The sequence below is a fragment of the Salmo salar genome, chromosome ssa10, assembly GCF_905237065.1.
Source record: "Salmo salar chromosome ssa10, Ssal_v3.1, whole genome shotgun sequence".
Classification (NCBI taxonomy): domain Eukaryota; kingdom Metazoa; phylum Chordata; class Actinopteri; order Salmoniformes; family Salmonidae; genus Salmo; species Salmo salar.
In genome coordinates, this window is record NC_059451.1 from 113,839,522 (window position 1) to 114,068,948 (window position 229,427).

At 43.5% G+C, this 229,427-nt stretch overlaps 7 protein-coding genes across 7 annotated transcripts; 6 read left to right on the forward strand and 1 right to left on the reverse strand.

Annotated features, from left to right (window-relative positions):
* The first annotated feature begins 480 nt into the window (after positions 1 to 480).
* On the forward strand, positions 481 to 88,026 carry LOC106561599 (copine-8). The gene is made up of 20 exons (XM_045688455.1): positions 481 to 711; positions 25,892 to 25,932; positions 35,040 to 35,086; positions 35,551 to 35,654; positions 42,421 to 42,460; positions 46,280 to 46,356; positions 50,690 to 50,753; positions 70,915 to 71,018; positions 71,937 to 72,041; positions 74,389 to 74,430; positions 75,315 to 75,390; positions 75,782 to 75,838; positions 76,389 to 76,450; positions 77,182 to 77,228; positions 77,516 to 77,697; positions 78,143 to 78,270; positions 81,769 to 81,871; positions 83,439 to 83,496; positions 85,732 to 85,805; positions 86,521 to 88,026. Exons 1-20 carry the CDS (start codon positions 617 to 619, stop codon positions 86,725 to 86,727), a joined length of 1,713 nt encoding a protein of 570 aa, XP_045544411.1. The 5' UTR covers positions 481 to 616; the 3' UTR covers positions 86,728 to 88,026.
* Positions 88,027 to 107,736: 19,710 nt separating this feature from the next.
* On the reverse strand, positions 107,737 to 116,899 carry cbpa2 (Carboxypeptidase A2). Its single transcript, NM_001140879.1, has 11 exons — positions 116,830 to 116,899; positions 116,423 to 116,504; positions 116,160 to 116,294; positions 111,678 to 111,776; positions 111,227 to 111,328; positions 110,818 to 110,919; positions 110,569 to 110,679; positions 108,801 to 108,891; positions 108,336 to 108,535; positions 108,137 to 108,221; positions 107,737 to 107,985 (listed from the first exon to the last, which is right to left on the reverse strand). Exons 1-11 carry the CDS (start codon positions 116,889 to 116,891, stop codon positions 107,798 to 107,800), a joined length of 1,257 nt encoding a protein of 418 aa, NP_001134351.1. The 5' UTR covers positions 116,892 to 116,899; the 3' UTR covers positions 107,737 to 107,797.
* Positions 116,900 to 117,657: 758 nt separating this feature from the next.
* Positions 117,658 to 139,005, forward strand: smc1b (structural maintenance of chromosomes 1B). Its single transcript, XM_014125717.2, has 25 exons — positions 117,658 to 117,851; positions 118,057 to 118,245; positions 119,736 to 119,848; positions 120,012 to 120,215; positions 120,698 to 120,936; positions 121,018 to 121,276; positions 121,836 to 121,976; positions 122,048 to 122,130; positions 127,632 to 127,839; positions 128,148 to 128,333; positions 128,548 to 128,733; positions 128,934 to 129,080; positions 129,495 to 129,632; positions 129,918 to 130,034; positions 130,792 to 130,898; positions 132,650 to 132,791; positions 132,983 to 133,128; positions 133,338 to 133,491; positions 133,889 to 133,993; positions 134,157 to 134,310; positions 134,777 to 134,931; positions 137,110 to 137,261; positions 137,524 to 137,593; positions 137,683 to 137,793; positions 138,009 to 139,005. The coding sequence occupies exons 1-25, from the start codon at positions 117,743 to 117,745 to the stop codon at positions 138,102 to 138,104; spliced, it is 3,711 nt and encodes a 1,236-aa protein (XP_013981192.1). The 5' UTR covers positions 117,658 to 117,742; the 3' UTR covers positions 138,105 to 139,005.
* Positions 139,006 to 141,360: 2,355 nt separating this feature from the next.
* Positions 141,361 to 143,970, forward strand: LOC106561629 (aldo-keto reductase family 1 member B15-like). Its single transcript, XM_045688755.1, has 6 exons — positions 141,361 to 141,366; positions 141,696 to 141,767; positions 141,874 to 141,927; positions 143,464 to 143,570; positions 143,674 to 143,755; positions 143,875 to 143,970. Exons 1-6 carry the CDS (start codon positions 141,361 to 141,363, stop codon positions 143,968 to 143,970), a joined length of 417 nt encoding a protein of 138 aa, XP_045544711.1.
* An 8,819-nt stretch (positions 143,971 to 152,789) lies between these two features.
* On the forward strand, positions 152,790 to 160,543 carry borcs5 (BLOC-1 related complex subunit 5). Its single transcript, XM_014125718.2, has 5 exons — positions 152,790 to 153,001; positions 153,123 to 153,223; positions 158,916 to 159,059; positions 159,242 to 159,399; positions 159,640 to 160,543. Exons 2-5 carry the CDS (start codon positions 153,166 to 153,168, stop codon positions 159,871 to 159,873), a joined length of 594 nt encoding a protein of 197 aa, XP_013981193.1. The 5' UTR covers positions 152,790 to 153,001; positions 153,123 to 153,165; the 3' UTR covers positions 159,874 to 160,543.
* Positions 160,544 to 182,638: 22,095 nt separating this feature from the next.
* LOC106561603 (alpha-1,3-mannosyl-glycoprotein 4-beta-N-acetylglucosaminyltransferase C) lies at positions 182,639 to 211,225 on the forward strand. The gene is made up of 5 exons (XM_014125720.2): positions 182,639 to 182,904; positions 190,915 to 190,987; positions 209,386 to 209,528; positions 209,608 to 209,755; positions 209,871 to 211,225. Coding segments are annotated over exons 2-5 (1,479 nt in total). The 5' UTR covers positions 182,639 to 182,904; positions 190,915 to 190,986; the 3' UTR covers positions 211,058 to 211,225.
* A 3,003-nt stretch (positions 211,226 to 214,228) lies between these two features.
* Positions 214,229 to 220,755, forward strand: LOC106561604 (aurora kinase B). The gene is made up of 9 exons (XM_014125721.2): positions 214,229 to 214,385; positions 214,624 to 214,662; positions 217,563 to 217,647; positions 217,786 to 217,834; positions 217,994 to 218,182; positions 218,451 to 218,589; positions 218,819 to 218,967; positions 219,277 to 219,451; positions 219,646 to 220,755. The coding sequence occupies exons 1-9, from the start codon at positions 214,380 to 214,382 to the stop codon at positions 219,817 to 219,819; spliced, it is 1,005 nt and encodes a 334-aa protein (XP_013981196.1). The 5' UTR covers positions 214,229 to 214,379; the 3' UTR covers positions 219,820 to 220,755.
* The last annotated feature ends 8,672 nt before the right edge of the window (positions 220,756 to 229,427 follow it).

The following is a 229,427-nucleotide window of genomic DNA, read 5'->3' on the forward strand; positions in this document are numbered from 1 at the left end:
ATAACTGTGTGTGCTGGCGTGCAATATGATTTAATCAACCTGCTATACTATTTTGAGATGAAACCAGGTGGACACTCAATGTCTTGACAGCAAATTGTTTTATTTGGAAAGGTCCAGACAGTGGCAGTGAAAAGCAGGTGGCCCATGATGCCCTTGTAGTGTCAAAGAAATGTGTTCCTCGGGGATTTAATTATTTCTTTGTAATGTATTATCATTCAATAGATATATTCAAAGCATTATCGGGCTACAAATCCTTATGTTAATTTGTGCAATAAAGCATTTGCAATGGCTGACTAAAAACAATAGCACAGTAGCCTTTAGGCTTCCTATAGTGGGTTATCTTAGTTGTTTCTTTTTCCAATTTTATTTCTGGAAGTGTTTAGGCTGCCCTCCTCGTGAGCTTCCCACCCTCAGCACGATCACCCATCTAATAGACTACTACCTCGTTCTCATCCTAGAATGAGTCTTTCAACGGTCACACATGACGCTGGGCTGTTGTGGGCAACGCTCCTCTCGCAGACTCATGCAACGGCGACCCTAAGCAGCGACCGTTTTTAACGGTTGCTTCCTTCTTTTGTACGACCGAAAAGGGACGCTTTAACGGGAGATTTCGACGATGAGTAGCTTTATGAATATGGCGTGTATTGGAGACTTTGACCCGTTCACCGCTGCCATTCCCGCCACCAAAGTTGAGCTCACGGTGTCGTGTAGGTGAGTAGACTCGTTCAGCATTCCTTCACGTTGCTATTAAGTGGAATCGGACTGCTTGCAGTTTAAGATTAAGGAGAACGGTGCTTATGATGATTGGCGTACTGCAAAATATAAATAGTTTTGTGTCTGAAATTAGTCAAGTTTTCAATACATTTCCATCAAGCATTCTAGCACTAACATTTCATTTTATTTTATGTGGCCAGAAAACAAACGTATGTTAATCATAACCATATGATAAACATTTCAATATATCTGTCAGTTTGACCATGATCATTATTGCTTTATAGGTTTATCAATCAAGGTAAGATTTGAGGAATGTTTAAATCAAGTTTATGACCGTAGAACGTGGTTTTTAGTGTTTCCTGACGTGAAAGCTCTCGCGCTTCCCTTTGGGCTCCAATTAGCTAAACAAACCGCCGTCCAGAAAATGGATGATGCAACTGAGATAATTTATGGATGCTTTAACTGCATCTCCCCGGAGAGATGTGACTTCCAGTCAGATACAAGTACAACTGGAGCCGCATCTGGCTGGCTCGGGCTCCATGTTGCGTAAGAGCCACGCGCCTCCTTCAGCCCGGGGTCCTCGCGGAGTTCCTTCTACCAGAATGAGGTGCTGCTCCCGCGGCTGGTTGGTCACACGGTCAGTCACAAGACTCACTGTGGACATCATTTAACACACACACACACACACACACACACACACACACACACACACACACACACACACACGGGGATTCTCTGAGTGGGTGTGGCTGCACGGTGCACATCAGACGGTCTCTGTCCACTCGTGTGGTGCTGAACTTCCAAATTCTGATTCACATTCTGTCGCTTTCCGCTTCAATGGTGCTGAATATCAGATCGCCATTACAGCTTGTTTCTTTAAGCCAAACTGACCTTTTATTCTGCCTATGTTTATTCTTGTGGCGGTGTATAGAATGGATAAATAGCCTACATAGTTATGAGGTTGTTTTGGATGTATTTTTCGAGGGAATGCAGTTGCTATGCTCTTTGTGGTGACTTAATTGAGAGGGGTTGTAAATTGTGATACTGTCTATTTTCAATATATGTTGAAGTGCATACTGTATGACATTGTTTACAGTCATATAAGATGGTTTATAGGCTTTAAAGCTGGGTCTTGATGATGATAGTTATCTCAGACTCCAATGACTGACCCCTTAAAGTTTTGACAAGAATGGTAATGAGTTAAGTCCTTCAAGGGGACCTTTCAGTCAATTAACCCAGAATCATCAGCATGCCATGCAGTATAGTAAAGCAGAACAGAGAACGCATACATTGATTAGTTCAGACCCAATTACTGTAAGATGTCAATGTACTGACATGTATGTGTAACTGATAGATGCACACACGCACACGCACACGCTCACATGCACACTACATGTTACATTTAAAAACATTATGTAAATTGTAAAGTATTTTGTCTGTAATGCCTTTTTCGTTATGTGTAGGACCCCAGTAATACTAGCAGTCGCCATTGGGGATCCTAATAAAATAAAAATCTGAAACATATCTCCAATCTGCTGCCACAGCAGCCAACCCAAGCAGTGACAATCATGATTTTGTCTGCATTCCACATGGCACCCTATTTCCTATGTACCGTTTACCAGGGCCCATAGCGTGCCATTTGGGCCACAGCCTTATAGTTGATTGATGAGGGACTATCACCCTTGATCTCCCAGTAATATAGTCTGTGTCGTGTGTCTAGATATGTGCTCAAGAGGCTTGCGGCTTCAGGGCCTTAAGGATCAAAAGAGCTTTGATTCTTTATTATGAAACGTTTCATAAGAAGTGGCACATGCCCCCTCTGATGTATCCACTTGTACACTGAAAATACAATTTAAAAATACAAAGATATAGCCTAGTTTCCTTTATGCATAATTCATTCAAATATGTCAGTCAGTGTCCTGATAAAAAAAAGGAGGTGCATGATGCCTCTGTAAGAGAGATTTCTGTTTTGAAAGTGTCCACTTGAGAAAGTGTTAGCCTAGATTGAGATGCAGTCATCTGGATGGTCTGAGCTACAGGAGGGAGACAGTCTTATTATGGGAGACCTTTGGACAGACGAGGCAGAAAGGGTATCCTATTGAAGAATTGACGTGTTGTGATGTGGCTGTATTGAGCAGGGATCCCAACCTTCAGGTTCTTTAGATCCGGGTGGAGCTGCTGGGTCAGTGTGTCACCATGGGTAGGAATGAATGAATGGAGACACTCAGTCTCCTAATCTATGCATACTGTGAATTTATCTCTGTACAGAATACGCCTACAATTTAGAAGCAGTACTGTTCTACTGTGGTCATTTTGATAGTTTGTCCAGATTTAGAAAGGAGCAGTTTTTCTATGGCTCATCAAATCAGGTTGCCTCATAGTAGGATCTGACAGCGAGAGTCTTGAGAATAGGCCTACTAAGGTTTAATTGTTCAGTGTGTGGTTCACTCTTTACATGTGAGCATTATTGGAATCATACATTGACTCTTGGGAGTGAGATATCAATATTGACGTCAGTATCTGACTATTGTGGGAGGGCCCACGTTGCTATTTCAATTCTTATAGACCGGCCTATCAGGAATCAAGCTAAGACCCACGTGCTGACTGTGTGAAGTAACAATGTTTATTGTAACAGTGGCAGGCAAATGGCAGATCAAGGCAGGCAGGGATTGATAATCCAGAGTAGAGGCCAAGGTACAAGACGGCAGGTAGGCTCAGGTCAGGCAGAGTCCAAGGTCAAAAACCAGGAGGACGAGAAAAAGAGAGACTGGGGAAAAACAGGAGCAGAGACAAAAAGCTGGTTGACTTGGACAAACAAAGACTCTGGAGCCAAGAGAATCCCAATACCACGGGAACCTGCAGAGACTTAACCAGCAGGAATTAGATCGTCTCGTTGTGGTTCCTCGACACGCGTAGGTGGTCTGGTGCGTGACCCGGCCTATAGAGTGCCCGTCCAGTGCTCTAACTCCCATGGGAATGGAGAGGGGTTGCCTACCTCGGACGTCAGTGTAACGTCCATGAGACTCATATCGGCCTCCGAGTCGATGAGTACCTGGGGAGACTTGAACTGGTCGCCCCACAGCAGGGTGGCGAGTAAGGGGAGAAGAACAATTATCTTGAAGACCCACCAGTGTACTCACTCCAACAAATGAGCTATGTCTCTTGAAGGAGTGACGGCGCTGTTACCAGCCGGGTTACAGAGGGGCGGGGAGGTTACCGTCGTAGTAGGCTGCCTAGTAGGCAACCCATGGAATTGCTCCCGCAATGCATCCAATGCTAGGTCGTGACGTTCTGCCACAGCCTGGAAACCTTCCATCAGACCGCGAAGCAACTCCTCATGCCTACCAATGGTGGATCCTTGGGAGGAGATGGTGTTGTGGAGGTGGTCCATGTCTGCTGGGTCAGTCATGGCCAGTTCGTACTATCAAGGTAAGACCCAAGTGTAGACTGTGTGAAGTAACAATGTTTATTGTAACAACAGGGGCAGGCAAACAACAGGTTAAGGCAGGCAGGGGTCAATAATCCAGAGTAGGGCCAAGGTACAGGATGGCAGACAGGCAGAGGTCAAGGTCAAAAACCAGGAGGACGAGAAAAAGAGAGACGGGGAAAACCAGGAGCAGAGACAAACCGCTGGTTGACTTGAACAAACAAGACGAACTGGCACAGACAGACAGAGAACACAGGTATAAATACCCAGAGGATAAGTGGGGAAGATGGGTGACACCTGGAGGGGGTGGAGACAAGCACAAGGACAGGTGAAACAGATCAGGGTGTGACAAGGCCCTGATTTGTCATGGAGGTGCCCAGGTCCCCTGGTCTTGTTGCAATTTGCCAGTGAGCTAATAGACCTGTAGCAAAACATTAACAACACTGCAGGATGTAATGTAAAGGCCACAAAAGGTTAAATGGTACAAGATCCAGAGCATAGAGGCTCCAGTGGCCTAAGTCACACGGATCATATATAGGTGTAGGATTTTAATTTGATCACCCTGTTGTTGCAGGAAATGTCCTGCAATTTTGGGGATTTTGTGTTGTAGATATGTGGTAGTTGAGTAGGGGCCTGAGGGCACACAGTTAGTGTGTTGGGAAATCTGTTATGAATGTATTGTAATGTTTTGGGGATCCATAATAAACCCCAGGAAGAGTAGTGGCTGCCTTGGCAGGAACTAATGGGTATCCATAATAAACCCCAGGAAGAGTAGTGGCTGCCTTGGCAGGAACTAATGGGGATGCATAATAAACCCCAGGAAGAGTAGCTGCTGCCTTGGCAGGAACTAATGGGGATCCATAATAAACCCTAGGAAGAGTAGCTGCTGCCTTGGCAGGAACTAATGGGGATCCATAATAAACCCCAGGAAGAGTAGCTGCTGCCTTGGCAGGAACTAATGGGTATCCATAATAAACCCCAGGAAGAGTAACGGCTGCCTTGGCAGGAACTAATGGGGATCCATAATAAACCCCAGGAAGAGTAGCTGCTGCCTTGGCAAGAACTAATGGGTATCCATAATAAACTCCAGGAAGAGTAGTGGCTGCCTTGGCAGGAACTAATGGGGATCCATAATAAACCCTAGGAAGAGTAGCTGCTGCCTTGGCAGGAACTAATGGGTATCCATAATAAACTCCAGGAAGAGTAGTGGCTGCCTTGGCAGGAACTAATGGGGATCCATAATAAATACAGATACTCGCACCACTCCCAGATAGTCCTAACAAAATTTGCTAAGAAGTTATTTTGTTTCTTTTTAACCATTTTAATTGAAAACGATCACAGTAAGGTACTTAATTGTTACCCAGAAAGGATTTGATATTGAGATAAAAATTACTGCATTGGACCTTTAATTTAATTTATATTATAGTTCATACAATAGTTCACATTTCCTGTTGCTGCAGGATTACTTTCTTGTTGTGAGAAAATTATCAAATTAAGATCCCTCATCTGTAGGACAGATGCAGAGAAAGGTGATGGTGGTTTCCAGGGTAACAGTGAAGTAGCAGGACTATAAAGTTGGGTGAGTGGCACGGGACCAGAACCCCTGCCCCAAGGGGGTCACACTTAGTGACTACGTTAATGAGCTTTTCAAAAGGGCCATTTGGTCTCATTAAGGCCCCACCAGCCCTGTGATTATAACTATTTACTTGAGAGAGAGGACAGCAGGCACCTCCATCACTTTCACATACTGGTTGGAGGTTATTTCTCTCTCTCTGTTTCTGTCTGTCTTCTTCAACTTGCTCCTCAAATTGTATTGCGCAAGTTTTACAAAATCATTTCCAGAAAACTCCTGGAGCAGTGTGCTATACAGAGCCGTCAGAAAGTATTCACACGCCTTGACTTTGTCCACATTTTGTTGTGTTACAGCCTGAATTTAAAATGTATTCAATTGAGATTGGTTGTCACTGGCCTCCACACAATACCCCATAATGTTTTTCTAAATGTTTACAAATGAATAAAAAATTAAAAGCTGAAATGTCTTGAGTCAATAAGTATTTAACCCTGTTGTTATGGCAAGCCTAAATAAGTTCAGTAGTAAAATGGACTCACTATGTGTGCAATAATAGTGAATGACTACCTCATCTCTGTACCCCACACATACACTTGTCTGTAAGGTCCCTCAGTCGAGCAGTGAATTTCAAACACAGATTCATCTACCAGGGAGATTTTACCCATCTACCAATAGGGGCATCTATTGGTCGAAGGATAAAAAATAATAAACCAGACATTGAATATCCCTTTGAGCATGGTGAAGTTATTAATTACACTTTGGATGGTGTATCAATACACCCAGTCACTACAAAGAGACAGGCCTCCTTCCTAACTCAGTTGCCGGAGAAGAAGGAAACCGCTCAGGGATTGCACCATGAGGCCAGTGGTGACTTTAAAACAGTTACGGAGTTTAATGGCTGTGATAGGAGAAAACTGAGGATGGATCAACAACATTGTAGTGACTCCACAATACTAACCTAATTGACAGCGTGAAAACAATGAAGCCTGTCCAGAATAAAAAATATTACAAAACATCTATCCTGTTTGCAACAAGGCACTAATACTGCAAAATATTTGGCAAAGCAATTCACTTTTTGTCCTGAATACAAAGTGTTATGTATGGAGCAAATCCAACACAACACATTACTGAGTACCACGCTCTGCATTTTCAGCCACAGTGGTGGCTGCATTAGGTTATGGCTATGCTCTTAATCGTTATTAAGAACTGGGGGTTAAGCACAGGCAAAATCCTACAGGAAACCTTGTTCAGTCTGCTTTTCAGCAGACACTGGGAAATAAATTCAATAACCTAAAACACAAGCCCATATCAACACTGGTGTTGCTTACCAAGAAAACAGTGAATGTTCCTGAGTGGCCAAGGTACAGTTTTGCCTTAAATCAATACTGATCAAAAATATAAACTCAACATGCAACAATTTCAACGATTTTACTGAGTTACAGTTCATATAAGGAAAGCAGTATATTGAAATAAATTCATTAGGCCCTAATCTATGTATTTCACATAAATGGGCAGGGGCGCAGCCATGGGTGGGCCTGGGAGGGCATAGGCCCACTCACTGGGAGCCAGGCCCAGCCAATCAGAATTAGTTTTTCCCCACAAAGGGCTTTATTACAGACATAAATGCTCCTCAGTTTCATCAGCTGTCAGGGTGGCTGGTCTCAGATGATCCCGCAGGTGAAGAAGCCGAAAGTGGAGGTCCTGGGCTGGCGTGGTTACACGTGGCATGTGTAGAACTAAAACACTAGAACTTCTAGTATTCTAGTTCTAGTGTTCTTGTTCTTGTGCTCCAGTACCTGTATTCTAGTTCTAGTGTTCTGTTTCTAGTATTATAGTGTTCTAGTTATAGTGTACTAGTTCTAGTGCCCTTTTTCTAGTGTTCTAGTTCTAGTGTTCTAGTGCTGTAGTTCTTATGTTCTAGTCTTCTAGTTCTAGTGTTCTAGTTCTAGTGTTCTAGTGCTGTAGTTCTTATGTTCTAGTCTTCTAGTTCTAGTGTTCTAGTTCTAGTGTTCTAGTCCTAGTGCTCTAATTTTAGTTTTCTAGTTTTAGTGGTCTAGTTCTAGTACCCTAGTTCTTGTGTTCTAGATCTAGGGCTCTAGATCTAGTTTTCTAGTTCCAGTGCTCTAGTTCTTGTGTTCTTGTGTTCTAGTTCAAGTGTTCTAGTGCTCTAGTTCAAGTGTTCTAGTTTTCTAGTTCTAGTGTTCTTATACTAGTGCCCTAGTTCTAGTGTTCTAGCTCTAGTTCTAGTGTTCTAGTTCTAGTTTTCTAGTGTTCTAGTTCTAGTGCTCCAGTTCTAGTGTTCTCGTGCTCTGGTTCTAGTGTTCTAGTTCTAGTGCTCTAGTACCTGTGTTCTAGTTCTAGTGTTATACTTCTAGTTTTCTTGTGTTCTCGTTCAAGGGTTCTAGTTCTACTGCTCTAGTTCTTGTGTTCTAATTCTTGTGTTATAGTTATTGTGTTCTATTTCTAGTGCCATAGATCTAGTGTTCTACTTATTCTCTTCTGCTTCTAGTGTTCTAGTTCTAGTGTTCTAGTTCTTGTGCTCTAGTTCTAGTGTTCTAGTGCTCTAGTTTTCATGTTTTAGTTCTAATGGTCTGGTTCTAGTGTTTTAGTTCTAGTGCTATCGTTCTAGTATTTTAGTTCTAGTGTTCTAGTTCTAGATCTCTAGTTCTAATGCTCTAGTTCTAGTGTTCTAGTTTTCTAGTTCTCGTGTACTTGTTTTCTAGTTCGCTAGTTCTAGTGTTCTAGTTCTAGTGTACTAGTGTTCTAGTTCTAGTGTACTAGTGTTCTAGTTCTAGTGTACTAGTGTTCTAGTTATAGTGTTTGACTTCTTGTGTTCTTTTTCTAGTGTTCTAATTCTAGAGCACTTGTTCAGGTGTTCTATTTCTAGTGTTCTAGTCTTCTTGCTCTAGTGTTGTAGTTCTTTTGTTCTAGTTCTACTGCTCTAGTTCTAGTGCTGTAGTTCGAGTGTTCTTACTCAAGATTTTTAGTTCTAGTTCCCAATTTTTAGTGTTCTATTTCTAGTGCACTAGTTCTAGTGATCTAGTTCTAGTGTTCTAGTGTTCTGGTTCTAGTGTTCTAGATGTAGTGTTATATTTGCTGTGCTCTTATTCTAGTGTTCCAGTTTTCTAGTTCTAGTTTTCTGGTAATAGTGTTCTGTTTCTTGTGCCCTAGTTCTAGTGTTCTTGTTCTAGTGATCTAGATCTAGTGTTCTAGTTCTAGTGCTCTAGTTCTTGTGTTTTAGTGCTCTAGTTCAAGTGTCCTAGAGCTCTAGTTCCAGTGTTTCTGGTTCTCGTTCTCTGGTTCTAGTGTTCTAGATATGGTGCTCTTGTACTGGTGTTCTAGTTCTAATGTTATACTTCTAGTTTTTTAGTGTTCTAGTTCTAGGGTTCTAGTTCTATTGTTCTAGTTCTATTGTTCTAGTTCTAGTGTTCTAGTTCCAGCGCTCTAGTTCTTATGTTCTAGTTCTAGTGATCTAGTTCTAGTGTTCTAGTGTTCTAGTTCTAGTGTTCTAGTTCTTGTGTTTTAGTTCTAGTTCTCTAGCTCTAGTTCAAGTGTTCTAGTGCTCTAGTTCTAGTGTTCTGGTGTTCTTGTTCTAGTGCTCTAGTTCTAGTGTTCTTGTTCTAGTGCTCTAGTTCTTGTGTTATAGTGATCTAGTTCAAGTGTTCTATTGCTCCAGTTCTAGTGTTCTAGTTCTAGTGTTCTAGTTCTTGTGCTCCAGTAGCTGTGTTCTAGTTCTATTGTTCTGTTTCTAGTGTTCTAGTGTTCTAGTTCTAGTTTTCTAGTTCTAGTGCCCTTTTTCTAGTATTCTAGTTCTAGTGCACTAGTTCTAGTGTTCTAGTTCTAGTAATCTAGTTCTAGTGTTCTAGTTCTAGTAATCTAGTTCTAGTGTTCTAGTTCTAGTAATCTAGTTCTAGTGTTCTAGTTCTAGTGCTCTTGTTCTTTTGTTCTGGTTCTGGTGTTCTAGTTCTAGTGCTTTAGTGTTCTAGTGCTGTTGTTCTTGTGTTCTAGTTCTAGTATTCTAGTTCTTATGTTATAGTTCTAGTTGTTGTGCTCTAGTTCTAGTAGTTCTAGTGTTCTGGTGTTCTAGTTCTAGTGGTCTAGTTCTAGTGTTCTAGTTTTCTAGTTCTAGTGTTCTAGTTCTAGTGTTCTAGTTATTGTACCCTAGTTCTAGTGTCCTAGATCTATGGCACTAGATCTAGTGTTCTTATACTAGTGCCCTAGTTCTACTGCTCTAGTTCTAGTGTTCTTGTTCTAGTGCTCTAGTTTTGGTGTTCTAGTTGTAGTGTTCTAGATCTAGTATTCGGGTTCTAGAGATCTAGTTCCAGTGCTCTAGTTCTTTTTGTTCTAGTGTTCTTATTCTAGTGTTCTAGTTATAGTGCTCTAGATCTAGTCTTCTTATACTAGTGCCCTAGTTCTACTGCTATACTAGTGCCCTAGTTCTACTGCTCTAGTTCTAGTGTTCTTGTTCTAGTGCTCTAGTTTTGGTGTTCTAGTTGTAGTGTTCTAGATCTAGTATTCAGGTTCTAGAGATCTAGTTCTAGTGTTCTAGTTCTTTTGGTCTAGTTATTTCGTTCTATTTCTAATGCTCTATTTCTTGTGTTTTAGTCCTACACACACCTCTATCATCACACACCTCTCCCATCACACACACCTCCCATCACACATCCCCCATCACACACCTCCCATCACACACCTCTCCTACACACCTCTCCCATCACACTTCTCTCCTACACACCTCTCCCATCACACACCTCTCCTACACACCTCTACCATCACACACCTCTCCTACACACCTCTCCCATCACACACCTCTCCTACACACCTTTACCATCACACACCTCTACCATCACACACCTCTACCATCACACACCTCTACCATCACACACTTCTCCCATCACACACCTCCCATCACACACATCCCATCACACATCTCTACCATCACACACCTCTACCATCACACACCTCTCCTACACACCTCTCCCATCACACACCTCTCCTACACACCTTTACCATCACACACCTCTACCATCACACACCTCTACCATCACACACCCCTCCCATCACACACCTCTCCCATCACACACCTCTTCCATCACACACCTCTACCATCACACACCTCTCCCATCACACACCTCTACCATCACACACCTCTCCCATCACACACCTCTACCATCACACACCTCTACCATCACACACCTCTCCCACACACAGCTCTACCATCACACACCTCTACCATCACACACCTCTCCTACACACCGCTCCCATCACACACCTCTCCCATCACACACTCCTCCCATCACACACTCCTCCCATCACACATCTCTCCCATAACACACCCCTCCCATCACACACTCCTCCCATCACACACCTCTCCCATCACACACCTCTCCTACACACCTCTACCATCACACACCCCTCCCATCACACACCTCTCCCATCACACACCTCTACCATCACACACCTCTCCCATCACACACCTCTCCTACACACACCTCAACCATCACACACCTCTACCATCACACACCCCTCCCATCACACACCTCTCCCATCACACACCCTCCCATCACACACCCCTCCAATCACACCTCTCCCATCACACACCGCTCCTACACACACCTCTCCCATCACACACCTCTCCCATCACACACCTCCCATCACACACCTCTACCATCACACACCTCTCCCATCACACACCTCTACCATCACACACCTCTATCATCACACACCTCTCCCATCACACACACCTCCCATCACACACCTCTACCATCACACACCTCTACCATCACACACCTCTACCATCACACACCTCTACCATCGCACACCTCTCCTACACATCTCTCCCATCACACACCTCTCCTACACACCTTTGCCATCACACACCTCTACCATCACACAGCTCTACCATCACACACCCCTCCCATCACACACCTCTCCCATCACACACCTCTCCTACACACACCTCTACCATCACACACCTCTCCCATCACACACCTCTCCCATCACACACCTCTACCATCACACACCTCTACCATCACACATCTCTACCATCACACATCTCTCCTACACACACCTCTCCTACACACCTCTCCCATCACACACCTCTCCCATCACACACCTCTCCCATCACACACCTCTACCATCACACACCTCTACCATCACACACCTCTCCCACACACACCTCTCCCACACACAGCTCTACCATCACACACCTCTCCCATCACACACCTCTCCCACACACAGCTCTACCATCACACACCTCTCCTACACACCTCTCCCATCACACACCTCTCCCATAACACATCTCTACCATCACATACCTCTCCCACACACATCTCTACAATCAAATACCTCTCCTACACACCTCACCCATCACACACCTCTACATCACACACCTCTCCCATCACACCTCTCCTACACACCTCTTCCATCACACACCTCTACATCACACACCTCTCCCATCACACACCTCTCCTACACACCTCTTCCATCACACACCTCTACATCACACACCTCTACCATCACACACCTCTACCATCACACACCTACACCATCACACACCTCTCCCATCACACACCTCTCCCATCACACCTCTACCATCACACATCTCTGCCATCACACATCTCTCCCATCACACACCTCTCCTACACAGTTTCCCATCACACACACACCTCTCCCATCACACACCTCTCCCATCACACACATCTACCATCACACATCTCTACCATCACACATCTCTCCTACACACACCTCTCCTACACACCTCTCCCATCACACACCTCTCCCATCACACACCTCTCCCATCACACACCTCTACCATCACACACCTCTACCATCACACACCCCTCCCATCACACACCTCTCCCACACACACCTCTCCCACACACAGCTCTACCATCACACACCTCTACCATCACACACCTCTCCTACACACCGCTCCCATCACACACCTCTCCCATCACACACTCCTCCCATCACACACTCCTCCCATCACACATCTCTCCCATAACACACCCTCCCATCACACACTCCTCCCATCACACATCTCTCCCATCACACACCTCTCCTACACACCTCTACCATCACACACCCCTCCCATCACACACCTCTCCCATCACACACCTCTACCATCACACACCTCTCCCATCACACACCTCTCCTACACACACCTCAACCATCACACACCTCTACCATCACACACCCCTCCCATCACACACCTCTCCCATCACACACCCCTCCCATCACACACCCCTCCAATCACACACCTCTCCCATCACACACCGCTCCTACACACACCTCTCCCATCACACACCTCTCCCATCACACACCTCCCATCACACACCTCTACCATCACACACCTCTCCCATCACACACCTCTACCATCACACACCTCTATCATCACACACCTCTCCCATCACACACACCTCCCATCACACACCTCTACCATCACACACCTCTACCATCACACACCTCTACCATCGCACACCTCTCCTACACATCTCTCCCATCACACACCTCTCCTACACACCTTTGCCATCACACACCTCTACCATCACACACCTCTACCATCACACACCCCTCCCATCACACACCTCTCCCATCACACACCTCTCCTACACACACCTCTACCATCACACACCTCTCCCATCACACACCTCTCCCATCACACACCTCTACCATCACACACCTCTACCATCACACATCTCTACCATCACACATCTCTCCTACACACACCTCTCCTACACACCTCTCCCATCACACACCTCTCCCATCACACACCTCTCCCATCACACACCTCTACCATCACACACCTCTACCATCACACACCTCTCCCACACACACCTCTCCCACACACAGCTCTACCATCACACACCTCTCCCATCACACACCTCTCCCACACACAGCTCTACCATCACACACCTCTCCTACACACCTCTCCCATCACACACCTCTCCCATAACACATCTCTACCATCACATACCTCTCCCACACACACCTCTACAATCAAATACCTCTCCTACACACCTCACCCATCACACACCTCTACATCACACACCTCTCCCATCACACCTCTCCTACACACCTCTTCAGTCACACACCTCTACATCACACACCTCTACCATCACACACCTCTACCATCACACACCTCTACCATCACACACCTCTACCATCACACACCTCTCCCATCACATCTCTACCATCACACATCTCTGCCATCACACATCTCTCCCATCACACACCTCTACCATCACACACCTCTACCATCACACACCTCTACCATCACACACCTCTATCATCACACACCTCTCCCATCACACACACCTCCCATCACACACCTCTACCATCACACACCTCTACCATCACAAACCTCTACCATCACACACCTCCCATCACACACCTCTACCATCACACACCTCTACCATCGCACACCTCTCCTACACCTCTCTCCCATCACACACCTCTCCTACACACCTTTACCATCACACACCTCTACCATCACACACCTCTACCATCACACACCCCTCCCATCACACACCTCTCCCATCACACACCTCTCCTACACACACCTCTACCATCACACACCTCTCCCATCACACACCTCTACCATCACACACCTCTACCATCACACATCTCTACCATCACACATCTCTCCTACACACACCTCTCCTACACACCTCTCCCATCACACACCTCTCCCATCACACACCTCTACCATCACACACCTCTACCATCACACATCTCTCCTACACACCTCTCCTACACACCTCTCCCATCACACACCTCTCCCATCACACACCTCTCCAATCACACACCTCTCCCATCACACACCTCTACCATCACACACCTCTACCATCACACACCTCTACCATCACACAACTCTCCCACACACACCTCTCCCACACACAGCTCTACCATCACACACCTCTCCCATCACACACCTCTCCCACACACAGCTCTACCATCACACACCTCTACATCACACACCTCTCCCATCACACCTCTCCTACACTTCTCTTCCATCACACACCTCCACATCACACACCTCTCCCATCACACACCTCTCCTACACACCTCTTCCATCACACACCTCTACATCACACACCTCTACCATCACACACCTCTACCATCACACACCTCTACCATCACACACCTCTCCCATCACACACCTCTCCCATCACACCTCTACCATCACACATCTCTGCCATCACACATCTCTCCCATCACACACCTCTCCTACACAGTTTCCCATCACACACACACCTCTCCCATCACACACCTCTCCCATCACACACATCTACCATCACACATCTCTACCATCACACATCTCTCCTACACACACCTCTCCTACACCTCTCCCATCACACACCTCTCCCATCACACACCTCTCCCATCACACACCTCTACCATCACACACCTCTACCATCACACACCCCTCCCATCACACACCTCTCCCACACACACCTCTCCCACACACAGCTCTACCATCACACACCTCTCCCATCACACACCTCTCCCACACACAGCTCTACCATCACACACCTCTCCTACACACCTCTCCCATCACACACCTCTCCCATAACACATCTCTACCATCACATACCTCTCCCACACACACCTCTACAATCAAATACCTCTCCTACACACCTCACCCATCACACACCTCTACATCACACACCTCTCCCATCACACCTCTCCTACACACCTCTTCCATCACACACCTCTACATCACACACCTCTCCCATCACACCTCTCCTACACACCTCTTCCGTCACACACCTCTACATCACACACCTCTACCATCACACACCTCTACCATCACACACCTCTACCATCACACACCTCTCCCATCACACCTCTACCATCACACATCTCTGCCATCACACATCTCTCCCATCACACATCTCTCCCATCACACACCTCTACCATCACACACCTCTACCATCACACACCTCTATCATCACACACCTCTCCCATCACACACACCTCCCATCACACACCTCTACCATCACACACCTCTACCATCACACACCTCTACCATCACACACCTCCCATCACACACCTCTACCATCACACACCTCTACCATCGCACACCTCTCCTACACCTCTCTCCCATCACACACCTCTCCTACACACCTTTACCATCACACACCTCTACCATCACACACCTCTACCATCACACACCCCTCCCATCACACACCTCTCCCATCACACACCTCTCCTACACACACCTCTACCATCACACACCTCTCCCATCACACACCTCTCCCATCACACACCTCTACCATCACACACCTCTACCATCACACATCTCTACCATCACACATCTCTCCTACACACACCTCTCCTACACACCTCTCCCATCACACACCTCTACCATCACACACCTCTACCATCACACATCTCTCCTACACACCTCTCCTACACACCTCTCCCATCACACACCTCTCCCATCACACACCTCTCCAATCACACACCTCTCCCATCACACACCTCTACCATCACACACCTCTACCATCACACACCTCTACCATCACACAACTCTCCCACACACACCTCTCCCACACACACCTCTCCCATCACACACCTCTCCCATCACACACCTCTCCCACACACAGCTCTACCATCACACACCTCTCCTACACACACCTCTACAATCAAATACCTCTCCTACACACCTCACCCATCACACACCTCTACATCACACACCTCTCCCATCACACCTCTCCTACACACCTCTTCCATCACACACCTCTACATCACACACCTCTCCCATCACACACCTCTCCTACACACCTCTTCAATCACACACCTCTACATCACACACCTCTACCATCACACACCTCTACCATCACACACCTACACCATCACACACCTCTCCCATCACACACCTCTCCCATCACACCTCTACCATCACACATCTCTGCCATCACACATCTCTCCCATCACACACCTCTCCTACACAGTTTCCCATCACACACACACCTCTCCCATCACACACCTCTCCCATCACACACATCTACCATCACACATCTCTACCATCACACATCTCTCCTACACACACCTCTCCTACACACCTCTCCCATCACACACCTCTCCCATCACACACCTCTCCCATCACACACCTCTACCATCACACACCTCTACCATCACACACCCCTCCCATCACACACCTCTCCCATCACACACCTCTATCATCACACACCTCTACCATCACACATCTCTCCTACACACCTCTCCTACACACCTCTCCCATCACACACCTCTCCCATCACACACCTCTCCAATCACACACCTCTCCCATCACACACCTCTACCATCACACACCTCTACCATCACACACCTCTACCATCACACAACTCTCCCACACACACCTCTCCCACACACACCTCTCCCATCACACACCTCTCCCATCACACACCTCTCCCACACACAGCTCTACCATCACACACCTCTCCTACACACACCTCTACAATCAAATACCTCTCCTACACACCTCACCCATCACACACCTCTACATCACACACCTCTCCCATCACACCTCTCCTACACACCTCTTCCATCACACACCTCTACATCACACACCTCTCCCATCACACACCTCTCCTACACACCTCTTCAATCACACACCTCTACATCACACACCTCTACCATCACACACCTCTACCATCACACACCTACACCATCACACACCTCTCCCATCACACACCTCTCCCATCACACCTCTACCATCACACATCTCTGCCATCACTCATCTCTCCCATCACACACCTCTCCTACACAGTTTCCCATCACACACACACCTCTCCCATCACACACCTCTCCCATCACACACATCTACCATCACACATCTCTACCATCACACATCTCTCCTACACACACCTCTCCTACACACCTCTCCCATCACACACCTCTCCCATCACACACCTCTCCCATCACACACCTCTACCATCACACACCTCTACCATCACACACCCTCCCATCACACACCTCTCCCATCACACACCTCTACCATCACACACCTCTCCCATCACACACCTCTCCCACACACAGCTCTACCATCACACACCTCTCCTACACACCTCTCCCATCACACACCTCTCCCATAACACATCTCTACCATCACATACCTCTCCCACACACACCTCTACAATCAAATACCTCTCCTACACACCTCACCCATCACACACCTCTACATCACACACCTCTCCCATCACACCTCTCCTACACACCTCTTCCATCACACACCTCTACATCACACACCTCTCCCATCACACACCTCTCCTACACACCTCTTCCATCACACACCTCTACATCACACACCTCTACCATCACACACCTCTACCATCACACACCTACACCATCACACACCTCTCCCATCACACACCTCTCCCATCACACCTCTACCATCACACATCTCTGCCATCACACATCTCTCCCATCACACACCTCTCCTACACAGTTTCCCATCACACACACACCTCTCCCATCACACACCTCTCCCATCACACACATCTACCATCACACATCTCTACCATCACACATCTCTCCTACACACACCTCTCCTACACACCTCTCCCATCACACACCTCTCCCATCACACACCTCTCCCATCACACACCTCTACCATCACACACCTCTACCATCACACACCCCTCCCATCACACACCTCTCCCATCACACACCTCTACCATCACACACCTCTCCCATCACACACCTCTCCCACACACAGCTCTACCATCACACACCTCTCCTACACACCTCTCCCATCACACACCTCTCCCATAACACATCTCTACCATCACATACCTCTCCCACACACACCTCTACAATCAAATACCTCTCCTACACACCTCACCCATCACACACCTCTACATCACACACCTCTCCCATCACACCTCTCCTACACTTCTCTTCCATCACACACCTCCACATCACACACCTCTCCCATCACACCTCTCCTACACACCTCTTCCATCACACACCTCTACATCACACACCTCTACCATCACACACCTCTACCATCACACACCTCTACCATCACACACCTCTTCCATCACACACCTCTCCCATCACACCTCTACCATCACACATCTCTGCCATCACACATCTCTCCCATCACACACCTCTCCTACACACCTCTACCATCACACATCTCTACCATCACACATCTCTCCCATCACACACCTCTCCCATCACACACCTCTCCTACACACCTCTACCATCACACATCTCTGCCATCACACATCTCTCCCATCACACACCTCTCCTACACACCTCTACCATCACACACCTCTACCATCACACACCCCTCCCATCACACACCTCTCCCATCACACACCTCTACCATCACACACCTCTACCATCACACACCTCTACCATCACACACCTCTCCTACACACCTCTCCCATCACACATCTCTACCATCACACACCTCTACCATCACACACCTCTACCATCACACATCTCTCCTACACACCTCTCCTACACACCTCTCCCATCACACACCTCTCCCATCACACACCTCTCCAATCACACACCTCTCCCATCACACACCTCTACCATCACACACCTCTACCATCACACACCTCTACCATCACACAACTCTCCCACACACACCTCTCCCACACACACCTCTCCCATCACACACCTCTCCCATCACACACCTCTCCCACACACAGCTCTACCATCACACACCTCTCCTACACACACCTCTACAATCAAATACCTCTCCTACACACCTCACCCATCACACACCTCTACATCACACACCTCTCCCATCACACCTCTCCTACACACCTCTTCCATCACACACCTCTACATCACACACCTCTCCCATCACACACCTCTCCTACACACCTCTTCAATCACACACCTCTACATCACACACCTCTACCATCACACACCTCTACCATCACACACCTACACCATCACACACCTCTCCCATCACACACCTCTCCCATCACACCTCTACCATCACACATCTCTGCCATCACACATCTCTCCCATCACACACCTCTCCTACACAGTTTCCCATCACACACACACCTCTCCCATCACACACCTCTCCCATCACACACATCTACCATCACACATCTCTACCATCACACATCTCTCCTACACACACCTCTCCTACACACCTCTCCCATCACACACCTCTCCCATCACACACCTCTCCCATCACACACCTCTACCATCACACACCTCTACCATCACACACCCCTCCCATCACACACCTCTCCCATCACACACCTCTACCATCACACACCTCTCCCATCACACACCTCTCCCACACACAGCTCTACCATCACACACCTCTCCTACACACCTCTCCCATCACACACCTCTCCCATAACACATCTCTACCATCACATACCTCTCCCACACACACCTCTACAATCAAATACCTCTCCTACACACCTCACCCATCACACACCTCTACATCACACACCTCTCCCATCACACCTCTCCTACACACCTCTTCCATCACACACCTCCACATCACACACCTCTCCCATCACACACCTCTCCTACACACCTCTTCCATCACACACCTCTACATCACACACCTCTACCATCACACACCTCTACCATCACACACCTACACCATCACACACCTCTCCCATCACACACCTCTCCCATCACACCTCTACCATCACACATCTCTGCCATCACACATCTCTCCCATCACACACCTCTCCTAAAGTTCCATACACACACACCTCTCCCATCACACATCTCTCCCATCACACACATCTACCATCACACATCTCTACCATCACACATCTCTCCTACACACACCTCTCCCATCACACACCTCTCCCATCACACACCTCTCCCATCACACACCTCTCCCATCACACACCTCTACCATCACACACCTCTACCATCACACACCCCTCCCATCACACACCTCTCCCATCACACACCTCTACCATCACACACCTCTCCCATCACACACCTCTCCCACACACAGCTCTACCATCACACACCTCTCCTACACACCTCTACCATCACACACCTCTCCCATAACACATCTCTACCATCACATACCTCTCCCACACACACCTCTACAATCAAATACCTCTCCTACACACCTCACCCATCACACACCTCTACATCACACACCTCTCCCATCACACCTCTCCTACACTCTCTTCCATCACACACCTCCACATCACACACCTCTCCCATCACACCTCTCCTACACACCTCTTCCATCACACACCTCTACATCACACACCTCTACCATCACACACCTCTACCATCACACACCTCTACCATCACACACCTCTCCCATCACACACCTCTCCCATCACACCTCTACCATCACACATCTCTGCCATCACACATCTCTCCCATCACACACCTCTCCTACACACCTCTACCATCACACATCTCTACCATCACACATCTCTCCCATCACACACCTCTCCCATCACACACCTCTCCTACACACCTCTACCATCACACACCCCTCCCATCACACACCTCTCCCATCACACACCTCTACCATCACACACCTCTCCTACACACCTCTCCCATCACACACCTCTCCCACACACAGCTCTACCATCACACACCTCTACCATCACACACCTCTCCTCCACACCTCTCCCATCACACACCTCTCCCATAACACACCCCTCCCATCACACACTCCTCCCATCACACGCCTCTCCCATCACACACCTCAACCATCACACAGCTCTACCATCACACAGCTCTCCCATCACATATCACTCCCATCACACACCTCTCCCATCACACACCTCTCCTACACACCTCTCCCATCACACACCCCTCCCATCACACATCTCTCCCACACACCTCTCCCATCACACACCCCTCCCATCACACACCTCCCATCACACATCTCTACCATCACACACCTCTACCATCACACACCTCTACCATCGCACACCTCTACCATCGCACACCTCTTCCATCGCACACCTCTCCTACACACCTCTCCCATCACACACCTCTCCTACACACCTTTACCATCACACACCTCTACCATCACACACCTCTACCATCACACACCCCTCCCATCACACACCTCTCCCATCACACACCTCTACCATCACACACCCTCCCATCACACACCTCTCCCATCACACACCTCTACCATCACACACCTCTACCATCACACACCTCTCCCATCACACACCTCTCCCATCACACACCTCTACCATCACACACCTCTACCATCACACACCTCTCCTACACACACCTCTCCTACACACCTCTCCCATCACACACCTCTTCCATCACACACCTCTACCATCACACACCTCTCCCATCACACACCTCTACCATCACACACCTCTACCATCACACAACTCTCCTACACACCTCTCCCATCACACACCTCTCCCACACACAGCTCTACCATCACACACCTCTACCATCACACATCTCTCCTACACACCTCTCCCATCACACACCTCTCCCACACACAGCTCTACCATCACACACCTCTCCTACACACCTCTCCCATAACACACCCCTCCCATCACACACCTCTCCCATCACACACCTCTACCATCACACACCTCTCCCATAACACACCCCTCCCATCACACACCTCTCCCATCACACACCTCTACCATCACACACCTCTATCATCACACACCTCTATCATCACACCTCTCCAATCACACACTCCTCCCATCACACACCTCCCATCACACACCTCCCATCACACACCTCTCCCATCACACACCTCTACCATCACACCCCTTCCTCCCAGACCCAGAGTCGTCTCCGCTCTCCTGTCGTCTCCGCTCTCCAGTCGTCTCCGCTCTCCAGTCGTCTCCGCTCTCCAGTCGTCTCCGCTCTCCAGTCGTCTCCGCTCTCCAGTCGTTACACACATTTGATGTGAACAGCCCAATTCTATCTCTTATTATCACTTCTATATGGTTTCAGCCAACTAATGGGCTAGTGTAGCTCTGCTCTGACAGAGGCATGCAGCGGTCAGCCAGACCGACATAGTGTGATACCATCTGGGGCAGGCTGGGATCAGCACAACATGGGTGGCTGGTCTAGATACATCACTAACGATCAACGCCCAAAGACACTTGCTGCACTTGGCTGCCTTGTCACAGAACAAATGCTGTGCGGTGCCCCCCTGGCTAGCATGATAGCGAAAACCAAACCCTATTTCTCCCTATTTCTCGCCCTCTCTCGCTCTGTCTCTCTGCGTATCTAGTGGTCTGTAGATGCCTGCCTGATGGACAACTATTTTTCTTCTAGTCTCTTAAATAAGTCAGAGTTTCACAGCTCAGAGCTTCAACAAAACAGAGCATGAAAGGTTGATGGAGTTTAATGTATTATCTGGCAGGAATTCAAGTTGTGAGCGCTTTTGGGTTTTCTTAGGCTCTTTTCTGTGTTTGACCTGGACTCACCACCCGGTGCAGCACAGTGTGGCATACAGTGCTATTAGAAACTAAACAGAGTAACAGACCCACTCTTCTGCTGCTGCTAACGTATCACACACACAAACACTGCTAATGAGGCATGCTGGGACACCTCTCCCACTGTGCATCTGATGTTGTGTGTCGGGGCGGCACATAACATGGTGTTGTTGTGGTGGTGTTGTTGTGGTGTTGTTGGGTTGTGGTGGTGTGGTGTTGCGGTGGTGCGGTGTTGTTGTGGTGATGTGGTGTTGTTGTGGTGGTGTGGTGTTGCGGTGGTGCGGTGTTGTTGTGGTGATGTTGTGGTGTTGTTGTGGTGGTGTGGTGGTGTTGTGGTGGTGTTGCGGTGTTGCGGTGTTGTTGTGGTGGTGTTGCGGTGTTGTGGTGGTGTTGCGGTGTTGCAGTGTTGTTGTGGTGGTGTGGTGGTGTTGCGGTGTTGTGGTGGTGGTGTTGTGGTGTTGATGTTGCGGTGTGGTGGTGTTGTGGTGGTGGTGGTGCAGTGTTGCGGTGTTGTTGTGGTGGTGTGGTGGTGTGGTGGTGTTGTGGTGGTGTTGCGGTGTTGTTGTGGTGGTGTTGTGGTGTTGTGGTGTTGATGTTGCGGTGTGGTGGTGTTGTGGTGTTGTGGTGGTGGTGCAGTGTGGTGGTGTTGTGGTGGTGTTGCGGTGTTGTTGTGGTGGTGTGGTGGTGTTGTGGTGTTGATGTTGCGGTGTGGTGGTGTTGTGGTGGTGGTGGTGCAGTGTGGTGGTGTTGTGGTGGTGTGGTGGTGGTGTTGATGTTGCGGTGTGGTGGTGTTGGTGGTGCAGTGTGGTGGTGTTGTGGTGGTGCAGTGTTGTGGTGGTGGTGGTGCAGTGTGGTGGTGTTGTGGTGTTGATGTTGCAGTGTGGTGGTGTTGTGGTGGTGGTGGTGCAGTGTGGTGGTGTTGTGGTGGTGGTGGTGCAGTGTGGTGGTGTTGTGGTGGTGGTGGTGCAGTGTGGTGGTGTTGTGGTGGTGCAGTGTTGTGGTGGTGGTGCAGTGTTGTGGTGTTGTGGTGGTGGTGGTGCAGTGTGGTGGTGTTGTGGTGGTGCAGTGTTGTGGTGGTGGTGGTGCAGTGTTGTGGTGTTGTGGTGGTGGTGGTGCAGTGTGGTGGTGTTGTGGTGGTGGTGGTGGTGCAGTGTTGTGGTGGTGGTGGTGCAGTGTTGTGGTGTTGTGGTGGTGCAGTGTGGTGGTGTTGTGGTGGTGTGCATATGTAATCTGGCCCCCTGCTTGTTAACGGTGGGGTACCTCACTGGCTTGGAGCATCTGGTAGGAAATGGGACTTTTCTCTTCAGTGCAAAAACGAATCGCGAAATGGCTATAGGCTGTACTGGATGAATGGAGAAATCACTTGGTAAAATGGTAGTTAGGGTAAATAATAATGACTATATAACTACTTAATAACATATTTAAAATAACTAATTTAAAGCAACAACAAAGAAGTTACTGCAAACAACCAACACAGTTTATTTCCCATCTGACATCAGTGCACGTGCAATAGAACAGCAGAATATATAGTGAATGTATGCAAACAACCATTTTTCCCATCTGACATCAGTACACGTGCAATAGAACAGCAGAATATATAGTGAATGTATGCAAACAACCATTTTTCCCATCTGACATCAGTGCACGTGCAATAGAACAGCAGAATATATAGTGAATGTATGCAAACAACCATTTTTCCCATCTGACATCAGTGCACGTGCAATAGAACAGCAGAATATATAGTGAATGTATGCAAACAACCATTTTTCCCATCTGACATCAGTACACGTGCAATAGAACAGCAGAATATATAGTGAATGTATGCAAACAACCATTTTTCCCATCTGACATCAGTGCACGTGCAATAGAACAGCAGAATATATAGTGAATGTATGCAAACAACCATTTTTCCCATCTGACATCAGTGCACGTGCAATAGAACAGCAGAATATATAGTGAATGTATGCAAACAACCATTTTTCCCATCTGACATCAGTGCACGTGCAATAGAACAGCAGAATATATAGTGAATGTATGCAAACAACCATTTTTCCCATCTGACATCAGTGCACGTGCAATAGAACAGCAGAATATATAGTGAATGTATGCAAACAACCATTTTTCCCATCTGACATCAGTGCACGTGCAATAGAACAGCAGAATATATAGTGAATGTATGCAAACAACCATTTTTCCCATCTGACATCAGTGCACGTGCAATAGAACAGCAGAATATATAGTGAATGTATGCAAACAACCATTTTTCCCATCTGACATCAGTGCACGTGCAATAGAACAGCAGAATATATAGTGAATGTATGCAAACAACCATTTTTCCCATCTGACATCAGTGCACGTGCAATAGAACAGCAGAATATATAGTGAATGTATGCAAACAACCATTTTTCCCATCTGACATCAGTGCACGTGCAATAGAACAGCAGAATATATAGTGAATGTATGCAAACAACCATTTTTCCCATCTGACATCAGTGCACGTGCAATAGAACAGCAGAATATATAGTGAATGTATGCAAACAACCATTTTTCCCATCTGACATCAGTACACGTGCAATAGAACAGCAGAATATATAGTGAATGTATTTTTACCAAGCCTGCCGGAGGCTCCTCCCCTCCGTTTCTCCTCCATTTCAACATCAAAACAATAACAAAGGTGCTGGGGTGAACAGTGGCGCTGTTTCCCCTAATACAGATAACATCTTTCACAACCAATAATGACTGTTTCTTTGCTTTCTTGTTTTACAGAAATCTCCTGGACAGAGACACATTCTCCAAATCAGACCCACGTAAGATTATCTTTTATACACGCATTTACACACACACACACACACACACACACACACACACACACACACACACACACACACACACACACACACACACACACACACACACACACACACACACACACACACACACACACACACACACACACACACACACACACACACACACACACACACACACGCTTACTCTCTCGTTCTCTCTGGCCCTCTCTCTTCCCCCTGTGAATCAGTGTGCATTTGCATATGTCAGATGTCGTATTTGTCACTGTAATCTCAACTCTGGCTCGACTTGACTGAGCAGAAACAGTCTGTCCTCGTGTACACCAGCCATAGGTTAGAGGATTCCTCTGCTGCTTATTCCCTGCTGATTCTAGAAATATTCAAAATCATGACATTTTAGTCATGTTTCTGGATTTTTGCCTAACCTTATCTATCATATCTGTCATAGAGATAATGGGATGTCTGTGGTCTGTAGTGTGTAGATAAGTACATCCTTAAAATGAGGACATTTGGCCCTCTGAAGGAGATGTGGTCAGACTCAGCACTAGCAAGGAGGGAGGACTCTGATCCGAGAGGCCTACTGGCTGGCTGGCTGGAGGCTGGCTGACTGGCTGGAGGCTGGTTGGCTGGAGGCTGGGTGGGTGGCTGGCTGGCTTGCTGGTGGCTGGCTGGCTGGCTGGGTGGGTGGCTGGAGGCTGGCTGGCTGGCTTGCTGGAGGCTGGCTGACTGGCTGGCTGGCTGGAGGCTGGCTGACTGGCTGGGTGGGTGGGTGGCTGGCTGGGTTGCTGGTGGCTGGCTGGCTGGCTGGAGGCTGGCTGGGTAGCTGGCTGGCTGGAGGCTGGCTGACTGGCTGGAGGCTGGTTAGCTGGAGGCTGGCTGGCTGGCTGGCTGGCTGGAGGCTGGCTGGCTGGCTGGAGGCTGTAGCATGTTTATCCAAGGAGGTACTTGTGCTGTGTCCATGTCTCTGATGTGCTGACGGTACTGACCCCAGTCACACAGCATTATACCTCCTCAGCACTGCACTACAAGCCAGGGGGCCCAAGACGCGCACACCACACACACACACACACACACACACACACACACACACACACACACACACACACACACACACACACACACACACACACACACACACACAAACACATGCACACCGGGTTGGGTAGGTTACATACTAAATGTAATCTGTTACAATTACTAGTTACTTGTCCAAAATTGTCACGAGTAACCTAACTTTTGGATTATCCAAACTCAGTAACGTAATCTAATTACTTTCAGTTACTTTTATATTACTTTCTCTTAAGGGGCATACAAAAAAGACAAAAATGTATATTACCAATTGAACGACATCTATTTAAGCAATAAGGCACGAGGGGTTGTGGTATATGGCCAATATATGCACTAAAGCACGACGCAAAGCGGAGTGCCTGGATATAGCCCTTAGCCGTGGTATATTGGCCATATACCACAAACCCCTGAGGTGCCTTATTGCTATTATAAACTGCTTACCAACGTAATTAGAGCAATAAAAATGCATGTTTTGTCATACCCATGGTATACAGTCTGATATACCACGGCTGTCAGCCAATCAGCATTCAGGGCTCGAACCACCCAGTTTATAATACCATAAAAATCAATGTTAGAGTTTACATAGCTGGCCATAAATGGATGTTGCATTTTACTTTATGGGTTGGTTTTGTAGGCTTGAGTGACAAAGTTACAGACCCACCAATATCATACCCCCAAGACATGCTAACCTCTCATCATTACAATATCAGGGGAGGTTAGCATTTTATATCATACCCCCAAGACATGCTAACCTCTCATCATTACAATATCAGGGGAGGTATGATATTTGTTTTTTTTGGGGGGGGTATGATATTTATGCCTCTGTAACTTTCTCACTCATCATTATTCACAATTCATTCAGGATTACCCCGTAATCCCGGTAGTGTAACATTTGATAAAATACTTTGTGAATTTCACCAGGTTCATATATTAATATAGCATGCTGATTTGTTATTATGCACGCCTGCATCCTGGGAATAGGGGAGTGTGTACTTGCGTTTTGCCCTGTCTGCTCATGTTCAAACCATTCTGATGCACTATGAGAGGTAGGGACGCTTTTTCTGTCATCTTCAGAAAAGTTACATTCCTTTAATCACAAAGCCATGACACACAGTGTTTTGTTTATGAAAAATGTTGGATATTTAGAGTTTACTTATAAGTGGATGATATTGTCAAGATGTAATTGTACTTTTTAGGATGAGATTAACAGTCTGAATTCAACATGTGGTTACTAGCTCGCTAAGGTATTGTATGTGCGAACGATGGCTAACTCCTTGACTGATCCCAGTCTTTTGTATTGTGCATCTGTTGTAGAAAGAGGCGATGATTGGCAGAACATATGTGCTCTACAAATATTTAGTCTTTTCTTTTGGATGCAGGTATGTGGTTTTATCTACAGTGCATTCGGAAAGTATTCAGACCCCTTTACTTTTTCCACATTTTGTTACATTACAGACTTATTGTAAAATGTATTAAATAAAAAATGTTCCTCATCAATCTATACACAATACCCCATAATGACAAAGCCAAAACAGGTTTTAATTTTTTTTTTCAAATGTATTAAAAATAAAAGGTAGGTATTCAGACCCTTTGCTATGAGACTCAAAATTGAGCTAATTTGCATCCTGTTTCCATTGATCATCCTTGAGATGTTTATACAACATTATTGGAGTCCACTTGTGGTAAATTCAATTGATTGGACATGATTTGGAAAGGTACATACCTGTCTATATAAGGTCCCACAGTTGACAGTACATGTAAGAGCAAAAACCAAGCCATGAGGTTGAAGGAATTGTCTGTAGAGTTCCGAGACAAGATTGTGTCGAGAAACAGATCTGGACAAGGGTACCAAAAAATGTCTGCAGCATTGAAAGCCCCTAAGAACATAGTGGCCTCCATCATTCTTAAATGTAAGAAGGTTGGAACCACCAAGACTCTTCCTAGTGCTGGCCGCCTGGCCAAACTGAGCAATCGGGGGAGAAGGGCCTTGGTCAGGGAGGTGACCAAGAACCCAATGATCACTGACAAAGCTCCAGAGTTCTACTGTGGAGATGAGAGAACCTTCTAGAAGGACAAACATCTCTGCAGCACTCCACCAATCAGGCCTTTATGGTAGAGTGGCCAGACGAAGCCACTCCTCAGTAAAAGGCACATGACAGCCCTCTTAGAGTTTGCCAAAGATCCCCTAAAGTACTCTAAGACCACAAGATTCTCTGGTCTGATGAAACCAAGATTGAACTCTTTGGCCTGAATGCCAAGTGTCACATCTGGAGGAAACCTGGCACCATCCCTATTGTGAAGCATGGTGGTGGCAGCATCATGCTGTGGGGATGTTTTTTAGCAGCAGGGACTGTGAGACTAATCAGGATCAAGGGAAAGATGAATGCAGCAATGAACAGAGAGATCCTTGATGAAATCCTTCTCCAGATTGCTCATGATCTCAGACTGGGGCGAAGTTTCACCTTCCAGCAGGACAACGACCCTAAGCACACAGCCAAGACAACGCAGGAGTGGCTTCGGGACTAGTCTCTGAATGTCCTGGAGTGACCTAACCAGACCCTGGACTTGAACCCGATCGAACATCTCTGGAGGGACCTGAAAATAGCTGTGCAGCGACACTCCCCATCCAACCTGATAGAGCTTGAGAGGATCTGCAGAGAAGAATGAGAGAAACTACCCAAATACAGGTGTGCCAAGCTTGTAGCATCATACCCAAGAAGACTAGAGGCTGTAATCGCTGCCAAAGGTGCTTCAACAAAGTACTGAGTAAAGGGTCTGAATACTTATGTAAATGGTATATTTTATAAAAACCTGTTTTTGCTTTGTCATTATGGGGTATTGTGTGTAGATTGATGAGGATTTGTTTTGTTTTTATCCATTTTAATATAAGCTGTAACGTATCAAAATGTGGAAAAAGTCAAGAGGTCAATGTCCTGATACTTTTGGAGCTCACTGAATTAGCCTACTCTGTTGATGATTATGTTGTCATGGACGACTGATTGGGCTCATTGCTTCCAGTTGAAAAATAAATGCTGCTCTCATGGAATGAAATACTTTGAGCACTACTGAAAAGTGCTATTTTTTATTTGAAAAATGTATGCTGTAAGCTGCATTTGCTATAGGACTATTGTTTAAGTTTTTGTTGGTGAAACTTTGATACCTCCATAATTTGCAGCTGTTTAAATATATCAAAAGTGCGCAAGTTTGAGCATGTGATGTCCAGTTTTTTTATCAGCAGGAATTAGATTGAGCAATAAAAGCCTCTCTCGTGTTCTTCTTAAGTTTAACTTGTTGTTGACAGTATGGAGCACAATACCATGGAGGAGATTAGAAGGGAGGAACTCCCTCAAACTTTTATTCCATAGACTGGGCTCCACACTATGCAGCTGTTGCAAGAGCGCATTTTGTCACTGGCTGTCCACTGGATGCAAAAACTATGATTGATAGGCAGCTTAAACTACCACATTATGTAAGGCACAAATAGCTAAATGAGAGAGCAGCAGTGTGATTCACATCAATGCGCTATGTAGATAACAATAAGATGTGATATCCGCGAGGCTACACCACTGCTGTTGTCCTTACCTCCAAGCGTTTAGTGAAGAGGGATAATCTTCAGATGTAGACAGCATTCGCACCATTGGAAGACATACACTACATGGCCAAAAGTATTCGGAGACCCCATCAAATTAGTGGATTTGACTATTTCATCCACATTCAGACAGCTGAACTCAACTGCATTACATGACGTTACATGACAGTACATGACAGTACATTACAGTATATTACACTACATTACACTACATACACAAATCATAACCACAACAGTCAGCTGGAACCCTATTTAACCATGAAAACATGCATGTCTTGGCCACTGATGTAACTACTAGAGAATGGGTTTCTCCAGAGCTCTTTTTGCTAGCGAGGGCAGGCAGAGTAGAATCACTCTTGTTGATTCTATGGACATTGAAGCCCTCTCAGGGGTAGTGATCATGGTCAGTCAGGTGGAATGGGGGCTCTGACCCCACTGATTCTGATGAGGTGTATTTTGATTTGAACATTTCAACACCCCTCCCTGTAGAAGGAATTGGCTCAGGTTACAGTAGTATGCGCTAGACTGTATTAAAACAGATTGTTTTGGGACACTAAATCTGTGCGTGTGTGTGTGTGTATTTTTAAACAATATACCTTCATAGCTGTTTATTTTGGTCCATATATTTGGGTGTATAAGTCCTCAACCGTATGATAGGTCCAACAGTCAATTTCATGCTCTTCTAAAGGTTTGGGGTGGGATTCAGACCCAGGGCCTCAAGCTTAATGATGAGCTTGGAAGGTACTCGGGTGTTGAATGCTGAACTATAGTCAATGAACAGCATTCTGACATAGGTTTTCCTCTTTGTCCAGATGGGATAGGGTAGTGTGCAGTGCGATGGCGATTGCATCGTCTGTGGATCTATTGGGGAGGTAAGCAAATTGAAGTGGGTCTAGGGTGTCAGGTAAGGTAGAGGTGATGTGATCCTTGACTAGTCTCTCAAAGCACTTCATGATGACAGAAGTGAGTGCTACAGTGCGATAGTCATTTAGTTCAGTTACCTTTGCTTTCTTGGGTACAGGAACAATGGTGGCCATCTTGAAGCATGTGGGACAGCAGACTTGGATAGGGAGAGATTGAATATGTCCAATAACACTCCAGCCAGCTGGTCTGCGCATGCTCTGAGGACGCGGCTAGGGTTGCTGTCTGGGCATGCAGCCTTGCCAGGGTAAACACGCTTAAATGTCTTACTCACGTTGGCCACGGAGAAGGACAGCCCACAGTCCTTGGTAGCAGGCTGCGTCGGTGGCACTGTGTTACCCTCAAAGTGGGCGAAGAAGGTGTTAACTTGTCCGAAAGCAAGACGTCGGTGTCCGTGACGTGGCTGGTTTTCCATTTGTAGTCCGTGATTGTCTGTAGACCCTGCAACATACGTCTCGTGTCTGAGCCGTTGAATTGCAACTCCACTTTGTCTCTATACTGACTCAAACAGGAAGTACCCATGCTAACGATTATAGGAGAAGTTGTACCCACTTGTGGAGGGAATAACTACACTGTTTACATTCTGCCATATTCCCAGTCACCTTGCCATGGTTAAATGCGGTGGTTCGCGCTTTCAGTTTTGCGCGAATGCTGCCATCTATCCATGGTTTCTGGTTAGGGTACGTTTTAATAGTCACAGTGGGTACAACTTCTCCTATACACTTCCTGATAAACTCAGTCACAGTATCAGTATAATCGTCAATGTTATTATCGGAGGCTACCCGGAACATATCCTAGTCTTCGTGATCAGAACAATCTTGAAGTGTGGATTCTGATTGGTCAGACCAGCGTTGAATAGTCCTTAGCACGGGTACTTCCTGTTTGAGTTTCTGCCTATAGGAAGGGATGAGTAAAATGGAGTCGTGATCAGATTTGCCGAAAGGAGGGTGGGGGAGGGCCTTATAGGCATCCCAGAAGTTGGAGTAGCAGTGGTCGAGTGTTTTAGCAGAACGAGTACTACAGTCAATATGTTGATAGAACTTCGGCATCCTTTTTCAAAAATTTGCTTTGTTAAAATCCCCAGCTACAATACATGCAGCCTCAGGATATGTGGTTTCCAGTTTGTATAATGTCCAGTGAAGTTCTTTGAGGGCCGTTGTGGTATCTGCTTGAGGGGGGTTATACACGGCTGTGACTATAACCCAAGAGAATTATCTTGGGAGATAATACAGTCGGGATTTGATTGTAAGGTATTCTATGTCGGGTGAACAAAAGGACCTGAGTTTCTGTATGTTATCACAATCACACATTGAGTCGTTAATAATGAAACATACACCCCAGCCCTTCTTCTTCCCAGAGAGATATTTATTATTGTGTTTCCCAAAGGCGTGCACATTTCAGTTTTTACACTAGCACTTACACAACTGATTCTCATCAAAGGCTTGATTATGAGTCTGCTACTTTGTTAGTGCTCGGGAAATATCAAAATGTGCACCCCTTGGGTCACCAGGACCAGGATTCAGAAACTGCCTTAGCATTTTAGCACTTTCAACTCTGTTCCTTTTTTTTGTCCTTTCTCTTCGAAAAAAATCTTCATTGCTGCCTGGGAGGCAGAGTTACACTGACATTTACATTAATTAGGAACAGAGCTTTCCTCTCATGATGTCATAGCCTAGGAGATAGAATGTTATCTTCCAGGTTTTCTTATGCTGTGTTTCCTCTGTCTTTTTACTGTTGTTTTAACTGCTGTTTCCTCTGTGTTTTAACTGTGGTTTCCTCTGTTTTAAGTGCTGTTTCCTCTGTGTTTTAACTGCTGTTTCCTCTGTGTTTTTACTGCTGTTTTAACTGCTGTTTCCTCTGTGTTTTAACTCCAGTTTCCTCTGTGTTTTAACTGCTGTTTCCTCTGTGTTTTAACTACTGTTTCCTCTGTGTTTTAACTGCTGTTTCCTCTGTGTTTTAACTACTGTTTCCTCTGTGTTTTAACTCCTGTTTCCTCTGTGTTTTAACTACTGTTTCCTCTGTGTTTTAACTGCTGTTTCCTCTGTGTTTTAACTACTGTTTCCTCTGTTTTAACTGCTGTTTCCTCTTTGTTTTAACTGCTGTTTCCTCTGTGTTTTAACTACTGTTTCCTCTGTGTTTTAACTACTGTTTCCTCTGTTTTAACTGCTGTTTCCTCTGTGTTTTAACTACTGTTTCCTCTGTTTTAACTGCTGTTTCCTCTGTGTTTTTACTGCTGTTTTAACTGCTGTTTCCTCTGTGTTTTAATCCCAGTTTCCTCTGTGTTTTGACTGCTGTTTCCTCTTTGTTTTAACTGCTGTTCCCTCTGTGTTTTAACTGCTGTTTTGACTGCTGTTTCCTCTGTGTTTTAACTGCTGTTTTGACTGCTGTTTCCTCTTTGTTTTAACTGCTGTTCCCTCTGTGTTTTAACTGCTGTTTTGACTGCTGTTTCCTCTTTGTTTTAACTGCTGTTCCCTCTGTGTTTTAACTGCTGTTTTGACTGTTGTTTCCTCTTTGTTTTAACTGCTGTTTCCTCTGTGTTTTAACTACTGTTTCCTCTGTGTTTTAACTACTGTTTCCTCTGTGTTTTAACTGCTGTTTCCTCTGTGTTTTTACTGCTGTTTCCTCTGTGTTTTAACTACTGTTTCCTCTGTGTTTTAACTGCTGTTTCCTCTGTGTTTTAACTGCTGTTTCCTCTGTGTTTTAACTGCTGTTTCCTCTTTGTTTTAACTACTGTTTCCTCTGTGTTTTAAACTACTGTTTCCTCTGTGTTTTAACTACTGTTTCCTCTGTGTTTTAACTACTGTTTCCTCTGTGTTTTAACTGCTGTTTCCTCTGTGTTTTAACTACTGTTTCCTCTGTGTTTTAACTACTGTTTCCTCTGTGTTTTAAACTACTGTTTCCTCTGTGTTTTAACTGCTGTTTCCTCTGTGTTTTAACTGCTGTTTCCTCTGTGTTTTAACTGCTGTTTCCTCTTTGTTTTAACTACTGTTTCCTCTGTGTTTTAACCGCTGTTTCAAGCTGTTTCCTCTGTGTTTTAACTGCTGTTTCCTCTGTGTTTTAACTGCTGTTTCCTCTGTGTTTTAACCGCTGTTTCCTCTGTGTTTTAACTGATGTTTCCTCTGTGTTTTAATTGCTGTTTCCTCTGTGTTTTAACTCCAGTTTCCTCTTTGTTTTAACTGCTGTTTCCTCTGTGTTTTAACTACTGTTTCCTCTGTGTTTTAAACTACTGTTTCCTCTGTGTTTTAACTGCTGTTTCCTCTTTGTTTTAACTACTGTTTCCTCTGTGTTTTAAACTACTGTTTCCTCTGTGTTTTAACTGCTGTTTCCTCTGTGTTTTAAACCCAGTTTCCTCTGTGTTTTAACTGCTGTTTCCTCTGTGTTTTAACTACTGTTTCCTCTGTGTTTTAACTGCTGTTTCCTCTTTGTTTTAACTGCTGTTTCCTCTGTGTTTTAACTACTGTTTCCTCTGTGTTTTAACTGCTGTTTTACACAGGCTTTTCCTTTTGTTTTCTTCCTCTCCTCTTGACAGTTTGTGTGCTGTACACTCAAGGAATCTCCAACAGGGAATGGAGAGAGGTGAGTTGAGGTGAGGGGGGAGAGGTGAGTTGAGGTGAGGGGGGAGAGGTGAGGTGAGTTGAGGTGAGGGGGAGAGGTGAGGTGAGACGGGGGGGTGAGTTGAGGTGAGGGGGGAGAGGTGAGTTGAGGTGAGGGGGGAGAGGTGAGGTGAGGGGGGAGAGGTGAGGTGAGGTGAGACGGGGGGTGAGTTGAGGTGAGGGGGGAGAGGTGAGTTGAGGTGAGGGGGGAGAGGTGAGGTGAGTTGAGGTGAGGGGGGAGAGGTGAGTTGAGGTGAGGGGGGAGTGGTGAGTTGAGGTGAGGGGGGAGAGGTGAGGTGAGTTGAGGTGAGGGGGGAGAGGTGAGGGGGGAGAGGTGAGGTGAGTTGAGGTGAGGGGGGAGAGGGTCCAAGGCTCTGTGAGTATTGCCTCATTCATTTTAAATCAATACAAACCAGTGGCTGTTTCTCCTTCTCTCTTTCATTCTAGTTTAGTCGGACAGAGGTGATAGACAACACACTGAATCCAGACTTTGTCCGTAAATTCCTCCTGGACTACTTCTTTGAGGAGAGGCAGAATCTCCGCTTTGACCTGTGAGTATGCACGTGTGTGTGTGTGTTTTGTTTAGAGAGGGTGAGTTAGTGAGAGTTAGTGAGGTGAGTTAGTGTGTGTACATGAGCATGTGTGGTTGAGAGAGAGTGGTGCTGTGTGTGAGTCTGTAAGCACAAGTTGAGTTACGAATAAAATATTTATAAAGTGAGAGAAAAGTGTTCACCTTTTAAATAAATAAAAATTCATACGAATTTCAACAACATAACTTTATGAATTCCCCTTGTTAATAAGATGTTTTGTAACATAATACGGTCATGGGGAAAAAGTTAAAAAGGTCAATATTGAAATACTCATGATGTTCATCATTTTTTGGAATTCATAAATGTATGTCAATTCAATTGTGGTCTTATCTCAGAGCACATCATATGGTTTAAATTGTGGTCTTATCTCAGAGCACATCATATGGTTTAAATTGTGGTCTTATCTCAGAGCACATCATATGGTTTAAATTGTGGTCTTATCTCAGAGCACATCATATGGTTTAAATTGTGGTCTTATCTCAGAGCACATCATATGGTTTAAATTGTGGTCTTATCTCAGAGCACATCATATGGTTTAAATTGTGGTCTTATCTCAGAGCACATCATATGGTTTAAATTGACACCATTGGTCCTTTATGTAACATGTATGCTATAGCTTGGAAAAGAAACGTGGGTGACAACATAAAGCTGCTTGTCTCCAACATTTGGACATTTAGTCTGCTTCATGTTTTGTTTCCTTGCCGCAATACAGCTGAGTGCCTGCCTTAGTGTTTAGTTGAAGAGAGTATGAGTAAGTGTGTGTTAAGTTTGAGAGACAGAGCGCGAGGGTGTGTGTGTGTTTGGGTTAGGAAGGGGGAGTTAGTGAGGATGATGGAGGGTGTGTTGGTAGCTTAGCGGACTCTGTTGTCAGTGGCTGAGCATCAGGCTGTATGACAATCTACACTGATGGTCCTCTAATGGCTCTCAGCAAAGAGTGGTTGCCGAGGCGCTCTCACACACCCCCGGCACGCACGCACACACGCACATACGCACACACACGCACGCACGCACGCACGCACGCACGCACACACACACACACACACACACACACACACTCACACTCACACTTACACTCCCGACACGCACGCACGCATGCACACACACACACACACACACACACACACACACACACACACACACACACACACACACACACACACACACACACACACACTCACACATGCAGACACACACACATACATGCACACCCCTACACACAGAAGCTGCCCGAGGGCATCCTCTCTGACAAATATATATGTGTACTTTTTCCCTTGTCATTATATGAATCATTTATGAAGATTTGTGAGTGACCGAGGCAAAGACGAATAGTACATAAGGTGCACCTGTGCATTCTGCCGTCTGCGGGCCCGGTGGCGTAACAATGTTCCCTAGTCTTATGGAATTACATTTGTACCAACATGGTACTGTATCATCTCTCTCAGCTGTGACATGGCACCTTGTCTGTAGAGACAATTATACACACCATCACACATGCACACACGTGCGGAGGCGCACGTACAGGCACACACACACACATGCACACACATGCTTGCACTCATGCACAGAAACAGGCACGCATACACACACGCAAAGTGAAAACACCTGAGCAAATGATTAAGGAAGGGGATATACTGTACTCAAATAAAACTGGTTTCTTTTTGAAAAGCTGGTGGATACATTTCAGCATACAAGTTGTTTTTATAGTTTTATGGAGAAGCTTCGTTCTTTTCAATGTCTGATTGTTTATAACCATTGACACTGACGGCCAAGCCTTTTTGTAAAATGGTACTATGATTTTCCACAATCAGTGGTTACATTTACATTTTAGTCATTTAGCAGACACTCTCATCCAGAGCCACTTACATTTAGTTCAGATAGCTGGGTGGGACAAACACATATCACAGTCATACTGTCACGTCCTGACCAGTTAAGGGTTATTTGTTGTTGGAGTTTGGTCAGGATGTGGCAGAGGGTATTTGTTTTATATGGTTTGGGGTGGTGGTGTAGGTAGTAGGTTGTTTTATTTATGTATTCCGGGGGTTTTGGGCACTGCTCTGTGTTTATGTATTTCTAGGTTTAGTTAGTTTGTTGTGGGTATAGGTTCTAGGTTTGTTTTCTATGTAGAGTTAATTGGGATTGGACTCCCAATTGAAGGCAGGTGTGTTGAGTTGCCTTTGATTGGGAGTCCTATATTAGTAGGGTGTGTTTGTCTGTGTGTTTGAGGGTAATTGTTTGTGAGCACTGCATTTATTGAACCTGCTGCACTGTCTAGTCGTGAGTACTGTTTATTGTTTTGTTTTTCCTGTGGATGCTTTTCGTTTTTTCTGTCACAAAAGAATGAGTATCCACATACCCGCTGCATTTTGGTCTTCCCTTCAACACGGCACCTTTTGTGACAGAATTACCCACCAAACCAAGACCAAGCAGCGGAGAGAGGAGCGGCACGCTAAGTATATGGACTATGGGGAGAGATGGACTTGGGAGGAGATTTTGGACGGGGCTGGACCTTGGCATCAGGCTGGGGAATACCGTCGCCCACGGGAGGAGATCGAGGAAGCGAAGGCTGAGAGGCGGCGTTTTGAAGCCATGAACGCGCTGGCGAGGAAGCCGGAGAGGCACCCCCAAGATTTTTTTTTAGGGGGGGGCACACGGGTAGTTTGGCTAGGTCTAGGAAGAGCCATAAGCCAGCTACCCGTGAGTATGTGGAGATGCGTAGGGAGGTGAGAGCGCCGTGTTTCGCTGAGGTGCGCACTATCTCGCCTACACGCATGCACAGCCCAGTCCGCCCTGCACCAGCACCCCGCTCGTGCAGGGCTACTAGTTCCATCCAGCCAGGACGGGTTGTGCAGGCGGTGCGATCACGGCCACCTGCGCGCCTCCATGGCCCAGTCTTTCCGGTTCCTGCCTCGTGCTTTCCCGGAAGTGAGTACCTCCAGTCTGGCACGACCAATACCAGCAACCCGGACCAAGCTTCCCAGTAGTCAGCCTAGTCCTGTTCAGCCTGTTCCCGCTCCCCGCACTAGCCTGAAGATGCGTGTGCCCAGACTGGCACATCCAATACCAGCCCCATGCATCAGGCATCTAGTGCGTCTGCCCGAGTGGCCCGACTGCCCTCCGGGTCTGCCCGAGTGGCCCGACTGCCCTCCGGTCCAGCCCGAGTGGCCTCCTGTCCTCCGGCCCAGCCCGAGTGGTCCGTCTGCCAGGGTCAGCCCGAGTGGCCCGTCTGCCCGGCGCAGCTATCGGCGCCACCGAAGTGGGCGACGCCGAAGGTGGAGTGAGGTCCACATCCTGCACCTGAGCCACCTCCAGGATAGGTGGGTTGGGGAGGCAGGGTGTAGCACAGTGCCGTCGTTGACGGCAGCCACCCTCCCTTCCCTCCCTTATTGTTTAGGGGGATATTTTTTGTTTGGGGGTTTGTTTTTTCTTTTAGGTGCATTCCGGGGTCTGCATCTTTAGAGGGGGGGGGTACTGTCACGTCCTGACCAGTTAAGGGTTATTTGTTGTTGGAGTTTGGTCAGGATGTGGCAGAGGGTATTTGTTTTATATGGTTTGGGGTGGTGGTGTAAGTAGTAGGTTGTTTTATTTATGTATTCCGGGGGTTTTGGGCACTGCTCTGTGTTTATGTATTTCTAGGTTTAGTTAGTTAGTTGTGGGTATAGGTTCTAGGTTTGTTTTTTATGTAGAGTTAATTGGGATTGGACTCCCAATTGAAGGCAGGTGTGTTGAGTTGCCTTTGATTGGGAGTCCTATATTAGTAGGGTGTGTTTGTGGGTAATTGTTTGTGAGCACTGCATTTATTGAGCCTGCTGCACTGTCTAGTCGTGAGTATTGTTTTGTTTTTCCTGTGGATGCTTTTCGTTTTTTCCATTAAAAGAATGAGTATCCACATACCCGCTGCATTTTGGTCTTCCCTTCAACACGGCACCTTTTGTGACACATACACTCTTAGAAAAAAGGGTTATTTGCGGAGGTATTGAATGGTTCAACCTAGAATCTTTAACGTCATAAGAACCATTTTTGGAAGTAAGGGTTCTTTGACGATTCTTTGGAAGGCACAAAGGATTCTTTGGAAGACAAGAAGGGTTCCACATAGAACTAAATATCATGATTCCCAGCATGCTCTATTGCAGGGTGATTTTAAGAATTGTTTGTTCTAATAGCTGTGTTTTTGCATGTACATTGATTGATAGATACATTTTATGCTACAAAGAAATATAGCATACAATTTTCTAAACTAATCCAATCTGTTAGTAGTTGGACTTATTGCATCCGTTACTGAGATGGTTGTTCCAGTTTAGATGATTGAGGTAGTCTTCCCTACCCTGGCAGTCATTCTGAATGCAGATTGAGGGTGATAAAACATTCCACTTGATGGATATCCTAACTCTGGCTGGATTCCAATAAGAATTAAACATCACTTGGCAATCCAGAATAGTGAAGGGAAAGGGGTTACCTAGTCAGTTGTACAACTGAATGCATCTTCCACATTTAACCCAACCCCTCTGAATAAGAGAGGAGCGGAGAGCTGCCTTAATCGACATCCACGGTGCCCAGGGAACAGTGAGTTAACTGCCTTGCTCAGGGGCAGAACGACAGTTTTACCTTGTCAGCTTGGGGATTCGATCCAGCAACCTTTCGGTTACAGGCCCAACGCTCCTAACCGCCAGTCTACCTGCCTCAAGTGTGACTTGCAGGCCTGATGTGGCCCGTAAACCAGGAGTTTCCTAACATCACTGTGTTAGGCTATAAGATGGCCTCAAAGAAAGGCCTTATGTACAGTTCCTTGCAAAAATATTCACCCCCCTTTGGCATTTTTTCTATTTTGTTGCATTACAACCTGTAATTTAAAGTGATTTTTATTTGGATTTCATGTAATGGACATACAAAATAGTCCAAATTGGGGAAGTTATTTTTTTTTTTTTATTGTTTCAAAAAATGTACAATAATTTAAAAGGAAAAAAAAAAGTGGTGTGTGCACATGTATTCACCCCTTTTGCTATGAAGCCCCTAAATAAGATCTGGTGCAACCAATTACCTTCATGAGTCACATAATTTCTTAAATAAAGTCCACCTGTGTGCAATCTAAGTATCACATGATTTGTCACATGATCTCAGTATATATACACCTGTTCTAAAAGGCCCCAGAGTCTGCAACCCCACTAAGCAAGGGGCACCACCAAGCAAGCGACACCATGAAGACCAAGGAGCTCTCCAAACAGGTCAGGGACAAAGTTGTGGGGAAGTACAAATCAGGGTTGGGTTATAAAAAAAATCTGAAACTTTGAACATGCCACGGAGCACCAATTAATCCATTATTAAATAAATGGAAAGAATATGGCACCACAACAAACCTGCCAAGGGAGGGCCGCCCACCAAAACTCACAGACCAGGCAAGGAGGGCATTAATCAGAGAGGCAACAAAGAGACCAAAGATAACCCTGAAGGAGCTGCAAAGCTCCACAGCGGAGATTGGAGTATCTGTCCATAGGACCACTTTAAGCCGTACACGCCACAGAGCTGGGCTTTATGGAAGAGTGGCCAGAAAATGAGAACACCATCCCCACAGTGAAGCATGGCGGTGGCAGCATCATGCTGTGGGAATGTTTTTCATCAGCAGGGACTGGGAAACTGGTCAGAATTGAAGAAATGATGGATGGCGCTAAATACAGGGAAATTCTTGAATCCTGTTTCAGTCATCAAGAGATTTGAGACTGGGATGGAGGTTCACCTTCCAGCAGGACAATGACCCTAAGCATACTGCTAAAGCAACACTTGAGTGGTTTAAGGGGAAACATTTAAATGTCTTAGAATGGCCTAGTCAAAGCCCAGACCTCAATCCAATAGAGAATCTGTGGTATGACTTAAAGATTACTGTACACCTGCAGAACCCATCCAACTTGAAGGAGCTGGAGGAGTTTTGCCTTGAAGAATGGGCAAAAATCCCAGTGGCTAGATGTGCTAAGCTTATAGAGACAAACCATAAGAGACTTGCAGCTGTAATTGCTGCAAAAGGTGTCTCTACAAAATATTGACTTGGGGGGGTGAATAGTTACGCACACTCAAGTTTTCAGTTTTTTTGTCTTATTTCTTGTTTGTTTCACAATAAAAAATATTTAGCATCTTCAAAGTGGTAGGCATGTTGTGTAAATCAAATGATACAACCCCCCCAAAAATCTATTTTAATTCCAGGTTATAAGGCAACAAAATAGGAAAAATGCCAAAGGGGGTAAATACTTTCGCAAGTCATTGTAATTGTCATAAATAATTGATTTTCAAAGGCTGGTGGAAACGTTCATAGAGGGTTCTAGGAAGAACCTTTAGAGGATGAAAGGGTTCTTGGAATAACCCTTCATAGAGAGTTCTAGATAGAACCATTCACAGGGGGTTCTATGAAGATCCCTACATAAAGAGTTGTAGGTAGAACCCTCCACATAGGGTTCTACCTACCACCAAAAAGGGTTCTACCTAAAACTCTCTATGAAGGGTACAAACCGAAGAACCCTACATGGTTCAACTTACCACCTTTTTTTTCTCTAAGAGTGTTGTAAGAACATTTTTCCTCAATAAAGTAGCTGTCAGCAAAGTCAGAGCTAGTAATGGGGGGAAAAAGTCAAGTGTGAGTGTTAGTTCACGAAAGGTAATTCTAATGAAAAAATATATATATTCTTTACTAGTTTTTTTTTTTATTTGATTTTTTTATTATGTGTCGTTTCCTGTTTCTCTCCAGGTATGACCTCGACTCGAAAAGCGACAACCTGTCTAAACATGTGAGTTGCCTTTTTCCTCTCCTGTATAACCAGTCTGTCTGTTCAGTAATGCTCTCATAGGACAAATACAGATAGTCTCTAGAACTCCTTCCAGTCCCAAACCATATCACAGACGCGATGCCAGGTGATGCTAAGACCAAACTGCTAGTCTCTGGCTAGGCTACCACTGTAGTTCTAGGGTGGCTGTGACTTTATCAAGAGCTCCTCTCTCCATCCGTCCACACATCCAGCAGAGTAGCCCCAGCTCCCCTCGAAGCCCCAGGCTAACACTGAAAGCACTGAGCACACAGAGTCACTCTCAGTATGATGACTGAGGACGCTTGGATGCGCCCTGTCGCCACTGCAGATGTGGGGGATTGGAGATATGGCACGCAGCGTTAGCTTGGCTTCCATTGTCTATCCACGTTTCCACGTTCTCTCCATACTAGCTGCCTGCCCGCCCACCCACGGCGCTAAAAATAAATGCGAACTGAAAACGCGTAAAAGTACAATATCTCTCTTGGCAGCATCCACCGATGCGAAGACGGGGACGGTAGGGAGACCCATCACAGCAGATGTTTTTCTCTGGCCATATTGTTTCCATACCTCGAGCTGATTGGACTGGGGAACGCTGACCACGTTTCACGGATAGAGAACAGTAATGCACAATTAACTAGTCTTTATGTTTTTTTCTAATACGTCATGTAACTCCCTGACCATGCATTTCAGATCAGATTTCCTATTGGTTGAACCATTTTGTCATCTGATGGTTTTTAGGGCTTTGGTAGCCTAGCAGAGACTTGGCCTATTCTCCAGAGGTTTGCTGGTCTGTTGTGTTCAGTACAAACCTGCCCCTCTCTGCCTCTTGTGGAAAGCTTACCCCACCGCTAGCCCATCCTGCATATCATATTAGTGACACCACAGACCCCCAGGAGTTCTAAAATCTGCACTGAAGGAGGAATGGCTTTTTCTACACTCTCTCTCTCTCTCTCTCTCTCTCTCTCTAGCTCTCTCTCTAGCTCTCTCTCTAGCTCTCTCCGAAGAAGAAAATAGTTTTTGTCATTTTTAGCAAGAGGCCCTGACTGCACGGTGGGACGGGGAGGGGAGGAGCGATCATCACCGACCGGCAGAATAGATCCTAGGAGCAGCTTTCTGCCCGCTGGACCAAACACAGCTCATCTGTCAAGTGCATTTATTCTACACAAAGCAGAGCAGAGCCAGCCAGGCCCAGTAGCACTGCATGTTACAAGTCCTCACTCCTCAAGTCTCATAAACACAGCTAGTTTCATTTCATGGCCCCAACCCAAAGGCCCTGTGCAAACAACACCATGCACACAAAACACTACTACCCTCTCTACTTGTGTTGCCAAGCAACCATGGCATAATTGGCAGAGAGTGCCAGAAAGTCCAATGCGCTGTGTATTAGTGTCAAATTGTCAAAGCCATGTAGAGTCACATGTAGGCACCATGGCCCAGTTGGTTAGGGCATGGTTGAGACGCTTACAGGACCAAGTTTTAGGGTTGATTCTCCCTGTGTGTTACCTGTATGTGTTACCTGTATGTGTTACCTGTATGTGTTACCTGTATGTGTTACCTGTGTGTTACTTATATGTTACCTGTACGTGTTACCTATGTGTTATCTGTATGTTGCAATACCTGTATGTGTTACATGTATGTCACCTATATGTTACTTGTATGTGTTACCTGTATGTTACCTATATGTTACTTGTATGTGTTACCTATATGTTACCTGTATGTGTTACCTATATGTTACCTCTGTGTTACCTGTATGTTACAATACCTGTATGTGTTACATGTATGTTGCCTATATGTTACGTGTATATGTTACCTTCATCTGTTCAAACAATAGTACGCAAGTATAAACACCATGGGACCACGCAGCCATCATACCGCTCAGGAAGGAGACGTGTTCTGTCTCTATAGAGATGAACGTTCTTTAGTGCGAAAAGTGCAAATCAATCCCAGAACAACAGAAAAAGACCTTGTGAAGATGCTGGAGGAAACAGGTACAGAAGTATCTATATCCACAGTAAAACGAGTCCTATATCGACATAACCTAAAAGGCCGCTCAGCAAGGAAGAAGCCACTGCTCCAAAACCGCCATAAAAAAGCCAGACTACGGTTTGCAACTGCACATGGGGACAAAGATTGTACTTTTTGGAGAAATGTCCTCTGGTCTGATGAAACAAAAATAGAACTGTTTGGCCATAATCACCATCGTTATGTTTGGAGGAAAAAGGGGGAGGCTTGTCAGCCGAAGAACACCATCCCAACCATGAATCACAGGGGTGGCAGCATCATGTTGTGGGGGTGCTTTGCTGCAGGAGGGACTGGTGCACTTCACAAAATAGATGGAATCATGAGGTAGGAAAATTATGTGAATATATTGAAGCAACATCTCAAGACATCAGTCAGGAAGTTATTATAGCTTGGTCGCAAATGGGTCTTCCAAATGGACAATGACCCCAATCATCCTTCCAAAGTTGTAGCAAACTGGCTTGGACAACAAAGTCAAGGTATTGGAGTGGCCATCACAAAGCCCTGACCTCAATCCCATAGAAAATGTGTGGGCAGAACTGAAAAAGCATGTGCGAGCAAGGAGGCCTAGAAACCTGACTCAGTTACACCAGCTCTGTCAGGAGGAATGGGCCAAAATTCACCCAACTTATTGTGGGAAGCTTATGGAAGGCTACCCCGAAACATTTGACCTAAGTTAAACAATTTAAAGGCAATGCTACCAAATACTAATTGAGTGTATGTAAACTTCTGACCCACTGGGAATGTGATGAAAGAAATAAAAGCTGAAATAAATCATTCTCTGTACTATTATTCTGACATTTCACATGTGTGTTATCTATATGTTACCTGTATGTGTTACCTATGTGTTACCTGTATGTTACAATACCTGTATGTGTTACATGTATGTTACCTGTATGTGTTACCTGTATGTTACAATACCTGTATGTGTTACATGTATGTTACCTGTATGTTACAATACCTGTATGTGTTACCTATATGTTACCTGTATGTTACAATACCTGTATGTGTTACCTATATGTTACCTGTATGTGTTACCTATGTGTTACCTGTATGTTACAATACCTGTATGTGTTACATGTATGTTACCTGTATGTGTTACCTATATGTTACCTGTATGTTACAATACCTGTATGTGTTACCTATATGTTACCTGTATGTGTTACCTATGTGTTACCTATGTTTTACCTATATGTTAAAATACCTGTATGTGTTACCTATATGTTACCTGTATGTTACAATACCTGTATGTGTTACCTATATGTTACCTGTATGTGTTACCTATATGTTACCTGTATGTTACAATACCTGTATGTGTTACCTATATGTTACCTGTATGCTACCTGTATGTGTTACCTGAATGTATCATTATGTTCATCATGCCTTGTAGTCTGATCTCAAGGTCCTCATCATCTATGGATGTCATTATTCATCATATATAGTATGTATGAACAGGGAAACTTGACAACAACATTGGTCCAAACATTAATATCCTGCTGTTGTCATGGTAGTGGCTAAGCCAGGCTCTTGAGTGTTTAGGGGTTAGATGGAGGAAAAGACAGATTGAAAAGCATAGCTATAATCAGTGTCACTTTTCCATATATTCACCCTGGTCTCTGCTTGCTTGGCTTTGGTGCAATCACATTCATGCTGAACATCCTACAGAAAATACTGTACAGCAAATTACAGTTTTTCCCCATCAATCTTTTGAGGCATTTCTCTCTCTCTCTCTCTCTCTCTCTCTCACTCACTCACTCACTCACTCACTCACTCACTGTGTAGGACTTCCTGGGCCAGGCGTTCTGTACCCTGGGGGAGGTGGTGGGCTCCATGGGAAGCCGCATGGAGAAACCTCTCATGTAAGTAATGTACCGTTCTCTCTCACACACACAAACACACACATCTCTGTTCCCTATCGTCGCTATTTCAGTCATATTTTGTCCTCATTATTAAAAGCCAGGCCCAAGAGGCAACATAAATTAGATGGTTTAAAGGGCTGTATTTTTTTTGCAATTTTTCATAGTAGGTATTCCATTTATGTATATTTTACGGTGGGGCCAATCTCAGTCAATTCAGGAAAAAGATTGAAATTCAATGCATTAATCCTCCTACATTACCACCTTCAGAACTCTTGGCTGTTGGCTAAGCAAGGTTACCTCAAATTATTGTTGAGTAATACAAGAACCTTGTCCATGCCTGTTTAATGAAACTCAGTTCATGTTTGTATTGAGCACAAAACCAGGCATCCCCACTGAGTTTAAAACATAAGAAATCAGTTAGCGGATGACAACTTCACTTTATCATGCAGAAACTTTTTTTAATCCACTGTATGAGATTCCAGCAGTGTTGTTACTACCAGCTGGGGGGGGGGGGGGGGTACCTAGCCATGTTCTCCATGGTACCTAGCCATGTTCTCCATGTGTGAACCGTGAGTGGGGTGACCCTGTGTGTGTGTGTGGGAGATTATGTACGTATGAAAATGTGTTGTTGCAGCTGAATGGGTCAGCAGAAGAATGACACACAAGACGATGATGTAGGAATGAGCTGCTGTCATCGAGTTACATAATCATCTCAGGATGCACTTTTTCTCTGTATGTGTGTGAGTGTGTGTACATATGTGTGTTTTGACTGCAGTCAGCCCACTGTATCTAAAAGAGGCCCCTTTAATTACATGGAAATGGATGAGTCAAAAGTGTGGTCACTAGATTGGATAGATAATATATACTGCTCAAAAAAATAAAGGGAACACTTAAACAACACAATGTAACTCCAAGTCAATCACACTTCTGTGAAATCAAACTGTCCACTTAGGAAGCAACACTGATTGACAATACATTTCACATGCTGTTGTGCAAATGGAATAGACAACAGGTGGAAATTATAGGCAATTAGCAAGACACCCCCAATAAAGGAGTGGTTCTGCAGGTGGTGACCACAGACCACTTCTCAGTTCCTATGCTTCCTGGCTGATGTTTTGGTCACTTTTGAATGCTGGCGGTGCTTTCACTCTAGTGGTAGCATGAGACGGAGTCTACAACCCACACAAGTGGCTCAGGTAGTGCAGCTCATCCAGGATGGCACATCAATGCGAGCTGTGGCAAGAAGGTTTGCTGTGTCTGTCAGCGTAGTGTCCAGAGCATGGAGGCGCTACCAGGAGACAGGCCAGTACATCAGGAGACGTGGAGGAGGCCGTAGGAGGGCAACAGCCCAGCAGCAGTACCGCTACCTCTGCCTTTGTGCAAGGAGGAGCAGGAGGAGCACTGCCAGAGCCCTGCAAAATGACCTCCAGCAGGCCACAAATGTGCATGTGTCTGCTCAAACGGTCAGAAACAGACTCCGTGAGGGTGGTATGAGGGCCCGACGTCCACAGGTGGGGGTTGTGCTTACAGCCCAACACCGTGCAGGACGTTTGGCATTTGCCAGAGAACACCAAGATTGGCAAATTCGCCGCTGGCGCCCTGTGCTCTTCACAGATGAAAGCAGGTTCACACTGAGCACATGTGACAGACGTGACAGAGTCTGGAGATGCCATGGAGAATGTTCTGCTGCCTGCAACATCCTCCAGCATGACCGGTTCGGCGGTGGGTCAGTCATGGTGTGGGGTGGCATTTCTTTGGGGGGCCGTACAGCCCTCCATGTGCTCGCCAGAGGTAGCCTGACTGCCATTAGGTACCGAGATGAGATCCTCAGACCCCTTGTGAGACCATATGCTGGTGCGGTTGGCCCTGGGTTCCTCCTAATGCAAGACAATGCTAGACCTCATGTGGCTGGAGTGTGTCAGCAGTTCCTGCAAGAGGAAGGCATTGATGCTATGGACTGGCCCGCCCGTTCCTCAGACCTGAATCCAATTGAGCACATCTGGGACATCATGTCTCGCTCCATCCACCAACGCCACGTTGCACCACAGACTGTCCAGGAGTTGGCGGATGCTTTAGTCCAGGTCTGGGAGGAGATCCCTCAGGAGACCATCCGCCACCTCATCAGGAGCATGCCCAGGTGTTGTAGGGAGGTCATACAGGCACGTGGAGGCCACACACACTACTGAGCCTCATTTTGACTTGTTTTAAGGACATTACATCAAAGTTGGATCAGCCTGTAGTGTGGTTTTCCACTTTAATTTTGAGTGTGACTCCAAATCCAGACCTCCATGGGTTGATAAATTGGATTTCCATTGATTATTTTGGTGTGATTTTGTTGTCAGCACATTCAACTATGTAAAGAAAAAAGTATTTAATAAGATTATTTCATTCATTCAGATCTAGAATGTGTTATTTTAGTGTTCCCTTTTATTTTTTTGAGCTGTGTAGTAGTAGATATAAGATAGTACATAGCTAAAGACCATACATACTTAACACTGTTGCCTTCAGACAGATGATATCCGGAGGTGCATGAAAGACAGACGTCTTCCATGAACTTATTCTACTGTTAAACATTTACATTTTAGTCATTTAGCAGACGCTCTTATCCAGAGCGACTTACAGTAGTGAATGCATACATTTCATACATTTTTTCCCCCGTACTGGTCCCCCGTGGGAATTGAACCCACAACCCTGGCATTGCAAACACCATGCTCTACAAACTGAGCCACACAGGACTGTATACCTCTTTTACACTATCCTGTGATACCCACCAGAACCGTACTGTGATGGTCCAGATTTTCTTTTCACTTTGTCGGTTCTAGTGCCGACAAAACCGTTTTAATGGTAGATAGGTGAGACAGAAGAGTATAGATCAGGTCATGGTATCAAAGTCCGATGCTCATGTCATCCCTTTTCTAGACTATAGATAATATATCTTTCTTTATGTTGTATTGTCACATACACCAGATAGGTGTTCTGAAATGTGTTGTTTTATAGGGTAAGCCATAGCAATACAGCACCCTGGAGCAAATGTGTGTTAAGTGCTTTGCTCAAGGGCACAGACAGATTTTTCACCTTGTCGACTCAGGTATTCAAACCGGCAACTTTTCGTTTACTGGCCCAACGCTCTAACCGTTAAGCTACCTGCTGCCCTAATGAACCACATCAGAACCACATCAAGTGTGTAGAGAATCTAATTGAAGGACTTGTATGAACTGCACAGTTTATTCAATGTTATTCCTGTTCTACTTAATCCCTTCCATCTCTTTCATATTCTCCCTCTGTCTTCCTCCTCCTCTCTCTCTCTCTCTCTCTCTCTCTCGCTCTCTCTCGCTCTCTCTCTCGTTCACTGTCCCTTTCTCATTTTTCTTTCTCTCTCACACTATCTCTCTCTCTTGTTCGCTTTCGCGCTCTCTCTCCATTTCTCTCGTTCACTATCCCTCTCTCTCTTGTTCTTTCTCTCTCACACTGTCTCTCTCTCTCTTGTTCGCTCTCGCGCTCTCGCTCCCTTTCTCTCTCGTTCACTATCTCTCTCACGCTCTCGCTCCCAATCTTGCTCTCTCTCATTCTCTCTCTCTCTTTCTCTGTCGTTCACTATCTCTCTCTCTCTCTCTCTCGTTCTCTTTCTCTCTCGTTCACTATCTCTCTCGTTCTCTTGCGCTCTCTCTCTCTCTTGTTCTCTTGCTCTCTCTCTCTCTCTCTCTCTCTTGTTCTCTTGCTCTCTCTCTCTCTCTCTCTCTCTCTCTCTCTCTCCCTCCCGTTCTGTTTCGTGTCTCTCTATCACGCTCAGTCTCTCGTTCACTATTTCACTGACTTTCTCTCCTCCTCTCTCACACTGTCTCTCTCCATCTCCCTTTCTCTTGCTCTGTTGTTGTCCCCCCCCCCCTCAATGCCAAGGTTTTGTGCTCACTGCTCACCCAGTCAGTTCATTTCAGAGTGCCTCTCACTCCCTGTGCCTCTGAGAGCCCCTCAAGTCTCAGACACCAGATGGATTTCAAAGACTCACTTAAATTTTACATCGATTTTCCTCCATGCATGTTATTGCATAATCCCGGCTCTCCTTAGCCAAATTAAAACAACATTGCTCTCTCTCCAGTCTGAACCAAGGCTTTGGCTTCTAACATTCATTTAATTTGTCTGTTTTCTGACTTGGTGAAGTTTGTTCTGTATGTTGGCATTCTGTACAAAACACTAAGCCTAGGCCTCATGGAAGCTATTGACGATTCACGCATGACATGGATGTGGACGGACGGCGAGCCATGAATAAATAATGAAATGTACAGTAACATAGATAGAAGAAGGATTCCAATCCCTTTTTTGTGTGTTGTGACAGTGGGATTCCAGGGAAGAAGTGTGGAACTATCATAGTGAGAGCAGAGGAGCTGAGCAACTGCAGGGTGAGTTATTTTTATGTGTTTAAAAAAACTCACTTGCAGTATGAAGCTGTTGTTTAGCCCCTTGAATGAACAGGCATCATCAAAATGGACAAATTTGGCCTTTTAAACAGTGGATGTTTAGTCATACATATCCACATACTCCAACAAACAAACACACGCACACACTCACGTATGCGAACACACATGCACAAACATTATTTTAAGTGTAAGCACAGAAATCACACATTGCCTGTTTCCCAACGAGTAGCTCCCTATGTACTGCAGTGACCTTAAACCCAACACCTACAGTTCCTTTGGAAAGTATTCAGACTCCTTGACTTTTTCCACTACATTTTCCATAATGACAAAGTGAAAACAGAAATACGTTATTTACATAAGTATTCAGACCCTTTGCTATAAGACTGGAAATTGAGCTCAGATGCATCCTGTTTGTTTCCATTGATCATCATTGAGATGTTTCTACAACTTGATTGATGGCCACCTGTGGTAAATTCAATTGATTGGACATGATTTGTAAAGACACACCCTGTCTATATAAGGTCCCACACTTGACAGCAATTCTATAGGAAGAGAGATGGCAGATTCTTTCAAACAACACTTTATTATAAGATTTGCAAAAATGGAGAATCAACCATCCGCTCAACAGCGCATAGTTTCGTGACCGTCCCACCTAGTTTCGTGTTTTGTGACCGTCCCACCTAGCCCAGAGAGGTTATCCCTGTTTTACACTGCCATGAGTGGCATGCTAATGACAGATCGGTATCTCAATGCAGTCTAAATTACTATACATTTTCGCAGTGTGCAGACCTCCACAATCAACCTTATACCCCCAAACAAACAATTACGGGCAAGGTTGACCCCCCCCTCCTGGCACTCATCCTTCTGGCGTGTCTTCATGTTCTTCTTCAGATAGTGTTTCATAGTTTTCTACTGCATCATTGATTGTATGTTGTTTTACTCCATGTGTAACTCTGTGTTTTTGTATGTTGTCGAACTGCTTTGCTTTATCTTGGCCAGGTCGTAATTGTAAATGAGAACTTGTTCTCAACTTGCATACCTGGTTAAATAAAGGTGAAATAAAAATAAAATAAACAAAAATAGTTGAAAACTCAATCAATGGTGTCAGTTCTAGGCTTTTATAGAGAAGCACATTCTTTTTGTATACATGGCAGTCAGCAGATAGTGTGTAAAAGGCAATTAGTTGTCTGTGCAGATTTAAGATAGCACGAGGTTGATAGCCCGATGGCTCAACCATCTAGCTGCATTCACAACAGCAAACACTATAATATCCATGTGACCTTCTGTAGACAGTAAATCCACAGGATGACGTTTGGGTGATGTGGTCACACCCAAATGGACCTTAGCTATATGCCCAATCTTGTCTGATATGCCCAATCTTGCCTGATACAAAGGCAAGTTTGTATCAGGTTAGAAAAGACACAGGCATATAACGAGATATTTCTTTAAACAGTAAAGCACAGGATAGCATGACTAATGATGTAATTTTCCACAACATTTCCTCCCTTTTGAGACTAAGTCTCAACCTAATAGAAAATGACTAACAAGTATTTTCAATAAACAAGCATTAACACGAAGAAAAAAATGGAAAAGGAAAGACTTTCTTACACATAGTATATTACAATTGTAAATGACCTCCATTGTCATTGAGTTTCAATCCTTCACATAGTGCAATTCATTCTCAGAAGGGAGAAAGGAACATATGAATTTAACATCAGTACATACTTTATCACCACACAAAAGGCAATTGCTTCGTTGAGACTGTCCATATTGCGACAGGGTCACCATGACGGTAGGCCCTTACTCTACCGTGGGAGCATTATTCACATAACCCCCGCTGTGAGCATGGCATATGGACATGTTGCACCATTAACTAAATGTTTTTTACCTTGGTGTTATGGATTATCATCATCTTCATCAGACATGTAATCAGACATAGGAAATAAATCAGATAAATAGGGTTCTGAGGCGTCTCCTTCGGGGATCAGTAATGGCATGGAAAGAATTGCCTCAACGACTTTGCTGCACAATTTCTAAACACAAGTTTTAATAATATAAAAAATAACTAAGCCATAAATTAACCAATGAAATATTGTAGCTACCATACCACCAAATAATGACTGAACCCATCCAAATGGATTCCAATCATTGTCTGGTTGGGTTTTTTTTGCGAAATCATCTCTAAGCTTTTCAGATGTTCCACTACAATAGTAAAGTTACCCTCACCCTGGGGTATGAATGTACAGCAATGGTCATCTATCATTTGACACACTCTGTCCCTGTATGTACTTAGCCTCTGGCTACAAATATATTTTGCACAATTAATCATTCTATCTAACCCATAATACATTAGTCACTACTGCTAGTCCACTTACATAGTTATAAACATACAAAACATGCTCAAGTCAATTGTACTGTATCATCCAGAAATTCATATGTATTGATGTTCTTTAACAATGGAATTCTGATAACTTCTTTAAAACAACATCCCTACTATCAATGTTATATAACCCACATTTAGAATGACAGTCTTCAATGCTCCACATTGAGTTTATCACTCAAATTCAAGACCCTCAACTTAGCACACACCAACACAGGTAGAATGCATATTTACAAACAGGGAACCATATATAGACAGTTTGTACTACTTATTACCAGTATTAACTTTTTTCATTATGGCCCCTGTTTATCCTGTATGGGCTAGGGGGCAGTATTTTCACGACCAGATAAAAAACGTACCCGATTTAAACTGGTTACTACTCTTGCCGAGAAATGAGAATATGCATATTATTAGTAGATTTGGATAGAAAACACTCTGAAGTTTCTAAAACTGTTTGAATGGTGTCTGTGAGTATAACAGAACTCATATAGCAGGCAAAAACCTGAGAAAATTCCAAGCAGGAAGTGGCCTATCTGAGAATTTGTAGTTCTTCTTTTGATTCTCTATCGAAACTACAGTATCTGTGCAGTTACGTTGCACTTTCTAAGGCTTCCATTGGCTGTCTAAAGCCTTCAGAAAGCGGATTGAGGTGTCTTCTGTCTCTGGGCAGAGTATAGTAGCTCAGTTTCTCAGTGGTCTGCCTGGTGACAAAGAGATTGGATATGCGTGTTCACGCGAGCACGCTGTTTTTTATTTTCCTCTTTGAATGAATACACTTTTGTCCGGTTGGAATATTATCGCTATTTTACGAGAAAAATACAAAAAAAAAAAGATTTTAAACAGCGTTTGACATGCTTCTAAGTACGGTAATGGAACATTTTGAATTTTTTTATCTTGAAATGCGCTCGCGCATTACCCTTTGGATAGTGACCTGAATGCACGAACAAAACGGAGGTAGTTGGACATAACTATGGATTATTTGGAACAAAAACAACATTTCTTGTGGAAGTAGCAGTCCTGGGAGTGCATTCTGACGAAGATCAGCAAAGGTAATACAATATTTCTAATACTAATTCTGAGTTTAGTGTGCTCCGAACTTGGCGATTGTCAAAATAGCTAGCCGTGATGGCTTAGCTATGTACTCAGAATATTGAAAAATGTGCTTTCGCCGAAAAGCTATTTTAAAATCTGACATAGCGATTGCATGAAGGAGTTATAATTCATAAAATAATTGTTATGTATTTTGTCAACGTTAATGATGAGTAATTTAGTAAATTCACCGGAAGTTTTTGTTGGGAATGCATGTTCTGAACATCATACGCCAATGTAAAAAGCTGTTTTTGGATATAAATATGAACTTCATTGAACAAAACATACATGTATTGTATAACATAATGTCCTAGGAGTGTCATCTGATGAAGATCATCAAAGGTTAGTGCTTCATTTAGCTGTGTTTTGGGTTTTTGTGACATATATGCTTGCTTTGAAAATGGCTGTGTGATTATTTTGGTCTATGTACTCTCCTAACATAATCTAATGTTTTGCTTTCGCTGTAAAGCCTTTTTGAAATCGGACAATGTGGTTAGATTAACGAGAGTCTTATCTTTAAAATGGTGTAAAATAGTCGTATGTTTGAAAAATTGAAATAATTGCATTTTTGAGGTTTTTGTATTTCGCGCCACGCTGTTCCACTGGCTGTTGAATAGAGTGGGACGGTCACGTCCCACCTAGCCCAGAGAGGTTATCCCTGTTTTACACTGCCATGAGTGGCATGCTAATGACAGATCGGTATCTCAATGCAGTCTAAATTACTATAGATTTTCGCAGTGTGCAGACCTCCACAATCAACCTTATACCCCCAAACAAACAATTACGGGCAAGGTTGACCCCCCTCCTCCTGGCACTCATCCTTCTGGCGTGTCTTCGTGTTCTTCTTCAGATAGTGTTTCAGTTTGTCTTTCAAATGGCGACATGTTCAAAGTGGATGGCCCTTTATAATGTATAATGCCTCTCACCTGAGCCGCCATTTTCCTTTACAGTCCCCCAACAGCATGAAGGAAGTTGACAGGATCTCTCTCCATGCTCACTCCACGTGGACTCATGTCACACTCCTGAGAGAAAAAGCATGAGAGAAAAGGCAGTTGATACCTTCGACTGGATGCTGTGTACAGGTTGCTGGCTCAGACTCAGGTCTCACGGTAGGAAGGTGAAGGAAAAGGTTGTAGTGAACGCCATTTCTTCAGCCGGTTAGGGGGGTTGAGGTTCACACTGTTCTTGACTATCAATTTATACCTTGCATGCATCTAGACACCATCTGTGGTCACCTTCACCATAACCTCAAAAAAGGACAGACCAAAACAACAGTTTAAGGCATTTTTCATTCAGAAAAATATTTCTCGTATGACAAATTATTACCTTCCCAATTTTCTTAAATCAACATTCCTAAAACAAATGTCAAAGAGCATAACAACACACTTGTTGAAACCATTTTGAAAATGTGCTTATACTCCCTCATCATACTGACAACCTCCCCGCAGAGTTATCCCTTAGGGAGGAATCCCAACCGTATAGCAGACCCAACCTGGTGAGATTTGTATCAAACAAGACAAAAACAAACAAACAACACAACAACAGCAATACACTTCTTCATATTAATCTAGAGGTGGGAAAAAGGTTTCCTTCTTTCATAGGCAGACATGTGAAGAAACACATTTGCATATTTACCAAAAGCCCCAAGGGACTAGTAACTAAAAACAACAACACTGCCTGTTAAATAAAAAATTACCAAATTAGAATAACAAATCAAATTAGAATTACAACTCTTGATAACTCATAAGGTAATGGCAAAATAGACTAGAGACAGGTGTCCCTCATTCAGGGCAGCTCTCGCTCTCCTTCTCGTGCTCTGAATCACGCACAGGACTAATGGTAAACGATAAACTTCTTACTAATCAGTGTTTATATATTACATTTAAATCTCACCCAATGTCTCCAGTCTTTCTAGTGGGGGTGATCAGGCCTTACCAGGAAGTCTGCTACTCTTTGTTTATTATCTATGCATAGTCACTTTAACTCTACCTAAATGTGCCTCCACACATTGACTCTGTACTGGTACCCCCTGTATATAGCCTCGCTAATGTTATTTTACTGCTGCTCTTTAATTATTTGTTACTTAATGTTTTATTTTACATTTTTTTACTTATCTATTTTTTACTTAACACATATTTTTCTTAAAACATCTTAAATCATTGTTGGTTAAGGGCTTGTAAGTAAGTATTTCACTGTAAGGTCTACACCTGCGGTCTCACCCAAACAGACCTTAGCTATACGCCCAGTCTTATGACTAAGTCCCAGAAAGGCAAGTTCGTATCAAGTTTAAAAAAAACTGTAGCATATAACAAGAGACAATTCTTTAAACAGTAAAACATGGGATAACATGACTAATTATGTAATTTTCCACGACACTGCATGTCAGAGCAAAAACCAAACCATGAGGTCGAAGAGCTCCGAGACAGGATTGTGTCGAGGCACAGATCTGGGGAAGCGTACCAAAAAATGTCTGCAGATCCCCAAAACACAGTGGCCTCCATCATTCTTAAATGGAAGAAGTTTGGATGGTCACTCTGACAGAGCTCTAGAGTTCCTCTGTGGAGATGGGACAACCTTACAGAAGGACAACCATCTCTGCAGCACCACACCAATCAGGCCTTTATGGTAGTGGCCAGACGGAAGCCACCCCTCAGTATCAAATCAAATCAAATCAAATTTATTTTTATATAGCCCTTCGTACATCAGCTGATATTCTCAAAGTACTGTACAGAAACCCAGCCTAAAACCCCAAACAGCAAGCAAAGCATGTGAAAGAAGCACGGTGGCTAGGAAAAACTCCCTAGGAAAAACTCCCTAGAAAGGACAAAAACCTAGGAAGAAACCTAGAGAGGAACCAGGCTATGAGGGGTGGCCAGTCCTCTTCTGGCTGTGCAGGGTGGATATTATAACAGAACATAGTCAAGATGTTAGAATGTTAAAATGTTCATAAATGACCAGCATGGTCAAATAATAATAATCATAGTAGTAGGGTGCAACAAGCACGTCCGGTGAGCAGGTCAGGGTTCCATAGCCGCAGGCAGAACAGTTGAAACTGGAGCAGCAGCACGGCCAGGTGGACTGGGGACAGCAAGGAGTCATCATACCAGGTAGTCCTGAGGCATGGTCCTAGGGCTCAGGTCCTCCGAGAGAAAGACAGAAAGAGAGAATTAGAGAGAGCATATTTAAATACACACAGGACACCGGATAAGACAAGAGAAATACTCCAGATGTAACAGACTGACCCTAGCCCCCCGACACATAAACTACTGCAGCATAAATACTGGAGGCTGAGACAGGAGGGATCAGAAGACACTGTGGCCCCATCCGATGATACCCCCGGACAGGGCCAAACAGGCAGGATATAACCCCACCCACTTTGCCAAAGCACAGCCCCCACACCACTAGAGGGATGTCTCCAACCACCAACTTACCATCCTAAGACAAGGCCGAGTATAGCCCACAACAATCTCCGCCATGGCACAACCCAAGGGGGGGGCGCCAACCCAGACAGGAAGACCACGTCAGTGACTCAACCCACTCAAGTGACGCACCCCTCCCATGGACGGCATGGAAGAACACCAGTAGGCCAGTGACTCAGCCCCTGTAAAAGGGTTAGAGGCAGAGAATCCCAGTGGAAAGAGGGGAACCGGCAAGGCAGAGACAGCAAGGGCGGTTCGTTGCTCCAGCCTTTCCGTTCACCTTCACACTCCTGGGCCAGACTATACTTAATCATAGGACCTACTGAAGAGATAAGTCTTCAGTAAAGACTTAAAGGTTGAGACTGAGTCTGCGTCTCTCACATTGGTAGGCAGACCATTCCATAAAAATGGAGCTCTATAGGAGAAAGCCCTACCTCCAGCCGTTTGCTTAGAAATTCTAGGGACAATTAGGAGGCCTGCGTCTTGTGACCGTAGCGTACGTGTAGGTATGTAGGGCAGGACCAAATCGGAAAGATAAGTAGGAGCAAGCCCATGTAATGCTTTGTAGGTTAGCAGTAAAACCTTGAAATCAGCCCTTGCCTTAACAGGAAGCCAGTGTAGGGAGGCTAGCACTGGAGTAATATGATCAAATTTTTTGGCTCTAGTCAGGATTCTAGCAGCCGTATTTAGCACTAACTGAAGTTTATTTAGTGTTTTATCCGGGTAGCCGGAAAGTAGAGCATTGCAGTAGTCCAGCCTAGAAGTAACAAAAGCATGGATTAATTTTTCTGCGTCATTTTTGGACAGAAAATTTCTGATTTTTGCAATGTTACGTAGATGGAAAAAAGCTGTCCTTGAAACAGTCTTGATATGTTCTTCAGTAAAAGGCACATGACAGCTCACTTGAAGTTTGCCAAAAGGCACCTAAAGACTCTCAGACCATGAGAAACAAGATTCTCTGGTCTGATGAAACCAAGATTGAACTCAAGATTGAAAAGACGATCAGTATTTACCTGGCTAAAAGAAAAGGAATATAATATCTATTGTTTACAGGAAACTCATTCAACAATTTTAGGTGAAGTTTTGTGGAAAAAGGACTGAGGGGGCAAAATATATTTCTCCCATGGGTGATGGTATTAATAAACAGTCATTTTGATCCAAATGTGCAAATTGTCCAAACAGATCATCAAGGTAGATGGATTATTTTAAATATGTTATTGGACAATAAACAGATATGGCTTATTAACCTATACGATCCAAATAATGATGATCCAAGCTTCTTTGAAAATATTTATGAGAATTTATCAACTCTACAATCAACACTAGACTCTATTATTATGGTGGTGGACTTAGATACCTGTAACGCCCTGGCCATAGAGAGGGGTTTATGTTCTTTATTTTGGTTAGGCCAGGGTGTTTAGGGTTTTGGGTATTGTGGGTAATTGTTTTTGTTAGTGTTTGCACCTGACAGGACTGTTTTGGCTGTTAGTTTTTCTTGTTTTTTGTATAGTGTTCACGTTGTTCTATTAAAATTCTAATGATGAACACATCCTCTGCTGCACCTTGGTCTACTTCCACAGACAGCTGTTACAATACCTCTATGGACCGTAAAGAAAATCACACTACAAACTATCATCCTCAGACACTTTAGGAAATCATAAATGTCATGGATATATTGGAAGTAGTGGATATATTGAGGCTTAAATACCCTGACCTAGTGAGATATACATGGCAGAGGCTTAATCAAGCTAGTCGTCTTGATTACATTCTTATGTCATTCTCTCTGGCACCAAAAGTTTAAAAAGTGTTGATAGGGGACAGAATGCAGTAGGATCACATAATTGGCATATATATTACTCCTACAGAATTTCCACGTGGGCGAGGATATTGGAAATTTAATCAAAGCCTCTAGATGATAAATTGTTTATAACTAGGACAGAATCATTTATAACTGACTTTTTCAGACACAACATAGGTACAACAGATCCACTTATTATGTGGGACACTTTTAAATGTGCCTTTATTTATTTCACCTTTATTAACCAGGTAGGCTAGTTGAGAACAAGTTCTCATTTACAACTGCAACCTGGCCAAGATAAAGCAAAGCAGTTTGACACAAACAACAACACAGAGTTACACATGGAATAAACAAACATACAGTCAATAATACAGTAGAAAAAGTATATATACAGTGTGTGCAAATGAGGTAGGATAAGGGAGGTAAGGCAATAAATAGGCCATGTGGCAAAGTAATTACAATATAGCAATGAAACACTGTAATAGTAGATGTGCAGAAGATGAATGTGCAAGTAGAGATACTGGGGTGCAAAGGAGCAAGATAAATAAATACAGTATGGGGATGAGGTAGTTGGATGGGCTATTTACAGATGTGCTATGTACAGGTGCAGTGATCTGTGAGCTGCTCTGACAGCTGGTGCTTAAAGCTAGTGAGGGAGATATGAGTCTCCAGCTTCAGTGATTTTTGCAGTTCGTTCCAGTCATTAGCAGCAGAGAACTGGAAGGAAAGGCGGCCAAAGGAAGAATTGGCTTTGGGGGTGACCAGTGAGATATACCTGCTGGAGCGCGTGCTACGGGTGGGTGCTGCTATGGTGACCAGTGACCTGAGATAAGGCGGGGCTTTACCTAGCAGAGACTTGTAGATGACCTGGAGCCAGTGGGTTTGGCAGGGGCGAGTATGAAGCGAGGGCCAGCCAATGAGAGCGTACATGTCGCAGTGGTGGGTAGTATATGGGGCTTTGGTGACAAAACGGATGGCACTGTAATAGACTGCATCCAATTTGTTGAGTAGAGTGTTGGAGTGTTGCAATTTGGAAATGACATCGCCAAAGTCAAGGATCGGTAGGATGGTCAGTTTTACTAGTGTATGTTTGGCAGCATGAGTGAAGGATGATTTGTTGCGAAATAGGAAGCCGATTCTAGATTTAATTTTGGATTGGAGATGCTTAAAACCTGTTGGGGCTAGGGGGCAGTATTGAGAAATTTTGAAAAAAATATGTGCTTAACTGCCTCCTACACCAACTCAGAAGCTAGGATATGCATATTATTAACACATTCGGATAGAAAACACTCAGAATTTTCTAAAACAGTTTGAATGGTGTCTGTAAGTATAACAAAACTAATATTGCAGGCAAAAACCTGTGAAAAATAGATTTAAAAAAATGTGAATTTTGTGACTGTACTATTTAGTGTCATTGTTTTATAGATACCATAGTGAGAAAGGATTCATTTCGCAACTCCTACGGCTTCCACTAGATGTCAACGATCTTTATAAAGTTGTTTGAAGCGTCTATGAAAAACAGAGAGCAAATTAGAATGCAAGGAAGTTGACATGTCGTCACTTCATTTTTTTGCGCCTGCGCATAAATCTGAGAAGCGTGAGTTTGTCATAATTGTTTATCTAGACATAGGATAGGTTGTGTGAAAATATTACTGATGTTTAACGTTAAAAATGGACCAAAAGATTAATGCTAAACAACGTTTGACATGTTTGAACGAACGTAAATAGATTATTTACTAGGTTTTTTTAGCTTTTCGGCGTGATTTTACACCCCCCCCACCACGTTTTGTGGGAGCATAATGAACGCTAACTACTTGGTGTTATTTGGACATAAATTATGAACTTTGTCAAAAGAAACCACATTTGTTCCGGACATGGGATTCCTGGCAGTGCCTTCTGATGGAGATAATCAAAGGTAAGGGGATATTTACAATGTTATTATCGATATTAGATGATGCTAACTGTATAGCATAGCACCCCGTTTATTGCAAAATGTGATTTCCCAGTAAAGTTATTTTGAGATCTGGCCATTCGGTAGCAATTACGAGATGATAATATATTATTCTTTGAATGACAATATTATAATTTACCAATGTTTTCGAATAGTAATTTTGTTATGTTCACCGGAAGCATTTCAGAGAAGAAAAAAATCTGAATTTCACGCTACTGTAAAATGCTGTTTTTGGATATAAATATGAACTTGATGGAACAAAAAATGCATGTATTGTATAACATAATGTCCTAGGAGTGTCATCTGATGGAGATTGTCAAAGGTTGGTGCATAATTGTAGCTGGTTTCTGCTTTTGGTGACGCCTGACCTTGAATTGAAACTGGATGTTTGTACTTTTGTGGCTATGTACTGTCCTAACATAATCTAACTTTATGCTTTTGCCATAAAGCCTCTTTGAAAATCGAACAATGTGGTTAGATTAAGGAGATGTTTATCTTTTAAATTGTGTAAAATAGTTGATTGTTTGAGAAATTGAAATTATTAGATTTTTGATGTTTTGAATTTTCAGCCTTGTTAGCAATCCCGTCTCGGGGTTCATTGCTAACCTGTAGCCCCAACAGGTTAATGTGAGTCTGGAAGGAGAGTTTACAGTCTAACCAGACACCTAGGTATTGGTAGTTGTCAACATATCCTAAGTCAGAAACGTTCAGAGTAGTGATGCTGGACGTGCGGGCAGGTGCGGGCAGTGATCGGTAGAAGAGCAGGCATTTCATTTTACTTGCATTTAAGAGCAGTTGGAGGCCACGGAAGGAGAGTTGTATGGCATTGATGCTCATCTGGAGGTTAGTTAACACAGTGTCCAAAGAAGGGCCAGAGATATACAGAATGGTGTCATTTGCGCAGAGGTGGATCAGAGAATCACCAGCAGCAAGAGCGACATCGTTGATGTATACAGAGAAGAGAGTCGGCCCGAGAATTGAACCCTGTGGCACCCCCATAGAGACTGCCAGAGGTCCGGACAACAGGCCCTCCGATTTGACACACCAGAGAAGTAGTTGGTGAACCAGGCGAGGCAATCATTTGAGAAATCAAGGCTGTTGAGTCTTGTGATAAGAATGTGGTGATTGACAGAGTCGAAAGCCTTGGCCAGGTCGATGAATACGGCTGCACAGTAATGTCTCTTATCGATGGCGGTTATGATATCGTTTAGGACCTTGAGCGTGGCTGAGGTGCACCCATGCCAGCTCTGAAACCAGATTGAATAGCGGAGAAGTTACGGTGGGATTCGAAATGGTCGGTAATCTGTTTGTTAACTTGGCTTTCGAAGACCTTAGAAAGGCAGGGTAGGATAGATATTGGTCTATAGCAGTTTGGGTCTAGAGTGTCTCCCCCTTTAAAGAGGGGGATGACCGTGGCAGCTTTCCAATCTTTGGGACTCTCAGACAATACGAAAGAGAGGTTGAACAGGCTAGTAATAGGGGTTGCAACAATTTCGGCAGATAATTTTAGAAAGAGAGGGTCTAGATTGTCTAGCACGGCTGATTTGTAGGGGTCCAGATTTTGCAGCTCTTTCAGAACATCAGCTATCTGGATTTGGGTGAAGGAGAAATGGGGGAGGCTTGGGCGAGTTGCTGTGTGGGGTGCAGGGCTGTTGATCGGGGTAGGGGTAGCCAGGTGGAAAGCATGGCCAACCGTAGAAAAGTGCTTATTGAAATTCTCAATGATTGTGGATTTATCGGTGGTGACAGTGTTTCCTAGCCTCAGTGCAGTGGGCAGCTGGGAGGAGGTGCTCTTATTCTCCATGGACTTTACAGTGTCCCAGAATTTTTTTGAGTTTGTGCTACAGGATGAGAATTTCTGCTTGAAAAAGCTAGCCTTAGCTTTCTTAACTGCCTGTGTATATTGGTTCCTAACTTCCCTGAAAAGTTGCATATCATGGGGGCTATTCGATGCTAATGCAGAACGCCACAGGATGTTTTTGTGCTGGTCAAGGGCAGTCAGGTCTGGAGAGAACCAAGGGCTATATCTGTTCCTGGTTCTACATTTTTTGAATGGGGCATGCTTATTTAAGATGGTGAGGAAGGCACTTTTAAAGAATAACCAGGCATCCTCTACTGACGGGATGAGGTCAATATCCTTCCAGGATACCCGGGCCAGGTCGATTAGAAAGGCCTGCTCACTGAAGTGTTTTAGGGAGCGTTTGACAGTGATGAGGGGTGGTTGTTTGACCGCAGACCCATTACGGATGCAGGCAATGAGGCCATGATCGCTGAGATCTTGGTTGAAAACAGCAGAGGTGTATTTGGAGGGCAAGTTGGTTAGGATGACATCATTGAGGGTGCCCGTGTTTACGGATTTGGGGTTGTACCTGGTGGGTTCATTGATCATTTGTGAGAGATTGAGGGCATCAAGCTTAGATTGTAGGATGGCCGGGGTGTTAAGCATGTCCCAGTTTAGGTCACCTAGCAGCACAAGCTCTGAAGATAGATGGGGGGCAATCAATTCACATATGGTGTCCAGGGCACAGCTGGGGGCAGAGGGTGGTGTGGTGGTTCATTTCTTTACTATCAAATGAGGAGAGACAAACTTATCACACAAGTCAGAGTTATACTTAAACTAAATCTTTAATAATGAGAGCTTTGCAATAGCAATGACTTGTCAACGATTCACCATTTCTAATGAGCCGTTGAGTTTGGCGAGACAAAAGCACAAATGTCTTTTATAGCCAAGATACACCCCTTTCAACCTACATGACAAACAACAGATACATAGAATGTGTCACAAGGTTAAGACTCCAAACTGGAACCATCTCTCCCTGGTACGGTATAGAGCAGAAACATAAACTCATGCTCTGGTATGCTCTTTAGGTTTTATCACCCAAAGACATTGTAAATTTCCTCTGTCAGTGTTATCTCTCAGAGGCACATCCTCAGTAGAACACACACACAATAGTTAACAGAATACTCTGTTCTGTTGAATAAAACAACCATTTGATGCAATAAAAGCATTATAACATAATCTTGCAATTTTTCCATGACAGTGGTCTATAGCAAGCGGCAACGATGAGAGACTTGTTTCTGGAAAGGTGGATTTTTAAAAGTAGAAGCTCGAATTGTTTGGATACAGACCTGGATAGTAAGACAGATCTCTGCAGGCTATCTCTGTAGTAGATTGCAACACCGCCCTCTTTGGCAGTTCTATCTTGTCGGAAGATGTTGTAGTTAGGGATGGAAATTTCAGGGTTTTTGGTGGTCTTCCTAAGCCAGGATTCAGACACGGCTAGGACATCCGGGTTGGCAGAGTGTGCTAAAGCAGTGAATAAAACAAATTTAGGGAGGAGGCTTCTAATGTTAATATGCATGAAACCAAGGCTTTTACAGTTACAGAAGTCAGCAAATGAGAGCACCTGGGGAGTAGGAGTAGAGCTAGGCACTGCAGGGCCTGGATTAATTTTACATCCCCAGAGGAACAGAGGAGGAGTAGGATAAGGGTAAGGCTAACGGCTAACAGAATTGGTCGTCTAGTACGTTCGGAACAGAGAGTAAAAGGAGCAGGTTTCTGGGCGCGATAGAATAGGTTCAAGGCATAATGTACAGACAAAGGTATGGTAGGATGTGAGTACATTGGAGGTTAACCTAGGCATTGAGTAATGAGGAGAGAGATATTGTCTTTAGAGGCGTTTAAACCAGGTGATGTCACCGCATATGTGGGAGGTGGAACTAAATGGTTGGTTAAGGCATATTGAGCAGGGCTAGATGCTCTACAGTGAAATAAGACAATAATCACTAACCAGGACAGTAATTGACAAGGCATATTGATATTAGTGGTTGGGGTGGCTGGAGACATGGCGATTCAGACAGCTAGCAGGCCGGGGCACAAGTTGAGGTTTAGAAAAGTACAAAAAAAGATATGTGAAGAAAAATATATAAAAAGATATATACATGGGACACGACAAGATGAAGGACAAAGACGTCTGACTGCTACACCATCGTGGATTAAGAGGCCATGCAATTTAGAGGCCATGCAATTCAGTACTCATCTATAAAACAAAAGCAATTTAGATCAAAAGAGTCCATATTAACAAAGGAAATTGAAGGACTAACAGTACAGTTAGATAGCAATAACAACTGTACCATAGAGGCACAGAATAAGTTAGAGGAAAAACAAAAAGAAATGGAGGAACTTATTCAAGAAAGATCCAATGTAACATATTATAAAAAATAAAGCGAACTGGATGGAAAATGGGGAAAAATGCACCAAATTATTTTTCAATCTTCAATATAGAAATGCTACCAAAAAAAATGTATTGAAACTTGTTACAAATGATGTAGTCGCGCATGAGTAATCCTTCTAACCCCCCCCCTTAAAAGATTTAGATGCACTATTGTAAAGTGGTTGTTCCACTGAATATCATAAGGTGAATGCACCATTTTGTAAGTCGCTCTGGATAAGAGCGTCTGCTAAATGACTTAAATGTAATGTAAATGTAAATGTAATGATTCACCGAATTATATTTTGAAAGAGGAAGTAAAGTACTTTAATAAGAATATGTTTTCATTTCAGTCTCCTCCATCTCCTCTAACCGAAGCTAATTGTATGGATTTCTTTCCTAATAATAATGTAAAATTAACATCTGTACAGAAAGACTCATGTGAAGGCCAAATTACAGAGGAGGAACTTCTTGATGCAATTAAACTCTTTAAGGCTGGGAAAACTCCAGGGCTGGATGGCATACCAGTGGAAGTATACCAATTTTTTTTTGATATACTCAGAGGACCATTATTAGCATGTTTTAACAACTCCTATATAAATGGTAGATTATCGGACACACAACAAGAAGGTCTGATATCGTTATAACTGAAACAGGACCTGTCACGCTTGTCGTCGGTTAAAGAGGACCAAAACGCAGCAGGTATGTGAATGCTCATCTCGACGTTTTAATGAATACAAAATGAACACCAAAATAACAAACAGAAATAACGATCGACTGACAGTCTGCAAGGCACAAGGCGAACACAGAACAATCACCCACAAATAACAAACACAAACACACCCTAATATATGGGACTCTCAATCAAAGGCAGATAGACAACACCTGCCTTCAACTGAGAGTCCCAACCCCAATTAACCAAACATAGAAACAGACATACTAGACTAAACATAGAATACCTGAAAACCAAACAGTGCCCAAAAACCCCGGAATACTTAAACCAAATGCCCCTTCAACAAAACACACCACCCCGAACCACATAAAACGAATACCCTCTGCCACGTCCTGACCAAACTACAATACCAATTAACCTTATACTGGCCAGGACGTGACAGGACCCAAGTGGTATATATAAAGATCCAGTTCATTTAATAAATTGGAGGCCTCTTACACTTCAGTGCTGTGATGCAAAAATCCTAGCTAAATGCTTGGCGCATAGATTGAAAAAAGTATTGTCAGATACTATTTGTCCTAATCAGACAGTTTTTTTTACATGGACGATACACTGTAGATAATATAAGACAAGTACTGGAAACAATAGAATTCTATGAAATAATGGGGACACCAGGCCTGGTTTTCATAGCTGATTTTGAAAAGGCTTTTGATAAAGTATGAATGGAGTTTATAAATTCCTAGAATATTTCAAATTTGGGGAATAAAATGGGTTAAAGTTATGTATAGTAACCCCAGGTGTAAAATAGTAAATAATGGCTACATCTCAGAAAGTTTAAAACTGTCTAGAGGAGTAAAACAACTTTGTCCACTATCGGCCTATTTATTTATTATTGCCATTGAAATGTTAGCTGTTAAAATTAGATCAAACAATAATATTAAGGGATTAGAAATCCGTGGTTTAAAAACAAAGGTGTCATTGTACGCTGATGATACATGTTTTCTTTTAAAACCACAATTAGAATCCCTCCACGGCATCATAGATGATCTAGATACTTTTGCTAACCTCTCTGGATTAAAACCAAATTATGATATTATGTATTGGATCACTTTTACATTACTGTGTAGTTTACCAATAAAATGTTCTGACGGGGACGTGGACATACTCGGTATACAAATCCCAAAAGATAGAAATGATCTCACTTCAATACATTTTTATAGAAAGTTAGCAAAAATAGATAAGATCTTGCTACCATGGAAAGGAAAATACCTGTCTATTTGTAGAAAAATCACCCTGATTAACTCTTTAGTCATATCACAGTTTACCTATTTGCTTATGGTTTTGCCTACACCTAGTGACCTGCTTTTTAAATTATATGAACAAAAATATTCAATTTTATTTGGAATGACAAGCCAGACAAAATTAAACGGGCCTATTTATATAACGGATATGAATTTGGAGGGCAGAAATTATTAAATATTAAAGCATTAGACCTCTCACTAAAGGCATCAGTCATACAAAAGTTATACTTAAATCCAAACTGGTTCTCTAGTAAAGTCGTAGGAATGTCTCACCCCATGTTCAAGAATGGCCTTTTTCCCTTTATTCAGATTACACCTGCTCACTTTCGGTTGTTTGAAAAGGGAATAATCTCAAAAATGTCATTATTTTGTAAACAAGCCTTAGAAAGTTGGTTGCAAATTCAGTTTAATCTACCTGAAAAGACAGAACAAATAATACAACAAATACTGTGGTTAAACTCAAATATACAAATTTATAAAAAAATTATGAAATGTTTAAAAAAGGTATAATTTTAGTGAATAATATCATAAATAGGACTGGTGGAGTTATGTCACACATGCAGCTAACACAGTCATATGGAAATGTCTGCTCTACCCGAAATTACAACCAACTAATTGCAGCATTACCACAAAAATGGAAGAGGCAAGTAGAAGGGGAAAAAAGTAAGGAACTTGTCTGTCGGCCCTGCATTAAAGAACATAAATGGTTAAAGAAAAGTGTGATAAATAAAAACATATCCCAATTTCATTTAAGGACAAAAAAATTGACACCTGTGCCATATAAATTGCTAAATAGTTGTGAAGAGATTTTCGATGTACCCATTCCATGGCACGTGGTTTATGAATTTATACGCAAAACAACGCCGGATTCAAAACTTCAAATTTTTCAATTTCAATTACTATACAAAATTCTTGCAACCAATAGAATGTTATATATATGGGGGATACAATCTTCCCAGCTCTGCAGATTTTGCTGTGAGGAGGCAGAGTCATTAGATCATTTATTTTGGTACTGTCCATATGTAGCTCGTTTTTGGTCACAGGTCCAGGAATAGCTGAAGAATTGCAACATTTGCCTAGAACTAACGCTGCAGATAGCAATACTGGGTGATTTGAAAAGCCATAGTCAATCAATCAATAATATAATAATGATTTTATCAAAAAAATGTATCTTTGATTTGCAATCTGTAGAAGCTATGAGAATAGAAAGGTCCAGTACTTTTCTGAAGCATCACAGCACAGTTGAAATATATATGGCAATTAGAAATCCAAAATGGAGGGTGTTGAGAGATAGATGGGAGGGGTTGAATGGAGCTGAAGGGTGGGACTAATAACAAGATAACCAATGTAAAACATACAGGGTCTGTAAAATGTATATAGGTTCAGATATTTTGTGAAATAGCACAGTTACAAATAGAAATCAAACTGGGTGGACATCAGAAATAGAGGAAAGACTAAAAACAAACAAAATATAACTATTGTAAAATAGATTGTGTCTGTAAAATGTGTATAATATGTATAAACAGAAGGTAGAAGCCTAGGTGTTAATGTTTATTAGTTTACTCCAATTGGGGGAAGGGTGGTAGGGTTTGCGGGTAATAATAAAGGTATATTCTAAAAAAAAGTATGTATATGTATGTATGTATGTATGTATGTATGTATGTATGTATGTATGTATGTATGTATGTATGTATGTATGTATGTATGTATGTATGTATTGTCACAGGCCGGCTCATAGCCTGTGGCAAAAATGAGGGGACACGAACAACAGGTATAGGCCAAACAAAAAGGTTCTTTATTATAAACCAAAAACTATTAACTTTAAACAAAGAAAAAGGAATGAGGTGTGGAAATGTCATAATGTAGGGTGTATGTAAAGTGCAGGGATGCATGAATCTGTGTGTGTGAATATGACTGAGTGGAAACTACGTAAAACTACAAAGGAACAAACAAAACAGGATCATACCTGGAGGAGCAGAGAGAGAGAGAAGAGTCGTTAGTGAAGCAGTTTAAATACCCTGAGCCCAGGTGGCTCCAATCACTAACGACCCTCCTCTGCCTGCAGGAGGAACCGCCCCTGCACTGCAGAGAAGGGGCTGTGAATGAATGAATGTATGTATGTATGTATGTATGTATGTATGTATGTATGTATGTATGTATGTATGTATGTATGTATGTATGTATGTATGTATGTATGTATGTATGTATGTATGTATGTATGTATGTATGTATGTATGTTTATATATGCATATGTATATGTATGGGTATGTACGTGTATGTATATGGATATATATATTTACCTAAAAAATATATGGGGTATTGGAAATGATGCAGGAAATTACATTGATGAAAGCAACAATCTTTCTGCAATATTAAGCTGATCCACCTCTTAAAAAAAAAAAAGATTGAACTCTTTGGCCTGAACACCAAGCGTCACATCTGGAGGAAACCTGGCACCATCCCTACAGTGATGCATGGTGGTTGGGGAGACTAGTTAGGATCGTGGGAAAGATGAACAGAGCAAAGTACAGAGATCCTTGATGAAAACCTGCTCCAGAGCGCTCAGACCTCAGACTGGGGCAAAGGTTCACTTTCCAACAGGACAACAACCTTTCCAACAGGACACAGCTAAGACAACGCAGGAGTGGCTTCGGGACAAGTCTCTGACTGTCCTTGAGTGGGCTAGCCAGAGCCCGGACTTGAACCCAATCGAACATCTTTGGAGAGACCTGAAAATAGCTGTGCAGCAACGCTCCCCATCCAGCCTGACAGAGCTTGAGAGGATCTGTAGAGAAGAATGGGAGAAACTCCCCAAATACAGGTGTGCCAAGCTTGTAGCATCATACCCAAGAAGACTCGATGCTGTTGTCATTGCCGAAGGTGCTTCTTCGAAGTACTGAGTAAAGGGTCTGAATACTTATGTAAATATGATATTTCAGATTTTTATTTGTAATAAATTAGCAAAATGTCTAAACCTGTTTTTGCTTTGTCATTATGGGGTATTGTGTGTAGATTGATGAGGAACTTAAATAATTTCATACATTTTTGAATTAAGGATGTATGGTAACAAAATGTGGAAAAAGTCGAGGGATCTGAATACTTTCCAAAGGCACTGTACATCGACCTCGTCAAGAAGTTCGGATCTCTTGAAATAAGGGCTAAGGTGTTGGGGTGACAGTCACTGGACCCAGATTTGAATCCCGGTCAGGGCTAACCCCTGAATTCGCTACAATACTGAGGCCCCCAGCCAATCAAAACTGGTCCCTGTCTGTGATGTTGTTTGTCTGGCTGTTCCATTCATCTGTAACCTGGTCTCTCTAGGAGTCAGTGATGCTGCAGTTCTGTGGGAACAAGTTGGACAAGAAAGACTTCTTTGGGAAGTCTGATCCTTTTCTGGTCTTCTACCGCAGTAATGAGGACGGATCGTAAGTTGTCAATAGTTGATCCAGTTTTCCATTTTGTACAAAACATCTTACAAAATCGAATCAAAAATGGATTAATTTGCAACCGCTAACGTTTGTAAAGTGTTATTCAAAATATGTCGTACACCCAGATACTGTACTATATTTGGTGTTTGCCCATACACAGTGGGAAAAAGGCCTGTAGACAATGAACAAATACTGTACACTCTCCAAATAGCAATACTATATGGTCACATGTAGGGTAAATAATCATGTCTATGTCCTTTACATCCCAGCTGAGACAGACACAGAGCGTATAGGTGGTGAGGGATGAGTGGACATGAAAGAGAGGATGAGAGGAGATAAAGAGAATGAAGGGAGAGGAAAAGAAAAAGAACGGGTGGTTGAGACTGAGTTGAGCACACGTTGTATGAGATATCTTTGTCCAACAGATGTTTTTATGAAAGCGGACTCCCTTTGTTTTGCGCTTAACATGTATGGCTTTTGTGCAGCTGGGTATTAACTGAAGCAGTTTAAATGGCCAGCTCCAGGGCACAACAGCAGTATGCTGCCTGCCTGCCTGCCTGCCTGCCTGTCCTAACCACCTGGTCACACTGCGTGCTGTTTAAGAGCAGTTGTTGTTGTTTGTTTAGATTTTTAAAGACCAAAAAAATGACAAACTTAATACCAATTAAGAAAACAAATGTAAACAAACATAGCAAAGTTTGAGTTGGAAAACTGAGTCTATGATGTCTCGAAAGGCTTCCAATACTGTAACTAGTGTGTGTGTGTGTGTGTGTGTGTGTGTGTGTGTGTGTGTGTGTGTGTGTGTGTGTGTGTGTGTGTGTGTGTGTGTGTGTGTGTGTGTGTGTGTGTGTGTGTGTGTGTGTGTGTGTGTGTGTGTGTGTGTGCGCGTGCGTGCGTGCGTCTGTGTGTTTCTAGGTTTACTATCTGCCATAAGACAGAGGTTGTAAAGAACACTCTGGACCCAGTGTGGCAGGCCTTCAAGATCCCTGTCAAGGCCCTGTGCAACGGAGATTATGATAGGTAACTGATACCAGAGATGCAGGTAACTGATGCCAGAGATGCAGGTAACTGATACCAGAGATGCAGGTAACTGATACCAGAGATGCAGGTAACTGGTACCAGAGATACAGGTAACTGGTACCAGAGATGCAGTTAACTGGTACCAGAGATGCAGGTAACTGATACCAGAGATGCAGGTAACTGGTACCAGAGATGCAGGTAACTGGTACCAGAGATGCAGGTCACTGATACCAGAGATGCAGGTCACTGATACCAGAGATGCAGGTAACTGGTACCAGAGATGCAGGTAACTGGTGCCAGAGATGCAGGTAACTGGTGCCAGAGATGCAGGTAACTGGTACCAGAGATGCAGCTAACTGGTACCAGAGATGCAGGTAACTGGTACCAGAGATGCAGGTAACTGATACCAGAGATGCAGGTCACTGATACCAGAGATGCAGGTCACTGATACCAGAGATGCAGGTAACTGATACCAGAGATGCAGGTCACTGATACCAGAGATGCAGGTCACTGATACCAGAGATGCAGGTCACTGATACCAGAGATGCAGGTAACTGATACCAGAGATGCAGGTAACTGGTACCAGAGATGCAGGTAACTGATACCAGAGATGCAGGTAACTGGTACCAGAGATGCAGGTAACTGGTACCAGAGATGCAGGTCACTGATACCAGAGATGCAGGTCACTGATACCAGAGATGCAGGTCACTGATACCAGAGATGCAGGTCACTGATATCAGAGATGCAGGTAACTGGTACCAGAGATGCAGGTAACTGGTACCAGAGATGCAGGTCACTGGTACCAGAGATGCAGGTCACTGGTACCAGAGATGCAGGTCACTGATACCAGAGATGCAGGTCACTGGTACCAGAGATGCAGGTCACTGATACCAGAGATGCAGGTAACTGATACCAGAGATGCAGGTCACTGGTACCAGAGATGCAGGTCACTGGTACCAGAGATGCAGGTAACTGGTACCAGAGATACAGGTCACTGATACCAGAGATGCAGGTAACTGATACCAGAGATGCAGGTAACTGATACCAGAGATGCAGGTAACTGGTACCAGAGATGCAGGTAACTGATAGCAGAGATGCAGGTAACTGATACCAGAGATGCAGGTCACTGATACCAGAGATGCAGGTCACTGATACCAGAGATGCAGGTCACTGATACCAGAGATGCAGGTAACTGATACCAGAGATGCAGGTCACTGATGCCAGAGATGCAGGTCACTGATGCCAGAGATGCAGGTAACTGATACCAGAGATGCAGGTAACTGATGCCAGAGATGCAGGTAACTGGTACCAGAGATGCAGGTAACTGATACCAGAGATGCAGGTAACTGGTACCAGAGATGCAGGTAACTGGTACCAGAGATGCAGGTAACTGATACCAGAGATGCAGGTAACTGATAGCAGAGATGCAGGTACTGTAACTGACAGATGCATAGATTCAGCACTTTGAAATAAAACGGAGAATGGCGGAGATTTGTACTAGATGGGATGACTTCCTCCCTCTACTCTACATTAAAATGTATACACTCCAGTTATAAAATAGTTATATAAATCAAATGTATTACTATAATGAATGCAATCCACTCTATAGGAATGACCAGAGCTAGCTAGGCCTCTTGGGTGTGATGTCTGCCAATATCACTAAGCAACAGAAACAAACCACAACCCACAAATAACTAGGTATCAGTATTCCTCTGTAGTTTATAGTTGACCACAGACCAGTATTCCTCTGTACTTTATAGTTGACCACAGACCATTATTCCTCTGTACTTTATAGTTGACCACAGACCATTATTCCTCTGTACTTTATAGTTGACCACAGACCATTATTCCTCTGTACTTTATAGTTGACCACAGACCATTATTCCTCTGTACTTTATAGTTGACCACAGACCATTATTCCTCTGTACTTTATAGTTGACCACAGACCAGTATTCCTCTGTACTTTATAGTTGACCATAGACCATTATTCCTCTGTACTTTATAGTTGACCACAGACCATTTCTAGAACGACGTTAGGATTCAGGTAAAAAGCAGTGGATGCTGCTACAATCTTTATATTTTGCGACCCGTGACTCCTGCAATCTTTAGCATATTGAATCCCAATAGCAGACATAACTTCCTGAGAGCAGTCCTCTTCAAGCCAGACCATCTTCTTACACAGATGAGCGCTTCTCTTTTAAACAGAGATTCTCAATCAGCACACTAATTGTTTTTTCTAATGGAATTTCTCTCTCTCTCTCTCTCTCTCTCTCTCTCTCTCTCTCTCTCTCTCTCTCTCTCTCTCTCTCTCTCTCTCTCTCTCTCTCTCTCTCTCTCTGTCTCTCAGGAGCATAAAGGTGGAGGTGTATGATTGGGACAGAGATGGAGGGTAGGTACTGTCTCAGACACACACACACACACACACACACACACACGCACACACACACACACACACACACACACACACACACACACACACACACACACACACACACACACACACACACACACACACGCACATAACACACACACAGACACACACACGCATACACACACACACACGCGCATACACACACACACAGACACACACACACGCATACACACACACACACACAGACACACACACACACACACACACACACACACACGCATACACACACGCATACACACACGCATACACACACACACACATACAGGCAGGTACACACATGACATTTTTTTATCACATGTTAATTTGAGACAACACACTATATAGGCATCCACAAAACACAGACATTGATGAAATGGAATTGAATTAAATAGACAAAATATATTGTACCTCTATGAGAAACAATAACTCTCCACTGTGATTGATGAGGAGGTTGGGAGGATGAGGTCCCAGCTGGTAGGTACCAAACCTGTTCAGGGGTGTCTGACACAGAGTACTGTTGCATGCACACAATAATACGATTATTGTGGATAGTCAGATTAATATAATAGTTTGTTTAAAACGTTTGCATGCTTTACATGAAGAACAGTGCTGCACCATGCGCAGATCAAATACAACGCTTGAACGCCGATTTAGCTGTTTACATGTAATTCGAAAGATTGCTCAGAAAACCCGGTGTTTAATCGGCGTATGCTTACTTCGATTATGACCTTACGCCAATTAAGATAAGCAGAGTAAGGTGTCTACATGACTAATGCCATACTCAGCTTACTGCCATAATCAGTTTAATATCGATTTATTAGTGTGTATGTAAATGTAGTCAAAGTGTGTGTTTGCTCATCCAGGCATGACTTCATTGGGGAGTTCAGCACCAGATACAGGGAGATGTCAAGAGGCCAGTCACAGTTCCACACCTATGAGGTAAAACACACACACACACACACACACACACACACACACACACACACACACACACACACACACGCACACGCACACGCACACGCACACAGACAGACACACACACACACAGGCACGTGCACACGCACACGCGCGCACACACACACACACAGACACACACACACACGCACACAAACACACACACAACCTTGTCTCAGCTGTTTACCCAAACAATGAACCTTCCAGGGTATTGCACTAATTGTCTAAGCAATAACCTTTGCTCTCCCGCATCCATCTGCTTTCATTGCCTAGTCAGCTTATTCGATTGAGGAACAGAATTCAGTTAGACAGGCTTTATTTTCAACTTACGATCAACGAGACGAATTGAACCAAGCCCTGTTCTCATTCTCTGCAGGTGGTAAATCAGAAGAAGAGAGAGAAGAAGAAGAAGAGATACCTCAACTCAGGAACAGTGAGTTAATACCTTCTTCTACTCCACCTACCGTTCAACCCTAGCACTCCCTTAATGGGATTCTATCGATGTGATTCTGCACTTATCTGTGCCTGTTCATAGCCCAAAGAGTCACTGTTGAAAGAGTAGTCTAGTCCTGCACTCTGTGTGCTGTAGCCAACTTTTCTATGGTTGTTGTGCCATGTTGAAATAGGTGTACTCTATGGTGTACTCTATTGTGTACTCTATGTATTGTTGAAATAGGTGTACTCTATTGTGTACTCTATTGTGTACTCTATGTACTGTTGAAATAGGTGTACTCTATGGTGTACTCCATGTACTGTTGAAATAGGTGTACTGTATGGTGTACTCTATGTACTGTTGAAATAGGTGTACTCTATGGTGTACTCTCTGTACTGTTGAAATAGGTGTGGTAATACTGTAGTTCCACTGAAATCCCAATGTGTTTTAAAGGGATAGTTCACTTTTATAAAGTTTTAGGCTTATTATAAAGTCGGAAATAAGCTAAAACTTCAAAAAGTATCCCTTTAACCTCCGAACATGTTGCCAGGTAACCCTGCTGTCCTGCCTGGTGGACATGGAGCTCACCTTCCTGGACTACATCAAAGGAGGGTACGTTACAAGGTTTTGTTTTTAATTAGAGGTCTCATTTGAATAGGGACACACTGAATAAAAGTTGAATTTGAATAGGGACACATTGAATAAAAGTTGAATTTGAATAGGGACACATTGAATTAAAGTCTCATTTGAATAGGGACACATTGAATGAAAGTTGAATTTGAATAGGGACACATTGAATGAAAGTTGAATTTGAATAGGGACACATTGAATGAAAGTTGAATTTGAATAGGGACACATTGAATACACAACAGTCAGATGCATTGCACCATCACTCTTTCGCTTACACCTAATTTCCATTGCTTGTCCCTAGGTCTGTGTTAAAACGTTTAGTACTAGCTTTCAATGTTGTATTGTTCATTTTGACTGTGTACCCCATCCAACCTGCACATTTTTATTTCCAAGCAGCTACTGTAAAGTACATAATGTATTACTGCAATAGGTTATACTAATTTAACTGAAACAATTTTCATGGTAACCTCTTTATCTAGCGCTAAGCTCACTTACATCCCTAGTGGTAACTGAAGGTAGGAACAAACTCCTAGCTGAGTGGACTACTAATCAGCTCGTAGGCCTATGTTCATTTTGCAGGGGACAGCAGTTACTGATAACTCCATAACTCCTTGTCAATTAATTGAGTTAGTCGGATCGCTTTGAATCGTGATGTAATTGAATGTAGTATGACTGATGCTTCATTATCTTCACTGTTTGATTTTGTCTTGTAGGACTCAGATTAATTTCACGGTGGCAATTGATTTCACAGCATCAAATGGTGAGTGTGTCCGAATCTGCTTTTAGTTCTTGTCAGCCCTTGAGAACCCTGTGCCTGTGTGGCAGTAAGGTAATGTCCATGTGTTTGAATGTTGGTGTAAGAAAACCCAAGACAAAGGGTAAGAAGGAACAATTAGTACCGTCAGCGTTACAGCTACAAGGCTTTTTTTCAAGACAATTCTCAATGGTAGAAAGCTGCTTAATTTTTGCAATGTATGGACAGCATCCCCTCTTTCCAACTACACAATAGTGTGGACCTCAGTTCTACTGTGTTGGGTTTGTGTCCAGGCAACCCGTCTCAGCCCACCTCCCTCCACTACATGAGTCCATATCAGTTGAATGCCTATGCCATGGCTCTCAGGGCAGTGGGGGAGATCATCCAGGACTACGACAGTGACAAGATGTTCCCTGCTCTGGGCTTCGGAGCCAAGCTGCCCCCGGACGGACGCGTCTCGCACGAGTTCGCTCTGGTGAGGAGACAGGAGACACCTCCATCCATCCTTACATCCATCTATCCCTCCTCTTTCTTACCTGCCACTCTCTCGTCAGTCCTGGTTCTGGACCAGTGGAGGCAGGTGGAGAGAGAACTGACAAATGACCCCTTAGGCTCTGGTCATAAGTAGTTCACTAGTAGTTCCTGTCCTAACCCTTCCTATCCAGATGTAGTGCCCATGCCGCCCTAGGGGCTGGCAGTCATTCCAGCTGCTCAGTTGGGGAACACTCTCCCCAGAGGGGCCCAGCCTGAGACCACGACAGGCCCCATATGCATTCATCTAGGCATTAAGGATTTACTGAGTCAGCCTTTTAACAATGGACTGCATGGAGAGAGAGAGAGAGAGAGAGCGAGGGAGAGAGGGAGATTTCTATGTTGTCTCGCTCATGTTCCTGATGTTTGTTCTGTGTGTTCCTGTACAGAACGGGAACCCTCAGAACCCATACTGCAGTGGGATTGAGGGAGTGATGGAGGCTTACTACCAGAGCCTCAAGTCTGTCCGCCTCTACGGACCCACACACTTCTCCCCTGTTATCAACCACGTGGCCAGGTACTGTAGGTCCAACACACACACACACACCAGAACTAACCACCATGTACAAAGAGCATTCCCAGTGCGATTCCATTGAACTCCTACTGTGGTCCTTCAGTGTGGTACAATAACCTGCTATGATCAATAGATAGCCCCCGTGTGTTCCACAGTGACCTGTGACTCCCCAGGGAAAGACCAGATTAAAATAAATCCTGTAATAACTCAGCCGTCCCACTGAAATCAATACTAACTGTGGTGGCATGAACACACACGGACACACACCCACGCACGCAGGCATGCACACATGCACAAACACACGTCTTGTCTTCTCAGTTTGAGAAAATCCTTTGTGCTTTGTGTGCAACCGCTGAGCATACCGTGGAGATCAAAGGTCAACATAGGTCTGCCTGTCAGACGGTGATCAGAAAGGAACACTCTTTTCACACCCACTCACAGAACAGTAAGTAACCACACATGAAAGCAGTAGCTTAAGCTATGATTGGTGAAACTGCCACGTCCGTTTATGATATCACAACAAAGAAGTTACTATTTTACTTAACTTTTTTTTCGTCGGACATCATTGCATGCTCCTCTCCTCCATTTCATCAGCATAACCGAAACAATAACAAGGACGCTGGGGGGGTCAACAGTGGCGCTGTTTCTCCCTTTATTGGATTTCAGCTTTAAGTGTGCGTCCCAATTGGTCCCATAGGCTCTGGTCCAAATGAGTGCACTATATAGGGAATATGGCGCAGTTTAGGACGCACCCTTAATGTCACATCTCCTCACCATCACACAAATAGATGCGAGAACCCAGTTCAGATTAGATTACAACATCACACCGGTGCCTTTATATGAAGAAGAAAAAAATGTTTTGAAAAAAGGGGCACACACAAGACGAGGATAAAACATGGCCTTCCAGCTTCCAACGTAATCCCTTAATGCAGCAATAAAATAAACTGCAAATGCAACCAAGCGGTCAGAGGTCTTCTCCTCCTCTGCATCCAAAGTTATTCAATGTTGTCCTTCAAAAGTATTCATTCAACGTTGCATGCAGAGAGAGTGGTTGGTGGTTGTTGAAAACAAATAAGGCTTTGCACAATCGACTAGTGGACAGACACTATGGGAGACATCGTGATTAATGGTAATTTTATCCGAGCAGAAGAGAATTGGACTCGGTGCCTCGCTGTCTCTCCGTACTGTGCAGTGTCCCCGTGCCATACTGGCTCTACTTGATATTCACTATTGGGAAATCTTACCCAATCATCTATAAACACACACAAGATTGACTGTAACAAGCTATCTCCCCCATCCCTCTTCGCTCCTCAACTCCCATCTATTTCCCGGTGTGGTCAGACCGCCCACGTGGCCTAAGAATAGCCTTGCCGTTCATAGCTCATTTATTCTCAGTGTTACCAAAGCACACTGAGGGAAACCATTTTCACCCAAATAAGTTTCTCTAGTGTCCAACAAAATCGTCATACTCCCAATATGTGTGGCTGTATTAATTTGCCACTCAGATGGTGTGCACCCCCCAGGGTTACAGTCCAGGTATGGGCCAGATTTGGGTCTCAACCATCAGCCAAACCAATGACCAAACCATCACTAACATTGAGTGGCTGCTGCCAACATACTGACTCAAATCTCTAGCCACTTTAATCATTAAAAATTGGATGTAATAAATGTATCACTAGTCACTTTAAACAATGCCACTTTATATAATGTTTACATACCCTACATTACTCATCTCATATGTGTATACTGTACTCTATACCATCTACTGCATCTTGCCTATGCCGTTCGGCCATCACTCATCCATATATTTATATGTACATATTCTTATTCATTCCTTTACACTTGTGTGTGTATAAGGTAGTTGTTGCGAAATTGTTAGATATTACTACACGGTCGGAACTAGAAGCACAAGCATTTCGCTACACTCGCATTAACATCTGCTAACCATGTGTATGTGACCAATAGAATTTGATTTGATATGATTTGACTAGAGGTCAATGCATGACAGTCAATAGATTGGTGAAAGAGTGGTATAGGCTAACACAAAATATTCTTCATTGCAGGGGTTGGAACCTAAATTGTCTTCCGATCCTTCCGGTCTGAACAGAACCAGTATTGTTTTTGTTCCGTTCAGTTTGCTTAACATTGGACAAAAGCTAGCTAGCTAACGAGCTTGTGTGTGCAGAGCGGCACCACAATTAAAAACATGCCTTGTTTTTTTGTGGTTAATAAATCCAATGTGAATAATAACTATAGTATCCTAGCATTGGAAAAAAAGTAATCCATTCTTCTGTAATAAAAAAATATCTCTTTAATTTAGGAATCAAGCTTGTAACGTCAGTAGGCTACAGTAGTCTATGCTTCAGAGGGGAGGGGGAGGGGCAGATTGCCTACACACACACACACACACACACACACACACACTGGCAACGATTTCCAGCTGGCAGGCAGACACTGGAATAAGTTTCTGAGTGACAGTGTGAGGGCTTTGCATAGGTGCTTCGTTGCATTTTTTGTGGGACTGAAACAAATGCCGGACCGTAAAATAACGCTATTGCCTGGTTCCCATGCTTTTAAAATAATGGTTCTATTCCAGAACAGTTCTGCTCCCTGAAAATGGGGTCTAACCCCGGCTTCATAGATACATTTAATTGATTCATTTATGACATTTGACATTGTAGTTATTTAGGGCTCCTATCCAGAGTGACTTATTGATTACAGTATTATTGATTACACGCTGCAACTCATATTGCTCTCTTCCCTGCTCTCCTCACACCAACCTCTCTGTTTCTCCTCTCCTCTCTTCTTATTCTCTCTCTCCCCCCTCCCCTCCCCTCCCCTCCCCTCCCCTCTCTCTCTCTCCCCTCCCCCCATCCCCATCCCCTCTCTCCCCTCCCCTCCCCTCCCCTCTCTCCTCCCTCCCCTCTCTCCCCCTCCCCTCCCCTCTATCGCTCCCCCTCCCCTCTCTCCTCCCTCCCCTCTCTCCCCCTCCCCTCCCCGCTCTCCCCCTCCCCTCTCTTCCCCTCCCCTCCCTCCCCTCTCTCTCTCTCCCCCTCTCTCTCCCCCTCTCTATCTCCCCTCCCTCTCTCTCTCCCCCTCTCTCTCTCCCCCTCCCGCCCCTCTCTCTCTCCCCCTCTCTCTCTCCCCCTCCACCCCCCTCTTTCCTTCTCTCTCCCCTCCCCTCTCTCTCCCCTCTCCCCTCCCCTCTCTCTCTCCCTTTCCCCTCTCTCTCCCCTCCCCTCCCTCTCTCTCCCCCTCTCCCCTCCCCTCCTCTCTCTCCCTTTCCCTCTCTCTCCCCTCCCCTCCCCTCCCCTCCCCTCTCTCTCCCCCTCCCCTCCCCTCCCCTCCCCTCTCTCTCCCCCTCCCCTCATCTCTCCCCCTCCCCTCCCTCTCTCTCTCCCCCTCCCCTCCCCTCCCCTCCCCTCCCTCCCCTCTCTCTCCCCTCCTCTCTCTCTCCCCCTCCCCTCCCCTCCCCTCTCTACCCCCCCACCCCCCCTCCAGGTATGCACAATCAGTGAAAGACGGCTCCCAGTACTTCATCCTCCTTATCATTTCGGACGGCGTCATCACCGACATGGCTCAGACCAAAGAGTCTATTGTAAATGTAAGACATCTCAAACTTACTATTCATTAAAGGCCCACTCTTACAATATTTTTTCAGCCATTTTTATACATGTAAAATGTATGCTATAGCCTACACATCTTCATGAGTTAGAGTGGTTACATTTATCCAGCTCCATCCCCCAGTTTTATAGCAAACCAAGTGGCGGGTCTGGATTTAGTTGTTTTTCAAATTAAGAAGTAGACCTTCAAGACTCAACTCCACCCCCACTTACTGTACCACTTACTGTACCACTTACTGTACCACCCACTTACTGTACCGCTTACTGTACCACTTACTGTACCACTTACTGTACCACTTACTGTACCACCCACTTACTGTACCGCTTACTGTACCACTTACTGTACCACTTACTGTACCACTTACTGTACCACCCACTTACTGTACCGCTTACTGTACCACTTACTGTACCACTTACTGTACCACCCACTTACTGTACCGCTTACTGTACCACTTACTGTACCACTTACTGTATCACTTACTGTACCACTTACTGTACCACTTACTGTTACCACTTACTGTACCACTTACTGTACCACTAACTGTACCACTTACTGTTACCACTTACTGTACCACTAACTGTACCACTTACTGTACCACTTACTGTTACCACTTACTGTACCACTAACTGTACCACTTACTGTACCACTTACTGTACCACTTACTGTACTACTGTACCACTTACTGTACTACTGTACCACTTACTGTACCACTTACTGTACTACTGTACCACTTACTGTACCACTTACTGTACTACTGTACCACTTACTGTACCACTTACTGTACCACTTACTGTACCACTTACTCAGTCATTCTTGGTGGGTGGACCAACGTTGATAGTGTTTAATGTCTGTCTGTCTACATTGATTTAATACTGTTTGGAATGCCCTGACTCAAAAATGGTGTTACATAGAAATAGAAATCGCTGCTTTTCGTTAAACCATTTTCCCTACATACTGTAATGTGATTGTGGGGTACGATATGAGAACTATGAGTTTCAAGCAACCCCAGAAATAGATGGTCCTCATATCTCTGCCAATTTAATGTTCACCTAAATGGCAATACAAAGTTATGAAACATAGTGATGTGTTAATCTATCATTCTTTCTCACCAGCCTTTGGCAAATGGCTATCCACTCCAAATTGCAATGCAATAGGTGTCTGCTATGGGAGGAGATGGAAATAAGGTTCATTTATAAGCTGTCAGGCTGGCTGGGGTTTAAACACAAGTTGTACATGCATGAAATGAGAGAGGTGACAATCCTACAATGTCTTGGCAAAATGTGGGAGCCAAACCACATAAAGGAGCAGAATTGGAAAACATTGACCACTTTATGACAGGCAGTTACTACCATTTTTCTCTGAGAAGGAGAACTTGTACAGTTTTTACAGTAGTGTCAATAATTGGGGGTATTTCTCCTGTGGCGTTTTAGATAACAATGGTTATTGACGTTGGCATTGAAAGGAACTTGTTTTCTCAAGCTCTCTTTTTTGTTGACACCTCTATTTCTCTTTATTTTGTTTCTCTCTCTCTCCCCCCACCTCCAAAGGCGGCTACTCTGCCCATGTCAATTATAATTGTCGGGGTTGGACCGGCGGAATTTAATGGTAAGAAAGGAATAATGGAATGTGTGTGTGTGTGCGTGCATGTGTGTGTGCACTCGTGTGTGTATGTGCACGCATTTGTGTTTCTAATCTCTTCCCTGCGTTAAATCCATTATTGCGCCCCTCACCCGGTTCTCCCTCTCTTCTGCTTCTCACCTTTCCTTTTTCTATCCTTCTTTCTTCCCCTCACCCTCACCCTATCCCTCTCTTTTCCTTTCCCTTTCTATTTCACTCTTTCATATCTCTCTCATTTGCTTCCCATCCCCCACGTTGTTTATCTTTCTAAATGTCATTGCTCATTTGACCCAACGTTCTACAGAAATGTGTCATCATTTCCCTTCACCTTTTTGTAGTAACAGACCAAGTCCTCGCCTTTCATCTCTTATCATAGGAAAGAAATGTTTACAATTCATAAAACACTCCAGCTCCATGATAAACACATTCATTCTTTATGAGCAATTAGCCTTTTAAAGTCAACGGTCCTTTAAGATTATCACGCTTACAAAGTCAATGTGCACAGTAGCATGATGTCCCTCCCTGTTCCACTACACATGGTTGCTTTCCCTTATACAGATGTAGGATCTTAATTTGATCACCCTATTGCAGGAGAACTTTCCTGCAGTGAAGGACATTTAAAACTTGTAGTGTATTTGAGGTTTAAAAATGCTTCAGAAGTTTTGTATTTTCAACTTAGAAATTTCAAACTTGATTTTCCCTTACAAAAAATATATCAACTGCAGGATTATTTTCCTGCTTTAGCAAACAGGCTAAAATTAAGATCCTAGACCTGTACATCAGTGGAGGCTGCTGAGGGGAGAACGGCTCATAATAATGGCTGAAACGGAGCAAATGGAATGGCATCAAACACCTGGAAATCATGTGTTTGATGTATTTGATACCATTCCACCAATTCCGCTCCAGTCATTACCACGAGCCCGTTCTCCCCAATTAAGGTGCCACCAACCTGGTGTGCTGTACATATCCCACCACATACTTCACCACACCCGGCTGGGCTGCAACCTGGTCTCAGACCAAAACGTATGATATTTTACTAAAATCCATGCCACCCCGTTTAGTTTGATATGTTACTTTACGCTATGTTACATTACATTGGCCTACCAATGTAATAGTGGTCGTACAATATAATACAAATTGTAGGATGTATAGTATCCTACGTCTTGATCGCATTTTACCCGTTTAGTATGATATATTACATTCGACTTTCAGGTGTCTGTTTTTCAAACTAGACACTCTAATGTACTTGTCCTCTTGCTCAATTGTGCACCGGGGCCTCTCACTCCTCTTTCTATTCTGGTTAGAGCCAGTTTGCGCTGTTCTGTGAAGGGAGTAGTACACAACGTTGTACGAGATCTTCAGTTTCTTGGCAATTTCTCGCATGGAATAGCCTTCATTTCTCAGAACAAGAATAGACTGATGAGTTTCAGAAAAAAGTGCTTTGTTTCTGGCCATTTTGATCCTGTAATCGAACACACAAATGCTGATGCTCCAGATACTCAACTAGTCTAAAGAAGGCCAGTTTTATTGCTTATTTAATTAGCACAACAGTTTTCAGCTGTGCTAACATAATTACAAAAAGGTTTTCTAATGATCAATTAGCCTTTTAAAATGATAAACTTGGATTAGCTAACACAACGTGCTATTGGATCACAGGAGTGATGGTTGTAGATAATGGGCCTCTGTACGCCAATGTAGATATTCCATAAACAACATTTACAACATTAACAATGTCTACACTGTATTTCTGATCAATGTGATGCCATTTTAATGGACAAAAAAAAGGACATTTCTAAGTGACCCCAAACTTTTGAACGGTAGTGTATGTTTACTATTTTACTTCTTGTCAAAGTAATGTAACCTAACGTAAAGTAACATATCATACTAAATGGTTTTGCTCTAAGACCAGGCTGGTTCATCACTCACCCAGTACTGTGCAGTATTAACTTACAACCAAGGATTTCACGGCTCTACACACACATTTTCTGAACTCAAACATTGCATGGCAGGCAATGAAACAGTGTCATCTCGTGTAGCATGCTCACTGTCTCTCTGTGGTAATGTAGTGTGTGTAGTTAATGCACACGGACGACAGTGCAGCATGTGAAGTCAACGATGTGTCATGCTCTGTGGCACTGATGATGTTGACATATTGATGTGGGCTTTGTTCTGACATGGCATGGCTGACTGATGTGCTTCTCTCTCTCTCTCTCTCCTTCTCAGAAATGATTGAGCTTGATGGAGACGAAGAGAGGATCTCATCTCAAGGGAGGTTCGCAGAGAGAGACATTGTTCAGGTATTATGGAGCTTTCTCATACATTAACACAGAGTTTCAGTATCTCTGGAAATAGGCTGATATTCTATAGAATGTGTATATCATGTATGTGTACTGTATGTAAATGGCCTACTATGTGAACGGCTTCTCTCTCTCTCTCTCCCTCACTCAATCACCATCTCTGCGTCTTTCATTCCCCATCTTTCTAATCCACTGTCTTTCTCCCCATATTTTCACCTGTATTCTGTTTTTCTCCCCATATCTTCACATGTATTCTGTCTTTCTCGCCATATCTTCACATGTATTCTGTCTTTCTCCCCATATCTTCACATGTATTCTGTCTTTCTCGCCATATCTTCACATGTATTCTGTCTTTCTCCCCATATCTTCACATGTATTCTGTCTTTCTCGCCATATCTTCACATGTATTCTGTCTTTCTCCCCATATCTTCACATGTATTCTGTCTTTCTCCCCATATCTTTACATGTATTCTGTCTTTCTCCCCATATCTTCACATGTATTCTGTCTTTCTCCCCATATCTTTACATGTATTCTGTCTTTCTCCCCGTATCTTCACATCTATTCTGTCTTTCTCCTCCTCTACACCACTTCTCTACCATTATTATTTTGTAATGGAACCACTCTACTCTTTCTCTTACTGTCTCCCCCACTCCTTCTCTTCCTCCCCTCTTCTCTGTTCCTTCTCTCTTCCTCCCCCCCCTTCTCTCCATCCAGTTTGTTCCGTTCCGTGACTACATCGACCGCAGGGGGAACCACATTCTCAGTATGGCCCGTTTGGCCAAAGAGGTCCTGGCTGAGATCCCTGACCAGTTCCTCTCCTACATGAGGACCAGGGGCATCAAACCAGGCCCCTGTCCCCCTGCCTACACCCCCACCCCCGCCATGCATCCCCTCATCACCCGACGGGTCAGCCGAATCTGAAGGGTAAGACGCCCCCCCTCGACCTCTTCCTCTTTTGCTTCTTCTTCTTCCTCACTGGAGTTGTTTCCACGCTCATGTTGCACCTTTGTGGACTCTGGGATTCCATCATCCGTGGCATTGGTCAGCCCTTTCTGTGGAGAGGACAGACCGCCATCGTCCCTCAGGAAGGACTTCCACTGAGAGGTCAGAGGTTAGAGGACGCAGTTTACTGGTCTGACCCAGGAGGTGGGTGAGTGACTGTCATTGACGAGGCAGGAGCAGCATCCAATCTGTGGAGAACCTTTCAGAAGCACATTTCTGATCTGTTATTTCTACGTCCTGCTCTTCCTCCCAACTTCACTTCTCTTTCACCAACAGACTCTTTCTAAATGTTTACAAAAGTTGAGGATGACGAGGAGGATTCATACTCGTGGACACATTTTTATTTCTCTCTGATTTGTACTCCAGATGCTCGCTGGCTCTCCTTTCTTTAGCCACAGAGACTGGTGGTAGTGATGATGAAGAGGACAAAGATGATTCAGATGATGCTGATGATGACAAGCCCAGGAGCCACATCCCATGTTTATTTCTTTTGTACGGAGCATGTTGTAGTCCTAGTAGAGAAGCATGCAGTTAAAGTCCTGCACTCAGGGCCACCTAGCTGATCATTTATTTTCCAACTACCACCTTTTAAGACAGTACCTTAACCACCTATAATCTTCCCACTATGTTACGCTCTGTTGTCCGCCTACCTTTACTCAAAGGGGACTTCCTTCCCTTCAGAGTCTGGTCCTATCAAATACAGCAGGGACTAAACCAGCCTTACTCTTCTGCATCCCAAATGGCACCCTATTCCCTACATAGTGCACTACTTTTGAGAGCCACGGTTAAGCGTAGTGCACTATATAGAGAGTAGGGTGCCTCTTGGGATGCAGAATCTATCCGTTTGATACATTCACAGTCGCCATGCTCACAAGGATTCTGGAATAGTGGAATCTCCATCCATGCATGGGAGTCAAAAACACACTTACCAGTACACCACCACTTCCATGTGTGTCCTCTGACTCTGGAGCTCAGTGAGAAAATGTGGTTTTGTATTTTCAGGAGCATTCTCTCTTTAGTTTCTACCTCTTGCTTCACATCATGTCACTAAACCCTGTGGATGGATGGATGTGTGTTTCGGAAAGGCAGGATGCTAAGCAGTAATATTTCAGTCTACCTTTTGGTTCACAACGTCGCCTTTGTCTCTCACTGAGTGAAAACATTTTACATTTACATTCAACATTTTACTAGCCTACACTACCGGTCAAAAGTTTTAGAACCCCTACTCATTCAAGGGTTTTCTTAATTTTTTCTATTTTCTACATTGTAGAATAATAGTAAAGACATCAAAACTATGAAATCACATATGGAATCATGTAGTAACCAAAAAAAAGTGTTAAACAAATCAAAATATATTTTATATTTAAGACTCTTCTATTAGCCACCCTTTGCCTTGACACACTCTTGGCATTCTCTCAACCAGCATCATCTGGAATGCTTTTCCAACAGTCTTGAAGAAGTTTGCACATATTCTGAACACTTGTTGGCTGCTTTTCCTTCACTTTGCGGTCCAACTCATCCCAAACCACCTCAATTTGGTTGAGGTCGGGGGATTGTTGAGGCCAGGTCATCTGATGCAGTACTCCATCACTCTCCTTCTCGGTCAAATAGCCCTTACACAGCTTGGAGGTCCTCTTGAAAAACAAATGACAGTCCCACTAAGTCCAAACCATATGGGATGGCATACCGCTGCAGAATGCTGTGGTAGCCATGCTGGTTAAGTGTGCCTTGAATTCTAAATAAATCACAGACAGTGTCACCAGCAAAGCACATCCACACCATCACACCTCCTCCATGCTTCACGGTGGGAACCACACATGCAGAGATCACCCGTTCACCAACACCGCATCTCACAAAGACATGGCGGTTGGAGCCAAAAATCTCAAATTTGGACCAAAGGACATATTTCCACCGGTCAAATGTCCATTGATCGTGTTTCTCTTCTTATTATTGATGTCCTTTAGTAGTGGTTTCTTTGCAGTAATTCGACCATGAAGGCCTGATTCACGCAGTCTCCTCTGAACAGTTGATATTGAGATGTGTCTGTTACTTGAACTCTGTGAAGCATTTATTTGGGCTGGTAATTCTAATGAACGTATCCTCTGCGGTAGAGGCAACTCTGGGCCTTCCATTCCTGTGGCGGTCCTCATGAGAGCCAGTTTCATCATAGCACTTGATGGTTTTTGCGACTGCGCTTGAAGAAACTTTCAAAGTTCTTGAAATGTTCTGTATTGACTGACCTTCATGTCTTAAAGTAATGATGGATTCTTTGCTTATTTGAACTGTTCTTGCCATATGGACTTGGTCTTTTACCTTGGTCTGGTTACTACATGATTCCATATGTGTTATTTCATAGTTTGGATGTCTTCAGTACTATTCTACAATGTAGAAAATAGTAAAAAATTAAGAAAAACCCTTGAATGAGTAGGTGTTCTAAAACTTTTGACCAGTAGTGTATATCAGAACATAACTACAGCACTTATATAGTTGCAGTCAGTTTGTAGATTCATTCCAGTTTCCACTCTCAATTTGCTCAGAAAACCTGGCAGTTGACCAAGAAATGAGATCCTCTGGTTATTTCCTTCTATTTCAACATTATTTTAGAACGCCATTCCTCATAGCAACAACCCTTAGTTCAGTGGCTTCAGTTTAGCTTAACCTAGTGTATGGCAAAGTGGGGTGGGGTGGGGGGGATTTCAAAGCCCTTTCCCCCTCCAAGGAAGTTGACGCTCTTTTAGGACTACTGCATATCTACACAATTTAAAAACTCTAAAAGGGTATTTGGAGAACAACAAAAACAAACAAAAATAGCCCCAGCCATTAATTATCACCGCTATATTAGGTTTAAAGGTCTGTGGAAGAGTGTGTACAGACTGCTCAACCTCATCATAAATTGACTCATTTACTAGTGGAACACCGCATGCAGTGCAGCATGAAATAGATGCATAATACACACTATAAAGTCACAACAAGGCCGACTTCAAACACCAACATCAATGTGAAATTAACCGGACTACAAAACAGTTGACCATGAATGCAAACTATGCCAGATAAATCCTACACAGGCATTGAAAATAAAAGGCATACATCAAAGGACTTAGACTTACTTAGACCTACAATCGACAGGGATGCATGAAGACAAACAAAGTCGACCAAAGAATGACGAAAATCACAAAATACAAAAGGAAAATCTATACATGCCTTTATAAAGGGAGCTAAGGCCCCACCTGTGATTCAGCACTACCACATGGACAGCTCCTCGGTACAGGTAGACATAGTGGAGCTCCGTGGCGTGGTGCTGAATGGACAGCGCCTATGTCTAGTAGCCAGCTATAGTGGTGTGGTGTAAAGCTCGCCGCCATTGGACTCTGGAGCAGTGGAAACACGTTCTCTGGATTGATGAATAACGTTTCACCATCAGGCAGTCCGACGGACGAATCTGGGTTTGGCGGATGCCAGGAGAACACTACCTGCCCCAATGCATAGTGTCAACTGTAAAGTTTGGTGGAGGAGGAATAATGACATTGTAGATTATTCTGTTCTTCCAACTTTGTGGCAATAGTTTGGGGAAGGCCCTTTCCTGTTTCAGCATGACAATGGCCCTGTGCACAAAGTGAGGTACATACAGAAATGGTTTGTCGAGATCTGTGTGGAATAACTATTGTAAATTGGCACTCCACATGTAAAAGGTTGCCATCCCCATGCTATAGGCTATATGAAGCCACCCTTGTAGAACAGTACATACAGTGTACTGAGACAGTATCTCCTGCGATTCCCACCAACATTGTCTTGTGCTCTTCCCGCTCATTTCTTAATTTGCCTGTCTGCATTACTCGCCAGGGAAGGGAAAACGTCGACAAGGTGGCTCTGAGAATATCGAAACATTGTATCAACGAACGAGGCGGTTTAGAGAAAATGTAAACACTTTGTATAAACAAGGCGGTTCCGAGAATATTGATTGTACCATAGTAGCCAACAAGGGGGCAGCTCACACACATTTTTCCCCAGGCCAGCTTGTCTCTGTCTGATGTAATTGTGTTGCCTAAGCCGTAGTTGCACTATCTCGGTGCTCATTATATAAAATATTTATATGACATTTTCCCAGCCAGATTGATCATTAAGAATATCTCATTTTAATTGAGGAAGATAGACAAGAAAGACTGATAAAGTGAGAGGTGGAAATTCATTATATCAGAGGCAGGTAGGCTACAGGTAGGGATTAGTGATGTACAGTCGTGGCCAAAAGTTTTGAGAATGACACAAATATTAATTTTCACAAAGTTTGCTGCTTCAGTGTCTAGATATTTTTGTCAGATGTTACTATGGAGTACTGAAGTATAATTACAAGTATTTCATAAGTGTCAAAGGCTTTAGTGACAATTACATGAAGTTGATGCAAAGAGTCAATATTTGCAGTGTTGACCCTTCTTTTTCAAGACCTCTGCAATCCGCCCTGGCATGCTGTCAATTAACTTCTGGGCCACATCCTGACTGATGGCAGCCCATTCTTGCATAATCAATGCTTGGAGTTTGTCAGAATTTGTGTGTTTTTGTTTGTCTACACGCCTCTTGAGGATTGACCACAAGTTCTCAATGGGATTAAGGTCTGGGGAGTTTCCTGGCCATGGACCCAAAATATCGATGTTTTGTTCCCCAAGCCACTTAGTTATCACTTTTGCCTTATAGCAAGGTGCTCCATCATGCTGGAAAAGGCATTGATCGTCACCAAACTGTTCCTGGATGGTTGGGAGAAGTTGCTCTCGGAGGATGTGTTGGTACCATTCTTTATTCATGGCTGTGTTCTTAGGCAAAATTGTGAGTGAGCCTACTCCCTTGGCTGAGAAGCAACCCCACACATGAATGGTCTCAGGATGCTTTACTGTTGGCATGACACAGGACTGATGGTAGCGCTCACCTTGTCTTCTCCGGACAAGATTTTTTCCAGATGCCCCAAACAAACGGAAAGGGGATTCATCAGAGAAAATGACTTTACCACTGTCCTCAGCAGTCCAATCCCTGTACCTTTTGCAGAATATCAGTCTGTCCCTGATGTTTTTCCTGGAGAGAAGTAGCTTCTTTGCTGCCCTTCTTGACACCAGGCCACCCTCCAAAAGTCTTTGCCTCACTGTGCGTGCAGATGCACTCCCACCTGCCTGCTGCCAATCCTGAGCAAGCTCTGTACTGGTTGTGCCCCGATACTGCAGCTGAATCAACTTTAGGGGATGGTCCTGGTGCTTGCTGGACTTTCTTGGGCGCCCTGAAGCCTTCTTCATAACAATTGAACTGCTCTCCTTGAAGTTCTTGATGATCCGATAAATGGTTGATTTAGGTGCAATCTTACTGGCAGCAATATCCTTGCCTGTGAAGCCCTTTTTGTGAAAAGCAATGATGACGGCAGAGGATGATGAGGAAGTAGGCCTACAGCAAGTTTTTAAAAAGTTGCTTAAGTAATCATTAATAATTAGCATTATCTCAATTAGGCCAATCATTTTGTCATTGCATGACAATGCACATTTGTTATAGCCTACAACTGTTATTGTTTTGAAGCCTAAAACAGGACATGTATTTTGTGGAAATGCTCTAAATAACAGGTTGTCAGTTGTATTTATTTTCATACCAAAACATGAAACCAAAATTGCACTAGCCTACTGGGCAAATTGCTGAAAATATCAATTAGCCATGACACCTATCACAACCTATATTTTAATAGCAATAAAATAGATTTTGGTTTTGAATGGTAACCAAAAAGGAGGCCTCTCCCCCACCTCCCAATTCCCAATTCAATTAACCCCTGGCTATCATATTACAACAAGGTTTACAAGGCCGAGTTCAAATGCCCATATCAAATTCAAAGCAATCGCGCACTGCCTAAATGGCTGACTGGCAAAGCAAACTGGCACTGGGCTTGTTTGAGTGGTAAGGCTGAAGCAACTGATTTCAGACGAAAGTTGAGAAGTAAAGTCAGCGGAGGTGCATCTCCTACAGCCGAAAGTCTAACACCGATGTGACTTTCTAACAGCAAGGCTCAGTGCAACATGGCAGTGTTGCTATTGTTTATACAAGCGTTTCTTTGTTGAAATTAACAACCGTACTATCAATTGGGGAGAGAAAGACGCAAATATCACATTAATTTGTACATGTCCACTGTATACATATGAATTGCGGCAAAGTTGCTTCTTGTTTCAGTCACGTCTTTGGTCCCGTTCATGTGGGTCAAACAAAAACACTCTAATGATTGACTGACTAATAGTGCCTCCCACAATGTAGGCAATGGCTGAAAGTTGCAGCTGGTGAGGAGCAACTGCATAAAATTGAGTCGACTGCAATCGAAACTTCATGACCTTTGATCACATGGTTATTGTAATGTTCATGCAGTCGACATGTAGTCTGAGAATATTTATCCCCATAATGCAACACACTTTGAAAGGGACTTGACAAAAGTGATCCGATTGAACACGGCCACTATCTCTGCTCTCTGCTTTCTTAAAGTGAGACAAAAGGCACACAGGCTGGCAGCTGCTCTCTGAGCGATACTCTGCATGGTCCTAAAGCTAGCCATCCAGTACACTAAACAGCGGTTTAATTTTAGTCGGGAATGGGATTAGTCTACTTTTTTTGCTTACTTTATGTGTTTGGTCTTGAGCTAGGGTATGGTGACCACCATACCCAACTGACGCCCCTGCCTTAGTTACACCTTAGTGAATACATTTTTTGTTTGTTATTTGAGTTCATATTTCTCTCTCGTTGGGTTGAATGACTCAAACACAATCAGGTAAATGCTCTGACACTTTTCACCCAGCTCTATATGACAGTGTAGCGGTAAGAAGTCAAAGCACCAAAACATTGTGTGCATCCCAAATGGCACCCTATTCCTTATATGGTGCACTACTTTAGATCAGGTCCCAAACCGGACTGTAACAATATAATTATAATTATATTGCTATGGAACTGGACCAAACCAGCCTAGACTAGATACAGTATGACCAGACAAGAACAGGACCTTCCATTTTAAAGCGTCACACTGGAGAGTTGAACTGCATCTGCCTAGGACTGGGACTCTGGCTCTCTCTCGCTCCCAAACAGAAGGCTAGGGCATTTTATTATTTATCACGACAAGATGTCAACTTCATCTCACATACTCACATATGCGTACAGTACATACTGTATATGTATTTCTGTATGAAACATGCATTAAAAACTTGCGTAACATCTAGAGAAGAGGGTACACTAACAGAAAACATGTCTTATATTCTCACATAATGAAACATTCTATGGAACATTCTATAGAAAATTCTATGGAACACTCTACAGAAAATGTTATGGAACATTCTATGGAACATTGGAAGATAAACAACACTATCAGCCAGTTCTCTGCTTTATATTGAAATATCACTTCACTCCCACTTGGTTTACCATCCATTTCAGTCAACTATAGATCTATATTCATGATGCAACTATTAAATTAGGGAAATAAACTCATTTCAGGCTCATTTTCATCTGTTTTCCCCTAGGAAAGGTAAATAAAAGCTTAATAATTCATAAAAATCACATTTAAAAAAGCTTATCTGCTCTGCTGTTGAGTGGGGAATCTCATTTAACAAAAAGTGAGTGAACAATAGCAGGATTTCAAAGTAGGCTTTGGGAAGGTGACTGTGGGTTCTTTCAAAGTGGTCTCAGAGCATTTCGTATTATTCTGTACGTAAATCTGAAACACCTCATTTAGTATGAAATGTTACGTTACGTATGGTATGGGTTAATTTGTGGATGTCCATCATCCATTTCGTATGATATGTTACGAATTGCAATTCGTGCAATATGTTACGAAGTCCAATTTGTTGTGGCTAACCTTAGATAGGTGCTAACACTAACGTTAGCCAGCACTAGGGGTTAGGGTTAAGATTAGGAGTTATGCTAAAGTATTAGGTTTAGGGGAAAGGTTAGCTAAAAGGGTTAAGTAACCTTCTGTCTTATGTAGCCATACCAAACGTAACATATCATATTCATTTGAGTGCCCCACGTTTAATATGTTATGTCTAGTCTGTGAGACCAGTCTGGTTTGTCACATGCACTTGCACACTGCTATATGTGTGAAACCAAACAGACGGTCTCTTCGAGTCTATGAAAATGTAGGAGTATAAAACATAATATAGAGCATTTATTGGAACAGAACCCTGAAAGTGTTCATATGGTAAACAAGCAAGCCCCACACTTCTTGTTGATAAAAAACAGCTTTAATGAATAATACATGTCATTGCCTCTTCCCACAGACAATGATGTGATGTGTGTCTGTGTCACATTGCCAAGATGATAACGTGAGCTTGATGGGGCCGATCCAGTGACTGCACAGCTCAAACAGAACGTAAACGTTCTCATTTGATTATTCCACAATGTTCTGGGAACCAAAATTTGTGAGCTGACTGACAGTATCTGAATGCCTCAGAAAGCCCATGTATTCTTCTACACGTGACATGATCATTGTTTACCTGTAATAATCAAGTGATTTATTATTGAATGCTTGTGATAACACTAATACCCTAGTGTTTTTATATAATAGCATGCATCATGTTTTGCATGGATCATTTTCTATAACGGAGATGCACCGGTATATTGTATATTATTATGACATTATTATGTGTTTTCAGAAATACTATGTAAACTTTGCCTTAAAATGTCACTGAACTCTTGGAATTGTGCAATGCCTTCCGATAACGTATAGAACGGCAGATTCTCAATATGTGTCAGTGCTCAGTTGTTTTTGTATATTACTGCACAGCCACTCCTATGTCAGTCTTCTACTGTTCTTTCAGAAGCAGTGGTTGGAATCATAGAACTAGAACGACATTCTAGTTCTATGGTTGAAATGATCTTAATAAGAGGGGTTATGAGCTGAACAGTCAAATCTGTGATCACGTTCCGAATGGCACCCTATTCCCTATGTAGTGTACTTTTGAACAAAAGTAGTGCACTATGTAGGGAATAGGATGCCATTTGGGATGCTCTGTTGTCTAGCTCCCAGTTAAGGGGCATTATAGCAATCAACCAACCAGCATAAGTGTTATCCAGCAGCCCAGAACGTTTAAAGTCAATCTTATATCAATTAATTCAACCTGATTGTTGTATCAATGCTGCTTAATCATTACATTAGTCAAATTTAGTGGCCCCAGGCCTGCAATTTCTTCCATGTTGCAATACTAATTATCCAATACCTCTCAAAATCCATCTTATAAATGCTTGTATTGATAATGACTCGCTTCAAGGCGTCTATAAGATATAGTAGAAATGTAGAAATGTAATCCATATTTGAAACCATTTCAGTTGGTCTGAAAAATGGATTATCACCTATGTTCAGGATGAAGCCCTGAGGATAGCAGGCATCTTACAGCTTTGACTGTTCGGAGTAGAGAAGAACACCACTGGAAATAATACAAATGACTATTTCTGTATGAATTTTCAATATTTAAATAAATATTCATATCAAACAGTTTTCATTTCTGAACAATCATTCAGCTCTGAACATTGGCCTTTTTAGTGGGGTTTCAGAACCAGATCACTGTTGTTTATGCTTACAATGCAATGCAATGCTGACGCAGAGTTTTTTAGACATTCAGACTGCATCCTGAAAGTGCACTCATTTGAGGCTCAAGTTTAATGATGACATATGAGCAATCACACACGCACACACACAAATCAAAATCAAATAAAATTGTATTTGTTAGATTCACCGAATACAACAAGTGTGGACTTTATTGTGAAATGCTTACTTACAAGCTCTTTAAAAAGTTAAGCAGTTAAAAAGCAGTTTAAAAACAAGCAGTTAAAAAGTAAGAACATTTACGAAAAAGAAAATAGTAACACAATAACATTTCAATAACGAGGCTATATACAGGCTATATACAAGAAGTACTGGTACCGAGTCAGTGTACTGGGGTACGAGGGTAGTTGGGGTGATTGATTGAGGTAACATGTACATGTAGGTTTGGTTAGATGATTGATTGATTTAAGTACTACTAGGTAGGGGGTGAAAAGCAGAAAGTCTGGGTAGCCGTTTAATTAACTCTTCAGCAGTGCTATCTATGGCTTTGGGGTAAGAGCTGTTCAGGGGCCTTTTGGTCCGTGCGGTACAAGAGAAAACAGACTTTGACTTGGGTGGCTGGAGTCTTTGAACATTTTTATGGCTTCCTCTGACACCGCCTGGTATAGATGTCCTGGATGGCAGGAAGCTTGGCCCCAGTGATGTACTGGGCCGTACGGACTACGCTCTGTAGCGCCTTGCGGTCGGATGCCGAGCTGTTGCCATACCAAGTGGTGATGCAGCCAGTCAAGATGCTCTCAATGGTGCATCTGTAGAACTTTTTGAGGATCTGAGGGCTCCTGCCAAATCTTTTCAGCCTCCTGAGGGGGAAGAGGCGTTGTCGTGCCTTCTTCACGACTGTGGTGGTGTGTTTGGACCATGATAGATCCTTAGTGATGTGGACATTGAGGAACTTGAAGCTCTTGACCGTCTCTACTACAGCCCCGTTGATGTGAATCGAAGTGTGCTCGGCCCTCCGTTTTCTGTAGTCCACGATCAGCTCCTTTGTCTTTATGATATTTAGGGAGAGGTTGTTGTCCTGGCACCACACTGCCAGGTCTCTGACCTTCTCCCTGTAGACTGTCTCATCGTCGTCGGTGATCAGGCCTACCACCGTTGTGTCGTCAGCAAACTTAATGATGGTGTTGGAGTCGTGTGCAGTCACACAGTCGTGGGTGAACAGGGAGTACAGGAGGGGACTAAGCACGCACCCCTGACGGTCCCCCATGTTGAGAGTCACCGTGGCCGAGGTGTTGTTACCTCCACACACATGTTTGTTTTACTATCCTTGTGGCGACCAATCAATTGATCCTCATTCAAAATCTAATTTTCCCTAAACCTTAAACCTAACACTTAACCCTAACCTTAACCCCAAACCCCTAACCCTAACCTTAATTCCTAACCATAAACCTAACCCTTAAACCTAATTGTAACCCTAACCCTAATTGTAACCCTAAACCTAGACCTAAATTAGCCGTTTTCCTTGTGGAGACCGGCGAAATGTCTCCACTTGTCCGAATTTTCCTTGTTTTACTATCCTTGTGAGGACTTCTGGTCCCTACAAAGGTAGCAAAACCAAACACACACACACATATGTACAGTATATACAGTATTATGTACTGTATATAGGCATTCACAGACTCACCCTGTTCTTATTTATTTTACCTCAACTTGCTGAGTGTCTGTTTGGAAGGGGAACAAATAAGCTAGAAATTCAATAAGGAAGGTCTGAAAATAGCTCATATCTTAGTAGGGAATGCTCTGAAGAATAGAGATTCAAAAGCAATAAAGATGGTTTAAACAACCTCAGCTGGAACCCAACATAACAGTAACAGCCAACTTGAGCATCTTGTAAGCTTGTTATTTTACAGTATGTCCATGTTATTTCCCCACACGAATGTTAACGCTGTTATTAACCAGCAAATTAAAGATGAAGCCCATGCTGAGATATGTGGTGATGAATAAAACAAGGCACAGTCTGTGGTCCTGTTCCAACACATTAAGAATGCGTCCTTCCTTCGTTCCTTCCTTGAAGAAACCCAGGCTCTAAATTGGTTGTAATGGTGAAAGTAACGGGGTGGTAACCTTGCTTACACCTATCCAGTTACTTATAGATCTGTGGATATCTCAAGGAAACAATGTATGTATTTTGTAAAGTATTTGAACAGGGCCTTGATGTAACCCCATCCCTATGTGTGTTATATATGTAATTATAAACTGGGTGGTTCGAGCCCTGAATGCTGATTGGCTGACAGCCGTGGTATATCAGAGCCGTATACCACGGGTATGACAAAACATTTATTTTTACTGCTCCAATTACATTGGTAGACAGTTTATAATAGCAATAAGGCACCGAGGGGGTTTGTGATATATGGCCAATATACCACGGCTAAGAGCTGTATCCAGGCACTCCACATTGCGTCGTGAATAAGAACAGCCCTTAGCCGTGGTATATTGGCCATATACCACACCCCCTCGGGCCTTATTGCTTAATTCTATGCCCATCCCCACTGGCTAAACCAACAGTAAGTCCCTGTATGCCCGTCGCTGTCCCCGTTACTCAGAAGAGTCAGGAGAAGCATATTGACATTCAGCAAGTGGCCATCTATGATTGAGAATGAAAAATTCCTGTTGCTTTTCTTAGAAAGGGAACAATGTGATGGTGCTAAATTTAGCATGGTCTCTCTAGCCCCGTTTATACCTGGTTCTAACTTGCATCCTTTGTCCTGATCTTGTCCCACATTCTGATTGTGGCCACATTTTTAGACAGTTGTAGACAATCAAAAGACACATTGTGATCCGATCATGATCAGATCATCCTGCCCAACTCCAGATGTAGTCAGACACACATTGTGTCTGGATATCTTGCAAGTGTAAACAGATCTGGACAGAGAAACCATTTAAATCGTTATTATTCCGCCCTCTAAAATCATTGACAGGTTGCACCTTGAACTGAATACATCAATAAGCATCTTACAATAAATAAATACTATTTTGAAAGAATAGCTGTGAAATAATTTGCATAAAGGAAGGGACCAGGATATCTGGTCACAATTCAGACACAGTGGACGGATAACAGACACATGGGCTCCCGAGTGGCGCAGCGGTCTAAGACACTGCATGAGGCATTAGTACAGTCCCTGGTTCGATTCCAGGCTGTATCACATCCGGCAGTGATTGGGAGTTCCATAGGGCGGAGCACAATTTGCCCAGCGTCATCCGGGGAAGGCCGTCTTTGTAAATAAGATTTTTTTCTTAACTGACTTGCCTAGTAAAATCAAAACAAAATCTTAATACCATGTGTAGACACATTTCTGGAAATGTGGGCACAGTCAGAATGTAGATAAGTTTCAGGAATCAAGGTAAGACCCAAGTGCAGACTGTGTGAAGTAACAATGTTTATTGTAACCAGCGGGGCAGGCAAACGACAGGTTAAGGCAGGCAGGGGTTGATAATCCGGAGTGAGAGCAAAGGTACAGGACGGCAGGCAGAGTTCAGTAATCCAGAGGTGGAGCAAAGGTACAGGACGACAGGCAGAGTTCAGTAATCCAGAGGTGGAGCAAAGGTACAGAATGGCAGGCAGGCTCAGGGACAGGCAGAGTGGTCAGGTGGGCAGGTACAGGGTTAGGACAGGCAAGGGTCACAAACCAGGAGGGTGAGAAAAGAGAGGCTGGGAAAAGACAGGCACTGACAGGCACAAACGCTGGTAAGCTTGACAAACAAGACGAGTTGGCAACAGACAGACAGAAAACACAGGTATAAATACACAGGGGATAATGGGGAAGATGGGCGACATCTGGAAGGGGGTGGAGACCAGCACAAGGACAGGTGAAACAGATCAGGGTGTGACAATAAGATCAGGGCAAAGGAACCATGTTAGCACCAGCTATAAACAGGGCTTTTGTGCTCGCTTTGTCTTTTTCTATTTTTAGACCCAGGCTGTAAAATTCTGGCATGTAGATGTATTTTCTTAAACTGTGTTACATAAACAAATCATCTTATCAGAGTTGCATCATAGAGCGTGGGTTTTCTTACTGATGAATACAAAGTGCTCCTTTTTGGTCAAGAAAGAATGTTGCATCTCCACCCTGGGAAAATGCTGCAAACACATGTTTGGATGGATCTAAGATGTTTGGTTTTTGTGAGTTAGGTCTTTCTCACTTTAACTGTGCTAGCTACATGTGTAGGTTGTGATGGCCCAACTCACTTATGTTCCAAGTGAGTGCCAGTGGAGGCCTTATTCTTTCCAATGTACTGTTAACGTATAGCCTATCTGCTTACAATCCATAGCTAAGAACAAAAAGCTATAGTATATAAAACCAACATGCTGCTATACATTTCTCAAGCATGGCTGACTGTTTGATAAGCTTGGCTAGCTATTTGATAAATGTGTATGTATATTTCTGTATTGTTGAAGTGAAGTGTCCATGAGGTTGTTCCTGAAAGCAGGATCAATGAGTTAGCCAGCTGTCCTAAATATTCTGAAATAACTTTGACTCGGCATGGTATAGCCTAATTCACTGGACAATCAACAACATATGTTCAAGTTTAGGGGCTCTATTCAATCCATATCGCAGAAATTCAGGTTTACAGCGTGAAATGTAAAGGAAATGTTAATGCTTTAGTGGAGACTGCATTCATGATAAATGCTGCTTATGTCGGCTCTATCGGAAATTACCTTTAAGTTTCTATCACGGAATCACAGGTTGAATAGAGCTCTAGCTCAGCTGTTAAGAGCGTTGGGCCTGTAACCTAAAGGTCGCTGGTTTGAATCCCCGAGCCGACGAGGAGAAAGATCTGTTGATGTGCCATTGAGCAAGGCACTTAACCCTTATCGCTCTATGTACGTCGCTCTGGATAAGAACGTCTGCTAAAATGGAATGTAATGCGGGTTTTGGTTCAAGCGGATCTGATTGAATCGGGCCCTAAAACTAATTTGATATCATGGATGGTCAGTCCTGTATAGCCTCATAACATGGTTAAAACTATAATGTTGATATCATGGATGGTCAGTCCTGTATAGCCTCATAACATGGTTAAAACTATAATGTTGATATCATGGATGGTCAGTCCTTGCATCCATAGCTCTATTATTTGAGAGTGGTTGCATTTCTCCAGGCCCATCACTCAACTTTTTAGGCAGGGTTTTAAGTTATGCTATTGTTTCAAGGTAGGCTATTGTTTCAAGGTATGCTACTGTTTCAAGGTATGCTATTGCATAAGGTATGCTATTGTTTCAAGGTATGCTGCTGTTTCAAGGTATGCTATTGTTTCAAGGTATGCTCCTGTATCAAGGTGTGTTACTGTTTCATGGTATGCTACTGTTTCATGGTATGTTATTGTTTCATGGTATACTATTGTTTCATGGTATGCTACTCTTTCAAGGTAAGTTATTGGTTCATGGTATGCTATTGTTTCATGGTATGCTACTGTTTCATGGTATGTTATTGTTTCATGGTATGCTATGGTTTCATGGTATGCTACTGTTTCAAGGTAAGTTATTGTTTCATGGTATACTATTGTTTCATGGTATGCTACTCTTTCAAGGTAAGTTATTGGTTCATGGTATGCTATTGTTTCAAGGTATGCTACTGTTTCAAGGTATGCTATTGTTTCAAGGTATGCTACTGTTTCATGGTAAGTTATTGTTTCATGGTATGCTATTGTTTCATGGTATGCTATGGTTTCATGGTATGTTATTGTTTCATGGTATACTATTGTTTCATGGTATGCTACTGTTTCAAGGTAAGTTATTGTTTCATGGTATGCTACTGTTTCAAGGTAAGTTATTGTTTCATGGTATGCTACTGTTTCAAGGTGTGCTACTGTTTCAAGGTAAGTTATTGTTTCATGGTATGCTACTGTTTCAAGGTAAGTTATTGTCTCATGGTATGCTATTGTTTCAAGGTATGCTACTGTTTCAAGGTATGCTATTGTTTCAAGGTATGCTACTGTTTCATGGTAAGTTATTGTTTCATGGTATGCTATTGTTTCATGGTATGTTATTGTTTCATGGTATGTTATTGTTTCATGGTATGTTATTGTTTCATGGTATACTATTGTTTCATGGTATGCTGATGTTTCAAGGTAAGTTATTGTTTCATGGTATGCTATTGTTTCACGGTATGCTACTGTTTCAAGGTATGCTATTGTTTCAAGGTATACTATTGTTTCATGGTATGCTACTGTTTCAAGGTAAGTTGTTTCATGGTATGCTACTGTTTCATGGTATGCTACTGTTTCATGGTATGTTATTGTTTCATGGTATGCTATTGTTTCATGGTATGCTATTGTTTCAAGGTAAGTTATTGTTTCATGGTATGCTACTGGTTCAAGGTAAGTTATTGTTTCATGGTATGCTCTGGTTCAAGGTATGCTACTGGTTCAAGGTATGCTGGTGGTTCAAGGTATGCTACTGTTTCAAGGTAAGTTATTGTTTCATGGTATGCTACTGTTTCAAGGTAAGTTATTGTTTCATGGTATGCTACTGTTTCAAGGTATGCTACTGTTTCAAGGTATGCTATTGTTTCAAGGTGTGCTATTGTTTCATGGTATGCAGATATCCGAAGGTATTAATAATAATAATAATAATAATAATAATAATATAATAATAATATTACATGCAGGTCTTGCAAAACCTTTCATCAGATGAACATATGAGGTACAACTAGACTTTGTTAACTCCCAGAATAGTTGTTAAGAATAGTTAGCTGATCATACCAATACCTGACTGAAGTGTAACCCCATAGGAATATACAGCACATGAGACACTCATACCAACTGCAACCCCAACAGCCCCCCCCCCTTCTGGTTTTAAGAATTCATAATTAAGGGTTTTACTGTACGCTTCAGATGTCAGTTATTCTTCTTGCTCTCCAAAACAATTCCGTCAGACAAAGCATTATTTTAAAACAGTGGTGGAAGTTTTCATGTCAAGCATGGGGCTTTTCACTTTTCAATGCGGAAATTATTTATTGCAGTCCTACTGCATTCTCTAAAAGTTTAATGTCACCCACCAAAGTGGCTTTACATGCAAATGTGGTTTGGTGCTTCTTCTTCCTCTTTTTCTTCTTCTTCTCCCCTGTCATTTTCCTCTAAAAGCTATAAAAAAGCTAGGCGCCCTGGAGTAGCTTGTTCCACATGGCTTAACTCTGCCCTGCTAGCTTATAAATAGATCCATTTACATTGCATTTCATGGCTGAGCTCTCTCTCAATATTTCAGTGACCCACTAGTAAATTTACTATTAATCATTTATAAACTTGACTTGTTCATTTCGTTTTGCACAAGGATACAGAGCATACACATTCCATACTGACGGGACTCCATATATGGAATCATTGTTTTTCTCTTCAATCTTAAAAGTCTTACAAATGATTCATACTGTATGCTTCACCTTGTATACCGGTAGATCAGATGGGACAGGTTTCGTTATATGAAAAACCTTATACAAATGATTGGACTTCAGTGAGGTATGTGATAAAGGTGTTCATTGGCACCAACTGGAAGGAAACTAACTGAAACAGGACTTGTCCAATGTGAAATGTTGTCTTTGGAAAAATGTGTGCCCTAATAAACACGAGCTTGCATGAACATAAACACGAACATGTGCTTTGGTTCCAAATGTCACCCTTTTCCCTATAAAGTGCACTACTTTTGATCAGATCCCAATGGGCCCTAGTCACAAGTGGTGCACTACATAGGGAATAGGGTACCATTTGGGACATATATCCTGTGTGTTGCTAACACAGTCTCACATGTGGGTCACCCGAGTGAGTGTGTGTTTGAGCGTTTCGCTCCAGTGCTCCTAACCTCTGTCCACTCTGTTGGTCAGATGAACACCTGAAGGGAGATGACAGATCTGCCATCTGCCTCTTTTCCTGGAAGGTTTTTGAGAAATAATCCAGCAATCTACTGTGCCCTACGGCTTGGATATGTTCCAATTCCCTGTTCTATGGATGTTAATATTCTATTGAGCACACAAAAAAGCATTACAAGACTAGTCCTAACTTCTCACATTTCCTTTCTCGGGTCTCTACCCAAGACCTAGGGCTCTGTTCAAAAAGATCCACTTTAGCCGACATCGTCATAGCGGTTGTTTTGGTGGTGTAGGAGATAAAACTGCTTTAGAGCTGTAAAATCCACAAGTGGCTCCTGGCATTATACCTAAAGCGGACATTACCATTGGATGCACCGAGTCGCATTAAGAGAAATCTCACTGGAATGCGAGACGTAATCTACACTTTGATTAGGCTTCAATATTTTGATGAATGATTTACAATTTGAGTGTAATTATTTCTATATAGCCTACACTTTCTCATTATGAACTTCTAACGTGAATGGGAAGGGTGTGGCCTCATGACAATGATCACAAGAGCAACTGCTCACTGATTTGACAGCTCCATCACAGTTCCACCTCCGACGCCATCAAACATCAGCTATGCGGGTGTCGGCTATCGTCCGTTAATGCTTGATCCGATTGAATCTTGGTCTTAACCATGTTTTGAGGCGATACAGTGTTTGTTTATATTTACATTGTTTACAAAGATTGGCGTAAGTAAAAGCTTGTATTATGGGTTTTGATTGGGTACAACAGTTGAACTAAGATCATGTGGCATTTATAAGTTATATTCTTCAAGAATCAATGGGTATATCATTCATTTATGAGTCCAAAAGTGGATGTAGTAATAGAGGAGTAAAGATGTAATATGGAGAGTATGGAGGTACATAACGTATTTGCCATATTGTATTACAGTGCCATCTAGTGTTGCCTATTGATCCACTGCCTTGTACAGCTCCTACTGCTCCTCTGTACTGACCAGCGCCATGGACGAGGCCCAGCGCCATGCACGCCACCCAGCGCCATGGACGGGGCCCAGCGCCATGCACGCCACCCAGCGCCATGGACGGGGCCCAGCTCCATGGACGGGGCCCAGCGCCTTGGACAGGGCCCAGCGCCATGGACAGGGCCCAGCGCCATGGACAGGGCCCAGCGCCATGCACGCCACCCAGCGCCATGGACGGAGCCCAGCGCCATGGACGGACAGCAAATCAGCTTTTTTTTCTTCACGATGATTAAGCTACTTGTCTATTCTATCAATAGTCTATTCTATCAATAGCCTATTCTATCAATAGCCTAGTCTATCAGTAGCCTAGTCTATCAGTAGCCTAGTCTATCAGTAGCCTAGTCTATCAATAGCCTAGTCTATCAGTAGCCTAGTCTATCAGTAGCCTATTCTATCAATAGTCTATATTCTATCAATAGTCTATTCTATCAATAGTCTATTCTATCAGTAGTTTATTCTATCAGTAGTTTATTCTATCAGTAGTTTATTCTATCAGTAGTCTATTCTATCAATAGTCTATTCTATCAACAGCCTAGTCTATCAATAGTCTATATTCTATCAATAGTCTATATTCTATCAATAGTCTATATTCTATCAGTAGTCTATTCTATCAATAGTCTATATTCTATCAGTAGTCTATTCTATCAATAGTCTATATTCTATCAATAGTCTATTCTATCAATAGTCTATTCTATCAATTGTCATGACGTTGGCCTGTGGGTAAGGTTTATGACCCCCCCCCCATAAATACCTTTCTCCCTTCCCCTCTCTGACCCTACTGAAGGACTTGAATAGTCTGTGTTAAATATAGAGAGTCTGGGAACATCAAACAAATGGGGAAAAGGAACCATATTTTGGTAATAAAACCAGTTGGAAATATGCTTGGGAACGTAATGAGTATGTATGTCAGTTCGGTTGTCATCTGAGACATTATGACTGATGACAGGACGACATAAACTGTACCTGAGAAAGTATACACCCTCTAGTTATCAGAGTAACATGGAATTGTTATGCAATTGAAATGTTTGATATTGAAATTGTTTGTTAGGAGATCAAATGTAATTTTAGCTTCCAAATGAGAGATTTGGGTTTTCATAAGGAAAGTGCCCTGCTTGATCAGTGGTCCACCCCTGTGAAGAGGAGGGGTTATAAACGATGAAACACATCCACCCCCTCTCCACTATATAAGCCTTTGACGAAAAGATAACCACGTTGTTCCAGTACGTGAGGTCTGCAGCCTCTACGTTAGAAGGACACACATGTCAAGTACAGAACTAAGCCAACCTCGGCGTGAGCTTTGGTGGCGAATGGTATGAACTTTGAGCTTATTCACTACAGAAGTGATACTTCCTAGCCGTTGAGTTAGCAGCGGCCGCTGTAGACGGGGGCTAGGAAAGGACGGACGACGGATCCAGTCTAACAGACGGACGAAGATACCACCACGTATCCAATTTACCACCAGAGACATTCTTCCGAGGACAGGAAGATCTGTTGGCCAACCCGGCCAGCATCTACGACCAATCTACCGAAGCGCAGCTCAGAGTAAATATTTATTGCATTTTCCTTTTCCAAATGGTTGGTAATTTAGAATGCATAAGATAATGTATTTACGATAGCATAGCTGCTGTTTCTTCGTTCCTAAGTCTTCCCGCTCTTTCATTCAAGCCCAACCCCCTTTCCTTTGTGTAACCAGCCATGATACAGGTTCCGTCCACCAGGACGTTTTCTGTATGACATCATTTGTATATATGTAATTCTGTGTGATTAGTTTAGGTATTTAGTAAATAAATAATTAAACCCAATTTTGTATTGCTGATTCAACTTGTTAGCCAGGGTTCGTGAAGATAGCCAAGAATTTACAACTTTCATTACGAGACTGAAAATAAGATAAGGGTTAATATTGACTGCTATCGATGTAAAATATGACTAAGTATTTTAAGTTTATTCGGAAGATAACGGCTCTATAAACGTTCTTCCGTGGTGCCCCGACTTTCTAGTTAATTACATTTACATGATTAGCTTAATCAGGTAATATTAATTAGAGAAAGAATTTTGTAGGTTAGCATGTCATATCACTTAATCCGGCATAGCCAAAGACACGACACAATAGTCTATATTCTATCAATAGTCTATATTCTATCAATAGTCTATTCTATCAATAGTCTATATTCTATCAATAGTCTATTCTATCAATAGTCTATTCTATCAATAGTCTATATTCTATCAATAGTCTATTCTATCAATAGTCTATATTCTATCAATAGTCTATATTCTATCAATAGTCTATTCTATCAATAGTTTATATTCTATCAATAGTCTATACTCTATCAATAGTCTATACTCTATCAATAGTCTATATTCTATCAATAGTCTATTCTATCAATAGCCTAGTCTATCAGTAGTCTATTCTATCAATAGTCTATATTCTATCAATAGTCTATTCCATCAATAGTCTATTCTATCAATTTAACAAAAAGTTCAATGAACACAGACATTTTTTCCAGACCTAGAATTCTTTATTTAACTGAGTTCAGGCCTTGGAAGGAAAGGTTGTGCGCTGGGTGGGTTTGAGACTTAATAGGAGTGGTCACGGACATACTCCATGATGTCCTTCAGGGCCAGCCAGGTCTCAGAGGCAGTGGGGATGATCTGATTGGCTGGCAGGATGAAACCATAGCGACCGGTGTCCCTCAGCTCGAAGGCAAAGGAGTACTTGATGCCCAGGTCGTAGGACCAATCGATGCTGCCTCCGCTGGCTTGGTCTGGAGGGGGGAGAAATCACATATTAATGAAAGTATTGGATTGAACTACCATGCTGTGTATTCCAGTTCTGGCTGGTGGGTCGCATCTAATGACAAACCAACTTCATTGAAACACTTGGAGCCACTTATAGTATAAGTATTGAATACTTACAGATGATCTTGCAGATGCTGCCAACCTTATATGTGGTTCCATGGAGAGAGCTGAGCTTCTGGACTGCAGACCTGCCCACAGAGTCCTACCAGAAAGCAGCAGAGACAGGAGAGTCAGTGGATTAGTGTGTGTGTGTACATGTGTTTGCATGAGTGTGTGTGCGTATGTACGTGTGAGTGTGTGTGGTGTGGTATGTTACCAGTTCAGCCGCGTGGAGCGCATCATTGCAGGTGTATCCGTAGGGGTACATGAGCAGCTGGGAGTAGGCGTGGATGGAGATGAAGGACTTGAAGTTGCCGTGGTTCTTCACCAGGTTCACAACGTTCTTCACCTCTATCTCAGAGTGGGGAGACGGGCCGTGGTACGAGTCAGAGCAGGGGTTGGTACTAGCACCGGGTCCTGGAGAAATAGACACATAAAGACACATGGATGGACACAGGTTATTCTGCATACAACAAAAAGGTATGGGAAGGAAAGCTTTGTCTCCACACCATAAAGTGTTTCTCATAACATTATACTTTTCACTAACTTCATCTCTGGGAAAGGAAACTATCAGCTGTGGAAATGTATGCCACAGTCAACCTGTGATACCCACCTCCAAAGCTGGTACGGGAATGTAACATTACATGATCTATAGGTTTTCAAAATGAGGCGTGATACCCACCTCCAAAACCAGCATCCCAGTTCCTGTTGGGGTCGACACCACGGCACATGGAGCCAGGGTTCTTGGAGCGAGTCTTGCGCCACATACGGTTCTGTGAACCATGAGGACACAATACTCTAACTCAGTAAACACTATACTGGTATACCATGAGGACACAATACTCCAACTCAGTAAACATTATACTGGTATACCATGAGGACACAATACTCTAACTCAGTAAACACTATACTGGTATACCATGAGGACACAATACTCCAACTCAGTAAACACTATACTGGTATACCATGAGGACACAATACTCCAACTCAGTAAACATTATACTGGTATACCATGAGGACACAATACTCCAACTCAGTAAACACTATACTGGTATACCATGAGGACACAATACTCTAACTCAGTAAACACTATACTGGTATACCATGAGGACACAATACTCTAACTCAGTAAACACTATACTGGTATACCATGAGGACACAATACTCTAACTCAGTAAACACTATACTGGTATACCATGAGGACACAATACTCTAACTCAGTAAACACTATACTGGTATACCATAAGGACACAATACTCTAACTCAGTAAACATTATACTGGTATACCATGAGGACACAATACTCTAACTCAGTAAACACTATACTGGTATACCATGAGGACACAATATTCTTAACTCAGTAAACATTATACTGGTATACCATGAGGACTCTAACTCAGTAAACACTATACTGGTATACCATGAGGACACAATACTCTAACTCAGTAAACATTATACTGGTATACCATGAGGACACAATACTCTAACTCAGTAAACATTATACTGGTATACCATGAGGACTCTAACTCAGTAAACAGTATACTGGTATACCATGAGGACTCTAACTCAGTAAACAGTATACTGGTATACCATGAGGACTCTAACTCAGTAAACAGTATACTGGTATACCATGAAGACTCTAACTCAGTACATTTACATTTACATTTTAGTCATTTAGCAGACGCTCTTATCCAGAGCGACTTACAGTAGTGAATGCATACATTTCATAACTTTTTTCTCCGTACTGGTCCCCCGTGGTAAACATTATACTGGTATACCATGAGGACTCTAACTCAGTAAACAGTATACTGGTATACCATGAGGACTCTAACTCAGTAAACAGTATACTGGTATACCATGAGAACTCTAACTCATATATTGATTTAGAGGTAAACATTATACTGGTATACCATGAGGACTCTAACTCAGTAAACATTATACTGGTATACCATGAGGACTCTAACTCAGTAAACATTATACTGGTATACCATGAGGACTCTAACTCAGTAAACAGTATACTGGTATACCATGAGAACTCTAACTCAGTAAACATTATACTGGTATACCATGAGGACTCTAACTCAGTAAACATTATACTGGTATACCATGAGGACTCTAACTCAGTAAACATTATACTGGTATACCATGAGGACGCTAACTCAGTAAACAGTATACTGGTATACCATGAGGACTCTAACTCAGTAAACACTATACTGGTATACCATGTAGCACAACCAGGATTGTCCTCATATTACTCTACATTGAGCCAAACTGAGGTGAACAGATGAAAGGTCACACTTTACACTTAACTGTATAGCTGTAATGTAGTACAGCATTTAGGTATGTATAGGCCTATATGTTACATCTATAGGAGGTACCTACACTAGTGTGGGACTTGACGTAGCCCACAGTATAGATGCATTATAGCACTGCATATGGTACGACACCTACACTGGTGTGGCTGTGGACGTATCCATCAGGGTTGGCTAGAATCAGCAGGTAGATGTCCATGGTTTTCAGGAGGGAGGTCAGGGAAGCATCAGTACCATAGTCACTGGCAATCTGAAGAACAATAACATGTATTTGTGAGACACACACACAGTGTTGGAATGTTGTTTTTCTGTATAATGTGTTGGTGTTAATTCTGAATACAATAGCAGTCTGGTTTTTCTCTTGGAATGAGAGCAGGTGTTCTCTCACCTTGTTGGCCGTCCACACCCCAGTGGCCTGAGACACCCACTCTCTGGAGTGGATACCAGAGTCAACCCAGATGGCAGGACGCTTGTCGCCACCCGTGCTGAACTACAACAGAGGACAGATGTGTTATGGTCTTGTTTCATTCAGCTCTTAGGGAGCACTGATGCGTGCGGGTACACACACATATGCACACACATGCATGCACACATACACGCACACACACACACACACACACACACACACACACACACACACACACACACACACACACACACACAAATAAGCGCGCGCACACACACATGCACACATGCACACATACAAACATACAAGTATATAAAGTTACAGCTCTCTCTCTAAAAAAAAGACTGTATTTCCATTAACTGTACACAAACAGGTGTAAGCATCTACATACCTTCAGGACATACATGGGCCTGCCTTCATAGGAGGTTCCGATCTGTTCCTTGGTGACTAGGTTAGGGTGAGCAGCCACCAGGCCGTCCATCCAGCTGTAGATCTGGAAAGAGAAAAGCACATCAGGATAGTTTCAACATAATGTATGTTATAAGATGTTTATAGTATAGATTACATGTTACGCATCACATTATTACTGTATTTTACATCCTCAGTACAATATCAACTCTGCAATGAGAATGATGCATATGTCAAATTGATGACGGTGCAATTTGAAATCCATGCAAGTTTGAAGCTACAATATGTGAGTGAGTGGGTGTTCACGTTGTGTGTGTGTGTGTGTGTGTGTGTGTGTGTGTGTGTGTGTGTGTGTGTGTGTGTGTGTGTGTGTGCGTCCGTGTGTGTGCGTGTGTGCGTGCATGCGTGTGTGTGTGTTTGTTTGTGCAACACACCGTCTCCAGAGGGTGATAGGCTCCAAAGTTGAAGCTCTTGGAGCTGCGCTCCCTCATGTTGTTCTCCTCCATCTCTGCCTTCTCCTCATCCAGGAGTTCCTGAAACAATGACAATACCAATCAAGTTATTACTAACAGTTATTACTAACAGTTATTACTGTCAGTTATTGTAACCAACCAGTGTTGGGGAAGCTATTCTGAAAGTATAGTTTACCAAGCTACCAATTACTTCAAACTGGAAGAAGTTAAGTGACCCTTAAGAAAAATATTGTTTACTTGACTAAAGTTACTTTGAGAAAGTAGTTCACTACATTCAAACTACTTTGTGGAAAATTAGCATATCTAAATCTGAAATATCATAGACTACAAATTGCAAGAAAAGATCCCTCTGGAGTCAGATGTTAACAATGTGTAATTTAGCCTATTAAACACCAACAAGAGAGAATTGTAGTTCCAGTAGTTAGCTACACCGCTACATGGCAAAAAAGTAATTAACTACTAAAAACACTACCAATATTTCAATTTAGTTCAACTATCACCAAGCTACTGCCAAATGTAGTTAAATTACTAGTTGAACTACATTTAGATCACTACTCCCCAACACTGCAACCAACTGAGTTATGTATTACTGTGGTGCCCAAACGGTGTCACTCACTATATAAAAGTGCATTTTACATTCACTGCTATATTCCAAAACCTGGCTTTCATCATTATTAGCTACACGCTTACAAAAAAGGGTTCTTCAGTTGTCCCCCATAAGATAACCCTTTTTGGTTCCAGGTTGTCACGTCCTGACCATAGAGAGCTCGTATTTTTCTATGGAAGAGTAGGTCAGGGCGTGACTGGGGGGTTTTGTCAAGTTTATTTATTTCTATGCTTGGTTCTAGTTTCTTTTTTCTATGTTGAGGTTTTTGTCTAGTTTAAATTTTCTATGTTGTGTTCTAGGTTCTTTTTTCTATGTTGGGTTTTTGTCTAATTTACATTTTCTATGTTGTGTTCTAGGTTCTTTTTTCTAGGTTGGGGTTTTCGATATGATTCCCAATTAGAGACAGCTGGTCAACGTTGTCTCTAATTGGGGATCATATTTATGTGGTTTTTCCCACTAGTGTTTGTGGGAGATTATTTTGAGTTTATGCATGTAGCACCGCTTAATCATGGTTTGTTGTTTTTGTTTATAGGTTGTCTGCCTTGCATAGTTTCACATAGAAATAAAGATGTGGAACGATACGCACGCTTGGTCTCTTTCATACGACAGTCGTGACAGAATCTCCCACCACCAAAGGACCAAGCAGCGTGCCCAGGAGGAGCAGGGATCCTGGGCCTGGGAGAGAAGAGAGTGGAGGACATCCTGGACCTGGGAGGAGGTAATGGCAGGGGACAAGACCCTGCCATGGAAGCAGGCGGAGACAGCGAGAGAGGAACGGCGACAATACGAGGAACTAGCACGGCAACGACGGAAGCCCGAGGGGCAGCTCCAAAAAAAAATGTGGGGGGGGGGGCACACGGGGAGATTGGCGGAGTCAGGGTTGAGGCCTGAGCCAACTCCCCGTGCTTACCGTGGGGAGCGTGTGACCAGTCAGGCACCGTGTTATGCGGTGATGCGCACACTGTATCTCCAGTGCGCATTCATAGCCCGGTGCGCACTGTCCCTGCGCCCCGCATTTGCTGGGCTAAAGTGAGCATTCAGCCAGGACGGGTTGTGCCGGCTCAGTGCTCCTGGTCTCCGGTGCGTCTCCTCGGTCCAGTATATCCTGCACCGGTTCTACGCACCAGGTCTCCAGTGCGCCTCCACAGCCCAGTACAACATGTGCCTGCTCCTCGCACTCTCTCTGAAGTGCGTGTCATCAGTCTAGTACGTCCTGTGCCTGCTCCTCGCACTCGCCCTAAGGTGCGTGTCACTAGTCCAGTGCCACCTGTACCGGTCCCACGCATCAGGCCTCCAGTGCGCCTCCCCAGTTTAGTACATCCTGTACCTGCTTCTCGCACTCGCCTTGAAGTGCGTGTCACCAGTCTGGTGCCACCTGTCCCGGCTCCACGCACTAGGCCTCCAGTGCGCCTGCCCAGTCCGGTGACAGTCCCCAGTCCAGAGCTTCCGGCGACGGTCCCCAGTCCGGAGCTTCCGGTGACGGTCCCCAGTCCGGAGCCTCCTGAGACGGTCCGCAGTCCGGAGCCTCCTGAGACGGTCCGCAGTCCGGAGCCTCCTGAGACGGTCCGCAGTCTGGAGCCTCCTGAGACGGTCCGCAGTCTGGAGCCTCCTGAGACGGTCCGCAGTCTGGAGCCTCCTGAGACGGTCCGCAGTCTGGAGCCTCCTGAGACGGTCCGCAGTCCGGAGCCTCCTGAGACGGCCCGCAGTCCGGAGCCTCCAGCGACGGTCGGCAGCCCGGAGCCTTCACCGATGCTGGCGGGTTCGCAGGATGAGAGGGTTCTTTGTCCTGCACCAGAGTCGCCTCCTATGCTGGCGGGTTCGCAGGATGAGAGGGTTCTTCGTCCCGCACCAGAACCGCCTCAGATGCGGAAGGATCCGCGGGATGAGAAAGTTCTTCGTCCTGCACCAAAGCCGCCACCAACACTAGACACCCCCCCAACCCTCCCTTTTGGTTTCAGGTTTTGCGGCTGGAGTTGGAGTGGGGGAGGGTACTGTCACGTCCTGACCAGAGAGCTTGTATTTTTATATGGTAGAGTAGGTCAGGGCGTGACTGGGGGGTTTGTCTAGTTTATTTATTTCTATGTTTGGTTCTAGGTTAGAGGCAGCTGGTCATCGTTGTCTCTAATTGGGGATCATATTTAAGTGGTTTTTCCCACTAGTGTTTGTGGGAGATTATTTTGAGTTTATGCATGTAGCACCTCTTCGTCACGGTTTGTTGTTTTTGTTTATAGGTTGTCTGTCTTGCATAGTTTCACATAGAAATAAAGATGTGGAACGATACGCACGCTGTGCCTTGGTCTCTTTCATACGACAGTCATGACACAGGTAGAACCCTTCTTGGTTCCAGGTCTGTGGAATGGGTTCTACATGGAACCCAAAGGGGTTTTACCTGGAACCAAAAAGGGTTCCTTAAAGGGTTCTCCTATGGGGACAGGCGGAGAATCCTTTTAGGTTCTAGATAGCACCTTTTTTTTCTAAAAGTGTACATCTTCAAATCTGATAATCAGTATGTTATTTATCTTTAAACAAGAGAACCAGAATACAACTCTCTCAAACAGTGGATGAGCTCGTTATTATCTCTAAATGTCATTTGAATTAGTGTTTGTACTGACAAAGACCAGTCAATGGCGGTAGACCAGCAACTGTAGACAATCAAATAAGCAACAGCTGTAGACTGACAGTGAAATGCTTACTTACGAGCCCTTTCCAACAACAGCTGTAGACTGACAGTGAAATGCTTACTTACGAGCCCTTTCCAACAACAGGTGTAGACTGACAGTGAAATGCTTACTTACGAGCCCTTTCCAACAACAGCTGTAGACTGACAGTGAAATGCTTACTTACGAGCCCTTTCCAACAACAGCTGTAGACTGACAGTGAAATGCTTACTTACGAGCCCATTCCAACAACAGGTGTAGACTGACAGTGAAATGCTTACTTACGAGCCCTTTCCAACAACAGCTGTAGACTGACAGTGAAATGCTTACTTACGAGCCCTTTCCAACAATGCAGAGAGAAAGAAACAAATAGAGAAATAATAGAAAAGTAAAACATGTAATAACATGTAATAATAAAACTTAGGGGTACGAGGTAACGTAGGGGTATGAGGTAATGGAGGTAGATATGTACATATAACTTGGAATAAAGTGACAGATAATAAACATTAACAGCAACGAATGTGATGAGTCAAAAAAAGTTAGTGCAAAAAGGGTCAATGCAGATAGTCCGGATAGGGAGCTTGGCCCCAGTGATGTACTGGGCCGTACGCACTACCCTCTGTAGTGTCCTTGTGGTCGGATGCCAAGCAGTTGCCATACCAAGAGGTGATGCAGCCAGTCAAGATGCTCTCAATGGCGCAGTTGTAGAACTTATTGAGGATCTGGGGGTCCATAACACCTTTTTTCAGCCACCTGATGGAAAAGAGGCATTGTTGTGTCCTCTTCATGACTACGTTGGTGATTATGGGCCATGATAGATCCTTAATGAGGTGGACACCGAGGAACTTGAATATTAAAATATTACCTTATTCAAATAAAATGTAATTTCTCAGAACTCCCAGTAGATGGCGGAAGTGAGCTGAGCAGTGACTAGTCTCACTTGCCAGACTCATGGCCACCAATGGCTGTGGAAAGAGACTTTGCAGCACAGGAGGTTGGTGGCACCTTAATTGGGTTGAACGGGCTTGTGGTAATGATTGGATCGGAATTAGTGGAATGGTATCAAATACATCAAACACATGGTCTCCAGGTGTTTGATGCCATTCCATTTGCTCCGTTCCGGCCATTATTATGAGCCGTTCTCCCCTCAGCAGCCTCCTGGGCTTTGCAGTGACTGACCTGCAGGTTGCTGATCATGACAGAGAACTGGATGTTATGTGCACGGAGGTAGTCCTTGACAGCGTACAGGCTGGAGTAGGGCACGCGGATGTCCACAGGGACCTCAGTGTTCACAGGGTGGAGCCAAAAGTCCAGCTGGAAGAGGAGAAGGGAGTGTTAAATGACGTAGTGAATAGGGACGGACACCATGGTTAGCAGCAGGAAACATGACTGTTAATGGGTCTAAACCAAGTATATTACACTCTTGTTTGTATTATACTTACATCCCAGTATGTGTCCTGCTCCAGAGCACGCAGAAGCAGAATCTGCTCCTCAGACTCCACATTGACCCTGATGACCTGGTCTCTGTGTAGGAAGGAAGGAAGGCATGACAAAATTATATAAATCTTTCAGTTCATCAGGGAAACAATATATTTGAAGTCACATGGTGGTTATGGTGAATTGCTAGTAAACACTCAAGTTTCTCAGAGGTTAGACTAAATAATTCCATGTCATTACAAGTCATCTTTTTTTGCGATCCTGATACAAAAATGTGATGGCCCATTGATGCATTGTGTTCACTAGTGTACAACTAACTGTAGAATCTCTCGGATTTAATGTACTAATCTGCAAAGAGAAACATCATTTATGTAGGTATATTTATTTACAAAGTTTAAACAGATGAATTTACCCAATGAAGACCTTCTCACAATTGGCAGCTGCAAGCAGCGCAAAGAGTACCAGAACTTTCATCCTTCCTGTGTCCTGTCCAGTACTGCCAGCTCTCCAAGCACCTGCCTTTATACTCAGCAACAGGTGCATTGTTCCCATGACAGTATTGCTTCACAATCTACTTTTGCTTCACAATCTATGGGGTACTGCCTTTTTCCAATGAATGTGGTGCAATTCAATAGGTCTAAGCCCAAGAGCTATTTTGGGGAATGGACATGATGTCTTAGCTCTATTTATTTTTCCATAGCATGGTTGGTGGTGCCATTGGCCCCCCTCCCTCAGTACCAGCTGTAGATAGTAGCAGTCCTTCTCCCAGGCATGCCCGTGCAGGATAAGTGGGTCTACTCAGCTCAATTGAAAGGCCTCCAGAATATAGGCCTTATGGTCAAGAGGAAAGTAATAGAATAGAATGGAATATAATAAAATAAAATATACAAAAGTTCAAAGCAGGGACGGGAAATCTGCAACTCAACCTGGCCATTTCAAATGACCAAAGCAATGTGCTCCAAGTGGCCAATGGCCATTGTCTTGCAACCAAGATTTTCTGATTTGCCTCTTAGTCACTGCTTGCAACGGTGTTGCCCCAAGGCAAAGGGGCAACAGTTACAGCATAGCCAAGAAATAGTAAAAGTAAATTAAATATAGAACATTTAAATTAATATAATGTAAAAAAATATATATAATATTATCATATATTATAACTTAGATATATTCTAATGTAGATTTAGCAACATTTACCAACGGTCTCTGTTTTGATCATGTGACCATTTTTCTTCTAGTGTTTCCCGCCAAAGGAGAAGGCTTCGACTCAAGCAGCGCTCTTCTGAGGAAAAATCTGACAGAAATTGTGTTTGACTACCTAGCTACCCAAAATGGGTTTTCTAAAGCAGTTGGATGTGGATAATTTTAAGTCATGGCGAGGGAAGCAAGTAATTGGACCTTTTCAAAGGTTTAACTGTATTATTGGCACAAATGGATCCGGTAAGTTTTCTTGAACTTTTGTTTTATCTTGATCAACTTGCTTGCTAGCTAACGTTAGCTTCCAATGAACAAATGTGGCTTACTAAACTGTCTGCGTTTTAGCATGGTGTGTACTCACTGGCAATACCAGACAGTTAATGATAGTTCTGATAATACGTATCATACATACCTAGCTGGCATTTCACTTTGACACATCTTTCCATAGGTAAGTCGAACGTGATGGATGCCCTGAGCTTCGTGATGGGGGAACGGGCAGCGACTCTCCGTGTGAAGCACACCAGGGACCTCATCCACGGAGCCCACATTGGCAGGCCGGTGTCCACCACAGCCAGCGTCACCATGCGCTACTGCGACGACAACGGAGAGGAGCTCAACTTCTGTAGGAGCATATCGGGTGAGTTGGATTGCTTCGAAGGGCTAGCGACTATAGACTTATTTCATATGAGAAAACATTGTTATCTAGTGGACTCATGCCACGGCCGGCCCGCTCATTAGGCAGGGTTGATGACGCATCTCCCCAAAACAACAAGTAACACTTCACCTAATTTTGCCCAAAAACAATGACAATTTCTCTCAACCAGTGGCATATGGGTTTTAATGTGATCGCTGATGCCGCCCTTTGCTGCAGCACTACTCCAACATTCCGTTAAAAAATTTATCTTACATAAATCATATAGCAGAAATAGGATATAACATAAATAGTATTTTGACTTTTCTGTAGTCTACAAGCTGGAGATCAAATGTATGACAGTGTAATGAGATGGACACTTTCTTCATCATACCAGTTTCTCCCCGGTCAAATAGCATAACCTAAATGGCACCCAGTCAAATAAACAATGCGCTGACATGTTAACAAACAACATATCTTAAAAACTAGACAGGTCAAAGTAAAATGGACAATATGGAATGGACAATCACAAATGTTATCCAAGAGTTTCACCCCATTGTCATGATGAGTGGTTTCAAGTTTGTATCTGTCCATTTTTGACAAGTTGATCATAGTGAAAAATAAAACACTTCTGCATTTCCTGTTGTGTAAACACATTGCAAATAAGCTCACAATAACTCCTGATGAAGTTGGGTAGCTGATATTCAGAGCTTAAATAGCCAAATTGATTAGTCACAGGAATAAGGACTAATAAAGCCAATGTAACAGCCTGTTTTAAAAACTGGGCCTACTACATGGATAGGCATTCATAAAATTCCATTGCAGGCTGACATGGTAGGCTACACCCCAGTAAGCACAAGCTCTTTTGGACGTCTTTTTTTGGTCCAAGCCGGACTTCTTTTTTGGATGTTTTACAAATGGTAGGCATACCACATAGATGGGCATTCCTAAAATTCAATTTCAGTCATCTCAGTAAGCATGGATCGACAGCAACCTTTTGGACGTCTTTTTTTGGTGCAGTCCGGACCGGCCTTGATTTCCCCATCCACGGATTTTGGGCGGTCCCATACAGGTCTTGACTTCAACGTTCACGGACATTGATTTTGAGCAGCCTTGATTTGGCCCAAACATAGACGTCTATAAATTACATCTTTTCAACTTTCATTCAGAACCAAAAATGAGCCTGATTTCAATGTCTGGAAAAGACGCCTTTGCAACTTCCTATAAAATATGTATTTTAAACATCTGGAAAATACATATTTTCACCTTTAATTCAGAACCTAAATAGAACCTAACTTCAATGTCTGGAAAGTCTTTTCAACGTTGTTTTTCATTCTGACCTGGTCTGTCTTATTCAGCAAATATTCTGTCCTGGTCTGTCTTATTCAGCAAATATTTAGCAAAAATTTGGTCCAGTAGTGTATGCAAATACTAGCTCAACGAATGATTGTAGCTACTTTACTGTACTGTATGCACTAATGTTGTGTATCTTCCAGGGGACTCCTCTGAGTATCGCATCAATGGCAGACAAATCACCCTTGCCAAGTACACAGAGGAACTGGAGAAGATAGGCATTGTGACCAAAGCTAGAAACTGTCTGGTATTCCAGGTAAGCGAACACACCACACCCTCCCACACACACATACAACTGACAGTATTTTATCATAATTCATAATGTAGCTAATTACAGTGCCATTCATTAAAGTACATTTAATGAATGGCACTGAGTTTAATAGTGACCTCTGTTTTATATTTCCTGCGACTCCATACAGGGGGCGGTGGAGTCCATCGCCATGAAGAACCCCAAGGAGCGGACCAAGATGTTTGAGCGCATCAGCCAGTCTCTGGAGCTGTCTGATGACTATGACAGGAAGAAGGAGGCTCTGCAGAAGGCTAAAGAAGACACGCAGTTCCACTTCAACAAGAAGAGGACAGCCACCGCAGAGAAGAAGCAGGTCTCCTCAGAGAAAGTGGAGGTAGGATAAGAACACAGAGAGGGGATATTCTCCATTTATCTGTCATAAGACTTAACATAACACTGTCGTAACAGTTAGTAAATGACAACTTGCTTTTTACCCAGTCACATTAAATCATCACGACAATCTGGAAATGTGGTTAAAAGTCATGGAAAAGTTTTGGAATTTCAATTCACAATATTTATTGTTAAATTCATGTATATGCTCTTAGGCTCCCGAGTGGTGCAGCGGTCTAAGGCACTGCATCTCAGTGCTAGAGGTGTCACTACAAACACCCTAGTTCAAATCCAGGCTGTATCACAACTGGCCGTGATTGGGAGTCCCGTAGGGCGGCGCACAATTGGCCCAGCGTCATCCGGGTTTGGCCGGTGTAGGCCGCCATTGTAAATAAGAATTTGTTCTTAACTGACTTGCCTAGTTAAATAAAGGTAAAATAAATTTTAAAAAATAACCCTGTCCCTCTCTTCGTCCTCATCCCCCAGGCCCAGAAGTACCAGGAGTTGGTGGATGACTTGAACCAGGGGAGGCTGCAGCTAAACCTGCTCCAGCTGTACCACAACCAGCAGGGCCTGAGTGCCCTGTCAAAAACCCTGAGGAAGAGACAGGAGGCTGTGGCCGGTCAGAAGACAGGACTGGATGGGTGGGAGCAGAGCGTCAAGGCCCAGAAGAAAGAACATGGACGCTTTACCAGAGAGCTGCAGCAGATTGAGAAGGAGATCCGGTGGGTTGCAGTCAGGAGGGAGAAGTGTGTGTAGAGAGAGGTGTGTGTGTTTATTACTAACTAAACTAACCTCTCCCCCAGTGGACAGGAGCAGACCCTGTCCCTGCGTCGGTCCCAGTACATCAAGGCCAAGGTGAATACGGCCCACCACCTAAAGAAGGTAGATGATACCCGTGGGGCCCTGGAGAAGGGCCAGAGGATGGGGGCCAAGAAAGAGGAGGAGCTGGCTGAGTTCCATCAGGAGCTCCAGGAGCTGGAGAGGGCCTGGAGGGACTATGAGAGACATGCCCAGGAGGAGTTGACCGACCGGGGGGCTGACATACAGCTGGAGGAGGAACAGGTAACAAGAGAGACACCATAACACAACATAAAGAGAGACCTATACAATAACATAGCATGGCAGCAACAATGGCAGCAACACATGACAACACAGCATGGTAGCAACACAACATGACAACAACATGGTAGCAACAAAACATGGGACAAACATTATTGGGCACAGACAACAGCGCAAAGGCAAGAAGGTAGAGACAACAATACATCACGCGAAGCATCCACAACTGTCAGTAAGAGTGTCCATGATTGAGTCTTTGAATGAAGAGATAGAGATAAAACTGTCCAGTTTGAGTGTTTGTTGCAGCTCGTTCCAGTCGCTAGCTGCAGCGAACTGAAAAGAGGAGCGACCCAGGGATTTCAGCTTATGAAATATAGGACCAACACTTTACATGTTGCGTTTATATTTTTGTTCAGTGTAGTTTAGGTGTGTGTGTGTGTGTGTGTGTGTGTGTGTGTGTGTGTGTGTGTGTGTGTGTGTGTGTGTGTGTGTGTGTGTGTGTGTGTGTGTGTGTGTGTGTGTGTGTGTGTGTGTGTGTGTGTGTGTGTATATTCTGTGTGTCTAGTTGGAGCGCTATAAGGAGCTGAAGGAGCTGGCCAGGAAGCAGGGGGCCCTCCTGTCCCAGCAGGCTGAGAAAATACACTGGGAGGTCAAGGCTGACCACCAGAAAATCGAGTTTGACCAGCGGAGGAAGAAGGAAGTGGAGGTAGGTACTGGAGTGTGTGTGTGTGTGTGTGTGAAAACAGAAATTGGTGTTGACTTTCTCTGTGTATATAGGTAAGCATTAAGCACAGCCAGACTCAGCTGGGGGACTTCACCAGAAGAGCAGATAAACTGGAGGAGTACACCAACACCTGCAAGTAAGTCATGTGTTGTGGTGTATGTTACTGGTTACTGATGAGTGAAAAAATAGATACAGTTGATGTCAGAAGTTTACATACACATTAGCCAAATACATTTAAACTCCGTTTTTCACAATTCCTGACAATTAATCCTCGTAAAAATTCCCCGTCTTAGGTAAGTTAGGATCACCACTTTATTTTAAGAATGTGAAATGTCAGAATAATAGTAGAGAGAATGATTTATTTCAGCTTTTATTTCTTTCATCACATTCCCAGTGGGTCTGAAGTTTACATGCACTCAATTAGTATTCGGTAGCATTGCCTTTAAATTGTTTAACTTGGGTCAAACGTTTCGGGTAGCCTTCCACAAGCTTCCCACAATAAGTTGGGTGAATTTGGTCCCATTCCTCCTGACAGAGCTGGTGTAACTGAGTCAGGTTTGTAGGCCTGCTTGCTTGCACATGCTTTTTCACTTCTGCCCACAGATTTTCTATGGGATTGAGGTCAGGGTTTTGTGATGGCCACTCCAATGCCTTGACTTTGTTGTCCTTAAGGCATTTTGCCACAACTTTGGAAGTATGCTTGGGGTCATTGTCCATTTGGAAGACCCATTTGCGACCAAGCTATAATAACTTCATGACTGATGTCTTGAGATGTTGCTTCAATATATCCACATAATTTTCCTACCCCATGATTCCATCTATTTTGTGAAGTGCACCAGTCCCTCCTGCAGCAAAGCACCCCCACAACATGATGCTGCCACCCTCGTGCTTCACGGTTGGAATGGTGTTCTTCGGCTTGCAAGCCTCCCCCTTTTTCCTCCAAACATAACGATGGTCATTATGGCCAAACAGTTCTATTTTTGTTTCATCAGACCAGAGGACATTTCTCCAAAAAGTACGATCTTTGTCCCCATGTGCAGTTGCAAACCGTAGTCTGTCTTTTTTATGGCGGTTTTGGAGCAGTGGCTTCTTCCTTGCTGAGCGGCATTTCAGGTTATGTCGATATAGGACTTGTTTTACTGTGGATATACAGTGAGGGAAAAAAGTATTTGATCCCCTGCTGATTTTGTACATTTGCCCACTGACAAAGAAATTATCAGTCTATAATTTTAATGGTAGGTTTATTTGAACAGTGAGAGACAGATTAACAACAAAAAAATCCAGAAAAATCCATGTCAAAAATGTTATAAATTGATTAGCATTTTAATGAGGGAAATAAGTATTTGACCCCCTCTCAATAAGAAAGATTTCTGGCTCGCAGGTGTCTTTTATACAGGTAACGAGCTGAGATTAGGTGCACACTCTTAAAGGGAGTGCTCCTAATTTCAGCTTGTTACCTGTATAAAAGACACCTGTCCACAGAAGCAATCAATCAATCAGATTCCAAACTCTCCACCATGGCCAAGACCAAAGAGCTCTCCAAGGATGACAGGGACAAGATTGTAGACCTACACAAGGCTGGAATGGGCTACAAGACCATCGCCAAGCAGTTTGGTGAGAAGGTGACAACAGTTGGTGCGATTATTCGCAAATGGAAGAAACACATAAGAACTGTCACTCTCCCTCGGCCTGGGGCTCCATGCAAGATCTCACCTCGTGGAGTTGCAATGATCATGAGAATGGTGAGGAATCAGCCCAGAACTACACGGGAGGATCTTGTCAATGATCTCAAGGCAGCTGGGACCATAGTCACCAAGAAAACAATTGGTAACACACTACGCCGTGAAGGACTGAAATGCTGCAGCGCCCGCAAGGTCCCCCTGCTCAAGAAAGCACATATACATACCCGTCTGAAGTTTGCCAATAAACATCTGAATCATTCAGAGGACAACTGAGTGAAAGTGTTGTGGTCAGATGAGACCAAAATGGAGTTCTTTGGCATCAACTCAACTCGCCGTGTTTGGAGGAGCAGGAATGCTGCCTATGACCCCAGAACACCATCCCCACCGTCAAACATGGAGGTGGAAACATTATGCGTTGGGGGTGTTTTTCTGCTAAGGGGACAGGACAACTCCACCACATCAAAGGGACGATGTACGGGGCCATGTACCGTCAAATCTTGGGTGAGAACCTCCTTCCCTCAGCCAGGGCATTGAAAATGGGTCGTGGATGGGTATTCCAGCATGACAATGACCCAAAACACACAGCCAAGGCAACAAAGGAGTGGCTCAAGAAGAAGCACATTAAGGTCCTGGAGTGGCCTAGCCAGTCTCCAGACCTTAATCCCATAGAAAATCTGTGGAGGGAGCTGAAGGTTTGAGTTGCCAAACGTCAGCCTCGAAACCTTAATGACTTGGAGAAGATCTGCAAAGAGGAGTGGGACAAAATCCCTCCTGAGATGTGTGCAAAGCTGGTGGCCAACTACAAGAAACATCTGACCTCTGTGATTGCCAACAAGGGTTTTGCCACCAAGTACTAAGTCATGGTTTGCAGAGGGGTCGAATACTTAATTCCCTCATTAAAATGCAAATTATTTTATAACATTTTTGACGTGTTTTTCTGGATTTTTTTGTTGTTATTCTGTCTCTCACTGTTCAAATAAACCTACCATTAAAATTATAGACTGATAATTTCTTTGTCAGTGGGCAAACGTACAAAATCAGCAGGGGATCAAATACTTTTTTCCCTCACTGTAGATACTTTTGTACCTGTTTCCTCCAGCATCTTCACAAGGTCTTTTGCTGTTCTGGGATTGATTTGCACTTTTCGCACCAAAGTACGTTCATCTCTAGGAGACAGAACGCGTCTCCTTCCTGAGCAGTATGACAGCTGTGTGGTCCCATGGTGTTTATACTTGCGTACTGTCGTGTCTTTGGCTATGCCGGATTAAGTGATATGACATGCTATTCTATAAAATCCTTTCTCTATATTTAATATTACCTGATTAAGCTAATCATGTAAATGTAGTTAACTAGAAAGTCAGGGCACCACGAAAGAGTGTTTATAGAGCTGTTATCTTCCGAATAAACTCTTAAAGACCTAGTAATATTTTACATCAATAGCAGTCAATATTAATCGTCACCTTATTTCAGTCTCATCTGAAAGTTGTAAATTCTTGGTTATCTTCACGAACCCTGGCTAACAAGTTGAATCAGCAATACAAACTTTGGTTTAATTATTTATTTACTAAATACCTAACTAATCACACAGAATTACATATATACAGAATGCAAATTATGTCATACAGAAAACGGCCCTGGTGGACGGAGCCGACATGACGGCTGGTTACACAAAGGAAAGGGGGTTGGGTTTGAGTGAAAGAGAGGGAAGACTGAGGAACAAAGGGAAAAGCTATGCTATCGTAAATACAGTATCTTATGCATTCTGAATTACCGCCCTTTTGGAAAAGGAAAATGCAATAAATATTTACTCTGAGCTGCGCTTCGGTAGGTTGGTCGTAGATGCTGGCCATGTTGCCCAACAGAGATCTTCTGGTCCTCGGAAGAATGTCTCAGGTGGTAAATTGGATACGTTGTAGTATCGTCGTTGTGTGTTAGACTGGTTCCGTCGTCCGTCCTTTCCTAGCCAACGTTTACAGAGGCCGCTGCTAACTCAACGGCTAGGAGGTATCACTTCTGTAGTGAATAAGAGTTCAAAGTTCACACCATTCGCAACGAAAGCTCACGCTGAGGTTGGCTTAGTTCTGTAGTTGACATGTTAGTTCTTTTAACGTGGAACCGTCGTCCTCACGTCCTCGGAACAGCTTATTATCTGAATCCTTCTGACATCGGACCGTCGCCCCAATGTACCCGGAACAGCAAGTTATTCGCCCTTTTAACGCAGAGGCTGCAGGCCTCGCGTACTCGGAACAGGAGGTTACATTTTCGTCAATGGCTTATATAGTGGAGGGAGAGAAGGGTGTGTTTCATAGTTTATAACCAATGTCTCTTCACAGGGGCAGGCCACTGATTGAGCAGAGCTCTAACCTTATGAAAACCCAATTCTCTCATTTGGCAGCTAAGATTACATTTAATCTTTTCAGAAATAGTTTCATATTTAAACATTTAAATTGCACAGCAATTCCATGTGAATCTGATAACTATAATGTGTAGACTTTCTACGATACAGTTTACGTCATCCTATCATTAATAAGAATGTCTCAGATGACAACTGAACTGACATCATATTCTTTAAGTACCAACGCATATTCTCCACTGGTTGGATTACCGAAATATGGTTCCTTTCCCCCCACCGTTTGATGTTCCCAGACTCTCTATGTTTAACAAAGGCTATTCAAGAGTCCTTCAGTAGAGTCAAGAGAGAGGGAAGGGAGAAAGGTATTTATGGGGGGGTCATAAACCTTACCCACAGGCCAACGTCATGACAGTACTATTCTTCGTACAGATTAACGTGGTACCTTCAGGCATTTGGAAATTGCTCCGAAGGATGAACCAGACTTGGCTGATTTATTTAGATTTTCCCATGATGTCAAGCAAAGAGGCACTGAGTTTGAAGGTAGGCCTTGAAATACATCCACAGGTACACCTCCGATTGACTCAAATGATTAGCCTATCAGAAGCTTCTAAAGTCATGATCATTTTCTGGAATTTTCCAAGCTGTTTAAAGGCCCAGTCAACTTAGTGTATGTAAACTTCTGACCCACTGGAATTGTGATTCAGTGAATTATAAGTGAAATATTCTGTCTGTAAACAATTGTTGGAAAAATTACTTGTGTCATGCATTAAAGTAGATGTCCTAACCAACTTGCCAAAACGATTGTTTTTTTTAATAAGATATTTGTGGAGTGGTTGAAAAACGAGTTTTAATGACTCCAACCTAAGTGTATGTAAACTTCTGACTTCAACTGTAGTTACATATCACAATATTATTGTGGAAGATATATAGATACTTTGACTTCAAAGTATTTTGGACAATTTCTTTATAGATTTCTGCTAGGTAGCGCTAGTCGGCTGTACCGGTGCCAAAACGCAGCTATTTTTTATCCTATAGCGTGTTCTCCATCTTTTTAAATAATGAATCAACATGTTTTCAACACTTATTTCCATGACTGATCAAACTAATTTTATAATGCTCTCTCTCGTCTATCTGCAGCAGACATATAGTTAGCAATATGTTTGGAACATGAAATTGCAATAAAACCGCAGTAACGAATCGCAATAGATAGAATCATGAGAACCACGATACATGTCGTATCGGCATCTAAGTATCATGATAATATCGTAATGTGAGGACCCTGGCAATACCCACCCCTATTGTATGTGTGTGTTGCTGTTATTTTTTGAAGGAGAACACTACTTAAATACTTTTGTCAGTGTTAAGCACCCCATTCTTTATAAAGCTTATCTTGGCTGTGCTGACATACTAAACTACTGAGAGAAAGAGAGAGAATGAGAGAGCGAGAAGAGAGAGAGAGAGAGAGAGGAGAGAGAGTGAAGGAGAGAGAGAGAAAAGGAGAGAGTGAAGGCAAGAGAGAAAGGGAGAGAGAAAAAATGAGAGAAAAGGAGGGTGTAAGAAGGGAAAAGAGTGACAAACTGCATGTGTTTTTCTTCTGAACAGGAGCTCTCTGGAGGAGTCTCGTCAGCAGGAGGAGGTGCTGTCTGCGGAACTGCAGAGAGGGAGGGTGAGGGGGGAGGAGGTGAACCAGGAGTTAGGGGAGGTACTGGGAGAGCTGCAGAACGCCAGGCTGGACAGCCAGGAGAGTAAGAGGCAGCAGCAACGCAACGAGGTCCTGGAAAACCTCCGCAGACTCTACCCTGACACGCTGGTGAGACATCCCTAGACATCCCTGTCTCACTGCCACCAACACCTTATTGGATCAAATTGGGTATATATCATCTTCCATAGTGCATCCCCTCCCCCCTCATCCCTTATTTGAGTCATTTGAATGTGAGCTTGTAGGGATTGCCTTGGTAGCAATCTTGTTTAGGATCTCATAGAATCTTGAGATATTTTAAGATCCTGTTACTAGTATCCAGTAAGGTCTATCTGAAGGTCTTGTAGGATCTTCCAAGATCTTTGTCAGTATCCAGAGGAAGATTTCTGCCAGGGTGTGTTTGTTCCTCTATTTCCCAGTTTGGTCGTCTGGTGGACCTGTGCAGCCCCATCCATAAGAAGTACCAGCTAGCCGTCACCAAGGTGTTTGGACGCTACATGAATGCCATAGTAGTGTCGTCAGAGAAGGTGGCTCGGGACTGCATCCGCTTTGTCAAGGAGGAGAGGGCCGAACCAGAAACCTTCTTACCCATAGATTACCTGGATGTGAGTCAGTGGACCCAGGAGAGATTGTTTGTAGGCCCACTCCTTAATTTAAAAAACAACAAAACGGCAGCTCCGCTACGTTTGCTATGAAGCTGAGGGATGGGGGATGGAGAAAGACAACCAGAACTACCTAAAACTAACAACATAGGCTTTGATTAACACACCCAACACACAAACCTCACTGAGTCTGTCCCACCTCCCTGTCCCTCCCCAGGTGAGCCCTCTGAATGAGCGGCTGCGTGGGGTGCGTGGAGCTAAGATGATGGTGGACGTGGTGCAGTGTTCCCCCACTGCTCCTCAGCTGAAGAAAGTCATCCAGTTTGTATGTGGCAACGCTCTGGTCTGTGAGACACTCAAAGAGGCCAGAGCCATCGCCTTCGACGGGCCTGAAAGACTCAAGGTGAGTTAGTCAGTCATTCAGCTTGTTTTAGGGCTATGGGATTCAAGGTGATGTATAGATCAGTAATTCAGTAAAGTCCGACTGCAATGTACAGTAGACAATCTCAAACATGCACAATTAGTCAGTCAACCAGCCAGCCAGTCAGAGTTCCCCCCCATCCACTTTACTGTGGTAGCACCCACCTTGATATTTTCCCCCAGACGGTGGCTCTGGACGGTACCATGTTCTCCAAGTCAGGGGTGATCTCTGGGGGCTCCAGCCACCTGCGGAGCAAGGCCCGGCGCTGGGACGAGAAGGACATGACCAAGCTGAAGGAGCTCAAAGAACAGCTGACTGCAGAGCTACGTGTGAGTCTGGGTCTTTGCACACATTCATAATCTAGATTTTGAAAGTCTGGGAATCTAATACATTTTTTATTATTGTAAGTCTTGATTCGGGGCGGCAGGGTAGCCTAGTGGTTAGAGTGTTGGACTAATAACCGAAAGGTTGCAAGTTGAAATCCCCGAGCAGACTAGGTACAAATCTGTTGTTCTGCCCCTGAACAGGCAGTTAACCTGCTGTTCTGAGGCCGTCATTGAAAATAAGAATTTGTTCTTAACTGACTTGCCTAGTTAAATAAAGATAAAATAAATTCTGGGATATGCACTGCTAAACTGTTAACTTATTCTCCCTGCCTCAAGGAGTGTAGTTTTTCTGACCAATTTGAAGGGGAAGATTATCTGAGACAGTCCTTTATTTCCACTTCCTGTGTCATGTGACAGGGTCTGGTGAAGCTGAAGCGTAAGGAGCCTGAGCTGAAACAGATCCAGTCTCAGGCTCAGGGGGTTCAGACCCGTCTGAAGTACTCCCGCACTGAACTGGACACCCTCTGGAAGAAGAGCATTCCCAACTGCCACGCGGTAAACTACACTAACACTGTTACTGTGGCTGTAACTTACTCTGACTACACCATCTGCAAACCACCACTTCTACTTGAATTCAACATGTGTCTACTTATTTTTACTCCAACAAGAGCATAGTAAGCCATCAACAGTTTTTCAGCTTATCAAGTCTTAGGTGATGTTTTTGAGTTTTGAAAATGTATGCACTTACAGTATTGAGAGACTTACAGTTGAGTTTTCTCAATCTGTGGCCCATGTCGCGCACATCTCATGTCTTGACAACTTGCATGTCTCTCCCTTTAGGAGATGTCTCGCCTGGAGGCTGAGCTGGCCAACGTGGAGTCTCAGCTGGAGATGCAGAAAGAGAACATGGAGGTCAAGGAGCTGGAGATGAAGAAGCTCCAAGACAGGATCAACCAGGTCAGGACGCACTGCTGCCAAGACTATTTAGAATAATGTCTAAATTGGCAGGTAGCCTAGCGGTTAAAAGCATTGGGCTGGTAACCAAAAGGTTGCTGGTTTGAATTCCTGAGACGGCTAAGGGGGAAAAAACTGTCGATACGCCCTTGAGCAAGGCACTTAACTCTAATTTCTATTGTAAGTCGCTTTGGATAAGAGCATCCGCTAAATAGCAGACACCTGTTATTAGTGGCGTGTCATAGCTAACACAAACAACACAAAGGTTTTACATCAATTAGCAGACACTCTTATCCAGAGAGACAGTCGTGAGTGCATACATTTTCAAAACTTGAAAACATCACTACAGACTTGATATTCTGAAAAACTGTTGATGGCCTACTATGCTCTTGTTGGAGTAAAAGAAATTAGACACATGTTGAATTCAACCCACAGCCCTGGAGTGGGAAGTGCCATGCTCTACCAACTGAGCCACATGGGACTATACTTTTACATCGTTTAGCAGACACTCTTATCCAGAGAGATTTACAGGAACAACGTACCGTGGATCAAGATCACATCAACAGATTTTTCACGTTGTTGGCTTGGAGATTCGAACCAGTGACCTTTCGATTCTCGGCCAAACGCTCTAACCGCTAGGCTACCTGCCGCACTCCCAAATAGTTGTAGTATGTCACTGCTTTAGAGTAGGAACGTTCTGCCTACTATGTCTCTGGGGACCAGGTTAGTGGTAATGCTGTTGTTATTGTTCTGTGTTCAGATGGAGGACGTGGTGTTCTCAGACTTCTGTGCTGAGATAGGAGTGGCCAACATCAGGGAGTATGAACAGGAGCATCTCAAACAGCAGCAGGATGTAGACAGGAAACGGTATTGGACTGGACCTCCCCACATTACATATATGGTCTATGGAACAATGATGCTAACAAGTTTATATGGACTGATTGTACAGTATGCTTGTTCTTATACGGTGTACAGTGCATTCGGAAAGTATTCAGACCCCTTGACTTTTTCCCATTTTGTTACATTACAACCTTATTCTAAAATGTATTAAAGGGTTTTTTTCCCTCATCAATCTACACACAATACCCCATAATAACAAAACAAAAACAGGTTTTTAGACATTTTAGCAAATGTATTAAAGATACAAAACGGAAAAATCACATCTACATAAGTATTCAGACCCTTTACACAGTACTTTGTTAAAGCACCTTTGGCAGCGATTACAGCCTTGAGTCTTCTTGGGTATGACGCTACAAGCTTGGCACGCCTGTATTTGGAGAGTTTCTCCCATTCTTCTCTGCAGATCCTCTCAAGCGCTGTCAGGTTGGATGGGGAGTGTCGCTGCACAGCTATTTTCAGGTCTCTCCAGAGGTGTTTGATCAAATTGTCATGGCTGTGGCTGTGGCTGGGCCACTCAAGGACATTCAGAGAAATGTCCCGAAGCCACTCCTGTGTTGTCTTAGCTGTGTGCTTAGGGTCATTGTCCTGTTCGAAGGTGAACCTTCAACCCAGTTTGAGGTCCTAGGTGCTCTGGAGCAGGTTTTCATCAAGGATATCTGTACTTTACCCCGTTCATCTTTCCCTCGGTCTTGACTAGTTGCCCAGTCCCTGTCGCTGAAAAACAGCCCCAGAGCATGATAGTACCACCACCATGCTTCACCGTATGGATGGAGCCAGGTTTCCTCCTTACGTGACACTTGGCAGTCAGGCCAAAGAGTTCAATCTTGGTTTTATCAGATCAGAGAATCTTGTTTCTCATGGTCTGAGAGTCCTTTAGATGCCTTTTGGCAAACTCCAAGCGGGCTGTCATGTACCTTTTACTGAGGAGTGACTTATGTCTGGCCATTCTACCATAACGGCCTGATTGGTGGAGTGCTGCAGAGATGGTTGTTCTTCTGGAAAATTCTTCCATCTCCACAGTGGAACTCTGGAGCTCTGTCAGAGTGACCATTGGGTTCTTGGTCACCTCCCTGACCAAGGCCCTTCTGCCTCAATTGCTCAGTTTGCTGGGCGGCCAGCTCTAGGAAGAGTCTTGGTGGTTCCAAACTTCTTCCATTTAAGAATGGAGTTTGTTCTTGGGGACCTTCAATGCTGCAGACATTTTTTGGTACCCTTCTCCAGTTCTGTGCCTAGACACAATCCTGTCTCTGACCTCTGTGGACAATTCCTTCGACCTCATGGCTTGGTTTTGCTCTGACATGCACTGTCAACTGTGGGTCCTTCTATAGACAGGTGTGTGCCTTTCCAAATCATGTCCAATCAATTGAATTTACCACAGGTGGACTCCAATCGTGTTGTAGAAACATCTCAAGGATGATCAATGGAAACAGGATGAAAATTAGCTCAATTTCGAGTCATAGCAAAGGGTCTGAATTCTTATGTAAATAAGGTATTTCTGTTTTTTGTATGTAGATTGATGAGGATAAAAGTAATTTAATCAATTTTAGAATAAGGCGTAACAAAATGTGGCAAAAGTCAAGGGGTCTGAATACTTTCCGAATGCACTGTATATTGTTCGCGAATATTATATTTTTTCTGGCCATCTCCTCTCCCACATCTCTTTTCTGTCACTGCCTGAGTGTAATCAACCCCCCTCTCTTTTCCCACCCCTCTCCCAGGATGGAGTTTGACTCTCAGCGGACATGTCTGAAGGCCCAGTTGGAGTACGAACAGGGTCAGCTGGAGCAGCAGAGGAAGAAGATGAAGAAACTAGAGGAGACCATCGCCAAGGAGCAGAGCAGAGTGGAAGAACAGAAGCAGGCAAAACATACCTCCTCTCATCCATTCTCTCCTTTTCTCAACTTCCCTCATGTTATCTCCTTTCATCCTCCTTTCTTGTCCCTTCATACCTCCCTTCCTTCCCTTTTCCCATCAGCTTCTCAAGTCGCTCCTCTAAAATCACACAGAATGTAATCCCAGTGTTGTGTTGTGTTCTCTTATGTCTCCGCTAGGAAGAGGAGAAGCTGCTGGTGGTGATGGAAGAGAGTCAATCTAAAGTGTTGGATCTGAAGAATCATCTGCTGGGGAAGAAGACCCAGGCTTCTGACTCCAAGGCCCAGGTGGACCAAACGATGAAGAGCCTTCAGGAGAGCTCCAGGTACTTCTAACTGTGGCTGTTCTGCTGTCAGTTATTTTTGTCCAGTGTATCAAATTGATTGCCGGTTCACTTCACTGGTCTCATCGCCCTCTCTAAAAGCTGATCTTCTCCTCTCTCCGCCCTATCCCTCTTCATTCTCTGTATCTTCCTCCCCCTTCTCTTCTTCCTTTCTCTGTCCCCTCTCCGTGTCTAACCCTTCTCCCCACCAGAGAGCTGGTGAAGCTGCAGAGGGAGGTTATCTCAGCTGAGACAGCCCTGGAGCAGTTGAGGATCTGGAAACACAACTTGCTGCTAGGTTGTAAGATCCAGGGCCTGCCCATCACGCTGCTGTCTGGCAGCTTGGATGAGATCAGTGAGGTGCAGGTAGGACAGACTAGAGACCACAGGAGGTTGGTGGCACATTAATTGGGGAATACGGGCTCGTCGTAATGGCTGGAGCGAAATAAATGTTTTTTATGTGTTTGATGCCGTTCCATTTGCTCTATTCCAGCCTTTATTATGAGCTTTCCTCCCCTCAGTAGCCCCCACTATCAGAGTGTGGGGGGGGGGCATAGACCAGGGTAGTGTGCAGTAGGGCTGTAGAATACAGGACCTGCCCAGATGACGGGCTGTGTTCACGTTCTCCTTTCATGTACTGAATGTGTATTGTGTACTTGGATGTACAGTTGTTTACCTCTCATATGTGTAAGTCAAATTCACTATCGGGGGAGAATAAAGTTCTATCTCTCTTACGTCTGATTGACTGATCTGGCCTTGTCAGCTGGACTCAGAGTCACTCACAGAGAGCACCTGCACCACTATGGACATCTACGAGAGAGAGGCGCTGATGGTCATCGACTACTCTGGCCTGGGAGCTGAGCTGAAGGTAGACCTCATTAATCAATCATCAATCTATAGTATCCCTTCTTGTCTCTTAGCTTTAAAAACTGATCACTATCATACAGTTAATGTACTGTATTCACCCTAGAGGACAGTTATGTATCTTACGTTATGCTGTCCAAACGTGTGTGTGTCTTTATGTCCAACAGGATCTTGCAGGGGAGGAGGTGGACCCCCAGGTAGAGCGTCTTAAGGAGACAGTGTCCTCTCTAGAGGGGGTCCTACAGCGCTCCACAGCCCCCAACCTTAAAGCCCTGGAGAAAATGAGGGAGGTCAAGGACAAATTTCAGGGGGTGGTGGACGGTACAAAGTGCAGAAACACACCTCAATACACCAACTATATAGTGCAGACACACCTCAATACACAAACGCTGTCGCTTAACTTGTCTTGGTGAGTGTATTGTGGGAACCCATTGAGGGCCCTAAAAAGTTAAAACCCAGAGAAAACAGGTTTTAGTGACAAACTTTTAAGATGCTAGAGCAGCATATTTCAAATGCATTGCAGCATTTGTTCTCCCAATACCACAGCAAAACCTAACTTTTTAGTGCCTACAGATCTTTGATTGACTTATACATTTTAAATAGCCAGTTAAAAAAAAGCCATATTCAGTGAGGTTCCATACATTTAAAAAACTTGACAGGGATAACACAATAAAGTTAATAACTTTTTTTCAGTTGTGGTCCCTTAACAAAGTTCATGTTGCAATACATATCTGTATGGCTGAATGATGTTTATCTGATTGCCTCTGTCTCCCTCTGTGTGCTCCAGCGTTTGATGCCAGCACCAAGGCAGCCAGAAGGAGTAACCAGGAGTTTGAGCAGGTTAAAGCCAAACGCTTCAGACTCTTCAGTCAGTGCTTTGAACACGTCTCTGTCGTCATCGACCAGATCTACAAACAACTGTGCCGGAACACCAGCGCTCAGGTGTGAAGGCTTTACTCATACAGAAACACTTGCACACACACACACACACACACACACACACACACACACACACACCTGTTACACACCTGAAAGCAATCTTCATACTACTGTGTAATAGACACACTTATCAGGTTTGTGGTGTGTAGTATGTGTAGTGTTTGTAATGTGTGTGTGTGTGTGTAACAGGGTTTGCAAAAGGTGCTTGAGGTGCTTAAAGTACTTCCATTTGGCACTCTGAAATTCAAGTACTAGAGTACCTTGAAAATCTGACATTTTCTCAAGTAGGTACTCCAAAAGTACTTCAATTCAAATGAGAGGAGAACATGAACAAATACATTTCTGAAAAATATCAGAAAAATGTATTGGTCTTCCAAATTAATTTCCAGGTAGACTACCAAGTTGTATTTCTTCATGTGTTTGGCGCTGTGGTTGCCAGGCGAGCTCACTCATTCCACCCACACTGCCTCTGAGCCAGGCAGGTACAGAACTGACTGATTAGGCACCGCCAAACGTCACATTGATAGCTAAAATGCCGGGCAAATGTAGATACAATCCTGCCTTTTGTGCTTATGGAACATCTCTGGGATCTTTTATTTATCACACTAACGATAAGAAGAGACTTGCTTTGGCCAAGAAACACAAGCAATGGACATTAGACCGGTGGAAATCTGTCCTTTGGTCTGACGAGTCCAAATTTGAGATTTTTGCTTCCAACCGCTGTGTCTTTGTAAGACGCAGTAGGTGAACGGATGATCTCTGCATGTTTGGTTCCCACCGTGAAGCATGGAGGAGGAGGTGTGATGTGAGGGTGCTTGCAGTTGACACTGTCAGTGATTTATTTAGAATTCAAGGCACACTTAACCAGCATGGCTACCACAGCGTTCTGCAGCGATACGCAATCCCATCTGGTTTGTGCTGAGTGGGACTATCATTTATTTTTCAAGAGGACAATGACCCAACACACCTCCAGGCTGTGTAAGGGCTATTTGACCAAGAAGGAGAGTGATGGAGTGCTGCATCAGATGACCTGGCCTCCACAATCACCTGACCTCAACCCAACTGAGGTGGTTTGGGATGAGTTGGACAGCAGAGTGAAGGAAAAGCAGCCAACAAGTGCTCAGCATATGTGGGAACTCCTTCAAGACTGTTGAAAAAGCATTCCAGGTGAAGCTGGTTGAGAGAATGCCAAGCGTGTGCAAAGCTGTCATCAAGCCAAAGGGTGGCTACTTTGAAGAATTTTAAATATATTTGTATTTGTTTAACACTTTTTTGGTTACTACATGATTCCATATGTGTTATTTCATAGTTTTGATGTCTTCACTATTATTCTACAATGAGGAAATAATAAAAATACAGAAAAACCTTTGAATGAGTAAGTGTGTCCAAAATGTTGACAGGTACTGGTAGTTTACCCACCTTTATTTACCACTACATTACTGAAACCAACCAATCCACACCATGTAATGTGAAAAATGCGTCTAGGTTTGACGTTGCGAGCATGGGTGAATCGGCCCTGAAGTGCCACATGAAGGGGGAAAGACAAAACTGTTTCCTGCGCTGGCACCACTTATACATTATGGAGGTTTTTTGGCAATTGCCTAATTCACAGGGTGCCTGCGACATTCAAGCGGCAGCCGTGCTCCTGCCATTCTGGTGGCTGATCACATGCCGTTTTCCTCACTGCCCACTCGCCCTTCTCCCGACCGGTGACACTAAAGCTCCCAGTCAGAAGCAAGATGCTTTTTTGTAGCTATTAAGTAGTAGATTCCCAAATGGCCAATAAAAACAGTCATTAAGTTGGAATTGTGTAGTAATGTGAATAGGACATGTGTGTTCACCAGTAGGCATGTCCCAAAACTCTGCTCATCACTACTCAAATTACAACACCATTAGTACTGACTTACCACTCCTGTAAGTAATAAATAAGTAGTGAAACACGTATTATTGAGTAGAACTTGTAAGGTAGTGATGACTAGTAAGTTAGTTCGTTTTTTTCATGAGGTTGTGGCGATATACTGCCATCTGGTGGTAACTATTACAAATGGATGGTTCTTGAAAATAAATATTAATGCTTGAAAAAGTCTTTGAAAGTCCTTGAATTTGACTTGCCACTGTTTGTACGAACCCTGGTGTAATGTACGGGTGTGTATATGCCTGAATGTGTGCTGCTCCCTCCAGGCCATTCTGAGTGCTGAGAACCCGGATGAGCCCTACCTGGATGGCATCAATTACAACTGTATTGCTCCTGGGAAACGCTTCATGGCCATGGACAACCTGTCTGGAGGAGAGAAGGCCATCGCTGCCCTGGCTCTGGTGTTCGCAATACACAGGTGAGAGAGAGAGAAAGAGAAGAGGTTCATGGCCATGGACAGCCAGGCTGGAGGAGAGAAGGCCATCGGTGCCCTGGCTCTGGTTTCGCCATACACAGGTGAGAGAGAGAAGTTCATGGCTGTGGACAGCCTGTCTGGAGGAGAGAAGGCCATCGCTGCTTTGGTGTTGGCTTTACACAGCTAACACACACAGCAGACATGAGATATGCCTGTCAGTATACAGCATTGAACCACTGTCTGATGTTTGTGTTTTCTCAATCAGCTTCCGTCCAGCTCCGTTCTTTGTCCTGGATGAGGTTGATGCAGCCCTGGACAACACCAATATTGGCAAAGCAAGTTGACATTTTAATTGTGATTAAATATGGGCTGTAGCTACGAATATGGCAATATGGCTGACCTGTCTGTCTCTCTGTGGATGCAGGTGACCAGCTTTATCAGGGAGCAGTCGAGAGAGAGCCTCCAGATCATCGTCATCTCTCTGAAGGAGGAGTTCTACTCTAGAGCTGACGCTCTGCTGGGGGTCTACCCTGAGGTACAGTACAAAAACACCTTTATTCCAGACCATCTTTCTCTCGCGGCCTGGTTCTGCTGCCTCTTTCTCAGTGTGTCTTTCCTCGTATCGTCTCTCCTTGCCTTCTTCCCAAAACATCAGAGAAGAAGAACCTAGGTTGCTTTCCTCCAATGTGTCTTGAGAAGGAGGCGAGGATATCAGTCCCTGTGACTTAACTGTCTTTCTTTTTCTCTCAGTTTAACGAGTGCATGTTCAGCCGCATGCTGACGCTGGACCTAAGTCCCTATCCGCTGAATGAAGAGAACGGAACAGAGAGAGAGAAGGAGATGTAAAGAAAGAAAGAAAGAAAGAAAGAAAGAAAGAAAGAACAATCAAAGATATACTGTATTGGCCTGATGTGATAGACCCTGACAGCTGATTTCCTGTTTCTCTTGGGATAGTACTAAACCAATCTTCAATTGATTGCCAAAAGCATTCATCTAAAATGTTTGTTTATTAATGTTAATATATTGCTTATCGTTATGTAGATTTTTATTCTGGAGGTTTGAGCATGTTGTATTCCCTCAATACTTTTCTATCATTGTTTAGCTTGAAGCGTTTTAATATACCAGGGTTCGATTTCATTGTTCACTGGTTTACTTTATATTTAATATAAATCGTTTCCTCTTTATATTGTCTTTGTGTTCTTTTGGACTGAATTATCTATTCATCATTACAACCCAAAATCCCAGTAATCACAGATCAAATGGCATTGTGCAATGTGAATAGTGGATAACAGGTGGCAGCAGTGTGTCAGTTTATGAGCTGTAACAAGGATTTTCAAATATACCATATTATTACAAGTCAATGAGGACTTTTGATTACAACCATTTTTTTAAATGTAAAAACCAGCCTACTTTAAACATGCAGAAGAGGTTTGGCTGAACCTTCACATGCCCCGACTGACTGCTGTTTTCAGCTGAATTTGGGTTTCCACTATATACCACATCCACAGTCAAAATTGGCTAGATGGTAATAATTCATGAAGACAAAAATGTGCTTTTTGGTCTTAATTTAGGGTTAGGCATAAGGTTAGCAGTGTGGTTAAGGTTAGGTTTAAAACAATTATGTATACAAACCCTGGATTTCTGATGCAATGTATAGGCCACTGAGAGTCTTTGAAGCCACCGTTCACCCATACTGGCAATCCCCAGTAGAAGCAGTCCTCCATAAGAATGTTCAAAGGACAAAATTACTTGTATTTAAATGTTTATTTTGTTGTAGTGGGGAAAGTAACATTAGTACTCTTTTTTTTTAAATACTTGAAGGCAAATATACACTGCTCAAAAAAATAAAGGGAACACTTAAACAACACAATGTAACTCCAAGTCAATCACACTTCTGTGAAATCAAACTGTCCACTTAGGAAGCAACACTGATTGACAATAAATTTCACATGCTGTTGTGCAAATGGAATAGACAACAGGTGGAAATTATAGGCAATTAGCAAGACACCCCCAATAAAGGAGTGGTTCTGCAGGTGGACCACTTCTCAGTTCCTATGCTTCCTGGCTGATGTTTTGGTCACTTTGGAATGCTGGCGGTGCTTTCACTCTAGTGGTAGCATGAGACTGAGTCTACAACCCACACAAGTGGCTCAGGTAGTGCAGCTCATCCAGGATGGCACATCAATGCGAGCTGTGGCAAGAAGGTTTGCTGTGTCTGTCAGCGTAGTGTCCAGAGCATGGAGGCGCTACCAGGAGACAGGCCAGTACATCAGGAGACGTGGAGGAGGGCAACAACCCAGCAGCAGGACCGCTACCTCCGCCTTTGTGCAAGGAGGAGCAGGAGAAGCACTGCCAGAGTCCTGCAAAATGACCTCCAGCAGGCCACAAATGTGCATGTGTCTGCTCAAACGGTCAGAAACAGACTCCATGAGGGCCCGACGTCCACAGGTGGGGGTTGTGCTTACAGCCCAACACCGTGCAGGACGTTTGGCATTTGCCAGAGAACACCAAGATTGGCAAATTCGCCACTGGCACCCTGTGCTCTTCACAGATGAAAGCAGGTTCACACTGAGCACATGTGACAGTTTGGAGATGCCGTGGAGAACGTTCTGCTGCCTGCAACATCCTCCAGCATGACCGGTTTGGCGGTGGGTCAGTCATGGTGTGGGGTGGCATTTCTTTGGGGGGCCGCACAGCCCTCCATGTGCTCGCCAGAGGTAGCCTGACTGCCATTAGGTACCGAGATGAGATCCTCAGACCCCTTGTGAGACCATATGCTGGTGCGGTTGGCCCTGGGTTCCTCCTAATGCAAGACAATGCTAGACCTCATGTGGCTGGAGTGTGTCAGCAGTTCCTGCAAGAGAAAGGCATTGATGCTATGGACTGGCCCACCCGTTCCCCAGACCTGAATCCAATTGAGCACATCTGGGACATCATGTCTCGCTCCATCCACCAACGCCACGTTGCACCACAGACTGTCCAGGAGTTGGCGGATGCTTTAGTCCAGGTCTGGGAGGAGATCCCTCAGGAGACCATCCGCCACCTCATCAGGAGCATGCCCAGGCGTGTAGGGAGGTCATACAGGCACGTGGCCACACACACACTTCTGAGCCTCATTTTGACTTGTTTTAAGGACATTACATCAAAGTTGGATCAGCCTGTAGTGTGGTTTTCCACTTTAATTTTGAGTGTGACTCCAAATCCAGACCTCCATGGGTTGATAAATTGGATTTCCATTGATTATTTTTGTGTGATTTTGTTGTCAGCACATTCAACTATGTGAAGAAAAAAGTATTTAAAAAGATGATTTCTTTCATTCAGATCTAGGATGTGTTGTTTAAGTGTTCCCTTTATTTTTTAGAGCAGTATATATCATGAAACATTGTGCTTGAATACATTCATTTTTCAGTGTAAACCCCCTTGGACTTACATATTTACTGGCAGGTTAAATAGGGGTCAAATTCCATCAGTAAACTCAAAGTCATCATAGGAAATAATGGATGATAATCTCCTTAATTATGCATTGAATCAAAAATGTACTTCACCCAAACTAAGCTTTTTACTGGTCCTTCTGTGTCTTAGTCTCCTCCAGCAAAAGTAGGAGAGGCAGTAAAGGCTGCCATCTGCTGGCTACAGACTCATTGACGGGGCTTTCCTCTACCAGAATGAGGCTGAGGTGGGAAAGGGCATCCAGGCTATGATCCAGGAGGGTATGTAAAGAGAGAGGAGCTGTTCGTTCAGCAAGGTGCTGCCTCAAATGTCACACTCATTCATAGCATACTGTGTGTGAGAGAATTGATGGAAGTGATTGTCAAATTGTGAATACTGTTATTCCATAGAATCTTTCAGGTGATGTGTAGTAGCCTACTTGAGTGTTTCCCAGGCTATGTCACCGAATGGCACTCTATTCCCTATAACCCATAGTGCACTACTGTCTGAGCTGGCCGCAAGTAGTGGCTTATATAGGGGGCCTGGGCCATTGTGGATGCAGCCCCAATCAATCCAAATTGCCGTTCCTGTGCTTCTCTCTCCACCAGAATACCCTGAGTAACCTTAAACTGGACTATCTAGACCTCTACCTCACCCACGAAAACCAATGAGAATGAAGGTAAACTCTCCCTATTGTCTTGACTTGCAAACTGTTTCAACATGTATTTGAAATATCCTCACCAATTGTCTTTTGTAAAATATTGTAATAAAACACTTGAACTGAAGAAATAATTATCATTTTTGTTCTGATGTAATGCTTATATTTAAAGCTTATAGTGCATGGCTTGCCTTTACAAATGCATTTTGCTCACACTTATTTAATTTTTATTTAATTTCTTCAGCCCTTTTTGTCATGCATAATTTAGAAAAACATTTTCACACTTTGATGAAATGTTGGGGGCGTGATATGCACTGATCATCACTCAATCATTACTTGTTTTGTTCTAGATTAGGGATGAGCTCGTGGACAGCGAGGGATTCACTGTTGCCGTGGAAACCAGTTTCCTGGATACCTGGGAGGTGAGAATGACAGGAAGTTAAATTAAGACGATTTCTGGGTAATTTTTTTACATCATCACTCAGACTCTTTTCCATTTGGGTATTATATCTGTTCAGTGCCTCTCAGGGCATGGAAGAGCTGAACAAACCAGGCCTCAAGAACAAACCTGCCAACAACCAGGTGCTCTTTGCCCTCTCTCCCAGCCCAAAATGGCACTTTGCATTTGTGATCTTTAGAACATAACAGGTATTCAGAGTTAATCACAGTGTCATTGAGTATGTTTACATGCACAGCAATAATTCAATATTAAACTGATTATGGCAGAATGCAGATTATGCAAAAGTCATGTAAACACCTTAGTGTGCTTATCTTAATTGGCAGAAAGGTCAAAATCGAAGTAAGCATACACCGCTTAAAACACCTGGTTTTCTGAGCAACCTTTAGAATTACTAGGACATGTAAACACCTTCATCAGCGTTCCAGCTGTGTATTTGATCTACGCATGTGCTAGCACCAACCGAGCGAGCCTCCCTCTTTAGCACGAGTGAAGTGAGTTCGGAACAACTGAATGTATGCACCTTAGAATTAGTTTTCACATACAAACTTAGAATCCAATATTCTTCCCAAAAATAACAGGGTTGCTGTGGTAGAACAATTTATTTTGATTGGCGATTTTCTGCATTTATCAGAGTAGCCTAATTTTCAGATGTTTCAGGATTATTAGGGAAATATGTCTTCTTGCAAAGAATGTAAACTTTTCAATCCAACTATTATATTAATCTGATTATCTACAATAATCGCATTAGTGTGTGCATGTAACCATACTATAACTTATGTAGTAGGCTGCCTCCCGAGTGGCGTAACGTCACTACAGACCCGGGTTCGATCCCAGGCTGTGTCGCCTGGGATCGAGAGACCCATGAGGCAGTGCACAATTGGCCCAGCGTCGTCCAGGTTAGGGGAGGGTTTGGCCGGCCGGGATGTCCTTGTCCCATCGCGCTCTAGCGACTCCTTGTGGCGGGTGCATGCACGCTGACTTAGGTAGCCAGCTTTACAGTGTTTCCTCCGACACATTGGCGCAGCTGGCTTCCGGCTTAAGCGAGCAGTGTGTCAAGAAGCAGTGCGGCTTGGCAGGGTTGTGTTTCAGAGGACGCATGGCTCTCGACCTTCGCCTCTCCCGAGTCAATATGGGAGTTACAGCGATGGGACAAGACTGTAACTACCAATTGGATATCACCAAATTGTGGAGAAAAAGGGATAAAAGGTCAAAATAAAACAAATAAACATGTACTGTAGTAGGCTACGAGTGACATTTTCCACTCGCAAACACACCTGTGCTGTGAACAAACGCATGGTAACATTTCTAATAGATGGGTGAAATCATAATATTTATTTTATTTAACTCCGTGGTTGAGTGTTTCTTATGACATCGTTGTATGTCCCTGTGTCACGTGTCCTCCCTCTATGGCCTGTAGGTCACCAGGCTGCTCGTTATGGCGCACACCTGTCACCATCGTTACGTGCATCAGCGCATTATGACACTCAACTGGACTCCATCACCTCCTTGATTACCTGCCCTATATATGTCACTCCCTTTGGTTACTTCCTGAGGCGTCATAGTTAGTTTCAGTTTAATTTTTTGATTAAATCACTCACTCCCTGAACTTGCTTCCCGACTCTCAGCGCACATCGTTACACCCTGTCTACTCTGACCAGATTGAGTGCAACCCATATCTGTCCCAGGAGAAGCTGATCAACTATTGTCACTCCCAAGGCATCACTGTCACAGCATACAGCCCCCTGGGGTTACCTACCAGGCCATGGTAAACAACACACTGATAGACACATGGAGGGAAATGTAGCACACACACACACATTATTTGTACGTTTCTACGGTAACTGTCTGATCTGATGTTCTTGTATTAGGGTCAAACCAGACAAACTCTGTTTATTTCAAGATCCAAACATCAAGAACATAGCTGAGAAGCACCAGAGGACTATATCTCAGGTAAAGTGAGAGCCACAGTAACATAGTCTAACTGTTAGCTACATAGAGAAAATGGGTAAAGGGTCTATGGACCTTGCTCTGTGTTATCCCTTAATCTCATCATGGGCCCATCCTATTAGGTGCTGCTTCGTTTTCTGGTCCAAAGGGAAGTGTGTGTAATTCCAAAATCAACCACGCCCCAACACATGTACCTGGACAACCTCCAGGTACATTAGAATGATTGGGTGAGTTCGTTTTGCATCGCCTGGTGCCCGGTTGGGTGGAGTTTGCGCATTTAAGACCATTCCATTGGTCCTGAAGTGAAATCTCCACCTGCCCAGGAAACAGGGTGACGCAAAAGGAACTCGTCCATTGTGAGAGGATGCAAAGACATGAAAGATGATGTTTACAGTAATGTTTGTTTCCCATAGGGGGCCGAAGCACAAAGACTATCCCCTTCAGTGCTGAATTTGAAGAGGCAGGTATACCCGCCTTTGAAGTCTCCAGCTTCACTCCATTACAGATCACATTCTACCTCATCTTAATATGGATGGAGGACCCTCCCATGTGCTGTCAATCATATTGAATTATTTATATTCATTATAATCACAAGAACAATATCTAGTACATAAATTGTATGCATAACATGTTGCAGAAAACATTCATATAGCCTGGCCTATAATTTAAGATTCTCAAAGATTGTTGTTATTGTCACTGTTGTTCTCATTTCATGGTCTCATAGCTAATTTAACACTAAATATTTAATGAACACAGATTAGTATTTGTGAGAATAAAACAGAAACATTCTCACTTAGTAAATCTACTGAGTTGCTTATTGTGGTCGGTCTTCCATCTGAAACCGTTGCTGAGCCATAACATTTTACATTTTAGTCATTTAGCTGACGCTCTTATCCAGAGCGACTTACAGTAGTGAATGCGTACATTTAATTTCATGTATTTTTTTTTATGTACTGGCCACCCGTGGGAATTGAACCCACAACCCTGGCGTTGCACACACCATGCTGGCGTTGCAAACACCATGCTCTACCAACTGAGCCACAGGGATGACTGCAAAATGATCACGCTGAACACGTCCCAGTGTTCCACTGCACCAATATAGCGCCTCTTCCCCTTCAGGAGGCTGAAAAGATTTGGCATGGGCCCTCGGATCTTCAAAAAGTTCTACAGCTGCACCATCGAATATCTTGATTGGCTGCATCACAGCTTGGTATGGAAAGTATGCAAAAACCCACAGGCAGAGGGAAACACCTGTTCCCCAGACGAATCGTCCTGACGTAAAATAATCACACACAAAAAACAAACCTACATAGCAAGACTAAATCCCCCCCCCGCTAATGAACTAATAGAAAACAGGTGCGTTCCTAATCTAGACCTAACCAACACAAAATGAAACAGAGGATCGGTGGCAGCTAGTAGGCCGGCGACGACGACCGCCGAGCGCAAGCCCGTACGAGGAGGGGCGCCACCTTCCGTCGATGTCGTGACACCTTGAGTCTTCTTGGGTATGACACTACAAGCTTGGCACACCTGTATTTGGGAAGTTTCTCCCATTCCTATCTGCAGATCCTCTCAAGCTTTGTCAGGTTGGATGGGGAGCGTCGCTGCACAGCTATTTTCAGGTCTCTCCAGAGATGTTCGATCGGGTTCATTCAAGTCAAAATGTATAATCTTGGTAAAATCGTGTTCGATCGGGTTCATTCAGGCCATAGAGTTCAATCTTGGTTTTATCAGACCAGAGAACATTGTTTCTCATGGTCTGAGAGTCCTTTAGGTGCCTTTTGGCAAACTCCAAGAGGGTTGTCATTTGGCTTCCGTCTGGCCACTCTACCATAAAGGTCTGTTTGGTGGATTGCTGCAGAGATGGTTGTCCTTCTGGAAAGTTCTCCCATCTCCACAGAGGAACTCTGGAGCTCTGTCAGAGTGAACATTGGGTTCTTGGTCACCTCCCTGACCAAGGCCCTCCTCCCCCGATTGCTCAGTTTGGCCTGGTAGCCAGCTCTAGGAAGAGTCTTGATGGTTCCAAGCTTCTTCCATTTAAGAATTATGGAGGCCACTGTGTTCTTGGGGACCTTCAATACTGCAGACATTTGTTGGTACCCTTCCCCAGATCTGTGCCTCAACACAATCCTGTCTCGGAGCTCTACGGATAATTCCATAAACTTCATGGCTTGGTTTGAGTCTCATAGCAAAGGGTCTCAATACTTATGTAAATAAGGTATTTCTGTTTTATATATATATATATATATTCGCCAAAATTTCAAAAAACCTGTTTTCGCTTTGTCATTATGGGGTATTGTGTGTAGATTGATGAAACTAACTGCAGCTCTTTGTTAGGTGTTGCAATAATTTCAGTCAGATATACTTGGATGTGTAGTGTCAGCGTTTGTTGCTAAATTTGCTAATGAAAAAATGCCAATGAAAAAATCATTAAAGTAGTTGGCAATATCAGTCGGTTTTGTGATGAATGAGCCATCGTATTCAATGAATGATGAAGCTGAGTTTGCTTTTTTTCCCCCAAAATGTAATTGAAGGTTCTCCAAAGCTTTTTACTATCATTCTTCGTCATTTATCTTTGTTTCATAGTGTAGTTTCTTTTTCTTTTTATTCAGTTTACTCACAGGATTTCTCAATTTTGATGTTCTGAAAGAGTTGCAAAATCTGGACCCCTACAAATCAGCCGGGCTAGACAATCTTACATTTACATTTGTCATTTAGCAAACGCTCTTATCCAGAGCGACTTACAATTTAAATCTGATCCCTTTCTTTCTAAAATTATCTGCCGAAATTGTTGCATCCCCTATTACTAGCCTGTTCAACCTCTCGGGTCGTCTGAGATTCCCAAAGATTGGAAAGCAGCTGCGGTCATCCCCTCTTCAAAGGGGGGACACTCTTGACCCAAACTGCTACAGACCTATATCTATCCTACCCTGCCTCTCTAAAGTCTTCGAAAGCCAAGTCAACAAACAGATTACCGACGATTTCGAATCCCACCGCACCTTCTCCGCTATGCAATCTGGTTTCAGAGCTGGTCATGGGTGCACATCAGCCACGCTCATAGTCCTAAACGATATCTTAATCGCCATCGATAAGAAACAATACTGTGCAGCCATATTCATTGACCTGGCCAAGGCCTTCGACTCTGTCAATCACCACATCCTCATCGGCAGACTCAACAGCCTTGGTTTCTCAAATGATTGCCTCGCCTGGTTCACCAACTACTTCTCTGATAGAGTTCAGTGTGTCAAATCGGAGGGCCTGTTGTCCGGGCCTCTGGCAGTCTCTATGGGGGTGCCACAGGGTTCAATTCTTGGGCTGAATCTCTTCTCTGTATACGTCAATGATGTCACTCTTGCTGCTGGTGAGTCTCTGATCCACCTCTACGCAGACGACACCATTCTGTATACTTCCGGCCCTTCTTTGGACATTGTGTTAACTACCCTCCAGACGAGCTTCAGTGCCATACAACTCTCCTTCCGTGGCCTCCAACTGCTCTTAAATACAAGTAAAACTAAATGCTGCTCTTCAACCAATCACTGCCTGCACCTGCCCGCCTGTCCAGCATCACTACTCTGGACGGTTCTGATTTAGAATATGTGGACAACTACAAATACCTAGGTGTCTGGTTAGACTGTAAACTCTCCTTCCAGACTCACATCAAACATCTCCAGTCCAAAGTTAAATCTAGAATTGGCTTCCTATTTTGCAACAAAGCATCTTTCACTCATGCTGCCAAACATACCCTTGTAAAACTGACCATCCTACCGATCCTCGACTTCGGCGATGTCATTTACAAAATAGCCTCCAATACCCTACTCAATAAATTGGATGCAGTCTATCACAGTGCCACCCGTTTTGTCACCAAAGCCCCATATACTACCCACCAGTGCGACCTGTATGCTCTCGTTGGCTGGCCCTCGCTTCATACTCGTCGCCAAACCCACTGGCTCCAGGTCATCTACAAGACCCTGCTAGGTAAAGTTCCCCCTTATCTCAGCTCATAGCAGCACCCACCTGTAGCACGCGCTCCAGCAGGTATATCTCTCTGGTCACCCCCAAAGCCAATTCCTCCTTCGGCCGCCTCTCCTTCCAGTTCTCTGCTGCCAATGACTGGAACGAACTACAAAAATCTCTAAAACTGGAAACACTTATCTCCCTCACTAGCTTTAAGCACCAGCTGTCAGAGCAGCTCACAGATTACTGCACCTGTACATAGCCATCTATAATTTAGCCCAAGCAACTACCCCTTTCCCTATTGTATTTATTTATTTATTTATTTTGCTCCTTTGCACCCCATTATTTCTATTTCTACTTTGCACTTTCTTCCACTGCAAATCTACCATTCCAGTGTTTTACTTGCTATATTGTACAGTGAGGGGAAATAAAGTATTTGATCCCCTGCTGATTTTGTACGCTTCCCACTGAGAAAGAAATGATCAGTCTATAATGTTAATGGTAGGTTTATTTGAACAGTGAGAGACAGAATAACAACACAAAAATCCAGAAAAACGTTATAAATTGATTTGCATTTTAATGAGGGAAATAAGTATTTGACCCCTCTGCAAAACATGATTTAGTACTTGGTGGCAAAACCCTTGTTGGCAATCACAGAGGCCAGATGTTTCTTGTAGTTGGCCACCAGGTTTGCACACATCTCAGGAGGGATTTTGTCCCACTCCTCTTTGCAGATCTTCTCCAAGTCATTAAGGTTTCGAGGCTGACGTTTGGCAACTCGAACCTTCAGCTCCCTCCACAGATTTTCTATGGGATTAAGGTCTGGAGACTGGCTAGGCCACTCCAGGACCTTAATGTGCTTCTTTTTGAGCCACTCCTTTGTTGCCTTGGCCGTGTGTTTTGGGTCATTGTCATGCTGGAATACCCATCCACAACCCATTTTCAATGCCCTGGCTGAGGGAAGGAGGTTCTCACCCAAGATTTGACAGTACATGGCCCCGTCAAATGATGCGTTGAAGTTGTCCTGTCCCCTTAGCAGAAAAACACCCCAAAGCATGATGTTTCCACCTCCATGTTTGACGGTGGGGATGGTGTTCTTGGGTTAATAGGCAACATTCCTCCTCCTCCAAACACGGCGAGTTGAGTTGATGCCAAAGATCTACATTTTGGTCTCATCTGGCCACAACACTTTCACCAGTTGTCCTCTGAATCATTCAGATGTTCATTGGCAAACTTCAGACGGGCATGTATATGTGCTTTCTTGAGCAGGGGGACCTTGCGGGCGCTGCAGGATTTCAGTCCTTCACGGCGTAGTGTGTTACCAATTGTTTTCTTGGTGACTATGGTCCCAGCTGCCTTGGGATCATTGACAAGATCCTCCAGTGTAGTTCTGGGCTGATTCCTCACCGTTCTCATGATCATTGCAACTCCACGAGGTGAGATCTTGCATGGAGCCCCAGGCCGAGGGATATTGACAGTTTTTTTGTGTTTCTTCCATTTGCGAATAATCGCACCAACTGTTGTCACCTTCTCACCAAGCTCCTTGGCGATGGTCTTGTAGCCCATTCCAACCTTGTGTAGGTCTACAATCTTGTCCCTGACATCCTTGGAGAGCTCTTTGGTCATGATGGAGAGTTTGGAATCTGATTGATTGCTTCTGTGGACAGGTGTCTTTTATACAGGTAACAAACTGAGATTAGGAGCACTCCCTTTAACCTGTTGAGGACAGACGTTCCGCTAGCGGAACCCCGTTCCGCCTGCGGAACCCCTAGCCAACAGCCAATGGCATCGCACGGCGCGAAATACAAAACCAACTAAAATACCACAATTCAATTTTCTCAAACAATCAACTATTTTACACCATTTTAAAGATAAGACTCTCGTTAATCTAACCACATTGTCCGATTTCAAAAAGGCTTTACAGCGAAAGCAAAACATTAGATTATGTCAGGAGAGTACCCAGCCAAAAATAATCACACAGCGATTTTCAAAGCAAGCATATATGTCACAAAAACCCAAACCACAGCTAAATACAGCATTAACCTTTGATGATCTTCATCAGATGACACTCCTAGGACATTATGTTATACAATACATGCATGTTTTGTTCAATCAAGTTCATATTTATATAAAAAAACAGCTTTTTACATTAGCATGTGATGTTCAGAACTAGCATACCCACCGAAAACTTCCGGTGAATTTACTAAATTACTCATGATAAACGTTGACAAAATACATAATTATTTTAAGAATTATAGATACAGAACTGCTTTATTCAATCACTATGTCCAATTTTAAAATACCTTTTCGGCGAAAGCACATTTTGCAATATTCTAAGTACATAGCTCGGCCATCACAGCTAGCTATTTTGACATCCGCCAACTTCGGGGTCACCTAAACTCAGAATTACTATTAGAACAATTGGATTACCTTTGCTGTTCTTCGTCAGAATGTACTCCCAGGACTTCTACTTCAACAACAAATGTTGTTTTGGTTCCAAATAATCCATAGTTATATCCAAATACCTCCGTTTTGTTCGTGCGTTCAGGTCACTATCCGAAGGGTAACGCGTGAGCGCATTTCGTGACAAAAAAATTCAAAATATTCCATTACCGTACTTAGAAGCATGTCAAACGCTGTTTAAAATCAATTTTTATGCTATTTTTCTCGTAAAATAGCAATAATATTCCAACCGGGCAACGTTGTATTCATTCAAAGAGAGAATGAAAAACATGGCGAGTTCTCGTGACCGCGCATCTCCAGTCTCACTGTCCCCAGGCTGACCACTTACAAACTCTGCTCCTATACTTTGCCTAAAGACAGCAGACACCCCATTCCACTTTCTGGCGGCTTTAGAGAGCCAATGGAAGCCTTAGAAAGTGTCACGTTACAGCACAGATGCTGTAATTTCGATAGAGATGTAACAGAAGGACAACAAATTGTCAGACAGGGCACTTCCTGCATGGAATCTTCTCATGTTTTGGCCTGCCATATGAGTTCTGTTATACTCACAGACACCATTCAAACAGTTTTAGAAACTTTAGAGTCTTTTCTATCCAAATCTACTAATTATATGCATATTCTAGTTTCTGGGCAGGAGTAGTAACCAGATTAAATCGGGTACGTTTTTTATCCGGCCGTGAAAATACTGCCCCCATCCCAAAGAAGTTAAGAGTGTGCTCCTAATCTCAGCTCGTTACCTGTATAAAAGACACCTGGGAGCCAGAAATCTTTCTGATTGAGAGGGGGTCAAATACTTATTTCCCTCAATAAAATGGAAATCAATTTACAACATTTTTGACATATGTTTTTCTGGATTTTTTTGTTGTTATTCTGTCTCTCACTGTTCAAATAAACCTACCATTAAAATGATAGACTGATCATTTCTTTGTCACTGGGCAAACGTACAAAATCAGCAGGGGATCAAAAACTTTTTTCCCTCACTGTATTTACTTCGCCACCATGGCCTTTTTTGCCTTTACCTCCCTTATCTCACCTCATTTGCTCACTTTGTATATAGACTTATTTTTCTTCTATATTATTGACTGTGTGTTTTGTTTTACTCCATGTGTAACTCTGTGTTGTTGTATGTGTCAAACTGCTTGCTTTATCTTGGCCAGGTCGCAATTGTAAATGAGAACTTGTTCTCAACTTGCCTACCTGGTTAAATATAGGTGAAATAAAATAAATAAATAAACATTTGCAGTACGTTTGCCAATTTGTTGTGCAGTCAGACTTATTTGCCATTCCTTTTAAAATTCCTCATCAATCCACAGGGATTTAACCGTTTTTACAGTCATTTTCTTAATGGCTTATTAGCAACATGGATTAGCAATTTTATAAATGTGTCAAATGCAACATCTGTTTGCTCCTCATTACACATCACGGAACAACAAATATTCTTTACATCAATAACATAGGAATCACTACAAAACGTATTGTGTGACCTCTTATACACTATATTAGGCCCAGCCTTTGGAACTTTGGTTTTCCTACATATGGCTACTTTATTGTGAACACTACATTCGATTGATCTGGATACTGCTTTCAAGCACATTTCTGCAGCATTAATAAAGATGTGATTAATACATGTTGATGATTTCATTCATGTGCTGTTTATAACTACCCTGGTAGGTTGACAGATAAGCTGAACCTGGTTGCAGGCACTGGCTAAAATGTGAAGCTTTTTCTTGAGAGGGCAGCTTGATGAAAGCCAGTTAATATTTAAATCACCCAGAAAAAATACCTCTGTTTATATCACATACATTATCAAGCATTTCACACATGTTATCCAGATACTGACTGTTAGCACTTGGTGGTCTATAGCAGCTTCCCACAAGAATGTACCTGTTCAATGTAAAGGAAGGAATAGATGTGCCAAGTGTGGAGGGGAACATGATTACGGTGAATGTGGGAGCAATGTGAAGGTTAAGTGTTGTAATTGGGGGGGGGGACATAGTGCAGAATTTGGTGGGTGCCTGGTGCAGAGAGAGGCTAGAGAGGCTCAAAGGTATAGAATTACTAATGATGTATCGTATGCAGAGGCGGTAAAACATATTGGTGGGATTACAGTGTGGAATGATGGAGCTTCCATGGCTGCTCCTGTACTAAGTTGACCTAATGTCGGGGCTTGTGTTTCTGCTGGTCCTGGCATGGTTTGGAGACCTGTTCGGAAATCTTGTGCTCATGAATATGGGGTGTCAAAGGACACTTTGATAATGAATAAAGTTGATTTAATAGCTTTTATGAGGTTATCAATACGACTTGGGTTTTGGAAAGCAGAAATGGCAGGTTGAAGGTTATTGTGGAGACGGCAAATGTGATATTAGTGTCAGTTACTGTTGAAATGGTTGTTGACATGCTGAACAATCCTAAGGGTGGAGTGTTTCAGCATGATATAGATCAAGTTTAATGGGGTTGGGGAGGGGTTTTGGGGGAGAGGAGGGTGTGGTAGAAGTTAGTGGGGATTTATTTTGTATTTTATTTTCATGGTAGTACAGAATTGGGCAGATCATGATTGATCGTACATTCCAGCACAGTAGATGGCAGCATGCACTTAAACGATTGTTTGCTGACCGCCATGATAGCATAGAAGAAGAAGAAGAGGAAAAGGAAAAGGAAGAGGGGTGGTTGTGTGTTTACGGAAGTAGCTAGCTAGTTCGATATCTTTCAGTTTGTTAACGTATTTACTTGAATTAAATATAGTTTGCTACATCATGAAACCATCGTGATGGTAAAAATATAATAGAAATCAAAACAGGCGTGGTCTAACAGAACAAGATAAACACAACGAAGGTAAGAGATGTGCTAAGCTAGCTAACAGCAACTTAGCAAACGTGGCTTGTTTATCAGTCGAATGTCTGCGTGGTACAGCTGACGTTCCCTTGAAAACGAACGTATCTATGTTTGGATGTAGGTCTCCTGAGGTGGTGAATTGAAGCCATAACGTGACTGACACCATGGGGGCCGAGCATAGTGGTGATTCTGAGCACAAACACTCCGACTACAGTTCCTCGGGTAAGAAGGGAGGACCGGCAGGTTGTCTGCAGTGTTGGGAAAAGTACCCAATTGTCATATTTGAGTAAAAGTAAAGATACCTTAATAGAAAATGACTCAAGTGGAAGTAACCCAGTAAAATACTACCTGAGTAAAAGTTTTAAAGTATTTGACTTTAAATATACTTAAGAATCAAAAATAAATGTAATTGCTAAAAAACTACTTAAGTAGTAACGTTACTTTCAAGTGTTTTTACTTGAGTACTTTACACCACTGGTTGTCTGTGTGTGCGTCCCAGTAATGTTATTTCTCCTGAAGTGTACACGTTCTCTACTTTCCACAACTCAAAACCATATTCCTAATACCAGTAATTTCCTTTCAAGTCAGTGAAAGGAGGTGAACAAGTGTATACTTTGGGCAGAAGGAGACGTAGCCGTTGAGCACAAAGTTTTAATGCTATATTATTCCCTGAACTCTTGCACATAGGATACTCAAATGTGTACTTGTCATTTTTTCCCTCTAAGATGAGCGCATGCAGAAATATCAGCCCACTGAGAGAAGCACAAGATTGAACTTCACTCAACTTTCTAGAGTTTTCCCTGTTAACAATGTCAATGTTTCTTTTTATTGTGGGAATTGTGATCGAATCAACCTGATATTAGCCACTTTCAATGCAACATACTGAAACAAAACGAACTATGCAAGATATTTTGTTGTAGGCAGACGCATCAGAGAAGGATTCTATTGTGCCCACAACTCAGCCTGTACTCTACACAGACCGGTTTGGCATAACCAATCAGAGCTGCAGTAGGCCTATATGCAAATAGACCATTACAATATATGGATCTGTGCCATTCACTTTGAACTGGATTGTGTTTACAGCTGTGGTTGTGAGTAGGGCTGTGGCAGTCACAATTTCGTCAGCCGGTGATTGTCAAGCAAATAACTGTCATTCTCATGGTAATTGCCCGTTAATTAACATAAACACATTTAGCATCTCCTGGCTTCCACACACAGCCTACAAGCCATTTTAAAATTAAAAAGTCGAATAAATCCATGTAATATAGTCTATACCTTCACAATAAATCCATGATTTATTTTAGACAGGTCTAAAGAAGCACGGTATGAAGAAAATGTAGTCTATTTCGGAAGAAAAGAATAGCATATTCTGAGTTGTCCTGATGACCAAGTGGATGTGGGCTACACTAGTTAATTTAGCAGAATCGATTTGCTTATAATTCTGTGGCATTATTTTATAGTATGAATAATACAACTGAACAATGCTGGATAAAATATAAATATTTTCTCCAACTGATTTGAGTGTGCACATGCGGCTATTCTGTGTTGAGCTGTTAACAAAGAAATAGCTTCTTCTATATGCTTAATTTAGATTTATTAATGTAACTTTAGTTGTTCTACAAACGTTGGGCTATATGTTTAGATTTAATACATTGTAAGGCTGCATGATGCGACTAATGATTTGAAAAAAGTTGCTTGAAAGGCATGAGCTCTGCTTTGTTTTTTGCGCAGGCTGTACACACTCCAATAGTCTCTCATTCACAATTTGACAAGCACTTGATAATGCCTCGAATTTCACAACGGCATCCCCTTTGTGGCCGTAATGCACCCTAAAAAATCCATGCTTTTTGCGGCCCTGTGTGCTGCGTTGTGCCCTTCTCCCTGAGTGTGCTGCGCAATCCGAAGCTTCTCTCACTCACATGACTCTCCATCACGTGATCAGGTCTTTCTCACAGGCTACAAGTGAAGACAGACACATCAGGGACGCAACTGCGCTCGTCCTTATCCAATTCCGAGGTGCACATTGAAGATATTGGAAGAACTGTCCACATTTACTTTTCGTCAGCCAACAAGATGAGTAGGCTTAACGAACAGCAAAAGCACTATCCTATGTCAATCTACTATCCCCATAGTACAAAAGTTGACCTATTCTGTGCAAGAAATAAATATTCCAAACGTAGTCTGGGACAGTTGTGGGATGTGATTGATCCCAAATTAATACAACCACTAGCATTAAAACAAAAAAAAAAATGCAATGTGGCTGACGCAACAGATCAGAACGTTTAACTTAAAATGTTGATAAACTATCAGGCTATTTATTCACATTATAAGCGCAGCAATGCACACATGATAGTAGGCTATAAGTGTGAATGTTCCATCAGCAGGAAAACACCATTTAAAAAGAGACCGCAAATGCAATTGTGCATGTAATGCTTTTATTATAAAGGTGCATTTTTAGGGTGAAAATGATCTTCCCCAAACTTGAAGCTCACGTGCTCCTTATATGCCAGTTAGGCTCTACACCCGGATTAATGTGCTTCATTTTAAGAAGTTATTTGGCCACTTTAGTTGTGATACAAACTTTATTAACAAATATAGTCCTATGGGCTAGGCCACATGAGGTGTGCGACTATGATTCAAAAAAGTTGCAAACAAAAAGGCATTGTTTCTTATGCTAGGTGTCATTCACAAGTGATAATAAATAGTATTTTTATCTTTTTATGTCAGAGTGATTTAAAGGGACAATAAGAGTGGGAAAGGGACCTAGTCAGTTGTATAGGGAAAGGGGGATACCTAGTCAGTTGTATAGGGAAAGGGGGAAACCTAGTCAGTTGTATAGGGAAAGGGGGATACCTAGTCAGTTGTATAGGGAAAGGGGGATACCTAGTCAGTTGTATAGGGAAAGGGGGATACCTAGTCAGTTGTATAGGGAAAGGGGGATACCTAGTCAGTTGTATAGGGAAAGGGGGATACCTAGTCAGTTGTATAGGGAAAGGGGGATACCTAGTCAGTTGTATAGGGAAAGGGGGATACCTAGTCAGTTGTATAGGGAAAGGGGGATACCTAGTCAGTTGTATAGGGAAAGGGGGATACCTAGTCAGTTGTATAGGGAAAGGGGGATACCTAGTCAGTTGTATAGGGAAAGGGGGATACCTAGTCAGTTGTATAGGGAAAGGGGGAAACCTAGTCAGTTGTATAGGGAAAGGGGGATACCTAGTCAGTTGTATAGGGAAAGGGGGATACCTAGTCAGTTGTATAGGGAAAGGGGGATACCTAGTCAGTTGTATAGGGAAAGGGGGATACCTAGTCAGTTGTATAGGGAAAGGGGGATACCTAGTCAGTTGTATAGGGAAAGGGGGATACCTAGTCAGTTGTATAGGGAAAGGGGGATACCTAGTCAGTTGTATAGGGAAAGGGGGATACCTAGTCAGTTGTATAGGGAAAGGGGGGATACCTAGTCAGTTGTATAGGGAAAGGGGGACACCTAGTCAGTTGTATAGGGAAAGGGGATACCTAGTCAGTTGTATAGGGAAAGGGGGGACACCTAGTCAGTTGTATAGGGAAAGGGGGATACCTAGTCAGTTGTATAGGGAAAGGGGGACACCTAGTCAGTTGTATAGGGAAAGGGGGATACCTAGTCAGTTGTATAGGGAAAGGGGGATACCTAGTCAGTTGTATAGGGAAAGGGTGATACCTAGTCAGTTGTATAGGGAAAGGGGATACCTAGTCAGTTGTATAGGGAAAGGGGTGATACCTAGTCAGTTGTATAGGGAAAGGGGGATACCTAGTCAGTTGTATAGGGACAGGGGGATACCTAGTCAGTTGTATAGGGAAAGGGGGTACCTAGTCAGTTGTATAGGGAAAGGGGGATACCTAGTCAGTTGTATAGGGAAAGGGGGAAACCTAGTCAGTTGTATAGGGAAAGGGGGATACCTAGTCAGTTGTATAGGGAAAGGGGGATACCTAGTCAGTTGTATAGGGAAAGGGGGATACCTAGTCAGTTCTACAACTGAATGCATTCAACTGAAATGTGTCTTCCGCATTTAACCCAACCCCTCTGAATCAGAGAGGTGCGGAGGGCTGCCTTAATGGACATCCACGTCATCGGCGCCCGGGGAACAGTGGGTTAACTGCCTTGCTCAGGGGCAGGCAACTGTTTTTTTTACCTTGATCCAGCAACCTTTCGGTTACTGGCCCAATGCTTTAACCACTAAGCTACTGAGTACTAGTGCTGAGTACCAGGCAGTTAGCAAGTTTAGCAGGCTACTAATGATCAGCAGCAGCATCAGAGCTTGGAGAAGCCTAGTTACCGTTACTAAACTGTCATGTGGACTGTCTCGTGACCGCCGGTGTGGCGGTAATACGGGCACCACAACAGCCCTAGTTGTGAGTAGATGCGCTTGTTTTGAGATCAAAGCTAGAGCTACATGTCTTTGTCTTAAAGAGGCAGTGTTGTATTTTGAGCCCGGCTATAATAAGCTAAGTAGAAGTTAGGCAGATTGTAGCATAATTTGTCAGACTCAGTAATAATGGTATGGGAATAATAATGCATTTTATTTTGTAAAGTTGTTTCTTGCGTCAAACAACATTTTCAGTCACCTCCTTGTCTGAAGAACAAGTGGATAAACAGGTTAATGTCAAGCCCTCTATATATTTTTTTTTTCTCCAAAAGTGCTATGGAATGTAGGCCTACATTAAACACCACACATTGGTTGCTACTGTAGGCTGAATGGGTCCTCAGATCCTCACAAGGTTCTACAGCTGCACCATCGAGAGCATCCTGACTGGTTGCATCACTGCCTGTTATGGCAACTGCTTGGCAATACATTACTGGGGCCAAGCTTCCTGCCATCCAGGAACTCTATATCAGGCAGTGTCAGAGGAAGGCCCTAAAAACTGTCAAAGACTCCAGCCACCCTAGTCATAGACTGTTCTCTCTGCTACCGCACGGCAAGCGGTACCGGAGCGCCAGGTCTAGGTCCAAGATGCTTCTAAACAGCTTCTACCCCAAGGCCATAAGACTCCTGAACACCTAAGCAAATTGCTACCCAGACTATTTGCATTGCCCCCCCTCTTTTACACCGCTGCTACTCTCTGTTGTTATTATCTATGCATAGTCACTTTAATAACTCTACCTACATGTACATATTACCTCAACTAACCGGTGCCCTCGAACATTGACTCTGTACCAGTACCCCCCTGTGTATAGTCTCGCTATTGTTATTTTACTGCTGCTCTTTAATTACTTGTTACTTTTATTTCTTATTCTTATCCATACTTTTTTTAACTGAATTGTTGGTTAGGGACTCGTAAGTAAGCATTTCACTGTAAGGTCTACTACACCTGTTGTATTCAGCATTTCACTGTAAGGTCTACTACACCTGTTGTATTCAGCATTTCACGTAAGGTCTGCTACACCTGTTGTACTTGGCGCATGTGACTAATAACATTTGATTTGAATGATAGAACAACTATTTCCATGTTAAAATGTTATGTTTTTGCAGTTGTTTTTGATGGTAGTCCTCTCTGGTAAGCCCACATTATGATCAAATAGCCACAGTAGCCTACTTGGCCACTGTTATAACTGTAATTTAAAGTGTACAGCTTCAGTGTTCACAGTAAACATGCGTTGGAAGTTGCACAGAATTTTCACAATGTTCAATTTGCGCTCAGCAGACCTGAAATGTGCTCAGTGCTGAACATGTTTTGAGGGAACATTGGTTAAAAGTGCCTTGTTTCATATTTGCAGGATGTTTCAAATGATACCCTATTCCCTATATAGTGCACTATTGCTGACCAGGGCCCATAGTCTCATGTCATTTTCTTAGGAGCCTCTCTAGCGGTTAGCTATCTTTCAACACAAAAACAATTACTAATAGATGGGAAAATGTATTGAAATGCTTTGTTGTTGCAGTGGTGCCCTCTCCAGCGAAGCAGAAGGCTAAAATGGACGACATTGTGGTGGTGGCTCAGGGTACACAGTCATTGCGCAACATCCAAAATGACCCTGATGTCATCAAGCTTCAGGAAATCCCCACTTTTCAGCCCTTGTTGAAAGGTAAGCTAAGGGCCTCTCATCAAGCTCTAGACATGTCCTCTATCTCTACAGTATTGTAATAATTTTCCATATGAGAATGTGTACAATTATGGATAGGCCTAGACATTCCTTTATGACCATGAAGTCGACAGAAAGAGTGATCATAGATTATGCTTTGAGGGTCAGTCTGTCCATGTCTCTAGGTGTGCTGAGCGGCCAGATGTCCCCCAGCAGTTTGTGTCTAGAGAGGCTGGACTCTGCCCAGGTGCTGCAGCTCTGCATCCGCTACCAGGACCACCTGCACCAGTGTGCTGAGGCCGTGGCCTTCGACCAGAACGCCCTGGTCAAGAGGATCAAAGAGGTTAAAATCACCTCCCCTGTCTGTGCATGCAGGCACCTCTCCTTTCCTTCATCTGCACTAGTCTGACAGACCGGAGTCCGGTGAAAGCAGCTTCCCCAATAGGCCTCCATCTTCTTTCATTTGTCTTTGGTTTTCATATGTGCATTAATAAGGGAGGGGAAGAAGCCACGCTAGTCTATTGAAATATAGACAATGTGAAGTTGTTAGAATGATCTCACACTTTCTCTCCCTCCCTCCCAGATGGACCTGTCTGTGGAGACGTTGTTCAGCATCATGCAGCAGCGTCAGAAGCGCTATGCTAAGTACGCTGAGCAGATCCAGAAGGTGAACGAGATGTCCATGATCCTGAGACGTATCCAGATGGGCATTGACCAGACCGTCCCCCTGATGGAGAGGCTCAACAACCTTCTGCCGGAGTGCGAACGCCTGGAGCCCTTCAGCATGAGGCCGGATGGGGACGTTTCAGCCAAGTAGAACTATCTCTGCCTGGGTACGCTGATACACTCACTGTCATGGCCATCTAGTCTAGTCTTCAATGCCTCTGCCATTTTAAAAGCTCTTTATTGAACCATTCATGTTGAACAGAAGAGAGGGAGGGAGGGAGGGAAAGAAAGAAAAACTGCCCAGCTTGCTCCCCAATCCATCCTAAACCCTTCACATCCACAACTTACCGTCCCACCGGCCCTGGACATTTAGCTCAGCCACTCAGCATAAGCAGTCCCCTCCCCATCCAGCAGACGTAGTGGGTTTCTGGGACAGCTACATCAGGGGTTTACATGTCTGAGTGAATTGGAAGACTGTAAAACAGGAAGTTTACATGATGATTCACTGAAGGGAACCTGCTTGGATCTTTGATTACTGGCACTTTGTAGACACCACAAGGAGTGTGGTGACAAAATGACTTCCAAAAATGACTGAATCTCCAGAAGTAATATTAGTCAAAGATGAGCTCCGAAGATAAACTCCTGGAGCTTGAACTGGCAGTATTTTTGTTTTGGGGGGGGAAACATTTTTATTACGCAAAATTATTTTGAGTGTTAGGTGACTGAATATGTTGGATTCTCCGTGAGCATTTTAAATGGCTTGCATAACAACAAATGAAAATGTTTATTTGGGAAATAAATAAATAATTGAGAAATTTGAATCATTTCAATTTCTTGCAAAGTGTATAAAGGTTCTTATACTGTTCTGTTTAAAGAATGAAGTTAAATAATCAGATACTGACCCTCTCACTTGGATATGATGATTGGTTATAGGATATTGCCATTTGGTGTTATAGTATATACACTTAGTGTACAAAACATTATGAACACCTGCTTTTTCCGTGACCTAGACTGACCAGGTGAATCCAGGTTAAAGTTATGATCCCTTATTGATGTCACTTGTTAAATCCACTTCAATCATTATAGATGAAGGGGAGGAGACAGGTTAAAGAAGGATTTTTTTAAGCCTTGAGACAATTGAGACATGGATTGTGTATGTGTGTCATTCAGAGGGTGAATGGGCAAGACAAAAAGTGCCTTTGATGGGGTATTGTAATAGGTGACAGGCGCACCGGTTTGAGTGTCACGAACTGCAACGCTGCTGGGTTTTTCACACTCAATAGTTTCCACTGTGTATCAAGAATGGTCCACCACCCAATGGACATCCAGCCAACTTGACACAACTATGGGAAGCATTGGAGTCAACATGGGCCAGCATCCTTGTGGAACGCTTTTGACACCTTATAGATACCATGCCCAACAAATTGTGGCTGTTCTGGGGGCAAAAGTGGGTGCAAATCAATATTAAGGTGTTCCTAATGTTTTGTGCACTCCGTGAAGGTTCCCCTTGTTCTGTGAGGATGTGGCCATTGAATTTTGGTAAGAGCTGAAATACTTAAAATTGTCGAGCAAAGTTCTCTCTCTTCTCTGTAACGTTCAATGTATCCTAATTTGAATTATGATTGCCTCTGTCTGTCTGTCTGGCAGAAGAAGGCATATCATCGTTCTTGGGACCTTTTCTAATGTCCAAAATCACCATCTAATTCTAGTGATCCATCAGCGCCTTTTCATATGTAAATTAACAAGGAGGATATCCCTTAACGTGCTTAAGGGGAATTGTTTGAACATTGAAACTGGAATGGAAATGCGAGTCAGTCTGAACAGAGAACATCATTTTAGTGCAGTTCCTTTGTGGGCTGAGTGTTCTACTCTACCTGCCTTTGTGCTGTGAAGTGAAGAATGGGCCTAGCCAACTGATCTTCATAGCCTGAATATTAATACACCAAGATAATCCAAAACAATTTGCCATCAGGAATTTCATTTCTGAGAAATCCAATTTCCCCATATAGGCTTACTTCTCATTTGAATATAAAAGGGACAGTTTTTATACTTTGTTTCTGTATTCAGAATCGATCCATAGCTAGGAATCTGAGTGAGAGAAGATTGAAATGGCCTGCTGTAAAATGTACAGAACCATGGTTCTCTCTTTGTCTGAGGCTGGACTAGGTGCATACTAATGAGCAGCGCTATTAGCTGCCTGAATACTCTGCTGTTGTAGAGAACCCTTTTACGTCAAATACCTTGTAGTTATATGATTATAATTTCAAATTGGATAAATATTCAATGTTTCTCTGAACAGGCTATTATACCTTTGTTTGAATTATTTATTGGGTTGTAACTTTTAAGAGGAATGAAGATCAGCCGAATTGCATGCATTGACGGTCAGGGTTTCAGTTGGAATATGATTCAGCACTTTCTGCTATTTGACATAGTCACCTCAATTGTTTGATATGTTATAGGGTGAAGTTGCCCCTACATGCTGATCTTTTGTCAGTTTAGTATCTTTTGGGACAAATGGTTAGAGTTAGGATTGGGGGAGAGGAAGCTGATTCTAGCTCTGTACCGAGGGGAAACTTCATCCTGGAGTGTTTGATACAACTGCGACACAACCCACTAGGAAGCAGCCAAGAGACTCAGGAATATGACATCATCACTGTCACGCCTACTCCCGTTCCCTCTCTCCGGCGCTCGACGTCGCCGGTCTACTAACCACCAGTCCTGGCAACCCACATTACGCACACCTGGCAACCATAATTTCGCACACCTGCTCCCCATCATTATGCGCTCCTGGGGTTCAGAATTTACCTTGATTACTTCCTCTTTATTTAGCCCTCAGTAGCCTCAGTCTTCAGGCAGTATTACGTTCAAATCAAATTGTATTAGTCACATGCGCAGAATACAACAGGTGTAGACCTTACAGTGAAATGCTTACTTAACCAACAATGCAGTTTAAAAGATACGAATAAGAAATAAAAGGAACAAATAATTAAAGAGCAGCAGTAAAATAACAATAGTGAGACTATGTAAAGGGGGTACCGGTACAGAGACAATGCGCGAGGGCACCGGTTAGTCGAGGTAATATGTACATGTAGGTAGAGTTATTAAAGTGACTGCAAATAGTAGCAGCGGCGTAAAAGAGGGGGCAATGCAAAGCCTTTTGGACCTAGACTTGGCGCTCCGGTACCACTTGCCATACGGTAGCAGAGAGAACAGTCTATGACTGGGGTGGCTGGAGTCTTTGACAGTTTTTAGGGCCTTCCTCTGACACTGCCTGATATAGAGTTCCTGGATGGCAGGAAACTTGGCCCCAGTGATGTACTGGGCCGTACGCACTACCCTCTGTAGTGCCTTGTGGTGGGAGGCCGAGAATTTGCCATGCAACCAGTCAGGATGCTCTCGATGGTGCAGCTGTAGAACGTTTTGAGGATCTGAGGACCCATGCCAAATCTTTTCAGTCTCCTGAGGAGGAATAGGTTTTGTTGTGCCCTCTTCACGACTGTCTTGGTGTGCTTGGACCATGTTAGTTTGTTGGAGAAGTGGACACTAAGGAACTTGAAGCTCTCAACCTGCCCCACTACAGCCCCGTCAATGAGAATGGGGGTGTGCTCGGTCCTCCTTTTCCTGTAGTCCACAATCATCTCCATTGTCTTGATCACGTTGAGGGAGAGGTTGTTGTCCTGGCTCCACATGGCCAGGTCTTTGACCTCCCTATATAGGCTTTCTCGTCGTTGTCGGTGATCAGGCCTACCACTGTTGTCATCGGCAAACTTAATGATGGTGTTGGAGTCGTGCCTGGCCGTGCAGTCATGAGTGAACAGAGAGTACAGGAGGGGACTGAGCACGCTACCCTGAGGGGCCCCCAGTACGCTTCTCCTGGTTTGTATTATCTCATGTTTCTTATTATTAAACACCTTCTGCACCTGCTTCCTGACTCCCTGTGTATACGTTACAATCACACACAGCAGGGAACGTTCTGCTCATAGATGTCAACAACAAAATTCACAGCCAGACAACACATTACATTTCCCTTTTTATTGAAATGCCACCACATTTATAAGTTGGTTTGTTTATTTGTAATTTTTTTAACCTTTATTTAACTAGGCAAGTCAGTTAAGAACAAATTCTTATTTACAATGATGATCTACCAAAAGGCCTCCTGCGGGGACGGGGACTGGGATTAAAAATATATAAATATAGGACAAAACACACCACGACAAGAGAGACAACACTACATAAAAAGAGACCTAAGATGACAACACAGCATGGTAGCAACACATGTCAACAACATGGTAGCAACACAACATGGTAGCAATGCAAAACATGGTACAAATGTTATTGGGCACAGACAACAGCACAAAGGGCAAGAAGGTAGAGGAGACTATGATATACTGCATAAAAGTACTGGCTATTCCAAAAACCCATCAGAACTCAATCCACTGGTGTAGAGAATAGACTTGGTAAGGTAAATGCTCAGATCAACTAGTTCCTCCTTGCCCTCTACGAAACATACAGGACATTGAGGGTGTCAGTGATTCAGTGCCACAGGGGCAGTTGTCATGACGGCAGAGTGACAGCATCATTGCTCCTTTAAAGGCCTGTGGCCAAACATCTCATTATGGCTCTGCTCTGTGTTTTTGTTTCTGTCCGAGAACAAGGTGACATTGGGTCACATTAATGAAACGCATGGAATATAATTACTTTGTCATCTTACGTTTCATTTATTACCGCTCACCAGAATTCAGCTAAAAATCCTTGAAATACATTTCAAGTGGGCTCAAGCAGGTCAAGACAACCCTACACGTAGCAGGCCTACATTAGATGATTCATCTTGAAATATATTACTGCTCTGCAGTCTGGTTTTGTAGTTACTTAGTCTGTTTTATTTTTTTTTACTTCTGTAAAGGCTATGGTATTTTGGTTGAATTCTGTTGCCCACATCACCCATGATTATACTGTTGGTGGAGAGTTGAAGAAAACCCACATGACAGGACTCTTGTCTGTCAGAGTCTCTGTGTGTTATTCACAGAGACAACTGAGCCAGTCAAGCCCCTAGTCTGGTAGCCTGCAGTGGAGGAGTCCATGTCACTTCTTGTGATCAGAAACCATATTTAAAATGTACATTGCTGATGAAAGTTTATCTATGTTCTTATGCAGTGCAATATTTCATCAGTTTGAAAATACAATGAGCCAGGTCAGTTGTTCCATTTGCTCTTGATAAAATGGCACTTGAATCTACTTCTTGTTAATGACTTTACGTCAGGAGCTGTTACTTACTACCAAGACATGTTCTATGAAGCCACTGTTGTTAATAATGTGCAGCCTATCCTGTCATAAACGTATGAATTGTGATCTTCCTGTTATGTATTGACCCCCGCATTGACCCCCGCTTCCACATTAACCTGTCACTGGGCTCTGCCTTTAATATTCATCGTTAACACAATATTTGGATTTAGATGGAATTGAATACATCAGTGACAACAACCCCCAATATTGGGTATGAGGAACCACCTAATGTAATGCAACCATAATTACGTTGGAGCACTTACCGTTGGAGCGTGCTCTATTGAACAATGCCTGATTGGAAATCCATTATTTCTTCCTTTCAAATGCAGATTATTACTTTATTTTAGGAGAACTCTTCAACAGCCACTCTTGGGTTGATGCTTTTTGCTTTGAAGTTCACATTGAAAAGAAAACAAGAGGCAGGGTTTTTCCCATCACAATGCATATTATTAATTATGCAGAGTATATCCTTCATAATTATTTTTATTAAGTGTTCAAATCAACTGACTAAATTGCTATAATATAGACATACAGTACCAGTCAAAAGTTTGGACACACCTACTCATTCAAGGGTTTTTCTTTCTTTTTACTATTTTCTTCATTGTAGAATAATAGTTAAGACATCAAAACTATGAAATAACACATATAGAATCAAGTAGTAACTAAAAAAGTGTTAAGCTTTGCATACTCTGCATTCTCTCGACCAGCTTCATGAGGTAGTCACCTGGAATGCATTTCAATTAACAGGTGTGCCTTGTAAAACGTTAATCTGTGGAATGCATTTGAGACAATCAGTTGTGCTGTGACAAGGTAGAGGTGGTATATAGAAGATAGCCCTATTTGGTAAAAGACCAAGTCCATATTATGGCAAGAACAGCTCAAATAAGCAAAGAGAAACCACAGTCCATCATTACTTTAAGACTTGAAGGTCAGTATATGCGGAACATAAAAATAATTTAAGAGTCTTCAAGTGCAGCTGCAAAAACCATGAAGTGCTATGATGAAACTGGCTCTCATGAGGACCGCCACAGGAAAGGAAGACTCAGAGTTACCTCTGCTGCAGAGGATAAGTTCATTAACTGTAAAAGTAACAGACACATCTCAACATCAACTGTTAAGAGGAGACTACGTGAATCAGGCCTTCATGGTCGAATTGCTGCAAAGAAACCACTGCTAAAGGACACCAATAAGAAGAAGATACTTGCTTGGGCCAAGAAACACGAGCAATGGACATTAGACCGGTGGATATCTGTCCTTTGGTCTGATGAGTCCAAATTTGAGATTTTTGTTTCCAACCGCCGTGTCTTTGTGAGACTCAGAGTAGGTGAACGGATGATCTCTGCATGTATGGTTCCCACCGTGAAACATGGAGGTGTGATGGTGTGGGTGTGCTTTGCTTTGCTGGTTACACTGTCTGTGATTTATTTAGAATTCAAGGCACAGCTAACCAGCATGGCCACCACAGCATTCTGCAGCGATATGCCATCCCATATGGTTTAGGCTTAGTGGGACTATTAATTCGTTTGTCAACAGGACAATGATTTTGAAATATATTTATATTTGTTTACCACTTTTTTGGTGGTTACATATGTGTTATTTCATAGGTTTGATGTCTTCACTATTATTCTACAATGTAGAAAAAAGTAAAAAATTATGAAAAACCCTTGAATCAGTAGTTGTGTCCAAACTTTTGACTGGTACTGTATATTTGCATAATTGGAGAATTACACTTCATTGAATCAAAATCTCAGAAAACCAAATTTGTGGGTTTGATTGAATAGACCTTAAATAACCTTTGTGAGCTAAACTTGAGCTGTCTTCGACAAGATAGTTCACCCATGCTCCGACTGTCTACCCAAATCATTTCAACCTCTAGCAAAGCAAACTTTATTCTCTTCTATTACAAATCAGTTCCCAGAGTGCTTTGTGTCTGTCTCTTAATGACTTGGTTTGCTGCCAGTTACTTTAAGGTGATTTTGGCAGTAGGTCATTTAGAGCATGCTGATGGTGCCCTATTCACTCCCCCTGTTTTTCAGGTCATCAGTGCTAATGTACTTATAACACATATAAATAATTGTGTTGAATATTTCTGTGAATCTCACAACCAGAGATACACACTGACTGTATCTGATCTGCGCAGTCAGTGTTTCTCCTATATTCATTTAGTAGTGGCGTACCACCGCTGTTAAATTGTTGCCTCCACTCCCAAAAAACTAAAAATATATTCAGAGTGTACAAAACATTAAGAACACCTTCCTAATATTGAGTTGCACCCCTTTTTGCTATCAGAACAGCCTCAAATTACAGTGGGGAAAAAAGTATTTGATCGCCTGCTGATTTTGAACATTTGCCCACTTACAAAGAAATGATCAGTCTATAATTTTAATGGTAGGTTTATTTGAACAGTGAGAGACAGAATAACAAAAAAATATCCAGAAAAACGCATGTCAAAAATGTGATAAAATGATTTGCATTTTAATGAGGGAAATAAGTATTTGACCCCTCTGCAAAATATGACTTAGTACTTGGTGGCAAAACCCTTGTTGGCAATCACAGAGGTCAGACGTTTCTTGTAGTTGGCCACCAGGTTTGCACACATCTCAGGAGGGATTTGTCCCACTCCTTTTGCAGATCTTCTCCAAGTCATTAAGGTTTCGAGGCTGACGTTTGGCAACTCAAACCTTCAGCTCCCTCCACAGATTTTCTATGGGATTAAGGTCTGGAGACTGGCTAGACCACTCCAGGACCTTAATGTGCTTCTTCTTGAGCCACTCCTTTCAAATCAAATCAAATCAAATTTATTTTTATATAGCCCTTCGTACATCAGCTGATATCTCAAAGTGCTGTACAGAAACCCAGCCTAAAACCCCAAACAGCAAGCAAAGCATGTGAAAGAAGCACGGTGGCTAGGAAAAACTCCCTAGGAAAAACTCCCTAGAAAGGCCAAAAACCTAGGAAGAAACCTAGAGAGGAACCAGGCTATGAGGGGTGGCCAGTCCTCTTCTGGCTGTGCAGGGTGGATATTATAACAGAACATGGTCAAGATGTTAAAATGTTAAAGTGTTCATAAATGACCAGCATGGTCAAATAATAATCATCATAGTAGTTGTCGAGGGTGCAACAAGCACGTCCGGTGAACAGGTCAGGGTTCCATAGCCGCAGGCAGAACAGTTGAAACTGGAGCAGCAGCACGGCCAGGTGGACTGGGGACAGCAAGGAGTCATCATACCAGGTAGTCCTGAGGCATGGTCCTAGGGCTCAGGTCCTCCGAGAGAAAGAGAGAATTAGAGAGAGCATATTTAAATTCACACAGGACACCGGATAAGACAAGAGAAATACTCCAGATGTAACAGACTGACCCCAGCCCCCCGACACATAAACTACTGCAGCATAAATACTGGAGGCTGAGACAGGAGGGATCAGAAGACACTGTGGCCCCATCCGATGATACCCCCGGACAGGGCCAAACAGGCAGGATATAACCCCACCCACTTTGCCAAAGCACAGCCCCCACACCACTAGAGGGATGTCTCCAACCACCAAGTTAGCCGGAAAGTAGAGCATTGCAGTAGTCCAACCTAGAAGTAACAAAAGCATGGATTAATTTTTCTGCGTCATTTTTGGACAGAAAGTTTCTGATTTTTGCAATGTTACGTAGATGGAAAAAAGCTGTTCTTGAAACAGTCTTGATATGTTCTTCAAAAGAGAGATCACGGTCCAGAGTAACGCCGAGGTCCTTCACAGTTTTATTTGAGACGACTGTACAACCATCCAGATTAATTGTCAGATTCAACAGAAGATCTCTTTGTTTCTTGGGACCTAGAACAAGCATCTCTGTTTTGTCCGAGTTTAAAAGTAGAAAGTTTGCAGCCATCCACTTCTTTATGTCTGAAACACAGGCTTCTAGCGAGGGCAATTTTGGGGCTTCACCATATTTCATTGAAATGTACAGCTGTGTGTCGTCCGCATAGCAGTGAAATTTAACATTATGTTTTCGAATGACATCCCCAAGAGGTAAAATATATAGTGAAAACAATAGTGGTCCTAAAACGGAACCTTGAGGAACACCGAAATTTACAATTGATTTGTCAGAGGACAAACCATTCACAGAGACAAACTGATATCTTTCCGACAGATAAGATCTAAACCAGGCCAGAACTTGTCCATGTAGACCAATTTGGGTTTCCAATCTCTCCAAAAGAATGTGGTGATCGATGGTATCAAAAGCGGCACTAAGATCTAGGAGCACGAGGACAGATGCAGAGCCTCGGTCTGACGTCATTAAAAGGTCATTTACCACCTTCACAAGTGCAGTCTCAGTGCTATGATGGGGTCTAAAACCAGACTGAAGCGTTTCGTATACATTGTTTGTCTTCAGGAAGGCAGTGAGTTGCTGTGCAACAGCTTTTTCTAAAATTTTTGAGAGGAATGGAAGATTCGATATAGGCCGATAGTTTTTTATAATTTCTGGATCAAGATTCGGCTTTTTCAAGAGAGGCTTTATTATTGCCACTTTTAGTGAGCTTGGTACACATCCGGTGGATAGAGAGCCGTTTATTATGTTCAACATAGGAGGGCCAAGCACAGGAAGCAGCTCTTTCAGTAGTTTAGTTGGAATAGGGTCCAGTATGCAGCTTGAGGGTTTGGAGGCCATGATTATTTTCATCATTGTGTCAAGAGATATAGTACTAAAACACTTTAGTATCTCCCTTGATCCTAGGTCCTGGCAGAGTTGTGTAGACTCAGGACAATGGAGCTTTGGAGGAATACCCAGATTTAAAGAGGAGTCTGTAATTTGCTTTCTAATGATCATGATCTTTTCCTCAAAGAAGTTCATAAATTTATTACTGCTGAAGTGAAAGCCATCCTCCATTTGCGAAGGCTGCTTTTTAGTTAGCTTTGCGACAGTATCAAAAAGAAATTTCGGATTGTTCTTATTTTCCTCAATTAAGTTGGAAAAATAGGATGATCGAGCAACAGTGAGGGCTCTTCGATACTGCACGGTACTGTCTTTCCAAGCTAGTCGGAAGACTTCCAGTTTGGTGTGGCGCCATTTCCATTCCAATTTTCTGGAAGCTTGCTTCAGAGCTCGTGTATTTTCTGTATACCAGGGAGCTAGTTTCTTATGACAGATGTTTTTAATTTTTAGGGGTGCAACTGCATCTAGGGTATTGCGCAAGGTTAAATTGAGTTCCTCGGTTAGGTGGTTAACTGATTTTTGTCCTCTGACGTCCTTGGGTAGGCAGAGGCAGTCTGGAAGGGCATCAAGGAATCTTTGGGTTGTCTGAGAATTTATAGCACGACTTTTAATGCTCCTTGGTTGGCGTCTGAGCAGATTATTTGTTGCAATTGCAAACGTAATAAAATGGTGGTCCGATAGTCCAGGATTATGAGGAAAAACATTAAGATCCACAACATTTATTCCATGGGACAAAACGAGGTCCAGAGTATGACTGTGGCAGTGAGTAGGTCCAGAGACATGTTGGACAAAACCCACTGAGTCGATGACGGCTCCGAAAGCCTTTTGGAGTGGGTCTGTGGACTTTTCCATGTGAATGTTAAAGTCACCAAAAATTTGAATATTATCTGCTATGACTACAAGATCCGATAGGAATTCAGGGAACTCAGTGAGGAACACTGCATATGGCCCAGGAGGCCTGTAAACAGTAGCTATAAAAAGTGAGTGAGTAGGCTGCATAGATTTCATGACTAGAAGCTCAAAAGACGAAAACGTAATTGTTTTTTTTTTTGTAAATTGAAATTTGCTATCGTAAATGTTAGCAACACCTCCGCCTTTGCCGGATGCACGGGGGGTATGGTCACTAGTGTAACCAGGGGGTGAGGCCTCATTTAACACAGTAAATTCATCAGGCTTAAGCCATGTTTCAGTCAGGCCAATCACATCAAGATTATTATCAGTGATTAGTTCATTGACTATAACTGCCTTGGAAGTGAGGGATCTAACATTAAGTAACCCAATTTTGAGATGTGAGGTATCACAATCTCTTTCAATAATGGCAGGAATGGAGGAGGTCTTTATACTAGTGAGATTGCTAAAGCGAACACCGGCATTTTTAATTTTGCCCAACCTAGATCGAGGCACAGACACGGTCTCAATGGGGAAAGCTGAGCTGACTACGCTGACTGTGCTAGTGGCAGACTCCACTAAGCTGGCAGGCTGGCTAACAGCCTGCTGCCTGGCCTGCACCCTATTTCATTGTGGAGCTAGAGGAGTTAGAGCCCTGTCTATGTTCGTAGATAAGATGAGAGCACCCCTCCAGCTAGGATGGAGTCCGTCACTCCTCAACAGGCCAGGCTTGGTCCTGTTTGTGGGTGAGTCCCAGAAAGAGTGCCAATTATCTACAAATTCTATCTTTTGGGAGGGGCAGAAAACAGTTTTCAACCAGCGATTGAGTTGTGAGACTCTGCTGTAGAGCTCATCACTCCCCCTAACTGGGAGGGGGCCAGAGACAATTAATCGATGCCGACACATCTTTCTAGCTGATTTACACGCTGAAGCTATGTTGCGCTTGGTGACCTCTGACTGTTTCATCCTAACATCGTTGGTGCCGACGTGGATAACAATATCTCTATACTCTCTACACTCGCCAGTTTTAGCTTTAGCCAGCACCGTCTTTAGATTAGCCTTAACGTCGGTAGCCCTGCCCCCTGGTAAACAGTGTATGATCGCTGGATGATTAGTTTTAAGTCTAATACTGCGGGTAATGGAGTCGCCAATGACTAGGGTTTTCAATTTGTCAGAGCTAATGGTGGGAGCCGTCGGCGTCTCAGACCCCACAACGGGAGGAGTAGAGACCAGAGAAGTCTCGGCCTCCGACTCCGACTCGCTTAATGGGGAGAACCGGTTGAAAGTTTCTGTCGGCTGAATAAGCGACACCGGTTGAGCATTCCTACAGCGTTTCCCTCCAGAAGCCATGAGAAAGATGTCTGGCTGCGGGGACCGTGCGAGGGGGTTTATACTAACGTTACTATCTGTACTTACTGGTGGCACAGACGCTGTTTCATCCTTTCCTACACTGAAATTACCCTTGCCTAACGATCGCGTCTGAAGCTGGGCTTGCAGCACAGCTATCCTTGCCGTAAGGCGATCGTTCTCCTGTATATTATAAGTATAACGACTGCAATTAGAAGGCATCATGTTAATGTTACTTAGCTTCGGCTGTTTGAAGTCCTGACGAACCATGTCCAGATAAAACCTCCGGGGTGAAAAAGTTGAATGAAAAAAGTTGAGTGAGGGAAAAAGTAAAAATATACGGTAATGAAAAAGTAAAAAACCGTCAGGTAGCAAAGTAAGATCGGCAACAAAACGCACAGCAGCGTAAACAAGTCTGCAAGTTGTGGCCTTGGCCGTGTGTTTTGGGTCATTGTCATGCTGGAATACCCATCCATGACCCATTTTCAATGCCCTGGCTAAGGGAAGGAGGTTCTCACCCAAGATTTGACAGTAAATGTCCCCGTCAAATGATGCGGTGAAGTTGTCCTGTCCCCTTAGCAGAAAAACACCCCCAAAGCTTAATGTTTCCACCTCCATGTCTGACGGTGGAGATGGTGTTGTTGGGGTCATAGGCAGCATTCCTCCTCCTCCAAACACGGCGAGTTGAGTTGATGCCAAAGAGCTCCATTTTGGTCTCATCTGACCACAACACTTTCACCAGTTGTCCTCTGAATCATTCAGATGTTCATTGGCAAACTTCAGACGGGCATGTATATGTATTCTTGAGCAGGGGGACCTTGCGGGCGCTGCAGGATTTAAGTCCTTCACGGCGTAGTGTGTTACCAATTGTTGTCTTGGTGACTATGGTCCCAGCTGCCTTGAGATCATTGACAAGATCCTCCAGTGTCGTTCTGGGCTGATTCCTCACCGTTCTCATGATCATTGCAACTCCACGAGGTGAGATCTTGCATGGAGCCCCAGGCCGAGGGATATTGACAGTTCTTTTGTGTTTCTTCCATTTACATTTGCGAATAATCGCACCAAATGTTGTCACCTTCTCACCAAGCTGCTTGGCGATGGTCTTGTTGCCCATTCCAGCCTTGTGTAGGTCTACAATCTAGTCCCTGATATCCTTGGAGAGCTCTTTGGTCTTGGCCATGGTGGAGAGTTTGGAATCTGATTGATTGATTGCTTCTGTGGACAGGTGTCTTTTTTACAGGTAACAAGCTGCGGTTAGGAGCACTCCCTTTAAGAGTGTACTCCTAATCTCAGCTCGTTACCTGTATAAAAGACACCTGGGAGCCAGAAATCTTTCTGATTTGAGAGGGGGTCAAATACTTATTTCCCTCATTAAAATGCAAATCAACTTATAACATTTTTGACATGCGTTTTTCTGGATATTTTTGTTGTTATTCTGTCTCTCACTGTTCAAATAAACCTACCATTAAAATTATAGACTGATCCTTTCTTTATCAGTGAGCAAATGTACAAAATCAGCAGGGGATCAAATACTTTTTTCCCCCACTGTATCTCTCTCTTCTCATCAGATCATCCAAGAAGCCTCCAAGGTAACTAGCTAGCTATCTTATAATACTGGAAGTGTAGCACCGCCCCCTATCTCTGCCATCGCTGCTGAAAAAAAAGAAAACTGAAGGAAAACATTTGTACAGTAGAAAGAGGATCTTTTCCTGTTCCACTTACGTGGAATCTGAATCTGGGTGCCGCTCTGCTTCATTGAATATTCAGTGAAACTAGGATTTCCCACAACACCTCAAAATAGAGGATATGAAAAATTCTGACTCTTCCAACTCCACAGGGATAGCCAGCCTGAACCTACATGGCAGGTTGGCAGGCTGATTTGAGTGACGACCTTTGTAAGAAGTCCTTTGCTCTCAAAGCATTGCACATGCACTCAACTATGCTTTCACCTTTGAGTAACACTAACCTGACACTAAAGGATAACCTTGATGCTTGTCAATCCAAGCGTGTAATCACAGAGTATGCAAAGAGACAGTAATTAGCATCAGGGAAGCGTAACATTGACTTTGCCCTCGTTAAAACGTGCTACTATAAGAACAGCATAATGTCAATCCAGTTTTTATTTAGCGATTTACCTATTTAACGTTTCAAAATAAAAAACTATTTAAGGGAAACCCAAATGCAGTTATGTTTATAACTTATGTATTTTATCTATTTACTTTTTTTTTTATCACTTTGGTGCAATTTTCACAAGTATGTTGTACATTTTCACAACTAAGCCCAAAAAACTAAACAGATCATCAAAATGTCTCATGTTTCAAAACAACTCTAAGCACATTTTCAATTGACTGAGTACAACAAACAAATTCAAAGTAATTTTTTCACCAAACTTAATCAGTGTTTCATCTAGAAATACATGTTTCACATTGCAATGCATGTTCATATAAAGTAATTGCCTTCTACAATGCAATGCTCACATTACTCTTCTTTTTTGTTAAAATACATTTGACTATTTCTTAATCCAACTACTCTTTATTGATGATCACTTTGGTAAACCTATATAATTTACATGTCAACTGGTTTGTCTACTGCAGATTTTGAGAACTACATAATGAAAATGTATTTCTGTAGAAACATTTACATTTACATTTAAGTCATTTAGCAGACGCTCTTATCCAGAGCGACTTACAAATTGGTGCATTCACCTTATAATATCCAGTGGAACAACCACTTTACAATAGTGCATCTAAATCTTTAAGGGGGGGGGGTTAGAAAGATTACTTTATCCTATCCCAGGTATTCCTTGAAGAGGTGGGGTTTCAGGTGTCTCCGGAAGGTGGTGATTGACTCCGCTGTCCTGGCGTCGTGAGGGAGCTTGTTCCACCATTGGGGTGCCAGAGCAGCGAACAGTTTTGACTGGGCTGAGCGGGAACTGTGCTTCCTCAGAGGTAGGGAGGCGAGCAGGCCAGAGGTGGATGAACGGAGTGCCCTTGTTTGGGTGTAGGGCCTGATCAGAGCCTGAAGGTACGGAGGTGCCGTTCCCCTCACAGCTCCGTAGGCAAGCACCATGGTCTTGTAGCGGATGCGAGCTTCGACTGGAAGCCAGTGGAGAGAGCGGAGGAGCGGGGTGACGTGAGAGAACTTGGGAAGGTTGAACACCAGACGGGCTGCGGCATTCTGGATGAGTTGTAGGGGTTTAATGGCACAGGCAGGGAGCCCAGCCAACAGCGAGTTGCAATAATCCAGACGGGAGATGACAAGTGCCTGGATTAGGACCTGCGCCGCTTCCTGTGTGAGGCAGGGTCGTACTCTGCGAATGTTGTAGAGCATGAACCTACAGGATCGGGTCACCGCCTTGATGTTGGTGGAGAACGACAGGGTGTTGTCCAGGGTCACGCCAAGGCTCTTAGCACTCTGGGAGGAGGACACAAGGGAGTTGTCAACCGTGATGGCGAGATCTTGGAACGGGCAGTCCTTCCCCGGGAGGAAGAGCAGCTCCGTCTTGCCGAGGTTCAGCTTGAGGTGGTGATCCGTCATCCACACTGATATGTCTGCCAGACATGCAGAGATGCGATTCGCCACCTGGTGGTGATGGTGGTGGTGGTGATGGTGGTGATGTTATTTTAATAGACAAAAAAAGTAGCTTTTCTTTAAAAAACAAGTACATTTCTAAGTGACCCCAAACCTTTGAACGGTAGTGTATATATATATATATATATATATATATATATATATATATATATAAATAATTAAATTCAATAAAAATTGTCATCATATTAGTACATTCGAGTAAACCGTATTTCATACTTTGTTATATATATATATATATATATATATATATATATATATATATACACTACCGTTCAAAGGTTTGGGGTCACTTAGAAATGTACTTGTTTTTTAAAGAAAAGCTACTTTTTTTGTCTATTAAAATAACATCAAATTGATCAGAAATACAGTGTAGACATTGTTAATATTGTAAATAACTATTGTAGCTGGAAATGGCTGATTTAATTTCTTTAATGGAATATTTTCATAGGCGTACAGAGGCCCATTATCAGCAACCATCACTCCTGTGATCCAATGGCACGTTGTGTTAGCTAGTCCAAGTTTATCATTTTAAAAGGCTAATTGATAATTGGAAAACCCTTTTGAAAATATGTTAGCACAGCTGAAAACTGTTGTTCTGATTAAAGAAGCAATAAAACTGTCCTTCTTTAGACTAGTTGAGTATCTGGAGCATCAGCATTGTGGGTTCGATTACAGGCTCAAAATGGCCAGAAACAATGCACTTTCTTCTGAAACTCGTCAGTCTGTTCTTGTTCTGAGAAATGAAGGCTATTCCATGCAAGAAATTGCCAAGAAACTGAAGATCTCATACAACGCTGTGTACTACTCCCTTCACAGAACAACGCAAACTGGCTCTAACCAGAATAGAAAGAGAAGTGGTAGGCCTCGATGCACTGAGCAAGAGGACAAGAGGCCCTGAGGCTCAGTTGGTAGAGCATGGTGTTTGCAACGCCAGCATGGTGTGTGCAACGGCAGGGTTGTGGGTTCGATTCCCATGGGGGGCCAGTACAAAAAAAAAAGAAAATGCATGAAATGAAATGTATGCATTCACTACTGTAAGTCGCTCTGGATAAGAGCGTCTGCTAAATGACTAAAATGTAAATGTAAGTGCATTAGAGTGTCTAGTTTGAGAAACAGATGCCTCATAATGGGGTAGTATTAAACCTGAAGACAGAGGGCCCGTAGAGTGACTGTGTGTGCCAACAGGTGTGGCTGTAATGGATGGCAAGGGGTTTGTTGTGATCAGATTAGCCGTGACAGGGTTGGTGTTATGGTTGAGGTTGGTGTTGAATTCCTCCAAGTTTGTCAGAGTTCTCACAAGGCTTAACAGTTCTTTTAGATCTCTGCTTACGGGTCAATGATAACCTGTTGGTTTGCTGTTGTGTTGTGGTACTAGGGGAATGTGAGCCTCACCAATGTTCTGTTCGCCGACGATACAGTTCACTGAAGCCTCTTCCAAGGAATTCATCTGATGCACTGAATGGTCCTGTATTCGTGGCAACACTACCGCGACCGGTCTTATCGGTTGCACTGGTACTATCTGGCTCAGTTGCTAGAGCATGGCATTTGCAACGCCATGGGGGACCAGTACGAACAACTATGAAAATGTATGCACTCACTACTGTAAGTCGCTCTGGATAGAGCGTCTGCTAAATTACTTAAATGTAAGAAATGTAAAAATGTTCTGGCCAGGGTTGCAGGTCTTTTAGTTCATTGTCGTACCGCAAATGACCCCAATGGTTGAGATGTCCAAAACAAGCTGTTCTACATGTTTTACCAGAATAGATTTTAAAACACCTATTATCAGTAGATTATTATAATACCTGTAGTTAAACAGGTCTACATACGCAGTGAAATGTCTCCTTTTCCCAACCTTCCTAGGGGTGCTGGATCTATATGCTGAGCTTAACCTCGGCATGACCACTACACATTCTGCTTCAACACAATCACCTAATGAATGAATAAATAAATACAAACAATATTAGGATTATTACAATTATTATTATAAAACCAAAGACCCTGTGTAATCATTAAACACCTATAGGTGATTTAATGATATGTTATCATAAGTGCGTTGTGAGGAGCGTAGGTAATGTCTCATACAGGTCTATGGGGGTTTAATGATTACAGTGACTGACCAGTCCATTTCTTTATAACCACGCCCATACCAAACCCCCTTACACTTTAAGAAAATATCACTGGATAAAACATTTTGAAATGAATGAGTGGCTTTCAGGATAGTTGTGATTGGCTCAATTGAGGTGTGAACTCCAGGGGCCTAATACAACCCATTTCAGCCCACGCTCTGCTTGACATAGATTCATAAAGGCTATTTCTTTTTGTTCACTCATAATGTCCATCATCTGACTCAAGATTGTGTGATCGCATAGGTTCCAAAAAGTGCACCTCTGCGCTTTACCCCCTGGCATCTCCAGTCTGTGTTACAATGATTCCTTGTTGCATAACATGTTTATAAAACACAAGGACCTATGATGTGCAGCACCCTGTCCTACATTCCTATAGATAAAGTATATAATCAATACTGTTAAAACCACGACAGTTGAGTTTGACACAATTTGAGGGCACTCCTCCATTATGCTATCCAATGGATAGGTAAGTATCATATTCACTTGCTCTAAGGTCTGTGGAAAGGATATATTTTCACTTTCACCCTGGTTGTTTCGCATTAGTATGTGAAGAAGCCACGGGAACATCCTATCAACCCTGAATATTCCCAGGCCATCCGAGGAAATGGGCGGGCTATAAAATTGAATTGTCCTGCCTACCTAGCATGGGGTTGTTGTCACGTCCTGACCAGTGAGAAGGGTCATTTTGCCATAGTAGTATGGTCAGGGCGTGGCAGGGGGTTGTTTTGTGTGTTTTGGGGTTGGTTTGTTTCTAGGGGAATTGTTTCTAGGGGAATTAGTTCTAGTTTTCTGTTTCTATGTTTCATTTCCCATGTATGGCCGAGTATGGTTTCCAATCAGAGGCAGGTGTCTTTCGTTGTCTCTGATTGGAAGCCATACTTAGGCAGCCTGTTTTCCTTTGGGTTTTGTGGGTGGTTATTTTCCGTTTAGTTGTTTTACCTGACGGAACTGTTGGTCGTTGGTTATTTTGTTTGAAGTGTTCTCATAAAATAAATCAAGAATGAGCACTATCCACGCTGCGCCTTGGTCTAATCCTTTCGACACCCGTGACAGTTGTGATGGATTTGATGCGAACAATCTTTCACCTGAATGAACCCTCAACAACACTCACATTTCCCACACTCACAACACACCCACACACTTAGAGTTTTGAAAATATACCACTTACATCTGAAAATGTAACCAAAGTGATTGAAAAAAAATTGTATTGCTCTCATCTTGGCCTCAAAGACCCAATGGAAACATTCCTCTTTCATGATCAGAATAGTAAATGAAGTAGTAGTTTTGTTCATTTTGTAGAGGGACCCAGACACAGATCTGACCACTATTATTCCTGCCAATACACATGGTCGTCATGGTGGCTCATTGCCATAACCACGGCCAACAATGGCAGTAGTTACAATTCACTTGTTTTGTGGATGAAGGATAAATAAACATTTACATTTTGAAATGTTCTGTCAAAAATGGCTTTTCTGAAAAGCTGAATGGCCCTACAATGCTGCATGGTTGTGTCAATATAACATTGACATGCATGTCCTGTCAACCTGAATGAAGCTTTTCTCTGATTCTCTACATTTACATTTTATTTTGGGAGTGACTCTTAACCAACAAGTGTCCATTTTATCACTAAACAGGCAATTACACAGATAAGGTTGCCTCTTTGCTGTACCTGCTGGTATAAAAGACTTTCAGGCAGACAGAATGGAATGTAAATTAGTTTACATCCATCCACACTGTGAGAGTGATTGGACGGACTGGAGATTACTGTGAGAGTGATTAGACTGACTGGAGATTACTGTGAGAGTGATTAGACTGACTGGAGGTTACTGTGAGAGTGATTAGACTGACTGGAGGTTACTGTGAGAGTGATTGGACGGACTGGAGGTTACTGTGAGAGTGATTAGACTGACTGGAGATTACTGTGAGAGTGATTAGACTGACTGGAGGTTACTGTGAGAGTGATTAGACTGACTGGAGGTTACTGTGAGCGTGATTGGACGGACTGGAGGTTACTGTGAGAGTGATTAGACTGACTGGAGGTTACTGTGAGAGTGATTAGACTGACTGGAGATTACTGTGAGAGTGATTAGACTGACTGGAGGTTACTGTGAGCGTGATTGGATGGACTGGAGGTTACTGTGAGAGTGATTGGACGGACTGGAGGTTACTGTGAGAGTGATTGGACGGACTGGAGATTACTGTGAGAGTGATTAGACTGACTGGAGGTTACTGTGAGAGTGATTGGACGGACTGGAGGTTACTGTGAGAGTGATTGGACGGACTGGAGGTTACTGTGAGAGTGATTGGACGGACTGGAGGTTACTGTGAGAGTGATTAGACTGACTGGAGATTACTGTGAGAGTGATTAGACTGACTGGAGGTTACTGTGAGCGTGATTGGATGGACTGGAGGTTACTGTGAGAGTGATTAGACTGACTGGAGATTACTGTGAGAGTGATTAGACTGACTGGAGATTACTGTGAGAGTGATTAGACTGACTGGAGATTACTGTGAGAGTGATTAGACTGACTGGAGATTACTGTGAGAGTGATTAGACTGACTGGAGATTACTGTGAGAGTGATTAGACTGACTGGAGATTACTGTGAGAGTGATTAGACTGATTGGAGATTACTGTGAGAGTGATTAGACTGACTGGAGATTACTGTGAGAGTGATTAGACTGACTGGAGGTTACTGTGAGAGTGATTAGACTGACTGGAGATTACTGTGAGAGTGATTAGACTGACTGGAGATTACTGTGAGAGTGATTAGACTGACTGGAGATTACTGTGAGAGTGATTAGACTGACTGGAGATTACTGTGAGAGTGATTAGACTGACTGGAGGTTACTGTGAGAGTGATTAGACTGACTGGAGATTACTGTGAGAGTGATTAGACTGACTGGAGATTACTGTGAGAGTGATTAGACTGACTGGAGATTACTGTGAGAGTGATTAGACTGACTGGAGATTACTGTGAGAGTGATTAGACTGACTGGAGATTACTGTGAGCGTGATTAGACTGATTGGAGGTTGTCAGACAGCTTGTGTCTGACTGGGGAATTACTAAAGCATTGCAGGAACAACAGAGGAAGGTGTATTGGAGAAGAAGAGATGTTCCTAACCTCTCCTTTTACCTCCAACCTTTTAATGCCTGACCCTCTAGGCTAGTAATCACATACCTGTCTGTCAAGAAGGCTATGACTCACTGAGTGTTGCAAAGCAATCAATACAATGTGTCGGTTAGGCTTTGATTAGCCTGCAGGTGTAATGCATTGTGATGCAGCTATAAAAGCATTGTAAGAACGGTCAAAATCATACATGACCTTATAATATGGCACTTCGCATGTCAGTAAAGTACAGGTTTGTTAATAGTCGTATGTTCGTTGGCCAAGCCATCATCTTTTGTCAAAGCCTCCTGTCCTCTGTCCTTATTTTACCATTTGATTTTATTGGGGAAAGTTGAGTGGGAGGCAGCCATTGCTTTAAACTCCCTCCCACTGGGCACAAATGTCAGTTTGTCTAGTTTTGATTTACATTTGGTGGAGTTTTCAACTAACGTGCATTCAATGTGAAATCAACAACAAATGTCACCATGTCATTGGATTTAGGTCAAAAGTTGAGTGAAAAAAAGAAATGCCCTTAAGTTGAAGACTTATACAAATCCAATCAGTTTTCCACATTGATTCAACATCATCACATAGATTTTTGGGGGGGTTGAGATTATGTGGAAACAACGTTGATTCAACCAGTTTTAACCGAGTGTTGGATTTAAGTTGCAAGGTGTTAGTCATCCATGGATGCCCTTGAGAGAACATGATATCACAACATGAATTTTTTATGTATTTATTCATCTATTCATTAACTTAGCCAAGCTCATTTCTAAAGTACACATGAAGAATATCCTAAGTACACAAAGAGCACCAGTTTAACCAACAGACTACGGAGCAGACTGTCTGCCGCTCATAATCAGGCATGGTAATTGTTCGGAGCTTGTTGTCTATTCTCGCTGAGGGTGACATTGCTGTAGAGTGCAGACAAAGTATACTTGAGGTGTTTTCACACTGCTGGCAATTTCACCCCAGGGCGATTTGCCCCTGGGCTCAACCTGAAGTTTCAACCTAGACTGTTAAAATCAGAGTTACCGTTTTACCTCATACTTCTTTTGAACATTGCCTTATATTAGAGTATTACAATATCTTAGGTGATGTTCCTGTTGTAGGTAGGATAACATGGTTTCTTCACTTCAAATAAAGCACAGTTGAATTGGGTTCATGCTTTACAGCGGTGAACTTCACTTGTGTGTCATTGTGTTCAAGACGAGCAATGTAATATCCTAGGCGTTGTGTTCTAGCTGTGCCTGCTACATGGTATTCGTTGAATGATTTAGACGACACTGTTCCATTTAAACTGCAGCAGCTCATTTGAAATGCCTTAGTAACACCATAAGTACGCAGAGCGGAGCACTTTACAGCACAAAGCCTCACCACTGCCATTGTTATTATTCAATATTCACACATTAATCTAGGATTCATATCTAGGCATTATAAATATTGCATGAGAGAGAGCACACCATGGATGGCACAGTAGAATATGTACTGTATATATCTACATTTTAAGGTGTAGAAAGACACATTTTAATTCTAAATAAGTACGGGGACTGGCTCTTTACTTTCAATCATGCACCAGTACTCTCTTTACAATCACTGACATCTGTCCCTTAACGACCTTAAAATATGCTCTTTGGCTGAATTTTGATTGATTTAAATCCCTGTCTGAAAGAGAGTGAGAGGCTTATCTCAAGCCACGGGAGTCGAGGCTGAGGGGTGCATTTCAACATGTTGCGACTTTAAGACAGAAAATTGAAAAGGGGAGGAGGGTTAGGAGAAGGAAAAACGGACAACCAATGAGAAGTAGGGTGTGCAGACACAGTTAGTGACACCTTGGTGAGGGGAGACAGGGAGAGGGGCAGGGAGGTGGAGAGAGAGGAAGAGGGCTGAAAAAGAGAGGTGGAGATCAGAGAGAGAGAGAGAGAGAGAGAGAGAGAGAGGAATGGACACAGAGAGACAGAGGCTAGTAGCAGGAGACCGGCATTATGATGAGTGTTTACTGCACTGTTTTGAGAGCCAATGATCTGCTCTTGTGTGAGTCATGGAGATTATTAAGACTGGTGGCAGCATGCAGCACAGAGCATCGGCAGAACTCCCTCACGCTCCTCACACTGACAACAGGAGACGTACAGCAGGCAGGTAAGTATGCCTGTAGCTGCATGGGCTATTGAAGCAGATTCTGCTCTTCTATTCTGTGCTTTAATGCTTCTCTCTCTCTCTCTCTCTCTCTCTCTCTCTCTCTCTCTCTCTCTCTCTCTCTCTGTCTCTCTGTCTCTCTCTGTCTCTCTGTCTCTCTTTGTGAGTAACTATAACTTTTGCCATACTATTACCATGTTATTACCTCTTCATTTTGTGCTGTAATGTAAAAATGCTAACATAGGTATGTGTTGGTTCCAATGAACTACTGTTCCATTGTAAACCCACTTTCCTCTAACTGAGACCGCTTTATCCTAAGTGATGGCGCTGTGTCCCGGGTTTTATCATGGCTTTGCTGGTGACACAAATCCCATTCCTCTCAGCGATGTGGGAATAACCTGCTCTCATCTCTTCGCCAGATTGCACTGAGATGATGCACTACTGCTCTCACCTCTGTCAGCCAGGGTGTTTGTGGCTGGCTCGACCTATAATAGCGTCATCTAATGGCATCCTATGTTGTGTCCTAGATGGTGTGTTCTCCTCCCTGTCAGACTGCACAGATTTGAGCGGCTTCCACTAAGCACACCGTGTTAGAACGTGCCAAACCAGTTGATACTTATGTTGGTGACCCCCTACACCTCCCGGTACTAACCGAGGTGTTAGACAAATGGCACCCTATTGCCTATATAGTGCACTACTTTTGACCAAAAGGGAAGAATTGGCTCTGGTCTATAGTAGTGCATTACGTAGGAAATAGGGGGAAATTTGGGCTTCACTTGCAGCCATCTCTATATCAAATCAAATTGGTCACATACACATGTTTAGCAGATGTTATTGCAGGTGTAGCGAAATGCTTGTGTTTCTAGCTCCAACAGTGCAGTAATATCTAACAAGTAATATCTAACAATTTCACAACAATACACACAAATTTAAAGTAAAGGAATGGAGTTAAGAATATATAAATATTTGGATGAGCAATGTCGAAGCGGCATAGACTAAGATAGAGTAGAATAGAATACAGTATATATTCTCTTTCTGGTGCTAGACAATAATTTAGGGAGCCCTTAAAGAGATTGAACAGGATCGTAAGCACTTAGAAATTCGTAACATATTGTACAAATTGGAATTCATAACATATCATCCACATTTCAGGATACAAAATAAATACAACATGTGGCAGGATGTATTAAACGAAATGGATGACGTTTAACACAATTGTGCACTATTTTTGGGGATCCATTTTGTCTCGTAAGCATTACTTTCAAAACTACTGGCTGAAATTATACAAAACTTCTGTAGCATCACTTTTTAAATTAAAAAGTACTTTAATCACAGATTGGATATACAGTCAGTCAGACAGTGAAACCGCTGTCCATAATTTTCTGGTGTGCGTCCCCAAATGCTAAATTATTCCCTATATAGTGCATTACTTTTGAACAGAGGCCTATCAGTCCTGGGGGCTCCTGAGTGGCACAGCGGTCTAAGGTACTGCATCTCAGTGCTAGAGGCATCACTACAGACCCTGGTTCGATTCCAGGCTGTATCACAACCGGCCTATGGGAGTTCCATAGGGCAGTGCACAATTGGCCCAGCGTCGTCCGGGTTAAGGTTTGGCCAGGGTAGGCCATCATTGTAAATAAGAATTTGTACTTAACTGACTTGCCTGGTTAAATAAACAATAAAAAGTAGTGCGCTAAGAAGGAAATATGATGCCATTTGAGACGCAAGCTTGTTTGGGTAAAGGATGTACCTGGGGCTATTTTCATGTATTTTGGCCTGGCCACTGGATACTTATCAACTGTGGCTCTTATTGCAAATGTAGCTTATCTCTTTTATTGTTCCCTTTCTATCAGTCTCACCACGAAAGCTGGGCTGGAGTTGCATCGTAACAGGATTGTATTGACTGACTCTGGTCAGGGCCAGACCTGTTGAAACATTGACTGAAACATTGACTATAAAATCAATAGTTATGCCACCTTTTTCTTTGTTGATCTGTGTGGGGTGTAATGAGACAGTGACCAGGCTGGATGGGCGCTATGTGGGGTGCTATTCTAGCACTGAGATGGACCTGTCAGATCATCTGAGAAAGTGACGCTAACAAATCTAATACCTGAGAGGCAGTTATCTGTAGAGGAGGTGGAAAAAGATTCTGTCATGCGTTGATGTCAATTGAAGATTTCGCGAAAGTTATAGTTATGTCCACAGCAAATTTGAGATCAGAATTTTAAGACCCACAGTGTTACATTTAACACTTTCGTAGTGTGTGTCTGTGAACCACCAAAATCGTGTTAAAATAACACCCCAAGCGTGCTGGGTCCCTACATCATGGGTGTTGCAAATTCCAACTTAAATTAACACCTTACTGGAGCTGATGATGTTACACTTTCTCAGTGTTAAGGAATTAACACCTGTGATTTTACAGTAACTCATTTTTAGTGGTTGTGTTAACACTGTAGGGTGTAAAGCCTTATTTGCACATTTATTTCCAAGGGTGCTTTTCGAGTGAATTTTCGAGGAACCAGTACCACCCATGACTGTGTTTGCTAGTGACAGATGGCTTGCCGTCCTGTAGCCTTCACCAAGTGAGTGCGTAAGTGCCTCAACACCAAGATTTTTTAAATCCGCATATTTGCTGTGATTGCAGATGTCAAGTTAAGATTTGGTCCTAATTGGTTCACACGTTAAGCTCTCCTAACCACACCAGAAGATGTGTGACTTCCCATGGTCAAACTGTATCTATATCAAAGCTGCCATTGCTGCCCCTAGCAGATGTTATCTTTCACAGATATATTCATGATCAGAGGTAACTGTTGACCCCATAGTGTTCCATGCTTCTTCCTTAGAGACATCAAATCAAAGTGTATTTGTCACATGCGCTGAATACAACAGGTGTAGACCTTACAGTGAAATGCTTACTTACAAGCCCTCAACCAGCAATGCAGTTTTAAGAAAATACCTTCAAAAAAAGTGAGAAATAAAAGTAACAAATAATTAACGTGCAGCAGTAAAATAACAATAGCGAGGCTATATACAGGGCGTACCGGTACAGAGTCAAATGCATGCTAGGTGATGTAGAAAAGCTGTAGAATAGAATGAAATGGAAAGGAATGGAATGGAATATAATATAACAGAATTTATTCTATACTTGAGCAATTTAGTTTTTACGTGATGTTTTAAAAGTGCCAACCAAATCTAGAACCCCCTAGAGTCTATTGACGCACCGGTGCATCGATCTAAGTAACATCATTTAAAAAAATCCCGATCAAAATCCATCACCAAAAACCCATACAAATAAATGGAAGTATGGAGATGTATATTAAACCTTCATCTGAAGGTAACCCATACAAATGAATGGAAGTATGGACGTCGTTTTGTGCTAACAAAAATAAGGGGTTAAATATACTGCTCAAAAAAATAAAGGGAACACTAAAATAACACATCCTAGATCTGAATGAATGAAATAATCTTATTAAATACTTTTTTATTTACATAGTTGAATGTGCTGACAACAAAATCACAGAAAAATTATCAATGGAAATCCAATTTATCAACCCATGGAGGTCTGGATTTGGAGTCACACTCAAAATTAAAGTGGAAAACCACACTACAGGCTGATCCAACTTTGATGTAATGTCCTTAAAACAAGTCAAAAGGAGGCTCAGTAGTGTGTGTGGCCTCCACGTGCCTGTATGACCTCCCTACAATGCCTGGGCATGCTCCAGATGAGGTGGCGGATGGTCTCCTGAGGGATCTCCTCCCAGACCTGGACTAAAGCATCCGCCAACTCCTGGACAGTCTGTGGTGCAACGTGGCGTTGGTGGATGGAGCGAGACATGATGTCCCAGATGTGTTCAATTGGATTCAGGTCTGGGGAACAGGCGGGCCAGTCCATAGCATCAATGCCTTCCTCTTGCAGGAACTGCTGACACACTCCAGCCACATGAGGTCTAGCATTGTCTTGCATTAGGAGGAACCCAGGGCCAACCGCATCAGCATATGGTCTCACAAGGGGTCTGAGGATCTCATCTCGGTACCTAATGGCAGTCAGGCTACCTCTGGCGAGCACATGGAGGGCTGTGCGGCCCCCCCAAAGAAATGTCACCCCACACCATGACTGACCCACCGCCGAACCGGTCATGCTGGAGGATGTTGCAGGCAGCAGAACGTTCTCCACGGCGTCTCCAGACTCTGTCACGTCTGTCACATGTGCTCAGTGTGAACCTGCTTTGATCTGGTGGCGAATTTGCCAATCTTGGTGTTCTCTGGCAAATGCCAAACGTCCTGCACGGTGTTGGGCTGTAAGCACAACCCCCACCTGTGGACGTCGGGCCCTCATACCACCTTCATGGAGTCTGTTTCTGACCGTTTGAGCAGACACATGCACATTTGTGGCCTGCTGGAGGTCATTTTGCAGGGCTCTAGCAGTGCTCCTCCTGCTCCTCCTTGCACAAAGGCGGAGGTAGCGGTCCTGCTGCTGGGTTGTTGCCCTCCTACGGCCTCCTCCACGTCTCCTGATGTACTGGCCTGTCTCCTGGTAGCGCCTCCATGCTCTGGACACTACGCTGACAGACACAGCAAACCTTCTTGCCACAGCTCGCATTGATGTGCCATCCTGGCTGAGCTGCACTACCTGAGCCACTTGTGTGGGTTGTAGACTCCGTCTCATGCTACCACTAGAGTGAAAGCACCACCAGCATTCAAAAGTGACCAAAACATCAGCCAGGAAGCATAGGAACTGAGAAGTGGTCTGTGGTCCCCACCTGCAGAACCACTCCTTTATTGGGGGTGTCTTGCTAATTGCCTATAATTTCCACCTGTTGTCTATTCCATTTGCACAACAGCATGTGAAATTTATTGTCAATCCGTGTTGCTTCCTAAGTGGACAGTTTGATTTCACAGAAGTGTGATTGACTTGGAGTTACATTGTGTTCTTTAAGTGTTCCCTTTATTTTTTTGAGCAGTGTATGTGTAAAGATATATATTTCTTGAGCTTTCTTATATCTCCTAGATTTAGGACAGATACTTCCAAACCTTATGATTTATTTTTTTGACACTCTTTTTTTGACATTTATGAATGTTTTATTCATTGTGTGTCTATTTATTTATTTGTATTTAACTAGGCAAGTCAGTTAAGAACAAATTCTTATTTACAATGACGACCTACCAAAAGGCAAAAGGCCTCCTGCGGGGGCCTGGGATAAAAATAAAAAAAACAATATAAATATAGGACAAAACACACATCATAACAAGAGAGACACACAACACTACATAAAGAGAGATCTAAAACATCAACATAGCAAGGCAGCAACACATGACAACACAGCATGGTAGCAAAACAACATGACAACAACATGGTAGCAACACAACATGGTAGAAGCACAAAACATGGTACAAACATTTTTGGGCACAGTCAACAGCCCAAAGGTCAAGAAGGTAAAGACAACAATACATCGCGCAAAGCATCCACAACTGTCAGTAAGAGTGTCCATGATTGAGTCTTTGAATGAAGAGATTGTCCAGTTTGAGTGTTTTTTGCAGCTCGTTCCAGTCACTAGCTAAAGCGAATTGAAAAGAGCAACCCAGGGATGTGTGTGCTTTGGGGACCTTTAGCAGAATGTGACTGGCAGAACGGGCGTTGTATGTGGAGGATGAGGGTTGCAGTAGATATCTCAGATAGGGGGGAGTGAGGCCTAAGAGGGTTTCATAAATAAGCATCAACCAGTGGCTCTTGCGACGGGTATACAGAGATGACCAGTTTACAGAGGAGTATAGAGTGTAGTGATGTGTTCTATAAGGAGCATTGGTGGCAAATCTAATGGCCAAATGGTAAAGAACATCTAGCCGCTCGAGAGCACCCCCCCTAACAGCTTAGGCCTTTAAGAATTAAAGGGTTCTTCGGCTGTCTACCTTGAACCAAAAAGGGTTCTACCTCAAACCAAAAGGGTTTTCCTACGGGGACAGCCCAAGAACCCATTTGAAACCCTTTTTTTCTTACATGCTGACCACACCGCTCGCACGCATGTTGATTTTGTCCAACCACACCAGACGCGATCAGGACACGCAGTCAAAAAAGCATTAAACATTTATGGCAATTTAGCTAGCTAGCTTGCTGTTGCAACTAATTTGTCCTGGTTTAACAACATATATACCTGAAATGCACAAGGTCCTCTACTCCAACAATTTTTTTTCTATTGTGTTATTGACTGTATGTTTGTTTATTCCATGTGTAACTCTGTGTTGTTTGTGTCGCACTGCTTTGCTTTATCTTGGCCAGGTCGCAGTTGTAAATGAGAACTTGTTCTCAACTAGCCTACCTGGTTAAATAATAAATAAATAAAATACATGTAAAAAATTATCCACAGATAAAAGGGTAAACCCGAGTTCGTTTCTAGTAATCTCTCCTCCTTCAGACTTCTTGTTCTTCTTTGGACTTTATATGGCGATTGACAACCAACATTAAGGTGCATTACCACCACCAACTGGCCTGGAGTGTGGACCTCAGTTCATCTTTCAGTCACCCACATGGGTATATGCGACTAAAAACCAATGAGTAGATGGGAGAGGCGGGACTTGCAGCGCGTCAAGCATCACAAATAGAACTAAGTTCTATTTTAGCGCGTGGCTACGCAGACGCTCATTGATGTGCGCGAGTAGTTTGGGTGCAATGGTTGAATAACATATGTGTAAATGTATTTTGCAATGCTTGCGCATGCGACGCGGGCAGTGTGGTCAGCATTTAGGAGTGTAGGAGCCTGTTCTGCATCAATGATGGATGTTTCCCTCAAACCAGGTTTCTCGCTACATTGACTACAATTATCCCTAGTCAAAACAAGCTCACTGGAAAATGGAATACTGATGGAGATAGTTGTTATGAAGGTTGTTGTGAATGACACTGCAACACTCAAAGAGGTGTCATAAATAGTGTCAGAAAGGTGTTATGAAAGGTGCCTTATGTGTACTCACTCACCTGCTACCTTCTTATTTGGTCCATTTGGGTTATTCCTGCACATTCAACTCCCAAACAAGGATCGTGTAAGGATAGCAAGGATAGCAAGGATCGTGTAAGGATAGCAAGGATAGCAAGGATCGTGTAAGGATAGCAAGGATCGTGTAAGGATAGCAAGGATCGTGTAAGGATAGCAAGGATTGTGTAAGGATAGCAAGGATCGTGTAAGGATAGCAAGGATCGTGTAAGGATAGCAAGGATCGTGTAAGGATAGCAAGGATCGTGTAAGGATAGCAAGGATTGTGTAAGGATAGCAAGGATTGTGTAAGGATAGCAGGGATCGTGTAAGGATAGCAAGGATCGTGTAAGGATAGCAAGGATAGCAAGGATCGTGTAAGGATAGCAAGGATAGCAAGGATCGTGTAAGGATAGCAAGGATAGTGTAAGGATAGCAAGGATAGTGTAAGGATAGCAAGGATAGTGTAAGGATAGCGCTTTACAGATTATTAGAACATTCTGGCTTTGCATTCATTATATTTTGCCAACCAACTGCCATGGAATGAAGGGTGATTGATGGTTGAAGTCACACTGCAAATGTGTTTCGGTAATGACCACAATGTTTTTGAGATGCCACTAATGAGTGTGGCCATTAGGCATAAATGACATTCTAAAAACCTTCAACTGGGGAGTAGGGCTGAAAGGCCTCAGGTTGAACAGGTGCCCAGTATCTGTGTATCACCCAGTTAGTCTAATGGAAAAATAACATATTCCTCTTTCCCCACCAATATACAGTACATAGATACGCTCATCCATATATTTATATGTCCATATTCTTATTCCATCCCTTAAGATTTGTGTGTATTAGGTAGTTGTTGGGGAATTGTTAGATTACTTGTTAAATATTACTGCACTGTTGGAACTAGAAGCACAAGCATTTCGCTACCCTCGCATTAACATCTGCTAACCAATCAGATTTGAATTGATTTGATAGATACCAGCTGAAAATGTGTCTGGAATGTGTCTATGGCTTTAAGGCTAAGGTCTATGTTTGTTTTTTTGTTTTTCAGATGCGTGACTGTTTGATCTGTGAAAAAGCGACCAGCGGGTCACACGCATTGGCACAAAGGAGAAGCTGACAAAGTAAGAGCCTCTTGGTGGATTCTTCACTCATTTTATTTCAATAGGATCTGACTTTGTGCTTCACTCTGTAAGCTCTGAAGACACAGATCCTATTAACGGGGGCCTTCCGAGTGGCGCAGCTTGAGGTGTCAATACAGACCCGGGTTCAATCCCAGGCTGTGTCACAACCAGCCGTGACTGGGAGTCCCACAGGTTGGCGCACAATTGGCCCAGTGTTGTCCGGGTTAGGGGAGGGTTTGGCCGGGGGGGGGGGCTTTACTTGGCACATCGCGCTCTAGCGACTCCTTGTCGCCTGCAGGATGACTTCAGTCGTCAGTTCCTCTGACACATTGGGGCGGCTGGCTTCCGGGTTAAGCAGGCAGGTGTTAAGAAGTGCGGTTTGGCGGGTCATGTTTCGGAGGACGAATGACTCGACCTTCACCTCTACTGAGCCCGTTGTGGAGTTGCAGCGATGAGACAAGATCATAATTGGATCGCAATTGGATATCGCGAAATTGGGGAGAAAAAGGGGGTAAAATACCAAAACTCCCTCTGTGAGCTCTAGAAGTGTGATGAGAGAAGTAGCATCCAGAGTTACAAGCCAATCTATTTCACTAAGGGGTGGCAGAGACGGTAGTGTGTTCAAGAAATCTGTAGTGGCCTTTCACTTTGTGGAAACAAACAACAGCTTAAGGATAAGCCTGAGCATCACTGTATTTTTAAGTGTGTGATATTACCATAATATGTGTGGGTTTGAAATGTTCTACTGTATGTATGTATCAGACGTGTGGTGAAAGAGTGTCTTCCTAATGTCATTACCAGTGTATATCTAGTTTAGTCCACATTTCTCTTTTTGTTTTGGCCAAAATCCATTACATAAAGTCCCTGGTAATGGCTTTTTAATGAAGTCATGCAGTAACATGTATACTTAGAGCTGTGAGCAAAGACAATATATCAGTCGTACGTCTATGGCTGTGAGTTAATATCAGAATAGTGTGTTGAGGTCAGGCAGCACTGTGTATGAAACAGGGTGAGGTGATCAGATCGTCTCTCTCTCTTTACATCTGGCCCAGCCACACCACGACCATTATCTCTCCACTAGCTGAGGCCCTAAGAACTGAACACGCCATTAAGCCGGGCGGAGTTCGACAAGAACAATGAAGTGCGCTTTTTCCGGTGGCCTCGAGTGTCTCTCTGAATAATGAGATGGGCCTTGTGGACCACCCTCTTTCTCCTTTTCCCTCTCTCCGGTTTACTCTTTCTCCTTCACCCTCAGGCCATTCACTTCCCTGTGAAGATCCCAGAATCTCTGGAAAGAGGCATGCAAAACTTGTGATTTTTGAAAACACCAAGGTAATGAGGTTATGTTGTTGATCATTGCTCTTGTTTTCACAGTCCGCCACAACTAATGACAGAGCCATTAATGTATTCATCTGTGACGCCAGCCTAGGCTCTCCTACAACCCACAAAGTAAATTGACTTTAGCAAGCAGGTATGTCTTCTGATACATGCCTAAATGCCATGAATGCATTTTGGATTGATTTCTTCAGTAATAAGCCTCTTCTAAAGTCATAAGAACATTTTTATTTCCATCTATGCTTTTGGAGATTTTCTATAATGAGCCTGGGATGGCTTAAGTCCTTTTGCCTGGAAGGATCCCTGGCCGGTTAGCAGAGAAGTCCTTTCAACACCAAACACACATTTACACAGTAGTAATAAGATTATACCAAGTAGTCTTTGAAAAATCCACTGAACTACATCCCAAAGGAAAGTCAACTAATTTGCTCTATGTACAAGAGCATCTCTGTGCAGTGAGGCATCCCTATACTATCAGGCTACAGTATGTTGACTTGCTGCAGGCAACAACACAGGGTTAAGCACACAGCCCCATCATGTGGCAAAATAAATATGTTTGACTGGTAGCCTAGTGGTTAGAGCATTGGGCGAGCTGACAAGGGGAAATATCTGTCGTTCTGCCCCTGAGCAAGGCAGTTAACCCACTGCAGTTAACCCACTGCAGTTAACCCACGTGGATGTGGATAAAGGCAGCCCCCTGCAACTCTTTGATTCAGAAGGGTTGGGTTAAATGTTGAAGACACATTTCAGTTGAATGCATTCAGTTGTACAACTGACTAGGTATCCCCTTTCCCTATACAACTGACTAGGTATCCCCCTTTCCCTATACAACTGACTAGGCACCCCCCTTTCCCTATACAACTGACTAGGTATCCCCCTTTCCCTATACAACTGACTAGGCACCCCCCTTTTCTCTATACAACTGACTAGGTATCCCCCTTTCCCTATACAACTGACTAGGTATCACCCTTTCCCTGTACAACTGACTAGGTATCCCCCTTTCCCTATACAACTGACTAGGTATCCCCCTTTCCCTATACAACTGACTAGGTATCCCCCTTTCCCTATACAACTGACTAGGTATCCCCCTTTCCCTATACAACTGACTAGGTACCCCCCTTTCCCTATACAACAGACTAGGTATCCCCCTTTCCCTATACAACTGACTAGGTATCCCCTTTCCCTATACAACTGACTAGGTATCCCCTTTCCCTATACAACAGACTAGGTATCCCCCTTTCCCTATACAACTGACTAGGTATCCCCTTTCCCTATACAACTGACTAGGTATCCCCCTTTCCCTATACAACTGACTAGGTATCCCCCTTTCCCTATACAACTGACTAGGTATCCCCCTTTCCCTATACAACTGACTAGGTATCCCCCTTTCCCTATACAACTGACTAGGTATCCCCCTTTCCCTATACAACTGACTAGGTATCCCCCTTTCCCTATACAACTGATTAGGTATCCCCCTTTCCCTATACAACTGACTAGGTATCCCCCTTTCCCTATACAACTGACTAGGTATCCCCCTTTCCCTATACAACTGACTAGGTATCCCCCTTTCCCTATACAACTGACTAGGTATCCCCCTTTCCCTATTATATTTATGGACAAACAAAAGCCACTAATAGTATCACACTTTAGGTGAATGCAGATGTGATTGTGATATCCTGAGGAGATTGTTATTCTTAATCTTACTTTGTCTCACTACCACTGGCAAGTTGTTGAAAAGCTTTTAAAACATTTGAATGATCAAGTCAAGAGTTCAATTTGAGCAATCCCCATAGAATAGAAAAATGATGAGTGAATACAGATTTGAGCACTATGAATAACCAGCTCTTGAAGCTGTTTAAAGTGAGAATGAGGGGATACAGATATACATCTGCTAGAATGGAGAAACACTGATGTGGGCGAATGAACAATGTGCATTAAAGATTCATGCAAACAGCTGTTCTTCCTACAGGACAGACAACAGGAACCAAAGCCTGTGTGCTCACATTCCAGATCAGGGAGACAGAGAGAGGAAGTGGGATGTTTGCACATCATTATAACACTGTATATAGCCATAATATGACATTTGAGATGTCTATTGCTTTGAAACTTGTGTATGTAATGTTTACTGTTAATTTTTTATTGTTTATTTCACTTTTGTTAATTATGTATTTCACTTGCTTTGGCAATGTAAACATGTGTTTCCCATGCCAATAAAGCCCATTGAATTGAATAGGAGAGAGAGAATAAAAGAGAGAGAATACACAACACAAAAACAAATAGAAAGGGAATAAGATAGAAAGGGACGGAAAGATTATCACCTGTCTGTCATCACCTGTCATCACCTGGCGGCTGATCAAAAGAGCCCATTGGCAGGTGGAGCACAGAATCCACTGGAGCATCTTCTTTATGCCAAGCACCAGCTTCTCTGAGGTAGACAACACAAGAGTCTGGCTCCAGGCATGGAGTAGAGAGGAGGTGTGAGAAGGGAGGGAGTCCTAGCATTTTTGGGGCCCTAAGCAGATTTTAGTGAGTTTGCAATTTTATAACTAATTTCACAGCAAGTTTGCTGCAATTCTACACATTTTGCCATAAGGTGGAGAAATATTTTTTGCTGTTTTTAAGATAATTTCCCACAATTCTACACATTTTGCCAGGACTTATGCCATGTTAATATGATATCTGTGTGAGACTAACTAAATCAATGGGGGCCCCCTGGAGGTCAGGGCACCTGGGCACGTGCCTGGTGTGTCCGGTCAGTAATTCAAAAATTCTTACTACAAGTTTAGATAGTCTAGTCAGCTAACTTACCAAAAATGGGATAATTGAGTTACTTCAAGTGTCGGGAACTGGAGTGTAGAATAAATGACCTGTCGGTTTGGAATGAGCTCTGTTTCCGTTCCTTTGTCAAGTTGAGTCATTCCAATTCTCTAATTCACACATGTTAATTAATGCACACTTGTGCATGTGTGAAATTGGACAAATACACCAAATTGGACATACACCAAATGTAATTATTATTATTTTCAAGTTATTGCGATTAACATTTCCCTTTTTCTTTTGAGACATTTTCAAAAACCACTCTGACTTCCTGGGATTTGTAAGAGGGGACAGCCCTTGGTAGAAATCCACTCATCTCTCCAGGTAAGGAGAAGACCATTATCTTCCTGTGGAGAGCTTATCAGCATCTTCATCCTCCCTTCCAAAGTGCTCTTCTAGCTGAAGTAGAGAATAGTTTATGCCTACAGTCTTGATGGACTCAGTCCAAAAAGTGACACTGCTGAAACTGGGCCTGAGCTTGTGCTGAAACGCTACCACTGGGAAGAGAAGCACACCACAGAACCAATGAAATGGTCAACAAGATTTTCTCAAGAATATTTGATTTTTGCTGAGAGTTGAGACAGAGGGAGAGCGAGAGGGAGAGAGCAAGGAATAGAGAGAGAGAGAGAGAGAACTACTCTAAGTACAAACATGATGATTATTAAAGCCTCTCAAGTTCAAATTAATTCACCAATTAAATATCCGGTGGTATTAAATTATGTGCATTTTTAAGTACTGGCTTCTTCTCTCTTGTTTAAAGAGTCTGTCTACTTTGCAATCATATAGATAACTAAAGCTTTGATGTTTCAGACAGTTGTGATGTAGATTTCACACTTCATATCTACGTAGATGTGCATTGTGCAAGGTTATTTTCTTGACCCCATAAGTATAAAACACTCTCGCAGGTTTACCTCAAGTGAAATTAACACAAACCGAGTTTCTACACTTTTTAAGTGTACCAAAATCAGTCTTGGGGAAAAGGAAGCTGTGTGGCTTTTGAAGAATTAATAAGGCTGTCTCATTTAGATGTGTCTAGCGTCGCAGGCAGCCTCTGGAAGCCCCAGTTTCAGCCTCTGGAAGCCCCAGTTTCAAATTTTCTTGACAGTGCCTTTGATGATCACTGATAACGTAGCGAGACTCCCAGGGAGCGAAGCATCAACAATGCAGAGAGTCAGTGGAGACCAGCTCTACGGATCCTGACTGCAGAGAGTCAGTGGAGACCAGCTCTACGGATCCTGACTGCAGAGAGTCAGTGGAGACCAGCTCTACGGATCCTGACTGCAGAGAGTCAGTGGAGACCAGCTCTACTGATCCTGACTGCAGAGAGTCAGTGGAGACCAGCTCTACGGATCCTGACTGCAGAGAGTCAGTGGAGACCAGCTCTACGGATCCTGACTGCAGAGAGTCAGTGGAGACCAGCTCTACTGATCCTGACTGCAGAGAGTCAGTGGAGACCAGCTCTACGGATCCTGACTGCAGAGAGTCAGTGGAGACCAGCTCTACGGATCCTGACTGCAGAGAGTCAGTGGAGACCAGCTCTACTGATCCTGACTGCAGAGAGTCAGTGGAGACCAGCTCTACGGATCCTGACTGCAGAGAGTCAGTGGAGACCAGCTCTACGGATCCTGACTGCAGAGAGTCAGTGGAGACCAGCTCTACGGATCCTGACTGCAGAGAGTCAGTGGAGACCAGCTCTACGGATCCTGACTGCAGAGAGTCAGTGGAGACCAGCTCTACGGATCCTGACTGCAGAGAGTCAGTGGAGACCAGCTCTACGGATCCTGACTGCAGAGAGTCAGTGGAGACCAGCTCTACGGATCCTGACTGCAGAGAGTCAGTGGAGACCAGCTCTACGGATCCTGACTGCTCTTTATTGTCTGGCCTCTCTCCAGCATCGCAGAGCCCATCAATGCCTTGGTTTAGCGCTCTCATAAACAGTCGTTATCACATAAATTACACATTCCCTTGTCACAACATCACTGGGAGCGAGTACATGTATGGCACCTTTCTCTTTTCTGCTTATGTGGACAATCTCCTACATCGCACCTTTGTCTTAGCTGGAGGTATGTACGTCTGACTCGTAGCATTCATTCACACATTCTCTGAAATCATCACTGACTGAGCTTTTTAAGTGCTAGACAGGCTGCATCTCCTGTATGCCAGGTCTGGGGAACCACACAGTTCTGATGTGATATCTAAATGAGAAAAAAAAACATGTTGTCTGTCTGTGGACTCCCATCTGGCCTCAGGTGTACCAGAGCTGAACCTTCAGTGTTGCTCTTAGTAATTTGAGTGATGCTGTTTTTACCCGGTGGTGAACCTGTGGGTGAACCCGGTGGTGAACCAGTTAGTGAACCAGTGGGTAAACCTGTGCGTGAACTTGTGGGTGAACCTTTAGGTGAACCAATGGATGAACCTGTGGGTGAACCTGTGGATGAACCCGGTGGTGAACTTGTGGGTGAACCAGTTAGTGAACCTTCGGGTGAACCAGTGGGTGAACCTGTGGGTGAACCAGTTAGTGAACCTTCGGGTGAACCTGTGGGTGAACCAGTGGGTGAACCTGTAGATGAACCCGGAGGTGAACCTGTGGTTGAACCCGGTGGTGAACCTGTGGTTGAACCCGGTGGTGAACCAGTGCGTGAACCAGTGGGTAAACCTGTAGGTGAACCAATGGATGAACCTGTGGGTGAACCTGTGGTGGAAGCTGGTGGTGAACCTTTGGGTGAACCTGTGGTGGAACCCGTGGGTGAACCTGTGGGTGAACCAGTTAGTGAACTTGTGGGTGAACCAGTTAGTGAACCTGTGCATGAACATGTGGGTGAACCTGTGCGTGAACATGTAGGTGAACCAATGGATGAACCTGTGGGTGAACCTGTGGTGGAACCCGGTGGTGAACTTGTGGTTGAACCCGGTAGTGAACTTGTGGGTGAACCCGGTGGTGAACCCGGTGGTGAACCCGTGGGTGAACCCGTGGGTGAACCCGGTGGTCAACTTGTGGGTGAACCAGTTAGTGAACCTTTGGGTGAACCTGTACATGAACATGTGGGTGAACTTGTAGGTCAACCAATGGATGAACCTGTGGGTGAACCTGTGGTGGAACCCGGTGGTGAACCTGTGGGTGAACCCGGTGGTGAACTTGTGGGTGAACCCGGTGGTGAACTTGTGGGTGAACCCGGTGGTGAACTTGTGGGTGAACCCAGTGGTGAACTTGTGGGTGAACCCAGTGGTGAACTTGTGGGTGAACCCAGTGGTGAACTTGTGGGTGAACCCGGTGGTGAACTTGTGGGTGAACCCAGTGGTGAACCCGGTGGTGAACTTGTGGGTGAACCAGTTAGTGAACCTTTGGGTGAACCAGTGCATGAACATGTGGGTGAACCAATGGATGAACCTTTGGGTGAACCTGTGGTGGAACCCGGTGGTGAACCTGGTGGTGAACCCGTGGGTGAACCTTTTAAGAGGCATACATAGGCAACCACAGCCCTGTTCACGTACATCTAACACTTTCCACACATTGTTACAAGGTTATACAACTGTTAGAAATTGTATTTCACCACATAACCTGTAGATTGATGCATTGAGCTGCATTTAGACTGAAATAGCAGAGCAATGAGCAAATTATCGACCGAAAGAAACCAATTAGAATTGATTTGGTGAGAACATGGGTAGATTTTCAACCAGGCAGGCCTACAGAGGAGCAGATCGGGAACTAGACAGACAGGCCTACAGAGGAGCAGATTGGGAACTAGACAGACAGGCCTACAGAGGAGCAGATTGGGAACTAGACAGACAGGCCTACAGAGGAGCAGATTGGGAACTAGACAGACAGGCCTACAGAGGAGCAGATTGGGAACTAGACAGACAGGCCTACAGAGGAGCAGATTAGGAACTAGACAGACAGGCCTACAGAGGAGCAGATTAGGAACTAGACAGACAGGCCTACAGAGGAGCAGATTAGGAACTAGACAGACAGGCCTACAGAGGATCAGATTGGGAACTAGACAGACAGGCCTACAGAGGAGCAGATTGGGAACTAGACAGACAGGCCTACAGAGGAGCAGATTGGGAACTAGACAGACAGGCCTACAGAGGAGCAGATTGGGAACTAGACAGACAGGCCTACAGAGGAGCAGATTAGGAACTAGACAGACAGGCCTACAGAGGAGCAGATTAGGAACTAGACAGACAGGCCTACAGAGGAGCAGATTGGGAACAAGACAGACAGGCCTACAGAGGAGCAGATTAGGAACTAGACAGACAGGCCTACAGAGGAGCAGATTGGGAACTAGACAGACAGGCCTACAGAGGAGCAGATTGGGAACTAGACAGACAGGCCTACAGAGGAGCAGATTGGGAACTAGACAGACAGGCCTACAGAGGAGCAGATTGGGAACTAGACAGACAGGCCTACAGAGGAGCAGATTGGGAACTAGACAGACAGGCCTACAGAGGAGCAGATTAGGAACTAGACAGACAGGCCTACAGAGGAGCAGATCGGGAACTAGACAGACAGGCTAGGCATGATAGAATGACTCAGGTTAATTGAGTCTGGCTGTTCAGTGCCAGTTAGTTGTTGGTGTCGTTTTGGCAGAGTTGGCTGTTTGGTTGCCTCATCATTCTCTGCAGAACTATTTGGCAGCTTTTCCTACAAGTAATCCTAGTAGGATAAAAGGGGATTGGGTTTTCCACACTTAGTTCCACCCAAACTGTGTTTGTGATGGCAAAGCAGACAGTGCGAGTTCTGTGGATACAGGACGGGTAGTATGGGGAATATCACCCCTTCATCAGTGTTCTACCAATAAATAACTGCTGCTGCCTGACACACTCTGATCCTGTCCCTGAACCTGTCCCTGAACCTGTCCCTGAACCTGATCCTGTCTCTAATCCTGAACCTGATCCTGTCCCTGATTCTGATCCTGATCCTGAACCTGTCCCTGATTCTGATCCTGTCCCTGATCCTGATCCTGATCCTGAACCTGATCCTGTCCCTGTCCCTGATCCTGAACCTGATCCTGTCCCTGAATTCAATCCTGTCCCTGATCCTGTCCCTGATCCTGTCCCTGATCCTGTCACTGATCCTGATCCTGATTCTGATCCTGAACCCAACTCAGATACTTCTGCTACTACATCCCTTCACATCCCTCAGTCTGTCATTCTGTCTGTTCATAGGTTTCCTGGAAAGATGACATGTTCACCCCTCCTGTTAGCTGAGCCACTGTGTCACTGTGTCCTAGAGCAGCGTCTCCCTGCAGCCTCACTACCCAGCTCCAATAGAGGGGGTTGGGTCTGGTGTCACCAACCCCCTGTGTGATTAATCAACACTGCCTGTTGGAAACAATTGTATATAACGATGTTCATCAGTCATTACATCGTTTTTTTCCTTTACCTGTACCACTGAGATCAACCCTGCAGGACCCACTTATTGATGCTACCTTACAATTACTCTTGTGGTCACTATAGAGACAAACATCTAATCGAGACCTGTATTCTGTATCATTGAATCTTCTCCTACTCTCTCCTGAAATGTTAACCTCAAGACTGTAGTGATTTTTATTGGTATATTTTGGGTTGTAAACACTAACAAAACATGCCCAGTGAATTTTACTACAAGGTAGTAAAAGGGAGGGAAGTGAGGTGCTTACAAGACAATAGGCTTGTGAATACAGGTTTTATTTGACATGGGCAGGGAACATTACACAACGTTTCAGTGTTCACGTCAATGTGATGGATTTAGCAAAAGTTGTCATTTTCATCTGTAATAATATCTTACCTAATAATGTTCTTCCCTGTTGTATCTACAGCCATTCTCTCATATGTAAAATCATTTGAAATCAAATGAAAAATCAAAATAACAGATTTTCCCACAGTCTGATATCACCCCTATTCTCTTCTTGGCATTTGTGCAACAACACACACTGTCATTACTTCAGAATGATCCATGGTATGGTCCCTCAGGGCATTATTGACTTGTCACAAGAGGGCTATTCGTCATTAGAAATGGGACTCAGACTAGCTGGATAGTTCCCAATCCTCCTCCTGGTGCAACGCTGACAGACAGTCATCACGCTGGGAAAGTCTCCAGCAATATCATATCCCACAGCCTGATGGCCCAGGGCCTCAAGCAACTGGAATAATGCAATAATAGGGAATTGATTATATCTACGCTGGAGACCAGACTGAGCAGTGACCTCAGTCAAATGTGTTGTGAGTAGAGTACCCACCCACATGCCAAGATACGAATCACCTCCCATCGATGCTTATTGGGCCAATGGATGATTCATGAGACAAATACATCAACAATTGAGCAATTTTGTTCTGGGTGCCGAGATTAACGATTGAGTAAACAATTTTTTTTTGTAAACGTAATTTCAACGTACTGTAGAAAAGTGGGCCATTTTTGGTTGACACAGTCAGATTTCAACCTTTATTCACCCAGTCAAAAAGACCGCCAGAAGTTTGTTGAATTCCCAATGTGCTATCACTATGTTTTCAACCATCTAAAAGCACAACCAAATTCAAATGGGAATACAATATCAGATGTTTTGTATTTATACAGCAACTTAATGTGTTATCACTGTGCTTCATCTAGCTGTAACAGCTGTCGTCGGAAGAAGACCAAGGTGCAGCGGAGTTAGTGTTCATCATAGACATTTAATAAAGAAACAAACAAAGGCCTGGTCCGAGGAGGAGGCACAGGATAAACCGGGCTGTGAGGGAGCACTGGAGTTCTGGTACGGACGCTCTTTACCCACACTCCAGGCTGAATGCCCACTTTGGCCCGGCACGGGCGGAGAGCAGGCATTGGGCGAACTGGACCCTCCCAGCGCTCTGGAGACACAGTACGCAACGCCGGCGCAGGATAACCTGGACCGAGGAGGCGCACTGGAGACCAGATGCGCTGAGCTGGCACCATCTGCCCTGGCTCGATGCTTGCACTCGCATGGCACTTGCGGGGGGCTGGTATGTAGCGCACCGGGCTTTGAACGCGCACTGGGGACACCGTGCGCTCCACAGCATAACACGGTGTCTTACCAGTACCACGCTGCTTCCGGTAAGCGCGGGGAGTTGGCTCAGGTCTCCCGCCTGACTCCACCAATCTCCCCGTGTGCCCCCCCCAAAAAATGTTTTGGGGCTGCCTCTCATGTCTGCTGTGCTCCCTTTCCTCATACCAGCGCCTCTCAGCTCTCGCCGCCTCGATCCCCCGCTTGAGCCCATGGTCCTTTCCCGTCCAGGATTTCCTCCCAAGTCCACGAATCCTGAACGCTCCTCTCCTGGCGCTTCTCCTTCCTCCGCTGCTTGGTCCGTTGTTGGTGGGTAATTCTGTAACGGCTGTCGTCGGAAGAAGACCAAGGTGCAGCGGAGTTAGTGTTCATCATAGACATTTAATAAAGAAAGAACACTATACAAACGAAACAAGAAAACCGACAGCCAAACAGTCCTGTCAGGTGCAAAACACTAACAGAAACAATTACCCACAAAACCCAAAGGAAAAACATGCTCCTTATGTGTGACTCCCAATCAGCAACAACGAGCTTCAGCTGTGCCTGATTGGGAGCCACACACGGCCCAAAACAAAGAAATACAAAAACATAGAGAAAAGAAGATAGAACGCCCACCCAATGTAACACCCTGGCCTAACCAAAATAAAGAACAAAAAACCCCTCTCTATGGCCAGGGAGTTACACTAGCAGAACCAAATGACCTGGATCGCAGTTGAGATTACATTAAAAGTACATAGTCCAAGTGATCAATGCTGTTGGAGATTCTGACATATTTATATTGTGAAGATCTCCACAGACCTGCGACCTTTGCATGCTATCTTGACCATGTATGCTTTCTATGATTGCATAAGACTTTTATAGTTACAGTAACCTCAAGATGTGGCCATGAATAAGTTACTCATTTTAAGGTTGTTACATTAGTTTGTAAGATAGCCTTAACTTTAGACTCTACTGTATTACAAAAGTCATATTGAATTGTGATATATTGACTATGCAACCAAATATCAACATTTAAAGGAGATGTACAGTGCATTCTGAAAGTATTCAGACCCCTTGACTTTTTCCACATTTTGTTACGTTACAGCTTTATTCCAAAGTGTGAGGAGCATACGCTTCACCCATAAAACCCCATTATCCGGCTGTTCCTAAGACATGCTACTGACGTGTATCAGACACACGCTGTTCCCACATGATACCAGTAAAGGAAAGCTGATTAATTACTCCCTGTACCTTTTGAGGTTGGTCCTGATAAGTATCTATTTCACCCTGCCTAGGGAGAGATAGTAGTGTTTTCTCTCTCCATCCCCCCTCTTCTTTATTTTATTTTATTTTTTTAAATTTAACTAGGCAAGTCAGTTAAGAACAAATTCTTATTTACAATGACGGCCTACTCCGGCCAAACCCGGACGACGCTTGGCCAATTGTGCACCGCCCTATGGGACTCCCAATCACGGCCGGATGTGATACAGCCTGGATTCGAACCAGGCACTATAGTGACGCCTCTTGCACTGAGATGCAGTGCTTTAGACTTTTGCGCCACTCACAATACCCCATAATGAATAAGGGAAAACAGGTTTTTAGAAATGTTTGCAAATGTATTACAAATAAAAAACAGAAATACCTTATTAAAAAACAGAAATACTTATGAATACATAAGTATTCAGACCCTTTGCTATGAGTCTCGAAATTGAGCTCAGGTGCATCCTGTTTCCATTGATCATCCTTGAGATGTTTCAAAAACTTGATTGGAGTCCACCTGTGATAAATTCAATTGATTGGACATGATTTGGAAAGGTACACACCTGTTTATATAAGTACCCACAGTTTACAGCACATGTCAGAGTAAAAACCAAGCCATGAGGTCGAAAGAATTGTCCGTAGAGCTCCGAGACAGGATTGTGTCGAGGCACAGATCTGGGGAAGGGTACCAAAACATTTCTGCAGCAATGAAGGTCCCCAAGAACACAGTGGCCTCCATCATTCTTAAATGGAAGAAGTTTGGAACCACCTAGATTTTTCCTAGAGCTTGGCCACCTGGCCAAACTGAGCAATCGGTGGAGGAGGGCCTTGGTTAGGAAGGTGACCAAGAAACCAATGGTCACTCTGACAGAGCTCCAGAGTTACTCTGTGGAGATGTGAGAACCTTCCAAAAGGACAACCATCTCTGCACCACTCGACCAATCAGGCCTTTATGATAGAGTGGCCAGATGGAAGCCACTCCTCAGTAAAAGACACATGACAGCCTGCTTGGAGTTTGCCAAAAGGCACCTAAAGGACTCAGACCATGAGAAACAAGATTCTTTGGTCTGATGAAACCAAGATTGAAATGTTTTGCCTTAATGCCAAGCATAACGCCTGGAGGAAACCTGGTACCATCCCTACGGTGAAGCATGGTGGTGGCAGCGTCATGCAGTGGGGATGTTTTTCAGCAGCAGGGATTGGGAGACTAGTTAGGATCGGGGGAAAGATGAACGGAGCAAAGTACAGAGATATCCTTGATGAAAACCCGCTCAGGACCTCAGACTAGGACGAAGTTTCACCTTCCAACAGGACAACAACCCTAAGCACACAGCCAAGACAACGCAGGAGTGGCTTCGGGACTAGTCTCTGAAGGTCCTCGAGTGGCCCAGCCAGAGCCCGGACTTGAACCCGATCAAACATCTCTGGAGAGACCTAAAAATAGCTGTGCAGCGACGCCCCCCATGCAACCTGACATAGCTTGAGAGGATCTGCAGATAAGAATGGGAGAAACTCAACAAATACAGGTGTGGTAAGCTTGTAGCGTCATATCCAAGAAGACTCGAGGCTGTAATCGCTGCCAAAGTACTGAGTAAAGGGTCTGAATACTTATCTAAATGTGATATTTCCGGGGGGGGTTTATATACATTTTCAAAAAATCCTAAGAACTTGTCTTTGTAATTATGGAGTATTGTGTGTAGATTGATAAAGAGAAAAAAACAATTATCAATTTTAGAATAAGGCTGTAACGTAACAAAATGTGGAAAAAGTCAAGGGGTCTGAATACTTTCCGAATGCATTGTATCTAATGCTTGGATAGTTTCATCTGAGCTACTGGCTTAATCCAATTTTTTTACCTTTATTTTTGGTTTAGTTGGAGATGTGAATCCAACATATCATTTGATAACTTGTTGACAAGTTAATAGGCTATTTACTGTATTTGCAAAAGAGATATTGAGTTGTGTTTGGTTGTCAACACAACAAAATATCAACATTTGAAGGAGATATTTTGTGCCAGTGACCTAGTGTGATTTTAACTCCAGTTTGTCTACAAATGTATAATTGATATGTTGCATTCACGTCTCCATCTCAACCAAAAATCTAAGTTAAAGAAAAGGACATCAAATCAAACTTTAAATGCACGTTTAATAAAGTTTTATTTGATTTAGTCCTATTCTTTAACTTAGATGTTGGTTGAAAGGAATCCAACATATTCATTATTAAAAGAAAATTCCTCCCAAAACTATCTTTTGGGATTCGTTTCATTAGTCCATTGTTGCCATAGTTCTAACATGTTTTGCTTGACAGCAATGACGTTTTCAAGATATGTAACTTTCAAATTACAGAAATAATCCATTTATGATGTATGTATGATCAAATTCAACACATTTCATACAGGGGTTGTCTATGTTGGAAATTGGTTCCCATGATGACATAATTAAGTGGTTGAAATTTCACTTTTTGCAAAAGGATGGTCCTCCCATTCCTTCTCAGAGGAGCCTCCACTGATATGTTTAGTGTTAAATAATATACACATTTTCTCTAAGTCTCTTTAGGTCAAAATGTTTCACAGAGCTCTAGCTTGGCTTCCTGAACTCGTTAGGAACTCGCCTTTCATCTCAGTCTATGGCAAACAGAAAGTGTTTTTTTGTTTAAAATCTATTAATTATTTTAGATGAATGGCTATAAATCTCTGAAAGTGCTACAATGTAACGATAGTATTCTTTGTCAGTGGCTGAGCTGTAGGAGCCAAGAGTTGATGGACAGTCAGAAGAGTGAATGAAATGGTAGGTGGGACATCCCAGCTTCAAGTGGTTTCAGATTTCACATACTACTTCACACAGGAACCAGGGCTTTTGCTCAATGCAAGCCATTTTGGTTTTTAAGCGAAAATGACGGTCGGAACCGGAACCGGTACCAGAAAGGACACGTTATATCTAAGAGGTTTTAATAAAGGAATCCTGTGGCTACATACGTATTGGCCAACAAATCTCAGCTGCATTTCCAGCTCCTCATACCTGTGTGCATGTCTAATGGATATATCCATATCATTTGGAAAAAGTACCCCATCTTCCTTCCCTATTTCCTCTTCTTTGTTGTTTCAATAGTCATTGCTTTTGTTATTAGTGACGTTATGAATATTTTCCCCGAGACACAATAAAACAAACTGAAATGTCCACTAACACCCATGACCCAGATCATGGATTTCTCCCTCCTCCAGCTGAGCTCTGACAGCCCCACACAAACAAGAGGAGAGAAAGAGCAGGCCAGGCTCAGTGCTCATCATCACTCATCCTGAACACCAGGCAATAATCCTCCATGCATTTCAAATCTGAGACAGAATGAAACAAGGTGACAAAATGGACTCCACAGTCCGTCACAGCCCAGCAGCACTGAGCAGGGGGGGGGAGAGAGAATGTGAGAGGACACTCAATGACACCATAACCATATTTAGCATCACTGCCATTTGGAAGGAGAGAGACGTGACCATTTTTTATGGACTGCTTTAGCTGAGTGAATAAATGGCGTAGCTTTATGTACACCATTATCATATGTTGAATATCATATTTTAAGGCTATGGATAATAACAGTCATCATCCATTCAATAAGGGCCTCATAGATCAAGTAGCTGACTGGGCTGGTTGAAGAGATTGGTGTCACATGGTGGCTATTTGTCATTTTTACAGGGTAAATGTGACTGTAATTTGTAGTATAATTTTGTATTTTTAGTGTTGGATTTGATGAAATTGTTGGTTTAAGACCAGTGAAGCTCTTCTGTGGCTGGCTGGTTGCAGTGCTTCAGCCCACACTGTAACATTACATTAATGTGCTGAAGACTACACACAGTGTTGGGCATGAATATTTGAAGAGGCCGGTGCAAAGCTTGGAGAACTTTAAACTCGACTCACTGGTCCCCATGTTTGAAAAGGCAACAACAAGTTGGCTGATGCAGAAACAGACTGGCGCCTGGGCTGCATGTTACCTGAATGTTGTCATCAAACAAATGAACAATAGTGTTTACCAAAATGTTTTTGTTGTACAACACACCCACTTATTAAATTGGCATCTCATTAGCCGCATTGAGCAGCTGTTTTACATAAGATTAATTGGCTTTTTTGAAAGCACTTTTTCTTCATTATCATTCTGTGTTGCAAATGGATTCACTCGAACAGCGATGTATATTCATATTCATTTTACAGGAAGTTTGGATATTGTTAGGAAATGAGCCAAAGGTGGATCTCGACTGGTGTGCTGGCAGTTAGTTGTCTGTAAAGCATATATTCACCTCTTCAATAATGTTTTTTTTTTTATGGGAAGAGTACGATCAATTTGTTCCTGTCAGCATACATCCATCTCAGAGGCTGTTTATACTGTACATTACAGAAAATGTTCATTTGTAATCAGCCACCCCTGCAATAGCACAGCACAGCAGGTCTGTCAGCAACACTTCCAGGTACACCAACCTCTCTCCCACTTCTGTCCTATATTGGGGAACAATATGCTCCTATTGAGTAAGGCTTTTGATCCAAGCTGCTTCCAGAGTGAAAGCTCTCTGAGTATTTACCTTTAAGATCAGAAGGAAACATGAAAGGCTTTGTGGTTCCATCAGTGGCGAGCGTAACGAGGACGGGAGGAATGATTCATGTGTAAGTGAGCCTCTCCCAGGCCCTTCTCAGTAGTTTGCACTTTGACCCAGATTAGCGCTCTGCCAGAGGCCCGCTGGGAATGGCTGGAGATGGAGGGCTGTACAACACACTGTACAAGTGTGTGTATGTCTCAGCGCACACACATGCACAACACACATACACACACTCGCGCACACACACAGTACATTACATGTATACATATGTATATCACCGATCCTCCGCCAAGTTTCACAGAGCATGCGAGACCTGGAGAGGCCTACAAGCCACAGTGTCTCGTAACCACTGTGATATTTGGTGGAGGATCGGTGATGATCTGGGGGTGCTTCAGCAAGGCTGGAATCGAACAGATTTGTCTTTGTGAAGGACGCATGAATCAAGCCACGTACAAGGTTGTCCTGGAAGAAAACTTGCTTCCTTCTGCTCTGACAATGTTCCCCAACTCTGAGGATTGGTTTCTCCAGCAGGACAATGCTTCATGCCACACAGCCAGGTCAATCAAGGTGTGGATGGAGGACCACCAGATCAAGACCCTGTCATGGCCAGCCCAATCTCCAGACCTCAACACCATTGAAAACCTCTGGAATGTGATCAAAAGGAAGACGGATGGTCACAAGCCATTAAACAAAGCCGAGCTGCTTGAATTTTTGCGCCAGGAGTGGCATAAAGTCACTTAACATCAATGTGAAAGACTGGTGGAGAGCATGCCAAAATGCATGAAAGCTGTAATTGAAAATCAGGGTTATTCCACCAAATATTGATTTTTGAACTCTTCCTAAGATAAAACATTAGTATTTTGTTGTTTAAAAATAAATATAAACTTATTTTCATATTTTATTATTATTTTGACCAGCTGTCATTTTCTGCAAATAAATGCTCTAAATGACAATATGTTTATTTGGAATTTGGAAGAAATGTTGTTAGTAGTTTATGGAATAAAACAAAACTGTTCATTTTACCCAAACACATACCTATAAACAGTAAAACCAGAGAAACTGATCATTTTGCAGTAGTCTCTTAATTTTTTCCAGAGCTGTACATCCCTTACATATGCATACATGCACTGCTGATTTCAAACAAGCACATCAAAAAACACATGGTACAGGCAGTTCTGTGTACGCACTCACATAGACATACTGTACATTCAAGAAAACTGGATTGACTTTACGGGGATGTAGATCAATAATACCTACCTACACAGACAGTCTTTTGCGAATGAAAACTACCAATATGTTCAAACAACTTGCTTTAGGGGATTAAATAAAAATCTTCCAGTGAGCTCTACAGGAAATCTGTGCACATCAAGGATATCTTTTGCTTTAACTGATTAGGCTCTGTTTTAATGTTGTTGTTTCTCTTCCCCCAGTGACTGTCACCATCATGAGGCTGGTGTGGAAGTCCCTGGACAAGATGAGGTGTTTCCGTAAACGCTCCACCATCCCATTCCTGGGGGTCCTGATCACCTGTCTCCTCTTCTTCAATCTCTACATGGAGGATGGATACATGATGGTAGGCTGTCTCTGGATCTTTCTTCCTATGATGTCATATTTGTATTTTACATTTAAGTAACAATGCTGTCGTTTTTTAGGAGGCGGGTAAAAGACCGCTGAGAGAGACATCAATGCATCCTTCAAACACTGAGAGATATGTTCACACCTTCAGAGACCTCACTAATTTCTCTGGAACCATAAACGTCACATATCGTTACCTCGCTGGGAACCCACTGCCCCGAAAGAGTAAATGTACCTTTTAATATACCTGTAGATACACATGTATTTCATCCTGAAAGGCATTGATTTGTCTTTTTTATTATTATTATTTATATAGTCATATCAATGTTTGTCTTTACAGAATATCTAACCATTGGATTGTCATCCGTGAAAAGAAAAAGAGGGAATTACCTCATGGAGACGATCAAATCAATTTTTGACCAGTCCAGTTATGAGGAGCTGAAAGAGATTGTGGTGGTGGTCCACCTGGCAGACTTTGACCTGGCCTGGTGTGAAAACCTGGTGCAGGACATCTCCAGGAAGTTTGCCCACCACATCATCGCTGGGCATCTCCTGGTGATCCATGCCCCTGAGGAGTACTATCCATCACTGGATGGGCTAAAAAGGAACTACAATGACCCAGAGGACAGGGTACGATTCCGCTCCAAGCAGAACGTGGACTACGCCTTTCTCCTCAACTTCTGCACCAACCTCTCTGATTTCTACATGATGCTGGAGGATGATGTGCGCTGCTCACGGAACTTTCTGACATCCCTGAAGAAGGTGGTCACCTCCAGGGAAGGCTCCTACTGGGTGATGCTGGAGTTCTCCAAGCTTGGCTACATAGGGAAGCTCTACCACTCAAGAGACCTGCCACGCCTGGCCCACTTCCTGCTCATGTTCTACCAGGAGATGCCCTGTGACTGGCTCCTCATTCACTTCCGGGACCTGCTTGCCCAGAAAGATGTGATCCGCTTCAAGCCCTCCTTGTTCCAGCACATGGGCTACTACTCCTCATATAAAGGGGCAGAGAACAAGTTGAAGGATGATGACTTTGAAGAAGACTCCATTGATATCCCTGACAACCCGCCTGCTAGCCTGTACACAAACATTCATGTATTTGAAAACTATGACGCCACCAAGGCTTATAGCAGCGTTGACGAATACTTTTGGGGGAAACCCCCTTCTACCGGAGACTTCTTTGTCATTATCTTACACGAACCAACTCAAATCAGCAAGATAAAAATCGTGACAGGAACGGACGATCGTCAGAACGATATCCTACACCATGGAGCTCTGGAAGTAGGAGAGAAGCTGGTGGAGACAAAGAGAGGAAGGCAGTGTTCTTCCTACATCACCTTAGGGGAGTTTAAATATGGCAACATTGAGGTTCAAGATGTGGACCACAAGATTGCCTTTGACATTGAGTGTGTTCGTATTGTGGTGACTGCCAGTCAGAAAGAATGGCTGATCATTAGGAGTATAAGTCTGTGGACTACACAACCTCCCAGTCAATGGTACACCAAGGGTCCATACCATTTAGACTAAAGTTTTTTATTAATGTGCCTATTCATTTATATTGATTATATGTTGGATGCTCTATGGTTTATTTTATTATCCATTATATTTGACATACAGTACATTTTTGAGGATTTGAAAGTTAATTGGGTTGTCAACGTTGTATTTTTGTTATAAAATAAAATGCAGACAAATGTGTTTCCATTTGTAAAAGAGTACTTATCAAAGATAGTGATTTTCACAGTTTTACAGAAAATACCATCTCTATCATGACAAACCGTTCATAAACCAGTCAATATCTAATTTGCAGACGGATTGACCTGTGATTGCTTTTCTTCATATGTTTTCTCAATAGCCGATATATAGCAGCCATGTATTTAATGTTGCAGCAATTATACTGACACAAGTGTGTTTTAAGATTACTGTGTTATTTCATTGTCAAGTGGAGAACAAAACACTTGTTTTTTCTCATCTTCAGAGGAGCTGTGATACAGTCCAAATCACTCTGAGGAATGAGGTAGAGCTTTCTACATGTACAGTATTGACTTGGGTGAATTGGGTGATGTGTGGCCCTCTTTTCCTGGAATTACATTAAACATTTTCTCTAAAAAAACAACAACCAACAACAACACCTTAGTGAAGCTCTTGAGCATTGGTTGAACACAGTGGAATGGCTGGAATGGAATAAATGGAACGGAGTCAAATGTGTGGTTTCCATATGTTTGATGTATTTGATACCATTTCATTTATTCCATTCCAGCCATTAAAATGAGCCTGTCCTCCTATAGCTCCTCCCACCAGCCTCCACTGGTTGAACATCTCTTTGAAGAACTGCATCATTTGTGGGGTATTGTGTTCTACTTAGACCAAGAGAGGAGAGTAGTGCCCCCTACTGGTTCTTCAAAACCCTTTCCAGCAGTACAGTATTTGGCCAGAGAGGAGTAGACGGAGCAAGAGGCCCAACTCCCCCCTCACTTCCTTTCCGCCTGTGCCTTGGTACTTTAATTGCTGGTAGTTGTTCATGTTGGTAGTTGACCAGCAGGTATGCCACTGTGAACAGTTGAATGATTATATCTGACAGGTACATCACTGTCTCAAAGAGCTTGTGGTCTTTGACTCTATGCATTGTCCTCTCTACCGGTCCCCTCAGTTTTGCAATGATCTGTGTCTCATCCGGCAGGGGCGGCAGGTAGCCAGTAACCGGAAGGTTGCTGGATCGAGTCCCTGAGCTGACAAGGTAAAAATCTGTCGTTCTGCGCCTGAGCAAGGCAGTTCCCCGGGCGCCGAAGACATGGATGTCGATTAAGGCAGCCCCCCCGCACCTCTCTGATTCAGAGGGGTTGGGTTAAATGCGGAAGACACATTTCAGTTGAATACATTCAGTTGGACAACTGACTAGGTATCCCCCTTACCCTATATAACTGACTAGGTATCCCCCTTACCCTTTCATCATCCATCACATTGCGCCCTGCTGGCATCTGTGTGCCCTTTGACCAGGAAGTTGGCCGGTGGACCTTACATGTTCGTCCACACCAAGGCCCTTATCCACCATAATGGCCGCGTCTGTGGTGAGTAGGGGAACGATGCCACACTGCAGGAAAATCTCCTCAACACTTACAGCTCCAGGATAGAGTGCAGATACAGACGTGACTGTGCCGTGTGGTGCCATCCCCACCATTACCTTGAAGGTGGAGGAAGACTGTACCGCTGATAGGAGAATGGTGAGTGGCAGCGGAGCTCTGTAAAGTCTACCAGAACCGTTATGTCTGCATAGTCCTTGAACTCCAGGGGCAGGTGGGCCCTGACGCTCCCTGGTGACATCCAGATGGAGGCGGAGCCAAGCAGGCAGTACAGGATGTTGGCCCAGGAAGTGATGATGCGGCTCACGGTGGACTGGCAGATGCTGTAGCAATTGGCCAGGTCCCTCTGCTTCAGGCCCAGTGCAAGACAAGTCATGAACAGGAAACACTCATCCATCTGTGGCAGGGCCTGTTGAACACAAAGCAAAACATATTAGTGGTCAAATAGATTGTCCTTCATTTACATAACTCTTGAAATCAGTAGTAATCAACATTATGTTTATCATTAGCAGAAATGTTGCTTCATTGTTGGGAAAATAGGTTCAATGGCAGCATTACTTCCTCAAGACTTCCTGATTAGGCTCTATGATCTCCTGGATCATTAAAAGCCTGAATGCGCTTGCCTCATCAGTAGTACCATTGTGTGTGTTTGTACTATCATGCCAACTCCTTGTCACTCATTATCATGACAAAGAATGTTTGGCTTGACAATGACAGCAATGGAGTTGGCAAGAGCTAAAACAGATCTGGGACCAGACTGGATCATCAACTTCTCACAAACCATCTCGAAGTTCATAACAAATAGGGAGACAACGTGGAGATAAGGAATAACAAAATATATTTATTAACTGAAGTAAACTAAATACAATTAACAATGGTGTGTGTAATCAGTAGTGTAAGTGAGTGATTGCGTGCATAAATGTGATAATGAGGGTTGTTGAAAGGTGCCAAACAAACAAACAGCCACAACAAAAATCTAACAGTGTGTCTGCATGGAGTCTCCTCAATGAGCGGGGAAGAGGTGTATTTATCCCGGGACACACCCGGGCCCAGGTGTGTCCCATGTCGCTGACGACCCTCCCAGCTCCACCCACCGACATCCTATTAAGGAAAACAAGAGCAAAGAGAAAGAATACGGCTGACAGAGTGGGAGGGTTGTCACAAACTGAGGACAGACAATTTTGGTCCCGTTCTGTGAGCTTGTGTGACCTACCACTTAGCGGCTGAGCCATTGTTGCTCCTAGATGTTTCCACTTCACAATAACATCACTTAAAGTGGACCGGGGCAGCTCTAGCATGGCAGACATTTTACGAACTGACTTGTCGTTGAAGATCACTGAGCTCTTCAGTAAGGCCATTGTTTGTCTATGGAGATTACATGGCTGTGTGCTCGATCCCTCACGTCATTGTTATCTAAATATTGTGTAAATAAATATATTTGCCAGTGTAAAAACAATATTTAGATAACAATGACGCGAGGGATCCTCTGATTATGGTCATCATATTCGCCTTTTTTGTGTGGAACTCACCACAACTAGCTCGCTACCTCGACACCACAAACATCAACAACAGAAAAAACACACGCGAATAGGAAGTAAAACGGAAGCGCGTCACTGCTGGGCTGACTAATCGACGAGGAGTTGTACATTTGATCTAGCCAATCACACACAACGACAGTGGATTTGAAAGATTGGCGGTCGAAGCCCAAAGGATAGGGTGCCGTTTGGTTTTAAAGTTATTGTACTTAACATATAGCTAAATGCGTCAGTGTGATGCAGGTAAGAGTTTAATTAAATTACTAAAGTTTCTTCCTACATTACTGTTGTCTCTAACTAACTAACACTGTAGCTAATAGCTTGCGTTAGCTTTGTTTGAAAAATGGCTTTGGCTAGCTAACATTAGCCAGGGTAATAGCTAGTTAGCTAAAACTTTATCTATGGCTAACGTCAACTTCTAGGCAGTGCCAATGATGACGTTAGCCAATTTAGCTTGTTAAACTATTCAATATCTTTGCAGAATAAGGAGAATTGTGACCCTAAAGGCCTACAAAGACCGGTAAGTTTCGCCACACTGGTCCTGTTTACCTTTATGATTCCCTTCTTTCCTAGCCGAGTTTTCGCAACTCCACGATGTAGCTACATCAATGGAATTAGTGTCACTAGTTACCACAATCAGTCAAAATGGCTATATCGTGTGAACTAACTTTTTGGTCTTAATTTAAGGTTAGGCTGCCCCAGTATCTGTGCGTTAGATATGATGGGTATTACGGTTCTCCTAACTAACGCCCTGGGAGCAACAAACCAAACTCCCATTAGACAGCTCTGCAATCGTTATGTCAAAATACGTAAGTTACTCAGCAAATATGGAGTTTCGCTGAGCAACTATTTTCATTTACTCGCGTTATGACCGGTATGTATACTGAACAAAAATATAAATGCAACAATTTCAAATATTTTACCGAGTTACTGTTCATATTCAAATAAATTCATTAGGCCTAGTCTATGGATTTCACATGACTGTGAATACAGATATACCTCTGTTGGTAACAGATAAAAAATGTTTTTAAAAAATGATGTAAGTAGGGGCATAGTTAAGAAATCCAGTCAGTATCTGGTGTGATGATCATTTGCCTCGTGCAGCATAACAGTTGATCACACTGATTGTGGCCAGTAGAATGTTATCCCACCATGTTGTACATGTCGATCCAGAGCATCCCAAACATGCTCAGTGGGTGACATATCTGAGTATGCAGGCCATGGAAGAACTGGGACATTTTCAGCTTCCAGGAATTGTGTACAGATCCTTACGACATGGCTGTGTATTATCATGCTGAAACATGAGATGATGGTGACGGATGACTAAACGCAGAAAAGGTCTGAGGTTAACACGGGCTTAAGAGATATTATATGTTTTGTTCTGAGATATCAGTCAGTTAACCACTGAATTTTAAAGCATTCATGTGCTTGTTTAAAAAAAAATAATAATAATAATTTTATATAAATGCTTCTGATAAAGATTTTCATAGAACAAAACGTATAAGATCTCCTAAGCCTGTACTTACCACAGACTTTTGTTATTTTGTGAGTAACAAATGTATTTTGGCATTAATACGCTTGCAGAGCTGTATGTTGGAATTGGAGCATCCTTGGAGTTAGATCTCTAACCCACAAGCTAGGGCAGGGTTAGGCATAAGGTTAGCAGTTCAAATTTTTGCTAGAGCTGCCCTGGTCAACTGTAAGTGCTGTTATTGTGAAGTGGAAACGTCTAGGAGCAACAACGGCTCTGCAGTGAAGTGGTAGGCCACACGGAACAGGACCGCCGAGTACTGAAGCATGTAAAAATCAACGGTCCTTGGTTGCAACACTCAATATAGAGTTCCAAGTTGCCTCCGGAAACAATGTCAGCACAATAACTGTTCGTCGGGAAATGGGTTTCCATGGCCGAGATACATCACAGACACCTAGGATCAGCATGCGCACTGCCAAGCATCGCCTGGAGTGGTGTAAAGCCTGGACTCTGGAGGAGTGGAAATGGGTTCTCTGGAGTGATGAATCAAGTTTCATCATCTGGCAGTCCAACAGACGAATCTGGGTTTGGCGGATGCCAGGAGAATGCTACTTGCCCCAATGCATAGAGCACACTGTAAAGTTTGGTGGAGGAGGAATAGTGGTCTGGGGCTGTTTTCATGGTTCGGACTAGGCCCTTTAGTTCTAGTGAAGGGAAATCTTAATGCTACAGAGCACAATGACATTCTAGACAATTCTGTGCTTCCAACTTCATGGCAACAGTTTGGGGAAGGCCCTTTCCTGTTTCAGCATGACAATGCCCTGTGCACAAAGCGAGGTCCATACAGAAATGGATTGTCGAGATCGGTGTGGAAGAACTTGACTGGCCTGCACAGAGCCCTGACCTCGACCCCATCTAACACCTTTGGCATGAATTGGAACACCGACTGTGAGCCAGGACCAATCGCCCAACCTCACTAATGCTCTTGTGGCTGAATGGGAGCAAGTCCCTGCAGAAATGTTCCAACATCTAGTGGTAAATCTTCCCAGAAGAGTAGAGGCTGTTAAAGCAGCAAAGGGGGGGGGGGTCCAACCCCAGATTACCCATGATTTTGTTCGCAGAGCAGGTGTCCACATGCTACATGACCAAAAGTATGTTGATGTTGGCGTGGTGTAGAGATTATGAATATCACACAAAAACATTTTGAATTTAAACCTAACCACTTGTTGGAAAGGTGGCATCCTATGACGGTGCCACGTTGAACGTCAGTGAGCTCTTCAGTACAGGCCCTTCTACTGCCAATGTTTGTCTATGGATATTGATATGGCGTGTGTTTGGTTTTTATACACCGGTCAGCCATGTGTGTGGCAGAAATAGCCGAATCCACTCATTTTGAAGCGGTGTCCACCTAGTTTGTGTGTTGGGGTGGTGCTGGAGATGATGAATATGGAGTTCAAACATTTACATTTCCCTTTAAGAAGAAACAGTGTAGAAGAAGGCGAGGTTTATCCATAATTATGACTTTGTGGTAACTAGTGACAACCCTGTAGCTCTGACTACATCGTGTCGCTGTTGGTCGATACTTCTAAAATGTAAATTCTGAAACCCTTACTGTGTACATAATGTTTGTCCTCTGTAGCTTTTTTTTTGTTTGTTGCTGAAATCCATCCTTCTTAATAAAACGTTAATCAAATACAACCACCAACTGTTTCCTCGTATTGACTGAGAGCGACTTGATCTAGTCGGAGGTACACTCTGCCCACAGTCGTCGCAACCCAACTCCACCGTGATGTACATCGTGGAGTTGGAACCTCATCTACTCCATTCCTGGCTAGCTAGTTGCCATAAAATGAAGTTGCCCATTTGGCTGGCTACCATTTTGAATTCTTAACTTTGAACCAGTGCTGGGGGCAATTAGGTTTAATCTAGGATGTTTTTCTACCTGATAGATGGCAACTTCAATGGTTTCTGTGGGTCCTCAGAGAGTTCAAATACCATCTGCCCCAGAGACTACAGACAAAAACGCAATTACAGGTACATTTCAATAGCTACCATTCTGCCTGATATGCCACCTAAAAGTGTATAGAAACACATCACACCACTTTTAATGGTGCTAACAATGTACCAAATATGTTTTTTGCTCAATTCTGAATCCCTATGATGTCACTACAGGTCCTGGGAGAGAACCTGTCACCTCTTCCTCCGGTGCCGCTCCGGCAAAGTAGGTCTTCTGCCCAGTAATATCGTCACCTCACCCTGATGTTGTGCATTTGGAATTTGTTTAAGAAAAAGGGTCAATTCGCCTTAGCATTTTTTGGTTTTATCAACTAGATGTGTCATGAAGGTGTGGTTTTACAACCTTGACGTCTCTCCTTATCAGGAAATTCACCATCCATGACTTTGACATCGGGCGGCCCCTGGGCAAGGGCAAGTTTGGGAACGTGTACGTTGCACGGGATAAGAAGCTGAATTTCATTGTGGCACTGAAAGTGCTCTTCAAGTCTCAGATGGAGAAGGAAGGCGTGGAGCACCAGCTCCGAAGAGAGATTGAGATTCAGTCCCATCTTAGGTCAGTAGTACCCTGATTTGGAATTTTTCTCAACTTTTTGAATCTAGCCTAGTGGGGGTATAGGTTGATGTTGCCTTAATATAATGATTTCTCTGTGGGAAATGTTTTGACATGCTAGTTAACACCAACATTATGAAATGTACGTTCAGTGAGCGGATTTAAGCTGGCGTTTTGAAACTGACCAGTATTCCCTCTATAATTCAGGGTGTATTATTTTCTCAGGCTGGAGAAGGTAGATTTAAATCATTCCTTCCTCCTGTTCCTTTAGACACCCCAATATCCTGCGCTTCTACAACTACTTCCATGACCGCTCAAGGGTCTTCCTGATCCTGGAGTACGCCCCACGGGGTGAGATGTACAAAGAGCTGCAGAAATGTGGTCGCTTCGATGACCAGCGCACTGCTACGGTAAGAGAAGTTGCCATTTTATTGTTGTATAGACAAGCTAATTAATCTATTCTGAATAATCAGTATCCTCCAATCATGGCATTTGGTTGTTAGATAGTATATTTGTAATATTTTGGTCTGATAATGGTAGCTACGTTTTGCCATTGATTTAAGTTGGCATTACTTTATTTGCATTTGAATTGCAATGTGGAAATGAGTCATGTCTTAATATCTGTATGTCCTTTGTTAGTACATGGAGGAGTTGGCTGATGCGCTGCTGTACTGCCATGAGAGGAAGGTGATACACCGGGACATCAAGCCTGAGAACCTGCTGCTGGGGCTCCGTGGGGAGCTGAAGATAGCAGACTTCGGCTGGTCTGTCCATGCCCCATCCTTAAGGTGAGAGAACCCTGAACTGAACCCTCTATAGCCTCATATGTTTGCTTCACAACTAAATACGGTCAATTTGTATGTTTGAGACTGTACAGAATCACTGATCTACAAATCACCTTGTTGCATCCCAAATAACTACTTGTTTATGTTAACAAGATTGGAGATTCTGCACCCTGTCTAGCTCAAACTGATCTCCTCAAATGCACTGCATGTCATGAATTCACTGGGTTTTTCTTCATCTTGACTGTCTATTTGTAGACATGTTGCCATTAGAAAACCTTGTCACTTATCTAGCTGCTGTCTTACCCCCTCTAGGCGCCGCACAATGTGTGGAACGCTGGACTACCTGCCCCCAGAGATGATTGAGGGGAAGATCCACGATGAGAAGGTGGACCTCTGGTCCATCGGGGTGCTCTGCTATGAGTGCCTTGTTGGAAACCCCCCGTTTGAAACTGCCAGCCACTCTGACACGTACAAGCGCATCACAAAGGTTTGCATTTTTTAAATCGTCAATTACTTGTATATCCAGTAGTAATATTATCCCTAATTCAGGTGTAATCGCTTGAGTAGTTCCATTGTGATTTCTGACTAATATCTGTTTTAAATAGAATAGGCATACATGTAGTAGTTAGATATTTACCCAAAGCACAGCTTTTAAACGGTGAATGACCTCCCATCTGTCAGGTTGACCTGCAGTTCCCCAAGGTGGTGTCTGATGGTGCTCGGGACCTGGTCTCTAAGCTGCTCCGCCACAGTCCCTCTATGCGGCTCCCCCTGCAGAGCGTCATCACCCACCCCTGGGTGAAAAGCAACTCCCGGCGGGTACTACCTGTCGTCTTTGCTCCCAAGAAACCCTAACTGTCCAATGTTCCAGCCTGTCTACACTAACAAGAAACCCCAAAACCACCATAGACCTACATATTCATATGTTTATAAATAATTGAATATTCATGTTTTATAAATAATTGAACATCACCCAGAACGTTCCAGCCTGCCTTCTACCTGGGTGGAGGACTGACTCTTACCCTGCTGATTGGGACTTTCCAACTTCCAGGGATTTCACTTTTTTTTTTTACTTACCCGGACAATCTTCATCCACAAACTTTTAGTTTCACTCGCAGATATACATAGATAGATAGATCTGTTAAGCTGGGACAACCAAACGACTATAGATTACTCTCATTTTAATTTACATTCAGTCCCAGAACAATTCAAGGGTGCCCTCTACTGTGGAGATTTATTTCTTGCCTTTCTTAAATAGATTTTATAAATGTATTTACTTTGTCTTTGGTTTCCTTTTTTCTCTTTTCAACATACCTTTTTATACAGCCTGCATGAAACATCCTCTACCAAGCTTATTCTTTATATGTGTTCCTTTTTGCAACTGTTTTGAAATAAAAATGGCATTGGGTGCTTCACAGGATGATGCCAAATTGATTTATAGAAAAGAGTGGCAAGTATCAATTAAAGTTGTGAATGTAGTAGCGGGTGAAATTCCATGTCTTACCTCCCTTGTTCCAGCTGATGTCAGTGTTGTTCTGTGGTCCACTGGGAGTATCATTATCCTCAGTTCTGCAAATGATTCCTGTCATGGGGTGACAGTTTTTGTCTGGGGACTGAATAGGGTGTATCTGAGCTGGCCATAGCCCTGGTCAAAAGGAGTGCTGTCTATAGTGAATAGATTTGTTACACAGCCTGGGACACTGACAGAGGAAGATAAGGATAACTCTTAATACATTGTAAAGCATTGCTGTGACTGTAATAAATACACTGAGTAATTCTACTGTCTGGTAACACGGTCTGGCTGTCGTGATAACAGAATAATGCAGAGATTGAATATGGAGGCTATGAGGTGAATGTGATGCTCATTGAAAGAGCCTTTATTTTATTCAGACCCCGAGCCCAACCAAAGCGCGTGCACACACACTTCATCCCCCAGTCCGTACCCAGTGAGAGGTCATGTGTTTAGAAAGAAAAGGCCATTTGGGAGATTCAGTTAAAAGCAACCCCAGAGCGCCACTGGCAAGTTCTATACCGTGTGAATGGACCCATGTTTAAACCCTCTTTTAGCTTGACCTATAACCCCATTCTGTTATTGTATGTCTAGGAAATATATTCTCCATAAACCTGGTAATCTAATGGGTGTGCAAGTTATTTTTCTATAGCTGGAGGAAAGACTTCTGTTGTCTTTTCCCATCAATACTTCTGGTTTGGAGGACTCTCAGCTCTCTCTTAATACTTCTGGTTTGGAGGACTCTCGGCTCTCTCTTAATACTTCTGGTTTGGAGGACTCTCGGCTCTCTGATGAGGCTCTCTCTTAATACTTCTGGTTTGGAGGACTCTCGGCTCTCTGATGAGGCTCTCTCTTAATACTTCTGGTTTGGAGGACTCTCAGCTCTCTAACGAGGCTCTCAATACTTCTGGTTTGGAGGACTCTCAGCTCTCTAATGAGGCTCTCTCTTAATACTTCTGGTTTGGAGGACTCTCAGCTCTCTAATGAGGCTCTCTCTTAATACTTCTGGTTTGGAGGACTCTCAGCTCCCTCTTAATACTTCTGGTTTGGAGGCCTCTCAGCTCTCTCTTAATACTTCTGGTTTGGAGGACTCTCAGCTCTCTAACGAGGCGCTTGACTTTAAATCCAAAGCTTTCATTAAACTTTATTACTTTACGTTTTCCATCTGAGGTACAGTATTTCTGCCCAAATTTCAATGAAATGAATAGTACCACATTGGTTGAATGACCACAGCCTCAGTCTTTGACTAGCTGAAAGTGTGGCAATGCATCATACAGGCATCTGTAAATGAGCCGTGATAGTGTGAAACCAAAAAAATGACAAATGGGCTACGCCTCGAAACCAGAATTTGATCTAGAGGAAATTACCGGTCTTATAAGCTCAATAGAAATGTATGCAGATATGTTTTTAAAAAAAAAGTGTTATAAGAACTTGCATTTGTATTACATGCCTGAATATGCAGTTAGCATATACATTGACCATTTATTTATACCTTTTGCTTTAGGAGTACCCTAATGTATTTGCTCTCTTTTACTACAATGGGAGTGGCCCAAATTAGTACAAGTCAAATCTTCTACCTTTTATCCAATGATTACTGACCTCAATAAGTCTAGTCGTGTGTGTGTGTGTGTGTGTGTGTGTGTGTGTGTGTGTGTGTGTGTGTGTGTGTGTCCCAGTGTTCAGCAAGACCGTTTGCTCGGTTTGTGTGTGAGGAGAGGGGAAAATAGAAGATAAATGAAATCCCATTGCCTCCTGGGTCTCATTATCTCTGCTGGGAGCTTTAGAGATGCTGAGGACGTACACAGTAATCACTCATCCTGTCAGTGGGTCTGAAGCTCACAGTCACACACCATCACTATCACAGTCACACACAGCTACACTATCACAGTCACATACACTGTCACTATCACAGTCACTTATCACAGCCTCACAGCTGCACCTTCACAGTCCTTCAACCATCGAGTAAAAAGAACAGTAACAAAACAAGAGGAAATGGTCCTTGAGCTGAACTGTGGCTGCAGCATTGTAGCGAGGAGACTACATGGTGGGAGATGATGTCAGATATAATTCTCCCTACAGATGTCTCTGCTACAGCTGAACTGTGGCTGCAGCATTGTAGCGAGGAGACTACATGGTGGGAGATGATGTCAGATATAATTCTCCCTACAGATGTCTCTGCTACAGCTGAACTGTGGCTGCAGCATTGTAGCGAGGAGACTACATGGTGGGAGATGATGTCAGATATAATTCTCCCTACAGATGTCTCTGCTACAGCTGAACTGTGGCTGCAGCATTGTAGCGAGGAGACTACATGGTGGGAGATGATGTCAGATATAATTCTCCCTACAGATGTCTCTGCTACAGCTGAACTGTGGCTGCAGCATTGTAGCGAGGAGACTACATGGTGGGAGATGATGTCAGATATAATTCTCCCTACAGATGTCTCTGCTACAGCTGAACTGTGGCTGCAGCATTGTAGCGAGGAGACTACATGGTGGGAGATGATGTCAGATATAATTCTCCCTACAGATGTCTCTGCTACAGCTGAACTGTGGCTGCAGCATTGTAGCGAGGAGACTACATGGTGGGAGATGATGTCAGATATAATTCTCCCTACAGATGTCTCTGCTACAGCTGAACTGTGGCTGCAGCATTGTAGCGAGGAGACTACATGGTGGGAGATGATGTCAGATATAATTCTCCCTACAGATGTCTCTGCTACAGCTGAACTGTGGCTGCAGCATTGTAGCGAGGAGACTACATGGTGGGAGATGATGTCAGATATAATTCTCCCTACAGATGTCTCTGCTACAGGTGAAGTGAGGCAGCAGCGGACTGTGAAATTACATTTTAAATTACAGATGAGGGCTGTACTCTGCTGGGCCGTGCAGTCAATGCACATAGGCCATATTGCTCTGATGGAGGTAATAAAGGAAACCATTGCCTGGCCCAAGGGCAGACAGACCTCCAGGGTGTATTCCAATGATGTATATAAACATGTATGTTTATGGGTGTATTCGCTGTGGCTGAGTGGATACAGGAGATTCCACAGTGGAGGTCAACCATTGGTGACAGGGGAAAGGAGAGATTTGGAGAAGATTGTGAGGTTGTTGGTAAACAAATAAGCAGCTAAATGTGTTTCTGACTGGGGGGGGGGGGTTGGACCATAGAAATATAATCTTGTTCTGTGAATTGGACACCACAATCTGAGCTCTCAGTAATAAAGTGTGTTGTCTAGAGCTGGTCCTATAAGGTCGACAAAACCCTACATCTGCTACTGGCAGTGATGGAATGCTATCAGGATTAATATGGCGCCCACTGAAGCGGAACATGTGGTCACACAGGGGTCAATAGCATTCTGAGGAGAACTCCATGATGTTGTGGAGCTGCCCTGCTGAGTTATATAGACTGGAAACACCACACCAGCCACCTCCTGTCCATTACGAACATATTCCTGACTGCTGTGGAAATCATGACAATGTCCTCTCACATCATGAACCTCCCTTCAGTCTTAAATGTCTCTAGGTGTATGAGAGTTACTTGTTTCATCACCTCTACTGAATATTGGCCAGTAGGTGTTGATACCACACGTTAAAGCGAACTGACAGCCTGTAATATCCATTGGCTCTGTAGTTGGGTTCACTTCTTACAGATGACGGAATTGCTATGTGTTCTTTGTTGATACCACACATTAATAACTGACAATCCCCATAATATCCATTGGCCTGTCTGTATTTGTGTTCACTACTTCTTCTGGTTAGCATCTGCAGGGTTTGAGTGTGTGGCAGAATGCTTAGTAAAGGGCACTGATAGACAGTCAGCACCCAGTCCACAGACATTAAACAAGCTGGTTCACCTAATCAGGACTGTCAGGGGAGAAGATCCATTACAGGTGCCTAGACATAGAGAGACAGATGCATAGAAGACAGGCTGAGATGGGCCTTTTAGTCTGTTGATGAATGAGTGGAACTGATGGGGACTTGATGTCCTGCCTAATACAGCAACTGAGCCACATGGGGTGACAAACATTTGAAAATGGCTTAGAGAGATGAAGGGATTTGGAATATTCATGTTCCTATTAGTCAAATAATTTGTATTTAATTGCCTTGAAAAACATCAATGTTTATGAAAAACAAAGGGTGCGGACATTAGGGTTGAGGTGGAGTGTGGACATGAAGCTAGGGTTATGGTTAGCGTTATGGCTAGGGTTATGGACATAAAGCTAAGGTTATGGTTAGCGTTATGGCTAGGGTTATGGACATGAAGCTAGGGTTATGGTTAGCGTTATGGCTAGGGTTATGGACATAAAGCTAGGGTTATAGTTAGTGTTATGGCTAGGGTTATGGACATAAAGCTAGGGTTATGGTTAGCGTTATGGCTAGGGTTATGGACATAAAGCTAGGGTTATGGTTAGTGTTATGGCTAGGGTTATGGACATAAAGCTAGGGTTATGGTTAGCGTTATGGCTAGGGTTATGGACATAAAACTAGGCTTATGGTTAGTGTTATGGCTAGGGTTATGGACATAAAGCTAGGGTTATGGTTAGCGTTATGGCTAGGGTTATGGACATAAAACTAGGCTTATGGTTAGCGTTATGGCTAGGGTTATGGACATACAACTAGGCTTATGGTTAGCGTTATGGCTAGGGTTATGGACATGAAGCTAGGGTTATGGTTAGCGTTATGGCTAGGGTTATGGACATGAAGCTAGGGTTATGGTTAGCGTTATGGCTAGGGTTATGGACATAAAGCTAGGGTTATGGTTAGTGTTATGGCTAGGGTTATGGACATGAAGCTAGGGTTATGGTTAGCGTTATGGCTAGGGTTATGGACATAAAGCTAGGGTTATGGTTAGCGTTATGGCTAGGGTTATGGACATAAAGCTAGGGTTATAGTTAGTGTTATGCTAGGGTTATGGACATAAAGCTAGGGTTATAGTTAGTGTTATGCTAGGGTTATGGACATAAAGCTAGGGTTATAGTTAGTGTTATGCTAGGGTTATGGACATAAAGCTAGGGTTATAGTTAGTGTTATGCTAGGGTTATGGACATAAAGCTAGGGTTATAGTTAGTGTTATGCTAGGGTTATGGACATAAAGCTAGGGTTATGGTTAGTGTTATGGCTAGGGTTATGGTTGAGCCGGGGTGTGGACATGAAGCTAGGGTTATAGTTAGTGTTATGCTAGGGTTATGGACATAAAGCTAGGGTTATGGTTAGTGTTATGGCTAGGGTTATGGTTGAGCCGGGGTGTGGACATGAAGCTTGGGTTAGGGTTAATCTGCGTTGTGGACATGAAGCTAGGGTTAGGGTTCGGCCGGGTTGTGGACATGTAGCTAGGTTTAGGGTTGAGCCGGGTTGTAACTGAAGCTAGGGTTAGGGTTCGGCCGGGTTGTGGACATGTAGCTAGGGTTAGGGTTGAGCCGGGTTGTAACTGAAGCTGGGGTTAGGGTTAGGGTTGAGCCGGGTTATGATTGAAGCTATGATTTGGGGTTGAGCCGGGTTGTAACTGAAGATGGAGTTAGGGTTGAGCCGGGTTATGATTGAAGCTAGGGTTAGGGTTGAGCCGGGTTGTGAACATGAAGCTAGGTTTAGGGTTGAGCCGGGTTGTAACTGAAGCTAGGGTTAGGATTGAGCTGGGTTGTGATTGAAGCTAGGAGTAGGGTTGAGCTGGGTTGTAATTGAAGCTAGGTTTATGGTTGAGCCGGGTTGTGGACATGAAGCTAGGTTTATGGTTGAGCCGGTGCGTAACTGAAGCTATGGTTTGGGTTGAGCCGGGTTGTGATTGAAGCTAGGTTTTGGGTTGAGCCGGGTTGTAACTGAAGCTGGGTTTAGGGTTAGGGTTGAGCCTGGTTGTGATTCAGGGGCGGATATCCCGGGGGGGACACGACCCCCCCATCCTGGGAAAAATATGATTTGTCCCCCCCAATATATCACTGAAACATAACTATGTAATTTAAATAATATTAATAACACGCAATGAAAGCAATTGTGATGATTATAGACACTTAATAGCGCGTTTTTAAGTTTCAAAAGATTGCGACCCCCCCGCCCTTTGCCTCACAATGGTTTGATCCACTGCCAGTTCCTTAGCTTGCTACGTAACTGCCGTGAGGTTCATCCAGTCAATCGCGCACACACACACTAGCTGAATATGCAGAGCTAGCGCGCAAATATTAACTATTAAGCTAGCTAGTACCTATTCCATTTATGTGGCGTCGTCAAAGATGGAATCAGCATGCAGATGATGTAAGTTAGTGCTTCAAAGTCCCTGTGATAAGGTTAGCGATAAACTGAAGTCCAAACTGAACAGAACTACACTCTCTTCTACCATTGTCTTAAATATATTTAATGGTCTCATTGCAAAAGCTAAATTGTCGCAAGGGAACTTTTATTTATTTATTTTATTTCACCTTTATTTAACCCGGGTAGCAAAGATTATAGCAAACACCTCTGAAACTGAATTGGTGCTCGCTAGCTTTGCAAATTCAGCTATTGTTGGAAGCCAGCCAATATGAAACAAACTATTAAAATTACAAAAGGTTGCAGCATATGTTGTGTAAATGGTGAACTCATACAGCTGTCAACTCTTGTCATTTTAATCCGTTTCACATTTGCTAGCTACCTTTTAGATCGAAGCCCATATAGAATGATTGAAGATGATAGAAGCCCATCTCCTACTGTAAATAACCTACACACTGTGTGTGTAGCCAGCCAGCCAGCCAGGTAGAAAAATGGCAGAAAAATAAAAGACGGACATCAGAGTATTTTTCAATACACCAAAACGCATAGTAAGAACCCTAGTAGCCTAATATCTCAAAGACTAGTTGATAAAATGTTCATAAGAAAGAAATGAAATTCTAATGGAAATGTTTCACAATGATGTCATTAGGCAGAGCAGGCAACAGATGGCACACAGACAGCAGAGTTGGGGACAGATATGCAGGGACAGACTGGCAGAGACAAGGAGTCTCAGGTAAGTTTGTTGAGTCTTTGTTTGGCAACATTATGAAAGGTTCTCAATTTTTTTTACTTGTAAAATAGGAACATAATTGGGAAATGCCATGGATACCCCCACTCTCAACTTAAACTGGTGACTGAACTAAGATTTGTTAAAGGCAATGGTATTGCTGTTGTGATTAGTTGTGTAGTTTTGGGTACCGGTAGTTAGGAGTACGGCAAACACCTTATTTCTTTGGTTCTTCAATATACATTTACCATATTACAATGTAGGCTATGTGTTACAGCACTACTTTTGGTGTCCCCCTCAGGAATTGCTCTTGAGAAAATGTCATGTAATTGTCCCCTCCAAAGTGGATATCAGATTTTCGCCCCTGTTGTGATTGAAGCTAGAGTTAGGGTTGTGGACATGAAGCTAGGGTTAGGATTGAGCCGGGTTGTATTTCAAGCTAGGGTTAGGATTGAGCCAGGTTGTATTTGAAGCTAGGGTTAGGGTTGAGCCGGGTTGTGAACATGAATCTAGGATTAGGGTTGACCCGGGTTGTGGACATGAAGCTAGGTTTAGGGTTGTGGACATGAAGCTAGGATTAGGGTTGACCCGGGTTGTGAACATGAAGCTAGGATTAGGGTTGTGGACATGAAGCTAGGGTTAGGGTTGACCCGGATTGTGAACATGAAGCTAGGGTTAGGGTTGTGGACATGAAGCTATGGTTAGGGTTGACCCGGGTTGTGGACATGAAGCTAGGGTTAGGGTTGTGGACATGAAGCTAGGGTTAGGGTTGTGTACATGAAGCAAGGGTTAGGGTTGACCCGGGTTGTGAACATGAAGCTAGCGTTAGGGTTGTGGACATGAAGCTAGGGTTAGGGTTGACCCGGGTTGTGGACATGAAGCTAGGGTTAGGGTTGACCCGGGTTGTGAACATGAAGCTAGGCTTAGGGTTGACCCGGGTTGTGAACATGAAGCTAGGGTTAGGGTTGCCCAGGGTTGTGGACATGAAGCTAGGGTTAGGGTTGTGGACATGAAGCTAGGATTAGGGTTGACCCAGGTTGTGAACATGAAGCTAGGGTTAGGGTTGACCCGGGTTGTGGACATGAAGCTAGGGTTAGGGTTGACCCGGGTTGTGAACATGAAGCTAGTTTTGGGTTGACCCGGGTTGTGGACATGAAGCTAGGATTAGGGTTGACCCGGGTTGTGAACATGAAGCTAGGGTTAGGGTTGTGGACATGAAGCTAGGGTTAGGGTTGACCCGGGTTGTGGACATGAAGCTAGGGTTAGGGTTGACCCGGGTTGTGAACATGAAGCTAGGGTTAGGGTTGACCCGGGTTGTGAACATGAAGCTAGGCTTAGGGTTGACCCGGGTTGTGAACATGAAGCTAGGGTTAGGGTTGCCCAGGGTTGTGGACATGAAGCTAGGGTTAGGGTTGTGGACATGAGGCTAGGATTAGGGTTGACCCAGGTTGTGAACATGAAGCTAGGGTTAGGGTTGACCCGGGTTGTGGACATGAAGCTAGGGTTAGGGTTGACCCGGGTTGTGAACATGAAGCTAGTTTTGGGTTGACCCGGGTTGTGGACATGAAGCTAGGATTAGGGTTGACCCGGGTTGTGAACATGAAGCTAGGGTTAGGGTTGACCCGGGTTGTGGACATGAAGCTAGGGTTAGGGTTGACCCGGGTTGTGGACATGAAGCTAGGGTTAGGGTTGACCCGAAGCAGGGTTAGGGTTGTGGACATGAAGCTAGGTTTAGGGTTGACCCGGGTTGTGGACATGAAGCTAGGGTTAGGGTTGACCCGGGTTGTGAACATGAAGCTAGGGTTAGGGTTGTGGACATGAAGCTAGGTTTAGGGTTGACCCGGGTTGTGGACATGAAGCTAGGATTATGGTTGTGGACATGAAGCTAGGGTTAGGGTTGACCCGGGTTGTGGGCATGAAGCTAGGGTTAGGGTTGACCCGGGTTGTGAACATGAAGCTAGGGTTAGGGTTAGGACCTTGTACATGT

Excerpts from the sequence above, each read along its gene's own strand:
- LOC106561599 (XM_045688455.1), top strand. The coding sequence starts at position 617 with ATGAGTAGCTTTATGAATATGGCGTGTATTGGAGACTTTGACCCGTTC. Across the intron at positions 71,019-71,936 it reads CGCAGTAATGAGGACGGATC|GTTTACTATCTGCCATAAGA; the intron begins GTAAGTTGTCAA and ends GTGTGTTTCTAG. Across the intron at positions 72,042-74,388 it reads TGCAACGGAGATTATGATAG|GAGCATAAAGGTGGAGGTGT; the intron begins GTAACTGATACC and ends TCTGTCTCTCAG.
- cbpa2 (NM_001140879.1), bottom strand. The coding sequence starts at position 116,891 with ATGAAAGTTCTGGTACTCTTTGCGCTGCTTGCAGCTGCCAATTGTGAG. Across the intron at positions 116,295-116,422 it reads AGCAGGACACATACTGGGAT|CTGGACTTTTGGCTCCACCC; the intron begins GTAAGTATAATA and ends CTCCTCTTCCAG. Across the intron at positions 107,986-108,136 it reads CAGCATCTGCAAGATCATCT|ACCAAGCCAGCGGAGGCAGC; the intron begins GTAAGTATTCAA and ends TCCCCCCTCCAG.
- smc1b (XM_014125717.2), top strand. The coding sequence starts at position 117,743 with ATGGGTTTTCTAAAGCAGTTGGATGTGGATAATTTTAAGTCATGGCGA. Across the intron at positions 120,216-120,697 it reads TCTCCTCAGAGAAAGTGGAG|GCCCAGAAGTACCAGGAGTT; the intron begins GTAGGATAAGAA and ends CTCATCCCCCAG. Across the intron at positions 128,334-128,547 it reads TACCCATAGATTACCTGGAT|GTGAGCCCTCTGAATGAGCG; the intron begins GTGAGTCAGTGG and ends GTCCCTCCCCAG.
- LOC106561629 (XM_045688755.1), top strand. Across the intron at positions 143,571-143,673 it reads GGGTTACCTACCAGGCCATG|GGTCAAACCAGACAAACTCT; the intron begins GTAAACAACACA and ends TTCTTGTATTAG. Across the intron at positions 143,756-143,874 it reads ACCAGAGGACTATATCTCAG|GTGCTGCTTCGTTTTCTGGT; the intron begins GTAAAGTGAGAG and ends CCATCCTATTAG.
- borcs5 (XM_014125718.2), top strand. The coding sequence starts at position 153,166 with ATGGGGGCCGAGCATAGTGGTGATTCTGAGCACAAACACTCCGACTAC. Across the intron at positions 153,224-158,915 it reads CTCCGACTACAGTTCCTCGG|TGGTGCCCTCTCCAGCGAAG; the intron begins GTAAGAAGGGAG and ends TTGTTGTTGCAG. Across the intron at positions 159,060-159,241 it reads TTTTCAGCCCTTGTTGAAAG|GTGTGCTGAGCGGCCAGATG; the intron begins GTAAGCTAAGGG and ends CCATGTCTCTAG.
- LOC106561603 (XM_014125720.2), top strand. Across the intron at positions 209,529-209,607 it reads TGGAGGATGGATACATGATG|GAGGCGGGTAAAAGACCGCT; the intron begins GTAGGCTGTCTC and ends GTCGTTTTTTAG. Across the intron at positions 209,756-209,870 it reads GAACCCACTGCCCCGAAAGA|AATATCTAACCATTGGATTG; the intron begins GTAAATGTACCT and ends TTGTCTTTACAG.
- LOC106561604 (XM_014125721.2), top strand. Across the intron at positions 217,648-217,785 it reads AGACAAAAACGCAATTACAG|GTCCTGGGAGAGAACCTGTC; the intron begins GTACATTTCAAT and ends ATGTCACTACAG. Across the intron at positions 218,968-219,276 it reads GTCCATGCCCCATCCTTAAG|GCGCCGCACAATGTGTGGAA; the intron begins GTGAGAGAACCC and ends TACCCCCTCTAG.